The following is a 288,358-nucleotide window of genomic DNA, read 5'->3' on the forward strand; positions in this document are numbered from 1 at the left end:
GCTTCTTTACACCACCTGTATTCTATCCCAACTTCTTTGAAGTTCCCCCATGGCCCCTGACAGGTTTCCTGACTTCTATGGCTATTTAAACACACATATCTAAAGATAGACTCAAAGTTAATACCCACATATAAGAAAGAACATGTAGCTTTTGTCTTTCTGTGCCTGGGTTAACTTTCTCAAAATGATCATTTCCCTCTGCATCCATTTACTTATGAATTTCACTTTTCTGTACAGCTGAATATTATTACATAGTGTATATGTATCACATTTTCGCTATGCATTGACCAGTTGATGGACATCTAGACTATTTGTACTTTCTGGGTATTGTGAATACAGCAGCAAAGAACACGGAAAAGCAAGTGTCTCTGTTGTAAAGTACTTTGGGAATATGCCCTGGGTGAGGTATACTAGGCTTCATGATAGAACGGCTTCTAGCTTTATGGGGGAAAAAAACCAAACTAATTTCCGTAGTTACTGTACCAGTTTGCAGTCCCACCAGCAGAATGTGTTCCCCTTTCCCACACCCCCACCAGAATTTGTCACCATTTGCTTTGTTATCTTGGCCACTCTGATTCTGGCAAAATAAAATGTCAAAGTAGTTTTATTTTGCATTTCCCTAATGGCTAAGTACACTGAACACTGTTTTTATACTCTTATTTTTTTAATATTTATTTATTTATTATGTATACAATATTCTGTCTGTGTGTATGCCTGCAGGCCAGAAGAGGGCACCAGACCCCATTACAGATGGTTGTGAGCCACCATGTGGTTGCTGGGAATTGAACTCAGGACCTTTGGAAGAGCAGGCAATGCTCTTAACCTCTGAGCCATCTCTCCAGCCCCCTTATACTCTTATTTTTAATTGGGTTGTTTTGTTCTTTGTATGTTCTAGACACTAGCCCTCTATCAGATATCTAGCTAGTGAAGCTCCCTCCACTTATTTTGTGGGCTGCTTCTTCACCCAAATGATGATATAGTTTTCTAACTAGAAACATGCTAGTTTCATGAAGTCTCATTTATCAGTTACTGGTCTTAATGCCTCCACTATCAAGGTCCTCCTCAGAAAGCCCTCTTGTGTATCAACAAACTCAGGCATATTCTCTACTCTCTCATCTATCAGATTCAGGGTATCAGAGCTTAAGTTGAAGTCCTTATTAGATTTGGAGTTGAGTTTTGTGTAGGGTGAAAGATAAGGATCCAGTTTCATTCTTCTACACATACCTAACTAGCGTGATTAACACTATTAGTTAAAGATGCTCTCCTTCCAGTGTGTTTGACCACCTTTAAAAAAATCAGGCAGCTGCAATGTGGGTTTATATGTGAGTCCTCAGTTCCATTCCATTTATTGTGTTTGCTTCTCTGCTAGTAGTGTAAATGAAGACTGCACCTTTGTTTCTTGGCTGCCCAGATCCAAATAATCACACAGAAACTGTATTAATTATAACACTGTTTGGCCAATGGCTTAGGCATATTCTAGCTAGCTCTTACATCTTAAATTAACCCATTTCTATTAATCTATGTATCACCACAAGGCTATGGCTTACTGGTAATGTTCTGGCATCTTTCTCCTTGGCCACCACATGGTGTCTCTTCAACTTCACCTACCTTCTCTCTCTATCTCTGTTTGTGTTTCCTGCCTGGCTTTACTCTGCTAAGCCATTGGCTGCAACAGCTTTATTCATCAACCAACAAAAGCAATAAAACTGATGGCTGCTGGTGCAAGTCAGTTTTCTTCAGGGGGTGTGGCTTTTGAGAAGCTACTAATATTCCAGTAGACTGTCCTATACCACACACAAACAGGAAGAAAAAGTCAACCCAGTAAGATAAAAAAAAAGAGTACATGTTGGGAGGGAAAGAGGTGGGGACAATAAAGGAGGAACTGTAGAAGGAATGGGGGGGATGGATGTAATCAAAACATTATATGCATGCATGAAATAATCAAACCATAAACAATAATGTAAAACACCTATTTATTTTTCTCTTATACTTGATTGATAATTATGGGTTGATTTTTTTTTTAATTTTTCAAAACAGGGTTTCTCTGTAGCTTTGGAGCCTGTCCTGGAACTAGTTCTTGTAGACCAGGCTGGCCTCAAACTCACAGAGATCCACCTGCCTCTGCCTCTCGAGTGCTACCACTGCCTGGCCTGAGTTTTTAATATTAGCTATAATTAGCTTATCTTGAGTGAAGAAACCATAATATTCTATCTTAACTATTACACCAGTTGCTGTATGTTCATCGAACTACTGTCTGATTGATTAAAGGGAGATTAATTTATGGAGCAATGACTGGCATTCATAAAAAATGTGGAGACATGTCTTGATAATAGGTGTCCACATGTATAAGCACTATGTTACCGTGCTTATGCATGGATGGCTCCAGGGGTTGATCTAACTGGACTGAAGAGGGAATGAAGAAATGATAGACACAGAAACTTGGATTGGGTGGTATGTACTTTCCGATGGAGAAGCTCAGTGTATTTATTATATACAGATAAATGGGGAGGTGGGCTTATTGCATGTAGTTTAACAAGGAGGCAGGGTTGTTACACACAGCTAAATTAGGAGGCAGGGGGATTATATTAATCTGAACAAGGAGGTAGGTTTAGCAAATCTTGGTAAGAGCAGTCTCTAGATTGTAACCATCTGGGGGAGAACATTAGGTGGACATTTTCGGCACACACAGTCAAAATGTGCACTCGGATCAAGGGAGGGCTTTGCTATCCCTCTGAGCTCCACCAGGGAAAGCTTGGTTACTCCGATGGAGCTGAGGCTAGATATTGAGGTCCTAGGTGTTGAGGTCCTAGGTGTTGAGGTCCTAGGTGTTGAGGTCCTAGATGTTGCCATGCTCTTGTCAACAACACACTTTCACTTAGGACTTCACTTGCTTTCTACACTGTGCTAAACTCATCCATTTCCTCAGCTGATGTCTCTGCTTTAACAGTAAAGGAACCGAGGCTCAAAAAATTATGTAATTTGATCAAAACCTCACAGGTAGTGAGCAATGGAGCTCTGCCCTGAACCAAACCTGCCAGTTCGGCTTCAAATCTCTTTCAGATATGTTATTTAAAATGTGAACTATATACCACACCACCACCATCATCTCAGAGTCACTCTTTTAACTATGTATGCTGTGACCTGCTCAGCTATGCAATTAAAACCAGTCTACTGTGGTCTTTAATGTGGGCTAAGTCAAACTGTGCAAGAGGCACTCCACAGATCAACAGAACCAATTCTGTGCTTTAGTTTGACCCATTGCAGATCAGCGTGATACTAATGATGGCTGTCAGTAGATCGGGGGTTATGAATTACGGGTTTGTCCTTCTTCTCTAAAAAGAATCCATCCATTCAGCCTTCTTTCAATCCCCCTAGTCATGCTGATGCTAAGTGGTGGGACTGAAATTCTTCGAGGCCACAGACAAGAATAATAATGAATAATCATTGTGAGGGTCATACTCCAAATTTGTCCTCAGCTGTACACTGTCGTGACCTAAATTTAACCTGCTCTATTCCCACTCAGGAAGGGGGGGTCTAGACCTCCCATGACCTTGGCTATTATAACTAGACCAATAACAGACAGAGACTTGGGGGTGCTCATTGACTGAGTAGGAAGAAGGTAATCAGATAAATCACTGATGGATTAAAAAGCTAGGATGTTTTTCAATGAGATCTTAACCACTGAGCCATCTCTCCATGCCCAGCTAGGATGGTTTTCAATGAAATCTGTGACTAATTACTTAAGCTATCAAGGTGAATAAAGATTTATGACTCTCTCCCTTCCTGATCTTGCTTGATTTTTGCTAATATTGCATCTTTTATTAACATAGCTCTCTGTGCTTGATTGGAATTTTGGTTCCTTGCTTGATTGGAATGTTGGTTCCTTGAAATCAAACAGCACAGAACTTAGGGAGATGTTTTAAAACTTCTCCCAAAATCTTCAGGAAGTCTTTGGAAGTACACAAGTACAACGGTATCTTTGCTAAATATGGCATAAGCCACCTTTAAATAGTTAACTTTCCCACAATGGGGTCTCTTCAGTTTGGTCTAGATTCATTTTGTGCAGTTATGTATGATGTTTTTGTTTGTTTTTTTTTGTCTTTCCAGGAGTCCTAGGACAAACATGACACATTTGAGTGCTATCATATGTCTTATAAAGCATTAAAGCATTAATTAGTTGTTAAAGACATGGTCTGACATACTTTGGTGGCCATCTCTTCCATAATAATTTAATTAAACTATCAAGCCTTATATTACAACATAATGTGACAAGGTAGAGAGTGTTCTTTTTGCCCTTGGTAGGGTTCAGAAACATTAAGAAAATTAAAAATTTTAAATAAACAACTTTATGAGGACCCAATCACCTTTATTAAAGTCAAGACTAGGGACTATAGGATGGCATTTCTCATTAACTTTGTTTTGAGTTTTCATGCAGTGTCTTTATTTTTTCCATATCTCACACAAACCATCTGCTTTATTAGCTAAGAATTGCCTAATTACATAGGTAAAGAAAGAATTTCAATGCTTCTCCTTTCTTCAAGCTTTAGACTGTCCAGAGCATCTGGGATTCCTTATTCAAAGAATCAATAAATTCCCATGACAAATCATTTCTTGCCATCTTTTAAACTGGTATCTTATCAAATCTCTACCTTATAAAGTTGGCAGGCATTACCCTGAATAAAATGCAATGAGCAATGAATTGTTTGTCTTTGTAAGGGTAATTTTGTATTTATCTTCAGAGTTACATTATCATCTTATGGGCCGTTTAATGTATTTACTCATGTAGAAATGGAGAATGGGGGAAGGGTAGGAGGATTCTATTCCCTTGAAGACCTCATATACAATCTTAAATACACAAATTGGTTGAACCACTAGCTAAATAGCACAATTTCTGGATAACAACTGAAGCCACAATCTCTAACTTTTAAGATTTTGCTTTTAAACAGACAGAACATTTCTGCAAAATATACATGTAGAGATGACATATTTAAGTGTGTATACTTTAATAAAACACATCTCTCATGCACACCCATCCCCTTGCCTTTTTATACCATCCTGACAACAAAGGTTGACCTGAAACTTCTAGTTGTATTAGAGAAATGTTTAAAGTTTCAACCTTACAGCTGAATCCTTAAAATTAATGAGACTTATTTGTGGACAGTTGTTCTGACTACCTTTTGGGATGAGAGGCGGCAGACACTTGCAGAGTTTTCAGGTGGTACAGACCTTTGACATTCATAATCTGGGTGTGTTCCAACATGAATGAACTGATGTTACTATCAGTATCAGTCAGAAATTTAAAATGGTTGAAAAACAGAGCTTGTACTCATTAATTTGCTCTACCATAGCACCCAGGGAAATTTGTAGAGATAAAACTTCCATATCTGATATTTAAAATTAGCCAAACTTTATCTACACCCATCCTAAACTTGTCTCTGAAACCAATTTCTACATATTCTTTCCCAGCAAAGATTTATCATCAAATCTTCTTTAAGGAATTTTTTTGCTGATAGATATATATATATATATATATATATATATATATATATATATATATATATATGTTTTGTTTTTGCTGATATGTATGTATGTATGTATGTATGTCTTGGTCTGCAAGACTCTGTGGAGAATGTTTGTACTGTGTACTGCAGGAGGACGGTTTGGGGAAAGTGCAATAGCACTGTTGATTTTTATACTGGTCTCTTGGTATAAAACCAACTCATTTGTCCTGGTACAAGTTGGACCACCATGGTTCAGGTAACCAGATAGGGGTCTGATTGGACCTTTCCTTTGGCCTAACACTGGGCTGAATCTTTCACTGAGTGAGTGCCAGGCATAAAAGGGCCACATGATAAATATTATCTGTGGAAAGGCTGTAGGGGTAGCTTTACATCACTGACCTCAACAGAGCCCGCCCATAGATGCGCATGTTGGGGGTCCACCTTCACTTCCAAGCCTCATCCCTAGAATGAGGATCAAAACAGCATTTCTTTGAGTTAATGTGAGTAATAATAAAAAGCTAATGATAATAAATTCTAATAAGCTATAGGGATGGCACATGAGTTCAACTGAAGAATGACTGTATTTTATAAAACTGGGTTGCAAGGGAATCATATCGTATTAATACACATCTCCCTGCAGAATTGCCTCTAAGTCAGCAGTAATTATTTAGGGGGATGTGAGAGAGTGTTTCTGTAGAATGGCTTTTAGCTTTGGTCCAAAGTGGTGGTGATGGAGGGGGTTCTTTAAATAGCCCTAAGAATGCTGAGCTTTAAAAAAATGGTAGGTGATGTTCTCAGCATCGCAGCCAAACTATACAACCAACTGGCATGGGCAGAAATATTCATATCAATAAACAGGATGCTGCTGAAGCCACAGACAACTGGAATCACCTGCACATTGTCGCTTCGCTGGAGATACAATTTGTTGGGGGAAAGCTTTCCTTCAGAAGCAGCCAGTGTCTCTGTTAGAAAAGCTCATCACAGGTACATGGGGAGGGGGTCCCACCTTCCTAGTCTCTCAGAGAGCCAGTAGATTCCATGTTGACAAAATAATCAGACTGCTCACCTGTCTCTTCAAGGATGTCTTGATAACATAGATGGTAAACTTGTCAATTCATAGTTTAGTGAAAGAAAGTGATCAAGGGTGAGGCGTAACTCACACCAGACTTCTTGTGGAAGGTATAATTTTGAGTGCTAGACATGATCCCTTTCATTCTCTTCTTCCTGTGCTACCTTCCGGTCCGATCTCCACCTCACTAGGTCCATGTTTTCGTAAAATCCTTAAACTTAATCCAATTGACACCCTCTCACAAAAGAAAATTTATTTTTCTCCAACAGAGTCTCATTGGTTGTACAAAGCACACGTAAGGGCAGGCCCCATGTCCCATAGTAGATGGTCAACACAAAACAAACTCAATAGCATTTCTGGAGATGTTTTATTTTGTAATCTTTTGTTTAGGAACTGGTTTTTGTCTTTTTTTCTAAAGCCTCACTGGTCTTTTGCCTATACGTTTTCAGACTGCATTTTTATGGGATTCTTGTGTGTGTGTCTTGGAGTGTGCATGATGTGTGTCGTTGAGTGTGCACAAGCTTCTGCTCTTTCTGTTGTTCTTTTTTCTGTTTGTTTTCTCATTTCTGGTTATTAGTCTTTGTCATTTGCCTGTTTTCTAAAGAGAGAGAAAGAAGGCACAGAGTTGGAAGGGTTTGGAAGAGGGGCAGTCTGGTGGAGAAGAGGGAGGGGAACTGTGATCAGAATATATTGTATGAGAAAATTATTTTCAGTAAAAGAAAGCAAACTGCATTTCCTTATTGTTGTTGTTCCTGTATGCTATTCCCACCACCACCCTCCTTTAAGAAGATAAAGCACCAAACAACAACAACAAAAAACAAGAGAAGAATATAATGTCAATCTGTCATAGTTTCTACATTTTAAAAAATATGAAACTAGTATATGCTTCCCATCGGGACTGGTGTCCTGATGTTTTCAATATTGGTCATTCAGCACCTTAGAAAACAGTGTGAGAAAGTTCTTACCTGATGAACACTTCATTTTAGTTTTATTAAGGGGTGAATGTATTACATATTAGACATCACATTATTGACGAAGGCATGCATACCTACCAAAAATACATTATACCAAGCCATGTGTGATGCATATTTGCTTCTCATATTTCTACATGACTGATCCCAACAAACATTCTCAGGTGAAACTGACCAAGTTGCATTTTGAAAACTTTTGAGACAAGAACTGAGAAGGTAAATATGGCACTTTAAGGATTGCTCCACTAAGTTAATGCTACAGACAAGAGTTGTGGTTAATGGTGCAGATCTGTCCTTTGATGTTTTGACCCTCTTATGTCCCCATCGTCACCTGAAACGACAAAAATCATATAGGTTGTTTCCTTCTTGCATCTGAAAGAGCACTAAAGTCCTGCTTAGAGGAACAATACTCGGCCTCTCGCAAAGACCCTTTAGCTGGCAAGAACTGATAGCCCTATTAATCTTTTACTTCTTCTCTACTGATCTGTGTAAAATCCTGAGGGACGAGAAACTAGATATCCCCACTACGGGGAGACAGAGGTCACAAGGAAGCAGATTGGGAAGTGAACATGCACACTCATTTGTAGAGATGGGGAGTGTGGCTTCAGGAATGCTTCTTAGGGGTGGGGGTGGGGAGGCATCTGCCCGCTCAATGTTCATCCGCAACGACAAGGGTCAACGCCCTGATTTCCACCCTCTATAATCCAGTACTCATGGTCACACTTACCAAATGTCAGCTCTCATGTCTGAAGTCACAAAGTGGATGGACATCTGGACCAGTTCCTCTAGAAACAGTCATCAGGAGGGTACCAGCGCAATCCCTGGCCAAAGGTACCCTGTAGTAGGAGCTCAGAGCAGCACAAAGACAGAGAAGTGCTCAGGGCAGTATTTCTCCAGAGAGCTATTTCAGATTCCATATGAATGTAACTGGTGGCCTTGGATAAATCATTCCTCTCATTTATGTGCTGAACGGGAGAAAAACAAGTCAACAACTGATGCATGCAAAAGCATTTGGAGGTGATGGATGGGGACATTATGGTGCATTTCGTCAATGGCATGCCATTAGAGAAAGCCATTTCATAGAGTAAATTAAGAAAACAAACCAGCTACGTGACACACTTGGAGTTGCCACTGGCCATGCTGCTTTTTCTCCTCCTGGAATGAAGCTGCATAAGACTGACATTGTCACTATCCCAGAATTCCTGGGGTAGCTGCTTGTCTGTCTGAGATTTGGACCTTCACCTTGTACTTCTCTAGAACTGGGGCCACTCCTGCAACTGGGAAGCCTCTGTCCGACCAACCCTAATTTTCCTCCATTGTCTTGAACCATGACCCAACCCTCTTCTTGCTGTCCACCTTCATGTGTTGGTAACTTATTCTCTCCACAAACTTGTAAGATTCTTCTGAAAGAAGTACTGAGTCTCACAAATAAACCTCACTAGTATACAACCTGGTTTACAGTGTCAAACTCGTTGATTTCACCGGTGACTAATTTTGCTCATCTTTCTCACATGCTGAGCTATTGTTTGTCAAACTGATGAGTTCAATAAGAAATCATCTCCTTGAATGGAGGAGTTAGAAACGCATATATATATATATATATATATATATATATATATATATATATATATTCCAGAGGAATGGCCTCAGAACTCAGCTCACTAGCACACAATCAACACTCAGAGTGTGAACACAGATTGGTGGCCATTTGGACAGCTACCGCAATATCAAAGGGACTGAGGAAGTTGAGGGAAGCAACTAGAAAAAATGAGTTCCTGGAGGGATGAAGGAGTTGTCAGGTGAGCATGACAGGGGACTGCAGCAGGTGCGTGTTGGTGGCCCATGCATGGAAGGAGCATTTGTGTTCCAAGTCCCTTGCTATTTCAAGAGCTTCTACCGAAAATCTGAGCTTATCTCTGGGTCACCACTAACATGAAGGCAGCAATGGGCCATGAAATCACAGCCCCTTTCTCCTGGTGGGCAGGCTCTCGGAGTGCTAAGATGCACCTCATGGTAACTGTGGCTTCATAAAAATCAAAGCTGATTGATGGGGAGGAGGCAGGCTGCCTTTGTGTGTTTAGTCTATTCCTGCTTTTAGTGCCACTGTGGCCGTGCCTCCTAATGGAAATGAATTCCATTCTCCCATCACCCAGACGCAGATGCTCTTGAAGAGGGAAGAGCCTTTACCTCAGGATTTTCTCTTGTAAGGCATTCCTTAGCCCAGAAGGAATGAAACAGGAGTCAGGGAGAACCCACCACAATGTTTCTCTCAGGTAGTTCAAACACAGGCAGGAATTTAAAAAGCTCAATTTGAGCTACCAATTGGTGGTTTTTTTTTTTTTTTTACCAATAGGGTGGGTTTTTTCACCCTAATGTGCCATGTAGTCTTAAGGCTTAGCTTTTTCCTTGGAAGGGCTGTAACAGAAAGTAAGAAAAATGGTGGGATTTTAAAAATCTCCCTTTAAAAACAAATATGTTTTAAAAATGATGATGAGCTGAATAATTAAATATTCTTCATGGGTCCCTGAAGGTATGACCTTCTCAAGTCTGAGAAGTGTGTGGTGAGAGATGGATTATACCCATTTTATAGGGTAGAATCTGGGGCTGGGGAAGAGAAGCATGCCATCAGTTTGTTCCAGGGTGACTATCTTATGGGCACCGAGTACGTTCTGTAGCGTGTACACATATGCATGTGAAGTCTCAGCATATGACACAACTGTGTTCTGATGTAGACAGGACAGAAACCATGTCTTCATCTCTCTCCAGAGCAAGAGATTTTCAGAGCTGTCACAAGCAGACCGGGTGGACAGAGGGAAAACTCACTCTCTGGGGAACATTCAAAGGGCCTTCTGGGAGGTTCCTTCTCACTGGTAAATGATCCTCTACTACAATATCGTACTCTATCTGGCCCAAACTGACCTCACCATCCTGATTATTCACCAATGTCAGCTGGAAATCGTTCAAGTTCACCATTAAGAGTCCAATATCAATGGAGGTTCTATCTTTGATGAGCTCTGTGACCATGGTGATGGCCAGTAGCAAACCTCATACATCTGTAGAGGCGAATTGTATATAGGTACCAAGTAGTGGGGTTTCTCATGGGGCTTGGGTAATGGTATGTTTTCTTCTTCTGGAGAAGTAAGGCAGATGTGTGAAAAGAAAGGAGAGAAATGACTGGGAATTTCCAGAAGAGCCGAGCTCTATAGCTTACACACATTCAACAATTTTGTTGATAGTTACAAAGTAGGGGGAAAAGCATTCTGTCTTGAGGCTGATTTCTAGCAATACGTCTGAACACACAGAGACTTCTGAACCAGGAGCCTCTCTACCCAGACACTGCTATGTTCAAAATGCCTCAGTCCTATGTACGACAAAGAATACCTCAGTTCCCTGTGGTTTAGCAATAAATGGGAATAGGAAAACACACAGGGAAGCAAACAAATAGAGGGACACCCCGGGTTCACCAGAGTCACACATTTTCAGGGGACATCGGGGAGGGTAGCTTCAATCTTGGACACACCAAGTGCTTTATCTGCAATTGACAGACTCCAAAGATTCCCCACCAACCTGGGTCACAATCTCAGTTACTTACGTGCTAGAGATGAAGGCAGAGGCAGTGCTGGCTGGCTGTCAGGGTAATACTGACCTGTCCCTGAAAGGGACTTCAGTAGCCTCCTATCATCCTTGTGAGACAAAACAATGTTGTGACACAGGGGCAAATCATTCAGAACAGAGCCTGAAGGGAGGGGTGAGAGAGTCAAGGGGACAGAGATGCCCCAGGAGACAGCAGACTCCTGTGAGTCGGGTTAGCAGCTTGTTACTCGAAACCCCTCTCTCATCAGAGATTAGAAGATTTTGTAAGTTGTGACATCCATGCTAGGAAGTCGGGCTCTCTGGTCTGCTTCTCAGAAAAGCCGGTATTTCTTTTAAAAAGGGAGCTGGTTATGGTTCACAAAGCATGAACACAAACACAGCTCCTCAGACACAAGGCCATGGGACCTTTCTGTGGTAAAGGGTCACCAGACAGAACCCACCCGAAGATCCTAGAGACGGGGCAGGGTGACCAAACTAAACTTACACACACTGTTTACCAGACACCAGAGAGTTCCACATTGGAGTTCACATTGCATGGCTTCTTCCTGAAGATGCTGTTGTTAGTCTAAGGGGATTTGTACTGGCTTGGAAGCTCTTGTGACCATTGCGGTGTCCTGGGCCTCAAGCACAGAGGAAATGGTCCATCTTGATGTTGCCGTCAAACCGTGTTGCGAGGTGCTTCAGCAGGTTCTTACCTGGGGAGCAGGTAATGTCCCAGACCCTCCAATATTCTGTTAGTTCTTAGGGATTAGTTTTTCTGGTCCAGAGGCAGAGTAACAGAATGGGCACCACTATGGACTCAGACCTGTCTTAGACACTTCCACTGTTCTAAGGGAAGCTATTCAGTTGGCAGTGGTGTTCCTTTCCTATAAACTGTGGCTTGTGAATGCTTAGTATTCGAGGAAGAAGATAAAATATGAAGCCTACCCAGCAGACTGCCTGGGGATGGAACAGAAAGTGCTACACTGGTAACCACCAGTTTTGAATGATTCCTTGCTAGAAAGGCTAAGCAGAGAGGGTGGGACAGTCGTTAAGGAAGCCCCGGAAGCAGTTGATGCATGCAAAGTGTAGGCTGGTGGCAGAATCTCTGTGGATAGTCAGTCTGGTGTTCTAGATACAGCAGAATGTGTCCTGTTAATGCCCGGTGGGAGACAATTTTAACAAGTGTTTTGCTTAATTAGTTGGTATCCAAATGTTCTCTCAAGGACCGTGCATGCACACGTGTCTTTGCAATCATCCACCTACTCCTGGAGGAGATCTTCCTTTGCTTTTTAGAGATGTCTGAGCCCATGTCCAGGTTAGCTGACAGGTGGGATATCTGGTCAGTACGCTGTTTCTCAGTCCATCCCTAGGAAGGGGCAGAGGCGGCACTCTTCACACCAAGTCAGCAGACTGAGGGAGGATTGCCACTGTCTCTTGGTGCTGCATTTCGTCCCGTGCAGTTACCAGAGTCTTCCTGGGAAGCCCATGCCCCTGTGGTACAGTCTCAGGCCAGAAACTGAGAAGCCTAACAGATATAACTAAAATGGACTGAGATGATTATGAGAATTGGTGCTGTCATTCTAGGGACAGTGTCCCAGCTGGTACCGAACCCAAGACTTCCTCTCAGGAATTGCATCAAAGGAACCACAATGGGTAGAGAGAATGGAGATATAATTAAATGGGCATTGACTGGAAAGCAACGCACAGATGCACCGCAGATTGAAGATTTTATTGCTACGCTGGGTGTGGTGGTGTGCGAGCCAGGAGAATCAAGTATTCAAGGTCATTCTCTGTTACACGGAGATTCCTAAGCCAGCCTGGGCTAAACGAGACACTGCTTCAGAAAACTGAAACAATAACAACAAAACAAAAACCTTCTACAGACAAACAAAACCCCCACAAACAACAATAATAGCAAGATCCTATTGCTTTTCTTCAATGGTTCTCTAGACAAAATAAAAGAGGTCTACACAATTTCCACATCCCTCCACTGGCCTTCTCATGGAAAGAACATGTTGGGGAACCATTAACAACAACAAAACAGTGTGTGTGTTGTGGACGTGGTGGGGGTGAGGATGGTGGCTTGGAGCGTGGTGACTACTCATGAGGATGAATGTTCAGTGAGTGGTACCCTGTCTTCTGTGGCTTCCCCTACTCAACACCACTGACACTCCCCAAAGAGTAGGCACAGCCTTGACAGGCTCTGTTCCCTAGACATGACAATGGCCAAAGAAAGAAGCTGCACACCTCAAACCTAAGGCAAGACAGATGACAGTGTCCTGAAAGGAGCCAGTACTGTCAATGTCTTATCGATGTGCCTGTTGGCCTGTGATTGATCGGCAGGCCACAAACATTTATTAGAAAAAAAAAACTAAACCCAATATTCTAATGGTTCAGAGGGGATTACTTAAATTGCATGTAAATAAATCCTCCTGTCCCTAGGCCAAATCTACCATCCTTCCCCTGGTAGTCCAAGCACGCAGCACGGATTTAAAAATCTTGCAATTTTATTTGCATATAAAGGCCGCTAGATATAGAATATCACAATAAATTTAAAGAAAACAACTGCTTTCCTAAATTTTAAGGTAACATAGAATAGAGCTCGATGGCATTGACAATGGGAGAACAGAAAAGATTATTAGCAACAATATTTTGTGCTAGCGAAGATTGCATCAACACACAGTGCAAAATGGGAGGGGGGAGGAATTGAGAAGACAATGCAGGGCATTTAAATAGAAAGCACGACTAAGCCTTATTTTAGTTCGCTTCCAATGCATCCATTGAAGTCTATACACACTTGTTACTGTACCTAGGCTGAACTCCAGCTCTTTCAGACCTTGAGTTCAGAGGAGGAAGGGGTCAGTTCCTTCGGACTTCCGATGTGCTGGTGCACAGCAACGCTTTGCAGTTGGACTGTCCTTAGCAACATTAAACTCCTACCTTAGTCATAATGCACAAAAAATATTTATATATATATATATATATATATCCACATTGAAAAGGAGTCTGCACAGTTTTTTTTTCCTTGCATGAATATCTGCTCTCGACAGATTATTGTTTCCGTATTTTTAAAGCTCAAATAACTTAAAAGAAAACAAATAAACAGCGCGAGTTTGCATAACGCGGACATGGGCCTCTCTGGCTAAGCCGCTGAAGGAGGGCTCTTCTTCCCCAGCTTGGACACCGTCTTTTTGACAGCCAGTGTGAAGCTAAGGCTTTTCCAGACCTACCTCTGCTGAGATTGCTCTAAATTGGGGCCACATCTGTAAAATAAAAGTGAACTAACACCAAGAAAACAACAACAGAACACATCAAACGATACTCAACGAGCTGTGCAAACCTGGGTGGTTTTCAAAACACTGCCTATGTGTTTCTCTTCTTATTAAAAATCTTTCTCTTTCAGCTTAAAGCATATTCAAATAAGACTTTTTAAAATCATTTTTTTTTAAAGAAAGCTTGGCTGTCCTTTGGCAAACACTAACAATTTACAGCGGCGTGGCCTTTCAGCAAACAGAAGTCATCTTACAGATTCACAATGCTCCTTTGATTTCAAATGGGTACCCCACTTAAAACGCAAGAAGAGGCGGCACAACTCTAGCGTCGTTTTTTTTTCCTGTTCCAACAATTTACAAAAAGAACTCACAGGATTTGAAAATAAACAAGTCAGAGAATGTAAGTTTCTAATTAGAAAAATGGCAGTTTTTAGACCGTCCCTCACATTCCAATAGGATGCGGAGAGCTTAGGAGCCCTGTGGGTTCGGAAGGTCAAATATAATTGGAGGGTTGGTCGGTTGAAAGCTGACTGTACAGGTGGAGGCATTGATGTATGTGGTGTAACCGTCGGTCATGATGCCGTACCCTGTAGGAAGACAGTGTCACGGTTACTGTGATATAGGCAAATGACAATGGCTGAACACAGGGCCACCAGGCAGGTAGCATAACAAAATCGTCATCAGAGGGAGGGGAGATGAAATTCGGCGAGTCTGTCCCAGAGATGCAAATTTCAGGAATTTCTGTCCAGTTTTGCTCTGGTTTCTCCAAAAGGGGAGGTTTCTCCCATTCAACAAAGAGTTACTCTTCCCTGTGCCCTCTTTGCTCAAATACTGAACTGGTCAGGGGAAGGACATAACACCTGTTTGACCAAGGATAAAGAAAAGTACTCCTCTACCTTCAAAGGATCATTTTTCTTTCAAAAACCTGCATTAACTATTGAACTGAAGGGAAGGAAACAGTCTAAAAGCAGAACCAGGCTCCAAGTGGGCTTTGTGGCAGGGGAGGAAGGCAGGAGCTTTGCTGTGGATGTTCTCCTTCCTCATTGCTAGAGTGATCTGTCTCCATAGTGATTGATTCTGCCTTGAGTTATATGGTCTTAATGCTAAGTTCCATTTCACTCAAAAGCATTGCTTCTTCCACTGTGGTAGGGAGGAACATCACCACAGGATCCCATTTCCTAAATGTGCCCAGCTGAGAAAATGCCATGGCACCCTGGCATGTAGACCCCGTTTGTGGTTTTTAACACGCTGACATTTTTAGGCATCTTGGGAGTTTGCACATTTCCCTGGACACCCGAATGTGTCTGCTATGAGTCTGTAATTCTAGGTTCACATTGGTCTCCGTGGCACAGGAAAACACAGCCGTGAAGAAATAAAATGACCAGGACATACAGAAATTACTGATAAGGTTCTTGTCCCTCTACCCTCCCCCTACTCCATTTGCTAAAAATTTTCCAAGTAAGCTCATCGAGAGCTTAATGAGGGTCATTGAAAAAAAAATCTCTTAAGAAAAGCAAAGCTGCATTTAAAAAGTGCACTGTTTGGTTCCGGGGTCATAAAGTCTTGTTATCTCTCTCCATCAAGAGGCTGGTATTTGCCCTCGCGCTGCCCTCTTTAGCTGTCTTAAGTGAATAAAAGCAAGACAAGTTTATTTGAATATGATGGCTTCCCTTTAAAGCAACTTTATTATTGTTGGGCTTCAGTGGAATTCTCCAATTGTCTGGCGGGTTTAAGGTAAATTAATGACTTAAACTTCTTTTTTTAAAGGGTGAAATGCAAACTCGGAGGAATCCCACAGGAATTCAAACTAGTTTTCAGGATAACAGCCAACCCCCTCCCCTGGAAATGCAGTTTAGAGAGGCAGCCCCATCTCTAGGTGATTCTCCCCTTCTCTTAGGGAGCACAAGAGACTGAAGTCCACCGCTTCCCTGCCCCCCCACACCCTGCCTCCTGCCCAGGAACTGGCTGCACCTCTGCTTCCCAGCCACTCAGCTGGTGCCTGGTGCTTGGAGCAAGCTGAATTTTCTCTAGCCTTAGGAGTATGCTTTTTCAATATGGTCTTTATTACCTACGTAACTAGGAAGCCGTCGTGCCTGTGGACTCTGGGGTAAGCTACATTCCGTTTCACCAAACACACAGCCTCACACACTTCAACTTGACTCTGACATTCATAAATAACTTCAGAGAGCCAGAGTGAATAAGGTCTAGGATACACGGCAGCTGCCCACATGAATGTTTCTGCTGCACACAAATGCGCATGCTGGGCCAGTCTCGTAGGTTCCCAGACCCTGAGATCAGCTGACAGAATACTCTGCTTCTCTCCAAAAGCCCAGTGACATCTGGTTTGAAAAAGGCAGAGCAGACAAAATTCAGAGCTGCGAAGGTTTCTTGAGGCTTTTGGGTTCTGGGACCTTGACTCAGCTTACCTTGAAGGCAGAAGGCAATGAATGGATATTTTCTCATTGAGAGATTTCATTGTTCCAGGTCACCTCAGCTGCAGCCAACAGTGCTAATCATTTCTACAACTCCAAGCTTAGTAGGGAAATGCTGATCTGCAGAGTGGCTACTTCCACAACCATTCCTTACACGTCCACAGTAATTCTGCAGAGAATGTCTTGTGTCCCTGGTTCATTCTGGGTTTGGCATATAAGACCCCGCAGGGACTACAGACACATTAGGTTGTACCTAACCTCGAGAGCATCTCGTCCAATTCCCTTAAACAGGGAAGTTGGCTTTATTGGTCTGCAGTCGTCTTTATTTCTCGGTAGAGCCCCTAGGTCCCAGTGCTGCCTGGCAGAGTGTGGGCTATGTGGTAAAGCAAGCCACACAAGGTTCTCCCTCACCGTTCTACTTAAAAGACAGCAATGTGAACTACTTATCAGCTTTATACACGTGGGTTTTCTCATGGGGGTTTCATCTCCTAACGGGTTCCTTTGCGGTAAAGTTGGAGAACTACTGTTTCCACCATTCCATCTAGCTGATGCTGCCTGTTGGGGAGTGTGAGGTCATGGATACCCCTGTGTTCTTACCTTCATGAATTCCTCCAAACACGTGGAGCTTGGGCCGAACCCGCCTCTGGACCGTGTTTAAGAGCTCCACGCAGCCCACCCTTTGAAGCTCCTTTGGAACCCAGTCCCGGAAACCTAAGGACAGAATGCAATCAATACTCTTAATTCTCCTTTCTCAGGTAAGGTTTCGTTCTGACTTTCAGGAAGCCATAACTCACAGAGGCTTTATTATGTTATCCGTAATCTTAGCTTCTCCATTAAAGCCCACAACGCGCTTGAGGAACTTGCACTCATCACTTTATCTTCTTTGGATTCTTGATTAATTTTTTTTTTTTTTTTTGGTTTCTATCCCCCCTTCCAGTTAATTAACATTCTTTTCCTGCAAGAAGTCTGATTTATTCAGCCACAGGTTTTAGATCTTCTTCGTGAGATCAATGACGCCTTTCCCGGCAGCCCCGTAATGGCTCTTTCCCCCCTCCATTCGCTCTGTTGCTGTCTCTTTTCAAAATTCTTCCTTATATGTAGATATACCAATACCAGTCCACTCCCACGATGGTTCACGAGAGGGGATGTGAAAGAGCTGCCTGGGAACTGGCCACAGGATGCCTGGTCTGCTTAGAGATGTCCCTCTTAACCCTTGGGGCTTCCTGACAGACAGCTTTGGACTACCAGTTGCTCCTCCACTCCTCTCTGGCAACAGACAACATGACCTCATGGTGGCATGCAGCAAGCTTGGGCTAATTGACTAGTTTTAAAGTAAAAGCCACTTAGTCCTCTGCTTAATGCAGAAAATCTATAAAAAAAAAACCTGACGTCAATTATAGCAAAAGTCAGCTATCCAGATAATTATGGTCTAAAATGAAATCCATACACCTCAGCAGGATGGGTCTAAAGAAGGCAGGTGGGATGAAAGGCTAAATCATAATCTGTGCGAATCCATTCCACAGCTCCATTAGGTGCTTTCTACTGTAGAAATGGATGGGCAGGAAGGGACAGATTTCTGTTCCATTTGCTTAGGCAGGAGGCATGAATATTTAGTCTCCATAAATACAGGCTAACTGGGATGTGGGGTGTGACCGGACCAAGTAGGAAGACTACCAGATGAAAGAGTGCCTAGCAAGAATCAAGGCAGGGCATTTAAAACTATTAAGCAAAGGGGGGGAATTCTGAATCCACAGTGATTATCGTTATTACCTCATGGATGTGTTCTCTTGAAGAAGGAAAAATACTTCACTGTGTATACGAGCACCTCAGATATCATCTTGCTGAGAGTATAAGAGCAGTAAACAGCACCTACAGCTTCCTTCACACTGGGAATCCAAACTCTTCAGCCTCCCCCTCAAATACAGCAGTCTTCAAAGAAGCCCAGTCTTAAAGCTCGTCTTTACATTGTGAAAGCTTTGCCCAACTTCTTACGAAGCTACTAGGTGTGAACCTCCCTCTAATATAAGCACAGCCTGCTTTACCTCACTTATACTACAAAAAGAGGGACAGTAGCCTCTGCTGGAAGAGTAACCAGGAGGATGCTGGGATTCTGTAGAATCTACTGTTGAGCCTTAGCTGTTACTACCACTTGCTTCGTGCCAAAATGAATGACTTCGTTGTTAACTGGATGCTCTGTGTGGAGTCGTAGTCTAAGGAATGCCATGGCGATGGGACTGCTTCTGTGCTGTCTTCTAGCCAAGACCTTCACCATGAACTGCACCCAACCGGACTGCAGCTATCCAAGACCAACTCAGTGAACTGTGCCCATCCAGGCTGCTCAGGTAGAGGAACCAAGCTGGCTGGAATGTTGTCCCTGCAAGGCGCTCTTGCTGAGTAAGGCATGCTAGTCAAAATATGTCGTTAGCAATTTAATGATTACATTAGTCTAAATAAGGAAATAAATTGATGACGATTTGATTAGGATCATTGCCAAACACAGTCCTGGAGAATGCAGGATGCGGTGAAGTGCATCAGCGAGCATGAGCATGGTGAACCCATGTGTACTACGCGGGCTGCATCAGAACTCGCCTCTTCCTCACTTCCCCACGGGGCTCCAGGGCTCAGCCTCCATTTTCCTTTTCAATTGTTCAGAAAACATGGAGCGCCCCCCGCCCCATTGTAAGGGAAGGAAAACAGCACCGAGTGGCTCTTAACAGGGTTATTTACAAATGCTAAATATGCATCAGGAATGAGTAATAAAATGTGTCGTTCTGCAGACTGATACAAGACGGAAGGGCCATGCTTAACAAGGTAGCAACAGAAATCCTGAAAGCCACTTAGACCCACGTTATTTCCCCTTCAGCTCAGTATGACCAGGAAAACTGTTAATACAATGTATTATAATAATATGAAAAAGGTGTATCCCCATAAAATTAAATCAATAAATACCAATATTTGTATTTAGAAGTAAATATTTGAATTTTCGGAGCCTGCTTTAACTGGGCAGGAAGTGCCCTGGCAAAATTCACAGGGTGGTAGACCCTGGTTGGAAATGTTCTATAGCAAGCTAGACCAATGACAAGCTCATGAATAATCAGGTTCTAATTACTTAAATCATATAACCATCTCCTGACCGTAGTCTGCATCACTAGGGAGGTAGCTTTGACACCAGAGAGACTATAAATTTGGATGTTGTCACAATATAGATGCCTGAAAAATAGCAGGTCCATAAGTAAATTTCATGGCAAGTTCTTATTGAAAATGCTTCCTCTTTTTTTTTTTTTTTAAAAAAAATCTTTTTCCTCATATAATCAGCTCAAATGTTCATCTTTAAAGATCTCTGTGCGAAAGGAAAAACGAGTTTCTTTGGAGTCAAATTCAGATGCCCATGACTGATAGGTCTCTGTCTTCTTCCGTGTCCCCTCCTACCCCTTCACTCGAAGGGAACACAGTTCTTAAAATAAATTACCAAGCTTAAAAGACGGCTCATTTAGTTCTTTTTCCTGACTCTACTTAAAAAAAAGTCCTGAACCCCTGTCAGCCTAGCAGAGCTGCTGAATTTACTGACCACTCTGGGTTTCTTTAGAGACACTGACTCTCTTTTTTTTCATTTACTGTTTCTTTTTCATAAAGGAAAATTATTAATTCTCCAAAGAATTATTCATTATACTGGGGGAGGGGGAGCATCTTATGACAAAGGACAACCTTTGCTCCACTTACCTAGAGGAGGTCCGTGTGTCATGAGTATGTCGATGCCCTCGGGGATGAGGTTCCATTTGTCCAGCAGAGACTGGCCTCTGGGTAGGTTAAAGCCCCATCCATTAAACCACGGGGTCCTTTGGGGAGATAACGCACACGGGTCAGGCAGCGGCACGGGACTTTACACTGTCACATTTCTCACGCAATCCACCCACGGCTTGCAATGCTCTCTTTTCCCTTTTGATGGTTGGCCCTGGCAGCAGGCAGCTTTTCTGTTGACTGCTTCAAAACCAAGCCATTTGAAAGCAGGCATGGAGCCTACAAATTGTTTAACTGAAAAGAGCACGGGAGCCGCAACAGTGGAGACTTTCCCGGCAGGCTTCTGACAGAACTGTGACAATGCTTTTTCTCCCTGCAAACCTTACTGCTTCCCAAGATAGCCAGTCCTGGGCCACAGCATTGCCAGCTTCCCTTAGTGCTGCAGAGATGAGAAACCCCACCAGGACTTCCCGACTCTCCCCATTACTGCAGAGGTCCTTTTTAGTCTTGGAGGAAAGGACACTTGACTAGAGGGAAAAAAATCTCTGTCCACTGAACTGTCCTGAACAGACTGGATGGAGGCTGCTGAGAACAGACTGGGGGCTCTGAAGAGTAAAAGGGGTTTATCCAAAACTCTTCCTGCCACCACAGGGAAGATTCTGGGGACATTCCTGGTCCCTCTGGAATCTGCTTCCCACAGCACCTCTGAGCATCTCCCAACAATACCCACGAGCATCTTCCTGGAGCTTCCCCTTCAGGAAAGCATCTCTGAGCTGGAGAATATGTAGGCAAAGGAACAGGGATGCCTCAACAGTGCCTTGTTGACAGATGTCCTGTTTGTTAGCAAGAGAGCGAACACCTTCTCTCTATAAATCTTGCAGGCCTAACGTGCTTCTACAAGGCGCTTCTGATTGGACCCATCCAAGACATTCAAGCCGAACAGTATTCTCTGAAAATGACTGCATTGTTCCGTAGGGAAATTCCAGTTTGCTTGACCCACTTACAAACTACTAGATGGTAAGTTTTCAGCTTGTGCTCCTGCCCACTGCCAGTCACAGTTGGGCAAACATAGACTGTGCTCTTATTTGCAGACAATCCATGGCCAGATGAACAGGATTATCTCAAGAATCCAAACTTAGAAACATTGACAGAACATTCATTTGGTGGTGGGCACACACAGTCGAGGTCAGGGGTGGAAAGATGGCCTTTCTCCTCATGTCAAAATCCACATTTCACATGACAACCTCAACTTCCCATTGTGGTGAAGGTGGAAAGTTCAAGAAAGAAAAGACTGGCTCTAGAAAGAGAAACCCAATAAAGCAGCTTCTGTACTTCCTACCCTCTTTCCAAGGCCACCTTCTTCCCGGAGTTTCTGCCTTGCAATACGATAATAAAATGGGAATATTCCTCAAGACAGCTGTAGTTCATGCGATGTTTATATTGTCAGGGTTCTATTCTAAGAACTTTTTCTCACACACGTCACCCTCACAAGGTTAACACTTCTGAGACCGATAGTGTTATTATCCCCATTTTACAGATGACAAAACCAATTAAACATAACTTGGCCCTAAACCAAGACAATCTGGTTCCAACACCAATGGGTTTAACCACGGTGCCAAATCTTCTTCCTATGTGCTACCTGAAGTAAATTACTTGCCTTAAATGAACCACTCTTGGGCTCTTTCAAGTTTGCCCGTGGCTTGAAGCCAAATGCTATCTCCATTTCATGGTTTGAAAATCAAGCAATAATATGATGGCAGATCCAGCTCTTTCCTTCTTTTGGTGACAATGCTGTATTTTCTTTGGTAAATTACTCCCTCCCCGAAATAATACATGTGCTTCCGGTAAGGATTCCTGCACTCTGGATCCTGGCTGAAACAACTTGCATTTGCCTATACGGTGATTCACTGCCAAGTGCACACACAGCCGAAGCTGGGCAGCTGAGTGTCATCCTCAGGATTTTGTTAGCACTGCTAAAGAGAATGTCATGTTTCTTCTCTGGAATCTCAAGTCTCTCAAGAACTGTGCTGTTACAGGAGCTCCTTCAGCTCCTTCAGCCAATAGCCGCTGAGATACCAGCCCATTGGGGCATGGTTTCTCCTTTTAAAAAATGCGGCCACTTCCCTCCACTTGCTCTCTGGCTTCTGGCTCTGCTTCCAGCCACTAGGCTCCCTTCCTGATTGCGCAGAGGGCTGTTGTCTGGGACAGTGATCTGTAAGTTTTTTCCCCTTTAAATAAATAACCATTCTATTAATCATAATTCCAAACCGGTGTGGGATTGTTTGTGACTTACACCTTCACTGTGCAGTCCTGGAACTTGCTGGGAGACAGCTCAGCTCTCTTCTAGGCAGTCTCTGCTAGGGAATCAACAGACCACCAAAGTAACCCAAGACAAGAAAGAGCTGTCCTCGGTCAGCAAGACAAAATGACAGCCTACAGAATGGGAAAAGATCTTCACCAACCCCACATCAGATAGAGGTCTGATCTCTAAAATACACAAAGAACTCAAGAAACTGGCCATCAAAAGAACAAATAATCCAATAAGAAAATGGAGTACAGACCTAAATAGAGAACTCACAACAGAGGAATCTAAAATGACTGAACAACCCTTAAGGAAATGCTCAACATCCTTAATCATCAGAGAAATGCAAATCAAAACAACTCTGAGATTCCATCTTACACCTGAAAGAATGGTCAAGATAAACAAACGCTGATGACAGCTTATGCTGGAGAGGTTGTGGGGAAAAGGGAACACTCCTGCATTGCTGGTGGGAATGCAAGCTGGTACAGCCCCTTTGGATGTCAGTGTGGTGATTTCTCAGAAAATTAGGAAACAACCTTCCTCAAGACCCAGCAATACCACTTTTGGGTATATATCCAAAGGATGCTCAATCGTGCCACAAGGACATGTGTCCATCTATGTTCATAGTAGCATTGTTTGTCATAGCCAGAGCCTGGAAACAACCTAAATGCCACTCAACCAAAGAATGGATAAGGAAGAGGTGGTACATTTACACAATGGAGTACTAAACAGCAGAAAAAAAATGACATCTTAAAATTTGCAGGCAAATGGATGGAGCTAGAAAACATCATATTGAGTGAGGTAACCCAGACCCAGAAAGACAGTTATCATATGTACTCATAAGTGAGTACATTTTTAAACATAAAGCAAAGAAAACCAGCCTACAAATCATAATCCTAGAGAACCTAGACTACAATGAGGACCCTAAGAGAGACATACATGGATCTAATCTACATGGGTAGTAGAAAAAGACAAGATCTCCTGAGGAAATTGGGAGCAAGGGGACCTTGGGAGAGGGTTGAAGGGAAGGGGGGAAGCAGGGAGGGGAGCAGAGAAAAATGTAGAGCTCAATAAAATCATCATCATCATCAACAACAAAAGAAATGCTAGAAGAAAAAGCAAAAGAAAATGAAAGAGATGTCCTTAGACACAGGGATTCAGCGGGGTCTGACACCAAGAGCACTCCTCCTTTCAAGTATATGGACCAACAAGATCCTCTTCTTTTCATTAGCTTTTGTCAGGTTCCATTTCTAAAAACTGAAAGTTGAGGTATACAACCATTGCATCCGTATAAAAATGACCCATGTATCTGCTGCGAGCTATAGTGCTCCCTGCCTTAGCCATGACTTTATCTACTTAGATGGCAGGAGCCACTGAAGGAATTTTGCTAACCTTAAAATAGGGACATCATCATCATCATCCTGGATTACGCAGGTGGGTCCAGTGTGACCCTCCAAGGCCTCTAACAGTAGAACGAAGGGCAGTGGAGGTGACATGAGAGGAACAACGAGAAAAGACCGAATCTGATGATGTTGCCACCTTTGATGATGGAGCAAGAGGACCAGGAGGCTAGAAATGGGATGGTTTCAAAAGCTGGATAATGTAAACATGAAAAGTGTGTTAGTTGTTGGTGGGGTGTGGTGGCACATCCCTTTTATCTCAGAACTTGGGAGGTGGAGGCTGGCAGATTTCTTAGTTAGAGGCCAGTCTGGTCTACATAGCCAGTTCCAGGCTAGCCCCAGGACTATCTCTCTCTCTCTCTCTCTCTCTCTCTCTCTCTCTCTCTCTCTCTCTCTCTCTCTCTCTCTCTCTCTCTCTCTCTCTCTCACACACACACACACACACACACACACACACATCCTTCTGAGACTCTGAAGAGAAATGCAACTCTGTCACAAGTGAATTTTAGTTCAGTATCACTAGAGGCAGACTTCCGACGAACACACCTATATGACAAATGTGTTGTGTGTTGATACAAGCTCCTATCTACTGGTTAAAGTAGAAACAGGAACTAATCGGTATCGACCATGCTTTAGATAGACAGCTGGGAACTACGGGGCCTGTGAGTAGTGATGGGCCTCACTTGGTATACAGAATATGCTCCATCGACACAGCCTGACCCGCTAACTTTCAGAATTCTTTGAAAAACAATAGTCATTGTCATGTTCCTGCTTAGTCAGGCAGCCCTGGGCACCAGGCATGGAAGAAAGCCCGAGACTCTTGCAGAAAGGAATCCACCACCAGTCTTGTTCTCTCTAGTCCTCTGGCCTGTCCATCCTCGGGTTCTTCCATGGTTTCATTCGGGTTTTAAAAAAAGAGTTACCCTGCTTGGAAATGCCTCCTCTTCTCTCCCTTCCAATGACCCTCGTCCAAGATGTGTCTTAAAAGTAAAAACAAAACAAAACAGAAAAACAACCACAGAACCCAATGAAAACTTAGCATTTTGGCAGAAGAGGGAAGAAAGAAAAATAAGCAAAAACATCTGCTTTCCTAAATTCTGAAAACAAGCTTCTGGGGCTTTGGTTTTTATTTGGATGGAAAATAGAGAAGGGTCTGAAAAAGTCCCAAGCACACCCAAGTTGTGGGCTCAGCAAAGGGCTCTGATTCGACTGGAGGCAGGCGGCTTTGAGTCCCCAGGACACCCTAGGGGCTTTCAGAGTCAAAGGAACAGGAGTTAATTTTTTCAGACTTTCCAATGTCCCACTGGTAAGTTCTTCTCTCAGAAGCCCATAGTCACACCTATCCTGTTCCCAGCAAGTGCTCAGTTTTATAAGCTTCCAGGGAAAGACAAGGCTGAACTCGTGGCCTATAGGTAATCCCAACTGCGCTTGGTTAATGTTAAGCTTGTGACAAAAAGCAGAAAGGTCCAAGTTAATGAAAAAGACTTAACATGTCTGGCTTTCATTCCAACTCGAGTCCATGTGAGTGTGACAGCAAGTGGTTAAGCTACGGTGACAAGAATATTTACCAAGACCCTGATACATTTTATACAGGGCCTTTATCTAGATTATTGGCTTGAATTCTTCACAGCACTTCTTTTTTTTTTTTTTTTTTTTTTTGGTTTTTCGAGACAGGGTTTCTCTGCAGCATTTTTAGAGCCTGTCCTGGAACTAGCTCTTGTAGACCAGGCTGGCCTCGAACTCACAGAGATCCGCCTGCCTCTGCCTCCCGAGTGCTGGGATTAAAGGCGTGCGCCACCACCGCCCGGCTTCACAGCACTTCTTAACCATGTATTATCATTCTATATTTAGATAGAAGCATGACATTCATGATAGTTCGCCCACATTTCCAGAACTAGTATTTGTAGCTACTACGTGACCCCAAAAAGACCAGCTCCAAAGGTTATGGCCTTCCATTGAGCAACAGAGACAAAAAAAACCTTTTCGTGAGATTTTAATGTGGGATCTCAGACATATGAAAATAAAAGGTTGCTGCATCGGTCTACCAGTCTGAATCATTCCAGAAGATGGTGTGGAATCGCGAGGTGGTTCTTAAGGAAAGCAAGTGCAATACGGTCATTATGGGTCTGACAGTTCCTCTGTCTCCTGAACGTGAGGCTTTCTCATAAGACGGTGGCAGGAAGCCAAGGAGAGAACCGTCTGCTGATACTGTCCAGAACCAGTCCGGCATAGGAAAAGAAATGGGGCCTCTGAAAGTCAGGAGATATGATGTGCTAATTCTCATTCTGTGCTCAAATCTCTTGCTCACGCGGACCTTAGAGAAGGGAAGAGCATCTCAGTGTGGGGGGGACTCAGTTATGGGTTTCAAGATTGCTTTTAGGATGTGGACATTTTCTGCAGAGGCCAGTACACAGAGCAGGCTAATCCTGAGGCCCTCTGCCCAGGGAGCAGGAAAGACAGACCGGAGGGCAGCTCAGTCTCAGCAGCCTTGCTCCTCCTTCCTAACCCGTGCCACCTGGGGCAGCTGGCAACACCTGGCACTTGAGCTTCCTGTATTATAAAGCTCACAACAGTCTACCATTCTGTGCAGGTTCTGAGTAATACTGTGACTTATTCTCAGTGAACTGTCCAAACTGCTTGTGAGAGGCCCAGAGCATTGCGGGAGACGCATCTGCTCAGAACGGAGGTGGGCTCTGCCAGTGCCAGTGAATAATGCTCTACCCAGTTCAGTTTGAAACATGAGACCCCAGCACTGAGCCGTCAGGGTTCCTCTGGAAAATATGTGCATAGCTAACCTCCAGAGCCCCACAATAGGTTTTGTTCTGCAGCGACGAGGGGGGGGGGGGGGGGGGGGGGGGGAACAGGGGTAAAAAGAGGGGGGGAGGAATCCAAGGAACAATGTTTAGTGCATTGGCCAAGGACTTGGTAATTAGCTGTGACTAACAAATACCACATGGGAACCAACTTGTAAGAAAGGCACTCACAAAGCACCTTAATGCTAGGAGGCTGAGCCACGCCTGAGACCCGTCCCCTCCTGGGGAGAAGGGGAGCAATTCCATCTGCTTGAAACTACCGGGACCTGAGGCTCCAATGGACAGTAACTGGGGACACTTTCAAGACGCCAATCAGTGCTTGGCTGTTGGCCTCTGTGGCTGGACTTCCTGGAGCAGCAGGAGTCAAGAGAGTTAACAGGCAGAACTAGTTGGAAACAACGTCAGTTAAAAAAAAAAAAAAAAAAAAAAAAAACAACCCAGGCCTTCTACACGGAAACAGGCCGAGATGGAATCGCTGCAAAGGTCATCTGTGTTTGCAGTACACAGCGCATCGCGCAGGCTGAAGGAGCTGCTGGCCATAAATCCTGGGAGGCCTGGACAAAGAATGGTTGTTTACTCCTCCACAAACTTCAGGGGGGGGCGGAGCCTGTCCTAGCCAGGCAGGATTTGCAAACAGCAAAATTGGAGGTCAGGTGTGCTCCTCTGCTTCCCAGCCCTGGTGTGTCAGTGTCCCTAGCTTCAGTGGACAGACGGGGCTGGCTGTTCCACAAAGCCGGCTTCTTATGGGTAGGGTCTCCTGAGTACTTCAGCAAGGCTCAGAAACCCTGGGGTGTCTCTCTCATTTCCTCAGAAGCTGTGAAGGGGAGGTCAATGGTTCCTGTAACACCCAGCACAGGGACCGGGCAGGCTGGCCTTGATACAGCCGTGAGAACCCGGAGGTGCTATAAAAGTCAGCCATTCTTGTTAAAGAGGCAGAGGTTAAGAGCATGGATTACGGAGTCAAGCAGACCCATGTTCAAGTCCCACACCTGCCAATCACTGCCCTGCCTTCTCGAAGTTTCAGTTTCTCTCATCTTTGAAATAAAAATAGTTATCTTCCAATGTAGATAAAATAACAGTATGTAAAACATTTGGCAGGACGCTGGCTAGGAGCACTAATTTGCAGTTTTGATTTATATATTAGCAATATATCTGTTTATATGTGTATCCACATGTGTAAATACGTGTGCACACAAAGAATTGCTCAGGCTCTTCCTTCCTTCCAGAATTTTCAGCCAAGTACTCTACAAATCATAGAACCCACTGCTCCAGAATTCTTTAAAGGTCCCTAGTGATCCAGCAGGCATTACTAGAAGGTTAGACAGCCTGATTTCTTCTGGCTGATTACTTATTAAAGGCTCTTCCTCCGTCTGCGTTTGAGGGTAAGATTTTTCAGAGGCACGGGCTCACATTCCTACGCTCAGTCTTACACAGACAAATCCCCGAAACGCAAACACATAGGGCAAATGGTTAGTCAAGGCTGCTCAGGTGGCTGGCACAGGTGATTAAATTGTGCCAAGGTCTTCAGTTGAGGAAGCTCAGAGTGTGTGTGGCGGGGGGGGGGGGGGGGGGGAGGGGGGATTTAGGGTTCTTCGAATATTTATAATAGGGGACTCAGAGAGGTTCACTGGAGGAACTGAAAAGCTACTAATTGATGGCATCAGTGCTGCCTGACACCCCCATTCAAAAAAACTCAGAAACTAGGTGCCAGTTTGCACACACACCGGTTTCCTATGCAGCGGTCCTGCAGAACCACAGCCTTTTTCTCCTTTAGTCCCGGCGCTTCCACGACCATCCGTCCCGCTCCGACTGCGCATCATACTAGGTCCAAGAGAAGCTAATTTAAGCACGGCTGGTGAAAACCACCCCGCACTCCACATGCCATGAAGCTGTCATGATAATTCTGGATCTCCAGCTCACCTGACGGCTGAGCCCTCCTCTGCTTGCAAAGCGTCCCTGCCAGTTAGATAGAGCTGTTTCCCGGCACCAGACGTGTCATCCTGAATATCCAGATGAAAGGCAGACACCTGTCCTCTTCTCCTCTCCTGCTTCCTCCTTTCCTGCCTTGTTTTCCCCTCCTTAGCTTTGGATTTGGAGAAGCCCTCCTTCCCTCTCCTAAGCAAACCCTTCCTTTGGGCAGCCTGCAAGTTACTCGCCTGAGTAATTAAAAACAAGTCTTGTCATGGCCCACAGATTGATTTGGAACAAGGACAAAGACACACAGACACAGAAACACACACACACACACACACACACACACACACACACACACACACACCAGTGACAGCAGAGAGAGAGAAATGCAACTTCAAGCTTTGTGCCCTGTGTAGCTGCTTGGACAGTCTGCAGTCTGCCTTGCCAGACCAGCAGCTCAGCTGCCTCCAAAGGACACTGCAGGCTTTTCTTTCAACAGCTGTCTTGTCCCAGGTCTTCACTAGGACTTTGTAGTGTCTTCTTTTGTAACAAGGAGCTTGGGATGAAAAGACACCGTTTTGATAAAGGGTAGTCCTGGGTGAAGAATGTGCTCTGTGTGCTCTGTGTGCAAAAGGATGAAATCGTACCAGGTAGTCCCCTGAGCCCCACAACCTGCAAGTGGCGCTTCTTAAGTCAAAGGACCAGACACTTCAGCCTTTGCCAACATGCCAATTGTGCCCCTGTCTTGTAACTAACAAGAAGCAAGGGTCAGAAGTGTGCCTCTGCTACTGTTCCCTTCTCCTCGTGGAAACGAGGCAGTGTGAACTGAGCTTGCTTTAGGAATCAAGAAAACAAGTCATTATGACCTGTTGTCAAACATGGTTAGTGATGAATTATTAAAAATGATGTTCCAGTGTCTGTACAGTCCTCCCAAGCATCCTGGACTTTAATCTTATAAACAAGTTCTGGTGAAGAAGAACAAGCTGGGGAGATGAGGGTGAGAAAGCTTGCCTCACAAGCATGTGGGCCTGAGCTCATTGCCCTTGCATTCACATTACAGCAGGTGTGGCTGTGCATTCCTGTAACCCCCAAACTGAGCGGGCTGGGGACAGGGATAGGAAGATCACTGGGGCTTGTTGGTCAGAGTGACAGAGGGAAGACACCTGATCTTCTCTTCCAGCCTCTACACCAGACATGTATATCCACCCACACAAAAGCGTGCACACACCACACACACACACACACACACACACACACATTCACTACCACCACCACCAGCAGCATAGCAGGAAAAAAAAGTCTTTTCAGCCCCTTCATGTCTTTCATCCCCACTCCATATGGCAGAGAAGAAGACAATGTCACCCACTGATGTAGGTGTGTCTTCTATCTATCTGATGATTTCATTGGTTAATTAATAAAGAAACTGCTTGTCCTAATAGGTTAGAACATAGGTGGGTGGAGTAGACAGAACAGAATGCTGGGAAGAGGGAAGTGAGGCAGATGCCTCAGGCAGATGCCATACTTCTCCTCTCTGAGCGAGACGCGATGAAGCTCGGGCCCAGGATGGACATATGCTAGAATCTTCCCGGTGAGGCACCACTTTGTGGTGCTACACAGATTATTAGATATGGGTTAGTCAAAATGTGAGTAAGAGGCTGAAACTAATGGGCCAGGCAGTGCTTAAATGACTACAGTTTGTGTGTTGTTATTTCGGGTGTAAAGCTAGCCGTGAGGGAGCTGGGTGGGACGAAAAGCAGACCTGCCCACAGCCCCACACTACAACCCACCACACCATGAGAGCCTTCTGGCAGGGCACAGGAAAGCTCATAGCAAGACAGCTGGTATTCTTGTGGGCAGGAGAGGAGTTGGGCATGACCTGATGCTTATAGGAGTACTATTTTGCAGTCAAAAAAAATCAAAGGTGCCTTCAGTTAAAAGTAAAGGTGCCCCATCATCCAATAAAAAAAATGGAGTACAGACCTAAGTAGAGAACTCGCAACAGAGGAATCTAAAATGGCTGAAAGACACTTAAGGAAATGTTCAACATCCTTAACCATCAGAGAAATGCAAATCAAAACAACTCTGAGATTCCATCTTACACCTGAAAGAATGGTCAAGATCAAAAACACTGATGACAAGTTATGCTGGAGAGGTTGTGGGGAAAAAGGAACACTTCTGCATTGCTGGTGGGAATGCAAGCTGGTACAACCTCTTTGGATGTCAGTGTGGTGATTTCTCAGAAAATTAGGAAACAACTTTCCTCAGGACCCAGTAATACCACTTTTGGGTATATATCCAAAGGATGCTCAATCGTGCCACAAGGACATGTGCCCATCTATGTTTATAGCAGCATTGTTGTCATAGCCAGAGCCTGGAAACAACCTAAATGCCCCTCAACCAAAGAATGGATAAGGAAAATGTGGTACATTTACACAATGGAGTACTAAACAGCAGAAAAAAATAATGACATCTTGAATTTTGCAGGCAAATTGATGGAGCTAGAAACATTATTTTCAGTGAGGTAATCCAGACTCAGAAAGACAATTATCATATGTTCTCACCCATAGGTGGTTTTTAAACATAAAGCAAAGAAAAGCAGCCTACAAACCACAATCCCAGAGAACTTAGACAATAATGAGGACACTAAGAGAGACTTACATAGATCTAATCTACATGGGAAGTAGAAAGTAGAAAAAGACAAGGTCTGAGGAAATTGGGAGCATGGGGACCATGGGGGAGGGCTGAAGGGGGGAGGGGAGAAGCAGGGAGGGGAGCAGAGAAAAATGTAGAGCTCAATAAATATCAAAAAAAAGTAAAGGTGCCCCTACTCAGACTGGCACTGTCACTAAAAGGGCCTGAACCGAGCAGCCCACAAAGAGAACTGGATTTATGATTTCCCCCAGCAGGGAGGATTCTGCCGCAAACCCATCACAAGAAAGGTAGCTTAGCTCCTAGAGAGAACTAAAACACAGTAGCATTTTATCCTTTAAGCAGGGAAACGGACAATATATTATTGCAGTAAAATATACACCACACAAAATTTTTCTTTAATCATAATTGGATAGTATGAAGTATTTTCCCAATGCTGCATGACTGGTCACCACTGCCCACCATAAACTCCGTACACGTCAGTAAGTGATAACCTCCGTTAGGTCACTTCTCTAGCCCTTGGTAATCACTCTTATACACTCTGTCTCTGTAAACTGGGATAATCTGGAAACCTCGTATAAGTAAAATCGTCCAACAACCATCTGTTTGTGTCTGGCTTATTTCTCTTAACATAACGTTTTTATAACTTACCACGTGTCACAAATCCACTCCTTTTGTGGTTGAATGACATCCCATTCTTTGGGAATGCAGCATTCACTGTTTACCTAAGAGTTCAGAATGCCTGGTGCATGTCCAGCACTAAACTTGGCTATACAGAGACACAGAAAGTGAATTCCAGCCATTTTCTTTGTGTAGCACATACTTAGTAGGTAGGAAGTTGGGGGGGGTGACTCGGTGAGCCCCCAGGGTATTCCTTCATCCATTGGGTACCTTTTGGTTTGGGTGCCCGTCTTGTGCCATCTTCTGGCAAACTGGCAAATACTAGGCAAAGACAATCCTTGGCAGCTTTCCTACAAAAACCATAGCCAGTTATAAAAGTGCTGTGCGCGGAACTCTTTAAATCCGGCTGTCCTTTCTAAGCCGTCTGACTTCAGAGCTTCTCCAGGAATCTCCCAATGAGTCGAAAAATAAGCTAGCAGTTCCCAAAGTGGATCAGTTCCCAAATGAGAAGGGACCTGTGGAATACATGGACTTTGGGGAAGTCACCTTTCCCTGTAAACACTCCCAACATGCAGGAAACACAAAAGCTACCTCCCAGAAGAGACCGAACCAGGGGGCAGTGTGTGTCACATGCCTGACTGGTGCTAAGGTACAGAACGGACAGGACAGAGAAAAGAGGTGGGAAGGCTGCCAAGTGCTTGGGCCCTGGGCAGAGAACAACTGTTTTCCCCTCCCCCACCTTACCTGTGGCCGTGCTACAAGAACCAAGCAGGGTCTGCTTTATTCAGGTTATAAAGAGCAAGAAGTAGAGGTGAGCTCAGGGTTAGCTGCAATTTGTCTTGTTACAGAGTAAGCCCTTGAGAGTTGATTGTAATGGATACCCGAAGACTGATGAAGTCTCTGCCCCCAATAGAAGAGATGGTACCGTAGGACCGAGCAACAGAGGATAGTACAAGGGTAGCAGATACAGGGACGTCCAGAAAGGATGGTATAAATAGGTGGTGCAATAGGTGATAGTCTGTAGATAGAGGGCCACATGATACAAGATGGTGTGATAACCTGTAGAAGAGTAGAGGCTGGTAAGATAGGGGATTGTGTGGTGGAGGGGTTGTGGTAGGGCAGGTACCATAGAGAACAGTGAGCTAGAGGGTAGTGCAGTACAGGGTGGTATCATAAAGGATGTATATACGTTAGAGAACAGAATCACACTTTACTGTGCTTTGGTTCAGATCAGAGTGTGTTTGAATGTGTCAGACATTTATGTTGTTAACAATGATTTCTTTTTTTTTTTTTTTTTTTTTGGTTTTTCGAGACAGGGTTTCCCTGTAGTTTCTAGAGCCTGTCCTGGAGCTAGCTCTTGTAGACCAGGCTGGCCTCGAACTCAGAGATCTGCCTGCCTCTGCCTCCCGAGTGCTGGGATTAAAGGCGTGCGCCACCACCGCCCGGCAACAATGATTTCTTTTACATACTACGTAATGTTCTGCGACCTAATGGGGATGCAGCTGAGGAGGAATTCCCTAGGAAGATAGTCCATCACCTGAAAACAAACTTCAAAAGAATAGCTGATAAGTTGATGGGAAAGTCCAGTGTAGTCCAAGCTGAGAAGGCGGACCGGAAGCTAGGTGGCTTCAGACAACTCCCTGTGGTGATTCCAAACCTTGGCACAGGATAATCATCCACTGAGTGAAGAGGAAGTCTCTATGACTTCAGGAGAAAACGTGTATTCTTCGGTAGTCAGTGGAAATCCAAAGTATCAGCATTTGATACACCAATATAAATTAAAACAAATCTTGGAGAAATCCCAGATCATGGCAAATATTTTTCTTAGGGTAAATGTATTAGGGGTGATTTTCTCCTTTTCATCATTTCTTACTTTTTATAAACAATGACCACATACAAATTAGGGGGAAAAAGTTATTTTTGTGTAAGTATCTCCACGAATAACAGAGATAACCATATTATCACTTAGAGAGAACAAAATCTGTGTAAGTATCTCCATCTGGTGAAATGTGGCAGAATGTAGATGGAGGATTTGGAATGTTGACGCTGTGTAGCCTTTACTTCGGACCGAGAGGCAGTTTCTTCCAGGAGGGATGGAACTGGAGGATTTGAGGCAAAGGACCCGCCTCCTTCTCTCTACCCCCCTGTGCCATGTGGGGGATAGGGAGGAATTTTTGGAGCAGAAGTCACTCATTTATTTATTCAATTAATCTAAGACAACAAGCTGCATGGCAGGCCACTGACCACTCTGTTTGTGAGTACATCTCCATGACCATCACATTCCAAAAATGTCACTAAAAGCCATCATAGATCCGGGGAATACTTGGCGGGCTACTAAGAATATTTACATTTTTCAGCTTACAAAAGCCCAGAGATGAGAACAAGGTGTTGATTTTAGAGAAATCAAAGTACAGAGATTTAAGCTTAGCATAGCTTTGTGGCGCTAAGCAGGTTTAACCATGTAAGAAGGGCTGAAAGTCAGGCCGGAGTCCCAAGTTGCATTGCTTTCTACTTATCAGAATGACCGGTCCTTTCATATACCTTATCTGTTTTTCAGTAGGAAAAATGGATATGATGATGTACAGCCCACAGCTCTGTGGAGAGGATCAAATATGATAATACGTGTAACTCACCTGGAACAATCTTCCTTATATCAAAAGCTCAAGGCCAGCCCCCGCTGGAATGTAGGCTGGCATCACGTAAGTGTTCCCATCTCCACCCGGCTAGCTTTCCTTCTCTACTGCACGTTCTTTCTGTCACCGGGACATTTATCTCTTCTCTACCTCTCAAACTCAGGAAAAGCTGAGTAGACATGTCACAAAGCAAGGGGCTTAGCCTTTAACACAGGTGGGCCAGTCTTGGTTAATAGAAAAACAAGGGTTTGGGTATCAGAAGATGACATTTCTAGATTCGACTCTTCAAAGTCACTTGAACAAGTAACCCCTCTGAGTTCCCATTCCCTGTATCATGAAGCAGGGGCAACAATTCCTGTGAAATATGCCAGGCTGTCAAGCAAATGCCAGGATAAGTCATTCGCAAATAAATCGAAACCCCTTCCGACGAAGCGCCTTCCAATCCCCAGGTCGCTGGTTGTCCTTGTGCCCTACTTATGCTGCGTGGAAGCTCAGAGGATTTGGGGAAAGTGACAAATAGGTCAGGTGGAAGTGAAAGCACCGGCCCCCATTTATCTACCATTTTGGCTTTGAAGAACTAGTTTCCGTCTAGAGTGATTTGCCAAAGTGAGGAAGCCATGCCTACACAGTCAGAGGAATGAGTGAGAGCTCACCCAGCCCTTCCTTTCCGAGGTGAAGGCAGGCAGGCAGGCAGGCCGGGTGTCTCCCTTCCCCATTGCCAGCCAATCATGTATTATTAATTGGGCTCAACAAACATGATAAGCACCTTCCGCTGTGAAACTCTGGCAAGGCGCTCAGGGGAGGAGATCTAAGCACGAAGAGAGGCAACGTCCCAGCCTTCACCAACTTGCCATCTGGTTGGGATAACAAGATAGTTACGGGCAAAACTGTCTCCTCTCTCCCTGCCCATTAAAATTTTACTGCACCCTCAAGGCTCAAGTCATAATTATATTTTCCTCAAGAAGCTTTCTCTGATCCCCTCAGCCTGTTGTTTAATCCTCATTTGTGAACTTCATCGTAGTTTATGTTATCTCTGAGGTGTGTACGTGGGCTCAGCTTTGCTCGTAAAAGCATTTTAGTCAGTGTTGGCATCTCGCTTCCTTCCCCGCAGACTGGACGCCATTTCGAATCCATCTTGCCACCCCTAAGACCCACTAAAATGAGTGACTTGAAACAGATATCAAGAAGATAGACCCAATAATGAAAACATCACCAGGGTATTTAGCAAAAGTGCTAAGGGGAGTGATCTAGCTAATACACTTAATTAGATGGTAGGACAGGGCAAGCCATAGGAAGGCTGGGTCTTCACAAATGAAAAGGCTATTAAAACATCAGACAATACACATATGTGTGCACATCATAGGCTAACACTGCTTATATGATAGCCACCAATGGCTACTGAGCGCTCAGGCATGAGGTTAGTCTCAGCTGAGATGTGCTAACTGTGAAGCAAGCAGCATATTTTGGATACTTCACACAAAAAAAGAAAGTTAAACTTTTCTAAAAACGTTTATAGTAAACACATATTAAATATATAATGTTATGGATAATCTGGTTAAATGAGACTTATTAAAACAAATTTTACATTTTTTTCTTTTAAAAATACTTTTACATTATGTGGTTGGTGTTTTATTTAAACTGTACTGTGGGGACCAGAAAAATGGTTCAGTGGTAAGAAGGCTTGCTGTTCCCTGAAGGGCCCAAGCGTGGTTCCTACCACCCATGTCATGTGGCTCACAACTGCTTGCCTGTACCTGTAGCTCCAGGAGCTCCAAGGCCCTCTTCTTGCTGCCATAGGCACGCATTGAAATGTAGCTCCTTCGTGCCTATCTGTGTGTGTGTGTGCGCGCGCGCGCGCACACACACACACACACACACACATTAGTAAAAATAAAATAAATCATTGAAAAAAATTAGACAGGACAGTGCATCACAGGCCTTAAACGTGGCTTATACAATGATCCAGTAATCTCGACTCCGAAATTATATGCTAATGAAATAATCCAAGATCAAGTAAAATGCTGTGCACAAAGCTGTTCACTAAAGATATTATTTAGAGAGAAAAGCTGGAAGCAATTATGTCCTTCAGACTGCATTAAAAGGAAGAGTCAAGAAAAATTACCATTATTGGAATATGCAGTAAACTGTCCTACACAAGCAGAAATTACTGTGAGGCAGCAACACAGGGATTGTTAGGGCATCCTACGGCTCATTGCACGGACGGCCCAAACCTACATACAGTCTGTGTGGACACAGGCTTGTGCTTTCCTTAGCTTCTCACACATCTCCGGAAAGACTGCCACAGCCCAGGTCTTGTGTGAGGAAAGATCTGAATTAGAGACGAAAAGAAAATGGAGAGCCGTGCAGGAGATGGCTGCGCAAAAAACGGAAACCCTGACGAGGCATGGCGGACCCTGATAGGGACAGGCCCGCTGTCCTGGGCTAATCGATGGACAGAGATAAAGTCAAGAAATCGAAAAGAGCCATTCTTTCGGGGTGAAAACACGGGGTTTGCCGTAGATTCCCAAACTCTTTTGGGTTAGTGTCAGACCGAGGCTGACGGTCACAAGCCCCAGCTTCCTTAAGCCTCTGGCACCGCGTTGTTAGCTGTTGGCTCAGTTCTGGCTCCAGGAACAATCGGGGAGCTCTTGACTATAGCTTGACTATAGCTCTAGATCTGAGCCTGAACCAGCTGTAACATTCTCAGAAGTACGAGCTTTGGCAAATGGCTGTTTTCCAAAGCCTCAGTTTCCCCATCCATAAGATGGAAATAATTTCTCTGTCTACCTCATCGATGCAAATAACTTATGTAGAGTTGCTGAGAGAATATTTGACGCAGAGTGAGGACGTAATGCCTGCTGGTTTTATTGTTGCTGCGGTTACTGTAAGGTTTAGAAAAAGAGCATAGTACATCAATGAGCAGGAAGATAAAACGGGAGGTCGGCCTGCTTGCTCCCGCTCTGCCCGCGACTGGCACCAGGTCACTTCCTCTCTGTTTCTGGACTATTTTATAGGTATTGAATTTATTCAACCAGGGTTTAGTTTAAAGAATGATGAAATTATGAATGTTTTATAAATACTATATTGAAATAATTTAACCAGAAAATTATTTAAGTTTGCTATCTTTTCATTCTGAAGCATAATTCATGAAAGCCACTTTGATTTAAAATTTCACCTGTTTTCTAAAAGAATTCCATTGTGCCACTCAGTTTCAAGATGTCCAGACAATTACGCACACCTCATCAGTTTCTGGATAGCCGTTCACTAGCCAAAAGCAAAACCAGGTTGATTGCTTTGAGGCGTTTCAGAACCGCTGGTGGATTGAAGGAATCTTGCAAACAGAAACGTTGGCTTTTCCTTATACTCAGGCTTACTCAATCCGACTTCTAAGCCAGTTGGCATGAAAACAGTCTCTCTGTTTTATAAATAGAATATTTTCAGGGTTTTCTAGAGGTGTCTGCTTAAAATAAATAGGGCTCCAGTTTATTTCTTTACGGCCTTCAAAACCAAAACAAACGAAAACACCAGGCTTAACTGAACGTGTGGTATTTAAATTTTGAAAGGTATCTTTATATGAGCAAGGTCTGAGTTCTCGGAAAGAAATTCTCCAGAAATTAGATTTTCAATGTGTACCTGAGGACTTCCTGTGTGAAGCAATGACAGCGTGGTGTTGGGTTTGTTTCGTTGGGACCTCAGAATGAATACAATTCAGCTTTGCTGCCCCTCCACTCTAAGATACCCTGGTTTTCCAAAAAAACTGCTAGGAAGAATATATTAATCATTTTGATACATAAACTCTCAGCTATTTGCTCACAAGCTGACAGTATTACGTTGAAGATGAACTCACTGCCTCTGCCCCAAGTGGAGAATTATATGAAGTTACTGCAAGGTTGCGAGTTGGGAGTTAAATGTCACAATTCTGCAATAACTCTAGGCTCCCACACCAGCTCCTAGGAGCAGAATGGCTTAGACGATACCCCACATGCCATGGCAAGAATTAGGCTAGAACAAAGCAAAGGTGGAAAGTGGGCTTGGAGTTTTAGGTCTAGAAACCAGGACAGGTACCTCCTTGGACCTTAGGTAAACATGTCCCCAGTGTCTGTGGTAGTGGTGGACCGAGGAATGGGACAGGAACAACATGGTAGGGTGAAGGAAGGGTTCTTGGTGCACTGTCCCGTGGTTGTCCTGCTGCACTAACGCATGGCATCGGGTCTGCTGAGACTGTTCTAGATCTAAAAGGATTCTATGGTTAAGTCTGAGGAGCACATGTCTTCAGCTCCAGGCTATGTGCCTAAAGTCACCCCGGCAGTGACGATTCCAAGGAACTCTGCAGAAAGAAACCTGCTTAACCTGATCTATCTGAAGGTGGCCCAAACAATTAGGACTCCGTAAGTCCTGCCTGGCTTTTAAAATAATGTCTGTTCTTACTCGGTGTTTATGTAAAGCTGGCAGTGTCGTAAGTCCTGTCCCGAGCACACATTGCACAGGGGCTCAATTCAATAATCGACAGTAGACTCCCAGTCTCACTTTACAGAGGAGAAAACCGAGGAACAAGAAATGAAAGGTTCTCAAGGTCAAACTGGGGTCAATGCTTACCGTCCAAGCCAAAAAAAAAAAAAAACAAAAAAAAACAAAAAAACGTAGGAAGGGATAAGGTCTTGCAGCCTAAGAAGTATAGTCCAATGTGAGGGCCCAGCCTGCTCCAGGTGGCCTTGCTCACCCTTTCTTTTCTCACAGTGGTCCCTCCGTCTCGTGTCCCGAGCTAACTCTGGAAACTTCCCAAGAGTTAAAAGTCATCTTTTTCACTAGGGAATGACAAAGGGCTTTGGAGGAGATGCAGGCTGACGCTGTCCAGGAGAATTAGTTTGCTGTTTTAACAACTTTGCAGGAGTGGAGGAGCTTGTTTATTTGAAATAATACATGTTTATTACCTGACAGTACTCGAGGCGGGAGCTCAAGTCAGTCAAGTAGGAACGGTATGTAGGTAATCACAGAGCAGGCTGCTCTGGCGGGGTGAGGGGAGAAGTCACTTTATTTCCCTCCCTTCTAGGAAAAGAACTGAGGGCTCTGGTCCAGCCTCACTCCAACCTTGTGTTCTCAGCTCTGTTTCTCACTTTAACCTCTTTGCCTCCCCTTTATCAGGACCTTGCGATCACACAGCGCTCACCCAAATAATCCAGGATGCACCACCTGTATCCAGGCACTTGACTGAACCACATCTGGAAATCTCCTTTGCCAAAGGAGGGGACGCTTACAGGCTTCAAGGACTGGGATGTGGAAGGGGACCATCATTCTTTCTCCCAGGGAAGCACTGTGTTGTGGGAGATGAAAGGGAGAAGAGCCTGGGATTGAGGAGAGGAGATGAACATGCCTCCAGGGCACCCAGCTTCCACTGTGGGAGTGAGGTGGAGTGGGGGGCAGTGGGGAGAAGGTGGGGGTGAAGGGTGGGAATGGGGGGTAGGGGATGGGAAGAGGTAAGTCTGCAGGGGTTCCCCTTTTTCACCTGTTCCTATCAGCATCCCAGATCAGTTGCCATGGTGATGAGTGGCTGGCCTGAGGTAGAAAAAGAGGCAGGTTGGACTTCTCCAGCTGTGGTGTTTTCCACCCATGCTATGATTCCACGCTGGGAACATCTGAGCTCATTAACACTATGATTTACTGCCCTGAACCAGTGGTTCTTCCTTGAAGATGGTGGGGGATTTAAAAGTTTCTCATTTCAGCCAGGCAGTGGTGGTGCTTGTCTTTAATCCCAGCATTCAGGAGGCAGAGGCAGGTGGATCTCCGTGAGTTCGAGGCCAGCCGGGTCTACAAGAACTAGTTCCAGGATAGGCACCAAAGCTACACAGGGAAACCCTGTCTCAACAAACAAACAAACAAACAAACAAACAAAATTTCTCATTTTGATATTAACATGAGAAAGTTTTGTTGGAAAACAGAACTCTTTTAATCTCTTTGATTCTCAGAGTGCACAGAGATAACACAATCTGCCTTTAATAATTTGACAAGTGCTGTCAATGCTTAGACCAACGTCTAGAACACAGTAAGATCTCTGTGACATCACATCTCTATTCTGTTCTCACTCTTGACCATTCCAGTTGCCCTTTGAACCCCTGAGCCACTTTTAGTCAGCTTCCCAGGTATTCTGAGAAATAATGGGGTTGGGTGGGTGGGTTATGAGTCTTGGTGGGAATCACATCTTTACTGGCAAAGCTGGACCCACACCCACGTTTGTGTCTACAGATTCAGGGCATTATTTCTCTGTTAATTGTGCTACTATGGAACCTTGAAGGCCACCGGAGAAGATGAGGGTCAGGAAGGAAGCAGAATTAGGATGCTTTGTGAGCACATCCCTCAGGGGATCTATCTGTGGGTCATGACAGCAGATATGTGGGCTCAGAATAACAGATAGAAAAGAAAACAAAAAAGCAAAATATTAGGGGATGAGAAAGGACTGAATGCAGGTAATGGACATGAGCTACAAAAGGCGAATTCTTAAAGCCTTTCCACAAACAGTGTCAAAACTGGGGACTTCCAACATCTTTCAACAGGAGGGAAATTCTGAAAGAATTTGCTAGTTCTACCTTAAGCAGAAAATTGAGCCAGTGGCAGTGAAATTTAATCACAGCGGTTACACATTTGGAAAAATATGCAATGTAGATTCCCAATCTATGCGGCTTCTGGGGTTCTGCTTAAGCAAATCACAGCAACAAGGAGAGAAAAGCATCTTTTCTGAAGTGCCACAAAGTCGAGGTTACAGGAAACTGTGAGCCCACGAAGGCGGCAGACACTGGCTAGGGAATCCTAGCACTCATCCCATTCCCAAAAGTACATTCTGGAGTGTGCAACCCAGCAGTCCACACCAATGGAATCTTCAGGTTCTACTTCTGAGAGGACACCTGGAACACACTCACCACACAGCACAGGAGATCAGCGTTTCCCCCTTCAGCTATCTCTGATTTGGTCCTAAATAAACTTCCTCCGTGTGGCTGTCCCTTCATCTGTCCACCAATGTACTGAGTGCTGGGGCTCAGCAAATTGTTTCTATTAAGAACAGCATAACCTGCCAGGCTGAGATAACAGAACTCAGTGTGCAATCATTCCCCTTTCCTTGGTGTGTCTCACTCTCTAAGCTTGAAGCTCTAACTCGGTTTGTTCTGTTGCCAACGGTACCTGCTGTGCGCGAAACACTTGGTAATGCTTGCATGAGGCCAGAAGAAATTCTGCAGGAAAACTCCACGATGCAGTCATTTTCAAAAGTTAGTGTGGTTAGAAGCACGTGAAAGGTCCATTCTAGGTCTCAGAAGTCTGGGGTTCGGACTGAGACACTGCATTTTAACCTAGTCTAAGGTGATACTGGATGTCTCCTTGTAGCGCTCTGAAGTACAGAGTCAAGATGACAGCTGAACTCCAGGATACCCCCACATCATGTTAATTGGGTGTTTAGGGGCTGGGGAAGGAGCTCAGCTGGCAGGATGCTGCAGGTCCTGGGACCAGACTGAGAATCACTGCCCTGCTGGATGTGAAGGCATCAGAGCTGCCTTTCTTTGTTCAGATCCTGGCTGTTAGCTTCCTCCACACTTCTGAGGATCAGCATCCTCTTATACAAATGTGGACAACAGCACCGACCTCACAAAGCTCGTAATGTAAACCATTTTGAATACCTAGACATATGGTAAACCTGCACTTGCTGCTGGTATTACTGTGGGGCTCCCTCTCTCCCGCTTTGATGTTTTAGCCTATATGTACCGATTCTCCAAACAACAGAATGAGCACATTTATTTTGGAAAGCCAGACCTCACTCTAACAGTTACTATGGACACTGTGTAGGGGATCACAGTTGTCTTTTTTTTTTTTTTTCTTTCCAGAAGGGCTTATGTGCATTGGGCCTTAGTTCAGAGATAGTGGACCAATCACTTAGTAAATCACTGCACCTTCAGACTTTAAAGATGAGCACCTGTATATCCAGACACCATCTCGGTACCCCCGAGAAACATCCCCTTCGGCCCCAGGAGTGTGGCTTGACAGTCATTCTGACTTCGTCAAGGTTCTAATAGATACCACCAAGCTTTCTGAAACTGCCTGTGTTAGCTGCGGGAGGCACAGAGAACATCTCCTATTTAGGCTGAAGGAAACTAGCGGTGGAGCAAATAAAAAAAACCAATCAGATTGAAGTGGCCTTTACCAGGAAATTAACTTTAATGGTTATTGTCATCCCTAGGCCTACCTCAGAGTGGCTGGGCTCACAGTGTTGGTATGCAATAAAAAACTAGGGCCTAAACACTGAGTTACCCACCCACAGCTCAGAACGAGTTTCCTTTTTACTGCCTTCTGTTTGCTTTAATATGCCCCCCCCCTTGTTTGTTCAAGCTGTTCTATGATTCTATTTAATTCATTACACTCTTTGCATGAGTCCCAAAATACATCACTGGGATATGGAGTTCCTTGTTTCGTCCCTGACTTTCAAGTGAGGTGTCAAAGTTTCTCCTTTCCCCATCAGCTTCCAATCCCGGAAAGGCTTGAGAGGACTCGGAGGGTGACAGCCTGTGTCTGAGCCTGCTTCCCTGGCAGGGGAGGAAGACACTGTATTGTCATGACATCATGGCGTCAACTGGCTTTGGCTCTCAGCCATGCTTACACAAACCTGTCCATGCTGACTGACTGCAGCGCACCCTCATCCTCCATTTAATATGCTTCTAGACTCTTTTCTGAAACCTTGGCCAGGGGGACAGTTGTCATCGCGATTTGCTACATCAGGACAGTTGAGGCCAGCGCAAGGGGGTCAGTGAGAACTCTGATCTGCTGAAGGGTGATTCCAGAGCCTGGAAGTAGGAGTCCTGGGAGAGGTGAGAACTTGGTCTGATGGGAGCTTGGTCTATCTATCCAGCTCTTTCCAGCTGGCGATAGGCCATGGCAGTGGACGAGGATGCAGACTCTACCACAGTAGCCTAGGCTTTACTTCACGACTGAATAGTGACCTTCATCTAAACCGTCATCTAAGATTTTGAATCACAGAGGAGACGTACCTCGGGCGGTATCTGAGCAGGTGTATCTAGAGCTACTTCATTCAGTGAGGAGAGAAGAGCCACCCTGAATGTGGGGGGCGCCATGGGTGGGGATCCCTAACTACATAAAAATCAGAAAATTAGCCAATGGTGGGAACTCATCCTGATTGTGAAAGCCGTGTGACCAGCGGCCTTATGCATTTGCTGCCATAGCCTCGACTTCCCTCTTCTGACGTACTAGACTCTGAAACTCTGGGCCAAAGTAAACCCTTTCCTCTTTCAGATGCTCTACTCAGGTATCTTGTCAGAGCACTGAGTAAGGTACTACACAGTAGTACGAATCCCGGGGGCTGCTTCCTACAAGGTGTTGTGGGATGTTTCCTCGACCTTAACCGATGATCATAAAGCTTAGTTAAAATAGTCTTCACGCTTTGACAAGTACCTGATATACACTGAGCGCTATGTAGCTGTTAAGTTTATTAATGTATTGTGCTTACTGTGCAATGGAAATGGCCAGGAAAATGCTCTTACTCTCACTGAGTTCATGTTCTAATAAAGGAGACAGCCTTAAAAAGAACACCAAGTGACACAAAACTGATGTGTTCCAGAGGATATACTGACTTCTGGCTGTTATCGGCCACCCTGGTGGGCACCTTCACACCTTACTCTATCACCTATCAAAATCCTGCAAGATAGGATGATCATTTATGATGTGGGAGGGCCTTCTGTCTATGTGTTGCTTTTATTGGATAATGAATAAAGAAGCTGTTTCAGCCAGTGGCTTAGCAGAACAGAGGTAGGCAGGGAAATCTAAACTGAATGCTGGGAGAAAGAAGGCAGAATCAGGAGAAGCCATGTATCCCCCACTGGAGACAGAGGCCAAGACAGAATTTTACCCAGTAAGCCACAGCCACGTGGCAATACACAGATTAATGGAGATGGGCTAGTTTAAGATATAAGAGCTAGCCAATAAGAAGCTAGAGCTAATAGGCCAAGCAGTGATTTAAATAAAATAGTTTCTGTGTGGTTATTTCTGGTCTGGGCAGCTGGGAATGAACAAACAGCTAAAAAATGTTACTGGCCTAAAACAAATGCAAACTGGCCAAGTTTTCATTTCAAACCCAAAGTTCCATCACCCCCTTTTGAGACAGGGTCTCTTTGTAGTCTTGGCTGGCTTAGTGTTGTTTTTGTAGGCCTGGCTGGCCTTGACGTCACAGAGGCCACCTCTTCCTCCCAAGTACTGGGACTAAAGGTGTACGCCATCACACTGTGCTTCCTCCTACTTTTTCTTGAATTAAAATCAGACATTAGGAAAGTTCGTGCCATGGTCTCCTATATCCTGAAGGACAAGTGTAGACAGAGAGCAGGAGACCTAATTTGTTCTGTGATCTTAGAGATGTTAGCAGCTCCTTATGCTTGCCTGCTTGCTTGCTTGCTTTCTTCTCCTCCTTTTTCTTCCTCTCCTCCTCTTCCTCCTCTTCTTCTCCTTCTTCTCGTGTCTTGTGTTGTGTGTGTGTGTGAGTGTGTAATGTTTCTCTGTATGTATGTGCATGTGTGTGCAGGTCAGAGGTCAAGGATATCCTTCCTCAGAAGACTGACTTCTATCTTGCTTTGGGAGACAGGTTCTCTCACTGGGTAGGTCCTGGGACTCATCAATTCGGCAGGCTGGCTGGCCAGCAAGTGCAGGGATCAGGGATCAGCCTAGTTCTCCCTCCCAGCACTGGGATTGCATGCATGGTGACCACGCCTGGCTTTCTGTACCTACAAGAAACAGTACTCTCTGCTCGACAAGCAATAGCAACAGTTTACTGACGTCACTAACTCTCAGTTCCCTTCAGATTTTAGCTGGAAGACCATACCAGTTGTTGTCCTTGTTATATGGTCTCTTAGAATTATTCTGACATCAACAAGGACAAGAAAAAGTACTTCAAGTCCCCAGGAAAGCAGGATGTCCTCACTCCGACAGAGGGATCCGCCTTCTCTCTCCCATGAGGTACTTTCATGCAGCCCTGTCTACCCACTGAGAGGACACACTGAGAAGGCTCAGAGGCTGTTGTGTAGTTCTGTAGTCCTGGAGACACCGAGTAGAAGCATAAACACTGTTAGAGAACAAGATTCCCGCGGAGAGGAAGACAGGAGTGAGAAAGTACAAGCCATGGCCAGGACACGGGGGCTCAAGACAGGCGGGACTGAGGCAGAGGAAGTGGGGAAGAGTTAGCTAGTATCTAGATATAAAAGGTCCTGGGTTCAGATAAACCTGAGTTAGGTCTCTGAACTCCAGACTCTGAAAGGAACAGACCTTCAAACCTCTAAAGGTTGGCCGATCACTAATTATATGGCAATTATTCTATTTTGGGCTTTTGCTAATGAGATCTGGGAAGTGTCTTAATTACCCAAAATTATGAAAATAATTTCAAACTTGACTCTAGGGCTAGTTTTACTCCACTTAGGAAGAAAAAAAGCATAGGTAAATGTGCATGGGGTTATTTTTTATTAAGAAATGTTAGAACTAGGCTGAGGTGTTTCTGAATAAACCCATCTGTTCTGTACTTCACTGTCTGAAACTTAAGACATATTTGCAATGTTTGTAGTGTTCAATAGAGTATGAGTATATTCGGGGGATTCCGAGGAAAATAAAGGTGGCTCCTTTGCATTTTGGTGCCCCAGAAACTCCAACCATCTTTGAGAGTGGGGAAGGTGAGAAGGCACAGAGGAGGGGGTGGGGACCATGAGGGGAAGCTCAGCATCTGTGATACAGCTTTTCTTCCAATGCCTCTGGGAGCCTGAGGGCGTGGCTTCAGACAGTGGGTGCTGATGTGTGCCTTGTGATGTCACACAGGCAGGGAGCTCAGCTCAGTAGGGAAAAGCACAATTCTTGCTCCTGCCTTTCAGTGATATTGCCTAACACAAGTGACAACATCTCTGTGCCTCAGTTTCCTTGGGCACAAATGGACTCGTGTGTTGCATTAGTCCTACAGAGTTAGACACAAAACGTGCTAAATCCATTTCCATACCTAGAACAAAAGTCAGCACACTGTGCGGCCCACTGGCAAGGCCTGTTTGCTGACTGTTTCTGTGAGCAAAGTTTCATCGGGAAACAACTGAACTGTTGCTTCTGTGCTGTCTGTGGCTGCTGCTTCCATGTAGCAGAGAGGGACATAGAAAGAAGAGCCCATGAGGTCTGCAAAGTCAAAGATATCAATTGCCTGGCTTTCCACATTGTGTGTGTGTGTGTGTGTGTGTGTGTGTGTGTGTGTGTGTACTCACAGAGCCCTGTTCTAGACTGTAACCCCAAGTGAATGATAGTTACCAGGGCCATAGTAGGACAGGCAAGGCAGTCACCATTTTTTCAGATGGAAAAGGTGCAACAGAATTGACCCCTTATTCAAGGTAGCAAGGCTGACGGAGTCAACCCTAGACAGGTCCTGACCATCTGACTGTAAGCCCAGTGCTACTACAACTGGTATGGGATTTAACTCAGTAAATTGACTGAGTAGGGACCGCCTGCCAATTACTGACCGAGGTCTTTCTTCCTTGACCTCTGGATGAGGTGCTCCTCTAAGACATTTCAGCTCAGAGTCACCAAAGCGATGCATGCAGCCCATGACCCCAGCACTCAAGAGGTTGAGGCAGGAGAGCTGCCTGCCTCAAGCTTGAGGTCAGCCTGGGATACATTGTGCGTCCCATGCTACCACATGCAGAGTGAGAACCTGTCTCAACAGCAGCAGCAGCAACAACAGCAACAATCTCACTGCTACCATGTTTCTCAAAATGTGCATTCAGTGGAATGGCATTACATCTTGTGTTCATAACAGGATGCTATAGTCAAATCCATGGATGAACAACTTAATTAAAAAGGTCTCTTTGCTGCAGGACTTCTCGAAGCCTTTAGTGCATTACCACCCTTGTGGATCTCCAAGGAGACACAGTGAGGGGCAGGGCCCCACCAATCTACTTCAGGAGGACTGGCAGGTTTCAGAATGCTCCTTGGGAAATACTGTGTTTGGGCTTCGGGAATCATTATTTTCTCATTTCTAGGAAGGGACTATACCTCCCCATACCCAGATGACATGTTTTTTAATTAATTAAAAGAAATTAAAACCAAGAAAATGCCCTTTTAATTATAGCTGAAGCATTTACTGACCAAATAGCTCCCAGGAGTTATTACTGGCAACGCATGCTTTCCAGGGCTGTGGAGTCTGAAGTAGTAGTTTATTCTCCTAATCTCCCAGACTTTCATTATTCTGGGCTAACCATGAGACAATGAACATCATCTGTTCCATGCAGAAGCTCAGAAAAAGGGCAAGTGAGAGGCCATGTTTTTAAACTGTGCTTGCCACAATCCTCCTCCACAAGCCAGGCACTCTCAGGAGCATCTGTAACAAATAAAACACTCACAATTGGCATCAATCGTGTGGTCGCGCCTTAATTATGTCTCTAAACGATGCCCCTATCCCGGGAGTCCGGCAGCAGATCTGTGATTCTGGGGTCCGGTCTTGGATTTCTCTCCCACAATGTCCTTGAAACCAATACCAATTGTAAAAGCAGGATCTTTTTCAAGCTGTGGTCCCCAATACTTTCCACCACAACCTGCATATTCTCTCTCCCTTTCTCTTTATATATGCTTCTCCATTCCCAAGGCCAAGTCGGAGCCTCTGAGCTCAGCCCCTGCAAACCCCTTGGAGCTGTCACTCAACCCTGAGTTGCTCCTCCCACATTAGCTCTGACTTCCCACATAGCAGAAACCCCATCTTGCCTCTTGCTTAGCCTTACAGGCTAACAGTGTCTGGTACCCAGGAGGTATGAAATAAACAGTTGTGTTTGACAAGCTCACTGGGAAGCTGGCTCGGAGCATGAGGGTTTTTTTTCACATACAGTCAAGGCACATGGTTTAAGGAGAGACGTAAGAGTTACTGGGAAGCTGTGAAAGGAAGTGGAAAGAATCTTGACAAGAGCAGAGACGATTCCTCGAACATGGCAACTTAAGGGGAAGTTCTGAAGACAGGCTGTGACGGTGCGAGCTGTATCCTGTGTTCAAGGTCATCTATGGCTGCATCATGAGTTTGAAGCCAGTTTGGACCACATGAGGCAGTGCCTCAAAATAAATAAAAAAATAAATAAATAACTCACAAATTATAATGAATAAAAATCCTGAGATCCAGAGGAATGAAAAATATGGAAAAGAAACTTCGGGTCACAAATCCTCGGGGGCTGTTTCTCAGAATGTTTACTGAGGTGCAAGCTATTAAGACCCACCATGTGAGGCACCAGTCAAATGAACCCACACATGCTGAAAGACGACTGCCCTTGAGAGTCTGCAAAGACAACAGAGAAGCCTGTGCCCAGCGCCCACCCAGTAAGAAGCAATGTACTAGAGCAGCCAGGGGAGGAGAGAGCCCCGAAGCTCCCTGGATCCTCTAACTCCTGTGCTCCAGTAAGACAACAGAGCCTGGAAGCGTGTTACTGCGGCACCTCGAGTGTGACCACAGTGCCTCGAGTGTGACTATAGCACCTTGAGTGTGACCACAGCACCTCGAGTGTGACCACAGAGCCTCGAGTGTGACCGCGGCACCTCGAGTGTGACCACAGTGCCTCGAGTGTGACTATAGCACCTTGAGTGTGACCACAGCACCTCGAGTGTGACCACAGAGCCTCGAGTGTGACTATAGGTGACCGCAGCACCTCGAGTGTGACCACAGCACATTGAGTGTGACCATAGAGCCTCGAGTGTGACTGCAAAGCCTCGAGTGTGACGGCAGAGCCTCAAGTGTGACCTCAGCACCTCGAGTGTGACTGCAGCACCTCGAGAGTGCCATCCATTCTCCACAAACCCATTCAGTCACACCACACACATCACTGTGCTCACTAGGCCAAGGTTAAACAGCCAGCTCCAGCTGGGAAAGTCCCAGCAAACACCACAATGAGAGTGCGATTTGGTTATTATTATTATTATATTATTTTATATAAGTATTGCCATTAGCTTTGAAGCAGTACAGGTCAATCATCAGAACAATGTTTCAGATGCAGTATTAGTACGTCCAGTCTCTGTTCACAGACACACACAGACACACAGACACACACACACACACACACACACACACACACACACACACTGGTCCTTCTCAGTATTAATACGCCCAGCCTCTGTTCACACACACCCACACACACACCCACACACATACACACACACACCCACACACACACACACACACACCCACACCCACACACACACCCACGTCCTTCTCACTATTAATACACCCAGCCTCTGTTCACACACACACACACACACACACACACACACACACTGGTCCTTCTCACTATTAATACGCCCAGCCTCTGTTCACAGACACACCTGTACTGGTCCTTCTCAGCGCTTCTCTTCATCTCCTCTGCTGCAGACTGTAGGAAGTGATGGATAGGAAATCATAAAATAGTGTGTATGAGAAGACAGTAAACTAAGAGCACAGAGCGTCTAGTGACAGTTTACTGCTGCCTCCATTTCAGGCACTGAGGCAGGTGACACCACCCAGCACCCACAAGCAGGGCCCTGGGTCGTCTGACTTTAGATCAGGGTCCTGACTCACTATGTTCCTTACATACCAATCCTAGGTATAAGAAAGAAAAGAAAGGGCAGATTGGGGAAGACAATGTAAAGGCATCCGGGAGGCAGAGAGAGAGGGTGTGAGTAAGATGCACCAGACAGACTGTGGTTCAAGGCCCAGTGCTAAGAAATAAAGCTAGGGAACACAATCTCAGAGAATAACTAGTATCTAGCTTGTTGGAATCTCTGTCTCCTTGACATCTGAATGGCTGGTATCTCACACTGCGAGGAGACTGCTTAACTAAGCATAACAGGAATGAATGCATCTTATGCTGCACCCGGGTACGGATGCTGTGCTCTGGTACCAATGCTCCCAAGTGCACTGCCCCAGTCCACACTGATAAACGGATGAACCCAAACTCATGAGGGGCACAAGGGCTTCTAGAAAATGCACTACAATTTTGAAGCATAATCAATTTCTTGTGGGTATGCGTGTGTTCTTGTTAAAGGAGAAAATTATTTTCAGATAAATCTGACCAAGACTTTTAAGTTCCAAGCCAGGAAAAGGATACAGAAGAGGAACAGCAAGCACATGGGACTGAAGTGCTGAGTTGGTAAACAGTCTGCTCTTTAAGGAAAGAGAGAGAGAGAGAGAGAGAGAGAGAGAGAGAGAGAGAGAGAGAGAGAGAGAGAGAGAACCTCAAAGAGCTTATAGAGAGAGACACCCACAAAGACAGACAGAAACAAAGAGAAACAGAAGTGTACTGTATTCCACCTGTACCGGGAGGCGATGAAAACACAGCCTTCAGCCATGTCCTGGGCAGAGCTGTCACGGTTGGTCGCTCCACTCGCTATCTTTTCTCACGAAGTGCTTCAGAGACATCCGACACACTTGCCTTTAAGGAGTCCAAACCAGGACTCCAAATTAGCAGCGCTTCCTGAGTTAGCTTAGAACCTGACATCAACTTTGTTTTTTGTCCTTTTCTTCTTTTTTCCCTTCCTTCCTTCCCTCTCTCTTTCTTTTTGAAAGGACACTTTTTCTTGTTTGTTATTAAAGAAACTTAATGCCATCACAACCAAACCAAAATCCTTTTTAAATGCACACTACAAATGATCTCATCTCAGGGCAGAGGGGGAGAGAGAGAGAGAGAGAGAGAGAGAGAGAGAGAGAGAGAGAGAGAGAGAGAGAGAGAGAGAGAGAGAGAGAATGTACATTCACCGTAATCCTAAATAAGAGTATATGTTGTAAAAGACTTTTTTGAGACAGAGTTTCTCTGTAGTTTTGGAGCCTGTCCTGGAATTAGCTCTGATAGACTAGGCTGGCCTCGAACTCACATAGATCTTCCTGCTTCTGCCACCACCGCCCGGCTAGAAAGAAACATTTTTCATGATCTTTGTCACCCTGCTTTATTTCAGCTGTGTGATCTGTATTTGGGGAGCTGTGCTGTTTGGAGGTGATGTTTTCCCCCTTGCTTAATTTATTTTGCCTTAAACATGTTTGTGTCAAGGGCTAACGGGATGGCTCAGTCAGTCAAGTGTACGCAATGCAAGAGGACGTTCACACATAGAACCAGTGTAAAAAAGTCACCTATGGTGGTGTGTGCTTGTGTAATCCCAGTATGGGCCACGTCTTTCTGACTTGCCAACCTAGCCTGCTTGAGTTCCAGGCCAATCAGAGATGGTCGTCATAAGGAAGGGAGGGAGGGAGGGAGGGAGGGAAGGAGGGAGGGAGGGCGGAAGGGAGGGAGGGAGGAAGGGAGGAAGGAAGGGAAGGAGGGAGGGAGGGAGGAAGGGAGGGAGGGAAGGAGGGAAGTAGGAAGGGAAGGAGGGAGGGAGGGAGGAAGGGAGGGAGGGAGGGAGGGAGGAAGGAAGGGAAGGAGGGAGGGAGGGAAGGAAGGAGGGAGGGAGGGAGGGAAGGAGGGAGGAAGAAAGGGAAGGAGGGAGGGAGGGAGGGAAGAAGGGAGGGAGGGAGGGAGGGAGGAAGGAAAGGTGTTGGTGCCTGGCTCCCACAGGACACTGAGGCTGACTCTGGCCTTCACTCCTAAAGGGAGCATCATACTCTTAAATTCCTACAATTGTGTATGAGAGTTGGCTTCAGCAAGGGCTTGTTAATAGGTTCCACCACATCCTCTGGCTTCTGCCAGGGGTCTCTGGGAGCCAGTGATCACCTACTTGGGGATGAGAGAAGACAACACAGGGCACTTTCTCAAAAGTAACTCCATTAATTTATCTTCCCCTTTGAGAATTGTAAAATCAAGTTTGGGGGAGCTAAACAGTCCCTGTTGGCTCAATCCTGTAACTCTTTCCTGCTGACAACACCTGGCTTGGGTATGATTCAGGTCCTGTCTGAATGACCTGTAAAGACAAAACAGAGCAAGAGCCAGGCCGACCGAACTGCAGCGTCCGCTGGCAAGCTCTCTCGGAGAAAGGCTCCGAGTACACAGGCTGGATCAGAGAGATGGTGTTCAGTTCTCTCAGAGGACTGAGAGGAGACAAGGTACAAGGGGCTGGTGCAGTTCATCAGTGACCTGCGATTAACACCTGCTGCCTCACAGACTAAAGGGCTTTCCAATGGACCCCTGAACTCCGGGGACCTGAATTTTAGTCCTGACTGTCATTGTTTAGTGGTTTGTTCTTATTACACAAAATACAACCGAAACAAGCAACGTACCACCTACTGATTTTCAAGTGGAGAGTTTAATTGGCATTAAAGTATATCCACAAGGCTTTCAAGAAGGCTCAGTGGGTGAAGGACAATAGCCACTAAGTCTGGTCACCTCAGTTTGATCATCACAGGGGCCCACACCGTGGAAGGAACAGACAAACTCCCTCCGGGTGCCCTTTCACACCCACAGGCAAACCGTGGCATGCACACCACGGCACACTTGTCCCCACCAATCAGTAAATATAATAAAAAGCAGGTGCATTTCATACCGTTGTACAACCGCTGTCATCACTAAGTCCCACAAGTTTTTCCTCTTCTCCAACTAATGTGTCATACCCATCAATCACTCTACCCACCTCCCTGTCAAGAGCAGCCATAATGCTGCTCGCTCTCGTTATGAATTCCGTCTCTCCAGCACGTCACAGAGTGGAGTGATGCTGGTATTTATTCTGGCTTATTTTGATTCCACTTAATATGTTTTCAAAGTTCACCTTTGCCTTGCTGTATTAGCGCTTTCTTCTATTTTAAAGCTACTCAGTATTCCATTGCCGGTACACGCATGTGGCTCGGTCACTCATCTAATGATGGCATTTAGGCTGTTCCACCTTGGATGATTAGATGCTATGGAATGAACGAACACTGGTCCAAGGTCCTACAGCCTTTATTTGTTCAACTGCTCATCTCTCCCACTCTCTCTAACGTTACCTTTAAAACGACAGCAATGTGGACATGTATGTGTCTTTCTGAGATGCTCTTTTGTCTGTTCTCTGTGGGCCACCCAGTATTCCCCTTAGATGGTAGTAAACAGTTGAGAACCTTGCTCAAGTTCAGACTAATACAAGAGGAGTAGCTTTGAAGGCAAGGTCAAAGTCTGTGAGTTCCATTCTGGCTGTGGAAATTTCAAATATATACATACAAAAAAGGGGGGAGCTGGGCATCAGAGAGATGGGTCGGTCAGTAAACTACTTCCTGTGTGAATTTGAATTTGATCCACAGCATGCATATAAAAAGCCAGGCATAGTTGTGTAAGCCTGTAATCCCAGAAATGGGGTGGGGAGACAGGATCCTGGTGCTCTCTGGTGGTCCAAGGTTTTTTTTTTTTTTTTTTTCTCTAATCTTCTACATTCAGTAAGGGACACTGACTCAAAAAAAATAAAATGGAAAGAGGTAGAGGAAGATAGTGACATCAACCTCTGACCTCCACATTCATGAGCACAGAAACGTGGATCATGAGCATGCAGAACACATGACACCTACACACACACACACACACACACACACACACACACACGCGCGCGCGCGCGCGCGCGCCTAAAAAAAGAAAAGAAAACGAAATGGTAGTCGGTAAAGCAGATTTGCAAATTCTCTCTCCAGATCTTTCCTCTCAACAGCTGATCCACTGGGAGTTCCTCCTGCCCAGAGAGCACTACCTTCTGTGACAGGTCCCCCCTTGGCAGCTCATCTCAGATCATGAAAATTCTCCTTTTGGGATGATGCTTATGGAATGGCATGGTTTTGAAAGGGTTAGGCACCAAGGATAATCTTAAGAAGTTAGTGCTCTGCAGAACAAAAAGGGAAGCAACGCAAGCAACCAGGTCAGCCTTCCAGATCTCTGACACTTTTGCCGGGTGGCTGCTGTCCCCCACTCTGCCTTGATGTTGCCGTCTTTCGCACAGGCAGGATTTTAAACATCCACGGAGCAATTAGGGAGTCCCTTAGACATTTCAATCTGGCTAATGGCTTTCCAAGCCTTTCCCTCACTTGAGAAGAGCCGGACCAGCAAAATCAGCCAATGAGTGCCCTCCCCCACCCCGCAATTTCCACATGCCTATAATGAAAAGCAAGAAACCCATTTGCTTCCAAGACCACCAGACCCCCTACTCCGGATGCTGAGCCCCAGTCTGAAATGACTACTCATGTCTAAGGTACTGATTTCCTGCAAACAGGTCTCATAATGAAAACGCGGAAATTTAACACAGTTCTCTTCTGTAATGGTTTGCATTAGCCTTCGGGGAGGCAGTGCCGCAAAGCTAACACACTGGGTTTTCTAGCGGGCAGGGAAGGGAGGAGGGGAAGAAAGCTGTTGAAAACAAAAGGTCATTTGATTTGATAACGTTCAAAGAACATTAAATTTGTGCTTTATGAACTGAGCAGCATGAACTGAGGGGTCATCCTGAGCAAGACAGGGGCTGCCAGCCAGGTGGACACTCCTTGCTGGGTGTGCCTGTGTGGATGGGACTGGGCACTGGACCAGATGCTGCCCTCCTAGGAAGCTGCTGCTGCTGCTGTACACACAGTGAACTCCGTGCAACTCTGAAAGTTCTGACAGTCTGAGACGATAGAAATCCCAAACCCAGACTAGCCCATTCTGCCGGCAAACCGTTCATTTTATAGTCACCTCCTTGTTGTGTCAGCACGGAGGTCATCGAAAGAGGAGGCCTAATTAATCAAATCTGTCAGAGGCAATGAAGAGGAGCATGTTAATAGGACTTTTATTTCACCCAGGAAGGCAGTGTCCTGACAGAGACTGGGAAATATGGCCTCGGTGTTGCTGTTTATTAGCAATGCTGCGATCACTGGTAATGGGAGCCAAGCAGTGTGTGGCTGATAGAGTGCAGGGTGTCAAGAAGCGGCAGCAAGCAGAAACAGAGTGACAAGAGCAGCCCCCGAGGGATACTGATAGCTGATAAGGAAGGCAGGCATAAAAGAGGGTGCCTCAGCCAAGAGGGTCTGGGCAGTAAGGCAGAAGCAAGGAGGCCAAGGGAGATGTTGGCTTTGTCCGGTGCGGACAGCGGGTGGGGCTTGCTCCAAACTACATCTTGACTTGCGAGGTGTTCCCTCACAAGCTGACACTCGCTACTCGCTCCTGTCCCAGGTATGGGGGAAGAAGGAATACTGAGACCACTCTTACCTAAAGAGCTTCCCACAAGAACACGGAGAGCTCCAGACCTCCAAAAGAGAAACACACATTCACATCAAAGGCACAAACTTTGTATACAATGTTAAGGTATTCATAGGACTGAAGCCCAGCACAGAGAATTTTAAGGGAGACCCTGGGCTATGATGAGGGAATCCCATCTGTGGTTATCACTTACAAAACGTGAGTGGTTTTCAGAAGTGAACGAGCATCATCTGCAGGAGCAGAATGAGCCAAATCACAAGGGTGCCCTTTTATCATGGGGGGTGGGGAATTCCACCGAAGCTCCAGAACATCTTGACCCTCCTTACCCCATCTAAAGGAATGACCCTATCGCTAGGGAGCCATGATGCCCAGAAAAGCCATCTAATAGGGAAACAACTTCCAGAATGATCTGGGATTTCAGACTTGAGCCAACAGTGAGAATAGGTAAGAATCCAGCAAACACAGATGCCAGGGGGTCCATGTTCCATCTCTGGATTGGGCCCAAGCTTCTCAACACTGCACGGAATCCACGGAACATCATACAGTATACCACTTTGACATGGTTCACATTGGTTCTTACAACGCCCTCAAGGAGGGTAAGGCCATAGGTCCACTTTGACTTATAATGAAACATGTTTTAGGCATCATTCTTAAGGATAAAATGCAAAGGGCTAACTTTTGTCAACAGCCCAGAAGAGCACATTCTATTGTTATAGTCTCTGCTCTATGGGGCCCTCCCCCATAGCACATACTTTAACCCGCACTTCCGGTTTGGTTTTTGTCATCTGTTTCAGCCTCCTGAACTAGATCTGAAGGTTACCAAGCACACTGGTTAATTTTATTCCTAAGAACTAGAGCACGTGGCACACAGTAGGCACTCAGCGAACGTCAGTGGGATGAATCAGTGAGTGAACACATGTGTGAGAAGGTGCGAGTCACAGGAGTCAGGGGATAACAGTCATATAGTTCTGCAGTATGTGTGGGGTGAAAAGCTCAGAACAGGCCTGTCAGGGACCATTGTCCTAAAGGATAGCAGAGGTCATTGCCCTAAGGATGTTTATGGAGAACCCGCCCCACATCCCAACTATCTCGAGAACTATCTGTTAACAGAACCATCCCTTATTCCAACTATCTTGAAAAATGCTAATAGATCACATGTTTTGGCTTACACCAGGTGCTGACTGATGACCTTCTGCTACCCCAGCAAAGTTCCTACTCCTACCCTCACCCCATGTCAAGTTCCTCTTTCAAGGGCTATATAAGTTGTAACCTTCACCCTAATAAACGAGACCTTGACAGTAGAATCTTGCTTGGTCTCCTTCCTCTCTTCAGCCCATCTTCTTCCAGGTAGTGCCCCTTCAGAGGACCCTGAATAGCTGACCCTGCCGGCGGGGTTACAGGCAATTCTCCAGTACAGTGCCACAGCGTGAGACTTGCGCTGGAGGCACCTGAAGGAGTGTGCTCTGCTCTTCCCTCTCGGCACCTAAAGCAGATGGTGTAAATCTGTTGCCCTCACACCAACGTGAAGAGAACAACTCCCATCCCCAGAGATCCAGAGACAGCTCCGAGATAGCACATACACCCAGGCCCTAGGAAAATAACTATCTGCTTGTAGATTCGACACGGCTTCCCTAGGTGTACCCCCACAGCATAGGATGGGTCCTAAGTGAGCACATCCTTTCTCTTCCTATGGTAAGCCCAGAAAGCCCAACTGCTTCTTTGGTCTCTCACTTCTTCCTATGAAACCTTTAAAAACACTGCTAAGTTAAAAATACTAAAACAAACAAAACCCCCTTTTCCTACTTTTTTCGCTTCCTGTCTATTGTCAGTTTTATTCATGAGTTGCAATCACAAAACATTAGAAGCAAAGGAAGGGTTTATTATTTTTCTCTATAACATAGTAGTTACCTGATTCTAAACCACAAAGTGAGCATCTCTTTCTGTAAGGTCACACCAGGTGTGAAGTTGTTGCTGAAGTTAAGAGAGCAGCCTTGTCCTTGTCCTCATGAGACCCCACTAAACCAGAGGAACCAGATGAATAAGGACTATGGGGGAGTGAAGCAATATTAGGACAAGGAGATGCTAAGAGATATCAATTCTTATGGTTCAGGTACTGTATGAAGTAATTCACACATATTCTCTAATATACATTCTTGATCAGATAAAAACATGAATTCTGTACAAACAGGTGAGCTGGGATTCGGCAATGGATAGCTCTGGGTCCAAACCTACATCCACAGGATGATTGACACAGTGTCTCCCAGCTGTTAAGATTCCCTAATGAACAAATACACAGAAAACAACAGCTACAGACGTGGACTGCTTTGGAGTCTGTTCTTTACCCAGCTTTTATAACCAACTTCAGTGGCATATGTTTTAGCCAGTTTTCTAATTTGCCATACACTTTCCCATAAGATGCAGTAATGCCCCTCAGAGGAACTCTGTCAAAAGGAAAACGTAGAGTCCTTGCCACTTCCTTTCTGAGATACAGTCGTCTGAAAGAGGATGGTGCTCAGGACCATGCAGTCGGTAGAGGTAACAGGTAAGAACAGGTAGACTCTTTGGCTTCCCAGAGTCATTTTCGGTTTTGCATTTAGAATTGCCCTGAATTTATCTCCATGAACGAATAGCACTGCTCTACAAAACAGGAGAGCAGCAGCAGTCTGGTGTGCTGGGAAGAATCATCTGGGTAGGTTATTCCTCCTGGTACCACTGTTAAGAAGGTTGAGAAGGGGTCCCTGTCAAATAGCATCCCCTCTCTGGGCCTCTTATTCTTGTGCTGCTGAGAGGAGGTTGGGAGGATGGGTCAGCCAGTTAAGTGCCTATTATACAAGCACAAGGCCCTAGGACTGAATTCTCAGCATCCACCAAAAAAAAAAAAAAAGCTGAACCGCTGGTCATGATGTGATCCTGTGCTGTAGGAGACAGGTGGATGTCTGAAGTTCATTTGCCAGCCAGTCTAACCAACTAGATGAATTTCAGGTTCCCTGAGAGACTGTCTCAAAAAATGAAGGTATGCACACACACTAACAAGTACATATATATATACAGATAAGTATTTTGAAATCCCCAGTTGTGGGTTTCTCTGCCAATGAAGTAAGTCAGATCTGTCCGAATTAGAAGTCCAGGTTTAATGAGCAAAGTAACTCCCAGGGGATTCTTCTTGGGGGAAGAAAGCAGGAGAGAAATCCCATGGCTGCTCTAGGGACTAGAGCTTAAGTCCTCTGTAGGCAAGGTCTTGAGCAGCCACACGGGGGAGGAGTCACCGCTTAGCACGTTTTCTGAGGGAGGGGTTTGGAATGCCCCCTCACCCAGCCAGAGATTCCTGTTAGAGTGCAAAAGAATTCTACAGTAGCCCTGGACAGACTACAACAAAGGTTTGTTTATCTGAGGATAAACTCACAGAAAGAGTAGCAATCTGCAGTCCTCTGTGTGTGCTGGGAACTGGAACTGAATCCAGCAGTCAAGAGGCTGGTGCACATTTTTGTCTGTATTTATAGTACATGAAACCATGCCCAAAGTATGCTGGTATCTTAAAGGCTATTGGCTGAAGGAGTTTCCACAGCACCTCCCCCTTTTGTCTAAATAAAAGAGTTCTAAGCCTAATGCAAAGCTGTATACAATAAGAACTAATATCAAGTATTGTCCAGGGAAAGGAAGAGGCAAAAACATACATAAAAAATAGAATTACAACCAGCATGAACAACATCATTTCCCTCTGTATGCTATGAATATGTTTTATTAGCATTGGTTAGTAAAAAAAAAAGCTCAGTCTATAGCAGGGCAGAATATAGACATATTGGAAGAGGTATAGAGAGAGAGTAGGCAGAGTCAGAAAGATGCCATGTAGCTGCCAAAGGAGAAAGATGCCAGAACAGAATCTTACCCAGTAAGCCACAGCCTTTTGGCCCTACACAGATTAATAGAAATGGGTTAATTTAAGATGTAAGAGTTAGTTAACAAGAAGCCTGAGCTATTGGCCATACAATGTTGTAATTAATATATGTGTGATTATTTGGGACTGGGTGTCAGGGAAACGAAAAAGCAGTCTCCTTCTACAATTCGCAAAACATACCCCATGACTCTCCTCCCTGTACCCCCTACACGCACAGAAAGAAGAGGAGGATGGACTTTGAACATGCATGCTACCAGTCATTTTCCAGGTCTAAGATTCAATGGGAAGGTACATCTCATTCCGTTCTCCATTTGAGAATGCCGTTACCTTTTAGCTACTTTTATGACATTTGAGGACTGGATGGATTAGGGGGTGACAAAGTTTAGCTTTCAGGTTTAGGGATCTGGACCAGCAGGCCCCAGCATTTTCTCTGCTAACCTGTCCCCTGTGTGGTTTGAGGCAGAAGCTCAGAATGAGGAAATGGCCTTTCCAGATGGAGAGCAGTCTCCACGAGTACAGTGTCCTGTCACGCTTCTAGTCCCGCTGATGGAGGGGCCTTGCTACTCGGGAATATTAACTGTGAGGACCACAAACTTATTTTACTTAGAACTGTATCATGAGTCTCATCGTGGCCATCATCACTCTAAGGAAGAGTCTATTTTCATGTTAGAAGAACCTTGTACTATAAATGTTCACACACCTTCATCACTTCTTAGCCATTTCAATACGTCAGAGGTAGTTACATAAGTGATTTGTGTGGGGGGCTCACAAGTGATCCTATAATTTGAAGGGAGCAGGCATTTTCAAGGGCCTGATTTCATTAATCTTGCTGACTGACATCTTGTTGCGGGAAAGCCAGCTGTAGATCTGGAGGAGGCAGCTCTCTGCCCTCATTCCAGTTCCTCCATGCTATGGTGGGCAAATCTTTAACCTCGACTTCTTCAATGAGGAGAGAAATCCACCAATTAGAATCTGCCTCAAAGGAACATAGGGAGCCAAAAGGAGCCAGCAGACAATTCCATTGCCTGCCTCTTCTCATTTGGTTTGCTTTACTGCTCAGGGAGAGCCATGTAGAACTATCTGGACCTTACTCTAGTCAGCAAGGGGAGAAAACAGAAACATTATTGTTACTTGTCTCTACTTTAAAATATGCAAAGGCTTTTCACTACCAATAAGTAAACTAACTTTCTGAGGCTGGAACACAGGATCTTCCCTGAAGCTGCACCCTGGCTTTACTAACTTTTTTGCCCCTTACCTATTGGCCTTAATCCCCTTGATCTGCTTTCCAGTTCATAAAGCCTTGGTTGGCTCTAGCACTGCTCAGATTTAACCACGGGCGAGTCATCCTTCAAGGTCTGGCTTAACCGTGGCTCCATGTCTGGCCCCTCTACTAATCCATTTTTGTTGTGCAAACACTTCCCTTTTTCCTGCAACATTCTGTGGCTGTGATCTTGGCCGTTCCTGCTGGAAGGGCAGCTGTAATGTTCGCAGAGCTTCTCCTGGCTTCAGATCAGTATTTCTCTTATGGTTCTTGCATAAGCAAAGAAGACATGTGGGTTGCAGTCAAACTCAGTAATCACAGCTTCTGGTGGTACATTTTGGGCACAGGAAAGTTTGAGGATCAGTCTGTTGAGTAGCAGACGTTGTGTCTGATTGGCCTCTATGTCCTAGGCACCAACAATCTCTGATGATGAACTACCTTAGGATGTCTCTAGTAACACACCAGTCTAGCAGTGTGAGGCTGTTCAAGTGGATGTCAGGACAAAAGGACAATTGCTAAATTTCTATGCCAATATTATTTCATGTTACTCTTCAAAAAAGGAGAGTATAAGAACATCATATAAGATGAGTATAGGAAAGAAGAGCTGTGTGTGTGTGTGTGCGTGAGTGTGTTGGGGGTTGTAGGCGGGGAGGTCAGGGATGTGAAAAACCAAATTTAGAGATTGTCAGAGAACACCTTGCCTGAGGATGCCTGGCACACATGATGTCTTTTCCAAATATCAGCAGGCATTCCCTACAAAAATGTATGCTGGACTGACATGCTATTGCACCTGTCTCAGTTAGAGTTTCCATTGCTGTGAAGAGACCCCAGGATCATGGCAACTCTTATAAAGAACAAACATCTAGTTGCAGTGGCTTCCATTTTCAAAGGTGCAACAAGGTCACTACAGTCAGATATGGTGCTGGAGATTTGTAGCAAGAGGAAGTGGTCATCTCACTGGGTGTGGTTTGAGCACATATAGGACCTCAAAACCCATCTCCACAGTGACACACTTCTTTTAACAAGATCGCACCTTCTCCAACAAAGCCACACCTCCTGAGAGTGCCACTCCCTTAGGGAGCCATTTTCTTTCAAACAATAATGGGAAATACAGAAAACCATTTTTTCCTGCTCATTAGATAAATACAAATGGTTAAACTGTCAGAAGCTAAAATGAAGCCTCTTGTAAGCATACAATTGAAATAGAAGAAGCAATGAATTTTGAGAGAAGGGTTGATGTAGCCCATGCTGGCCTCAAACTGGTTTTTTTTTTTTTAAGATTTATTTATTTATTATGTATACAACGTTTCTTCCCTGTATACTTGCATGCCAGAAAAGGGCACCAGATATCATTATAGATGGTTGTGAGCCACCATGTGGTTGCTGGGAATTGAACTCAGGACCTCTGGAAGAGCAGTCAGTGCTCTTAACCTCTGAGCCATCTCTCCAGCCCCCCTCAAACTGTTTTTATAGCTGAGAATGACCTTCAACTCCTGACTCTTCTGCCTCTGCCTTCATCTTTTGACAGGAGAGTTTACAGTCATTCATCAGGATGCTTAGCTGTATGCAGTGCTGGGGTTTGAGCCCATGCTTTGTGCATGTTAGGCAAATACGCTAGCAACTTCACTGGGGTCTTTCACTGGGAAGAGAGCTTAGGGTCCAAGCTGAAGTGGACAGACCATGGCTTCAGGTCTAGTAGGATACTGGGGAAAGTGCAGAGGTAACCAAGCTAGCTTCCCCTCTGCTATCAAGGGCTCTCAGGGCATCCTTTAATTTAGTTTTCCTCTTTCAAAAATGATCTAGTTGAATTGAGGCTTTGTGGGGGCTCTAGCAAAATAAGGATGGGGACCACTTTATCTTATTTGTGGGACAATCAAGTTTCTTTCCAATAGGGCAATTTCCAGACTGGTTATTTTTTAAAATCGTGTGCTGTAACCAAGCTGCCAGGCGCCAGCTCCCTACTGATGGCTGTGTAGGAGTTGAATCTTCACGGAATTTGTTTCCTTAGACATTAAGATAATAACTGACTGGCTTTCCTTCCCAAGTGGGAAGTAGACTGAACGAAAATTTGAAATAATTTCCTACAGTTTTCTCTGTGGTTTCAATACAGCAGATTCACTGGACACTATTAAGTATAGGCTGAGGACACCTTCCACTTTCCTTCCTGCCTGTCAGAGGCAAATGTCGTCTCAGGTTAAACTGGACCACTTCACTTCAAGGTTGGTATATCTGTGCTGGCTTGGGCCTCCCCTGGACTCCACAGGAGGCTTCTGGTACTCTTGGTGTTCCTGGGGTACACAAAGGCATTAACAAAGAATTCGCCCCAATCTCGTCACCTCTGTGCCACAAGTCTTTATGTTTCAAGTGTTTCTTTGAGTTAGCGACAACTTCAAAAGATGTATTTAAAGCAGAGGGGCTCCTTTTTTACCTTGGCAAGGAGACCATTGTTGCGTGAAAACAAAGGACTCTGCACCTTCCTTCCTAAGACATTGCCACGGGAGTCTTATTTACAATATGACAAACCCTGGTTCATTCTTACAGCCTCATTAAATCGAAGCTTCATTTAACTAGTCGGACATTTTTACAATGGCTTTACTGGCTCAGGGTGATAAATGGCTGTCTAACATTCTTCAACAATAGCAGGGCTGCAGCCATAACCATGATGTGTATAAACACCACATCTGTTTAACAATGCATAGGGCTGGAGAGCAGGAACTGAAGATGAAGGCTTTCCCTCAGCAATGTGTGTGGGGGCAGGGCACTGACTGGAGGGAGGCAAGATTATACAGCTTTGTTTGGATTGTTTTACAAGGTCCAGGAGGATAACGAGGGTCTTGGAAACTCAGGACTGCATTTAGAGAATGAGAGGGGTGTTAAAATTTTCTAATTTGATCTCTGAAAAATAACAACAGAAAGATTGGCAATCAGATGAATTTCTCTTCCTCTGGCCTCTGGTCTAGGCAGCCTGGTACAAGCCTGTAAGGTCAGCGCTTGAGAAGCTGAGAAACGAGGAATCACAGGATCGAGGGCAGCCTGGGATTTGTAGCAAAACATCATCTTAAACAAATAAGCAACAAGACAAAAGCCTACATGTGAGAAAGGACAGAATGACACGCTCCAATTCAACAAACCCGGTGGAGTCTCCTCCAGGTACTAGTGATGCCAAGAGCTAGAGAAACACACACGGGTTTCCTAAACAGGGGTGGGGGGGCTATTACCCACACATCTAAATTCTATCTAGATTTTCACTAGGCTCTGATTTAATTTCACACCAAACGTTATTGCATAACAGGACAGGCCAAGGCCTCTAGTATTTACACTGGAGACTATGGCCTGACATTCTGTGTAAATGAAATTTCCCAGGTGTCCCAAGCAGTTTTTACCTCGTTCCCCTGCCAGCCATTTGATATGCCGTTACTTATTGCTTGCAGTGGCAGGTGAGTGAGAGCCAAATCCGACCTGACTGGTGGTGCTCACAGCCCACAGGGGGTCCAGCCTTGAGCCTGCCCCCCAGCTCTCAAAGTGAAAGGGATGCTGACCGGTGGTCAGTCCACCAGGAGCACTGCCAAAAGGGGTCCAACAATTCAGCTGCAATCTCCTCAAAACATCCATGAGGCTGCCTCCTGAAGTAAGTTTTGGTTATAGAATTCTGTTTTTTTTTTATTATTAAAGTATACATTTGAAATATCAAACTTGTTTTCCACTCAGGCTTTAAAAGCTGCATATAAGTCCTTAAAGGACCCCAGCAGCTTGTCTTTTTGCTGCTATTTTGAATGCCAGGGGCTGCTTCAACAATCCTCCCCTATATGGGATGGGGGACAATCAGAAGTCAAGCTGTGTGCTTCATCAACAAAGTAAATCAATTAAGCACAGCTATCCCTGAAGAAGTTTCCCCACACAGAGGCTGGTTTCTCACCTGCACAGGCCAGCCAAGCTTGGAACTGCCCCTGAGGGCAGCCAGCACTCTCCTTCATTCAGAGGTCATTCTCCTCAGCAAGACTGGCCTGCTGAGGGTTCGGTCAGGGAGGCTTGGGACTCCCTTACCGCCAGAACTCTTCGCCTTTCAAGAATTAAAATCTTTAGCTGTTCGTTATACTGTTTGTCTGTGGAAGACCTGTCCTACCATGAATGGAAGAAACAGAGTGATTCCTTTAGGCTTCTTCAGTAATGAGGAAAGAATGGGGAAAAAAATCTAGGAGAAGGTCACCCAAAGAAGACATGACTATGGGGGCCCCCACTGGCCAAGGAGCTCTCCGACATGTGGATGAAGGCCTAGACACATGGGCTCAGCTGAAGGAGGTGTGAACGGAACTCATATCCTCGCCTGCTAACTGGTTCTCCGGTAAGAGGGACAAACACGTGACAGTGTCAGAGGAAGGGCCCTGGAACTCAGCCAGCAAATCAGTCTGATGATATCTGGGTAACAGGTGTCCCGGTCACATTCCACATACAGTTTGGGCGGTTAAGCAGAGATGAATTCATTAAATGAACCCTCATCTCTCCTCTAGAGTGCGTGAGTGCATGTGTGTGTGCGTGCGAGAGAGTGTGTGTGTGTGTATGTCTGTGTGACTGCGTGTGTGTGTGTGTGTGCGTGCATGAGTGCGTGTGTGCATGTGTGTATATTCCTGCATGTGTCACACGTCTAGGTAAACATAAAGGGATATCACAATCCTGAAAATATATAGTTCTAAGAACAAACAAACAGGAAGGAAAATAAATGTTTTCTTCAGTATGGCAGAGGGTCACAATAAAACCTACGACACACGTTGTCTTGGCTTCCTGCAGGATCTCCAATGGTCACACAGGCAGATGGTCACAGGCACAACTGTGTGCCCAGAATCTCCAACCTCTGAGTGAAGAGGCAGTTGGATGACCCAAATGAACCAGGCTACGTTAAACCCCTAATCTCCACAGATCCAGTGCGACCTCCGCTGTGACACTAAATGTAACTGTGTAGGAGAAACGACGTTCTTGTGACACACAAAGTGAGCCACAGCACACCGGGAGAAGCCCTTAGAACTTCGGGGTCCCTCAGACTCCCCTAAAGGTTGCTCCAAAGTAGCACCTCTAGTCTGCTTCCTGCCCACTTTTCTCTTGTCTTAAGTGAGGGTCTTTTTCTAAGGGTTAGATAATTAAAGCTAACCCCTCCCCCCGCCATTTCCATGCATGAAAAAAATGGTTTGAGAGTGGGAGAGGAAAAAATTAAATTACAAAATGTTAGTGCAACAGTTTCATTTTATAAGCGAATAAAGTGGGGAACAATGAACAGGGTGCCATCCAAAATCACTTTACTAGGTACAAATAGCGAGTATAATTGGCATTCCTTCATTGCATGCCCACCATCCTACAACACAGAGTGGAATGGGCCTGAAATGAAACAAGTAATTAAAAAGAAATATCTTAAAAATAAGATAAAAATATCTTACAATTAGCCATATCCTACCCAGCCTAGCTTCTAAGTTAATTGGATTTAAATTTAGTTTTATAGGAAAGAGGCAGGAAGATGTCCCCCATCAGGCGCCACCTTACACTACCGATCCTAAGAATACATTCACAGCCCAAACAAATGCCTGTAGCCTCAAAGTCAATAATTATCACAGGTTAGTGGGCATAAAAATCACCTGGGTGATAAACTAAGGATCTCCTATCCTGCTACCAAAGGTTTAGATTCACAGAAGGGTCCAGACAATGACAACAAGCATTTGGGTTGAGGCTTAGACTGGTACTTGGAACCATAAGCCCAAAGTTGGGCAAACAGGGCCAATAAAACAGTGTTGACTCCACTCCACGGGGAGACTCTGGAAAACAGAGGCTTAAAATTCTTAGGGATGGTGTTGTACAGTTAGAAAGATAAAATAATTTTGGTTTAATCCTCAGGAGAGATTTAAATTTATCCACAAGACATATACTAAAGATGCTTCTCCATCCGTGTTGAATAACTTTCTGGGCTAACATGTTCACAAATAAACCCAGTTTCCTAAGTAAGATTTTCCTGGGACCATGAAGTATCTGGTTTGAAACAGATGCCCTTAGGACAGCCCTAATTTTATAATGAGAAAACCCACAAACATCCCAGCAGCAAAAATGAAGCCCAAAGTGTGCCTTCTGGAATGAGGGCTCTGGAGCAACCGTAAATGCTCTGGTCTACCTAAAAAAGCAGCTAGGACAGGACTTCTCGGTCCCGGCACAAGGAGGGGCCTCAGCAGCAAGATCATGAAGTACTCCAATCCACAGCATGTTTACACTGAAGCACTCACTCTCCCTGGTGCCCTAGAACTCCAAGGCTGGCTCAAGGTAGTAAAGTAATCAGAAATCAGAACTCGTACCCTCCCATCTTAGTGTTCTACTGCCGTGAAGAGACACCATGACCATGGCAACTCTTATAAGAGAAAGCATTTAACTCAGACCTGTGTACAGTGTCAGAGACTTAGTCCATTATCATCATGGCTGGGTAGTACAGCTTGGCACGCAGACAGACATGGTGCTGGAGAAGGAACTGAGAGCTGCACACCTGGATCTGCAGGCAACAAGAGAGAGAGACACCGGGCCTGGCTTGGGCTTCTGAAACCCCAAAGCCCATCTGCAGTGACACACTTCCTCCAACAAGGCCACACCTGATTCTTTCAAATAGTGCCACTCCCTAGGCATGAAATATTATGAGCTTAGGGAACCATTTTATTTAAACTACCACGCCTCCTGACCTCTCTTCTGCTCCCCAGACCCTGGATCTGTAAGTCAAAGTCGGGCAACAGGCCCGCTATGACACATTTCTTTCTCTTTGGAAGTTCTGAACAGAATCTATAAAGTATCATAATTAGTTTTGTTCAGAGGTGGGAGGTGTTGTCAGAAATCCAAACAGACGTTCATTTTCCCAGAAACGAAAAGACCCGGATTGAACTCTCTGGAGGCAAACGGCAACAACCTGGAGGCTTTGTGTGAGGGTCTGGCTGGCATATGCCGCAGTCTGTAGACACTATGAACACAACCATTGCATTGGCACACATCAGACCAGGTGCACCCAAACCTGTAGTGCTGGACAGAAGGGAGTGTTACACTTTGTCTAAGTTCAGATGGTGCTGGATCTTCTTTAAAGGTTCCCTTTCTCAGTTAGGCTACCGTATCCTCTTCTCATGCCTTTCTACATCCCTTGGACACAATATCAAGTGTGAAGCCTGGTTCCTCTCCGTAACCCCCAATGGAAAAAGATCTCTGGTGACAGCAATCAAGAGTCCCAGAGTTGTGTTGTTACTGGGAGCAGGTTGAGGTGGGAATGACAGGCAACCACTGCAGAAAATGACAGTATAATTCCTTAACCAGTTAATCGCGAAATTACCATAGAGCACAGCAGGAAGCAGGAGAGACGTGTACCCAGGTGCTCACAGGAGCAGTCCTTAGAGAAAATCCATATTACATAGAAGCAACCCTACAGCCATCTGCAGACAAATGGATAAACAAATGGATATTGCACTGGTGGCATATGCACCAGTGGAATAGGTAACAAAATGTAGTATATTTACATGCATAGACTTGAATAGCATTCAGCCCTCAAAAGAAAGGAAATTCTAAGACATGCTGCATCAGAACCCTTGAAGGCATCAAGCTAAGTAAAATATGCCACAAACAAAAGAATAAAGATTGCATGCTTGAACTGAATTTGGCTGAAACTAGTCTCTGAATTTGAATGATAAAGTTTTGGCTTTAATTAGACCCCATAAAAAGTTGAATGGCAATCTGGCTTGCAGTGCGAGCAATTTGTAAGGCAATCAAAGAGAACTAAACCTCAGCCAATAGCATGATCCCTTGACCGATCCTAAACCGTAGCTGCCAGAGTAAGGCCAAGTGAGGCAAACGTCCAGCTGTTCTATCTATGCCTTTTTTGTTTGGTTTTGTTTTTCAAGCTGTAAAAATAGATGGCCACATTGTAATAGGGAAGATGGTTGGTGGGGAGAGAGCACTGCTTGGTTCTTGTGCCTTTTTCTTGCTTATGCAAACTTTGTTATATTTGAACAGGTTCAGGTTTTCTTTAACGATCGAATCCCATTTGTATGAGTTGTCTAGATCCACCAAACTCACAAGCTTTCCAGGCATTGGCTTGAAGAGGAAATAGGAGTCAGTTCTTAGTGGACATAAAATCTCAGTTTGAGCTTTGAGGAGGAAGGCGTCATGTGTCACGCTGTAATGTGAAAGTAGTCAGTAACACTGATGCCCATTTGAAAAGAGCTAAGATGGTAAACTGGATGTTATGGATATTTTGGCACAATAAAAAAAGAATTAAAAGAGAAACCCGGTAAGAAACAGTGTTGGAACACAAGTATCAGAGAACAGGCCTCAATGAGAACCGCTTTGTGGCACAGTGAAATCGAGAGCAGGTGTCTGACCATGGTGGTGGGCAAAGGATGCTCTTGTTTCTGGAACTCACAATGGCTCATGGGTACTATGACTGTTGAGCCATCAGAGTATAAAGAAAGAGACCTCACAGTCCCCAGGCCAGTATCCTGAGGTTGGCATACAAAGAAAGTGCCCTGAAGAAATAGATATTCCCTGGACGTTTACTGCAGAGGCTAAATCTTCTTCAAGCAGAGTAAATGTTTTCCTGGCCCCATGCATTTAAGCAAAACTCATCATGACAATTTAATCTCTATCATCCCCCCCACACACTTTATTTCAGATTCTAAACAGCATGCATTTCCTATCACAACTGGAAATTCGGTTATATTCTAAGAGATTATCCCATGTAAACATCCAGGTGCTGATAGTGGGGACTCACTGTCCTGCATAAATTCATTTGATCAAAGCGGTGATCATCCAGCAGCTTTGACCTCCTGGGGTGCAGTCAGACTCAAGGCTCTGGGAAGCTTGGCCTGGAGGGATACCAGGGGAGACCTGTATCAAGGAGCTTGCAGATGTTGCCTGGGCTCTTGAATCCACCAAGAAAATAAAACTGGGAGCTCCCACTGGGATGTCTTGTTATCATAACTGCTGTTCAGGTTGTTCCTGTCACCAAGGAGCCACCAAAGACAGAAGCATTACTTTAGATTAACAATAATCTGAAAACAACAAGAGGCAGTCCCCTCCCCAAAAAAACTCTCTAAGTCCCACCCCCAGTGTATACTCATCCATCCCATTCCGGGACACCAAGCCTCGTGGCCAGTCTGGAGACTCGACCCAGCCGTGAAGGATTAGGAAGGCTTCCCTATTAGTAACACTACATAAAATCACTGCATAATGATTTAAAAATAGCAGGAGGATACCAACTCTTCAAAATGGGTTCAGAAATACTTTCAAAAGGAGGGGAACAAATTAGTCTCTTTAAAGACATTTAAGCATTATTTTAAACAATGACTTCCTTCATTTAGAAAAAAAATTCTACTTCTATTTCTGGCCAGCAATCTATTTTCCTAGACTGGATCCCCAAGAAAAGTTTACTAACGTCCACGTACTTGAAAAGAAGAAGTCTCATTCCTACCCCTCCAACGTCCATGACTGATTCAGTAAAAAGCCACTGTAGTATTTTTAATTGATGGAAACTGAAGTCAATAGATGCGCAGAGAGCACGCAAAGGGCATTCACTCATCTAGACCTCATGCGATGATGGAAACTCTAATAAAAGGGGCTCGTAGGAGAGCTTTCAAATGCGGAAAGAACAGAGTTCTACAGAAAAAAGCTGCGGGGGGGTGGAAGACTGCTCATGGTGGGTGAAAAGGAAATATAGGCTTTTCCAAAGAAACTGTGATTTGAGAAAGAGAGGAAGAATAGTCAGAGATACTGGGAGGAACTTTGGATTGAATCCGTCCATTTTTATTCAAATAGTAAATTTATAAAACAAGGGACAGAGGTTAGAAATCTCAACCAGTTTCTTACATAGTTTGACATTGCCAAGAAAGACTTCTCTGCCATCTATGGCAATGCTGAATTATCAGTTATCATAAAACAAGCAATAAGGCATAGTGATTATGTTCTAAGGCATGAGCTCCACCATCATCCCAATACTTGAAGATAAGACAGGAGGATTGGTGGAAGTTTGAGGTCAGTCTAGGTTAAAAAGCAACTTCCAGGCTGGCTTTGCCTACAGAGTGAGAGTCCTGTCTCAAAAATCAAACAAGGAAAAAGGACCTTCAAAAGGAGACATCTACTTTTTCATGTTTAGTAAACAGTTCATGGCGGTTATATGTCTGCCGGACTCATTCCTCCATAGTCTCTCTCCAACAGCCCCAGTTTCCCTGTGGGTCAGATGACTGTACTTCAGGTCCAGCAAAGCAGAGTTCTTGTGTAAGACAGAGCTGTTCAATAGTGTGTTTTTCTCTCTATGGCTCTGCCCATTCTGGGCAGGGTGACCACAAGGACTCAAGTTAGCTGAAAAAGCCATCTCCAGATTATGTCAAGTTTCTCTTCATCCCTCACACCACTGGCCGAGGACACGGTGTAAGCTTAAGCAAGGAACCAATGTGTAAGAATGGAGCTTTGAAGGAGAGAAGAAGACAGTGTAGTGGTCACATTTCAGCTCATGCCAAGGGCCCCTCTAAAACCATGCACACCTTCGAACTGTTTCAAATACACAACACAGTCCGGTCCATCTGCTCAAGAGAGTATGATAGGCTGTCTATTACTTGCAGCATAGAAGTCTTGACCAGTATGAGATTACCCCTCAACTGGGAGGGAGAAGAGGAGACAGAAGAGAAGGAAGAGGAAGAGGAGGATGAGAAACCATCATCCGGTCCCCACAGCAGGGAAGTTTCAGAAAATGGCTGGGTTGAAATGTACCCATTCAGTATCTAAACAAACAAACAAACAAAAATTAAAGAGAATTACTTAAGCTATTAGACTACAAATTGGAATACAATAAAATTCAACCACATTGGGTTAGTTACATTGATATATATGTAAACCATATGTGTACTCATCACAAATAAAGATTTAAACACTTAGCCTCTATGAGCTGTTCTTTCACCAGAGCCAGGAGTTTCCCCACTTTTCGATCTTGTCTTTGTCTTTTCTGGTTTCTTTCTAAAATTTTGTCAAGAAAGGATATTACAACACAAACATATTCCCGTGGCCTCTCAAAGGCATAACACATGTGAAGACTGTCATTGCTTCAAGCCCAAGGTGTCGGATGGACATAATTAAAGAATGGAAGACAGCATCCCCACGGTTCTGACAGTGCTGGAAAGTTCAATAAGTGAATCAGCATATACAGTGTGGCCTTTTAGTTTTCATTTTTTCCCGACTTTTCTATGACAATAAAAGTATGTGCATGTACATTCTCTTGCATAGGCTCTCTATCTCCCTCTCCATCTCCTCTTCTTCCTCTCTCTCTCTCTCTCTCTCTCTCTCTCTCTCTCTCTCTCTCTCTCCCCTCTTGCATAGGCTTTGATTTCCCTCTCCATCTCTGCCCTCCCCCCCCAGCCTAAAGTTGCTCTGTTTGGCTAGATTGGCTGTCCATCAAGTCCTAGGGACCTGCCTATCTCTGTCTCACCAAAGCTGGGATTGCAAATGCACTTGGATTCTTAGGGATCAGCTTGGGTCCACATGCCAGGGAAAGCTCTTTACAGACTGGGGTGTAGTGATGAGATGAGCTGCGGGCCTGCTTTTCATCCTGCCTGGCTCTCGGCCGCCTGGCTAGCTAATGCCCAAAATAACAACACACAAACTGTATTCATTTAAACACTGCTTGGCCCATTAGCTTCAGCCTCTTACTGGCTAACTCTCACATTTTGATTAACCCATATTTAGTAATGTGTGTAGAATCATGAGGGGTGGCTTACGGGGAAGATTCTAGCCTATGTCCATCTTGGGTTGGAGCTTCATTGCATCTGACTCACTTCCCTTCTTCCCAGCATTCTGTTCTGTCTACTCCACCCACCTATGTTCTAACCGATCAGGCCAAGCAGTTTTCTTTATTAATTAACCAATGAAATCAACAGATTGATAGAAGACCCTCCTCCATCACTGGGGCATTGCCCCACCCTCTCCTTTAGCTTTTTATTTTTTTTAAATGCACTGGATTTAAAGAAATTATTTTGAAGCTCCGGGCTCCTGCTAATTCTGTCTGGTGGTTCCCAATCATCGGGATGGCACATGTGTTTACTTTCTGTCATCAGGCAGAGACCGGCTCAACAGCAGAAATGTCTCTGATCAAACTCAGAGGAAGGTCTAGGAATATTGTAAGTGATGGCCAGTCACTCACTTTCCATCAGTTATGGCTTATAATTGTACAATATTAAAGACTTACATCCTATCAAGTTTTGTTTCTGGGTGGCAGTTTCTGAGGAAAAACTTCTCAAGACATTCATAAAGGTTTGAAACACCAATACTAACACCCAAGAGATATCATGGACCACTATGGTCTGTTCCAATCAGGCAAGAGGTCAATGCCAGCATCCAGGGGATCAAGGCTGATTCCAGTTTCTCCGGCTGATTAGCTACATGGTTTAATGCCAGTGTTAGATCTTAGATAAGCGTTCTTTAGCATGAAGCTTAGTAAGCTTTCCATACTAGGTTGTAGAGATGAGATGTTCAAGGCCACATCCTGGTATATGTCAAGCCCTCGAAACAGGAAATTATCCTTCTCAAATGAAAATGATCTCACACGGTCCAGACCAGTCCTTCATTTAAAGTGCGTGTAGGTAATGTTAGTGAAGCCGGGAATTTGAAACAGCTGAAATGACCGAGGTAAACTCACCCAGTACTGACTCCTCACGAAGGTTCTTTGGGTAAATGCAATACTGAACGTGGCAAACAGCTTTCTTTGGAACCAAATGCAGGCCTACCTCTATCCAATGGTCTTTAGGACAGCACAAAAAAGGGGCTTCAGCGAGTAGACTGACTTTGAAAGCCACTCCCAGGCTTGGAGAAACTTCAGGGCCTTCCAAAAGGGAGCTTCACCCTGAAGTGCCAGAGTCTGCCGAGCACAGATCATAGTATCTGAAGTTCTTGTTTATATTTTTTTCTTGTGTTCACAGCTATTCCTTGCTGGAAACCAAACTTTGTGAGAGCAAAGTCCTTTCTCTGAAATCAGGACATTAAAGTGTTCTGGAAACTATTTCTTGGGTGATAGCAATGAAAAGGGTTATTTTTTTCATGTGGACTTTACACAGAATCAGTATTTACAAGTTAGGGATTTGAGTCTGTCATACGGAACAGATAGACCCAGCTAGGAGACTGAGGTATGATTGACAGGTAATTCAATCAAAGAATTAATATGACTAATATGGAGAACTAATATGGATACAGCCACTGATGGACACCACGTCCTACAACGGGGCTAGAGTGACAGCCGGATGAGGTATTGGTGCTGGAGGCCAGGACCACCGCAAAGCTGGCTAAATCATGGTCTGCCCTGCAGAACCTGGCCCTCCCTTCCCAGGGAAAGATCTCTTAGGGAAGACAGACTCCAAAACTGACAGCCTGCTGGCATAGGATTCTGGGGAGGAGCTTAGTGACAAGACTTCATTCTGATTTGACATGCACAGTGGAGGAGAAGAAGGGCAGGGAGTAGGTGCAGACGCAGAGAACCAAGATCAGCATGGCCAGTGACTTCAAGCCGCGGATGCCGCCATGAGAGCTGCTTAGCCTGTCCCCGAGCTGGCACTCTGCCGCCATTCCCCATTTGAAATGCTTTTTCAATTTCCACAGAAACAGTGCTTTTCAGCCTCCAGTACCTAATGTGTTTGTGGGCAAAAGGCATTTGAAAAAGCATGATTATTAAAGCCCAAATAAGCAAGATATTTGGAGTCTGTAATTCTGTACAAACTGGATTTAGGGAGATTGGGAAGGCATGTTTGGTACTAGGCTTACTTGAGCACACAGACTCTGAGAATGTGTATCACAGTAGAGCGTACACTTTAAGTATATGCACACACTCAATGTTTTTACCTCATACGTAAAACAACAGTTAGTAGGGATACCAGGCTACACTTGATTGTCCCTCCTTTCTTCTAGGAACGCCTTTGTGTTCATCTGCCCCAGGAGCGTTTATATATGACGGTTTAAACAGAAGTTTCTAGAACCGTTGTTACCTTTACCTTTCCTAGTTTTGCTTTCACTATGGGCAAAAAGCTTGACGGACACCGGGCGCTTGGAGAGCACCCCTGGGAACTGGGTGGAGTTGGAGGACTCTACAGTATCAAGACAAGAGAAGGAAATGCCCTGCGCAGGAAAAGCAGGCCTGCAGAGAAATGAGGGTCCAGACGGAGGTCCCTGGCAAGGGGCAGCGGTGAGCACTGACAAGCTCTCAGCATTCCTGCCGTGTGACATCCCACGAGGAAGCCACTCTACAGTTGGGCAGGGACCCTAAGCCAAGGTTAGAGAAAATAGCCATGCTCTGATATCACGGGTCTATGAGCTGCAAACCAAGACTCCATCATCAGTGGCCGGCTTTGGACCCATGTCTGAGATGGTCCATTCCAAACAGACTGTGGATCCTTAAGGCCTTGACCAGGAACTGGCACAAAGAATTCTTTCATCAGGAGCAGGTCCATTCCTCCTCAGGCTGAGGGTCAAGGGCTCAGACTGAGATGTGCTTCAGCTCCCCAAACAAACACACACACTGGTGTGCAGTTCCTGGCATCTGCACTAGAATAACGCCTGCACCTGCTCTCCATGTTTCGATGTTTAAAAAGAGAAGTTGCTGCCACAGAGTTATTGCTCACGCCTTGGGCGTTCGCTGAGCTACACAGCTGTGGCAAATTTTTGGATGAGGGTGGGTGGGAGGGGGTTAGACTCATTCCCACTCTTATCTCTGAGACAGATCCACTGGGGCTGTGAAAGAACCGAGGTGAGATGGTGCGGCTGCTTTTCAGACCTGGCCTGGAATGGACCAATAACCTGCCTCCTCCAGAGCTTCCCGTGGAGAGCCGACTGAAGTAGAAGATGCCGTTTGCTACCACAGTGTGTCTCTAGCTTCTGCCCTGATGTGCTAGAGTTGTGATTCATTGGCCACATCTGTGTAACACCTGCACTAATGTTTACTAAATATTTCTCTACATATGGACTCCGTTTTATTACTTAAACAAATGTATCCGTACCCCCAAACGATGATATCCATGAAATTATCAAGTGTGGTACGCTATACACACCCACACACTCTTCAGTCTGCATAGGAAAATGCCAAATTACCAAAGAACAAGTGTGCATCTAAGCACAGCCCAAGATTACGCCATACTCACTAACGGCTCGCTCCCTATAGGTTGGGAAACCCTGAATTGTACGGTGATGGCACTAGATGTTCTTGTGATTCTATTTTCTTTTCCTTTCCTCTCGGTTTCCAAACTTGATTACTTTCCGAAGACGATGGGTTTGAAAATAAAACATTACGAGAGAAGTGGAAAGCAGGGGAGAGAGTGGAGGAGTGGGAAGAGGTAACAAGCAGGAAGAAGAGAGGAGAAAATAAAGAAAAGGAAAAGATGCCCGGGCAAAACATCTCAATATCTATGCTAACAGCACCTTCAGCGCTGGATTTGTGCATGTATCTGGGGACTATAATCATAGCAGGGAGTCTGTTTATCGAAAGGATAGTTACCTCATGAACGGCAGCATTATTCTCGACCCCTTGACCGCCACACCATGCTAGTCCCTAGCACAGGCCTGAAAGTAGGAAGCATAGAGGCTTTGCTCCTCCGGGGTCCCTAATGTCACAATGACTCTAGATTGTGGTTTCTTGCCCCTGTTGTCCTGCAGCTCTGTGCACAGGGGACCCTCCCTCTCTTTCCCCACTTACCTTCCTTATCATTTCAGGAAGAAATTCCTGGAAAACTCTTCCTTTGGTCACTGATATCTCTGGGAACCAAACCCATTAAGATATTTTTGATCCTTACTCATGCTGTTTTGAATGTCTGGGGCACAGGAAGGAACCGATAAAAATAGAATTACAATGCCCTTGCTGCCAAAGCAGCAAAGGAACTGATTAAGATTGATGTCTGAATAAATAAACAATAGCAGGCCCTACACATTAACAGCCTTTGGTACAGCAAAAAGAAGTCTGGTTTTCAGTGACCACACACGTATGTATTTGTTTCCCATGTTCTGTGTGTCTTTTTTTTTTTTTTTAAGAGAAGACCCGCCCCCCTTTTTAAAAAGGTTTAAAAGTATAGCAGAGAGCTAATGGCTCAGAAGTTAAGAGCGTTTGTTCATGCAAACAACCTCAGTTCAACTCCCAGCACCCACATGGTGGCTCATACAACCATCTGTAACTCCAGTTCAGGGGATCTGATGCCTTCTTCTGACCTCTTTGGGCACTAGGCACATCCTGGGACGTACATATACTTGTGAACAAACCACTCATACCCATAAATTAGATATATACAAAAATATAAAATAATGATAATAATGATATAAAATGATAGTAAATATTCATTAAACACTGACTGATAGGCACGGGACTTGAAAATTTACATGTACTAACTTATCTAGTGTCCAGAGCCAATAGTACTAATGGGGATGAATGGATACCATCCTCCTTTTCCTCCTCCTCTTCCTCTTCCACTTCCTTCTACTTTTAATAAAGAAGCAACTAAGCTGGGCATTGGTGGCGCACGCCTTTAATCTCAGTACTTGGGAGGCAAAGGCAGGTGGACCTCTGAGTTCGAGGCCAGCCTGGTCTACAAGAGCTAGTTCCAAGATAGGTTCCAAAGCCACAGAGAAACCTTGTCTCAAAAAACCAAACTAAGTAAGTAAATAAATATAAAGAAGAAACTCATAATCAGAGATATAGATGCGGTACAATAGATAGATACAAGTTAATTTTTTTGTTTATTTGTTTTTTTCGAGACAGGGTTTCTCTCTAGCTTTGGATCCTGTCCTGGAATTCTCTGTAGACCAGGCTGGTCTCTAACTCACAGAGATCCACCTGTCTCTGCCTCCGTGTGCTGGGATTAAGGGTGTGTGACACCCCTGCTCTGCGGTACAAGTTAATTCTGTCTCTCCACAAAGGTTTAATATCATGGGAAGTCCTTTTGACCACAGCCTCCAACTGCAGAGTTAGAGATGTCTAAGGAGGGGTGTGGAGGAAAGGTAGGTGTGGTTCTTCCAAAGACTCGAGTTTGTGAACTTCTGAGGTGTTTACCACCACCGCTGCCATCATTGCTGGCATGGCTCCTTCTTCCACAGTCTCTGCTGATTAGAAGGCCAATTCCACTTTCCTCTCTGCACCTATGAATCTGACTGTAGTAAAGAGGCAAATATCTAAGCAGAGTCTGGTCTAACCCCTAGAACTTCCTTCAGTGTTGGGGATGGTACCCAGAGGTGCCCATGGAAAGGGCTTTCAGCCTATCTTGAACCACATCTTCCAAGTGGTACCACAGTATCAAATGCCTGGTTTGTAGCCACTCGGCTCGGAGTCTTGCTTGCTCACCCGTACTTTGTATCTGAATACTTTTATCTCTCTCTTGTCATTCTATCCTCTTTTAGCATATTCTCTTAAGCTTTTTTTTAAATTATCATTTCATACTTAAGGTATAAATGACAGTCCATCGGGAAGTGCGGCCAAGTAGACAGTTCATTATTATAAACAAGACATTTTGGAAAACTTTTTGTTTGTCTTTTGTTTATTTGTAGGGCTGGGGATCAAACCCAGTGCTTGTGTACAGTGAGCATCCTATCGCTGAGTCACAGCTGCAGACCTGATGATTTTTCTTCCCTCACATTCTCCCCAAGATGATTGGTCCAGGTCTTTCAAGCAACAAAACCTATAATAAGCACCAAACACTCCCTGAAAGTAGAGGTTCATGTCTACTTATCACCCACAGACTTTAAGTCACCCTTCTCTGTGCTCCTTGTGGCCACACGAACCACATTCCATTCCTCCCGCCAGAGGCCCTAATGGCTTATTTATATTTCCGGATTCCCCTTGAGCCTCATTAGCCACGTGCTCAGTTGCCTAGGACAAGGGCTGTCTCTCCATGGCTTGTCTGCCTCTTCTGCTTTCTGTCTGTCATCTTGCACATCTAAGATCCTCCATGAGTTCAGGCTCTAAGATAACGACAGAGGGGAACTCATGAGATGTTCTATCTTCAGAGGTGTCCAGTTGCAGCCTGAGCAAATAAATATCTTTCGCGATGAGCATCTTGGGAAAACAATTGCTGGTTCATTATCAGGTCGCAAGAATCACTTCATGCAAGTCAGCAGGCCACAAGCCTAATCTCAGTTTGTCACCTGCTTTTAGTGCATCATTCCTGAATCTCAATTTTAATGTCTCAGTAGATCTCTAGTGAGGTAAGAACTCCACTTGCTCCCGGATGACTGCAGTACTTCCCCCTTGTTCTCTTGGCCTCATTTCCTTCCTCACTCCCTTCATTTCAGCATGCACCAAAGCTAGCATTCTTTCAGAAGAAAAATAAGTGAGTTCCCCCAGAACCAAGGATGCAATCCCACCATGTCACAGGGAACCCTGATGGTGATTCTTAGCCCACCGCACACTGCATTCCAAGGCAAGGCCATTGCTTGCACATCCCTAACTCCTAGCTACGACCAGCACTATTCCTGTGTGTGTGCCTCTTCTCCTTCCACCTGAAACATCCTCTTCCAGGTTCTTCTCAGTCTCCCACCAACACTAGACCAGCAGCTCATGGTGTCTGTCTCCAGGAAGATCCTATGAAATTAGCAGTTAAATCATTTGCTTGTCTCCGGTAAGTGGCTTCCCAGGTACCCCAGGGTCAGTGGCTTGTTTTGTTCACACTCATGTCTCCAGCATCTAGCACTGTTTGGCACTTTCTTGGGGCAGATTGTCAGAAAGTAACAGCTAAATTAACCCAAGAATAAAATTTAAGATAGTGTAAGAATACATTTCTAAGCCGGGCAGTGGTGGCGCACGCCTTTAATCCCAGCACTCGGGAGGCAGAGGCAGGCGGATCTCTGTGAGTTCGAGGCCAGCCTGGTCTACAAGAGCTAGTTCCAGGACAGGCTCTAAAGCTGCAGAGAAACCCTGTCTCGAAAAAACCAAAAAAAGAAAAAAGAAAAAAAAAAAAGAATACATTTCTACCATCAAGACAGCTTCAGAAGGGTGCTGTTCACTAAAGGAAAACAATAAATTTTTCTTTTTCCTTTCAAGGTTGAGAAGACCAAAGCATGAAAGCATTTGGCATATATGTCTGTATAATCTGATTAGGTTTTTCGTTCTATGAGTGTTTGTGTATGTATGTATGTATGTATGTATGTACAGTGTGTGAGTATGCCTGGTCCCCGCAGAGGCCAGAAGGGAGTGCTGGATCCCCTGGAGCTTGAGCTACAGAGAGTTGAGAGCCACCATGTGAATGTTGGAAAGCAAATATGGGTCCTCTTTGAGAGCAGCAACTGCTCTTAGCCACAGAGCCTTCTCTAGAGTCCCAAGAAATGGTTCTGGAGGGGTCATTCTGCACTGCTTGAAAAATTTGTCTATATGGGACTCCAGAACTTAGTATGGAACCTAGAATAGACATTAAGCTGAGAACCTGAATCCACAGACAAGTCCAAAGACCAAGCAGTCCAACACATGACACGTCTTTAACTAAGTTTTAAACTTTTCATCAACATTGTCAAGTTTTCAGTGAGGAAAATCATCCCAGTTCTTTTTCTATCTGTTCTTAAGCATTTAATACCTTTGGTATTGTTTTAAAAGGCTTGGTTTGGTCCTCAGCAATGGAAAAATACTAGTATATAACTGTGCATTTTTATTAGTCTTGTATACTTTCTCTAATTCTAATCACTTTTAGTTTCTTCATTTACAACTTTCATTTATTTATTTGTGCTCCATGACACTTTAAAATGTTTATAACAATAGTGAGCAGAACGGTGAACAGTCTCGTCCCATAGTGTGTGCCTGATCCTAGTGTGACTCAATCAATAGTTAGCATTAGCTATGATGTTAATCGTTCTTTTCTTTCCATTCTTGTTTCTAAGAATTTTAAAGCATAAATAAGGGATGGATTTAAATTTTTTCCTTCATATACTGATATAACCACCTGAATATCCTCCTTTATTGTTAATGGGATCAATGAGATCAATGACATTGACTGATTCGTTCTTTTTATTCCTTCCTTCCTCCCTCCCGCCCTTTACCCCTCCCTCCCTCCCTAACTTTCTCCCTCCCTCCGTCTCTTGCTCTCTTTCTGTCCTTCATTCCTGCCTCCCTCCCAACCTCCTTCCTTTCCTCCTTGTTTCCTAAGGGTTCACCTATATTTTATTCCTGAAATAAATTGAAATTAGACTAGTACATCACCGTTTTGTGAATGTTGTTGGATTTGATCTTAGTGCTTTATAAAGTATCTTAGGGTCTGCTCACGGTATCATATAGTTTTCTTTTTGTTAGATGGTATGTTGACATAAAATAAGATAGAAAGTGATCTCTCTGAATATTTGGTGAAATTCATCATTAAATACACTGTGACTGATATTTTCATGGGAAAGAATTTTTGAAGGTAATTCAGCTGAAATATATAGAGACATTTAAATTTTATATTTTATTTTGTGTGCTCTCTCTTCCTTTTAGTGCGTACTTTTCAAGAAAGCTTTGTACTTAACTTTGTCAGCATGAAGTTGTTCATGAACCCTGTTATCTTTTTAGAGATCTGAAGTTTTGCAGTGTGAATTCCTTTTCATTCTTAATACTGGTGGCTTTTATTCTTTTTTTTCTTGACCATTAAAGGCTCATCAGATTGAGTGATTTTTCACAAATAACAAGTTTTAATTCTGTTATATTCTATTCCCTTGATTTCTCTTAACTTTATCAATTTCTTCCATATCTTCTTTTTGGGTCTTGCTTTTGGTTGTTGTTTTGGTAACCTCTCAAGACAGAATCTCAAGTAATTGGTTTTAGTCTCTATGTTTTATACTATAGAGATTAAAACGTCCATGTGGAGAAAAGGAACGATTATAGACTGTTAACAAAAGGGTAAACTAGCCCAGCCACCATGGAAACCAGGATGGAGATTCCTCAGCAAGCTATACATAGCTGCTATATGACTTGGCTAGACCACTCCCAGGTATTTAGCTGAAGAATTCCTAGTCACTGTGTCACATAGACACTCACACACCAACAGTTAGTGCAGTACTACTCATAACAGCTAATTTATGGAGACAACCATGGCTCCATCAGTAGAGGAACATGGAAATGCAGTATATATATATATACACACACACACGATGAAATTTCACTCAGCCACTAAAAATAACAAAATTATATTGTTTCCATACAAAGTAGATATAAATGGAGATTATTATATTAAGTGAATTAAGTCAGTCCCAGAAAGATGAACATCACCTTTTCCTCTCAACTGTGGATCTTACATTTCATATAGAGACATAAAATCATGTATATGTATATGACATAAAACATGGGCTAGCAGGATTGCTCAGCAAGTAACGGTGTTTGTGCAAGCGTGGTGACCCTGGAAACCATGTAAGTTTGAAGGAGAAAACAGACCACAAAGTTTCTCTGATCTCCACGTGTTCCACGGCACAAGCAACCTTTACACATATGATGTCATTATATATGTACACCCCAAAGTAAAAATAATTACAATAACAACAAATTACAATTTAAAGAGAAAGTAGAAACAAAATTACCCAGATAAAGAAAGAGGACAAGTGGGAGGGAGTGGAGGACAAAAGGAGACTAAGAGGTGCATGGGGAAATAAGCTTGTGATAGGTTGCAGGAGGATGAACCCCATAGGCTCATATGTTTGAATACCTGGAGCCCAGTTGGTGGAACTGTTTGGGAAGAATTAGGAGGTGTGGTCTTGTTAAGGAAGGTGTGTCTCCCGGGGGGTGGGCTTTGAGGTTTCAAAAGCCCAAGTCAGTCCAAGTGTTCTCTCTGCCTCTTGGATGTGAATTAAGATGTGAGCTCTAGGCTGGTCCTGCCACCATGCCTTCGCTCTGCCACCATGGACTCTCACCCTCTGAAGCTGTGCGCCCAATGAAATGCTTTCTTTTATAAGTTGCCTTGGTTATGCTGTTTGGTCACAGCAGCAGAAAAGGAGCCAAGACAGAGCTCAAGGGACATTACACACTTGTATGGGAACCTCTGACTATATACAGTTAATATATGACAATTCTTAAAAACAGGAAACACTTAGAAATTCCCTTATAAGCACTGCTTTATCTGTATTCCACATATTGTAATCTGCAGCAATTTTGTTATTGCCCAATTTGTAAAAGTATCTAAAATAGAAGACTATTAAGGAGTGTGCCATTTAATGTCCTAATGTTAGGGAGGGGTAGTATGTAGATATTATTGCTATTGACTTCTAACTAAGATTCACTATATCTGACGAAAGGACTTTTCATGATTTCAGTCTTAGGCTGACTGGGATTTGTTTCATGGCCCAGCAGAGTTTATATGGGAGAAAATACCACATACAGTTGAAAAGACTGTCCCTTATGTAGTCACAGAGGAGGTCTTCTGCAGATACAGTTAGTGCTGTTGTTCAGAATCTCTATTGCCTTTTTTCCCTTCTTTTTTAAGGGATGTGTCTAGTTTAAAAATCAATTAAATGGAGAAGAATATTACAATCTCCTATTATGGTTGTGGGAATATTTTTCTTTTAACACTGTAACTGTTTATTTTGTATACTTTTAAGTTTCAAGGTGAATCACATATCGGCTTGTGATTATTGATTGGGTCTTTCTGGGGCACTGACCCTCTTTTTTCGCATTATGAATGTCCCCTTTTACCTTTGGCAACACTCTTTTTTCTTAATCTACTTTATCTGGTATCAACAAAGCCATGCAGCCTCCTTATGCCAATCATTTGTATCAACCTGTGTTTACATTTACATCAACACATTTGTGTGTTCCATTTAGAACGTGACTTTATAAATTTGATGGAGGATGACCATCTGTCTATGTGTTACTTTCATTGGTTAATAAAGAAACTGCCTTGGCCCTTTACTAGGACAGAAAATTAGGTAGGCAGAGTAGACAGAATTGTGGGAGAAAGAAAGCAGTCAGGCAGACGCCTCAGGCAGTCGCCATGCCTCTCCTCTCGAAGACAGATGCAGGTTAAGATCTCTCCTGGTAAGCCACCACTCGTGGTGCTACACAGATTACTAAATGTGGGTTAAAGCAAGATGTGAGAATTAGCCAATAAGAGGCTGAAACTAATGGGCCAGGCAGTGTTTAAATGAATACAATTTGTGTGTTGTTATTTCGAGTGTAAAACTAGCCATGTGGGATCCGGGCAGGATGAAAAGCAGGCCTGCTCGCCTCATCACTACAATATTTAAACTGCTTTTTATACTTAAAATGTGATTTCAGGTAACATTTGCTTTCTAATATACTTAAGATAATTTTTTTATTTAGGTACTCTCTTTTTGAGCTTTTTGTACTGTTTTGAGATTACTAGAACTCCAGTTCAATTATCAGTTAGCTTTTAACTATACCTGTTGGAATTACCATTGGGTGCTCCAAAGATTACATGGCACATCCTTAGCACTTTAGCGTCTATTTAAAGTTACCCAATTCCATACCATTTCACGGAATACTTTTAAAAAAACTTTTGTTTAAAAAGCCCTGTCATTTTAATCATTTCCCTTCTATGTAACTTGTTTTAATCTTACAGATTTTATAATTTCCTTCTTCTTAGGTGCTAACTAATTCAGTTACACTATGCCTAAACATAGTTTCTTATATTTTACTTGCTTGTTGTTAGCTGTACTTCTCTGTATGGAAGATGATATATTTCGTCAAACTGGGGACTTGTGGGGCATCGGTTTTCCAATCCCTTCCTTTCCCATCCGTCGCAAATCACTGTAGCAGACTTCAGGTTATCATCTCGTATCGTTGAAGCTGTTAATTGTTTTAGTAATTCTCTTTGTCAAATTAGACATTTCTGCTAACTGTGTGTTCATTTGTCCCTTCCTGTTAGCTGACAGGCTATTGATCCCATCTTGTGAATAAGTTTTTCAAATGTTATGTTTTTTCCATTTCAAAGTTTCTGGTTGGTTTTTAACCTATTTTACTTCTGACGTTGCTGGATTTTTATTCACTACAGACATATTTCCATTATTTTTACTTAGGATAATTATAATATATGCTTCAAAATGTCTGATAATCTGACTCATCTTAAGGCTGGCTTCTGCTGAACAAATTATGCTGACTTTTCACATGTCAAACACTGGTGGGTGTTTTAAAGTATCACCTGTGGACCAACACTGGTGGATGTTTTAAGTATCACCCATCGCATGGACAACCACTAGTGTTTTGAACCACTAGATGTTTTAAAGTATCGCCCATGGACAAATACTAAGTATCCCCTGTGGAGTTGAGTCGATGCTTTGTTTTGGCATATCACTAACTTGGCTAAAACCAAACTCCCCACTCTGTTACATCCAAGGTAGCTATTAACTCATGATTCACAATCAGAAGGCTCCCAGCCTTTCCACACACGCACGTGTCAGTGGTCGCCAGCATCACATCTCAGAACTGGTATTCCTCTTATTCATGTCTTTCTTTTAACCTTCTTAACCTTGGGATTCTTCCTGACTTCTGGTGGTTCTGGTTACTCTGAGCTCTTCCAAATAGCTACTCTTGTCAAAACAAATAAACTATGTTAGAATTCTTGCCATACCACAACTTTAGTGAATAGTGGTTACTGCCGGGGCCCTGACTACAGAGATGGAGTGCACCATGGCAACAGCAGCTTCCTGTAAAGTTCGCAGCTCCATCCTCCATGCTATCCAGAGGTTTGAGATAGTTATTTATGACTGTAATTATTGCACTATTATAGAAGGGTCCAGGGCCTTGCATACACTATGAAACTGCTCCACTACTGAATTATGGCCACTGTCCCCCAAGTTTTTAATCTTCTGTTTTGTACCGAATTTTCCACAATTATCTGTAGAAGGTTTAATCTGCTAGGAGCTTAGACCTCCATAACTGAAAGAAAATTCAATAATATCATTTCTAAAAGTTTCAAAACCTATAAAAAGTTGTTTAAATAGGCACACATACATATGAACATATATGTATGTAGATCAATAAATAAAATTATGTCCCTGTTCTAGTTCTTTGGCAGTGCATGGGTGAATGAAGATTCACCATATTTACTCATAAATGGACAGATAATATGGAACTAATAACAGATAGGCAGAGACCAACCATGACAGTTTGCCATTAACCAAGAACTTGGATTATTTTAACTCTATTTACCTAATACCAAACACAATGCTCCTTTTGCTCCTGGAATCCTCCAAACTCTCAACACCCATAAGATCCTAGGAGGCTCTAGTCACAGGCTCTAAGAAATGGCTAAGGATTTACGAACCCATCTAAAGGTGAAACTCATGGCAATCAGCACATATGTAAGTCTTAGACACACAGCTAATAAGGGTAATCCTCCAACAATGCTGTCATTCTGAATGCAAAAACAGAGGTAAAACCATGCATGTGTGTATTGTGTCTTTATTTGCAACACAGACTGGCGGCTCAAAAAAGGAAAGTCCCAGAGTTTTGAGAAGTAAGGAGGGACAAGAAAAGAGACCGAACATAAGAATGCACAGGCTTTTGGAGAGCAGGAGAAATAGCCACCGTGCAAGCTGACATGTATGTCAAGGACTATGGGAACTGTTCCCAGAGGGGAGCGGACCAAGACCCCCCTCCATCTTATTATCTCACAGGAAGCTGCAGGGAACACAAGGGGCTATGCCAGAGGGAGGGGGGTCACACTGGCCAAGGGGCTGGAAAAAGTGATGTCATCACAGAGTTCTCTCCCGTCCCTAATTGTATGATTCTCTCTAAAACGGAAGGAAAATCAAAACCCTTCAAAATAAGTCCGGACTCAGAAGGCTGAGGAGAATAAATGAACAGAAAGCTTATCCACATTTTTGGCTTGTTTGTTTGTTTGGATTCATTACACAAAACGCCAAAAAAGACTCCTCCAACGAACAGTGGCTTTATAGCAGTTACTTGCCTAAACATTTAATCAGGAGCAAGATTTTATGTTCCCTCCCCCAGAATTGGGGAAAACATGGGAAGAATATAGAAGTAATATTACTGAACAATAAACAATAATAGCGAACCAAAGTACCACAAGTCATGGCCCTTTTTTAAAATTTCTCAGGCTATTTATACAAACAAAAACAAACACGGAGTTCTTTCCTCCTGCATCCTGCGTGGTGGTTTGATTCTGAGGAGAATGAGCTCAAGAAGACAGCGCTCTAAAGAAAAAGATACCCATTTTCTTTTCCTCTTAGTTTTCTTATCAATGACACTAACAAAATTTCTGTACTTTTCTGTCTAGGAAAAAGGCTGTTGCTTCTACAAAAACAACACGAACACATGTTGTCTGAACACACATGTTGCCATGACCACACATGTTTAAAGCAAGGTTTTATAATGGTGCATTCCAAATAAAAGAGGATCGGGAAATGTGTTAACTGCTCTAAAATTCAAATCTCCAGCCACACCCCCATGGGTTTAAGCAAATAGATCCTCTCTGGGGGAAGGTAATCCTAATTAGGTGGCAAGCTACAGGCATCCAAGTTTATGTCAGGAGCAGGTTCTGATAAGCGCTGCATTGAGGGAGCCGGGTCTGGACTGTTTCGAGAGAGAGGGTGCTGGCGCAATGTTGGTATTTAGTTGAGATCTGCAGGCCAGCAAAGGTCAGCCTGGACAAAGCAGTGCCTAATGAAGCTGCTAGTGTCTGGGGTGAAAGAGCCACAAAGCCTTTCAAATTAGCAGCTGAATCCTGACACTCATTAGCGATTATATATGCAAGGGTTGCATCTTAAGCCCCAGCCAATAAAACAGCCTAGACGTTCTGCATACACACAAAGAAATACAGGATGTCCAAACATAAAGAGGTAGAAGCTTTTCAATGCTCCCCCCGTCACAGTTTGACATCTCTCTTCCTCTTTACTGTCTTTATTTTTAAAATGATGACAGCACTACAGTGTGCTTACCTTCCAATTTAGCCCTAAAATAATTACCGTCATGACAAAAATGAGACTTTCATTTTTAAATTTTAATCAAGGAGGGTCTGGTCAGAAATTGCTTCTGCTAAATTCTGTACAAGGCATATAATATAAGCATGTTAACTAACACAACCAATAAATCACGCTGAAGCACTTATTAAAGTATCTTACGAGACTAAATTTATCACTGATGACAAATTTAATTTGAGAATCAGAATCTGCATCTTGCATACACTTGACGGGGTGGGGGGCAGTTATCGCAAAGTAATGAATGCTAAATATACTCGAGGTGTTTTACTGGCAAAGTCTTTCTCCTCCAGCTCGGCTGATGCTGGAAGAGCGGCACATCAGAATTCTTCCCCAGCCGTGGCAGCCTTTGCACAGCCAAGTTAGGGGAATTTTTACAAGAGGGATAATGAGCATTTTACGAAGCAATTTATAGCCATCACTCTGGTGACCCACTCGATCTCCACAGGTAGGTCAGTCCTCGTCCCTTGATAATGAAGAAAATTGAGAGATAGAATTTCCCCTGTGTAACAGGTAAGATCATTTCAAGCCATCGCTGCGTCGCTCAGAACAAGGGAGGGCAGAAAGAAGAAAGTAAAAATTCCACAAACAGCATTGGGTCTTCTCATAATTACCTAACGCTGTGGCTAAAGGTGTTTGTTTGAAGTATAAATAGAGAATTGCACTTCAAATACACAAAAAGTGTTATTAATAGGCACCTCTTGCCTGGCACAGTAATTCTGGGGGTATAACTACAGTGCCTTAATTTCTATTCTGGCCAGCTCTACAATGCAGATCATTGTGGATCAGAGGTGGTGACATAAGTTCTATCTCCTACAAACACGCCCCCTTCCTACAGCTAATCCTGCAGTTCTACAAAGGTATTTTTCTGTTGTCTTTTCACACCGTGTTTCCTTCCTTGACAATGCAATCAGCATATAAAAACCAAATCTCACTGCCTGGTCCTGCTTAAGGCAAAGCTTGCAGCCTGAACGGCAGCTTAACAAGGAGAACACGTTAAGCTCCCGAACAAAAGCATCCAAGTCGACCTGTTTTGCAGACTGATTAATAGAAACAAGCTCCGAGGACTAATCACAAGTTGAGCTCTGTTTCACAGATTAATAGAACAAAGACATATGAGAGGAGGGGGCACTGCAGCACCAGAATACAAATAAGCAAAGGTAGGCACCAGGCTTTCCTCCTCTGAAGCCACATCCTGTAAAGCCAGAGCCAGGGTCCCCCTTCCCAGGGTATCACATTTAGGAATAAATTGAAAGGCAAGCCCCCAAAGACGTCTGGCTTTTATTAGCCAGCTTGCGAACCACCTAGCTTCTGCCTTCCCGAGACTCTGATTTAAAAGGGAAACCTAGTTTTGCAGCAGCAGCGTGATGCATAGCTCTGGGTGCTTTAGGGGGAAGGCTTCCATTCCACCAGGGTGAAGCCCAGCACTTGTTGATTTGCACGAACACTTCCAACCAACTCCCCCATCCTTTGTAATGACCTGTCACACAGGTGATTTGTGAAGTGTGTGCCCTAGCATAGGCCACCAAATGCCCCGAGACTGCATAAACTAGCAGAGCAAAAGTCACCATAACACAGTTCAGATTACCCAGAGATGCAGATTTTAAAACGATGGAATATTGCTTTTTTTTTCTTTTTCTTTTTTATTACTTACTTTTTTTTGACAGAACACACAGAATCCTAGAAAAAGAAGAGCCATTCATGACAAACTCCCTGCTGTCCTGTAAGGAATACCCCTTTCTGCTTTTGACTTCTCCGCTGATACATGCCATTTGTATAAGGTTAGAATCCATCTGTACATTTGGGTAGGCATGTAGCTTTAAAAATGCTAATCGCTAATTAAAAGAAGCCAGATTTAACATAGTTCTCTAATAAATGGCTGGTTCCTTGATGTCCAACAATGTTTACAATAGGTCTGTGGGTTGTTTCACTGGGGTTGTAAGCTGTTAACACTGGGGAAAACACCGTGAGCACTTAGATGCCTACTGTACTTCACAATCTCTATCCTCAGCAATTTTCTGTTTTTCCTCATTATTCAGAGAATTTTAGTTTCTGTAATCAAGCCCTAGATAAGACTTTATGTGTTTAAGACATGACACTACCCCTGTAAAACTGCAAAAAAGAAAAAAAAATAACTGTGATATTTCTACACCAAACATGGTTGTTAATGTCTGTAGAGCAATGCAATGTCAACAGAGAAAACTGGGATACTTCTCAGAAATTCAAATTACGCATATATGTATTTATATTAAAGGACCAATAACAGCGAAAGTAGCAGCCATAGCTCTTTCAGGTTCTACAATCACCCGAGCAAATTTGGAGAGACATCCAGCAAAAAGCATTTATGGCAAAAGCGAAGAACAAAATTTCAGAAAACAGCCAAGTTTTTTCCTATGGTGGCACCTGAAATCACTTTATTATTATTATTATTATTATTATTATTATTATTATTATTATTAATCATTATTACTAGCAGTAGTAGTAGCTTCTCGTTCACCATCTGGAAAGAGAATATTCTAGAGATACACCATTCAGAACATCTCTGGAGCTGGTGAGATGGCTGAGCAGGTAACGGGCCTGCCATTGGGCCTGAGGACCTGAGTTCCGTCTCTGAACCTACATGGTGGGAAGAGAAAGTGGGCACCCGTATGTTTTCCTCTGACCTTCACACATGTCCACTACACGGGACTAAAGGAAACAGCTCTGCTAAGGCAGGCACACTAGCCCGCATCAGCTTAGATGCTTTTCTTGTTTTCTCTCCCACTCCACTGTTTTTCTTCCTATGTACAAAACAAAGATTTTCTGATGTTATTCTCAAGAGTATCCGGTTCAGTGTTTTGAATGAGACATAGAGAATGGAAAGCCTCTAGTGATCATTATTCTGCTTTATCAATAGTTCGGTTATTCTGTTTTTGGAAACTAATTCAAAGTGAAAGCTCGAGGCGTCGCTAGACTCAGAACTGCCTCCCAAACACTGGAAAGTCTGCGGTGGACAGGCCACACCTCCGCACATCCCGAGAAGTGACCCTGCATCCTTGCTGGCTTCTCACACCAGGGGTCCAAACTCTGCAGATGGGAATTCCTAGTAACAGTAACCTTAGAAAGCACCATCCACCCAGGTCAGCTTCCCTTCCCCCCCCTCCGTACACAGTGGGCAGCACAGGCAAGGAGACTGTAAGACGAACTGGGTACTGCAGACTCCCCCACTGTTCTGGGGTCTAGGAAGTTGCTCCACAAGCAGGCTCCCACAATAGAATGCCCCTCTAGTAACCGGGGTGCAAACGAGTACTGGTCAGACTCAACATGAAGCAGGCGCCCGTAGGCTTCCTGTTTTCATTTTCACTGTTGGCCCAATAGGCGAGGACCACTTCTTTCATCTCATTTTAAGTAAGGTTGCATCCAGGAGAAAAAGCATCTTGTCTGCAGCTCCAGTCGGAGGGTCACGGTTCTACTTTGTTTCATAACAGGCAGCACCCGCTGAGCCTGCAACCCTCATTCTCCAGTGCTACCTGTGTACCAGCTGTTTTAAATGATACAAAAAAACCCTACAAATGGACCTAAGTGTTTCAAAACAAACTTGTTTCCCCTTAAATTGTAACACCAAAGAGAAAGAAAGAGCAAGAGGTGATTTACAAAACTCAAGGCGCAGTGCCACCAACACGTTCTGATCAGGTTTAGGTTAAGCATCCTGGATTTTGTACTGAAGAGCTCAAAAACAAGAAGGGTTTTCCTATTGAATCCTGACTCTCAATAAAACCAGAGCGCAGGGGCTGCACTGTGGCTCCGTGGGTAAAGCATTTGCCGTGCATGCATGAGACTGGACTGGTGTGTGGATCTCCAGAACTCAGGAAAAGCCTAGTGCGTTTGGTGGCTTCTCTGCCTTCAGCACGCAGGATGCTGACACTAGTGATCCAGTGAGCTCTGGGCTCAGCAAGGGACCTTGCTTCAGTAGAGATCAAAGAAGACGCCCAGTCTCTCTGATATGGGCACCCACGTGCATGCCCATCCAGGAAAACATGTGAACCCTCACACATGCAAAACATATACACACACACACACACACACACACACACACACACACACACACACATATAAACACACACACACAACCATACACATGCACATGTGCAAGGTGCATGCACACATATGCACACACACACACACACACTACACACAGGGGTTCAAGAACTCCTAACTATATCTAACAAATTAGGAGTTGAATGTTTAATGAATAAAATAAAAGCATTTTCCCCTGTCTTCAGTTACCCTCCTTCTAGAACCATAGTGTCCCAAGCTAACTCCTATCACCCCTGAAGCATTGGGAGGCAGGGAGGGAAAGTCAGAATACTGAAGTAGGTTTGCTTCAAGATGGACAGAGTCCAGAATTTGAATATAAACAGTGTCTCAATATTAGGGAGGGAAACAGTGGTCACCAGTTCTTCAGCCAGGCAGCAGCTGACTGCCTCGGTTTTACGTGCATCCTTTGCACATAACATATCCTAAAAATGGGTAACGGAATGAGGAAGGAATGAAAACTCAGTGGGTAGAGCTGGACCTGACTCTTCCTTTACAAGCACAATACTCTTGCTCTTTCTTCACTGTTGACTTACCGCAAATCCACATGAAATGTTTTTTTCTGTCTGTGGCCCACCCTGTAAGCCCGTCATGCTACAGTACCTAAATTATGCAGTTAATTTCATCTCTTCCTTCAGAAACTGTCTCAGATCCCTTCCCGCCCCAATCTAGGAAGAATCTCACTTAGAACCATTGCCTCTAGTCTGCTCTTCTCTATCCCAGAGGCTGCTCTTCTCAGGGCCTGTCGTTCTTTCGGATGCGAACGGCAGGACGGTTGTTAGCGACGGTTATGTGCCTGTATTTTAACAGATGAGCTTTTCTAACATTTGAGCATCTCCTTCCATTCTGTCCAGAGTTAACGTAGGTTGTTCAGCCCATCTTCCTTGATTTGTGCAGAACTCACACACCCTCTGCTAATCCAGGGGCTTGCAAATCTGCCACTAGCCCTGAGTTGGAGTGGCCCTCACGGGGCCAGCCCCCACTGAATTTACAGTCACTGTCCAGCATTGCGAGGATGCACTGCTACGTGTTACTCATACGTTGAAAACGATACTCCATTTCAGTGACCTTAAAACTGTCCCATCTGTCTTCATCTATCAGCCATCTGCACTCTTCCATGCTTCTGAACCAAATGCAGCAATACACAGGATAACTTTCCTAAATGGCTTCCACTTATCCAGATCATAAGCAACCTGTCAGGCCAAAGGAAGTAAATGATAGCCATTTCTTAAAATTCTATTCCTTTGTCTGTCTTCCTGATTCTCTCTCTCTCTCTCTCTCTCTCTCTCTCTCACACACACACACACACACTTACACCACTTTCTTAAATTTCCTATGTACTTTATTTTTGCCCACTTTTTACCTTAGTATGAGCACACACAAACAAAAAACAATGTCAGCCATCAGAGAACTGAAAACCCACTCACTGTTCAGGAAGAAAACAACGTTTTATTATTATTTAATGAGTACCAGGAGGCTAACATGCACAACCTCTCATTCCACAAAAACTCCACAACTGATTAAAAGAAAAGGCTATAGGGCCAGCCGCATAGACTGGAGTCTGATTTTAAGAATTTCCTGTCCTTTGTGAGGCTAGGATCATTGGGTGATCTAATGTTTAATATTCTCTAATGTTTAATATTCTGGTTTTCCACATCTATAGAGACATGGCCAAGCTTAAATACATGCTCTATGAAGCATGTGTGTGTAGGTGATGCTGCATACATAACAGTTATTATTTGCACGCCCATTTGACATATAAAGTTATGGCTCAGAGAGATTAGATAATGTGCTCGCCAAGGTCACACTGACGACACTGAGAGTCACACTTAGTGGGACAGCCTCTTCTGAACGCCGGAGTCTGTGTAGGTTTACAGACCTGCCTCCCTCCAAGACCTCCGAGACCGGGTACACCTGCTCATGGCTGACAAAGGGAGCCAAGTTTTCAGGGTGTGTCTTCCTCCTGGGAAGTTCTTTCTGGAAGTGTTAAACTGAGGGACACATGGCTTTAGAGAAGAGAGAAGCAACAAGTAGGGCTTGGCCCAGTTTGGACAAAATCTTCAATGGCAGAAATATGTTCTTGACTATGACAGGGTCGAGCCTGTGTTCTACCCAGCTTCCCACGGGCTCACAAATGAACCCTCGACACAATAAGTGACATCACGCTTTGACAGCCCTCTCTCAGGGCTGCCTGGAGGGGCAGAGGGCTTCTTCCTGGCAAGCAAAGAACACAGCCTAGCTTTGATTATTCAGCCTGTATTGTGAAACAGCTGTCAGCTTGCAGACTTGCCGGAAGCGCAGGGAAGGGAGTCCTGTGGCGAGGCTAGGCAGAGGCAGTACCAGCTGCAGAAAAAGAGAGCGAGAGGGTAGCCTCTGATCCCAGGACCGCGGGCCCACCGCACCTTCATCTCGGGCCCCTTGGAAGCATCAAAGCCACCCTTCTAGTCACCTGGACCGATCGGAGAACACATCTGACTGGCAAGCAGGCTGATGTGGACTGAGCTTGTCATGGGACCTGAATAGGTTTACTAAATGGAACAATCTGGAAAAGTCCACCCTACATTTATAGTGCAGAACATACACAAAGAAGTCTGCATCTATCTGATACCTCAAAAGTAAGCGGTGAAGAATCGCGGAATAGGAATCCAGCCAGTGGGGGTTCACCACCAAGCAGGCTTCGTGACTCTGCAATACCAGAGGAGGGCCAGGGTTCACTTGGTCGCTTCCCAACACTCTCATCTTTGTACTGCCCTTCTTGAACACAGCCTTGAAGAAACATTCCTGAAGGATACTAGCAAGTTCTCTTTCTCCTCACAGCATGAGATGAGGCATCGGAGGCAAGAATAACATGGCTCACGAAGATGCCTTTCTGGGAAAATTCTTAGGGCCTAAAGTCAAGTTCCTTCTTGCCTTTCCCTTGCTTTAGGAAACCACGCTCACCTAGGGACACGCTGTGCTCTCCACCCTCCCCAAGGCCCAGGAAAGATCCAGCCAGATCTGTTCTTGCAGGCGAAGGTGCACAGCTTAGAGCTTTGTTTGGTTCCACTTTGCTGTTCCACCTCTTGTCTTCCATCACATACATCACAATCCTGCCTGGCTTTGTATTGGAAATACCGCTCGTTACAACTGCCGTCTGATCTGTGTAGACCTCTGGCTCATATATCCACTACCATCATATATTGCTTGTTCACTCATTCACTTACTCATTAGATATGGAGTGGACATTCAGTAGGTCTGGACTGAGCTAGTCTAGAGTAAGCACAGAGAACTGTAAGCAGAGACTGCTCATTCATTTCCCGGCCACCCAGACCCAAATTATCACACAGAAACTACATTAATCAACACTGTTTGGCCAATAGCTTAGTCGGATTCCTAGCTAACTCTTACATCTTAAATTAACCAATTTCTATTAATCTGTGTATCCCCATGAGGCTGTGGCTTACTGGGTGAGGCTCTGGCATCTACATGGCAATTGACTCCGCCTACCCTCTCTCTTTATCTCAGGAATTTCTGCCTGGCTTTACTCTGCTAAGCCACTGGCCGAAACAGCTTTATCCATCAACCGATGAAAGCAGCACATATATAGAAGGACATTCCACATCAGAGAACAAAGTCACATTAGAATCTGCTTCTGTCTACCAGTAGCCACTCTGGATTAGAAAGAGGAGGAGCCTGTGAATACAACACAAGGCATGGAAGGACACCCAGCTGCCCACCAGCTTAGTCGAACCTCAATGAAATGGTCCAGATCTTTTCAGTAGCCCACGTCAGCCTAGCTTCGGTGCACTGCTACAAGGCCAGCAAGAGGCATCTGCCCCCACCTCCGCTACAGATGTTTAAGATGGGGACATAGGAAGTGGCACGGGATGGACTTTGGGCCTCTGGTCTGTAGTGTGTGTGGAAGAAAACAGGAAGACCAGAATGCCAACAACATACTGAGATGAAGATTTATTTGTTCTTTTGCAAAAATCCTCACTTTCTAAAGCACACCGTGTGGAAGACATCCATTCCCCTCTCCTCAACACTCCTATAGCCTTTCTCTAGAAGCACACATAATCCCAAGAGAGTCCCCAGAGAGTCATGAGGCCTGGATTACTGGACAGTCTTTTTGCAGTGAAATGGAAACGGCCATGTCTTCAAAGATAAGAAGTGGTCACTGCCTAAGCTGCTTCAGTCTGAGGAGTGGATGGATGTTCTGGCTGAACTAATCCCAATTTAAAGAGCTTGGCAAAGGAATTCTGGATCCAGGTCCTATTTCTTATACTGGCTCTGGGACTTTAGGCATATCACCTGCTGCCCTAACTTGGACTCTGTCCAAAAGCAACAGGCTGCACAACACCTGACTTGAAAACCTTGGTCTTATTAACTCTTGTGAGCAATGACGTGATTCTGCGAAGGCCGGGTGGCCCGAATGAGACATCTTCTGTACAAACTCTGAGGAAATACGGCCTTCCAAATGTGAGTCTCTCCGTGATGCTTGCTGAGCTGCTGGCTCAGCCATATGAAAACAAAGACTTCAATGGCGACCGCAGCTAATTCAAAGCCTAATGGAGTGCTAAGGTTTAGCCCCCTCCCCACATCAGGTAAAGGCTCCAACAGGGAGAGGCTGTGGAGGATGAGCCCGTTGGAGGTTCTGGCAGAGACCTCTGAACTGGACCCAACACGACAAACTCTGTCTAAACTGCACTTGAAGTGGGTATCTGCTGTCCTGATCTGGCTATCAATGGGAGGCAGGCGGCAAAGCCAATCAGGTTTGCTTTCTCCCCTTTTCAAATAAACAAGGCAGTTGTTAAAACCAGACGTGAATCTGATCCCGTGTGGCTTTAAGAGCAGTCAGCTGCATTCTGAAGCAGGCAATAATGTAAACAGAGCCCTGTAACTCTAGAACAGGGCAGAATGGCCATAGGTTTGTGCCTGTGGGCCTGGAGCCAAGCAAAATGAAATGTTAGCCTGGGCCTTTAAACAGAATCGTGTAAAAGCAGAGTGCATATTTGTTTAACACACACACACACACACACACACACACACACACACACACACACACACACATTTTTCTGTGCCAATATTTTTTGGAACTTTCTTAAGTAAAAGCTGCAAACAGTGTGCAGAACCAATAATGATTACAATCTGATTTGAACACACATGGACTTTCCTGCTGAACACGGAGATGTAAGAATTTCCTTTTCCTTCCTTCCTCCATTCCTTCCTTCCTTTGTTCTTTCTTCTCTTCATTCCTTCCTTTTTCCTTCTTTCCTCAAGCTAATTATGCAGTATGACTCTGAAAATAGAATAAATGAGCCCATTCCATTCATTCCTATATCTGAGTTCCATCATGAGTTACCAATTGGTTTTCTAATCCTCTCACTCAATATCTGCTGTTAATTTGTTTGCTGTTTCAAGAACTTGAAGACTGTCAGCAAAATACATGATGCATTACGGAACTTATAATTGGAAATGGAAACATCTGAAGCTTTCCTGACAGGATACCCATGAAGCACGGCTGCCCTGATCAGAACAAGGCAACACAGCCTTGTAGCGATCTTTGTGCAGACACAATTATCCTTGCCACAGAGTGGAGCCAACACTTAACTCTGGCTTTGCAAAATGCTCAGGAAATTACATCTAAATGAATGGGTAAACTCAACATGTTTACGATGCCAAACGAAGGGAATGGAGAAGGGAGGGGAGACCCTACTCATGCTTACTTTGAAAGGGAAGGGCAGGGGAATTTCTCTTCCTCTTTTGGCCACTGTAGAACTACCAAGCCCAGGCCTGATCTAATTTTCCTGCTGTAGAAATTAAGGCACTTCTTCCACAGTTATTAAATGTGACAGACTACACCTGTGTCCATTCTAACATGAAAAAAACAAACTCTTTGTTCCTGACCCCTTGGTGAGTCAAGAGATCAAATTCCCAGACATAGGAAAATCCTATTTATGTTCATTAAACACCAGGAGAGACCAGTTCTGTGCAAGAGGAACAAGACAATCGCGCTGTCCGAGTGTGCAAGCTAGGACCAGGGTCTGTCTACTTTTTGCGGTAGGGCTTGCTGATCCCTTAGTAAGTGTGGGTTTGTTTCTTCTTTGACACAGGACCTTGCTATCAAAAGAGCAACTGAGATCAGAAAAAGAAGACCCAGTCGATTTTCACAGCCTGCCCACGTGTGAGTTAAACTGAAACTCACTTGCATTAAAAGGCTGGCTACAGGTTCAGTAACCAAAAATATGAAGATGATTTCAAAATTCTCCCTTCCCCTTGGTATGAACAGACAAGCAGTCAGTTACCACAGTGGCTAATACCTGACAGATTAGAATTTTTTCTTCTTTAACTATTCTTTGCCTTTGGAAAAGATACTGCAGAGGACAGCCAGAAAGAAGAAAAGGAGGTCCATCGTGGAGGCCAAGCATGAACAGTAGGTATGGGAAGCCTATGAACTTTCAAGGCCAGAGTCTACTCTAGCTGTCTGATAACACAAGCCCCTCTTCTGTCTCCCAAAGGGGGCAGAAAGAAATGATGGCAGAAGTTAGGGAAATCTGTAAGCGAAGCATCTAATGAGCATGTATGATCGCTTTCCTCTAAAGGAAGGAGTTGGTGAGGGAATGTAGAAAGAACACAGAAAACTGTGTTCCTGCCAAGCCCCCCGTCCCCCGAGGCCAAGAAGCTCCCAACAAAACTCATCTACACTTGTCACCCTTCCAAGGAACCCCTTTCCTTCCAGATTGGCACCCCATGAACAGCTTCCGCTGTTTGGGACACCAAATTTTCTCACACCCATAGAAGCACATTCAAATCAATGTAATAAACAACATGGCAAAAACGGGTGGCTCTTTTTAGAGGCCCTTCTACCAAACACTTACTTGGGGTTTATGAGCAGTGCATGGTACTACTACATACTACTCGGTGGTAGCATGGACCTTCCCAGAGTTGGGGCAGTAAACATGGATCCCAGAGCTGGCAGTAAGCATACCTCTGCCATGAGACTAACCCTCTCAGGGAATCCAGAAGTGGAGTGGAACCAGCTGCCAAAGCCACAGCCTTAGTCCTAGCCATGCCTCCTCATCAGTTTAAAGACTCGTATGGTCAGCAAAAGATTGAGATATGCAGTAAAGACGTATTAAAAAAAAAAACTCTAAACAAGTTACAGTGCATCTAAAATATATGTGGGCTTGGAAGAGAAAAAGAAAAGAGAAATGACCTAAATGTCCCTCGACTGAAGAATGGATAAGGAAAATTTGCAATAGAGTACTACACAGCATAAAAAATAATGACATCTTGAAATTTGCAGGCAAATAGATGGAGCTAGAAAACATCATATTGAGTGAGATAACCTAGATGCAGAAAGACAAATATCATATGTACTCACTCATAAGTGGCTTTTAGACATAAAGTAAAGAAAGACCAGCCTACAATTCACAATCCCAGAGAACCTAGACGACAATAAGGACCCTAAGAGAGACATACATGGATCTAATCTACATGGGAAAGAGAAAAAGACAAGATCTCCTGAGTAAAATTGGGAGCATGGGGACCATGGGAGAGGGTTGAAGGGGAGGGGAGAAGAAGGGGAGAATAAAAAAAGTATAATTCAATAAAAATCAATTTTTAAAAAAGAGAAAGTTCTTAAAAAGAAAGAATAATAAAAATTTAATAAGCCATGTAAAATTGGAAAATTCCCAGAGAGTCAGGATACAGTATGTTATTGTGTTGTCTTTGAATTATTTGACTACTTCAGAAGGAACAGCAGCTGCTAAGAGTCATTTGATTATAAATGCTGCTGGATCAATCTAACATATATATTTTGAAAATGCCTTGACTTCAAAATTTAAGTCAAAAGATATGTTACTTTAGAGAAGAGGTTTTGCTTTTATTTCCACAGGAAATGAGAGGCTGTGGATTCACTCTGGGTTAAGAAAAATTAAGTCTGATCGAGGAAGACGCCCTGAAAATTCTCTGATGGGAGTGAATAGCCCAGATGACCCAATGTTTCAGAGCACCTCTGCTGCAGTTTCCTCTGAGTTTTACATCCAGAATGGTTTCTAGGCTGCTGGCAGAGATAATCCAGCCTACAGAATTCTCCAGTCAGGAATTGATCGTAATCCTGAATTTTCCCAGGGTCCCCCCCAAAGATTACCAGCACCCCCAATCAGCAAGAAGTAGTCTAGAGAACTATGCCCAAATTCCCAAAAGATGGGTCATGGATATTCAGGGGGATTGGGTCTAAATTCTTGTTGGTAATGATCAGGGAAAAAACCTGAGCAAAGGGGATTAGATGCAGGAATCTTGTTCTGAAAAGAAAAAGAAGGGAAACATTGTGTGGTATTTTGTTTGCTTCTTACAAATAAAACTTGCCTGGAAATCAGAGGGTGGAGCTAGCCACTAGTTAACCAGAGAGGCCAGGCAGTGGTGGCACAAACTCTAAACCCCAGCACTTGGGAGGAGAAAGCAGGAAGATCAGAAGTTCAAGCACCACCCATCCCACCCCCACCCCCCACCCCCGGGCTACATGAGATTGAATCTGTCTAAAAGAGAAACAGAGTCAGGTGGTAGTGGCTCACACCTTTAATTCCAGCACTAGGGAGGTGGAGACAGGAAGTAACAGACAGGGTGGGTGTAGAGAGGAATAAAAGGCAGGAGGAGATGGGAGCTCAGCATTTAGGCTGAGGTTTCATAGAGACAGCATTCAGTCTGAGGAGTTGTAGAGACAGGATACCCTTTTTAATCTATGTATTTTGTAGAGGTAAGAACTCTAGTGGCTGGCTGCTCTGCTTCTTTGATCTTTCAGCTTTCACCCCCTAATATCCGACTCTGGGTTTTTATTAAGACCAATTAGGATTCATGCTGCAGTGAACATTTATGTGGTTGAAGTATGAAAGAACTTAGAACAGACATCATTTCTTCTGTTCCATATCTGAAATCCAGAAATCACATGACTCATCTAGTGTCACCCAATCAGCAGAGACACAAGGTCAGAACACACCCACTTGACTCCTGGTGCAAAGTCTCTTACAGAGTGGTCAGGAAGCATCAATTACTCCCCTGTTCATGGTAATAGCTACGCTTCTCAGATGCTAACACTTGAGGCTTGCAGTCTTCGCTATGCTGTGGATACACTAAGTTTATGTTGAAAACAGAGGCATGGTGATATTAAAAATCAAACAAAACAAAGACAGAAGAACTCATCCGAGGTTCTGTAGTATGTAGTCAAAATGGGAAACAGGGTCCTCGCTGTAGAGAAATGCTTAGGCAGAAATCCCCAAGTCAATGTTCAGTAGCCCTAGGACTATCCATTTAAACAGAACATCTTCACAGTGATGTTCAAACAACTGGTGTCTCAGGAGAAACACCAGGTGAAATGAAACCTCCTCTTCACTATCTGCATTCTTAATACCAACAATTTCAGTGGGTGGGGCAAGTCCCACTTACAGATCCCCCAAATCCCACCTATAGATTCCCTTCTTTGTAAAGAAGTATTTGGCAGGAACAAGGGGGTCAAGATTTATGAAAATCTCATACACACTATATAGAACACTAACTCAGGATACCATTTCAAGACACAAATCAATGCTGCCTAGTTTCTGGCTTCAACTACCTTCACCAATTTTGAATTGATTTTTTTTTTAATCATTAAAAGTACCTTCAATGATAGTAATCTAGTTCTGATATAAACTTTGTCTGCAGCATGAACCACCCACCCAGACTGGGTCATACTCCACCACACCGGCTATTTCAGTTAGCAATTCGTTTTCCCATCTTGGGATACATCGATGTCTGCCTTGGGATGCTAATCATCCGCCCATTCATCACAGCTGTAATTTTGTTTAGTTAAGTTCTATCCTAAACAGATTTGGATCAGCTTAAACCATGGAGGATGCTTCCTCCACCCCCACTCTGGTCATTGTTTCAGTAATTAGCAATCTGGGGTCTTTGAAAGCACTGATTGTTCACAAACAACCCAGTGTCCCGTGCCTGGTGAAGACCGTTCAAATACACCAGGCGAGTCTGAAGAAATGCTTTCAGCCAACACGTCAGGCTTCTCTGACAATCAGAGGTCATTCTTTAACTATTAAATTACTTGAAGAATTGGACTGGGAAGTGGAAGATGCTCACACCCCGCCCCCATCCAGAACCACCCATGTCAACACCCTGCTTCATCCTGAGATCATTTTCAGATCACAGCTGAACAGGATCCATGCCTGCTATTCATCCTATTACCCTCTACCATCTTCTCATGCATAAAAATAAAGGATGGATTTTAATAGAGCCAAATTTAAACTGGACCTGCACGTTATAACCACTAATTATGGCATTACCCCCACACTGCCATCGCTACTCAGTTCCTCGGCCACACTATATTCCATATAGAGAGGCTTGCAGAGTGGTAGGGCCACCATTGGCTACCTGTTGTTTCCTAAGCACTCACTAAACTGTCTGTGCCTCAGTTTCCTTATCTGCCAAATGAGAATCACAGTGGTACCTACATTCTACAGGCAGATTGAAGACTAAGTCGGAAAACTGATATATGCCTAGCTTATGGCTGTTAATGAGGAATTCACAGTCACTGTCAGGTTGAAGTGCAAACAAAAATGTACTTCCCACACCCCCTAACAGTTACGAAAACCAGTTAGTAAAAAAGGAAGGCGGTTTTTTTTCAGACAGAAACCAAACCTTTGAGTGGAGAGGCAACTGGAGTCCACTCTGCCAGTCCTCCGGTAGCCCCATCCTCAGCTTGTAGCAAAGGACTTGGGGCCTCTTCCAGCTGAGATGGGGAAGGTTAGCTGGTCTGCTCAATACACGCAGATAATCCTGGAATTGTCTGATACAGATAACTCCAGCCCAACACTCTCATTTTAGAGATGAAAACATAGGGTTGGGCTGAGTGACTTGCCCAAGTCTGCCCCAAAACACAATGGCAAAACCAAGAGCAAACAAATGGTAATTGTTATCCTAAGCCAATTTTACCAGGCTGTTTTCTAAATCTATTACACAGTGCTACCTCCATAATCTTCTGATGGCTGGATAAAAGGTGCTATTTGTTTTCACCATTTTAAAGATACAGGATCTAAGACTCAACACGGAATAACTTCTTTAAAACCTGGCAAGGAAAACCGGCAGAACCAAGATCCAGAGTGCCCCTGTGAGGTCCCTAGGACATGCAATCCAGAGCACAGGTCTAGACTCCTGGTACTGTGCTGTCTGTCAGTCGTCAGCACTCTCCAAATCGCCTGAGCATGCATCGCATCTGCAGACCCTTTCAAAACCGTTCGTTTTTCTGTTGGTGTCTGTTTTGTTTTTTTTCTGTTTCTCAAAGGGAGGAGAATCAGGGAGTCTTTGAAACTAGGATTTCAAAAGCTATCTCTACAGAGCTGGCCAGTCTGATGCATGCAGGGCCTTTAGGAACCTTGATCTACAGGCAAGGCAATTCATGACTGCTTCCAGTATAACGGAAAGGGGAAGGCTCTCGTGAAAATGTTCCGAGTAGCTAAATCTGTCAAGAGCACCAGGGTGGTCTTTCGCAAATGTTTCTACGTTACACAGACACACGTCAAGCCCCCTTACATAAGGACCCACGTTTCTACTAAAGCCTACTCTCATTCTTCTCACCTAAAGGAGTCTGGCTGGTGGTGAGAAGAACTAAGACTCTTTCAGCAGTGGCAGATGTTAATGACGAATTCATAGTCACTGTCAGGTTGACTGCGTTTTGTGGAAGCAATAACCTTTCCTTCCACCCCAGCCATTGTCATTTAATGTGGCCAAGCACCAAACATGGTTTCTTGGTTCCAAACCTGTTTGAGCAAGCACTTACCAAGGTGCACCGTATATCCTGAATCCCTTCACGGTTACCTCTGAATCTTGCAAGTAAATACTGTTTGTCAGGAGGGACTGGACATTGTCAAAGTCCTCTGGTTTCAATTTGGACACAGAGGGGAAACGGTAGTAGTCCTGTTTAACGAGATCTGCCATGAATTCCTTATCAAATGTCAGTTCATGATTCCCAGCAATCACAATTTTATATTCATATGGCAGGTTTCCTGTAATAACAAGAAGATGGAGAGAAAAAAAAGCACCAATTAGCACATTCATTTCCCATCACAAAATAAAACAGCCAAGACTGTGATTAGCAGACGGCTCACCCGAATGAAATGCTCATACGTTTCCTTCTATTTCCATGTAAATCAAAATTTATGGCTATTCTTTTATGCTACCAAAAATTGACAATAAACCAGAGATAGGAAGCTATGAGGAGTGAATAAGCCATTAAGAAGGCGTCGAGGTTTCCAGCTCCATTTCTCTCTGGATTTTAAAGATCCACTGTGATGAATCTACACAAAACAATTATCCAATTTTTATTTTGCTTTGTCTTATAGGGACTGACCATGATCCTGAAGAGAAGGCTTGGACTCAGTCTGGCTCTCAGAAAATAACACAACCAAGTATCTTTAACAGCATGCATAAACGCTAGATTTAATACACCTTTCAAACAAAAGAAGAGGCACATCTAAGCATTCTATAATGCATCCTACGTCCAGATAAGAAGCCTCCAATGTCAGACTGCAAGTCTCATTTTACATTTACCTTTTGGCTTCTGAGTAAACAGAACATTATTAAGGGCCCGTGATTGGAAGGCCAACTTTCCTCCCATTGGGATGGGAGAGGAAACTGTAAAGCTTAACCCCCTTTTAATATTTATGCTATGGAAATGTGAGTTCTTGGTGTGCGCTTTTTATGCAAAAGTTTCCCGATCGAAATGAGATAATTCTGGGAAGAAGAATGAAAGCTATAAAGGAAAACCCAAACACCAGACTTCTGCATAGATTTATAATGTTTGAATAAAGTACAGGCCATACATATTAATAACTCACTGTGATGCAGTAAGAACCGAAATTCCAAGGGGAGATAAAACTGGGCAGCCAACCCCTTCCTAAGATTAATGCCTTTTTTGCTGCTCTGTCTCTACCCATCCTATAAAACTCACCACTGAGCTATTGCTCATTTTATTTTATTTTGGAGTGGAAAAAAGGGGTGGGGCAGTGGCACATATAATTCCACCTTGACTCCTGGGTCCAATGCAAAATTAATGTTGCCTGCTATTCTGGGAAGAATTAAGGTTACCATGAGTAGGAAATAGGATACCCTTGTAAGAATTGATCCTTACCAGCAAGCCAGAGTTGATGATTTAATTAAGGAAGCTTAGTGCGACAGACTTTTTCACTGGGAGTGGCAGTAACTTCTGCCACTGGTACTTGGATTTCGGCAGAGTAATCTGTAAAGACTGCACCTAGAGCCCTTGCCTTGCCAGCAGCCCGAAACACAGGCAGCGGCTAGCACGAGCGTTTCCTAGGATAGTGGTGATGTTTTATAAGAGGGCTGTTTTCTTCAGCTCTTCATTTGCAGTTTCTATGGGTAATAGCATCATATACACAGCATGTGCTACAGCAGGAAGGCTCGAGAGAAGGGCGAAAGCAGGGATGGAAAATGATGTCACAAGAGGGGGAAGAAGAAACATGGAGGCCAGGAGTCAAGGGACACCTGATGACCCCTCTCCCCCCCGCCAACCCCCCCCCCCACCCCCACCCCCCCCCCACCCCCCCCCCCCCCCCACCCCCCCCCCCCCCCCCCCGCTCAACCGCTGTGTGACACGCCTCTGGCCTCAAGTTATTTGCAGGGCTATAGAGACGAGTGCAGTACAAGTGGGAAGCTACTCTCAGAGGCATGCTTATGCAAGTTGGGCAATTAGGAGCGTGATGTGCCTTGCAAATGCCTTAGGATGGTGCGGTTGTTTTGCGCGATTCCTACACTTCAAGCACAGATGAAAGATGAATTAATAAAGCCTCAAGTTCCCAGCACTCCATGCACCAAAACTATGAGGCCCCACAACTCTGCTATCACAGCTCTGTGGTTAGATAACGCATCCACAGATTCACCTAGGTTCTTCAAGTCGCAACAGGCTAGACATGTTTTCATGAGCATGGATCTGTTCTGAGGCTGGTCTTCCCTGAGTGGGTCTTAGCTACCGGCCCAGGCCACACTGTGGCCCTCTGTCTCCTCTGTCGCTGATGATGAGCTCGCTGGAAACTCACTCAGTAGTCACCACTGCTTTCACGAGAGGCGCAGGATTCTCACTATGCCCCATTTTGGCTATCTGGTTCAGCACGATTGAGAGATTAAGACATTGGGCAAAAGAAGTGGTCCCCACCACACCCCCGCATTAACTGTTCAAAACAAACCAGCCAAAAATAAAAGGGGAAACTTCTGCGAAGGAAATCCTCCCCGGGAAAGTAAGTATCCTTGGCATCTTCTGAATCAGATCTGAGAGAGTCCGCTAGAGCAGGAAGCCCCGAAATGAACAGCCGCGGGAGCGGTGATGATATTTGCACGCCGTCAACACGCTCATCTCACCCTGAGAATCCAATAGCGGTTTCCAGGTTCCGCCCTGGGTTACCTGTGTTATGAGATTGTCTGACAGATTTTCTTTTTTGCTGAGCTGACCTTTCATCTATAATCTGCCAACCTTTCTGTTTTATATGAAAAGTGTAAGCAGGGCAGCTGACAAATCTCCTGTTACTTGATGGCATTTTCTTTCCTTCTTTTTTTTTTCTTTTTCCCACAAGACTAGATTAATTTGGAAGGCTGCGCAGTCAAGCTTCAAGCTTCTTGGTATTCAAACAGCATCACTTTCAAATTGTCAGACAAAGAGGTGCCTGCCTTTATCCATTTTATTCAGATCAGGCCATCTAGGCCAACCCACTTGAATAAAAAGCAAGGCCATATTCTACTTTCTTAACGCAGAAGAAATCCCTGGCTCTGTGGGACCCGAAGAACTACCCAGTAGAATTAGGCAGTGTGTCCTGGGAACGAAAGATAGGATTATTCTGGGTGGAATGGAGAGGAACCCTCAGTAAAAGTCTTAAGGAGTTAGCATATTTTTAAACGCACAATTGAAAAGCTAGAGTGTGATTTATAGCATTATTTTCATATATGTAACAAAAATACATATGTAATATGCACATGTATGTATATGTGTATAATACAATATATATGTAACTGTCAGAACACTTTTGAATAAACAGCACAGATAAGTTACAGATATAGCAACAAGGCCACAATGGAGAAATAAAATACGAGAACCCAGCCATCAGTTCAGGGGGCAGCTACAGACTCTGCGTGGGCACATGAGCAAGCAGAGATGGTTTATTCTGTCCCACAGCTAAGCCTGTTTGCTCAGGCCTATTAATTCCAGCATTCAGGAGGCTGGGTCTGGAGGACTGCCACCAATTCAACGCTAACCTGGGCTACATAGTTCCAGGCCAACCTGGGCTTCAGGGTGAGACCCTGTCCTTCCCAAAGAAACAGAGAAGGACGATCTGAAGATTAACTGCCCCTCGCCGCTGCTGTGCATTCTGAGGGGCTGTGCGCTCCTGTCACCTGATAGCCTCCAGAGCAGACACCATAACATGTTTCTGGGTTTATCCTCAACTCCCAGGATTGCGAACCACGTGGATGAAGGAGGACGAAGGGTCTCCTAGCTTCTTCGCCTTCCCATTCCCCTTAGTCCACCTTGGTCACAGCTATACTTCTATCCACCGGACTCTTAAGCCGCATACACCTTGCCTTGGTTCTCAGATATCTTCTCTCTTGAGCATCGGTTTTTTATTTACGGAATCTTCTTTTGTTGTGAGTTCATATTTAGCCATCCCAATTAAGTAAGAATAAGCAACCACTGGTAAGTAACCAGGTGTGCTTGCTGCACACATGATCCTGAATGGAACAAGATGCTTCAACACTTTGCTCCGAAACTCCTGGAAGGCGTCCAGATATGATACATTCAACCTACAGATATGTTAAGTTTAGTTCTTCACTGAATCTTACTTTTAAAAAATGAGCTAACATTTAGAAAGCAGAAGATAACACACACACACACACACACACTTTTCAGAGCTTCCCACCTCTCTAGGAAAACTGAAAACCATCCAGCAAAGTTCACAAATCCTGCAGGCCTTCCCACTCCCACCATGGCTCCTGCTGGGCCCACACTGGCTTTGCCTCCCCGGCCACTGCAGTTTTACGCCGAATAACACACAACCCAAGGCAGTTTAGCTTCTGTTTTTATTATCCTCCAAAGGCTTCCCTGGAACGTCCTTAGTAACTTCCCAGGGACAAAGCAGAGCTTCTCCTTTCTTACCTGGGCTGAGCTGACCACAGTGACCTCACTGTCTCTACAAATATCCACCCTCTTTGGTTGCTGACGCTCTGCTCTTCAGAGTCCCTTTGTCCCATCTAGCACTACTTCTCTCTTCTTCCTCAGGTGTCTTTGCGTCCTGTCCCATTCCGCGACACCCTCCCCATCCTCCGTACATCTTCTGATGTTACAGAGTGCTGTTTGCCTTGCTTTTCAAATTTCTGCTCTTAAGATTCATTCCAAACCAGTACTACTGGGCTGCAGGGGAGCATGGGGTTAAGAGTCGGGGCTCTGCAGGCTTTCGTGTATTAGCTGTACGACTCTGGGCAGTTGCCTTTTGTTCTCAGGGTGATGACGGCAACAGCGGCATGATTTAAAGCTTCAGAAGCACGTGCATGTCAGAGTAGACATGGTCACGACTGGAACTCCAGGTTTTAGCTTTGCTTTTCATGGGTAACTCAACTCCCTTTTGACTTAAGGCATGGATCGTGGCTTGGTTGCTTGTTCGACTCAAAGAACTCAGTTTAATACTTCCTAATGATAAGCACACAATTCGTATTTGCTTAGGGATACAATGAATGACCATGCCCAAGGGTGCTCAAAAGCTTCTTAGACTCCAGAAACTCGGCTTGGCACACTAGGCCATGACAAAATGGAACTCAACATCACATTTCCTTTTCAGTTTACGCTTTCATAAAGTGTCCTACATAGAGTGTCACCCCAACATCTGGTCTACCACCTAAGTTCCAGTCCACACCTTCCAAATGATACTTTCTTCAAATATAGGTAGGAATAAGAAATGGCATGACAAAAAGAGCTTTAGTGGGATTAAATGGAATCCTAAACAACTTCTGACATGCTGGTCCTTCAGTTAGACATGAGCTGTGCTGTTGCTTGTGATGATGATGGAGACTAGCCCTCCCATCTGCCGACCAAGAAGCCATTACTTCATCCACAGATCACATCCCTCTCTGAGGCCACATACAAAAGCACCACCCTCAGGGAACTGTGGCAGACAGTGGAAAAGAAACTCTGAAAACTGGCAGAATCTGACAAAGAAGAAATATACCCTTAAGCAATGAGTGTTATCAGAACCAATGAGGCCACTGGGATAAAGATAAAGAGAGGAAGCATGGTAGGCTCCAGCTTGTGCCCGCTGGTAAGACAGACCTTCCTTAGAGTCAACATAAGCATGCCACTTCCTCTTCCCTCTCGTGGAGCCCATCACTTGGCCTTCATTCACAAAGGACTAATATGGAGTCTATCCAGATTCCATTCCGCTTAGCAGCTTTTATTCCCTTGAAACGTCTCTGGTTCTTCCTAGAGCCTGGTGGGTTCCCTTTCTTTCTGTGTGTAGCAAAGAACAAGGTAGCAGCAGCACCCAGTGCGGGCAGATACCTTCAGCTATGTGCATGTCAGGTCAGTCCTCACTCTAAAGTAAACAAAGGGACCTTGTCCCTGGTCACAGCATCCCGGACTCGAGTGGCCTCAGCTAATCACAGCATGGAGGCAGGAGAATGTGCCAAGGTAGACAGGCACACCAGTCTGAGGTCTCCTCAGAGCTAGGGCAAGACTCAGGAGAAAAGCACAGGCCTGAGGGGAGAGACTTGCTCCCACATTTACCAGAGCAGCTCTGTGTTCTTCGAATTTGCAGTCTGAGGAAAGGTTACATTTGGAAACGCTTTTAAAAAATGATTTAAAAATGTAAAAATCAACAACGAAATTCACCCAACTCCATTCTATGGATATAGAAACCCAGTACTAGAGAGATGCTGCTGTCTGCCATGTGGTTACCAGCCACATAGGTAGCACAAGTGGAACTAGACTCTAGATCTTCCCTCCCAAGCTAAACTTTTTATCATATAAGGCCTAATTTGCTAGAACCTCGTAATGCCTGGCTAAGGTTCCTCTGTCACTGGAGTTCCATCCCTGGGGAACTTTTCTCTAGTTCTAGACTATATGTCCCTTTTCATTTGTACCATGAAGCAGAGTTTTCCATTCTAGATGTTTCTCTAGCAAGAAACATGAGGGGCAGTGTTAGCCTCACACACTATGACAACACATAGCTTGGCTCACTTACAGCATCCCCTAAATTCTACTGCAGCTGTTGGCATAATTTTCTTGTCCACTACCTCCCAGGGGAATCTGGGAACCTCTGGGAAGGGAAGGGGAAGGGAGGGGAGGGGAGGGGAGAGGTCAATTTAATACCTGGTCCTATACACACACACACACACACACACACACACACACACACACACAGTTATATTATAAGAAGTAGGACAAAGCTTGGACAGAAGAAAGGAAGTCCAAGGTGATAAACTCAACACCTATGGGAGCGGGAGAGGCCTGGGATAATCCCATGAATGGAAGTAGCTGGGAAATTAATAGAGGGGTGTCAGAAATGGGGCACCGGCGCATCATTTCAAATGCTCATACACAAGTGCTGCTCTGGATAAATAAGATTCCCAGGATAGCTTGCGCCACTCCTTCAATAAAAATTAATGTGCCTCAAAATTAAGTATCATATAACTGCAGCCTATTTTTCTGCCATAAATCATTATAGAAGGTATTCCGACAATTCGCTCTTCCCGGGCATCTGCCTTCCACATGAGCTTGTCTGACACTTTTCATTCCTCCTGAGTAGGGATTATGGGAAATAGGGTGACCAAAATGGCTCATTAGTTTGTGGCTAATCTTCCCCATGGCCTATATTTTAAATCAAGAAACTGGTAAATAAGACTAATTGATTGTGATCTCTTATTTTCGTCTGCTAAAGCCATGGGGAAACAAACCCCCAGCACTCAGCAGAGAAAGCATTCAAAGCCAACATGGCTCTCTAGGTTTCATCTGTACAAGAAAGCCTAGTTCTGAAGCAAAATTCAAGACCTCTAATTCCTACGGACACTTTTCTCCATTATCCCAAATTAGAGAGTTTGAAAATGCGTGAAGAAACCGAGGTTACTGGTGTCAAAAGACTGTCAGTAAGCAAGGCTTACTCCGTAGCAAGTAGAGAAGAAGAAGAAGTAGAGAGGAGGGGTCAGAATAGAAGAGCATGCTCTGACTCCCAGGTGCTCAGTGAAATCAGCCTCAGAAGAGTGCCTTTCAGGCTCGCCTTCCATTCTGACATGCAGGAGAGCGACCTCACTTTGTAGGACCAAAAAGAGCCCAGTTAATATTGAATTCACTACAATTATCACTGCATCATTTCTAAACAAAATAAGAGCTACGGATAGACTGCTATCCAATCATCTCCCTGAGACCTTCAGCCCTCCTGCAGCATGGGTAGGATGTTTTAGAACACCAGTCCCAGGTGTCCCAGCAGTCCCAGCAGTGTAAGGGACCCTGTGACACCCCGGAGACAGAGAAGAAGAGGAAAATCTCCCTGCTTAAGATTCGCATTATATTTTTGATAATACAGAGAAGGGCCACAGAAAATATGCAAAGCCCCGAAGACTATTCTCCTGAGGAATGAGTAAGGACAAGTCAAGACAGAAAACTGACCGTGCAGAAGAAGAATGAAAGGAGAAAAAAATTACAGCAGTGGCTAGGAGGAGAGAGGGAATGGGGCCCAGGACAGCCTAGGGAGACCTCTCTTCTCAATTCTGCACTTGGTGATTTCTGGGTGAGGACTGTAAAGAAGGCTGAGTCCAGCCTGAAGCAAGAAGGGAGCACTGTCAGCCTCAAGGAGGCAGAGGCCACCTTGGGCCCAGAAAAGACTTTAGCTCTCAGAGTCCACTGCCTAAGCGTTAAATAGATGCACAGACCTCCAGGAATCCCTCTTGGCTCCACATTTCCACTCGTTTGCCTCAGCTGCAAAACCACCAGAAACATTCAGTCAGGGCAAGCTCTGTCTCTGACCTCAGTCTGTCCCCCGTCAGGCTCCATTACTTTTCTCAAGCCCTGACAGCTCTCACGTGAATACTCACACTTGCTGATGGAGCCACACAGCAGGTTCAGACTGCTACCTTCTCCTCTGAAACTCATGCATTAGGGTTTCTTCCATGCTTGCAATGGGAACCCAAGTCTAAGAAATATTAAACACAGAAAACTAGATTACAATAATGTCAGGGCCGAGCCAGACTCCCTGGAGAGGGAGGGAATGCTGAGCGAAAGACGGAACAGTCCACGTCAGGGATTATGGGGAGCGTACAAAGACAGCAGGAAAGTTTCCTCATCTTCTTCAGTCTCCTTCACAACGAGACTGCTACGGGACCAGAGAGGCCCCAAGTGCTGTTCCACACAGAAGAGACAAAAGTCTACCCCATCACCCTACTGCCCCAAGGTGCTCTCGTGACCTAAATAGCAACCCATTCACCAATGATGGGTGGCATAACTGAGAAGTGCCAAACCCGGAGAGGGCAGCCACTATGCTCACTACATTTTAGAGACCATAAAGACATCGCAGAGATGCTGTTATGGTCCCCCAGAAACTTCTTGTTTATATACATTCCTATTTCAACCATAACTCTGTTACATCATAACTTAAACACACACACACACACAGACACACACACACACACACGTCCACACTCATATGTATGTGCAGACACCATGAAGTAATAAACATAATGACTAAACACCTCGTTATTCTCAACTGAATATCTGGAAGTTGCCACCAGGCCCACATGTTGTGTGGCACATACGAAGCTATTGTGCTATCTGGTTATAGTGGCACCCCTCTGACTGAAGATCACTCAGTCATATAAGCCACCATCGGTCTGGACAAACGTAGTCAAAAGCAGTGGGTTCCACTGTTTACCTCATCCAACCTTTTCCTTACAGACAGGAGCCTTGGCTCGTTTAGAACAGTTTAGAAGAGCATGCAACAAATTTGATCTAAATGCATTGCCTTCTCACGACTCCGAGCTATCTCCTTCCACTACAGAGGGGTGGATCTAAGTCAGGGTTTCATGAGCCAGCACCAAGACAAATCGGTCAAGACACTGTCAAGCGTCATCTCAGTCGGCTATGGGTGCGTTTATATCCCTGAGCGGAGGGGAGAGTATAGCTGTTAGGCTTGGAGGAAAGAGCACAGGCGTCGGAATCACACAGGCCCCAGATCAAGCGCCCGGTTCCATCACCTATTTCCTTCAAAACTCAGACTGAAAGCATGCTCTTTAACCTAATATTACCCATCAGAAGAAAAATTATGTGATCTATCCTTCAAAGCGGGCATGGAAATTAGCCAAATCAGCACAGACTGGACACAATACCCGACACACAAAAGGTAAGGACTACTCTTGTGGTCCTGTGCTATGTTTCATTTCGCTCTGTGACTTCATATGGGATAAGCAGCCACGCCAGCTTCCTGCCCCTTTAAGATAGGGCTCAGTACATTCCTTTATTAGCAGAGAAGAGCCTATGACAAGGTTCTATGATAAGCTGACAAATATGCTGGCTCTTTTCCCCCCACAAAGCCTTTCAAAGGCAAGTGAGAGGAAGGTGTTCCTCCCAGCGATGATTATAAAATAAGTGGCAATTATTCTACTGAATAATTAGGGGAACAAATGCAAATCCCGTGTGTTTGCATTTTACATCATTAAGCATGGTGAAGACCAAATTAAATAAAAATAACACAAGGCATAAAGGCCATATCTTTTAAGAGAAATAACTATTTTAGAAGCTTTTTAAATTCCCTCCTCCTTAACCTTGCAAATAGAAATTTAAAAAACTCCTTTTGAAATCACTACTGTTCTTGTGCGTGGAAATAACACCAGGCCCGTGAATGTGGCGTTTCAGCTTGCAGGGCTTCATTGGGACTGGGCTGCAGGAGCCAGAGAGGAGGGCTGACAGTAGAAATAAAATCTCTGCCTTAACAGCACCGCTGGGGCTAGATGAAAATGGTCTTCTAGAACTTGATTAAAACTAAATTGAAAAAGAACATATTTGGCTAATATTACATTAGACTAAAATATAGAAATGAACCCTAATACTCTCGGAATCTAATCAGCAAAAGCCATCTCAATTTCCAAACTTTCAAGGCATCTTCTTTAAATGCATCACAGATCAATTTACATGGTACTTTTGCCAATAAGCAAAACCAAATCACAGGTTGCAATTGACTTATATTGGAAAGTGTGAGAGCAAATGCTAGAGAATGCAATTACGGAAAACAAACTCCATTTTCTCCCCTCTGAAGGGAATTTCGGGGAATATTTTATTGCCATCAAATAATATTTCTGAAGGCATCAATACACAATTCTATTTTCTTTTCAGAGTCCCCATACCCTTTAAATCTAATCCACTCTGCAGAGTATCTTGAAATTTAGAGAAAGGCCTACGAAAGGGGATATTACTTCGCACACACATCCTACGTCAATTTTAATAATCTGCACTCTGGACAGGAAGTTGCTTTGAGTAAAATTTAGGATTCGATAAAATTGACTTTTCCCCTCTTATAACCCAGGCACTGCAAGGAAAAGATTCACAAGGAAACCCCGCAGGAGAGGGTGTTTTGATCAATGGTGGCAGTGATAAGATAGCGAAGATGAGACTGAATTTACTTCCTCTCCCAGGGTTTCTCTGCCTCATCTCTCAGCTGGCACCAATTACTTACAAGGAGGAACAGCATACAATCAGAGTAAATAAGGAGACTTCCAGAGATGAACTCTGGTTCCCTTGGCATACTAGGGTGTCCTGGATACACTCTGTGTTCTGATGCCACAACACCCTTCCGGAATTACACAATGTGTATTCGTAAGAGGTAAAGTACTTCTAGAAAAGTCTGTTGTGTCTCCTGAAGCTCCACGTGTCTGGATACGGAGTTTGCAGGCCTCCCTCAGGTCCCTGTCTTCTTTTGTTCTCACTGTTGCCCAGTGTCTTGAGCACCCAGCTGCCAGCAGCCTTAAGCAACAGCTAAGGAGGGAAGTTCCCACGCTGTCTTCTGGAGCCCATGCCTTGTCATAAGTGGGATGTATAGAACATAAAGTGTTCTTTAAAGCTCTGCTTTACGGAATTTACAATAGTTTAAGGGTTGTCTGCAGTGCAAAGTGTATGGTCTACTGAGAGCAGCTCCCACTGGCTCTGTTCAATGAGCACAAAGCAGAGCGGCCCTCGTCCTGCCAGGGTCCTGCCCATGGACATTTGATGTAAAGAGAATACAACCTGCCTTTGTCTTAAACTGTTTACCACAATACATATCACTTTCTGACCCTTGCCGTATGCATCCCTCCCCTCTTCCTACACACCCTCTTTAGATAGTATGAAAGTCTCCCAGTCTTTGGCTCATTTCTGTGATGGGCCAAACTGTCCCTCCCAAATTCACACGAGGAGGCCTTTACCCTGCGTACCTCAACATGACTATAAGGACTGTAAGGAAGACATCACAGTGGGCCTTCCTCCAACTGGAATAGCATCTGTGTTGTGAATGAAGAATGAATAAGTAAGGAATACTTGTATCTTGACTAGGAATCATCCGGATATAACAGGTTTGTACCTCAATTTTGTATTCAACATGGCCTTAAAGTGTTAAAAACCCTACTTACATTTCACTCTAGAATACCAGAAATTACATATAACATAAATAATTACACATATATAGGCATATAATTATATAATATAATATATATATATATTCAGAGATATATGAATCATTTGTGATTGAGAAACTAAGACCCTCCCCCCCTTTTTTTTCTTGAAATAGTATCTCAAGCATGTAGACCAGGCTGGCCTTTAACACATTATCCTTCTGCTTCAGCCTGCCAGGTGCTGAGATTACACTTATGCTACCATACCCAGCTAAATCTCTGTGTACGTTGTGTATGGGATGAGTGTGTCATGTTTGTATATGTGCATACCCATGTTGTGTGTGTGTGCACACACTAGTGGAGATCAGAGGTCATCAGCCAGTGTCTTCCCTCCATTGCCCTCCATCTTATTTATTTATTTATTTAGTCAGCGTCTCTCATTCTAGTCAAAGATCACCAATGGATAGGCTGGTTGACCAGAAAGCCCACAGTAGCTGTCCTCCACTTCTGGCCCTCCCACTCAATGACAGAATCACAAGGACACCACATGCTGACACAGCTTTTACGTGGGTACTCGGGATCTGAACTCAGGTCCTCATCCTTGTACAGCAAGCGTTTTTCTGGGCCCAGCCATCTCGTCAGCATCCCAGCTAAATCTGATTTTGAAAATGTCTTGTAAGATGGGCCTTTTTGGTGGTAAGAGTGAAGCAAAGGGGGTTGGTGTGGTGAAAACTGGACTTTACTGAATGAGTGAACAATAAACAGATGAGCAAATGAACGAGATAACATATCCCACCACTAATGCACTGTCATCCTGAGAGAGAGGGAATTGGTCTTGCTGTTCAATATTATTCATTCAGAAAATCTCCCATCCTTTGTTCCCAGGATGTGGGATCAATAAATGGACATAACAGTGTAGCCATTTCTTATTTAAGGGAGGTGTCTGTCTTCATGGCATCTCTTCATCGGAACGTTTTCACCTCTAGGCCTCTCAGGTCAGTCACTGCAGTTTTGACACCTGGCTTTATAGAGGCCACTCTTCGTAAACGAACCACTGCCTGCGCCCATCAGGGACACGTGTGTGCATCTTCTCAGGCCCCCAAGCCACTGGGTCAGATGAAAGAATCTGTAGTAATTTATATGCAGGCCCAGCTCTTTCCTTTTGCTTCCAGGAGAAAAATCAAGGGGCAGCGGGGTGCTGCTGATCTCTGCTCTGAGTCCAGGCCGACTGAGTTCCCAATGGGCAGAGAGCTCAGCCATCAGAGTCCTTCCTTCTGTGGGATGGGAAGCTGAAACCTTGTAAGGAGAGTTGACTCCACTAAGTTCAGCCAGTGACACAGTTAAAATGTGTGTGTGTGTGTGTGTGTGTGTGTGTGTGTGTGTGCCTGATTCTGCAGACCAACCCTTTCCTCCTCCACTGAGCCACACAGGGGCAGGGGCAGTTTGAGTCTAGGTAATTATTGCGGCTTGTGTTACATAACAGAAGATTTCTGTTTGGAGGAACTGAGAGGCTTTCCTGAGGAATCTCATCATTCTATAACCACAAGGGTAAATTCCTAAAACTAAATCCCATCACTTTCTGTAGGTAACATCAAATAATAAACAAGGTATGCAGAACAATCTGTTCTCTCAGATACTGATGGAAACTCACATTTTATGCTGGGGATACTCTATCCATTTTGATCCGAATCTAAGATTATTTCCTAAAGGCTTAGACGTTAGAGATTTGGTTGCCTACTGGTGGGCCTTTGGTGAGGGACTGGCTCCTCTAGGCACTGACCTGGTAATGAACTAATCTCTTAATGAAGTCGCAATAAGATGCCGTTATTGAGAGGTAGGACATGGCTGGGAGAAGTGGCTCACTGGGATCTGTCCTGGAAAGTTATAGCTTGTCTCTGCTATTTCCTTTCTCGCGTTATGCGCCCAGGCCACATGAGTTCAACAACCTTCCTCCATGCTCTCTGAATGTCGTGACGTTTTACCTGGATCTCACCCAAAGTAATGGAGCTGCAAGACAAGGACCTGAGACCAGGGACCGAAGGCTTCCCTCCTTCAACTTGTTTCCCTCAAGTCTGTCACAGTGGTGACAGCCTGATTGACACTCTCCACTCTCCTCTTTTAACCCCTTCTATTACGGTCCCTAGCCATTGTCATAGAAAGCATCTGTTGGGCCATTTTAATTGTGAGTTTATATCAGAGTAAGTTAAAGTGACAGAAGCCACCTCCCTCAGACAGCCACAGTTCTTCCAAGTTTTACTTTCTCCTCCAATACAATTCATGAAACATACTTTATAAAACTCAGAACACCAATATTGTGATAGCAATATTTCAATTTTTCTTTTATGTATCAATAGCTAAAGGGCTACATTGATTTCACTCGACCAATAAGGCACCTCCACTTCCTCCCAAATAAGAAAGTGGTTTGTCAACGGTCTGGCAGGTAAATTGTCCTAGATTGTTATCTTATAATACACAGCTTACTGCGATGATAGTTTCATCTCTTCATAGTTCTAAAACGCCAGTCTTTATTGTTTTTTAACTGGGATTATTCTCCTCATAGAGAATTGCATTTCTTTCTTGAACAATAGCATTGCTGTATTCCTATGTGGGGGTATGCTTACCTGCGTGCCTGTGTGTGTGGAGGCCACAGGGCAGCATTGCTGTGTTCCTATGTGGGAACATGCTTACCTGCATGTGTGTGTCTGTGTGTGAAGGCCACAAGGTAGCATTGCTGTGTTCCTACGTGGGAGCATGCTTACCTGCATGTGTGTGTCTGTGTGTGAAGGCCACAGGGTAGCATTGCTGTGTTCCTATGTGGGAGCATGCTTACCTGCATGTGTGTGTCTGTGTGTGTGGAGGCCACAGGGCAGCATTGCTGTGTTCCAATGTGGGAGCATGCTTACCTGCATGTGTGTGTCTGTGTGTGAAGGCCACAGGGTAGCATTGCTGTGTTCCTACGTGGGAGCATGCTTACCTGCATGTGTGTGTCTGTGTGTGAAGGCCACAGGGTAGCATTGCTGTGTTCCTACGTGGGAGCATGCTTACCTGCATGTGTGTGTCTGTGTGTGTGGAGGCCACAGGGTAGCATTGCTGTGTTCCTACGTGGGAGCATGCTTACCTGCATGTGTGTGTCTGTGTGTGAAGGCTACAGGGTAGCATTGCTGTGTTGCTATGACATTCTCCACCTTATTTTTGGAGCCAGAGTTTCTCAACGAACCTTGAGTTCACTGGTTGGCTAGAATGATTGGTCTGGAAGCCTCGGGATCCACACAGCTCCACGTCAGCCTTGGCATTGCAGCCATGCTCCTCCATGCCTGCCTCTTACATGGTGCTGGGATCCAAGCCAGGGTTTGTGGGCAGTAAGCGCCCATCTCCCGACCCCTGCTTTTCTTTCTTCTTATTTCTATTTAGTTTATGCAAAGGCTCCTTCAAAGTCAGGTCTGTACCTACTTTTCAAATCTAGCCAATTTGTAGGAAGGAAATCTAACCAGATCCCATTAAATCCAACCAGCTCCCTGACCCTCATGAAAGTCAACATGAGGTGTCATAATTAAACAGGGTCCCGTGTGTTCAAGGAACAATCTCAGTCCTCCTACAACATTCAACTAACGTTTCCTGGGGTTTTAAGATTTCACAGGCTGTGCTGTGTGATGGCTGGAAGAATGTTGTGGAAAACGACAAAGTATATCTGCCCTCAATGGACTTATGCTCAGGTGGGGCCAACAAACACCCAGAGAAGTAAACAAATCATCTTCTACCTGAGAGGTTTGAGCCCATGCTCGGAAAAGAAGCCATCAAGTTATATGAAACAGCATATGGGAAATTACTGAGATATGGCAATCGAGTAAGGACCCTTTGAAGGAAATCAATCAACATATTTTTTGTCTGCTCACCCTTTTAGTTGAAATTCACACGAGACTGACATCCCCAGTTCAGTGTAGCACAATGTAAGGAGGCAGGAAGCACACTCCTGTCCGTCCACACACTGAAGAGATGTTAAAACAGTGTCTCAAGCATTTAGCATCTTCAAGATCTGGCTTCATAAAAACCCTCAGATACAGCACTCTTCTCTGGTTTTCTGGATGGATTTGAAAAGCCTGCCCTTGTATTCAAACGTGTTTCTTAAAATGCATTTATTTAGCTCTCTGCCTCCGTGAGGACAGCATAGTGAAGCCCTGCTATTGAGACAACAGTGAGAAAACAGAAAACCCACGGGAAAACCGAGCTGTCCGTGTGGGGTTGTCCAGGGGGGCCTAAATCCCTTCAACAACACTAACTCAAGTTCTACCTTTGAGGTTGTCATAACACTGGCTGAAGAGGACATCCGATGCCCGGCATGGCCAGCCCTGTGAGGTCAGTACGGACGCTGGGTCCTCAGGAGCTCCTGGGCTACTCCCCGGCTCATGTCCACGGTCATTCCACTTGTCCACCAGAGACTTTCCCCAGCTAGTTCCTGAAAGCCCAGACACTGTGGTGGTGGTGGGGGGGGGGGGGGCTTGATCGAACTCTTCTCTTAGTTCAAAGACGACATGGTAACAGAACTTAGAAGTTGTTCAAGCCTGTGTCTTGCCCCAGATAATTTCTGTTAGGATGGTGAAACACACGAGAAGATTCTGGGAAGTTTTTGTTCAAAGAAAAATTCACTAGGAAACTTAAAGGAAAAAAAATAGTTTACTGTGGTTGAAGACAGGTTGCAGATAGGAAAATGGGTGGGGTTCTTGCCTGAGCTATGCACCAATTCCTCTCTCTTAAAGTCCTTGGAACACAGTTGATAAAGCACTACCCTGGCAGCTGAACCATACAAACCTTTAAGTCACTGTATGGCCAGAGATCCACAGCCTCTTCATCCAGTTCCTCCTCAATTTGCTGCTCTGCAGAATTATGCAAGGAATCTTTCCCCCTCCCCCTTCCTTTCCCTTTCAGGTCAGATTCCAGTTTCCAGCTGAGGAGATTCTGATTTTCCAGGCCAGAGTGGGCCTTGACCTTAAGAATAAAAACACTGTCTATCCCCCACTTCCAGTTTCTCCAGGAATCAGATAAGATCTCTGTGGCTAAAGGTGAGGGCCTGGTGAGGGGCTGGGAGAGAAGCCTCTTGTCCCATGCTCTGACCCGGGGCAGAGGCCAGTCTAGTCACACACTGCACAGTCCAGCTCCAAAGAGAGTGCGCTCACAAAGCTGGAAAAGAGCGGCAACTAGGCCGGGGCTGCTCTCTCTACCTGTGAGTCCAACGAGGGATGCTCACCACTCTACCAGTAGGTTCTGGTCCCAAAGAAACCGTCGTCACTTGATGATCAGCAATGGCAACAAACAAATTAACTTGAAGTATTAAAAGGATGCCTCCTAGGCTGTCTTCAGGAATCTCAACATGCCAATGTCAGGTTGGCAAAAGAAGGCAGGTTAAGCATGTCAAACAAGAAAGCCATATAATGATGCTCAAAGATGGGCTCTCCCTCTCAGATCTTTGGAGGCCAGCCTTACAACATATCCTGGAATTTTCCCTCTGGATTCATTTGTGGTGGAAAAACCTCACCTATTGCCTATCAGAAGGATCCTATAGAACAGGCAAGAGGTAAAACAGAAGAAAGCAAGAAAATATAGAAAGGAAAGGGGGGGAAGAATAAGAGAGGAAGGGCTGGCAAAATGGCTCAGCTGGTAAAAGGCTCTTCCTGCCAAGTCTGAAACCTGAGTTCCATCTTCTGAATCCACGTGGTGTAAGGAAAGAACCAACTCCCAAAAGATGCCTTCTGACTTCCACATGCATGGAACGCACACACAAGCATGCATACAGCAAATAAATAGGAGAGAGAGAGAGAGAGAGAGAGAGAGAGAGAGAGAGAGAGAGAGAGAGAGAGAGAATATGGCAATCAGGTATATGTCATCCAAGACTGCAACGGCCAAGCCATGCCACGCCAGGATAATAAATTAGAGGAAGTTACACCAAAAGAACTCCATTTTAGGAAAACAGTAGGATACTGCTCTCCTAAAGATGTTACACAGTGGCATTTATAAACAAATGAACATACAGCTCACGGCTACTGTGATCCATAACACCACAGCCCTCCTACTTTTGACCATGTTTGCATCTGGGAAGCCACAGATCCAGGAAAGGTGGATTGTGATTAGTCATGACGTCTACTTCTGTCACCTGTGGCTGTTTAAAGAGTACACCTGCCGTCTGTCCAAGGAGACACAGGAGAAGTCTACTGAAGGGAGGACTCTGGAGACATTCATCACCTACACAATGAGGTCAATGAAAGGGAATGACTCTTCTCCCACCAAACACTTGTCATGTTATACTATACAGGGAGATTGACGATCACTCTCCATCCTCTGGTACATGAGGAGAGGTGAGAAAAACTGAAAGAAATAACCCGATTTCCCTGAATGACACCGAAACCCTGACTTGCCAGACCCTCAAAAATCCTTTGCAGATTTGCTCTGTGGGACAATACATCTCATATTGCTTACGTCAAAAGCCTCCTACCTGACTGATGCTTATACTTTCATACACTCAGTTAATGTATTTCAATCAAACACTTCCTTGTCTATCTTCTAAGTCTTTACTGCAAAAGCCTGGTTAGATTCTGGTTTGATTCTCTGCCTCTGGCAAGATATTAAGAGTCTGTGTAAATGAAATCAAGTGAGGATGGCAATTGTGAGGTTAAGAGCCAACACATACGACACCTACCCTCCACCAGGTACCACCCAAAAACTCTTTATACACCAACCTGACAAATCTCAATAATAACCTTTTAAAGTCACAGCCGCCATCTGTTTTACGGACAAGGCAAGTGAGGTCCACAGAGGTCACAGAGAAGAGTATGGCAGAGAACAGCCTGGGGAATGCCAACCAGAAACTGCAGAATACCTCACTAACTCGAGAGATCACGTGGTTGTGACCAAAGGAGTGAACTAGCTGAGGAAATCCCGTTACAGCTCCAATTTTTAGGACCCCAGAGTAGACGGTGTGATTTACAAATATAAACTAGTCTCAAGAAGTCAGAATTTTGAACCACTTGCCTGAAAGACTGTCATGAATAGAAAACGTTAGGGGGTTTGAGCTAAGAGCCACAGAAAACTGAGCTGCCTCAGCTGTGGAAAATCTAACCGGGTAAATTAGAACTGACTAGCTTCTCCAGATCTCCTGCAGCCTGACTAACTAGGGATTCAAAGAACTTCCGAAGTCAGTTATCACCAGACTGGTTACATCCTTAATTATTTAAATATTGAGGATCATAAACCAAAGTTTATTTGCTTCCTGTATTCTATCAGAGAAGCTGTATTTTTTCCTCATCTTCTTGCTAGTCTTACTTATTCACTAGCCTTGGGTTACCTCACAGACATTCTGAGAACCACCACCAACAGACACGGACACAATATGCATGAACACCCTACTATGTACAGGAGATTTGACAATATCACCAGGCCAAAATTGCAGCTACTTCAGGAACCTTCTGATAAGGACTTTGAAATTGTAGACTCTCCATAAACAGTATAAAAAAGTTTTCAGAAAGCCGACATACCTTTTAAGCTTGTCAACTTCTTATCACAGTCAGAGATCATTCACATCACATGACCTAAGATGAATGCCACTAAGCCAGAACTAGTAAAGATACAGTATGTGAGTAATGGTGCCCCTGGCCTACAGCATGGCACGCATTGCTAATCAATCATAACGTCGCTTCCACTGATTCTGGATAGACATGAGGTTACTTCTCAACAAAGAGAGTCAGAGTTAGCCAATGGGATGAACTCTTCATTGTTTCTCTGAAGCCATCTCTGAACATGAAGAAAATGGGTTCACATCTCCCCACACTATAAAGGGGTGGTGAGGATGTGAGAAGAAAGCGGTGCCTGCTCATATTTCAAGTCCTCTTCTCCTGCATCCAGGCTCATTACCACTATTTGCCAAATTTCATTTAAGGGAATGTGTGTGTGTGTGTGTGTGTGTGTACACGCATGTGCATGTACATTGGTGCACATGCTAATTTGTCCAACAGGCTTAGCATTTCTCTAATAAGAATGCCTAACTGAGAGGAGCTCATGAGACACTAGAACCAAAACCGTTGGCTAGCAAGTCACTGAGGCTGCTCCCAAGAAGCAGGAGGCATTGTTTAGGAAGTAGCCCATTTTTCTTGTAATAAAGAAAATCAGGATAGCAATCCTAAGCACATTTATTAACCTCCAGTATGGGTAACTGCCATAAGACGTGGGTCTGACAGTTTTGTATTAACATAAGTCACTGCAATATTTGGGTTTGCAATAGCACAGCAATGCCAGCTATACCAGAGATAATTGCTAACGCTGGAATCCTGAGAAGCAAGCCCTGTGTCCAGCAAATGCTTTTAAAAGAATTTCACTCTTAACAGTTGCTTGCTCAGAAGAAATTCATTTTACATTTAAAATAGAGAGAAAGGGAAAAATAAAACAAGGAAGCATTCAATTGAGCAAGCATTTTCTTAACTCATTTTAAGGTAATCTCTTCCACTCATCAACAATTTCTCCAAGAGGTGGGACCACTGGAAGGAGATTCTGTCTGATTTCACTATATGCTCCATTCTCTACTGGGGTAAGACATAAAATAATGCGATGATAAAACAAAAAAGAAGAGCTTTGTAATAGTCAGGACACGCCAACCAATTTTAAATTGAATTACACAGCCTGCTAATCTTTATGATGGGGTAAGATGTCTTCCAACATTATGCATTATACTAAAATTTGCAGCGCGTGCCCCTCCCCACTTCTTGAGCTGCTATGACCCACCCCCTACTGCCTCCCCTCCTACCTTATCATTAAGATAGCTCATCTCCAACCCCAAAAGCATTATTCCTGCTGCGTGGGGAGGGAGGGTATGATTCTGTGCAAGATTTCATTTTTATAGCCATTGTTAGTTGGTGTGTATCTGTATTTCACACTAGGGCACAAGGAAACAGTATTATGAACACCAGACATATTTTCTTAATACCATAAGCACTTTTTTCCCCTAAAAGAATAGAGGCAAACACACACACGGGCTACAGTAGCACGGAGGAGAGATGCTCGATTTTGAAGATGGATGCTGTGTGCCGCATGCTTGATGTTCAATGAAGCAGCTACAGCAGAAACTCCAGATTTTCCAAGTCTAAAAGTGACAGGAGCCCTGCTGGAAGATGAACCTGCATGGCTGGGGTGTTCCCTTGCCCAGCTGGCAGGTTTTTCCACACTCTGTGGGTGATGGAAAGATTATTGATGAGAAAGGAAAGACCTTTATCTAAGGGCAGGGGCAATATCAGTCCTGAATCTCCACCTCTGATAAAAATAAGAAATAAGAAAGGAAGGCAAGGACATCCAAGGCAAGTTTCTTCTTCTTTCCCCCTCATGTAAAAGGAAAGGAAGTCTCCACGTGTGCCCAAGGGCAACCATGTCTGAGCTATTACTGAGAGGCATGACCCTTCTTTTTTTAAATAATTTATTTATTTTTATTTTATTTGCATTGGTGTTTTACCGGCACGTATGTCTGTGTAAGGATGTCAGATCCTGGAGTTACAGACAGCTGTTAGCTGTCATGGGGTGCTGGGAATTCAACCTGGGTCCTCTTAAAGAGCAGTCAGCGCTCTTAACTACAGAGCCATCTCTCCAGCCCCGGGACCCTTCCTAATAAGCATGCATGCTACTCTATATCTTTTCTTAGTCATTTATTTATTTGTGGTGAAGAGAAAAGTGTGTGTGTGTGTGTGTGTGTGTGAGAGAGAGAGAGAGAGAGAGAGAGAGAGAGAGCGAGAGAGAGAGAGAGAGAAAGAGAAAGAGAGAGAAAGAGAGAGAGAGAAAGAGAGAGTGTGAAGTCAGAGGGCAACTGGACATCTTTTAGGAGTCAATTTTTTCCTTCTGGCATGTGGGTCCCAGGGATGGAACTCAGGTTGTCAGAAAGGCAGGAAGTATAGATTCACACACCGAGCCCTGTCACCAGTCCGTAAGCTCTATCTTGACAGTTTACACTACTGCATTGTGAATGCAGGCTGAATTGCATTGTGTCTTATAAAAAGGATCAAAGACATGCTTATACAGATGACTTGTGAGCAGTAAATTCATGCTCATCATCCCTGAACTGCACCCCAGGCAAGGCCAAGTTGGAAGCTTACATCTGCAAACTGAGGTGATAATGGCCAATAATAAGGAGCTGCACGGAGAAAAGCTAGAAAGACCCGTACAAGGGAACTTTCTAGATCTAATCTACACTATTAGATGAGAGTCAGCACACACTCTGAGACACTCTGAATACTTCCCAGTGTCCAACAACAGTGTTCAAACTGTGGAGAGCCAGCAGCAATCATTCCTAGTAGCCACCTATGCATGGCCACTCTCTGTACAGTTGCCACCGACCACTAACAATTCTCTCCAAACTAGATGAACTTGGCTGCATAATAATGTAATATGGTTGTAATGACTTAAAAATCCTAAAAGTAAAGGATTCCATGATCTGATTGTTTCATAGGTGTCTTTGCAGCCCCACTAACTAAGAAATAAACCCAAAGACCGAAATGGCAAACACGATAAGCCGAAGGGAGACAGGACTCAACTTTAAACACTGTATCCACACTCACAGGTGAAGCTTGCATGCCAAAGCACGTACCTCTGTGGGCCTCAGGTTCAAATTCCGTTATTATGCGGCTATTATTCGCAGGGCTTCCTGCTCTAGTTGCAGTGCTAACTGGCTAAGCTCTTCAGCTCCTGAAAGGGAACTACCACCGCTACCCATGCTGTCACCAGCACAAGTACTGTCTGAGCCAGTGGCTGGCTGGCTGTCAGCTGCAAATTCAAGCGACAGAGGGAAAGAAGAGCCCGGAGCTCTGTACACTCTGAATACCAGGCAACTGAGTAATGCCATCAACAGAGACAGGAAATAGATCCAAGACCATTTCACTCTTGACATTTCACAGAGGACTCCCAGCTCAGAGGTGCTCTGCTTTACGGTCTCTCCGAAACAAGGGAGAGCAACTGTCTCCCCTATTCCCAAATGGAGAAGAGAAGCGCAAAAGCTAAATGAGATCCATGCATGTGACCAGGAGAAGAGAGCGCAGTTTACCCAGAAAACTGCATTCAGAAATTAAAAGGGGAAAAATGCATTTTTTTTTTCTTTGTTTGCTGTGTTTTTGGATGGTCGGTTTTGTTCCCTAATTGTGAAATTTGTGCAGAGTTTAAAAAAAAAAACCCTATGGGAAAAAGTTTGCTTCAGTTTCATAATGCATATGAAATTTGTCACAATAACATCTAAGTCTGGTAGATCAATAATGCATGTGATAGCTACTTAATTATTTACTGTGGATGTAGCAAATGCTGTTCTAATACAGGCTGCAAATGTAAACAAAGCTGAGACAGGCAAGCAAGATGACCAGCATCAACACTTATTTTCTTCAAAATGATATTCTTTTCCGGCACATCATTTAAAAAATCACCTAAATATCTCAATTTAAAGACATTTTGATTGAGGAAATTCATATATTTATAAGTATGCATACTTTACAGGCTACTAAAACACTAAAACCTAAATGCTTTAAATATCCCTTGCTTTAAAATACTACACATGAACATGACACACAAAAGGTAGGAGGGTGAGAAGAGCAAATGCCAGCACAAAAACACTCACTAAGCAGAGGCAATAAAATTCGGTGGCACAGACCCAGCAAACAAAACGCATATTCATTGGCAACACATCTATCAACAGAGAAGACTAGAGTTCTCGGCGCACTGTGGCCTTAGTGATACTGTCTGCCATGAACTAAGTATGGATCCACAGGGCCCACGGGGTGACCCTTCACACTCTGCACCAAAGGGATTTCTAGACAACCAGCACCCATGACCAGGAATAACATACTAGGAAAACAGCAGATCATTTTAAACTAACATGCAAAACTACCTCCGCTTCTTTTGCTTACTCACAGAACAAAAAGGGAAGAAAAATAAAAAACAAATACAAGAATGCAATTGTGTGTTCTGAGCCAAACTCTCCCCATCTGAGTAGAGTTCTGAATGTCCCTCAGAGATTCTCAGTAATCATGTAAGACCCAGGGCGAAGCTCCGGAGCTTCTGTGTGGTTGTTCTAACTGGACAGAAGTTCACTGAGATGTGTAGACTTGGGGTCTGGCTAACCTTGCTGTGATTTTTTTTCCTGGTCTGCAAGTTCTTTACAGTAACGTTTTAATAAAAAAAAAAAGACTTTTCATCTTTAGGAGTCAAAAAGGACAGGTAACTGAACTGCATCCAGGTTTTCTAGTCTTTGCCAGTGCAAAGCAGATGCTAGAACTGAGACAAGTATGACCTCTTTCCATTCCGGTCCCGAGAGCCCAGAGTCTCACCTGCATCCCTCCTGTATGCTACAAAGAGCAGAGTTGGGAGCACACTGTGCCTCAGACCCAGAACACAATCACCCCTCCAAACTGTTCCCACTGTCGCTACTCATCAAGAATGACTGGTATTTAGGAGGCTCAAATGAAATAAGCATATTTATAAAATAACCACCAGTATCCTTTCCTTGTCGTTTACTACCCAGAAATACTTAAACCTATTATTTTAAACTCTAAAACACTTTCATAGGATAAGGTTTCCATTATACCAGCCTTTTCCTTAAGAAAAGAAGGCAAAAAACTGTTACTTGGTTTAGTTGGATTTCTAGAGCCAATTGCAATTTGTGGTTCTGAACTGGATCCTGACACAGCAAATGAAAAACAAAGTTACTATAAAGAACAGTGTTGGAGCTGGAGAGTTGGTTCTGTAGCTACAGCAGCATGAGGACCCGAGTTAAAATCCTCAGAACCAACGTAAAGTGGGGCATGGCAGGGTCCGCTTTTAATCTCAGCGTCCTGTGGTGAGACGGGAGCAGAAACAGAAGCTCCAGATGGGCACGGCCAGCTCCCCTGGAGTATGCAGCTGTGAACAAGAGAGATCCCGTCTCAATGTGGATGATGAGCACCATTGTCCTCTGACCTCCACACACATACAGATGTGTTCTCTCACACAAATACAAACACACGCGTGCGTGCTCGCGAGCACACACACACACACACAACTGTATTAGCATTACAGCCATCAATATTTGGAAAAGGTGTGCAAATAGAATTATATCAATTCATATTTCTTGACTTTGATCAGTGTAATAAGTCCATGCAAATTAACACTCCTATTCTTTGAACTCAGAAGTATGTATGGCCCGGATACCTGCTTATATCAGGAAATCCAGCAATTGAAAACACGGGAGGATGAGAGAAGAGCAAATGCATCAACACTGGAAAATCCACGTGGAATACACATGGGAGTTCACTGCAACTTATATGACACTTGAAAATATTTCAAATTGAAATCTAAAAAAATGTGAATTAAAAATCAAAATTCATCAGGCCTACTCAGTAGTGTAAGAAATATGGTCTACCCAGGCAATGAGCCTGACCTCATGGGGCCCTTCGGGTACTTCACCTCAGACTCCATGGCACTTTCCAGTCCCTAGGCTGCTAGGCCTGGCCAGCATGTGAGAATAGCCATATTGAATTACAGGGAGACTGCAGTAATTATGTCCTTCTCTTTCATCTGCCTTGCAGGACTCCGAGTGAGAATGTGGAGAATAAGCTAATGATTTGCCACGCATCTCTGATGACCACTGTATTATGTGCATCATAATATTTCATTTCTTCTTCTTGCACATAATGCCATGCTGACAGCAAGGTCAGTTATGTTACTAGAAGGGATTTTTAATGAAAACAATTATAAATTTAAAATAACTGTGTTTAAAGCATTTAACAGTCACCAGGGTCAAGTGATTACAACAGTTACAAGCCCCATGGGACATGTTCACACCAAAACAAAGTGAATAAATTACCTCAGCTGGCGCATGTAATCACTAAGTGACCACAGGGGTCAGGCAGCGTGGAACCCTGAAGAGGTTCACGTAAAACCAATAATGGAAATTTATCAGTCAAAGGTGGGGAGGGGAGATGACAAGAATCAGGGAGTCGAGTGATATACTAGAAGCAGAACTGAGTCTCTACAGAGCTAGAAAGGCCAGAGAAATGTCATTCAAAAACCCAGGGGACAGATGGAATCAAGACTCCTGGAAACAATAGGCAGACAGACTGGAGAAGGCGGGGGGTGGGGAGGGATTAAAATGGACGTGATCTACGCAGCAACAGCAAGTTCAAAGCCAAACCAAAGGCTATGAGATTTCAGTCCTCATTGAAGAACTTCACCACAGTCTGGAAATGCATCTGGATGTCTTTGATGTAGGACAATGATAGGAAGGGATGCTTACAAGCAAATGACAGTCATCTCTAACATATGCATGACACTGGACATCTCCCAAGGATGGTCCTTCAACTTCACCCAGGTCTGGGATGAACTCTCCTTCACACAGAGAAGAGGTTGGTAAGGGAAGCCACACCCCTCACGCAGGGAAGCATAAGAAGGATGTGGAGAAAAGTAAGCACTGATGGAAAGGCTATTAATTCCTAAGGACCTCACTAGTGACTCCATCGAGAGAGGAGGCCAGAAGCCCTAAAAGGTGGCATGCCTGAGATCTGAACACAGGATTGGGGGAAAGAAGACATAGGAAGGCCAGAGAGAGTTGTGTAACAGAGGGAACTTTTGAATTGGGCATTAAAGAGTGAATAGATTTCTCAGAAGAGGATGAGAATGGTTTTAGGTAGTGAAACCAACATGAACAAATATTTATTATTCAGATTACTGAGTACTGATTCTGCCAAGGCATGGTGCTGGCAGCCATAAAAGCTGAAGGACAAGACAAAGCACAGTCTTTAAATTATTTTACTAGTTCTTTGAGAATTTTATATAATATTTATTCACCTCCTCTCCCTCAACTCCTCCCAGACCTCCCCTTTTAGAATGCCTGCAAATACCTTCTTGAGGATTAAATGTTCTTTGTGTTATTTTATTTTCTATTTACTTATTTTTTGAACAGATTTTTTTCCTATGCAACCCAAAGCATACAGTGATCCTCCTGTCTCAACGCTCTGAGTTCGGGAACAAGAGACTCATGCCACCAAGCCCGGCACAGCCTTTTGTTTATTCATTCTTTCATTCTTCCCTCTACCTTTTCCTTAATGAGATCTTACTTTGTAATCCAGGATGGCTTCAATTCACAGCCCTCCCATCTCTGTCTCCTGAGTGTCGTGATTACACGTCTGTGCCACCATGCCTGGCCTCTCCCTACATGTTCTAGATACAAGGACCCTGCTCTAAGATTGAGAATCGGGATGGAGGGAGCCTCACATTTCTATTTTGAATTAAATGGTTTGGAGAAGTTGGTTGGATTTTGGAAAAGTTGGTAGTTCTAAAGAGTTTCATTCTTATTCTAATAACACAATTTAAGAATAATAAAATGCTTTAATAACTCACCCCTTAAAGGGAAATTTTGACCTAGCTTTTTCTCTTAAGCTGGTGTAGTGAAGAGTATATGTCTGCCTCTTGCCCTGCGGAGTACAACTCTCTCAGGAAAGGAAAACACATTGAGTTTTAGACGCCAGAACTAGAAACATAAAGACAAGTCCTGTAACTTTGGCTCTTGCCCAGCTCCTGCACTGGCTGCCGTGTGACCCCAGGCTGTCCTCCCACCTCTCTGAGTCTCCATCCATCTGTCAGTAAGACAGAGCTAATGTTGTCTGCCCACATCAACCTCCCCGGACCATTATAGAGCATTAATGAGCTAATATATCCAAAGATACTTTGAGTTCTTTGTATAAAAGCTGTCATATAAATTACAGGCACTATAATTAATGTAATTTAAGAAAATGGCTACCCATAACACAGAGGAAGAGGTTCACATGGATCACAGAAGACCTGTCACCGTGTCATTGGGTCACCAAGGAGCCCGTCTAATGGGATGAAACCCAAAGCTGCTCATTTTAGAAAGTGTTTAGCTTCAGTTTCTTTCCAAGGAATTTAACTTAATTCTATACCCAACCTGAACCACGCTTTAAGTTTGTCTTTACTGAGAAAATGTACCGATATATGAATTAGACAAATCATAAAATAATTCATTTCTAAAACAAAGGCTCTTCAGCATAAAGACAATTAGATAATGAGCATGAATCAATTGTTATTGGGGCTAAGCAAACCCTCTTTTCTGATATTATTACAGATAGGAATACAAGATGTATGACGGCCACAGGATAGACTATGCTCATGAGAACCTGATGAAACTCTAGATTTTCAGACAATGAAAAAAACAAAACAACAAACCAGACTGACCCGAGATCTCAGTGGAAAAAACACTTTCCAACTATGTTAGTATCAACTGTGACTTGATATAAACTAGAATCACCTGGGAAGGGGCTGTCAATGAGGGGTTGTGTAAATAGATTAGTGCCTGTGCAGAAGGATGTGGAGGGCAGTCTTGATGAATGGGAGGACCTAGCCTACTATGGGTGGTGCCATTCCCTAGGCAGAGGGTCCTGGACTGTATAAGAGTGGAGAAAGCGAGCCAAGTAGAAACGTGCACTCACTGATAGGTCTAGGTATTTCATGGTTCTGCCACCTTGATTCTCCCACAGTGATGGACTGTAACCAGTAACTGTGAACCAAATAAACCCGTTCTCCCTCCTTTGCTTCATCAGGGTATCTTGCCACAGTAGCAGGAAGCGAAACTACAGCACTGTTCAAGAATGAGAACTGGAGGTCAGCTCCCAAGAACCCAAATAAAGTGAGACAGGCAAGGTGGCCCTGGGACTTGGAGATGGGGAAGCTCTAGGACAAGATGGCTAGTCAGATCAGTCAAAACCTGGTGAGCTCCAGGTTCACTGAGACTCTGCTTCAGTAATAGGGACTGAGAAAAGCACTCAGTGTCAGATTCCGACCTTTATAGCATGTGCTCACATGTTATAAACACACAGCTACACAGTCCACCACACACACACATATGAAAGCCTAAATCACTTGAAATAATAAATTATAACTCTAGGAGTGTAACTAGAAAAAAACAAATATGACTCAAAAACTGAAAAGGATAGCATGGCCAATACTATGTTAAGAAGTGTTGTAGGTATTAAAACCCCATATAAGGAACAGATTTATGGGATTCTGGCCCAGTTCCTCTGGAAATCACAGGGAGAAGCACCCATGTCCCATCTTAGAAATGCCTCTCTATACTTCTCTAGCAGGTCTAATGAATCAGTGGTCATATAGCTACTGTGCTTGGACGCTGTTGCGAGGCTACACAGCTCATTCACGCTGGGTTCTCCTCTTTGGCATGGGCCAATCGCCTCCATACTGAGCAGACCTCACTTTGCCACGTTTTCCCTCACAATGGCCGACTGCAATCTCCTTGGTCCACCAATTCCACTTCCTAACAATTCCAGCTGTCTGAAAATACGCAAAAGCCTTAAACAACCACGTCATGCCTCGGAAGCATACCAAGACGCTAGACATGAATTGAACCCTGTGCCTGATAACCTGGCTGAAGTCTGGTGTGCTGGAACTGTAAGGGTCATTCTGGAAGGAGGAAAGGGGACCGTGGAGGGGAGAGCAAGTGATGAGAAAAAGATACGGAATGGCAGACGGATGGTAGGAGATGGAGAGGGGACCCCCCTCTACCAGGGGGTCAGAAATCAGCCAGAACCTGCGACACATGTGTGTCTGGTGTGACATACTTGCAGGGTGGGCAGTGGCAGGTCTCTGATGGGCAGGCAGAACCAGAGAACTCACTGTTTCTCTGTGCTGCAGAGGGGGAAGTGAGCCAGTGGCACAGGGGACTACAATGTCACTTCCTCAGAAGTCCTGTTGTCCTCAAGTCCTCCCCTCTTATGCCATCCCAAGGGGGGGGGGGAAGGATGTAGCAATAAGGCAGGAAGCACACGAGGCATATTTTGGAAACACTGAAGTGGCGGGTCACTTCTCTTCATCATTTTCTACCTGGTTTGCTTATCAACTTGACACAGCTGGAGTCATCTGGGAAGAGGGAACTTCAGTTGAGAAAGTGCCTCTATCAGACTGGCCTGTAGCGAAGTCTATGAGGCAGTTTCTTAGTTAACGATTGATGTGGGAGGGCCCAGGCCACTGCAGGAGGCACCACCCCTGAGAAGCGGGTTCTAGGTTGTATAAAGAAGCAGGCAAAGCACAAAGAACAAGCCAGTGAGCAGCGTTCCTTCGCGGCCCCTGGATCAGTTCCTGCCTCCAGTTTTGCCTGACCTCCCCCAGCAGTTGTGTCGCAGTCACGGACTCTAACAGGGACGTATCAGCCAAATAAGCCCTGTCCTCAAGCCGCCGCTGGTAAGAATATTTGATCACAGCAATAGAGGGCAAGCTAGCCTCACTACCTCAATGTGTTGTGCATGCTTTATGTCATTTAATCTCACAACAATCCTTGTGTTCAGCGCTGCTAACTAGTAATATTTCTCCTTTCACAGACGAATGGATCGAAGATCACATGATTAACAAGGTTAAAGCAGAATTTAAACACAGCAGATTGCACTCAGTACTCACACTGTTCCTGCTAGCATACTATCTCTTTATGACCAGACTAGATACACACATGCCACAACACAGTATGCACAGCCTTGTTATGTGTGAGCTATGGGATGTATTGTCTATCTCAATTTTTTTCTGTATCATTTTTTTTTACCTTTAAAAAACAAAGACCTGTTGTGGAATAGTTGTTTAACTATGCAAAGATGTGTTGCCTTCGTTAACTATGTAAAGATGTGCTGCATTTGTTAACTATGTAAAGATGTGTTGCCTTTGTTAACTATGTAAAGATGTGTTGCATTTGTTAACTATGTAAAGATGTGTTGCCTTTGTTAACTATGTAAAGATGTGTTGCCTTTGTTAACTATGTAAAGATGTGTTGCCTTTGTTAACTATGTAAAGATGTGTTGCTTTGTTAACTATGTAAAGATGTGTTGCACTTATTTAATTATATAAAGATGTGTTGCTGTTTCACCTTGCCTGCCTAAGGCATCTGATTGGTCTAATAAAAAGTTGAAAAGCCAATAGCCAGAAAGGAGGTATAGGCGGAACTTCTGGGAAGGGAGAATAAGTAGGAGGAGGAATTTAGGCTTGAAGGAAAAATGAGAAAAAACCAGGGGCATGCCAGGGACCAGACAGACACAGAGGAAGCAGCCAGAGACCAGACAGACACAGAGGAAGCAGCCAGGGACCAGACAGACACAGGAAGCAGGAAAGTAGGGCACACAGAAGGAAAGAAAGGTAAAACGCCCCTGAGGCAAAATGCAGACAAATAGAAACCAATTCAATTAAGTTAAAGGAGCTAGTGGGACAAGTCTAACCTAAGGCCAAGCATTCAGAATTAATAAGTCTCCATGCCTTTATTTGGGAGCTGGTTGGCAGCCCAAAGAAAATTCCAAGTACTACCACCTAAGCTTTCAAAATTAGAAACAAAAATAATGTGCAATCACTTTCTAAAAGCACTTAAAGGTTGAAGATTTGCTTTCAATAAGGTCATTCAAAATCACATGCCACAGATTCTCAAATACCAAGAATATTAAAGAGACACAGCAGTCTTCACACAGGAATCATGGTAACACATAATAAAAGCATTTTTTTTAACAATATATGTCATTGGAAGGAACCATTCTACATCTAGGAATAAACCCTAAAAATGATGTTTGCAGGGCAGAGCAAGAAGGATGCTCACCAGGGCAGTGCCCATGGTAAGAAAAGGCTAGGGACACCTTAGGTGTCCAGTGGTAGAGATGGGACTAACAAATGACAGAACACCCATTCAGCAGAGTGCCACACTGCCACAAGCACAGCATGGCAGGCTGTTTTTTAAGTTACAAATTAACATGAACAGCCCTGTTAAGCTTTTTTTTTTAATTGTCGTTAAAGTCCTCAGAGAACGTAGATGTCTGGTTACTAAGGGTGTTCAAAACAGAAATGACAGTAGAAACATTTCCAAGATGATGTCTGCCAACTATTAATTACTCTGGAGATGGGACTGCAGAGACACGTGTATTTTCAAATTTGTGCATGTTCACATATTTGGACTTCTAAAATTAACATACATGTATCTTACTATCAAAGTATTCTTCAGGGAAGATATTCAAGGCATCCTGCTTGACGTGAAAGTTGTTTATATTTTGTTAAGGAAATGCTACAAAACAGCACTGATGTTTTCTGCAGAAGGCATTTGTGTGTGTGTGCAAGTGCGTGTGCAAGTGCGTGTGCAAGTGAGTGTGCGTGTGTTAGAAGAAGAGTAGACAGAGAGAGCTTTCCATGAGGATTCATATTAAGATTAATGTGCTTACATCTCTTCACAGGTGTTGTTTCCTTCCTACCACAATCTCTGCTTTCGAAACTGTAAGTATGAACACACGCACGGCATAGATGAGGAAAACGGCTGAGGCTGTAAGGGCTTTTCCTGTTGTACCAACAGCAAGATCATAGGAAAGGGAACATGGTCTTTGAAATGGAGCAAAATTGATCTGTGCGTACAGCTGGGATTCTGGTTACAGGCTCACAGCTAAAACCATTCTTCATACGATGCTCCTACAAACAGAACATTCCCAAAACTATCCTGGACGCGTTTGCATTCTCCCTCTTGGTCTTAGAGGAACTAAAGCTCAGAGGTATTCAGTGATAATCCAAGCCAAAGAAAAGCTCTATTCTAGGTTCACGGAATTGGGACTATGTTTGAAGAGCTCTCTAACCACTCTATTACAATTTATGAACTTTCAGCTGTAAGAATAGACCACAAACCCTTTGTATTCACAATTTGTTGTGTCGGAAGGCAAACAGCAGCAGCAGAAACAAACGCTTCTTAAATAATTCTGCACAGTATGCCCGCCACTAGCAACAAGGAACTGGATGCTAGGGAAGGTTTTAGGAGGAGAAGAACAGAGAGGGGAGGGAAGGCAAAGGCTGGAAGTACGCTTATGCGTTTTAATGTTTGGGTCAAAGTACAGGACGAAAAGTCTTACACTTTATGTTCATCACTTCAGTGATTCAACAAATGTCTGTGTACACCAGGTGTTTGAGGAGCCCCCGTTAGCGGCTCACCGTTGTCCAGCAGAGTGAACCACAGGCAAATGATTCTGTTTCAGCCACAGGATGGGTTCTATAGATGTCTGGCCACTGTGTTAAGTTAGAAAGCAACCATTTGGCCATGATGAGGGATGAATGTGCTCTCCTAAGAAGGTTCTATAAATAAACAGAAACAGAGAGTCGGGAGGGGCATGCTGCATGTGAGGAGTGGGAAGGAACTCGATGTGTCCCTGAAAGCTGGCTATGACAAGGGGCTAAGCAATCAAATAAGAACTCCTGAAGACCCCTGGTACAGCCGCTACCAGCATGTGTACAATAAACAAGAGGCCTTCCAGTGTATGCTGAGAACAAGCCAGCCCAGAAGAAATCAAGTGAACAGTGACGAGCGCCAGTAAACAGGCATTGGTGGGGAGAAGACACGGCGGACAGCAATGTGAAAAGGCACCTCATAAAACGTGCCTCCAGGGAAGGTGGAATTAGAGGCCGCTGGTGTTCAGAATTTAAGAAAAAGCAATAAAAATAATCACATTTTAACTGACAGCTACTTTGTCGTTAACAAGTTTAACCCAAAGCTGTGACTGGGGATTCATTTTTTGCTGGGGTGGCAAAAGGAACTGTTGTGTTTGGGTGGTGGGGCCCTGGCTCAGCTGCGCAGTATCTGCCTGCTCCTGACATCCTTGAAGCACTTCTGGAATAAAATACAGACAGGACTATATTAGGACTATATTGTTTTATAGTGGTATATCATTAGTGTCTTAATAAATAAAGCATGCCTGAAGATCAGAGAGAAAAACTAAGTCACTAGAGGTGAGGCAGTGGTGGCAGACAACTTTAATCACAGGATTTGGGAGACAGAGGTACATGGATTTCTGTGAGTTCAAGGCCACCCTGGGCTACACAAGATCAATGCAGAAACTGATCCAGATGGTGGCGGCTCACACCTGGATCATCACAGTACTGGGTCATCCCAGTACTAGGGAATCACAGGCCTTGAATCCCAGCACTAAAGGGGACTATAAGACGGGAGGAGGCAGAGGCTCAGGGCCAGTCTGCAGTTGCCCAGCCTTGGTAGAAGTAGAACTTCTCTAGTGGCCGGCTGTTTTGCTTTGCTAATCTTCATCTTGAACCAGTGTCTGTCCCTGGGTTTTTATTATTTGTGCTACATCATTTAACTATCATTCCTTTTTAAACCGGGGAAGAAAGATGTCTCTATGTCCCTTTCCCACAATCTACATTTACTCTTGGCCCTAGAAAGCACTTGTCTTTCTAGTCTTGGGCTGGTTCCCTAGAAGACAGCAGCTAAGAAGAGTGAGAGGCAGCTTTTCTCTGTAAAGACAGCAGATAGGGGTGGTGATCAGCCAGCTGGACCTTGGAGTCTGATAGATTCAGATCCAAACCTAAGGTTACTTCCTAGTTGAGTGCACTTAACTAGTTAATGATACCTTGGTTCTTACTGCCCTGACAAGTTACCCAGAGGACTGCATGGAACGATACATGAATGGGGCTAGCCTGAGAAACTTACTCTTCACAGGGAAGATGTGTTAGTGCACACACCCCACCTGCCACCTCCTAAATTCTAGTCCCAATTTGGCCATTTATTGAGTGACCCAGACAATTCATTTGACTTCTCCAGTTCCTACTTCCATTGAATAAGGAAGCGTCTAGATAAGAAGGTGTCTGAGGGCTCTTCCAGCCTGAACACTGTGTCACTGTGGAGAGGGAGGTTTCGCTCCAAACAGTCTTATTCTCCTGGGTCAGCCACTTTGAGTTTCTGCATCTTGAAGCCTGTGCTGCAGACTGTCTTAGCTTCAGCTCTGCAGTAACTGTAAACAGCTGTCTTAGTTTCTTTTCTGTAGCCGTGCTAAAACACTCCCACAAAAGTAACGCAAGGGTGTATTCTGTCTGATGAGAAGTACAGTCCATCACTGGTGTAGGAGGTCCTTCTGTCTATGTGCTGTTTTCATTGGTTAATAAAAAAACTGCTTTGGGCCTATGGCAGAGCTGTAGGGGAACAGAGCTAGGCAGGGAAGACTAAATGGAATGCTGGGAGGAGGAAGACAGAGGGAGAGACACTTGGAGCCACCAGAGACAGACACGCTGATTCTTTGCCAGTGAGCCACTTCCACATGGCGATACACAGATTAATAGAAATGGGTCAAATTAATGTAAGAGTTAGCCAATAAGAAGCTAGAGTTAATGGGCCAAGCAGTTATTTAATCAATACAATTTCTGTGTGGTTATTTTGGGGCTAAGCTAGCCAGGAGGCCGGGATGAACAAGCGGCTCTCCTCCTACACATCATAGAGAGGAAGTTAAGGCAAAGGGAGCCTGAAGTAGTTAGTCCCATTGAACCCACAATCAGGAAGCAAATGCCCATTGCTTCTCTGTCTCCTTTCTCTATTCTGGGATCCCAGCCAGGGAATGGTGCTGCCCATAATGGGTGGGTCTTCCCTCATTAGCTAAGGCAATCAAGACAGCTCCCAAGGTCCTGCCTAGGTTCATGTCTCCCAGATGATTCTAGATTCTGTCAAGGTGACACTAACCATCACACTGTCACACACCAGAATGTAATAAGCTGAATCAGCGCATACCCTCATGTGGCTGGTCTTACGGCAACTTGACACACAAACTAGGGTTATCCGAAAAGAGGGAACCTCTATTGAGAAAATTCCTGCATAAGATTGGGATGTAGGGTTTTTTCTTAATTAATGATCAATGGTGAGGACCCAGCCCACTGTGGGGGGTGCCATCCCTGGGCTGATGGTCTTGGGGTTCTATAAGAAAGTAGGTTGAAGAAGCCAGTAAGCAGCACCCCTTCATGGCCTCTGCATCAGCTCCTGCCTTTAGGTCCTGTTCTGTTTGAGTTTCTGACCTCCCTCAATGATGGACTCTATGTGGAAATATAAGCCACATAAACCTTTCCCTCCCAGCTTGCTTCTGGTCATGTTTCATCACAGCAATGGGAACCCTAACTAGGACACCTCACAACAAGCATTAAGTAATAGTTTTTATTATTTCCTATCTTACCAAAAAAGGTTCCCAAGAGTCAGAAGGTTAAACATTTATCAAAAACAGCAAATAAAAAACTAGGTGTCCTTATAACGTCAACAAGAGATCTCACTCTTCCACCCTTGGGCTGTTGCTAGCTTTAGCTTTAGCTCTGTGGCTCCAGCAGATCATCTCATAAATCACTCCATATTAATCATATTAATACTTTCTTGTTACGCCTGTCCTGTGGCATATGGCCACACTAACGAGGGCCTGCCATCTCTGAACCAACATGGAGATCACTAGGGATTCTTAGGTCTCATACTTGGGGGGTCAGGGTGACGGTCAAGAAGAGCAGGACCGCCAGACGAAGTCCATCTTTCAAATACATGCATCTGGTCAAACAGCTATCCAAATGAAGCTGCACAAGAAGCCACAGCTCTTCCCAAGCTCATAAGCTCATGAGTGACTCTCAAAGTCACGCTCCTCAGTCATACAGCCTCATGTTCACCCCTTGAGCGGACCTGTAGAGATTACTTAGCTCCTCCGGAGCTTTATTACTGCATGTATCTATATATTTATAGTGCAAACACGTGTAAACTCGTGTGCGACAGGGTGTGTGTGTGGAGAGCTTGTGGAGGTCAGCTCTCTCCCTCTACCTTGTGGGACCTAGAAATAGGAGTGAGGTCATTACACTTGGTGGCAAGGTGGCCTCATCTGCTAAGGCATCTCATGGGCTCCTTTGAATTTTCTCATTTCCTAAATGACCTTGGAGAAGTTATCTGTAAAATGGGAGTAACCTCGGCGAGCAGATGCAGAGTGCCTGGCCTGTCACCGAACCAGATCAATCCGATGACAGAAAAACAGAGCATGAGAGAAGGCGATGTTGTTTGCAAAGATCAGGATAGTAGAGAGGAAACACAAAAATCAGTCAGAGGCCACTGGACTTGTATGACCTGAGCTGGTGAGAGGTAAAAGTCCAATTGTAGCAAAAAATTGTAGCAAAGGCCCTCATCACCTTGACCTCTACCTGGCAGAAAGGACTGGAAGCGCCCTTTCCAGGGGAGAGGTTCCTGCCTGAACCAAGTGGCAGAGTAATCACACACCATCTCTCACCCTCTGAGCACCCTGAGTTGCCCTGGTAACAGTGAGCTATTCTCAGCCTTCTCTATGGGAACCCAGCTTCTCTCCCCACTCCCCATGGGCTCCTGTTGGTCTCTTGTGCTACACCCCTTCTTGAGACCTCTCCCTGGTGCCTTGCTAGATCAGGGTGGGGGTTAGAGGGAAGAGAGGCAAAAGGAACTGACGTGCAGCTGGGCTTCAGCTTTTGATTTCCTTATCATTTTATTTCCTTAGTTACGGCACATTTCCATTTATGGAGCACTTTCTCTTATAAAATCTCCAAGTGTTTATTTCTAATCTACTAAATAATTCCCCTGACCTCTTCTTGCTTTTACCCTTTAAATATCTCTTGATGGTTCACTCACCACATTCCCCATTCCATTATTAATGGCCCACAAACCCCACTACCAGCAATCATTTACTGATTAATCTGCACAGCAATGCAGAAAGACAGGTAGTATTAATCCTTAGTTCTGCTGAGGGAAACCAAGGGGGAAAGGGGTGAACTCCGACGCCCAAGGTCAGCAGCTCCACTAGATTATAACCAGGACCTAATCTGTCTGTATTTCGGAGACTCCCTCCCCCTGGCTGTGCCCTTCCTGGAAACAAAACAAAACAAAAACCAAAAGCATGGTCAATACCTAACTTGAGCTGCAAGGAGGTGATTGATAAGAGTGGCTAAAATGGGGGCTGGAGAGATTGCCTTGGACATTGCAAGCGCACACGAGCACACGCACACACCCGAGAGAGAGAGAGAGAGAGAGAGACAGAGAGAGAGAGAGAGAGAGAGAGACTTTTAAAAAGTGTGGCTAAAAAGAGATAATACTTGAAAGAAAAGTTTACCAAGGCAAGGAAAAAAAAGTGAAACAATTTGGATTACACCCAATTCTGCCACAGTGAGACTAAAAATCCTCTGAACTTCTTTGCATCTCTGTCATCTATAAAAATGAGATAATTGTGCTAAATGACTTCTAAAATATCTGTCTGCTTTAAATATGACTGGGCACCTACTGAAAGGGCAGAAATCATAAAAGCGCTTCAAATCGGATGCCGAGACCACGATAGCCTGGCGCATCCTTCATTGCTAAAGAAGCGCAGCTGCCCCCCAAAAAACATACTGGCAGTCAGCAGCCGAGCAGAGCTGTGGAGTGCCCGCCCGAGACTTTAACCATAAGTAGTCTTTTGCCCTTAGAAATAAGTCAGTAGAAACAAAAAGACACACACATCAGAAAACATACATTTTAGTTCTTGCTGCCCAAGGTGATACTCCTATCTATTTAAATGTTTGTTTGTAAATACATATCTTATGAAATAAAAAGTATAATCAATTTGTTACACTGTCCTTAAAAGGGATAAATATGGAAATTACACTAAAACGTTTAGTCTTGCCAACAGTGTCAGATGAACATAGCCAAGGATGATGGAGGTTTGGACTCTGATGACAGTTATATACAAGCCGATATGCATGCATGAACACCAGTAAAAGCTGACGCTGCTCACAGTTAACCTTATTATTCATTCTTAATATACTTTAAACATTCTAAGCATTATTTAACAATTATCACACATATTTTATCATCTCTAATCAACAACTTAGAACTTTCCCATACCTTGCTTAAGTTTGATAATAAACAAACAAACAAACAAAGTTTCTGCCTAAATCTCCTGAGTCATTTTCATTGCTCACATAATATTCATGACATCATTCTTCCGGAATGAGTTTTTGCTTGAAACAATACATACTTCTTTAGTGTCTTCAGAAATTCTCTACCCTTCTTTGTTTATTTTATTTATTTATTTTATTTCCTTTATGGCGCGGGGACTGAGCCCAGCAGCTTGCAGATGAACAGGTGGTAGGAGGGTTCTCTACCACTGGGCTGTATCCCAGGCCTAGAGCGCTCTTCTCACACAGGTGTGAATACCTCCAGGGTGGCCTTGCCTTGCTAATATCTGGCAGCTGTCCTAGCAGGACCCAGTGTCTTGCTGAATTGTGAACCTATGGGTCCATCCCCTGTGTTCAGGAAAGTCTAATATTCTGTTTCAGGAGTGTGTTGGGGCAGAGGATGTCTGCAAAGTCCTGGCCAGGGTGCAGGCCACTGCAGAGAGCTGCTGCTGGACAGGACAGTGCTCAGGAGAGACTGGGCTTCCGAGAGGGACTTTCACAACCTCTAGATGTATTCTAGTTACCAAGAAGTATTCTCTTACTGCTAGGCCATTTGTACATCTTTGATCATAATACCTTGGAAAGACTAGAGCCAATGAATTAAAAACATGATTCAAGGCCTTGCGTGTGCCAATGAATGTCCTCATTAAAGCAAGATGAGGGAATGGAGATCGGTTTCAAAGCTTCCCATCTCTTTGCCCCAGAGCTGCCGAGGCCAGGCACTGAAAGATGCACAGTAAAATTAAATATCTAAAAATTCATCTTTAATTAACAAAATTGGATTAAAGCTAGACACCACGGCATATCATACAAGAAACGGCTGAGCTGGCTTCCAAGTGCTCTAATTCAATTAGGACGCAGTGAGTGACACTCAGACCGGGAAAGGTTAATTGGGGCCGCCAGAACGCAATCATTCCTTACCTAACCAGTCATTAAACTTCTTAACCTCTGAGGGCAGTCCCAGCTCGGTGAAATCGCCTGTGTGGAGAAGGATGTCCCCATAAGGCATCTGGATACCATCTGTTCTGGAGTGTGTGTCTGAGATGCAGACAAACCGCGTGTGGCCCGCTGGTTTTGGAGTGTCATATGGGATGGGGTCGACCCTAAAGTAGACATAACAGATCCCGTAACAGTTAAACATGTTAGAACCCTCGAGATAGTCATCGCACATACATATCGACTGTCGTCGTGCACACACCCAAACAATCCAGCCTAAGGACAGAAGGACCCCTGGGGGATGGGAAGAAGACAGCATTCCTCATGTACAGTCCCACTAGGAGAATCCGAAATGTGTTACTTACCTGGTAGGAAAATTAAAAGGAAAGCCGAAAAAAAAAATTAAGCAACTGATAGTGATTAATACTGAAGTGTCTGGATATTGAGCCCCAACCGAGGAAGCAAAATTTTGCCTTTTCTCTCTCATCATGTTTCTACTGATCCCACCACTCATTAGGAAGTGGGTAACTCACTTATTCGTTCTTAAACATGCACAGCTTAAGCAATGAATTAATTTCCAGAGAGCAGCCTGCGTGTGCGGTCAGCTGAGCTGCGGAGACGGCACTGTATGTTCTGTTTCCTTTCCTCCCTCATTCAGCACCCAAGTCTTCAGATTTTTGCTAAGAGGTTTGCTGCTCAAGTTTTAGAGAGGCAAAGGAATGCCACCTAACAGGCCTTTGACACACTGCATGCTAGAAGAACTTTGTGAAGTCTTTACCACCAGGAATTACCTGTAGCCCAGGTTACACCTTAGGTTACAAGGACCCTCAGATACCCTGGGCACAGATTCTCTTTAGTACAAACAGCATGTCCTCTAATGGATTTGGATACATCTCTGTATGCATTAATACATGTATCGTTCCGGAGACCCAAGCACTGTGAAATTACACAAGGAACATAAGAACCAAAGGCAAAGAGATCAACCCACAGCAAAGAAAATGAAACACAACACTTTTGTTTAATTGAGTGTAACAAAGTGTGCTAAATAAACTTGGTAAAGAAATGCAAATCTGACTCTCAGAGCAAAGAGTTTTAATTATTTAAGAGGTCTGTCCCTACTTTAAGGATGGTTTAACTGTATCAACTCTCTGCCGACAGCATCCTTTAATTTCTCTATAGCCATGTGCACTTATTGCTGGACCACAGAGAGAAAGAAGCAGTGACAAAGGAGAAGAGAAGGTCACCAGAGAAGCAGCTAGGCACCGTGGGGACTGGAGTGTAAGACATTGAACAAGGAACCCCGTGTTTTTCATCACAGCCCCACCCTTGAGAGTCAGCAAGCATCAGAGAACACGGGGAAACACGTGCAAACTTCTGATGCAGAATGCCTCTGCAGGGTTTGTTTAATGTCTTTCTCTTTCTGTCTTTTTAAAGAAACAATCTATTTAACAAGGTAATTGCGGTAAGAAAATAAAGACATTCGTATGCAGCCTGGAGAGTCCTTAAATTTCTTCCATGTGAGCTCAATCTTTTCATCTTGGTCAAAGAAGCAAAGTAAAGAAGAAAAGAGAAGAACAAGAGGGAATCGGCGCTGGGTCGCAGTTATCGGAGTCAAGCCAATCAGAAACCCCCAAACAGCTTAACGCGGGCAAAGTACATTGTAAAGGTGTATTCTTCCTGTAAAGGAATATGCTGCTACCACGGAGAAAGTTTACTAGCCCACTGATCTCACCTGCTAGCCCTTCTTCTTATATTCAAGGACGCTTTATCTTTTAACATAGGAAAGAGCACAGTCTTCTTTCCCTCACTGCCACTCTCCCCCTCAGGCTCAGTGGTTCCTGTCTTAGCACCATCTCCTCTCTGTGGAAGTAGCTCTCCCAGAGGATGGGTGACTGTTCCACTGTAGCCGGCTGTGTTTCCCTCTGGAAGGGACAGGTATGGCTCCTAGACAGAAAATTCAGCAGCTCAGTCTAACGGAACGGCTGCATCCAGACCCAATCGACTGCCATTTGAAGGAGACTTTATTATTGGGTCATTAGAAATAAGTTAAATGTTGGGAGTGTGCACAGGTCTGTGTGCACATGTCTTTCTTTCCCAGGGCTTATCTAACCAACATAACAGACACGGCCCTCCTCTGTAATTCTGCCAAGATACAGGAAAGGCTACTGCGTCAAAATACTTGGGAGTCCACTTCAGTATATCAGGGGGTCATCAACAACATCATTTTGAACTGGGTGGACAGAAGGTAGCACATGCCATTGTGAACAGACCCCTTTAGTCTATGCAAGCATGAAAACACCAAATAACTGTACAGATCACTTCTCCTGTCTTGACTACATGTTGAACAGTGAACTCTGTGAAACCATGGGAAATGCCACTCACTTTTCAAGTCACTTTACCCTTCTTTTGCACCCTCCCACATCCTGCAGAAAAACATGTGCATGCTCAGAATTAATGCATGGAATCCAAGGTAATAAAAATGGGAATGGGAACAAGCAAAAGAGAGAAAATTCCTCACCTCCACTTTTGAACCAGAATGAGATAAAGAGGCCAAATCAGACAGAAAGACACACAGAGACACCTCACCCACAGACATTATGGGCATGACATTATCTGAGAGAAATGGCACACATTTGGGGGATACATAGAGGAATGATTGAAAATAAGGGGTTAGGGTCATGGGGAAGATAAAAAACAAATACTAAATGGATGCACAAACTCTGACCTGGAGACCTCGGGTCCTTTCCTACAACATCAAGTTCAAAGCAGGAGATGGCTGCAGAAGACAGGACAGGGCCCCATGCCACAGCTACACCCTACTACACCTTGATAAACATCACCTGGGAGTCGGGGGCAGGAAGGTATCTCCATCCACAGACTCCAAAATCAACAATAAAATGACAGTAAGTTTCAGAGGAGATAACTAAGGTTGAGACAACCCTGGGGGAAACTGGTGCTTCCCAACTGCGCATCTGATAAATGCTTTGAGAAGGCAATTCAAGACAGACAGAGGCTCTTTCTACAAAGAATGTCCACGGGGACCTGTGCTGGAGGCAGACCCACTCATGGGAAGACACACACTCCGTTTTCCTCTGTACTCAACAGCTTTTCCACTTACTGCTTGTGCTACTGACTTCTCAGATGACCCGACATTTTCCCTAGAGCATTGTGTCAAGTATCTGAGGAAGTGAGTATTTCACCAACGCCCTGGAAGCCCCAGGGCCAGATTCAGATATCAGAGTGATATTTGCACATATTTCTGAGTACTCCCAGGGGGAAACAAGATGACACGGAGAGACAAAAACAAAACAACAACGACAACAACAAACAAGACACAACCCCAAATCCCATAGTATCATAAAACCCCAAGACAGGGCAAGATCCTACGGAAGTGTCTGCATCGATAATTTATATGATGCTTAAATACTCTCTGTTCATTCCCTGCCTAGATAACATAAATTTCCATCCCAAAGGAAAGGGAGCTCTCAAGCCCCCTCTTTTCTCCCAGTGCTGCTGAAGTTCTATTCTTTGGGTAGTTTCGGTTTCATACAGACAAACTACAGTAGGTTCTACCTATAGGTTTGTGCGGCTCTTAACTTTGGTCATAGAAGCCTCTTTTGCAGTGGACGGTGGTTAATGCAGAAATTTGTAACTAGTCAATGTGCTGAGTATCAATAACTCAGTGTTCGACTGTGAATAGGCCCTCTCTTCGAGCCCTCACCATTCACGGCTCAGGAACTTCAAGGTAGAGGGAGCTTAAAGAATTTCAGAACAGGCAGATTGTCCAGAGAGCCATGAAATGCTGACTTCCAGATATGATCTGGCTGCTACACACACCACCTCACAGCAGCTATGGCTAACCACTCAAGACCTGTCTAAGAGCAAACTTGTTAAGATTCTAGCATGGATGCTACAGGTCTTTCCCTACTGGAGGAGCTCCTGGCAACCTATGGCGGCTGCAAAAGAAAGAGTTACCCTCCTTTGGCGACGTGGCCACTGTTAGGTTGTTTGTGCTTCAGTGAAAAACTGGACACCAACGTGTATGTGTGAAGCAATAATGGGACGCAGGAGATTATTAATAACAAAAAGTAAAAATAAGACAGGATAGTAAGCTGAGGCCCAAGGGAAGTAGGGTTGGATAGATATGTACAATATACATGGTACAAATGTATGGAATGTTCACAGAATAAAAAAAATTACTTCCCCCATAAAAGATTTTAGCTCCAGATTCTGCATCTCTAGGGGAAGGTGCGTGGCTCAGGGATGCTACTGAATTGCAACCCTAATGGAGTCATTTGTTGTGGGCGAGTTTCTGAATTCCTTTGAGCTTTGTTTCTCCCCATCTATAAAATGAGAATACCAATGCCTAATTTGCTATGCTGCTGTGAAAATATGAACTGTCAAATCCGAGGCAGAATCACAAGGGAAGTAAGTGTGGCTTCGGAAGACAGGGCTCTGAATCCCACTCCACAGGTACGAGAGTGTGTGTCAGCACACGGTCAATGAATAACCTGAATGGGAGAAAGTTTCCTTCGCCTCCCAACTGTAGGGGTTTCAGTTCACAAGCCTGTTGCTGTGGGCTTGTGTTAAGGCCAGACATCATGGCAGGGAGTATGTGGTGACAGAGAGAAGGGTACAGGGTCTCACTGTTTCAAGGATATGTCTCCCTTGGCCTTTCTTCCAATAGGGTACACCTCCTACAGATGCACCACAGGCGAGCAAACTAACTCTGAACAGAGCAAATGGCCTTTGAGACATTTCAGATCCAAACAATACATGGTGAAAAATCACGATTAGAAACTTAACCCTTTGTTTGGTCCCTTCATCTAGGAAAAGGGGAATATAATGGTGCCTATTTCCACATATATGTTCAAATGTATACGATATGCACATACATATGAAAATAAAAGGATCTCTCTCACACACAACATACAACATAATAATGGACACAGAATTCACTCTGAAAACTTTTTTCTTGATGTCACTGCTTCTTGGTCCTCATTCTGCGTTCTGAAATAATAAGAGAGTAAGAAGCCAATTGCTTTTCCATGCATCAGTTCTCCAAATATTTGAAAACCTATTCTGTGGGACCCTGTAATCCTTACTCTGGTTTACCCAGAGTAAGTAAAAATGGCCAGTTTATCCAGTTTTCCTGAGTGTGCCAGGGAACATAGTGACGTCAGAACCCTGATGAACCTGTCCTAGGTGCAAACACATTGGTTGGAAACCCTCCAGTTGTAGTATCAAATTCATGGTGTGTGTGAGTTCATGGAATAGGATTATTCCTGGCAAATAAGCGCTACTCCAGACCATGGTGAAGGCTAAGTGAACATCTCAAACTCTCTCCCATTAATTCCCCACTTTTTTGTCTTGGGTTTTTTTGTTTGTTTGCTTTGTTTCGTTTTTTTTGAGACAGAATTTCTCTGTGTAGCTTTGGAACCTGCCCTGGAACACACTCTATAGTCCAGGCTGGCATCGAACTCACAGAGATTGGCCTGCCTCTGCCTCCCAAGTGCTGGGATTAAATGGCGTGCATCAACAATGCCCAGCCTTGTCTTGTTTACTATGTATGAGTGTTTTGCCTTTGCATATGTTCGTATACTAAATGTCTGTCTGGTGCCCTCTGAGAGCTGAAGAAGTCAAATTCCCATGTGGGTGCTGGAAACAGAACCTAGGTCCTCTATAAGAGTAGCAAATGCTCTTTCTTAGCCATTGCACATCTCTATAGCCCCAGCCTATACCCATTTTGTGCCAAGTCTCAAGTGTTATTTCTTTTTTTTTTTAAATATTTATTTATTTATTATGTATACAATATTCTGTCTGTGCGTATGCCTGCAGGCCAGAAGAGGGCACCAGACCCCATTACAGATGGTTATGAGCCACCATGTGGTTGCTGGGAATTGAACTCAGGACCTTTGGAAGAGCAGGCAATGCTCTTAACCTCTGAGCCATCTCTCCAGCCCTCAAGTGTTATTTCTAAAGCTTAACCAAATGTTGTACATTCAAGCGAATGAAGTATCCCATTATTTTATACTGGCACATTGGTGTTTCCTACCGCCACCCTCCATACCATAAAAGCACTGCTTTCATTATGTCTTCTGGCTGTATCTGTATTTTCTCCTAGTAACGAATTCATACAGTACTGCAAGCCTCATTGATAAATTCTTAGGAAAAGCCCTTATCACACGGTATGGATTTATTCTTTAGACCATGAGCCCTTGTGTAGACAATTAGCCTCGTATCAGTGTGAGAGCAGAGTGTCACCCTTATCAAGCACTTTAACCGGATCTCGGTGTATTTATCATCTCCTCTTACACTCCAAGCCCATCAAATCACGCTTATGTAATGTGCTGATTTTATCTTCAAAAGCCTTCCAATGTGACATTAAAGTGTTCGTTTCTAACATAAAATATTTCAGATCCCATGAAAGCTAAAATTATACGTGTGCTGTTATGCCACCAGAACTAGACATTTTGCTTCATGAAGACAGATGCAAAACCTGCAAGCACAACAATAGAAACACATAGGGGTTGGGGCTGGAAAGAGGGCTTAGCAGTTAAGAGATCTGGTTGCTCTCCTAGAGGACCGGAGTTCAATTCCCGGCACCCACACAGCAGCTCACAGTCACCTAACTAGTTCAAGGGGCTCCAGATGCCCCCTTCTGGACTCCCTGGACTTCAGAAATGCACATGGTAGCCAGATAGGCATACAAACAATACACGCATACACATAAAAATAATTTTAAAGCAAGCAAGCACACAAACAAGTAAGAACTAGGCTAAGAATTACAGAGATTTTTAGGGTGGAAAAGACTCAGCCTGACCAAACCTGTGTCTTCGGCAGAATCCGCTTTACTTTGCCTTTGTCCCTTTGACTGTTCAAATTTTTAAGGGTCTTACAGTTCTCACATGAATTTACTTTTTAGTTTGTACCCGAAGAGTAGTATCTATGATGTCATGTTTGTCATATTTTCCAATTACACATTAAAATAATTTTTGATCTAAGCTTTCGCCACCCTAACACACCTCGCCCAACAGCAACAATAACGCATCTCGCACCCTGCAAAACACTGATTGGTGTAAAATGACTCGCGTTTCCCTGAGGAGTCAGAACCAGAGCCAGCATCCAGGTTCTGGAGCTCTCAACTCACTTCTCTTTGCATCGGCTTAGCTTTGGAAGTCACCTGAACCTGAAGAATATAGTGACTTTGACAATTATGAGATGTGGGCCAGAGAGATGGCTCAGTTGAAGGTGCTTGATGCTAGGCCTGGCAGCTAGAACTCAATCCATGTGACCTGCATCACAGAGGGAGACAACTGACTCCTGAAAGCTGTCCTCTGCCTCCACATCTACACGCATGCGCCACACTACACACACACACACACACACACACAAGCACACATGCATAAAAGCTGTCCTCTGCCTCCACATCTACACACATGCATCACACTACACACACACACATACACGCAAGCACACATGTATGTGTGTGCATGCGCACACACAAATAACTAAATAAAATGCAATAAAAAATTAATGATAAAATGCCAGTAATTCAAATCCCTAAACTCTGTCAGCCAATAAAATTTAAAGAGACCCTCAATTCTAATAAAATTTACCACCATATTAAGTCTCTCAAAATCTTAACTGGCACATTAGTGTGCACCAAGGGAAAGAACAACATAAAAGTTTGATTTTTAAAATATTACTGGACATTAGTGGCTTTTCTTTGTAAAGATTTTAAGTCATAAGCACAAACTTGTGATTTCAAATGTGCGTCTCTGGAGAGGGGCTAACTCCATTGACCATCCACGAGGCCCTGACTAGGGACGTGTGCTGTTACTGTATCTGTCCTGTGAGAATGTAGCCAGTCTTCCTCCTTTTCTCCTGTATAGAGAGGGGGCCAGCTCCAACAGCTACAGGGCTCCAGAAAAACAATTCAGCATTTCCTACCTCCCCACCCTACCTCCGTTTCTCCGTCCCTCTCTTTCTCAAACAGCGTCTAATGTGACCCAGGTCAACCTTGATTGTGTTGTTGCACAGGCAAGGCGAGTGCTGAATCTTTAAACCCCTTCCTCTTCCTCCCTAGTGCTAGGACTGTGGGCAAGCATCATCATGCCTGGATGCTAACGTCTTCTAAAACCGTCTTTCTTGTTTCAACTTCCCAATCTGCTTCCCTGGCAAAGTTAACTGCAACCCGGATCCACCCAGAACTAACCAGTGGGGCTCTGAAGATCTATGAAGTGGTAATTCCATCCTCCAGGCAGAGCCTCGAGGAGAACCTGCTGCAAAGGGGAACAAAGGGGTCTGGATTCCAGAGAGCACACAAAACCAAAGGAAAAGATGTCCAGTCTAGCTAACATGCTTCCAAAGTGAGCTGCTCTCTTCTCCCTGAAACTATGTGCTGATGAAGCATGCCTGGTTTGGGGAGCCACACCCCAAAACTGCCACGGAGCTGAAGGAGTGTGCCGAGCAGAACCAGGAGTATAAATCTATTCCCATTTGCTCTGAGGCACCGCTTCCCTGTAACCGCTGAGGCGCTGTATCAACACCGTTCTATCACCAACTAATTACAGCGAACAAAGCCCACTGCACGAGAGCGTGCCACCTCTATTTTTTCCCTGAGTACGAAAGTACAGTGTCGACGACGTTCAGTGAATATTAAGTGATAACAATTGAAATCGTGGGGCGCTGTAGGAGATGTGAATTCACCGTCCTACAAGTGTGGTGACATGCTAGGTGTTTGTATCTTATTGTATCCTGTCAGGCTGGCTACACTATGGGCCACGGCAGTCTCAGATGGCACAGCACGGTGTATAAGTCACCCACTGAGAAGACCTTGTTCAGGGTCAAATGTCTGAGTCTACTCTAATGTGACAGCCGTGTTACCTAAAATTCTGGATAAGGGCCCTACACTTGTGAAAAGGTGGTGGTGCCTAACACTCTCCTCAGCGTCCACATTCTCCCACACATCAGCTGGTCAGACAAGTCGTTCCACAACCATTTCTTCACCTCTTATTCATCTGTGTGCCAGGAACCGCGCAGGCACTAGGAGGGCACAGACTCTTCAGGACTCTACACTAGTCAGTTCACTATTTAAGAAAATACGACTGCCAGGCGTCGTGGTCATTTGGTTATTTCCCAAGGATTCATTGAGCATCTCCTGTAGCCCATGGATTACATGGGGTGTGGTGGAGGCAGCTGTAAGCAGCACTGCGATGCACCGTGTGGCTTGGTATGTAGGATCTGGGAAACCACATGCAAGGATTATAGTGGAGGATTTTGTAGGGTATGGGACAAAGGAGAACATAGGTGGCACCACTTGTGTGTGGGTAGTGGGGACGGGGCATTCCAGAGGGCTCAGAACATAGGGCATGGCGTGCGACAGCATGTTCTGTTTGGTTAAAGGAGTCAGAAAGATGAGACTCAAGAATGGTCCAAAGCTGGAATTTAATGTCGGATAAAAACAAACATAGAACTTTAAAACTCAGGAAGAAATAACGTTGTGCAGGGAGTACGAGTGTGGAGCTACCTAGGCTGATAGGGACTTGTGCATAAGCTGCCGTGTCTGTAAGTGTCCCCGTGACAGTGAGAAGCAGAAGTTGTGAAGCCCAAGTAAAACGCGAGGGAGGCTGAGCCACAGAGCCCAACTATGAAGCCTGAGCCTCACAGCTTCAAAGGGCTCTTAATTTTAGAAAAGCTAACCTGGCTCCACACAGGGGAAGTGAAGAGGAGAGCAAAAGAGGAAAGGTCAGCTCAGAACTGCCTGCAAAATCCCTGTGCGTCCCGTGTGGAGACAAGTTGAGTCAAAAGGGAAAGCAGGCCTGAGAGCAAGAAGGAACGGCAATAGGGGAGTGATGACGTCATCCACGGTTACCACACTCTACACTCACATGTACACAGACATCAAGGAGTCTGCATAAGCAGTCAACTAAGCAACCTCCTACAGCTCTGTCTCACACCCTTTTTTTACCATACTCTGATACAGAACACCCATACAAGCTGGGCGGTGGTGGCATGCGCTTTTAATCCCAGCACTCAGGAGGCAGAGGCAGGCGGATCTCTGTGAGTTCAGGGCCAGCCTGGTCTACAAGAGCTAGTTCCAAAGAAACCATGTCTCGAAAACAAACAAACAAAAATAAACAAAAAAAACACTGATACACTATCACCTTGGCAATGTTAATGAATGAGAGCAGGATTTTTAGAAGCTGGGCACTATACAATGCACTTTAAGAAAAAAAGGAAGAGCAGGGCCACTTCAACAAGTCTTTAATGGTCACTGTTGGTTTACTTTTTCCAACTTTTGATTAGTTGATAGAGTCACAAAACTCATCATACTTAAGGCAAAACCACACATTTTTTTTACCCAAATACGGGAAATCAGGTAGCATGTTTCGAGAAGAGTGAGCAACTCTAAGACGTTTAACACGGTTCTAACATTTAACTACTCTATAATCCGTTGTAATGATTTTTACACTAATAGTTACGTCTCTGGAGGCTGTCCTGAGATGATGAAGACTCTTATCTTTATTTTTTTACCCCTAGCTGAAATGGCTAACTAACTGATGAGTGGCAAAAACTGCATCCACCCACACAATCCACAGAGACTACCTTCTCCCCGCTCTGGGGAGGGGGAGGGGCTGCCAAGGTAGAGTCCCACACAGCACATCCTCTCCAAGGGTGCTACGAGCAAGTTACTAAAGGTAGGGGGCTGCGGCTAGTCAGCTAGCTGCTGGGTTGTGGGTCTGACTGGCACGCCAGTCCTCTGTTTACTTCTGACCATACCACAGGCAAGGCCACTTATCATGTTATATTACAATTTCTGTGAGCACTGCCCAAGCTCTGCCTGGGCTTTCCTGTTGCAGGACAGGTCTACCAGTAAGCATGCAGGGCAGTCGGTCCTCTCCATCCTGTTCAATTAGTCTATTTAGCCTAGCGGTCACAATCCTTAGCCCATCTGGGAAATCCAGTCCCGTGCCTGTTTTTGTAACATTTTACTGGCAAACAAGCACATTCATGTGTTTAACTATTGTCTCTGACTGCTTTCAATACACTAGGGCAGAGTTTTATAGTGGGAACTAATACCATATGGCCCATAAAGCCTGAAATATTTACTATGTGCACCTTTAAAGAACAGGTCATACACACATGCATGCATGCACTCACAGAAAAGCAAACACTCCAAAATCAGCGAGACCTGGCTCCTTCTATGCTGCCTTCCTACGGGAAAGGAGGCAGGGATGAGGACAACTTAGGCCAGGGTGCTCTTTGGGAAGGAGGCATGAGTCCTTGGGGGGAACAGGAAGTGGAACTGCTGTGGTAAAGTGTGTCCACAATCTTCTAATTCCGTTCGTTAATGATACTTTTAGGAAGGGCAGGGATGACATGGAGGAACTGTCTTTAGGTTGATAGGCAAAACTCAGAGAAAACCTCTTGAGGATTTGCTATTTTCCAAATGACTCAGCATAAAATAACTAGGATATCACATTCACGGTGGCACCGTCAAAGCATTAACAGCAAAATTCGTCATGTCGGGACTCAGTCACCCAACAGACATTTAATTTTATTATTTTAGGATTTATTTTATTTTTAATTATATGTGTGTGCATTCGGTGTGTGATATGTCTATGTGAGTGCAAGTATCCAAGGCGGCCAGAGAAATTGTAAACACCCTGGATATGGAGTCATAGATGGATGTGAGTTGCCATTCGGATGCTAGGAACTTATTGATCCCAGCTTCTCTGGACTATAGTGACTAAACCTGTCTAAGCCTTGGTTCTTCCATCTGTTAAATGGGGCTGATAATAAGGCTTGCCTCTAAGGCTGAACAAAGGCACAACCACTGAGCTTGTACAGCTCCTATGTGTTCCCCTCAAACTGCATGCATTGTAAACTAACACAGCAGAGTTCAGAGGTGGCAACCTTGCCTGCTGATGGATTAACAAGAATGTCATCTTCACAGTGGCTCTTCACCAGCGAGGGAGTTTATTCCAAAAGCAAGTTCGGCCACCTCCTGCTTACTGTCTCCATGTCTCGCCTTCTTGCTTTCTGCCGTGCGACCACACAAGCAAAAAAGCCAACATCTTGATCCTGGATTTGCCAGCGAACAAAACTGAGAATGGGAAATTTCTGTCATAGCTGTTCGTTTTATCCATCAATGCTGAGGTCCTTCCATGAGACATGTGAATAAAGGGGATGATTTGGAAATGGGTCTGCACTAAAGGGGGCTTCTTTTTTTGGACCTGCACCATGAGAATTCAGCATTTTATCAACGGAAAACAGAGTGAAGTTTTTTGACATAAAAAGAACAGCATTTAAGTTTGGAAGAGGAAAATGGGAAGGTAAGGGAGACGGAGTCTTGAGTTCAAGTTCAGAAAGAAGAATGTTCCAGTGGGCACATTTGCATGGTGACATCTCCAGTTGAGAAAGCTTGTGCCTCTCCTTCACTGCCGCCTCAAGATTACTAGATCCCAGGAGAAATGGATTGCCCAAATATCAATCTTTACAACGTCCGAGCACTGAACTTCACTGCAGTTCGACCTAATTAATTCAGTACTGTCAAGAATGAAGCAGGTTTTTTAAAATTTACTTCAGACTTTATAAGCAACAGAAATCACAAGTGAAACTTCCTGAACCCGAAGGACAGATCAAAGTTTGTACAGATCAAACAACAGAACGCAACAGCTAGCTCACACGTGTACACACACTTATATGTGTACACATTAAAACAGCACACAAATCCCGAGAAACCCTGATCTGACTCTCAGGAAGATGAGCCTTCCCATGCCTGGTCCTATGTCATTTGCACACTTTATTGACACGATCGTTCGCATCCAAATCGTTCCTGTTCTACTCCCAGTCCGTCACTTCTTGAGATAATTTGGCCAGAGAAACAAACTTTATCTAATCCTCAGTTCTGTGTCAACATTTGCTGAAGACTTACTAGGAGGTCTTCATCCGCCCTGTTTGCATAGCTTCAGTGGTATGTCCCTTTCTGCTTTCTTCTATAGTCCCGTGACTGCTGAACTGCGCTTTCTCCTCGCTTGTGGACTCTGTCACACAGCTTGTGGTCTCTAGAGCTCTGAGACTCGGAAACGCCAGCGATTGCTGCTCTAACACTGGTGGATAAGGTGCAAAGGGCTCAGTCCATTCTGCCTTTTTTTTTTTTTGCAGGAACATACTTTTCTATGGGGGGGGGGGGGGAGAAAAGCTACCTTTACCAGGTACTGCCTGTGCCGTGGTATCAGATAGTCTCCCAGCCGCATCTCTGGGTTCTTCCTTGTGAGAGTTTCAAGCTCTCTTCCTCATGAAGAGGTGAGCATGTGACCGCTGCCATCCATAAAGGCTGAAGTGGGTGTACTTAGCTAAAGGGCATTGCAATATGCAATACTTTTTTTCTCTTGCATGTGGGAAAGTTAGTCTAGTGAATTCTGTGGTTCACGGTCTGCTTGAAGTCATCTTTCGGGGAGGGGTGGCTTGCGGGACATGCATTTGAGTCTGCGTCTTTCCAACTACCACAGTCACGGCAATATAAAACATGGTGGCTCCCTATCCAGCCTCAGAGAAGTTTCCAGAAAATGAAAGAGAAGTCATTGTAGTGGGCCATGCCCCCAAATGCCACTACAGGGAAGCAGACTCTGCTGGGAGTGGTTATTGCTGGGTGTTGGGGCTCTTCTGTGGAGACAGTGAAAGTCCCACGGGGATCTAAGATTTGGAGAGAACTGAGACACAGTCTCTGAAAAGATTGCTCCCCACCCGCAGCAAGACTCAGCCTTTGATTCCGCAGAACCTGCTGTCTTTCTCATTCCTGTGTCACCATACCGGAAGCAGAGTGGCACTGCTGAATTTGTGGCTACAGGTGCAGCGGGAATAGAATATAATTTCCCTCTGTTTGCTCTGACTCTTAAATGGTTACTACAGGACTGGGACCAGTCAATACTCAAATACTCTGGGAAACGGCAAAAAAGGGGCAGGAAATTTGATGCAAGCTTACGAGGGTAAACCTTTGCTGAACACTGGTGGGAACTCAGGATGCAGCTAAGATAGTCAGTCACTGTGTCTGTCTAGTGTTCCCCCATCCCTACCTCATGCTTACACAGCTTGCGGGCGCTCCTGAGAGAAAGTGCTAACAGCAGTAACCTTGTTGGGAGACTCCTTATTAACCGGAAGGCACAGCCTGGGGAAAGATGCCTTAAGTTCTCCTGTGGTTCAGGCCGAGATGGGCTGGCTCGGCTCTTCCTTGCTAAGAGACCACAAATCAGGCAGATGGGTGAATAGCATCGCAGTACTGGGCGAAAGCTTTCCTGCCCAGGGGACAGGGTATAACTCACTCAGCTTGTTCCATGCAGACTGTTCTCCCATGGCAGAGCCAGAATAATGACTTAAACCCACAAAGAACTAATGATTTGCTCCCTCTGTGCTGTCTGCTGCACACCTACATCCCTGTTTACCGTAAGTATCGCTGGAGCCTCATATACTTTGAAAACACTTCCTCACGTGCAATTCCGTCCCCTCTTTACCATCTAGAACATTGTTACTATTCCACAGGGAGGTTCAAGCCCAGCAAGCTGGGGACTTTCTTAAAGCCAAAGTCAACAGCAGAACCGCGTACAGGCTCCAAGCTTCTCAACTCTCAGTAATAAAAATAATGGCTGCCATCACCAAGCGCCGTAACCATGGGTCAGGCACTGTGCCAGAAGCCTTACAAGCATGACCTCGCCTATTCATCGCACGAAGTCTATGAGGTGGGTATATTAATCCCATTTTACAAATGAGAAATATCAGGCTAGGAAGTTAAGTAATTTCCCAAAGGTCAGAATCCCCATACAGCATGAAGCCTCAACAGCATGAGCAGTCTGTCGGACTCCTGCCTCCCTGACCCATCCCTTCCTCTGAGAAATCCAATACTCAGTGAGAGAAAGACAAGTTTTCTTCAGATTTCAAATAAATTACTTCTAAGTATCTAATAAACTTCTGAAATCCTAGTTTTGACAACTTTGATAATGCAAAACAGAAAATACTTTAAAAACTAAAAATGTCTGCCTCCTGTTGGGTGTTTTTACCAGTCCAAATGTCATTGACTTCCATCTCTTATTTCATTTGAAAGAAAAGCAAACAGTTTAATATAAATTCCTGCATGATGTTTACTGGACTCCCGAGAAAACTTCCTGCGCACAAGAGTTCTGGAGACAAATGGGCACAGATTTAAATTTCAAATGCACAAACTGACAGAAACTTGCCTCTGAAATGCAAGCAAGAGCTGAACCTACTCCACTTCTGAACTGGCATTCTTCTGACTATTTTAGGCAAAAATGGTCGCTTCCTATGGATTCTGTGAAGAAGTAATGAAGGCACTAGGAGCGGGGCAGAGGGCCACTAATTATAGTATTATTGTCTCTCTGCTATTTCTGCCTCGGGATTGCCCTAATTTAAGCAGGGTGGTGGAACCTGAAAAGTCTCCGGGATGAAATGCTCCACATCCAGTCTTGGTATACACAGAGGACACAGCACCCAAGCCCTCACTGGGGAAGTCGTGCCCCTTTGGAGTTCCTAAGGCAACCCCACTTCTCACACTCATTATCCACCCAGTACTATTAAAACTGTCAAGTCTTCGAGGGCCCCTCATGCTCCTGTCAAGTAGGTGTGATTTTACACATGATAATGTGCTAATCCAGTCGATCAGGAGTCACCCTAGAAGGCAGCAAGGGTAGGGATGAGTGAGTGTCCCTGCCCACAAAGGAGAGAGTTCCCAAAATATGAGAAATTATGTTTTACTATTTAAAAAAAAAGACTTGCTCCTTTAATTATAAAAATGTAGGCTTCCTAAAATTAGGAAGAACTCACTTTTATAAAATTAAGAGTGCACATATATAAAAAGCAAAGAAAGGACCCATAATTCTTCCTTCCAGAAATAGCTACTAGTAACATTTTGGTATGTTTCCGTTTCCTCTTCTATGATTTTTTTTTAACATAACTGGGATCATTATGTGCTCAAAATCTTATATTCTAGCTTTTCTTCTGTGTGTGTGTGTGTGTTTCTGTCCCGTTTCTGTCCCTATAACATCATGTTGAATGTTCCCAACGGCTCCTTGAAAACACTGGCACTGGCTGCAGGACATTACGGCCATTGGTTTTGTCACAATATTCTTAGCCACTTCTCTCTGCTGAACTCCCCCCAAAAAGCATTTAAACTGTAATGCCCAGACACAATTCACTGTGTACATCCCTGATTTTGGGAGATAGATACCCATGGTCCTGAGCCAAGAAACTGGGGGGAAGCAGCTACATAACTTAAGTCCTGGGGTGAGAAACACCATGGCTATATTCTTCAAATGCCAACAGACCATGCATTCATCAATATGTGAGCTCCAAATGCCAGTAGGTTCTGGTCAACAATTATAGCAATTCCTCCAAGATAAATAAAATCATGCTCTTGGCAGCTCTGACCACCCACAGTGGGAATGGGGAGAATCGTAAACACCTCCCACCTTCACAGCCCATGTCCAGTGCAAACCGGAGCCCAGACGTGAATGGCTTCTATTCTCTTCTCCCTCTACTCCGTTTCTTTCTGAAGCCACTACTCCGTCATCACTCAACACTACTGGCCACCAAGTATACCATAAAAAAAAAAATCTGTTTTATGCAATCTATCACACTCGTTTTATTTTCTTTCAGGGATTAGGACAAGCGTTTGGTAGAGAAAACAATAGCGGAAGTGTTTATTATATACAGGGCTGAAAGACAGACAGTAAACACCATTATCAAGGCTCGCTCATTCCGGTGTTATAAGGCCTGATTCTCACCATAAGATCAAAATTCAAGGCCAAATCTTTCCAGCCGCCATTGGTGGTGTGGAGATAGAACAAAAGGTATGCTCTAGTTGTTTTGCCATAGCTAAAACAAGCAGACACTTATAGATTCCTACTTTATGTAATTAAAAGTTAGACAAAGAGAAGATGGCATTTTAAAATTTCCAGGCACAGCCACTGAAACTCCTAAATATCTTCGTTGTACTTGATACTAACAGAGCAAGACTCTGGAACTATAATGCCTCAAGTTTGAAGTTAGAATGATCTAATGGAAAAGGATGGACACACCACAAGAAAACCCGTGACTGTAGGAGCCAGCCATGATAAGCTCAACAGGAACAGACCACCCAAAGGAAGTTCTTAACTTCCAACCATTATCACCTGCCTTCTTGGGCCCAGCCATGATAAACTTAATGAAGGCCTGAGTCTCAGTAGTTTACCCTGAGGAAATACCTGCATGCAGGAAGGACCACAAACTAAGATTACCTAGCACCACCCAAGAACAGACCATCCAAAGGAAATGCCTAACGTTCCAGCCATTGTAGATAGGATCACCTGCCAGCACACATTCACCAGGGCACCTTTAGACAAATGTCAGCCAATCAGGGGTCCTGAACCTCAGAAACCCCTCACCCCCATGTTTACTACTGCAAAAACTCAACTCTTATCTGAGCTCGGGGCTCTCCAATTATTCCAATACATTGGACACATGGAGAGACCGAGTTTGCAAACTTGTATAAAATAAAGGCTCTTTGCTTTTACATATGGGACTCACTTTCTTTGTTGGTTTTTTTGGGGACTTCACGGATCTGAGCATAACAGTGACAATTCTGATTCAAGCCCTATGACCCAGACCCCATGACTTCAGAAAGTTCTTTGGGTATTAATATGGCATCTAGAATGCCAAGCAGCATGCGGGACATCAGACAGATACCTCATAGAGAACAGGGCTTTGCAGTATTAGTGGAGACAATAAGAAGACCCTGTACTGCAAGAAGGAAGCAGGCAGCACCTCAAACTGCATGAAAAATTCAGGGAAGCAAATGACTTTAAAAGTAACCTCAATGGTCCAGAGTTTCTTCTTCATTTTATAAAGGGAATGACGAATGAGGGATAAAAGCACATACTTCCCAGAGTTATCCTAAGATGGCCTCAATTTAGAAAGCCCAATTTAGAACCTCCTCTGAAGCCTGTGAACATCCCAACTGCAAAGCCCTATGTCAATCCCCTACCAGAAGCTTCAGCAGCCTGACCACTAAGCTCAGTTCATGGCCAGGCTCCTGAACCGAATTTGACAGTGGGTGGCATTCAAGAAGTCCTAATGCAAGCCTCGCAGAGCAAAGGGATAAGCCACTCCAACTTTTCTCCCCGCTGGCCTCGCTTCAGTTTAGAAAAGAGGCTTCAGTACTGGTTACTAATTTGTGAGCCACAGCGTCAACTCCAGAGACTACACTCAATTTGTTCTTGCCTTGCTCCTTTAAGGAAAGGCTTGGATTTTAACACCTCTGCCCTATAGCCCCACATGTGCTCAGGAGTCTGGCTACCCATTGCAGAGCAGGACGGTCATCACTTGATTGTACCTAGAATCAACTAAGACAGACCTCAGGCTTGGTCTGTGAGGGCAGTCCCAGGAAGGATTAACTGAAGAAGGGAGACTCCACCTTCTGACAGCAACCGGATATAAAGAGGAGCAAGGGAAGAGCAGGGCTGCGTCCATCTTCATCTCTTACTCGTGAGCGCATCTACCCTGCTGTTGGCTGCAAGCCTTTGCAGCCACCAGACCCCAGTTTCTTCAGCCTTCCAACGTGGAGTGCAGAACCAGCTGTTCTCCAGAATTCCTGCAGGTCTCCCAGTGCCAGAATGGGACTGCTGAGGTGTCCAGCCTCACGGACTGAGAAATTCCAAGATTTTTAGCTTCTCTAGTATGCAGGCAGCCTTGTTAGGTTACTCGCCCCATATCTTGTAAGTCACGCTAATATGTTTATTCATAATAAATATTCCTTCTATTGGTTGTGTTCCTCTAGAGAACCTGGGGTTCTCAGTTTCCTGGGTTTGAAGATTCTTGCTTTTGCTACAAATAGTCCTAATGCTACGTGCCAACTTCTCGGACCTCAGTTACTAGCGCAGAGTTCCACAGATCCAGACGGCAGCTCACAGCAACCCTCAAAGGAAGCAGTCTCCAGGATTCCACAACCAGGCCATTCTGCACTAGTGTGACTCTCCTCCCGTTTCCCAGATGCCAGTTTCTATGACAGCAGAGGCATCATCTACTCACTCCCACATCCACTACAACAACCTGCTCCTATTCGGCTTGAGCTATTTTGTAGATGGTGGACTTTTCTTCATCTTCTCCACAGCAACTACTTCTCAAACCAGTTACAGCCATGACCCATACTCCATGAGAATCCAGCTACTCCAAACTCAATACAAGGTATGAAAGTCATGCCAGCTAATTTTGAGTTCTAGAATCAAAAAGTGGGGCCCATTCTACTTCTTGTAGTAAATAAAATGGGAGTTAGATATTGGAATTAAAAGTGAATCAACAGCAATACTGATACTATAATCCCTGAGAAGTTGCTTGGACCAGTTTTCATAGGGTTGGACAAACATGTGTTTATGAACCAAAGCAAAAATATCCTTACATACTCCCACCGAACCCCAAGTTCTTCATTCCAGTCCCGCAATGGTCCAATCTCACACTTTTAATGCCTCCGTATCTGCAAGGCCCTTGAGAAATTTCTTTCACTGATTCCCATGAATACCTCAAGGTTGGGAAAATCTTCCTTTTTATATATTGTTTTCTACTCAGTTTGGGTGTTCACTGAATGAACTAATAGTTTGAAGCAGCCTCTCGGTAATTCCATGACTTATGGGTGTGATACTTCCAATGGGCTTATGTACTGAACTCTCTTGCAAGCCCTGTAGCTTTTGAAAGTCCAGCACCTAATTTAAGAAAATCTTAATAACTGTCTAGATATCTTAGAACCCTGGAGATTGCAAGGAACCTTGGAGACCACTGGCTCTAGCCCATACTAGCCTCATTTTACAGAGAAGACAACTGCAGCCTAAGCTACTTGGTCTATGCTCAGTACACATTTCTCCATGCCTTTCCCCACTGAGTCCCTCCATATTATCGTAGTAAAGAAGTCATCCTAGGCCATGCTTCTCTCCAGAGCCTCTATCAGTTGAGTCATCCCAAAATTCTGCTGGTGAGTCTGGATTACATTCCCCTCACATTTCTATGTGACCCCAGTTCCACATGGTTTTATCATGAGCAGCATTTTGGAAAGAACAGTAGTCAAAATCCACAACTTTACGGCAAGGACTTCTTAAGAGACTAGCAGCACACATAACGCATAGATTCAACAAACTCCTGTTTCACTGAAGAACTCGGAAATTCAGGTCACCTTAAAAGGGCCCCTTTTACTTGATTTTCTCGTCTGCAAAAATGAACTACCAGCTAGGTGGGGACAATGAAAATAATCTTTTATTAGGGTAACAAGCACATGGCTAAGCACAGAAAGGTGTGGAGACTTCGCCATCACCCTCACAACACACCTCTGAGGGGCTGGCTTCTTCTCAACTAGTCTGTCTTGTTTTAACTGATCCCTTATTCTAACTTAGACTATAGGTAAGCCCTGTAGTTCAAAATTTTAAGATGTCCTGAAGGTGTTTAAAAAGCATAAAATAATAATATGAAGAAAAACAACCAAAATAGTAAAGCGTTAGTTCTAAACTCTAGGCTACAGCAAATTTTGTGTGATGACTTACACAAATCATCAGTGAATGACTCTGCCCATACTGAATTTAGAAGATTCTTATTCCAATTTGTTACAAAAAAGTTCTAGACTTGTAATTTGTTTGCCTGGCAACATGGCAGGAGTTCAATAAATATTCCAATGAGAGAATGAATAAAAGAAGGGCTATACCCAACGAGCCAATGCAGACCAAACCTGGAGCTGACCAAACTGAAGCTGACCCAAACTGGAGCCAACCACAACCGGAACAGCTACATTTTGGTTTGTTTGGGTTTGGTTTGGGTTTTTGTTTGTTTGTTTGTTTTTTGTTTTGTTTTTGTTTTTTGAGACAGGATTTCTCTGAAGCTTTGGAGCCTGTCCTGGAACTAGCGCTTGTAGATCACGCTGGCCTGGAACTCACAGAGATACACCTGCCTCTGCCTCCTGAGTGCTGGGATTAAAGGCCTGCGCCACCACGGCCTGGCCTCATCATTCTGTTTATACAAGGCTAAGGTAAGCGTTTTGCAGCTGTGTATTTTATCTAGAGATAACAATTCCAACTTTCTCTTCCAGACAATGCACAATTTGTATAGCATAAAAATCAAATTTCCATTTAGAGTCGTATGGGTATTTTTTATTTTTTCATGGCTGCTGATAGCCCCAAAGCAGCTACTAGGTCAAGACAAATGATTAGTTTCCAATACAATAAACAAGGCTATCATTCGTGGTCACTTGGAAAGGCTGTTTTCTAGTTATTATGAGGTGTAATAAACATAGCCAGATAGTCTACCAGGGTGATTAGTTCCCTGCTTTTTCCTTGTTGCTTTGTTTATAAGAAATGAGTACTCATTAAATAACCTATCAGTGAGCATTCTAAATTATTTGTCTTGGTGCTCTTAACAGCAAAATATGCAATTATCTCTATCTCTAAGCTAATAAACCCTATTTACCATTTATAGAGGATCATTGGGGTCAACTTCCAGATCAGCTTTCCAGTAGTCGATCCAGTACCTTTGTGAACAAGTGGAAAGTTGCTATGGCAATATGCAAATGAAAACTTTCCATGATGGATCCAATCCAAGGCATTTAGCCTGGTGAGTCTAAAGACCCTTGTCCCCAGAGGGAGAAAGGAAAGTGTGAAAGCTCACTCATGAGATTTAGTCCCTGGGCAGACTGAGCAGGAGTTGCAAGGGCCTTGCCAGTACCAGGGCTGTTTGAATGAAGACGAGAGAAGATGATTTCTGGGGTCGAGGAGCATGGAAACAGACTCTTTTATGTGCCCACGAACCTGCTCTTAGAAACCAGTTCTCTCCCGCAGAGCCGGCTTCTGCCCTCTCTGTTACGGGAATTCTGGAGGAACGATAACACACCCAACAGGACAAATACAAACACACAGACTCAGACACAGGCATGGGCAGAGGTGGGACATAATTTGTTAATTATTCTACTGATTCTGTCAAATTTACTTTAAAATGTAATAAAACCTAACTCTGTGATAAAGAGCCAAGCCAACAGCCTTATGAGAGTCACCTCTCATCTGTGATGTGACAGAAACAGAGACAGAGAGACTGCCTCTCTCAGAAGCCAGAGGAGAGCCCCTAGTCTTTTAGGGAGCTCAATCCAAGCCAAATGGGGATTTGTGGCATTCATACTAAGTATAATTTCAGTACTAGTCAGGTAATACAGCAGAGTTGAATGTGGGCTTCCTAAAGAAAGAGTTCGGGAAAGTAAGACATACTCAAGTGTGGGTGCTGGCTCCTCAAGGGACAATCAAAATAATCGCAAAGCATCAGTCATATACACCATTTTGGTGGCTTTCAAGCCACATTTTGAAAAGTTGCTAAGAAACCCTTTTCCCTCCTTCTTCCCCTCTTTGAACTAGTGAGGTGGCTCTGGAGATGCCTCGGGTAGAATACTAATCGGACACGGTGAGACCAGCAGTCACTAGGGCTACACAGGCGAGTCGGTGCGTGCTTTTCTCCTGTACATGCAGTTTCTGGTGAGATTCCTAGAAAATTGCATGTTTACAGTGGGAAGAGACCAGAACTTGAAGCAGTTGTTCATGGCACTGCAGTTCTTGCTGCTTTGTTAGTTTCTTTGGGGCTTCAACTGGATTCCAGGGTGAGGAGCCCCGTTTCCTTCTCCCTGCTTCTCCACCCTGCCTTGGTCTCAAGTCATACTCTCTGAAGACAAAGGGAAGGGCTGCTTTGCGCCCAGGTATCCAAATACTGCTGTGGGCCCTTTTCGTTGTCGTTTCTTTCTTTAATGCCTTTCTCTTTCCCTCTCTCCCTCCCTCCCTCCTTCCCTTCTTTTTATTTCAGTCTTGGAAAGACTCCAAAATTTTGAAGGGAAAAGAAAAAGAAGAAAGCGAAGAATGCTTCACAGTCAGAAGCAATTCTTTTCAGAGGGAGCAAACCTGGTCTCCTTCGCTGGGACAATTACGGTCCAGAGATGGATCTGGTTTCAAAGCGCAGCTGCTCATTTGAAGAGGGAAAAGCATGGTTAATTTTTTTCAATGAGAAAATGGTGATGAATGGAATATAAAATAAAGATATCTGTAAAGCTAGACTAAAAAGAAATGTTTTAACTCAAGAAGGCCATCAATTTGGAAACACTATCCAGATTTTTTTTTTTTAATCAGAGAGCCATGCTTAGGAAATGGTAAGTGACTAGAAATGAAAACTGTGCCTTGGAGACAGGCTGAGCTAAAAGCCCCAGTGCTCAGTCCCGTAACCCTACACCCTAGCAGATCTGCTGTGGGGGACTTTATGGGAGGCGCTGGGACCTCAAAGCATGCAGTTATCTTTTTATGAACGACTCGGCAGTTGGACAAAGGTCTTTACAAATTTTGTGAATAAAAGAACGTAGACAGCAACAGCATTTAAATTCCTATGACTTTATAATGTGATTTTACCAACTAGGACAAACAAAACGATCCTGAAAAGTACAGCTGAAACTGGTCACACAAGTATTTTTGCGATGTAGGAATTTACTGCCTAGAACACGTTTAACTGGAACCTTTTCCTATTTGTATGGTATTAAGAGTTTACTAATCAAAAAGACACTACGCTCAGTCTGCTATATAAAATGAATTTCTCCTGTATAGATTTTTCAAAATAACTTAAGAACACAAAACTGACTCACCTTCTGAGTCTTGCTGAGAATAAATGAAGGCAAATGCTAATTATTTTTTATATGAGCTCCTGAAGTCTTCCCTTCTGGCAGGAAAACTACCTAGCTGAAAAGCTCCTTACTCTAATGGTGTCATTTGCAATCACTGCATCTGACTCTTCCTACTTCTCTCTACTATGGGACCCACATGCAGAAGGATGTTTTCGACACTTCTCCTCATACCAAAGATGCTCCTTGCCCACAAGGGTCTACACTTTGGCTGGGAACCACTGTAACTGGCTACTTTTTCTTCAAAAAGTGCTTTTCACGCTCAGCTGCAAAGCTTAGGTGTCCTATAATCAATGCTGTCACTAATGAAGAGGTTTTGTGGGTAAGCACACTGAAACAGATAACCTAAGGAATCTCACACCTCGCTTTCAGCAGGCTCCCACTTTCACATCCATAAGTTATGAAAACCCCAAGGACAGGGCAGTGAGGTCGGCACTTGGGGAGTTGAGGCAAGCGGATGGCAACCTGGACTCTGTGTGAGTCCAGGGAATGCATCTTAAAGGAGGAGGGGAGAAAAAGGGGAGGTAGGGAGAGGAAAGACGACATGCTCATTTATTACCGGGACTTTTGAAGTCAGCAGCCATTAACTGTTGTGTCAAATTTTTTTTTCAAGGAAAAATGTAAGGGAATCTCAAACTGCCTTCTAAATCATATGCCTTAAGGATATCTTTTAAACAACCAATAAAGATGTATATTTCAAAGAGTTCACTAAAAACATGGTAATTGACTTAAGCTGGCTTTTTTTTTTTTTTTTTTTTAATCATGTAAACTACTTTCTGTAGCCAACTGCCTGAAGAGCTTCAAATTGCTTTATACTCCCAACCAACACTGACTGGCATTTACTCTTAGTAAGCAGTTGTCACTAGCGACAGAAAGTGATTAGCAATCACTTGCTATACGACATGAGATAGTCTTAAAACTCCCATTTACCCCCTACTGAACCAATATCTTAGCTCATTCTAGAGGACTCCAATGAGAATTTCTCTCCCAACCAACGTAAGTAAAAATACGACCGTAGCTCTGAACAAAGCAACAAATTTGGCCACAAAGGAAAATGAAAGCAAGCACCCTAATACTAACTCGAGACACTTTAGCTGGAGAAAAACAGCCTGTATCCCATAACATTTTATGATACCAAATGAGATGCAGGCAATGCCATTTCAGTTGTGTGATTCCCTTACACGCAATGCAAATGCAATCTTGCTGATTGCATTTAAAACAAAGGCCTGAATATACGCCTTTCCAGAGCAGACCCATAGACTCGCAAGAAACATGTTTTCCCCAACCACTACCAGCCAGCGTAGAACAAAAAGAAACAGGTCTGGCGGAGGACCTGTCGTGTGTGCAGAAAGAAAAACGATAGTGAGGTGAATCGAGGTTGGCCCAATGTGCTTGATAGCGTGGCTTCCCAGCGCCCTCCATAAAAGGGTCAACTGTGTGAGTGATTGCTGGTTGAGGTGTTCGACCCAAATGCAGACACTGCCCCGTGGTAATTTTGTTTTGTAGATGTCGAAAGAATAGTCCAGGAAGCACACTTGTGTCTGATCTGAAGCCTTCACTTCTCTGGGTGGACGTGCATGTGTGCACGCATTTGCATAGAGACAATGTAATGTATAATTTCTACGGTGAAATAAAGACAGCTGCGACACATATATTCACTAGCTGGATGGCTTATGGCAAATATTTGAGAACTCTGTGTGGTAGGCTGGCTCTTCCAGGGATCCTATTTTCTACCATCACCGAAAACCGAGAGCTTTCATAATTTTTCTATTTTAAAGTTCAACAGTCAAATTGAATGAGATGTTCAACCAGTTCAACTGCATGTGAACGTCCCCGCTGCATGCCATCTCTGACTTTCCCAGAAGAGCACAGGAGCCGACAGAAATGACCCATTTGCTGTGTGTGATGTTCAAGTCTTAAAGGAGGGAGCAGATATTATTGTTCTTCCTTGCCCATAGCTACAAACCGATGTTCAGATACCAGCCATGGTACCCATATCCTCAACATCTGGCTCAGTCTACCTGACAGCTACACCATCAGCACACTAGGCAAAAAGGGTCATTGCTGAGTCAACCCGGGCCCAACTGTAACATGAAAAAGTCTCATGTGATGCCTCCCACCTGCCACAATGCATTTTTTAAGAAGGAAATTGCATGTGTCTACAATGCTCCCTGGAGAGGGAGTGACTTGTGGCCATAGGATTTTTCAAACCCTAATGAGAATGACACGCTTCAATAATCTACAAGGGATGCCAACACCATCTACGGTCAGAAGACGTTTTCTGAGCAATGAAAATATGTCTTTCTGGGTAGAGACATCAGTTCAAACAATAGCCCCTGGAATTGTCTCAAGAGAGGAGGTACGTCCCAGTTACCCTTGATCTTAGTTACGCCACCCTATGCGGGTCTCAGAACTCCGTGCAAGGCGGACTTTATAAAACGCCCTGGGTTGACACATTTCACCTTCTATCATCATGTCTCCAGACAGCGAGCCCTAGATACACACAGGTTTGCTCATTTGCACACAGTACAAGCAGTGGGCCAGAAAGCATCTAACTTGTTTGGAATGCAAGTCATCATCCAAGCCCGTGGCATATGGCTGCACACTTCTCAACTCCCACATCCTAGCAAAAATGCAACTGCCATCCAAGTGTGTACAATCTCAGTGTAAGAAACGGCAGTGGTTTATAGAGCCTACTGGGCCAGGATATTCTGCCAGCCTTGAGAGGGATAAAGGGGCACAAAGTGGCAGGAACAGGAGGAAATGTTCTAAAGTGGAAACAAAGCACATTCTTCCAATGTAGAAAACGGCTACTTATTTAAAAAGCAGTTTTCCATTGCACGGTGCCTCCTACAGGGAGCCTCCTTTCCTCCTTCCTTCAGGTTTAGAAGAAGAATCGGACTTGAGACCCTTTTAACTAGCGATCTTGGTACATGCCTACAGGTGAGACTTCGTAACATTGAAAGGAAACTGAGTAGACTCAAGTTTGATGCCTGCCTTAAAAAGGCTTATTTTAGATGTGTTCTCAAAGAAATTCTCCCTTGATTCTCTGACTCAATCAGCATATACAGTGTGCCTCCAGTAGAGGTTCCCTAGGGATCGAAAGCCCATTCGGAGTCATAAAGAGACATACTGTACTAAAATCAGCGATCTCTGTGGGTACCTCCACCTCTCTGAGCTGTTAATAAGCTACAGGTAAAATTCTCTATTCATGTTTCCCTCACAGATAATGTTTGTGTGTGTGTGTGTGTGTGTGTGTGTGTGTGTGTGTGTGTATCCCCTTACCTTAATATTATATTACTAATAATGTATGCTGACTTTAGCAAATGCCATTTAATTATGACATATTTGATTGTCTTCATAATTGACAAGGACTGGGTAGTTTAAGGTTCTACATTATGCTGCTGCTAAACCCATTCATCTATCAATAACAGTTTACTAGTGTTCCAGGTGCTGTCTTACGCACTGGGGATAGGTAAAATAGGCATGACCTTTGCTGCTTTCAATAAGTACTTGCCAACTGAACAATTGTAACAATTTCAATATGACTCCTAAATGGAGCCAAACAATTCCTCTTTCTCATGTGCAAAAAGAGTTGTGACAAAGAACTGTAGCATGCAAACATAGCTCAGTCACTTACGGCCCCACATGAGAGGTGCCAATAAACCACCCTTTAACACACTGATGAGCAAGTGACAGGAAACAGGAGGGAAACTATAAGGAGAAAATCTAAAACAGGCAAGGTAAGTCATAAAGGAGTACTTAAGTGAACATATTAATATGGGAGCATCTCTCAGAAGTGGGGGTTCAGAAAAAAATGGCTATAAGCCAAAATAACAGAGGAAATAGCATGGAAGACTTCAGTGACAAGTGGGAGATGCATTTAATAATGATGGGTTCAGGGGCCCCACAGGCGATTCAAGATGAACCGGTAGTCATCCTGTCTGCAGAGAACGCCTGCTCTAAGACAGGGAACTGCTGATATCCAGGATTATCAGGGGAGATTTTGCCAAGTTGTAAATTCAAAACCAAAAGTAACTGGCGCCAGAATGAACAGTCGTGGGGTTAAGTCATGTGACACCGAGTAAAGCTGCTCTTTTGCTCTTCAGTACTGTAGTAGGCTTTTGTTGTTGTTGTTGTTGTTGTTGTTTTTGTTATTGTTATTGTTGTTGTTTTGCTTTTCTTCCTCTGGGCCTAGGCTCCAAACACATACAAACATATACATACACCCCAAAGGGGAGACAGAGACATTGTCTCCCACCAAGAGAAAGAAGAGCAGTCTCTGATGCTATTTCTTTACCATTTCCCAAGACCTCATAGTTTTCTCTCTCTATCATATGGACCACAAATATAGTTAATGTGATCTCCCTGGTATCTCCAAGGTGACTGTTCCCTGAGTTTGTTTACTCTCAGCCTGCAGGAGTATACACTCACTCACAGCACACAGGCTTAGAAACACAGGCTCAGGATGTTGCACACCTATAGGTCCTGGGCCAAACTGGTGTTGCACACATATATATCCTGACCACACTAGTGTTGCACACGTATACATTCCTGACCACACAGGTGTTGTACACCTATATATTTCTGGCCACACTGGTGTTGCACATGTATACATTTCTTACCACACCGGTATTGTACACGTATACATTCCTGGCTACACGGGTGTTGCACACCTATACATTCCTGGCCACACTGGTGTTACACACTTATAGATCCCTGACCTCAATGGTATTACACACCTATAGATCACTGGCCACACTGGAGTTGCACACCTTGCCATACTGGTGTTGCACACCTATGCATTCCTGGCCACACTGGTGTTGCATACCTATAGCACCCTGGTCACAATGGTATTGGCACACTTATAGATCCCTTATCACACTGGTGTTGCACATGTATACATTCCGGGACACACTGGTGTTACACACCTATAGATCCATGATTACAGTGGTATTGCATACATATACATTCCTGACCACACTAGTGTTGCACACATATACGTTCCTGACCACACTGGTGTTGCACACCTATACGTTCCTGACCACACTGGAAGCCTGATGCCTCCTAACAAGTTATCAGTGATAACATCCAAATTTATTACACCCCAGGAAATGTAGATATGATATATAAATCAACTCATTTAACGTTTCCACTGCCTCTGCAGGAACAGAACTATCTCCCCCAACTCATAGGTGAGAAAACAGGAAAGTAAACTTCACCAAACCACAAACAATAGGATCGACACATAAGCAAAAACTGAGTTAAAAACAAAACAAACAAAAAAAAACCTGCGGCCACAAGTCACTCCGTCTCCTGGGGAGCATTTACACATTTAATAATTTCTTTTATCTGGGGGTTTTCTCCTGGTGCTGCATGTTCCCATATTCCAGAGCCCATACCTAGACCTGCAGCACACACTTGCTCTGACAGAAAGCGACTCACACTTGCTACAGTCCGTGCTCCAAACACTAGCCTATTGATTAGCTCCTCAAGCAGTAGAGCTGAGAACATAGTTCTAGACCTCAAAACCTATTTCAAAACTATTTATTATGCCTTTTATGTCAAACTTAACTACATTTTCTTAAATCCCTGAATACTCACACTTCAAAAAAGACAGAGAGAGAGAGAGAGAGAGAGAGAGAGAGAGAGAGAGAGAGAGAGATGGAGATGGAGATGGAGAGAGCATGTCTGAAACCAATTCCTCGAATTCTGTGTACAAGGACAACCTTCCTCTGTACTCACCCGATTCCACATGTGAGCAAACAAGAAACATAAATCTGAGTAGATTGGCGGTTCATATAAACAATTCAGACCTTATCATGCCTCTCTGAACTGACGCCAATTCATCAAAAATGCAGACACCAGTTATATATGGCATTCTCCATTAAATGAAACACACCAATAAATTTCCAAAATGTAGACTCAGCACCAAAAAAAAAAGGTGGAGAAATCATATATTGTGGAGCTGCATGCAGCCCCTCCTCTGTGCAATCTCGAGTCATGCATAATGCAGCACCACAGCCACTAACAGCAGGCACGCACCAGATAATTTACACTTGTTTTTATGGACACGACGAACTGATCTTTGAAGCTGTCCCTAATGAGATTCTGCTTGGCCCTAACAGCATCCTGCGAGAGTGTTCCGGTGTTTTCTCCTTGGCATCCGGTGCATATTTATAACGCACAATACGGGCTCATTTAAATTGCACGTGTGGATTTGGTGTCTTCTCTGTCTTAGAGATGGTCATATACTAAAGGCGGACTAACTCCTCAATTACTAAAGCCTGCTTTGTCCAAACAATGCCACTGCCAGTTGCTATCGGCACTTTTCAAAGAGGCAGGGTCTATCAAAGGGTTCCTACCTGCAGGGCGGAAAGCTGCACCCACTCTAACCCTGCTTGTAAGTTCAGAGACTCAATTAGACCTTCAACCAAAGGGCATCTCAGAAAGGCTAATTACGTAACCCATCGGGGCAGCCACAGCCACAGGAAAAGCTGGGGAAAAACCCGGAGTCCATTGCCTAAATTAAAAACTTCCTACCCACAAAGGCTTGCCATGCAACATCGATGGCTTTCTTATCTTCTCTCCTTGACTGCCTCTACCCAGGTAAAACTTCTTAAACCTGAACTGTAGAGCATGGTTTTCTATTTTTGCTCCCCCAGGGACTTTTCTTCTAACCATCTGGTATCACAGGATTCTAGAGTTTGGTGGCTCCTACTTAGGTATCTACTGCAGTCTTACTGACTTTTATTTGGTTTTCCTTAAAGTCCATCTCTTAAAGGCTTCTAGTTGCTAGAACACCAAAGTTGCAATCAGAGTTTTATCTGTATCCAACCCAAATCACAGACTCTGTCCAGACAGCGGCTCTGCAAGAGTTTTTGTTGTTGTTTGTTTTGCTTTTCTCTTTGTAGATGACCAGGCTGGCCTTGAACTCCCAGAGTCCAAACTCTGCCTAGACCTGTCTCCTCCTCCTGAGTGATGGGATTAAAGATGTGCACACCACACCCACCTATGAGAGTTTTAAGAATGCAGAAAGGAACCAATAAGGCAGGGAGAGGGGTGTAGGGGACATGTATAAGAACAAAGTATAATTGCATATATGTATGAAAAAGACATACTGAAACCCATTAATTTGTTTACTAACTTACTAAAAAATGTGAGACAAAGGAATGAGTGTACTATTTCAAAAAATACAGGAGAGCTGCTAAAAGCACAGAAATACAGAATAAAAGTGATTTGCCTTAAACAAAATGCATGGCTCCTGTCCTCACAGATAAGTCATCTTCTTGCTCAGGCTTCACGTATACTCCACAGAGTAGAGAGTTGTTCGTCAGACTCCTAGGAAGAGGGCTGGAATAGCTAGATATAAGTTCATCTCATACGGCTCACCCTCAATAGACAGTCACTGACTTCCAACAGGATCAATCCACAAGGAATAACTGAGTTAAAACAATATGCTTTCTAAGGCTTCCCCTTTAAAGTTACAAAACAACATGGGAACCTCAAATCTTTAGGGTCTCGTTCAGCGGTTCTCAACCTGTGGGTCGCCAGCTCTTCAGGGTTGCATATCAGATATTTATATTATGATACATAATAGTAGTAAAGTCACAGTTATGAAGTAACAACAAAAATAATGTAATGGCTGGGGACCACTACAACATAAGGAACTGTATTAAAGGGCCGCAGCATTAGGAGGGTTGAGAACCACTGGTCCAGTTGAAAGCGAATCTTCAACTTATTAGAAGCAAATGTATTACAATCAAAATTAGAGTCAACTGAGGTCAGGAAAGATGTAGCATTAGTGTAGGAACTCCATAAATACTTTTAGGTCCATCTTTAAAAAACACTTGAGAGGATGACCTGCGATCTTTTATAGGCAAGTACACTGTCCAGTACAAGTACATGGTCTTCAAGTGAAGAAGACATTACAAGGTGATACGGACCTCTTGGAGAAGCACATACTAGTTCTTCAAGTCCCTGAAAGCCCAACTCCATTGGACAAGAATCCGAAGATTGTCTAGACTCTAATTGAGACCGTGAAATGGGCTACAAAGGACAAAAACCAAAACTTAAAAATCAATAGAGCTGCTATCCTCAGAGATTACAGTCTAGTGGGAGATATCACACCTGGGGATATGCTTTGGGGACTCCAAAGTTGGTTCAGAGGTTAGAAAAGATGCATTTTCCTTCTCTGCCTGAGAATTCAAGCTTGGACCCCAGCACCCCACGTCAGGCAGCTCATGACTTTCTATAACTTCAGCTGCTGCGAAGGATCCGATGTTCTCTTGTACATCATTTAAACACACACACTAGATAAAATAAATCTTAAAAAGAAAATATACTTTTGATATGTGTGACCAAGGGAAAGCCCTACTTGTTGCTTGTCAGCACCAGTTAGAAGCGGAGGGAGGGTTTCCCTAAAAAGTGACAGGAGGGGCGAGCCATGCAGTTCAGTTGGTAGACCTCTTTCTTAGTATGCACAAAGCCTTGGGTTTGATCCTCAATATCACACAAACGAGGTGTGGGAGCTCAACATTCGCTCCAAGTGTCTGAGAAGCAGAAGTGAGAGGAGCAGGAGTTCAAGGTCATCCTTGGCTACGTAGCTGGTGCAAGACCAGCCTGGACTACATGAGAACCTACTCCCTCTCCAGGGAAAATACACACATGCATACATATATAATACATACATACATACATACATACATACATACATACATACATATTCATACAAGGTGGCAAAAGGAGAAAGTGAGCAGCCCAGGCTCACTCAGAGCCTTGCAGTTGAGGGCAGAGGACCAGCTTGCTGACCTCCTGCATCCACGCTACCATATCACTTTAAAGAAACAGAAACGAGGGAAGAGTGTCTAGAGGGCTGGAATTCAAATGCAGCTTTCCTTCAATGTCAGCGCTGAATCCAGACAGCTTTGAAGACCTTGGGAAATGTCGGTGGACATCTCACCAAAGCTGGCACTAACTGTTGCCAAATGTCTGCCTGGCACCAACATACAGACTAAATTGGCCATGAAAACCTCTCTGTGGTCTTGCTCTTCTCAAAGGAAATAATTTTGTGATCAAGAATGTGGCTCACCCAGAGGCCAGGCTTACAGGGAGGCCTTGGATTCTGAGCTTAACTCAATTGCATGGTTTAGGGCAAGAGTCTCATGTTTCAGATGTGCAGCCAAGTCATCTGATCCCGTCAGACTTTTAATGGCTTCTAAAAAATCTGAAGTGTTAAATCCTTTTCCCAGCCTCCCCCAGAGCAATCAGAAGGTGTTTGTTCCCCAATTCCCACTAGCCCCCAATCTTCTATTCTAATAAACAGTTGCTAAGTCATTATTGTTGAACGCTTATTTAATCCTAAAGTTTTTCATATGTGATACTTTCAAAAAAGCAGTTAGAGCAAGTAAGAGGATAATGAAAGTAAAATGCTTAGACTCTGCCTGACACCAGGGTCAAGACCTTGATCATGTCTGCTTAAGACTTTGCGAAGAACCTCCTAACCCAAGCAGTTCCACAACTTCAGTGACAGGCACAGTCAGAGTTACATCCACCTACACACACACACACACACACACACACACACACTGGGCTAGTGGTACAAGGTGTTTACTGTGTCCACGTCTGACAATAAAGTCACCAAGACTCACGCCCTCTATCCTGGTTCAGGATCTCTTAGAGGAAGATACAACCCTAAAAATGTCCCAACACATTTAGCACACCTAACGTAAGAGCATGAAGGAAGTCATGGGGATGTGCGTGCTACTGCCATGGAGGCTTCTGAGGCTTAGATGCTGATGCTGCAGAAGCAAACATGGTAACATTATTAAAAACAGCAACTGCATACATTTTACATGTACAGCATTACATACGGTACTAATAACTATGCATCATCTAAAAGAACCTCAGCATTACCTCGTTTATGCTTTTTTACTGAATTCTAAAAGAAATATATATATGTATATATATATATTATACTTTTATATGCATTGTTTCATATAATGTGTGTGTTACATGAACATGACTGGGGAAAGAGATTAGCGGCCGTGTGCACACAAGTGCAGGCCACTTCACTGCCTTGAGATAAGGTTTTTCATTGAACTGAACTTCAGTTTAGCCAGGCTATCTGGCTCCCTTTGAGGATTCATTCATTTGTCTCTATGTCCCAATACTGTTTCTTTTAAATACAGGGTCTTACTCCATTTGCCTTAGCTGGCCTTAAACGCAGAGATCCACCTGCCTTTGCCTCCTAAGAGCTGGACTTACAGGAACATGCCACCACACACACACCACACATGTATTTTCAGCAGTACTGGAAAATAAATTAATTACACTCACTTGTGGGTATGGGTGCGCGTGAGAATATACACACACAGGTGCTGTCAGGTCAAACTCTGCTCCCAGGCTTGATCACAAGTATCCTTACTCATTTTGTTGTTCCTGTGACTACTTATTTTGGAGGGCACACTAAGATGCTCATAGGCTTGCTTTAGGTGGCTCAGTTAGTGAAGATGCTTACTATCAAGTCTAAGAACCAGAGTTCAAGCCCCCAGGATCTACATGGTAGGAGAGAACTGACTCCCACAAGCTGTTCTCTGACCTACACGACACACAGTACCATGTGCCCATAAACACACACACACACACACACACACACATACTCCCTCTCTCCAGGCCTCCCCCAACTCTTAACCATTTATAAACAGACTTTTCCTATAAAGATGAGCCTTCAGTAGCGGAGAACATGGTAAACACACGCAAGGGGACAAAAGAGGGGTAGGCTACAGTCTGGCTATACTGTGGCCTAATAACTCGAATGTTTACATTTTTACAAATACTATTAATTGTGCCCATGTTTCTGCTCTGCAACAATCACACCATTCTAAAGCTCCCCACTTTAAAACAAAAGCACCCAAGCTCACTTTCCCACACCCCCACCACTTAGTAGCCCTTTATTTAGATAAGGACTGCAACATGGCTCCTGCAGTCTGGGGTCCAGCACCTCAGGAAACCGCACCGTGTGTTTGTAATGTGTAATGTGGCGAGCCCTCCCTGTGCAGCACGGGCTCACGACTAATGTGCACTAATGGCAAGAAAACTCATTTTCATTCCACACTTGACAAAATAAACACCTCGTAAAGGCAGGTAAGCAGAAGCCTCTCTCGCCCTGAGCTGTTCAGCTTCAACCTTCAGAAGCGGGAACAGCTGAAAGCAGGCGACCCCCAGCACACACAAAACAGAGTCCTGGTATAAAAAGCTTGGAACCAAGCAAAGCCCTTATGTAAAGTTAAATTGTTTGTCCCTGCCTCCGCCCCAGCCCCGCTCCCCTTCTAACAAGGTTCCTCTCACTAACACAGAATTCGCAGGAGACCTTTCAGCACAAATCCTGGTTGAATTAGCAGGATCTACATGAGCCTGCAGAGGGAAAACCAGGGCACTTGATGCTCTGAGTTACCAAAGAGCTCGGTTCTTTCTCTTTTGTCCACAGAAAACGAAAGAAGTCCTGCTTACATGTCGGAGGAAATATTTCAAAACATTCTCTTTTTTCTCAAAGTGAAGAATTTATGGAAACAGATAATTAACAGCAAATTACAAACAATCCAAGCAATAAAGGTCCCCAGTTTGGTTGCCAAGATGATGGTATCAAATTCCAAGACAAACAGTGAAGTGTGCCATGGCCATTAACATCCTGGTGGGGGAGAGATGGGGAGAGGAAACCAACCCCTACCAATCATCAAGGGCCAGGGGGTGGAGGAGACCATCTCCAGGGGTTATTGTTTCCCTTCTGGATTCTCAGGGGGCGCTGTTGGAGTTTGGAGTTCAGGGAGAACACCCATGCCTTCCTGTCTCACATGGGAAGACAGACTTGCCGCACAGAAAAAAAATAGAAATTAACATTCTTTAGCAAGTAACTCTTCCAAGTACAGTCTCACCAAACATTCACTTTTCCCCATTCTTCCCTTTCTAGCTCAAAATGGGGTTTCAGTAATACCAGCCAGGCCCAAAACGTAAGATTCAGTACTGGATGAAAACCAGTTAGCCTGCAGAAATCAGAGCTGGGGTTCTGACACATGCTACATCTCCTGGATACAACAGATGGTGAACTTAGGATACCACAGCATCAAATGCTCCTATATTTCTCAAAAGCCAGTTTGTAGGTCACGACGTGTCAAATGGACTTCAAAAAAAAAATCCAAAATAAAGTTTTGAATCACCTAAATGGCCTTTTAAAAAAATCATTCCATTCAGAGATCAAAATAGGTCAACACACCAAAAACTTCTGTCCTGGCCATTTGTGGACTTTCAGGTATGTTGAGTCATGCTGTGAACTCAAAAAAGCCATGGCACCGGTGTGGTTGTCTCATCTCCTTGCTGACCAAAGTTCCTGGCTGCTGATCCTTTTCTAATGTGAAAGCAAAGGCCAGGGCATTGCAGCAGCCAGGAAGAACTCTGATCTTTGAATACATATGCTGTGTTCTCCAGGAAGTTCAAGGGTAAGGCTGACTGCATCTGATGAAGGTCCATTTCCTGATTCAGAGATGATCACTTTTCTATTACAGCCTCACATGACGGAAGAACAAGGGTCTTCCTTAGATCCCAATTTTAGGAACTCTATCCTCAGGGACAAATCACCGCCCATGGGCTCCACCCTGTAATGTTACGATTTAGAGGCTAGAATTTCACTATATAAATCTTGAAGAAACACAAATATTTAAACATCATACACAACGTTGATCCAAGCATGACCAATACACAAACACGGAGTCAGTTTTTAAAACAGAATATGTTAAACACATGGTGGTAAAAGCAGTGGGGATTTTTGTAATTGTAAAATAAAATACAGAGTGGGCTCAGTAAAGTACTTGCTGCCTCTCAAGCGTGTGGATCTGAGTTCTGAGCCACAGTTCCCACGTAAAAGCTGGGCACAGCAAAACAGGTCTGCAACTCCAGCACTGTGGTGTGAAGGAAGGCAGGTCCCTGGAGTTCAGTGACCAGCCAGTCCAGTCACTCAGTGAACTGCAGGGACAGGGAGAGACTGCAGAGATGACCTGTAACCTCCACGTGAGTGAAACACTCACTTACAACCCCATTCATACACATCACACAGTGTGGTTTGGTGCTTTCGTGTGATCTCTAAATGTTAGAGCACATGCAATTGAAACAGAATGGGGATTTTTTTTCAAAACTCAAGACTTACACGACTATGTCACAGCCAAAAGCTAAATCTTTCAGGGAATTAGAAAAGCATGTTCAGGCTGCTTAGCTAGTGAAGTTAATTTTTTCTTGATTTCAGCTTTATGTCTTGCTGCAGAAACATTTTAACTATGTGCACAGATTGTAAAAGGTTTGAATCTCGGGACTGCGATACTGACTCCCAAAACCAAGTCAGCGTAACCACTCTCCAACCAGCCAGTGTCAATGCCAAAATAGCCCACAGCAAGATGGAAAAAGGCATCTGCCTCATCCAAGAATTATCAAATCTTTGGACTGGAAGATTTCATGGGCTGTGTGCACAAGAAATAAATGGGTTTGAGCAGAGTCCATGTTATGACCTAGAATCCTGCTGTCATTAAGGAAGCCAACCCAGGAACATGGATAACTCACTCTCGCTGAGATCTCTAAGTGCAACACTAGAACTATGCCTCCTTAGTACACGTTCCTGCTAGTTGGCATCTTCATTCTCAAAGCATTTTTTCTTACATTTTATTTATTTATTTAATGGGAGTGGGGTAGGGTGCATCCGTGCCATAGCAGGCTTGTGGGAGTGTGAGGACAACCTGCAGAAATCAGTTCTCTCTCCGCCCGCCACACGAGTGCTGGGGATCAAGCTCTTTATCAGGTTTAGTGGCAAACACCTTTATCCTCTGAGCCGTCTTTGCCTTTGTTTACCTTTTTAAAGCATATAACACCAAATGGGACAAACACTAAACATAAATTAGGACAGGAACATATTCAAAGTTTCCAGTAAGAAAGGAAAAAACTGATACTCATTGCTAACAAATCTCTCTCTCTGTGTCTCTCTCTCTCTCTGTCACACACACACACACACACACAACACACACACATCTAGATCTAATTTCAGATATGATCTGTTTTATTTGTTAAATTATTTTCCCCTCCATGATTAGCCCAGTAGCCAAAGAAAGACATAACATTTCTACCAAGTTACACAATCACAAAGTGAGGGTCTACGAATAAGTCCTTGGGGACAAAATACCCAATCTTAGATTTAGATTGTCTCTAGCTCTTGAATGCCAATAAAGAGATCTGTAAAAGAGGGAGAAAGTTAGCTCAAAATGAACTTCAAATGTCACAGACCACAAGATGGTACCCTGGGAGTGTGTGCAGAGAAAGGACTTATGCTTTAAAAAACAAAACAAAACAAAAACGAGAGAGGGAAAGCAAAGAAAGCCACTGTTTTTGCATGAGCGCAAACTAAAAGGGCCATTCAGACTCTTCAAGGTAAACTTCAGATTTGAAAATACTTTTGTAAACTATGGTCATTGCTAACATACAGGTCAGTGATAAATCCATACTAAGAAAGAGAATGCGGCTTTCTGAGAGAGTATATGTTTACATTTTGTACAAACAGTTAACATAGTTCACCCCTGAAGTAAAGAATAAACATCTACCTTGTTTGAGAGTTTGCTGAACCCCAGACATTATTATTTCATTTATTGATACTATTTCCCCGCCCTGCTCCTGCCCCCCACTCCCTGAGTGAGAGTTCAAGCTCACTTCTTTCTTCCCATACAGCATCTCCACAATGTCCCACTAATATTCTTTCCCCACAGAATATCACTAACGATGGGGGTTTATGTTCTTAATTTCAAATAGACCAAAAAAGGAGGGACAGGCGTAAGAAACAGAAATTCCAGAAAAGAAGGAGGATATTCTCGCAACCTGGTAGCTGGTGAGAAGCCCAGAGTTCAGAGAGGCCTAGCTCCCTGAAGATTGCAGAGCTAATTAGTGACCCCAACAGGACCAGAATTCAAGTCCCCTGAAACAGCACCTGTGTGCATGCCAACAAGCTGTTGAGACTACACACACTGCTGTCTTCTCAAAATGGGCTTGGACACTGCTCAAAATGTTTTCCTAACTGGGGGAGTGAGACAGCTCACCTTGGGAAACATCTGCCTCGGCACACAAGCCCAACAACAGAGCAACAACAGTAGCCCAATCTCTGGAACCCACAATAAGGGAGATACAGAAGCTTAGCAGAAAGGAGAATTCTCTGGAAGCTCATGGGCCAGTGGAGAGTGAAACAGTAGAGACCCCCTCCCAACAAGGTAAAAAGGGAACACCAGGTCCTGAAGGTTGTCCTCTGATGTCACACTCACATGCACCTTGGGCGCACACACACACACATATACACACACACACACACATATACACACACACAAACACGCACACATATACACACACACAAACACGCACACATATACACACACAAACACGCACACATATACACACACACACACACACATATACCAAACATTACCGTCAAATAGCCAAAACATTTTTTAAAGTTCTTTGTTGCTAGGTATAGGAAGGAGACAGTATGACTGATATCCTCCAACACTGGAACAAGTTGAATATCCTTTGGCTTACTCCTAGACTGCATCATAAACTAGAAGAGAGTGTTACCCAAAAAGCTAAGTGAGACCCAATGAAAGGAGATGTACGTTGAAGTAAGCTTTTAACATAACATATAGAGACAATTATCATTCTTTTGGAAAAATTAGCATAAAGATACCACAGTTTTTATAAAATTAATTCCAATGAAAATAGAATTATATAAAATACAAAGGTATTAAATGTCAAGAAGTAGTTAACCAAGTGATCATCAGTAAAACTAGTGTTTGTCCTTCCCACCCTTTTATATACATATACATAAGCAAACATCATTTTGATGTAGTAATTGTATTAGTTACTTTTATTGTTCTCACAACCAAAGACTCAAAAAGAAGCCACTGGAAGAGGAAGGACTGGTTCTGACTGATGGTTTGGTGAGACTCAGTCAACTGTTATGGGGAAGGCATGTCAGCGGGAGCCTGATCATATCTCCACCCACTAGGGATCAGGAAACAAAGGCAGTACACGCTGGGCTGAGCTATGAATCTCAAGGACCATCCTCCAGTGATGGCCTTGCTTTAGCTAGGTACCACATCCCACAGGGCCCACACCCCCAAAAGAGTGCTACGAAGCCTTCTTCATAGATGATGATACCGAGACCCTAAATTTTTCCAGCAAACCAGTAACAAGCACAACTGCTCATTCTTAGCTGTCACATTTTCCCGCACCTGCTGAAGTAGTCTGTGACAATCCTAGTTAGCACATGTCTATTTTAGCCATGATGCCAGCAGGAGAACTTGAGACATTAACGGGGCACAGAAGTCAGGTCCAGCCCAAGAGAAGAAAAGAAAAGTCTTGGTGGTCTTCACTGAACAGCTACATGGCACAGGATTTCTACCCATTGGAACTGCTACTCCCTCGGTGTAACTGGAGGTGAAGAGACCTTCCTGCCTGTTTACAATCCTGACAGACACAAAATCTCCTGCTGACGCTGACAACACAGGAAATTCAACCCCAAATCCCACCAGGAAAAGCCTCCACGGTGTCCTCCAGTGATTCCTTGAAGAAGACCAGACAAAACTTATCAGTGACTAGATGAAGGTGGTTTAGAATCAGGAATTTGGAATCAGTGAAACAAGCATTCCTGATAACAACTGGCATTGAGCACACTGCGGGGGCCACTCAGAATTATCCTGTTCCCCTTTACTTGAACAGCCTTTTAAGATGATAAAGGAAATAGGGTTCCACTGGTGGTGACTGCCTCTACTTGATACCATTTTTCTGATAAAGACCAAGGGAGAAAGAAATTCCTGGGGCCTTCGTACCTGAGGTGTGGTCAAGGACAAGTGCCCGAACAGGAGACAGAATTGAGTTCACATTCCAATTGCCAACCCTTAAAAGAAAAATTAACCTCAGTAGTATGACCAACCATCCTATTTTGCAAGGAACAAGAAGCCCCTCCTAAAGTAGGATTCCCAGTGCTAACCCTGACAGAGCTGGAGGCCTTACCAACTTATTTGATTAGGCCTCCCGTCATTAAAAACACAAAGTCTTTATGACATTTTCAGACCCAAAATGGTTCCTTTAATGCCTTCTCTAATCATCATTAAAGACACTACATAACTTTGTCAACATTCTGTTCAGGAAAGATGAAGACCTGCTAATTGTTGGTTTTCAGTCCTCTCATCCGTCAGGATAATCAAGAGTCTGAGCAAGAAAGGCCTCCTATTCTAGGCTAAATGTTGGTCTACTAACTCCAGCTGTGCTTTGATTTTCTTTTCTAAAGTCAGATAGGATTACTTTTTTAAAAAAAAGGAAAGAAAAGAAAATCCTATGTCAGAAGCAAATTCAAAGAGATGCTTCTTAGAAAGTCTGGTAGCAATCTTGGAATTTATAGATAAGGACTAAATCTAAACCTCACCAGCTCTAGAGTAGGTGGGCTTCAAATGATGGCAACTGACTCTTGCTTATTTTTGTCCCTCAGAGTGGCACCTTGCAAACAAAGCTTTGCTTTATTAGTCACAGTTTAAAGACAAAACCGCTCATTCGGTGTAATTATTTACCTATGAATAAACTGATGTCCGAGGAAGGGAAGTTGATCAGAAGGAGTAACTGGAAAAGAGCTGATCACAAAGCTGAGCTGAGACTAACCATGTTAAGTGGGAAAGGAAGAATTCCTTAATTAAGGTGAGACAATACCCACTGCTACCACTAGGTCATACGAAAGGAGACAAAGAGTCCTAGTATCTATCTCAGGTCTTCACAGATTTACATGGGAGTGAGAAAAGAAAATGAATGCTTGGGGAATCCAGAGCAAAATAAATGTGTAATGCTTCAAGTAGGAAATACAAACTAGCTATAGGAATGCAGCAAAACTCTGCCATGACATGTAATTTTTCAAATCAAGGAAAATTTTAGGCTCAATATCTCACAAATACTTTAGGGTCACTTTAAATTTCTATTTAGACAAAGAGTAATGTTTTTAATGCAACCAAAATAGAATATATTGCAGTTAAGGAAGACACCCAAGCTCCTACAACCTACCAGGGGCTGTCATAATGCTAGGCCATCAACCTGCAGAGCAAAAGTTAGTAATAGATAGATAGATAGATGATAGATAGATAGATAGATAGATAGATAGATAGATAGATAGATAGATGGATGGATGGATGGATGGAAGGATGGATGGATGGATGGATGGATAGATAGATAGATGGATGGATAGATAGATAAGATAGGGAAATAATAGAGAATCCTATGAAATGGAAGAATGGAAAGCCTATTGGTGTCATGTTGAAGTGGACAGAATCCATCTAGATTGGGAAAGCAGTATAACAAGACAGAGGACAGGAGGCTTCCTGTGGGTGCAGGAAACGAAACCAGCCTCAGAGCATATGATAATCAGAGAAGAAAATGTCACAGCTGTGAGAATCAGCTAACTCAAAGGCACTGAGACAGAAGGGCCCAAGGGCTCTCAGGTGAGAGGAAGCCAAGCTGAGTGGTTAATGAATGGGGAAAACTCACAATGGAGCCACCTGGGAGGAGGCCTGCACTCCCAGGCTGGAGTCCTGTGACAGGCTGCACAGCTGTCTAGGTTGCCATTACAAACCTCTTTTTTGTTGCCCTTGTTGGGAGTTTTCTTTCTGTCCCCAAGAAAAAGACACACACACACAATTTGACCCTTCAAAGTTTTCACAGCTAGATATAAGATCAGTTCTAAGCTTATGTGATTTAAAAACTACCTCAGCATTCAGTTTACCAGAGGACTCCTGTGGGCAAGAGCAAATAAGAGGATATCTGCAGAGCCAAGCAATGGCTGGGCTTCGCAGTCATTTCCCACGGAATCTGGGCAGAGCAGTCTCACTGGAAACAGGATCCACAGCGTCCTCTGAGATCCGTTAATACAAAGACCAGTCTGCCAAAGCAAGCTAAAAAGACCCTAAAGTACGCCATGCGCAAATCTCATGACATGTTTGAAGGAAGGGGAAGAAACGGAAACAATAAAAAGAGTATTTGAAACAAGTACACATGTATTATTCAGAAAACCTATCATATTAACGAAGAGAAGACTTATTCACCTACAAACTTCGGTCTTGTTCTCTGTCAGCCATCCCTCCTAATCACAAGCAGATTCTCACGGAAGGCCAGCGGGAAGCTCTTAGAAACAGCTTAGCACAACCATTTGCAAAGATGTTTATGTTCTTCTCTTTTTTGGCTTGTTTGTTTCCTTTTTGCTTTCCAAGCCTGTTGTTTTTGTTTTCCTACTATGCATAAACCTCACAGGTACCTTAAGCAGCTTTCTAGAACATACTTATAGAAACATCATCCCACTATTTACACTAATAACCAGGGAATCGAGGGAAAAGACCTTTTTGTTCAGTTAATGCTTCTGAATTGGAGAAGCGCATGCATGTGGATAGGTCATAGGAGTTACTTTTATTTTTTTTAAACATAAACAATCCCTGGAAGGAAAGAGTCTGTGACTTGGGCATGCCCTGGGTTCAATTCTGCCAGGAAGTAAAAAACCAGTCAACAAAATCCTAACCTCCTCTCCCTCCCAACTACAAATAGTGTTCAAAGAGATTTCAGTCCCACCATGAAAGGCCAGTGTTAGACATCGGAAGGGGTCTCATGAAGGATGGGCACCAGGCCTTGAATAAACAAGAGAGGATGGTGACCTTCTGCCCCCTTCCATTGAAAACCTGGCACTTCTGCCAGCAGAGGACCAGACAAAAGTTGGTGTGTGACCAGGGGCTGTGACGTCTTTTCCTCTGGGTTTCTCCTGTACTTCCTCCTTACACAGCGGAAAGCTTCATGTGTATTCCATAGTATCAGGGAGTGAAAGGAAAATACAATTCGTGAGACCAGCTGTTCCACTCTGTTTAAGCCTTTCCCCCCCATATTGTTCAAGTCTTAGATAATGCAACCCATGATTCGCTGGCAACAAGAGAGACAATGGATTTAGCAGTAGCTGGACCATTAGTGCCAATTAGGCATATTTCCCCAACTGAATGTGAAGGCTTAGTGGGGTGAAGTGCAAGAAAACATTGGAGAAATTTCAATAATACTTCACGAAGGAAGTAAGGAATACAACGGTAAAGCAAACCAAACTGAGGGTGAGAAGACAGCACCAAAATTCACCGTGAGCCATTAGGAAAATACCTAGCCTCTTAGTTCTTATCCATAACATGTGAACAAGTTAATCCGAATCCTTCAGAAGCTCTGAAGACCTAAGGTGCTTTTGTGGCCGAACATGCTGTAAAAATCTGAATAATTACTCAGATGCAAGGCCTTCTCCTGGACTACACGGGAAACCACAGATACCCAACCCATCTGTTTTGGAAATCACTGACTTCCACTCTCCCTAGCGGAACGCCTAGAGAACAGTTTTCTTTCACTTCGCTTCTCCTTTCTTGACTGTTATTATTGTTTCTTGTTAGCGTTCATGAGCAATACTTACATATGGACATGTGGGCGGCTGGAATCTGCTCTGGTTGATGTTGTAGTGTGTGAATGCCTGGGTGGGATTGGAGCTGTACTCATCCACCGTGATGGTAACTTTGCCTTGAGAAGGAATCCCATGTGCCATCCTTCCTCCCTATAGGCATGAGCAATTCACAACTCTCTGGAGCAAAAGCTGGGAAGCAGGCAATGGTGTGTGTTTCAGCCAATCTCTGAATCCAAGGACCCTACTCATCAATACTGCTGTGGAGTTCTAGAAGAAGAAACAAAAAACGAAAACAAGACAAAACATATATGCATGTATGTGTGCATATATATTTAAAAAGAAGAACAAGGAGTAAGGCAGTTCTAAAATACATTAAGTTTGGAATCTAGATATCAATGGCCTCAGAAAAAAACTCTGAATTGGGACTATTTCCTTCTGGGTTGTAACTGTAGTCTACTGTTGGCTGTATGTCCCTCAGAGTGGACTCTACACCCTTTCCGGCATCACTAGATGCTAGTGGATTGTCTCAATGGAGTTCAAACTAAGAATTCCTCTCTAATTATAATTATGGCACTTCACATGAATTGCAGAAGGGCCAAATCCACAGTTGCCATGGTGTCTAGCTATAAATGGTTTGTGCTCAAAGACGCCACCAAGTCTTCGCTGCTAATTGAAATATTTGGTTCTTACAAAACTGGTATCACGTTATACAATCACTTGGAATCTTGATGCTACGATGATCCACAGGACACAATGACAAATGCAAACTCAAGGTTCTGTGCTCATTAACGGACACCTGAGCTGCCAAATGCATGCGAAGCAACACGTTTACATGCAAGTTTGTCTTGGAAAACACTTTCTTAAATACACCATGCCCTGTATACACACTTACCTTCTCTCTGGCTAACCAAGGCACACTTTCTTTAAATTCTCAAGTTACTCAAGGGAATGTCAGAGGTGCAACTAGTCGGGTCACTTTGTGACTTCGACCTATTCCTCTTCTCTCCCTATGGGAGCATTTAGGGAGGGCAGCCATGACATCTGTAGCCCTCATTCTTGGTGGCAATGTCATTTCTTACTAGCTGGTCTCATTTCTATAAGAAATTTTTAGCAGTTCTGATTTTTTTTCATAAGTCAATGCATTAATTGCTGCATGGGGTACAGAAATGAAAATATCTGCTTGAACGGCAAGATGATTCAAAGATGGAGGGAAGCAGCCCTTGCATGAAAGCTGTCGTGATCATGATCAATTGGAGGAAGTAGAGGCACCCCATACTCCTTGACTAACCCTTGGCTAACCTGCACTCTTTTCTAAACACTCTGGATCAGAATTCATTTGCCATGTTCACTATTAATCTCCAGAAATCTTAGCTGCTATCTCAAATAAAAATATTAGGAATAATAAGATTAGATGATTGAAATTTGGCATGAAACACCTTAAAATATCGAACCAAAAGGCAGATGGCCTGCCATAGGCCATTTATTTTATTACTTTTGCAACCCGGGGCTCCTGTAGTCCTCCATATGCTAGCTGGGCTAAGAATTCCACAGTGTTCTGCTCAATGGTGGCTTTTTTCATATCAGTAAAAGCAAGTGAGGTTACACCCACCTGGCCTATGTTCCCAGAACATTCCCACGCCAAGAAAGGAGGCCTGGTGTTCTGGCATTTTTTAACAAAACGTCGCCTTGGTTTTATCTTCCTTCTTCCTGACTTTATAGGAGGTATGGCTCCCCACCAAGCACTCGTTGATAGGCGCTCTGGGCAAGTAGGATAGCTAAGTCAAGTCCTGCCCTGCGCCTCCGATGGAAGGTATATATAAAGAACTGCTTACGAATCAGAATGGAGCCGTTTTCCTACTAAGTTTGCAAGCTGTTTCCTTAATTTCCTACACAATTATATTTTACTGTTATTTGCATAACAGTAAAACACAACACCTGCTTCAAATTGCAGTCCTGTTTCTAAGTGCCTGTAATTCTCTTTTGAGACACAAAGTAATGAGACACCGCTGAAGCGCGGGGCTGCATAATTGCGTGGCGCTGAAAAGTAAATACAAATGAAAACATCTTCCTGTTAGAGAAATGACTGTCATTAAAAAGAATGTTAGCCATCAAAGCATAGAGGGGGAAAATACACATTTTCAGAATACGAGAACTCAGTGTTTGCATATAAATTAGAGAGTGCTATAAAAATTACTTAGCAATTCTTATTTTCCTTCCATCAATTGTCTATTGTGTGAGGTACAGAACGTTTCAGCAGCAAATGAAACCAAATGCACGTCTAGACACTGTGACCCTCAGTGTATCTGCACCCCTGCTAGAAAGAATCTAAATGGTTGGAGAGAAAACTTACTAATTAAACTAAGATGAGTGTAGGCCAGAAAGAAGAGAACGTCCTGAATATTACAGACTTGACAGGGCTAGAATGGCAACCCTCTCCACTTGAAAGCCAACAAGAGGCAGAACTTACATGACAGAGCCCACTTCTAAATGGTCCACTACGTCCTAAAGTCACCCTACAGATTTTCACTTTTCTGTTGGGAAACACTATGTCTCTTTGCACCCCTGCCTCCAGCAAGGCAGACAATATCTCTTCCAATCAGGAAGCTCAGACCTCTGCAATTCTGAAGGGCTAAATGGGTGGGCTGGCATCATCATTTGAATTCATCTTTGCCTTCTTCCCTTTCAAATGTTTTATCGAAACAGTACACCTGCCGGGTCTATCTTCTTTAATTCTGGAGTCCTTTGAAGGAAATGTCAGACTGAGGCAGAGAGCTTCAAAACTTACAGCACCTTTACAGACCAGTCAAGAAAAGGCTGCCTTTTCTTTTTCTTTTTAGTGCTATATTCAATTCCACACACACCTCGAAATGAACATATCCTAAGATTGGTGTGTGTGGGACTGGGGGAGGGGGGACTCTTGGTGACAAAACCATAAACAAAATCACTTCACTCCACTTGAGGTTTTGGGGAAAGTCTTAACAGTGCAAGGACCCCATCTTAGAAGCTTTATCGCCTTGCTTCACATCTTCAGGTTGTAAAACCCTCCGGACCACATCCTCCACTCCCAAGAGTTAAAGGGAGCAGCTTCCTTCTTTTAATTTTATACTTCAATGCATTTTATCCACAAACAAAGGCACCCAGCACAAGATGCCAAATGCCTAAAGAAAAACCTAAACAGGACTGTCACTGCCAAGCACTTACGCTGCTGTTAGAGTTTCAGTTAAAAAAAAAAAAAAAACCCACGTGAGCCATTGAGCATTTCCTAGACAGCAGTCACTTCTGTCCCTTAAGCGGAAAGACTGGAAATTTTCTTTTCCAGGAAGCCACTTGGAAAACCTCTTAAAGTCTTGCTGGCAAGGAAGGGATTAAAAACTGAAGGTTTAAATAACTGTCTCCACCTCCTAGGCAGCAGTCGGCCCGCCGATTTACCTAAACTTTCATAGCAACAATTCTGACCTCTCTCCTCAAGCGCCGCCCAAGCAAAAACTGAGGAGAAATGAGCCCTGGATTTCTCTTTCCTTGTTTAAATAACGATGCTCACTTAATCAGAAAGATAGCCGCCCCACCACCAGCTGGGTGGAGGGACTTTGGAGCTCGCCCCCGGTCCAACCCCCGCCAAATTTCATTCTCTCCTCCCTCTGCCTCGAGATCCAGAAACCTTCTTAACTCACGCCCCTACTCTTTTCTGCCCATTTCCAGTTTACTCATTCCCACATGCGGGAGTGATGCCCACACGCCTTCCCGCGGTGGCTCCACTAGGTTATTTTTCTGGAGATGCTGACAACGTTCCACGTGCCTCTGTCCACTAGACTCCCTCCCTTCCAATCACACTTACACCTGAACTTGTCTCCAGCACTGCTGACACCCAGCTGGCACATTCTTTCGGAGAGGGAGGGCACGACTTTTCTCCTGAGCCTCTGACAAAGCGTGGAGTCTATATATGGTGGGGTGGGGGGTGGGGGGCGCAGGATTCTCTACTTTGGATTGGTTTGTTTATTTTAAATCTAGGGTGGGCAGATGGGGTGGGGGCTACAGCTACTGCACACACATACACACACACGCACACACGCGCGCGCCCGCGCGAACACACACACACACACACACAGACACACACACAAGCCCTGCCCTGCCCTGCCCTGTCAGCTCTCCCTGCCTGGTCCTGACCATAACTCCCTCTTCATTCCTCGGGCGCTGAGTACCCGGCTGCCACGGTCAAGGCTGCCGAAGGCGGCACTACGGACCCGAGACTCACTGCCCCAGGGTCGGCTAAGCATCTGCCCCCATCTTCCTCTCCCTCCGCCGGGAACCGACTGAGGACGCCGCACGTTGGCGGGGCAACGTGGTCCCTGGTCTGGGACGAAGCCTCCGGAACGCGCTGGCATCTTCCGAGCACATAGACAGGGGCAGGAGCCCGGGTCCGCACCGTCAACCAGCCGCCTCCTTCGTCTGTGTCCTGGAGCTGCCAGGCGCCTTCTCCAGAACGGCTGGACAGGGAAGGGACCCGACCATCAGGCTGGAAGGGGGTGTGGAAAGCCACTGCCTTGCCTCTCTTTGGAAGTCTTTTTTTCCAGTTTAACTTATGTTTGTTTTCACCACCCTGACCTGTTAGTGTCTGTACCATCACAAATCAATTACAACATTTTTCATGACCCGCATTCGCTCTTATTCCGGGTGTGTTGAGGGGGTGCGCTTATAAATCAACTCTACTGATTATCTTTCCATGGCTATTTTCTTGGTGGGGATTTCAACCGCCCTCTAGAACCTCGAGGTTTAAACAAAAATGCTCCCTTCACCTCTAGGCCGCAAAAGGCCGGATTCGAAAGATATTTTAAAAGACAACCTTGCCACATGTAAATGTAAATAGAAAAAAAAAATAAAAAGAGAGAAAGAACAAACCCAACTCCTGTTTAGATAGAAAAGAAAATTGGGCGGGCCAGGGTTACTTTTCCACGCTACCGTACCCCGCCTCCCAGCCCCCCTCGCTCTGCAGGCTGCGATTGCCGACACCGGAGAGTGAGGTCGGGGCGCGGGGGCCGGCTGAGAGCTCCGCGCGGAGCGCTGCGCGCGCGGGCGCCCCGAGCACAAAGCTGCGCCGAGCCGCCGGCCACTGCACCTGGCCCGGGGCCGCCGCGGGCGCACGGGGCTCGGGGCCGACACAAAGCACGCGGGCCTAGGCCGGGGGCAGCGGCAGTGCACGACCCCGGGGACTTTTCTAGTAAACAGATCTCGGACTCCCGGGCCCCACCCCCCATCCCCCGCCGCGGGGCTTCGGCCGCGGGCTTTCGCGGACACCACCCCCGCCAGTCACGGAGAAACCGCGGCGGAGGAGGGGCAGGGGAGGTTATGACCCGAGAGGTCGGTGGCCGAGGGCTAGGGGGAAAGGGAAGACAGGGGAGCGAGATGGGGGAGTGGGAGGGAGAACAGCTACGGAAAGAAATTCGTTCTCCGCTTGGGGGGTTGCAAATCTGCTCTCCCCGGGTCCTCAAGTGCTCACTCGGCCAACCTCAGGGTCGGCGGGGCCGCCGCGCTCCGCAGCCCCCGCGCCCTCGCACGCGCCCTCTGACAAGGCACCTCTCACCCGGGCTCCGCTTGTGTGTGCATTTTTTTTTCCCTTCCTCTCAGCGCCCGGCACCGGCCGCCGGCCGCCTCCTCCCCCCTCCCCCGCCCTCCGCCTCCCTACCCCGGGCGGATTACCTTTCCCGGGCTGTGCTCCGGGTCCCCGGATGCCTTCAGCGCCCCTGATAAGCGGGCGACGCCATCGCCGAGCCACCCAAGCCGGCAGGGAGCAGCGCTGGGGGCGGCAGGGGCGAGGGGCGCGGGCGGGCCAGAACCTTCGACCCCGGAGGTCCCCGGCGCCGATCCAGAGCTGGAGGGTGGAGTGGGGGCGCAGGTGCGAGCGGGGAGCGGGGGTCGCTGAGGGGGGAGATGGAGAGTACGGGAGCAGCCTCGATCTGGGGAGGAGAGGCGAGCGAGGGGGCGAGGAGAGGCAGCGAGGGCGCGGCGAGAGAAGGGAGCGCGAGCGGTGCAGTGACAGGGACTGCCACTGGGGGTCAAAGGAGCACAGCTCAGGAAGCTGGGCCGCCCCCAGCGCCGCTCTCTGTGAGCTCCCTGCCGGGACCCCGCGCCCTGCACTCCCCTGCGGTAGTTCCGGCCCACTCGAAAACCCCCCACCCGCGCCCTGAGGCCGCGGGGTTTCCAGGAGAGGAGGGAGAGCGGAGGGCGAGGCCCGCAGGCTGCTGGTGCTCCTGGGTCAAGCAGGCGGCAGGAAGCTGAGCTGCAAGTTCATCACCATGTGTGATCAGCGTTAAAATGATAGGGGTCGGGGAGATGGGGGCGGGCCATGGAGCGCCAGGAACATAGGGGAGCCCCCCAGATGGGCGTCTTCTGCAAAGAGAACACCAAGCCCCCGCCCCCCACTCGTGAACCTGCCAGGCTCTGTCAGAGGTCCTGGCACAGCTCCAAGGCGCAGAACTCGCTGCAGGGGCAGGAGGAGCGTCTGGGGCACAAGGATCACACCAAGGGAGACGACCTCAGGGTCCCTCCCCTCCGCTGATCTGAGGCTTTCCTGCGGGGTATCAAGTCTCCCCTCTCCTCGAGCTTCTAAAACGATACACACACACACACACACACACACACACACACACACACAGCCCTCTTTGGCTCTGCAATGTTGTTCCTGAGAAAGGCCAATCCAAAGACAAGGATTTTTGACCTTCAAGAATTAAGACAGGTTCTGAATAAGAAGGTGAAATTAGGCAAAGGCTTTAATTGGTTCTATTTTTTGTCCCCCCCCCCCTTTGAATCCCTCTTCCAAAGACCTGCACTTTAAAAACCAGTTTAAAATCGAAGTTACTCCAATTTTTCTCTACAACTTTGGAAACCGGGGGATGGGGGTGGGGATGGAGGTGGAACACTAGGAATATGCAAAAGGGGGTCGGGGTAAGGATGGGAAAAGCTTCTGAAATGCTGGGACAGACGGCTTTTTAGTAAACTTGGTTGGCGCGGTTGTCTGAAAGATGAGGTGGCCTTGTGATGTTATGCCACTGTCAGAGCTGAAGGATTTGGAAAGCGACCAGATCTAATTCCTTTCTAGGAGTCAGACTCAAGAAAAAAAATCTGCATTCTCCGAAGGCAGCTCCTGTGTCTGTGCACGAGAGAGAAACGTGTGCTTAGTACACTTGGTGGCAACTGGCTAGACGTCCTGGCTGAAATCATATCCCCTAAAATTAAAAAAGGAGCCATTTCAACCTGGTCTGTGGCCTCTGCGCTGAGACTAATTGGTTTCCAGGATCTGGAGAGGAAGGGAGAGAGGCTGGAAAACACCCCCCCTCCTTTAAAAAAAAAAAAAAAAAAAAAAAAAAAAAAATCAAACGGAATTCGCTTGAAAATATTTCCCTTTTACAATGGACTTTCCTGACACTTGAATTTTAAGTAACCCATCTCTTCTGCTCAGCCAGAAATGAAGGGGAAATGGGCTTACTGATGTCCTTTTTTGTAAGGCGTGCCCAGGGTGTCCCTGCACGTCTGATGTGCTGAGAGGCGAGGACAGTGCCTTGCCTGGCCCAGCACAGATCACACCAAGTGACACTGACATTAAAAGGTGCCAAAGACGAGGCAAAGGGCCACTTTGATATTTTGTTTTGTTTTTCTGCCCACCATGACATGGACTAGAACCATGGTTTTTTTTTTTTAAGCCATTGGTTTTTGTTTCCAGCAATACACTCCTCTCATGTAAATAATTTGAATTTTAAGACTATTTCGACCAACATCACTGTGTACTCACCCCCCACGCCCCCCCTTTACACTGTAGTCAGTCGAAACAGTTGAACTAGTTTGAACACAGTTTGGAATCTAAATATGGGCACACAGGCTGCAGATAGCAGTGTGTTGTGCTCTGCTGGCACAGTTTACAGGATATTTAATGCGATTAAAAGTCAAGTGTGTGGTTCCTTACAAAGTTGGTGGGAGTTTGTAACATGTTATTGCGTAAGGGAAACTGAGGGAGATAATATTCAAAACTGAAATCTTCCACGTAAGAAGTCAACCTTACTGGGTCCCTGTTTATACAACAGTTATCCAGCAATGACCAGCTTGTATGTGGGCTGTGAATTTTTATTTCTTTTGAACCGCTAAAACAAAAAGCCAGAGAAATGTAAGTGAATTTAAATGAATCAGGAAGAAGAGGCAGTCACTTTTCAAGTAATTCTTGTTATGTGGATTTGAACTTACATTTTGAGTTATTATCCACAAATAGAGGTGCACACCCTGAACACTTCTATTAAAGCGATCGGATCCTGACCACATCCACTTCCTGATGCTCATCATAAAACCCTGAAAAATATCTTTTCAGAATGCACTTAGGAAAGAAGAGTAGAGGGAAAAAAAGGGACAACTTGGATGGAGGCTTAGGGACAAACGATGCTTCCTTTAAAAGATCAATGCTTTGTTGGAATTAGTGCTGCAGCCCCTGAAAGAAAGACTCCTGGAACAGCCGTCAATAACATCTGGGCTGTCCTGTGGATCTTTTAAAGGAATAAAATCATTAAAACTATCATATTTCTTTGGATAATTCCAATGAAATTATATAAATCGCGTGAAAAACTATAGCTGTTCTCTTTGTCTTTAAGCTGTCTACATTTTTAACAATCATTTCATCTAGTCTAGGCTAAGTGTCACTAGAAGTGAGAGAGCTCCTACTACTACCACTGAGGTGCGAGAAAAATGAACATGCAACAAATAAACTACTTTTTAACTATCCTGAATCCCCATTGTTCTCACTTTTTAAAGTTGTTTCAGGTACTTTATTGTAACCCCTGGCCAAAGTTGAAGAACTATGCCTTACATTTCTTTCTACCCTCCACGCCTAGGTACAGTGCACAAAGACACTTGGAAACAGTTGTTAAATGACCACATGAATCAATAAATGAAAAAGCAAAGAAGAGAACGCATCAGTGAGTAAGTCAAATACACACTGAAGAAAAATCCATGCCAGATCTGCGAGAAAGGAAGTGACGTCATAAGGCTGGCGTTGGGAGCATCAGAACTTTTCATGTAGCTAAAATAGTTCAGTTGGTTTTTCCAATGTCTCCAGAAATATAAGACTGTTTGAGAAAATTATTTTCTCAGTGAGAAACTAAAGACTGTGCTAATGTCTGGCCCGCTTGTAGGCTTTTCACTTTAAATACAGTAGGATTCCAAAGTAAAAAGAAATCTGAACAGAACTGGTACCTAAATATTTACAAAGATAGTTTGTCAAGATATATTCTCAAAAGAAACCCATGTGATTAATCTGATCTTTGGATATGTCTTTTTGTGACACATTCAAAATAAATATAAGAATAATTTGGGGATTTGTTTTATTTAAAACTTCTTTTTGGTTAACAAAAATATACATGGCTGAGAAAGACTGCAGACATACTAGAATGGATGAAATTTTACTTCATGAAATAAGTTTCATAATGACTATACTAGACAAGGTAAATTTGATTTAGCTTTTTTGGCAGCAGAAATATAACAAGCAAGGACGATATGAAAATTTTAAAATTTACAAGACATTAATTCTTGCCATCTTTAATAAATGATGTCTAGCACGTATCAGACAAAATATTACATTTGTTATTACATATGGTGGATAATATAGTAGATATATTATTTATACTTATATTTATATAATATAGTATGTATTTACATTATTATATTTATTACATATAAAGATATAGACAAATATTTCTAAAGTAATTAGTTATGTTGCGGTTCTATGGGTTGCCCAACAGTCTGTCACTCTGAGGCTGTATCTAAGTGTTACACTGGGGACATTTAAAGGATGCTGAGCATGGGTTACTACGTTTTCATCCTATCAGATTCACATGATTTTTGCTATCCGTTTTTAATGTACTACACTGAGTCTTTTCACATGCCATGGCCCCAAATTTGGAAATGTAGAATTTAGGGAAAGGCTTATCCTGGGGAAAGAGTAGAGTCTCACTGAAGCAGAGCTAAGATAATCTTACAAGATGAGTAATGTGGAAAAGCCATACAAGCTAATAAATAAAAGCTACACCTATGAGGTTTTTTTTCAAGATAGATAATTCAATTAGACATGGTAGCATAATTTTCCTTCTTAGAAAAAAATAAACGGATGGATACAACTTTTAAAACTGAATTTAGAACGTAAGAAACTAAAATTTTCCCCACTATCTTATTAGCATAAGGATTAAATTACTCAACTGTTATTTTATTTTTTTCATACATTTACTTACTTGGTATTTGTGTATATATGTGGGTGGGTATGTAATGGCTCCTTACACGTGTGGTTCAGAGGAGAACTGGCTGGATTTTCAACAGTTTTCTCTTCGACCATTTGGGGGGCAGAGGATTGATTTCAGGTGGTCGGATTTGATGGCAAGCATCTTTCTCCACTAAGCCATCTTGGTGACACATCAACTAATACTTCTGAGACCTTATAGTGGGCCCAGCACAGTTCTTTTTCTAAGAGTTTTAATTATTTATTTATTAAATGAATGCATATAAGTGTTTTGTCTGCATGTGTTTCTGTGCATCTGTGTTACCATGGAGTAACCAATCAGATCCCCTGGACTGGGGTTACAAGCAGTTGTGAACTGTCTTGTGGGTACTGGGAATCAAATTTAGGTCCCTTGAGAGAACAGCCAGTAGTCTTAACCACTGAGCCATCTCTCCAGTCCCAGACAAAGTTCTTACACCCTGCTTATGATCTAATCATGCCCAAAATAGGAGTCTTTTCCTCACATTACAAAAGACAGTAGACCATCAATATCCACAAACAGTTCCTCCCCTCCCAAGACGGCCCTTCCTCTTGAACACAATCTGAATATGCCCAAGTCTTTTATGTAAAATGATATAGTAGTATCTATATAATGTACAATCCTCCAGAGTACTTAACTCATCTATAGGTTACTTATAATACTGAATACAATGCAAATGCTATGTAAATAATTGTTAATAATATTAAGGAACAATAACAAAAGCTCTGTGCATCTTTATGTAGATGCAATTGCTTTTTAAATATTTATATCTACACTTGATTGAGCTGGAGTGTGCAGAATCCGTAGATACCAAGGACCAACTCTCTATAGTCTCATGGGGTTGGATGAAGTCTTCCTGTGGAAGAAAGGAACAAAACCATATTACAGAAAGGAGAAGCTAGGGTGGTACGGTACTGAGGGTGATGTTTGGGCAGTGGGAGAGGGATTTGGAACTGGCAGAATTGGTGGCCAGAACTGCAGGGCCAAGCTAAAGACATCTGAAGGTCATGGCTGAGGCCTTGGTCAAGATGTTTGACTTTATCCTGAGGGCAACCGGAAACTGTTTAAAGATCTTAAATAGAAAAGGGGCGTAACATGGTGACATTAGTGTCCTGCAAAGGTTACTCTTTCCCAGTGGGGAGAAAGGATCTTAGGAAGCTAAAGTAGACACACTGAGGCCAACAGGCAGATTCTAAACCATTGGTTAGAAGACGATACCCAGCTTTTATACGGATTATTAGGGAGAAGATAAAAACATGGCAAGACAAGAATGCATCCAAGAAATTAGAATACATTTTAATAGTAGTATTATAATGATGATGATGATAATGATAAAATGATAATAGTTATTAGAATCTTGACACTCAAGCTGCAGGCACGAGGCCCCAGCTGGTGACTTCATCCTTAATCCCCTCATTCCATTCCCACTCCTGCCTTGCTGTATCTTCTAGGCATCTTCCCTACATCTTCCCTGTGCCTTTGAATGCCTCATTCAGGAAAAAAAAAACCCGTACTAGAGGCAGCAGTGGTATAAAATGCTGCTATGTACAAACCCTTAAAACATGCAGTTTTAAAAAAGTAAAAAAAAAATACCAGTTGAGTAATTGGATCCTTAAGTTAATAAGATAGGTTTTATCATTTTGATTAACTTATGAGCTTATTCTCATCCCCTATGATACAACAGGGATGGGGAGCAAATACAGTTCTGTTCTTTTTAAACTGTCTTAGGTATATCCGTTCCAAGTCTGATTTCATCAAAGCTAATTCACTCCCCCCATTCATTACTACACAGAAAATTCTAAGAGGTTATTAACAATTGATTTTTTTTTCATTGAAATCTTCAAAGAGCTGCAGAGATAGCTTATCAGCTAAGAGTGTATACTGCTCTTCCAGAGGACCCAAGTTCAGTTCTCAGTGACCACGTCAGGTGGCTCACAACCAATTATAACTTCGACTTCTGTGGATCCTGTGTGCTCTTTGGGATTAGACACTGCAGGTACCTGCACATGTATGGCATACACAAACACATGTGCACATGCACAAACACACTCATACACACACACAAATAAAAGTACATCTCAGTGAAAAAGTGTTCAAGAAAATGGATATGCCGGGGGGGGGGGGGGCTGAAATATAGACAGGGTGGCTAGAAATAATAACATTATTCTCTTGTTCCATGTGGACCCTATTAGTCTTGAAAAAAACTCTATTGTAAGAATAATAATCCAGATGCTGGGGTCCTTGCTTCAAGCTATGTCACTATGTCCTCCTAGCAGCTCAGACTTCTAAGAAGAAACGAACGTAAATTAATAAGTCATTTCGGACTAATGCAGTGACAACTATATTTTCCAACTTTATTCCTTTCTGGTGTTTCTGCTTTTTGAAGCCTCCATTTGTCTCTTCTTTTGTTCTCTAGGTTCCCCACAGTGACCTTATAAACAAAGTAAGATTCCGACTTAAGACAATGGTTGAAAAGCCGAGATCTAGGGCATGTGGCTTTACCAGCTGCATCAAATTAAAGGAGTATTTACTAGAAAGTAGTTTTTGTTTTTTATTTTGTTGTAGTTCACAGCGCAAGTGCTACATTAAATCCACTTTCTGCACTTAGTACAGGAGGGATTTTTTTTTTTTTAAAAAAAAAAGCTATTTTTTTTCCTTTTAAAGTACTCAGTTATCCTCAGTTATCCTGAGAAAGACTAGAAATACAGATCAGAAAATAGAAGGCTAAATTAAAATTAATTCCATCACTCAGAACTATGTATTATGAACATTGTGTTAACTAGGTTTCCAGTCAAGCGTTATTTTTCAAACCTAGAAGACAGTTGGGAATTCAGAGGGCAGAGCAGGATTTGAACTCATTCATGCCTAACACTGCCTCTGTGACTTGGCCAAGTTGCCTAAGTCCTTTGTGCCTTGTCTTCTGCTTTTGTAGAAAGAACCTGCTTCATAGAGTTATTATGAGGATTAAATGAATTAATACTTTTTAAAAGCTAAGATAATGCCTGATACACCCAGCAATTATAGTTGTATTACCACCTGAAAATATTTTTTTGTACAAATTAATATGAAGGTATTATCTATGACTCAATCCAGAAGTATATTAAGTAAAACAATGAGTCAATCCCATCACTTGTGTAGCTTCTCTTCCCACTGAAATTAATAATGGATACATTTTCCCATGTCTTCAAGCATCTTTCTGTGTCTGTGCAGACTAGAGCTTTCATGAGAAGCACAATGCATGTCTAAGACCAGCATACTCAAGAGTCATATTCCAATCTGGGACACTACACACACGGTAATCAGAGAGAGTTCCCCATGAGATTCCCTCTCCAGAATCCAGTAGCCCTCTGATGATGAAGCTTCTGGAACTGATATTGAAAGACCAAATATTTGCATTTAGTTGTCAGATTAGCACAAATCATCCCAATTCCCTCGCTTTTTTATTTATTTGTTTATTTGTATGCTTATTCTTGAAACATGAGTGATAATTGGAAAAAAAAAAACAAATTAAGGACTTAATGTTTTTCTAGTTACCGCTGGTTCATCATCGTTTGTGCTATTCATATTCAAAGACAAGAGAAGCACAGTTTGTTGAAAGTGTCGACTAGCTGATAATGAATTTGTGTCACTAATTGTTGATGTAACACACTCATCTGCAAACTTAGAGCAATCGACCCTAATCTGTTTCATTGTGTGAAAACAGGAACTTCATTGGTGAAGGCAATAGCATCAGAAAGCTGAAGAAAATAAGGAGATGTGGGAATTTAGGATTTTTTAGAAGCTAAAAATTTTGTTTGGTAAATTACATACACGGCTGCTGGCTTTCCACAGGAGGAATATGAAAAAAATATAAAAGCACTTATGGCCATGGCTTAATTCATCATAACATTTGTGTATCAGAATTTCAGTCTGCAGTAAACTTAAACCTTCACCAAAGACACAGACTAATCAAGCTGAACACATATTTGATGCTGAGGCACCAAGGATTTGGAGAGCCTGTGATTTCTAAACTCTTGGTTTTGGAAAAGATTAAAGGATTAAGATAAGAGAAGGTAACAGAGGGGATGAATGTGATCGAAGTACATCATTTGAATGTATGGAAATGTCACAATGAAACTTTGTACAATTAAGGCATACTTCTAAAAAAGAAGAAGAGAAAGCAAAAGCTAAAGAGAAAACTGTGCTCATGCCGCTCTTGTGATCTGGTATCTGAATCCACTGTTGGCAACCAGTCCCTGCATGGCTTTGAGGCATATGGAAATCGGTGATGAAGTGTCTAGTGTAACAAGAACTATAATTCGATGAAAACTGAAGCAATGAACTGTGAGAAAGTGTTAAAACCAGTGTCATTAAACAGCGCTTCAAAATAATGAACAGAATACGAACCCTCTCTGAGTAAAAATGAGAAAAATGAGAAAAGCACATGGTTTGCAGAAAAGTTTGAATATATGAGGTAATGTTCCTTTTAATTACTATTATTACAAAGGCCACTCCAAAATTCTACACCCAGACTCCTTTCCATTTATCTCTAAGTAGACAATGACATCACGTCTCCTCTAAATTATTCAGACTCAGGAGATGGAATTGGCTCACTCAATAGGGAATGCCATGTTTGGGATTGGCACAGAGCTTAAAGCCTCTCTCCACATTATCCCCAAACCATAAAACACATTTGATGGTGGCCAAATGATTGGGGGAAAATGCCCTCTCAACTTCAAGAACTCAGAAAAACTCAAAGAACAAAAATAGAACTGTATCATAACATATAATCATAAAATGTCATAGAAGAAAAGAAACTAAAAAAGCAAGGAAAAAAAATGTTCCAGTTGTCTAAAGACTAGTGGTTCATAGAAGTCATTAAAAGTCACAAAGGTCTGAGTTTGGGGGCAAAGTCAGTGGTTGCTTGTTCTTACTTAAAATCAAAACCTACCCAGATGCCGGGCAAAGGCAGGGACTGGCTGCCTTTTTTTTTTCTCTGCCTGGTTTATGCTGCTAACTGCACCTAAATGACTCGCGCTCAGAAAAGTCTGTGGTTCTGTTCACAGTAATCCATGTCTTGGACTGGCAACGTGCCTAAACCCAATTCAAAGAAGGGGGATAGAAGCTTGCCTTTTTAAACAGGCCTAGAAATGTGTACCAAAAGATCACAGGGCAGCAGAGACAGCTGGAAAATTGGAGCCAGGGCTCTGATTTTCATGCCAGTGTGACACCTAAAGCAGAGGGAACACAGATGATAGATGGGGTTAGGTGCGGGGCTCAGTTCCACAGCACGGTCCCAAGAGGTGAAATGCATTGTCTTCAGAGGGCGGCATAACGTTAAAAGTAAATTCGCTGTGGCAAAAAGTGGATATATTAGAATCCAGCAGAAAGATGTAAATAAAAGCAAACAAACCACACAAAAGAGCAAGAAGTGAACAGACGGCTCCAAAATTAGTCCACGGAAAGGTGACTGGAAGATCTTCCTTATGAAGCATCTCTTTGCTGGAGGGAATGGGTGACTAATTCCTGCAAGAATCTTGACACATAGAGTGTTCTGCACAATGGCTTAAAATGTTTAGGCCATAAGGGGTTTGGCCACCAGAGGGTTTCAAGTCAAAGGTTTTAGGACATTTGAGATTCTGAAAAGAACACGTGTGGTGTTTTTGTGCTTGAGTTTTCGAAGTGGCTTTATTTACAATGGATAATAAAAATCAGTGTGGGGTCTAATTCTTTGTATGATTTCTTTTATTTTCCTGGGTCTTTTAAAAGGTGTTATTTAACATAATATCTTACAGATGAAGTACATCTCCTGTTGCTGAAATGCTTTGTGCAATCTGGGATCTCCCTCTACGTTTTGTTGAGGTTCTGGGGAGAAACTCTGTGGTGCCCCGACACAGACTGGGTTCTCAGCCCTCCACGCTCTGTGCACTTTGACAGACATGAAGAAAGCAAGGCCAAGAGTTCTCACAACACAGCCGGTGGTCGTGAAGAACAGTCAGGGGCATGTCTGTCATTCAAGGATAGTGGCTTCTGCGAATAGAAAAGGGGATAAGAAATCAGACCTACAGAGAGAGTAAAATATGTGAAATTTTGTATTTAAACACTCAAGGTCAAAATTCAGTCCTGAAAAATATAAGGGGCTGAAAGCACTGACATATATTTCCTTCCTTCCTTCCGTTCTTCTCTCCTTTCCTCCTTTATTCCTTCCTTCCTTCCTTCCTTTATTTTGAATTTTCTAAGGGCTTTATTAGTGAAAGATTGTGGGAGATAATCACTCAATTACATTAAAAAATATCTTCTGGAACCTTTTAGCCTCTTAGAGAAATCAACTAATAAGTTTCAGAAAAAGGAATGGATGACAATTCTCTACTTTCTCACTCCATTCTTCAATAATTTCATTTTTGATAAAGCAATGTTATACTCAATGCATTCAACACTGGCTTATTTTTTTCAACTTCCACTGCTGCTATCGAGTGCTTTTTTGTTGTCAGAATTCTTTTTCTGACAATATGTTTAAAAAATAATTTTTACTTAAAAATGCGTACATGTGTAGACTGAAGACTTTTTAAAAAGATAGCATGTAAATATATATGATGAAGCTTTTTTTAAAGACTAAGTATGATTAAAAAACAGACAAGTGCTTGCAACACACACATATGTTGAACTTATGTACCCTTACTGTGTAGATTCTTCAGACATGACTGGTTGAGATACTATCATCAACTAACGTGTAGCTAGGCTTCTATTTCTGTCAGTCTCTCCCCACTCCCCACCCCCAGTTTTTCCAATAAACAGCAGGCCCTAAGGGCTCTTTGAACTCACCCAAGTGTTTAGCTTAGCAATCACTGGTTCATGTAGCTTATCTTTCCTGGTATTTCTATGTGATTTAATAGCTGCAGCCTGACCCAGGGAAGGAGAACTTCTGGGTATGTTTCTAGTTGCAATTGCCATCTGTGGTCAACCAAGCAACTTCTCTCTGTCACAGCCGTTTTTCTTATAATCGTGTCTATTCTGCAGCGATGGGTTTGAAGCTTGATAAAGCCATTACAGTTGCTTGCCATGGAAGGTTAGCTTTCTTCAGAGCCAGGCCGGTGTACCTGGAAATTAATGAATGAAGAAGTACCAACCTCTTGATGGTGTTATTAATTAAATACCCACCACTGAAGGGGCATTTAATTGTTAAGGGATTAATGAAGTATTATACTGGGAACCTTAGTTTTCAAATAATAGAATCTGACCCTGCCTACTGTCAGCAACAGGGAGTTTACAGAAAGTGACAGCATCGTATCAGCCAAGAAGGCTCAGGGTGGAGCATCACACTTCTCTAAATGATCGTCCCCTATAGCTCATCTCCATGTTCTTCTTACAGTGATACTGGCTGTTAGTACTGACATGGGGCTTGGTTTGTGTTTCTTTCTTCTCGAATGTTAGTCACATCTACAGCAGGTCACTTACTAGAATGAGATATGGAGCGTGAAGCACACAGGCTTAGCATTCTCAAGCCTTCAGCTCAAGCCTCACATCATATTCACCTCCACCCACATGCATCAGGAGCAATGTCAGAGGCTAGGTCATAGGGGAGAAAGGATTTCTATGTTTATTGCTCTGATAGCAAGGAGTTTTTTAATTCTTGAATTGCTATCTATGTAACCCGGTTGCTCCTTAATCACTAGAATGGATAAACTACCTAAAGATCACAGGGGTCAGATTTTTCTAGCTCCTTTTTATTCAAGTCTTGACTGGGTGCTGACAAGCAAGCTCCTGTTCTTAGGTCCCACCAGGCTAAAAAAACAAATAGAAGAGAAACACATTCCCCATGCTGAGCCTCTATGGTGTTTCTGAGAGATGCAGAGGAAGATTTGGTCGAAAAACATGTCGGCTGCCATCAACACTGCTGCCAACAGCAATAGCAGCAGACAGAAGCAACTCTGGGGACTCTCTGATAGGAAGGCATTTTCAGTCCCTGGAATTTTTAGTTCTGTCAAGTCCATTCACTAGCGAAGAGGACTGTAGCTGGCGGGAAAGGTGTTTAGGATCCACTCAGAAGGCATTTGTTTCTATGCTTTCCACAGTTACTGCATTTTTTAAAAAACAAATTGCAGCCGGGCATTGGTGGCACATGTCTTTAATCCAGCACTGGGGAGGCAGAGGCAGAGGCAGGCAGATGTCTGTAAATTCGAGGCCAAGCCTGATCTACAAGAGCAAGTTCCAGAACGGGCTCCAAAACTACAGAGAAACCTTGTTTAGAAAACCAAAGAGAAAAGCAAATTATAAGTAAAATGTAAGATTTGCCTGCCGATATGCTAGTAAGTTATTGAAAAGGTCTTCAAGATTTATTGGATCTGAAGAGCTATTGGGCTGCTTCCCTAACCCTCTTCTTCTGAGTCATTGTTTCCTAAAAAGAAGTCCTTATTACTATGTTTAACCTACATCAAATTCTGTGGCACCACACACACACACACACACACACACACACACACACACCATTTTCTATCAAAGAATATGCTCTATTTCATGAAAATAGTCACAGGCTTTTGATGTGGTTCAGAAGTTTATCTGACTGAGTCAAATGGCCACTGATCCAGTGACCCCATGTATCCCAAATGCCAAGGATAGTTTTCTTTATTGCCAGTGTTCAGTCAAGTTTTTATTTGCTGTGGTTATTTAGCAGTAAATATTGTCCTATTTTTAACAATCAGGTAAGCTGTGAAGAATGGTTCTTTATCATTGCGGCTTCTCTGTACTATTAAACTAGAGAAACTAAAGGCCTTAGAAAAAGAGGGCATCCTGCTGCTGGTGATGGTGATGGTGTTGACAATGACAGTGGGGGCCACTTGTCTTTCTGCTGAATCTTTCTCTGCATCTTTCAGAACACAGTGTTGTCTCAGCTTTTTGTCTTGGTGGGACTTAAGTATAGGAACTCACATATCCAAGATGCCATCTTTCTCATAGTAAAGAAAGCCACCAAAAAGTTCATAATTTTCTAGGAATTTTTGCCATATTGAATCATATTATGCATATTTAGACTGAGAACATACTGAAACATTATATCCTTGTTTAGAAAGTTCATTATCAGTTCCTCAAATATGTATGTAACATAATTAAAACCACAACAAACATGAAAAATTCATGCCAAGACTGTCTCGAACATAGCTCTAGGCTTTGTTTACCACAAAAGGTAAACTAAACCCAAAACAATCTCTGCACGTGTGCACATGTACATGGCAGTGAGCATCTGTGTGTGTGTGTGTGTGTGTGTGTGCAATTGAAAATTGCAAAATTCTGTTTTGGGACATCATCATTTTTCTTATATCTTCTTCTTTCTTTCTGCTTCTTCTGAGCATGATTTGGCTAAATCTAGAAAGTGTCTTGAGTATGGAGGACCAGTGTAAACGTTCCAGGACCGAGAGAGTGTTAAGTCTCTTCTGCTGTTTTATCACTGTTTCATGAGAGCAAGATTGCTCACCCTCATCTGAAAGCCTTTGCTGCAGGGACAGCCTAGCATTATAGAGTATGCAGCATCCTCTCTGGCCTCTGCCTGCTGGATTCTGGTGCAAGTCTTAGCTTGTTTATTACACTGTAATAAGTAAGTCCATGCCATGACTCAGACCTAATCAGAGCCATGTCTGTGCAGAGGACAATGTTCACTACAGAGACAACAGTCAAAGTGTGGACAATGAGTATCTGCCGCGTGCTCAGCCATATAAAAGACATCTATTTCACATATCATCCCCACAAAGCTCATGGGCCATCCCAGAAGAGGGGACATAATGATAAGAAGAGCCAGAGATTGAGAAGGATGGAAGTAAAACCATGCGTGTGGCTATGGCTGGACCTTTGAACTCAGGAACCCACAACAGTTCTGGTTGCCTGCCACAAGATCTGATCTGCACAAAATCAAGTCAGTCAACATTCCAACCTGGAAAGGGGAAGGGTACCAGAGCCCCACCTCTAGCTGAGGAGTTACTGTGGGTCCAGGGTTTGCTGGGGGAGGGAGAGTCCAGTTTTCCTTGGTGTTGTGGTGGCTGATGGACTGATTGGCTGTTGTGATGGCTAATCGTGGTTGTCAATCTAAACACCTGGGAAACAGGCCCTTCTGTTGAGGAATTTCTTCCACCAGTCTGGCTAGTTTGAAATGCCTGTGAAACCATTTTCTTGATGCTACTTGATGTAAGAGAGTCCGGCTCACTTACTCCTAGTACCATCCCTGGACGGGGGTCCTGGATTGTACTATGAACCACAAAGAGAACAACGAAGCAAGAAGCTACCCTCCATGATTTCAGCTTTGAGGTCCCACTTCAAGCTCCTGTTCTGGCTTCCTTCATTGATGGGACCTGGGAAGCCAGATAAACCCTTCTTCCCCAGTTGTTTATATCTGTGTTTTATCACAGCAACAGGGAAAAACTGGAGCAAACCATGTTGCAGTGGGTTCCCCCACACTCATGTTTCATAAGGGCAGCTCTGTTGTCAGGGTTTCTGTCCTGCCTGGTTCCTATAATCGTTAAGTCCCAAAGAAATCACACAGACGTCTACATTAGTTATAAACTGATTGGCTCATTAGCTCAGGCTTCTTATTAACTCTTATAACTTCTATTAACCCATTATTCTTATCAATTTTAGTAGTTATAAACTGATTGGCTCATTAGCTCAGGCTTCTTATTAACTCTTATAACTTCTGTTAACCCATTATTATTATCTACTTTAGCCACATGGCTGGGTATCTTTTTCGGTGAGACAGTCACATCTTCCTTCTTCTGTGGCTGGGCCAGGACTCCAGAGGAATGGGCTTTTCTCTTCCCAGATTTCTGTTCTCATCGACCCGCCTCTACTTCCTGTCTGGTTGTCCCGCCTATACTTCCTTCCTGGCTACTGGCCAATCAGCATTTATTTAAAATATAATTGACAGGATACAGACCATTGTCCCACAGCACAGATCGAACTGGATTCAGTGGAATTAAAAAAAAGCAAATCCATGAAATTGTAAGGGAGATTTAACAAGGAATCCAGGAAGAGTTGGAGGGGGTAACTGGGGACTACATGATCATAACACAGACATGTGTATTAAATTCTCAAAAGACAAAAATAAAACATGTAGCTTTAAATTTTTCTCAGTAATTTTTAGAACATAACCCAGTGGCTTCAAGTGCATTCATATTGTGCAATCTTTGCCGTTGTAAATCTCTCCAACAAAGTCATGAATATGACCTCTGGTTCTCAACCTTCCTAAGGCTGCCGTCCTTAACATGGTTCCTCATGCATTGGGGACCCCCAACTATAAAATTCTCTTCATTGTTATTTTACACTGTAATTTTACTACTGTTTTCTGATGGTCTTAGGTGACTCCTGTCAAAAGGTCATTTGACCTTCCTAAAAGGTCATGACCCACAGGTTGATAATCACTGTGCTATTCCATTTCCTCCTACTGCCATATCCTGGTAACCAACACTTCATTTTACATCTCTGTGAATTTGACTCTCATGGATACCTCATATAAGTGGATACATGGAACACATGTAATAATTATTCCCCCCCATACCTGGCTTATTTCACTTAACATGATGTCTTCCAGTTATGTTAATACTTAGTTTTCATGGTTAACAATATTCAACTGAATATTTGCATACTATTTAGTTGATATTTATTAATCTGTCATTGGACATTTGAGCTGATTCCATTAGTTGTGGATAATACTGCTGTAAACATAGATCAATAGTTACCCATTGGAGTTCCTGTTCTTTATCCTTGGGTGTATATACCTAGCTGTGAATTGCTGGGGCATTCTTTATTTACTACTTTTTGTTTGTTTGTTTGTTTTATATTTTGAGACAGGGTCTTCTTTGTGTAGCTTTGGCTATCCTGGGACTCACTCTGTAGACCAGGGTGGCCTCGAACTTACAGAGATTGGCATACCTCTACCTCCTAGGTGCTGGGATTAAGAGCATGCACCACCACTGCCCAGCTAAAAATGTATTTATTTATATTTTATGTGCATTGGTGTTTTTGTCAGGTGTCCTGGAAGTGGAGTAACAGAGAGTTGTGAACTGCTGGGTGGGTGCTGGCAGTCGAGTCCGACTTGTGTGGAAGAAAGACCTCTGTGGGAGCGTCAGGGCTCTTGACTGCAGAGCTACCTCTCCAGTCCCTATTTATGCTTTTGAAGAACATAACCCCGTCTTCATAATGAAGCACATGGCAGATACAGCTCAATGTCCTCTTTAAGGAAGAACCAAGCTCCTAGAGCTGGAGACTTGGCTGGGTTCTCAAAAGCACCTGTCACTCTAGCAGAGGATCTGGGTTTCATTCCCAGTGCTGCCATGGCAGCTCACAGCATCGTAACTGCAGGTTCAGATTGAATCATTTCAGATATTGTCCCAGAGGATCAGGCACTCCCCTATGACCTCCAAGCGCACCAGGAAAGCCTGTGATACTAATACACACATGCAGGCAAAACCCTCATGCACACAAAATAAACTAAAGAAAAAGAAATTTTAAAAAAGAAGCAGTTTGCCCAAAGCAACGAACTTTTTTTTTTTTTTAAATAGCGTTTGTGTAGAGCTGCATCGCGAATGTTTCTCAGGAGAACATTCTGTCTCCTGTCTGAGATTTGGATTTTTTCTTGATCTGTCAGTTCTCTTTCTTGTTAGTCTCTTCGGTCCCTTGTTTACTTCGGTCTCATCATTTGTGTCTGAATTCTACTCTGAACCTTCTACCTTCTAGTCAACAATAAGCATCTTAGGATAGAGGTCTATAAACTTCAACTCCAGTCACCACATTCCTTAATAAACCAATATCCAAAACTGCTCTAAACAGTCACACATTTTCTTGTACCATTTCATTTGGCATTGTCATAGAAATTTCTAGCTTAATCCAATTAAACTCTCCAGTGAGTAATTTACTTAACAACCACTAAGTTTCACGCACTATGTGTCATTGAATGATAATAAAATGGCCTAACCTTTTATCTAGTTCCTGAAAGGTAACTTCTAAACTCTAGAAATTTGTTGAGCAGCAGGGGTGTTTTTGCTATCTGTAGTGGGTGCTACAGACCACACTTTCTAGTGCTGCTCACAAGGTGACTCATGATGGAATAGTTTATCCTAATGAAATGAAAATATGGTAGTTGTCCTAGGCAGAAAAGCAAACCATGTCATTAGGCTTCGGAGTTTGGAAACACATGATATAAGCCCAACATCTGGGAAGGAGGGGATTTTAGTTGAATACTTAGTCACACGGGCAAGAGTCCAACTAATCACATTGACATTGTGAAACCCCAGAGTTGTGTGACATTTTATTCTTTTGGCTTTTTGAGAGGCCCATCACCCAACTCCCAAATAAATCACACATGGAGGTTTATTCTTAGTTATGAATACCTGGCCTTAGCTTTGCTTATTTCTTGTCAGCTTTTCGTATCTTAAATTATCTTGTCTATCTTTTGCCTCTGGGCTTTTATTTTTCTTAATTCTGTATGTTTTACTTTTCTTCTTACTCCGTAGCTGGCTAAGGCTGAGTGGCTGGGTGGCTGGACCCTGGTGTCTTCCTCTCCCTGTTCTCTCTTGCTTCTCTTTATTCCCGTTCTTCCTGTTTCTCCTTCTGTTTATCCTCTCTGCCTGCCAGCCCTGCCAATCCTTGCTCCTGCTTTGCTATTGGCCATTCGTCTCTTTATTAGGACCATCAGGTGTTTTAGACAGGCACAGTAACACAGTTTCACAGAGTTAAACAAATGCAGCATAAACAAAAGTTACACACCTGAAAACAACATTCCCCAACACCCCAGGGTCACCTATGAAGACTGAAGGTGAGCTTTCCTATGTCATCCCGAATTAATGCAGGGGGTTAGGGCTGGGACACAACATGCTTTCAGAAAGGCAAGGATGCTGCAGGATTTTGATCCTTTCAGGCACTTCACTTTAACCAGACATTGCACCCTTGACTCTTTCTGATTTCTGTCTCTTTGCTACCGTGAAACTTCAATCATTAGTATTTGGGTACCTTTTTGTAGCTGCAATAAAATACCTGATATAAATAAAAGAGCAAGGATTTAATTTGGCTCACAGACTCAGAGGGTTCATGGCATGGCTGGTGGTCCTGGGTAATTGGGGCCGAACATTATTGTAACAAGAACACATGGCAGAGGATTTCTTCACCTCACTGTAGACAGGACACAGTGTGGGAAAGGACCAAGGGCCAGGATACAACCTCTAAAACCAAGTTCTTCTGTGGTCTGCCTCTCCAGCTAAAATCTACCTCCCTAAACAATGCCACCATCCAGTGATCCAGCATTTAACATATAAATCCATGAGGGTCATCATTTCATATTCAAACTATCAGTACATTACAACATGACCCTGGCTTCAGTGGGTTGTTATGGTCTATTAGAAAGCCTGGGTTTCATGGGGGCTTTGATATCTGTGGCCAGTTGCTCAGAAGTGAGGAGAGCTGGACTTGAGGCTGCTATCTGAGAGGAGGCTCAAGCCCTTTGTACGTTTGTCCAGATTCCTGTAATGAGCATTGGGCTTCAGTGCAGTTACTTTGAAGCAGTCTGTGACACCATATTGAACAAACAGAATTGATTTTTTTTTTTAGTTGCATGGAGTTTGAAGTAGAGAGAAATCAAAATATGATCACAAACCAGAAAAGCTCTTTGGAGAATAAATTCAGTTTACACAATTAGTCATAAGTCTATTACTTTAGATTCTAAAGCAATTTTATACACGTGACAGATGTGCCCAGAACAATAAATGTTAGCATTCACTTTTTCCCATCATAATCTGCTATCAATTGGGAGTTTTCATTCTTCTTACTATTTCCCGAACATAATGGGATTAATAATGCTCATGCAGCATGTCAAAATTAAGCACAGGCATTGTGACCATGAGAAAAGGAAGGGAAAACCATGAAGACACTAAGATGAAAAGGGCTATTCAAAGGACTCCTGACTTCTAGCTATGAATTGATCAAGTTAGAATTGGGAAAGATGGGTGCATCAATGGGTCATCTACATCATCATGAGCAAAAGTTTCCCAGTGACCCGAAGTGGAATACAAGGTTGCGGGAAAGAGGAGGGAGGGTACCATTGAAGGAAGAAAGTTGAGCAGGTCTGAGGATCCTGAGGTGGGAATGGATCTGGAGGGCTGGAGGCAGAGTCTCATGTGGAAAGTGGCTTTAGGGGTGATGAAGCAGTTAGAAGTCTCAGCAGACCAGAGCCTCATGAAGTCTCAGGAACAGAGAGTGCCAAAGGTGTGGTGAGTGGATGCTTAGTGATTAATCTAGCTAAAAGGAGGGACATGCTAAAAAAAAAAGTCATTGCAAAAAGGCATAAGTCTCCTAGTTAACAATGTGTGTAAGTGTGTGTGTGTGAGAGAGAGAGAGAGAGAGAGAGAGAGAGAGAGAGAGAGAGAGAGAGAGAGAGAGAGAATGGCATGATGGGCACACATGAAAGATCAATGTTAGGCCTCTTCCCTTATTACTGTACATTCTATTTTTTTGGAACTAAAGTCTCTCACTGAACCTGGCGCTCTGATTCAGTCAATTCCGTCAGGCTAGTGAACGCCATAGATCCTCTGCTATTTGGACCCAGGCAGTGGGTTCCAGAGTTTCCACAGCAAACTTGGTTTTAAGACCATGCCCCAGACTGAACATGCCAGAGCAACAACACAAATATGCTTCTTCTTCACTGCAAGTAATACCAGCGTGACAGTCCGAATACCTCATTCCTGGTTTCCTGGGTTTCCACACCACCCGCCTTTGTCTACAGCCGGCAGGGCTCCTGTAACCAGCCCTGAGGTAAGCATTCAGACTTGAGGCTGCTGCGGTAGACAGTCCCATACATAGCCACGGGAACTTAAATACATCTGCAGAAGGAGATTACCTCAAAGCCTGGGCATTTTAGGCCTAGTGAGAGGAATGTGGATTGCAAGAGGGACCCCTGTGTCTCGGGTTGACCTCATGTCTGATGAAGTCTGGAGCGTTGTAGCCCTGTGCTGATGCTCTCTGGCTCCTCAAAGCTCTCCATGTCCTAAATGACATGAACAGGGCCGCTTCCCGCCACTCTCCTGTGTGAACATTGAAGTCACCCTCCTGACTCGCGGTAGGTAGCACCAGTCTTCCCCAGTTGTCTTCCCCAGGGTTCCCGGAAGTACTTTTACTCCGAAGGGTGCTGACGTTCTCATTGTCTTCCGGTTCTCACCCACATTTCCCCTTTACTGCACATGCTGCTCTTTTGTCCTAGGTAGTTTTTTTCTTCAAAAATATATTTATTTTCTTATTATTTTAGACAGGGTTTCACTCGTGCTCTTGGCTGTCCTGGAACTTGCTATCTAGATGAGCTGGGCCTCAAACTCACTGGCTCTGCCTCCCAAGTGCTAGGATTAAAGGCAAATGGCACTGTGGCTGCTTCCCCTCCCGCTTTTATTGGACATACATGCATCCTTCCCTGAAGCATCTCCTTTGAAAATCGCCTCCTTTCCGAAGTGCCTGCTGTCTGAGTGTTGTAGTTTAAGTCCATGGTAGCTTGTGTCTGATGTCCTATGAATGAACAGCATCAGCGCACGGTGTGGTGTGGACAGCGCACGGTGTGAGAAGGAAATATTCTCTTCACTTTCCCATCAGTAATTGGGATTATAGCAGGGAACACACATGCTTTTAAAAATTAAGTACTCACACAGTGTATAACATATGAAAGACCCCCAATGTGGGGATACTCCCACTCAAGTCCTCGGGATAACATGACCCCCCCCCCCCCCCAGTAACTCACAAGAGACCTTCCTTGCTGCAATCACACGAGGTACTCATAACCCACGTAGGGCAAGAGTTCGACAACGAGTAACTGGGAGAAGGGGCTTTTAAGGGAAGAAACCATTGCCCAGTGATTCGAAAGGGGCAAGGAGGGTGTAGAACAATTCCCGAGAATACCAGTGATGATCACCAAGGGGGCAACTCCCTGCCTCTCAAGATCACTCCCAAAGTCATAATCAGCTAGTTCCTTTCTCAAGATTATTCTCAAGATTACAATCTAACTTTATCTTCAACTAGTTCCTGAAACAGAGTCACTGAACCGGCTAATCCTAGAATTCCTGATTTTCTCTCCCTGCTTAGATTTTTGGTTATTTTCTTCCTGCTGGGGGTGGGTGGGAAAACCTGGATTTATCCATGGCTTTCTTTTGGGGAGACCTGGTTTTATCCAGGTCTTTCACATAGATGTGAAAAAACCAAGAAATAACATGAGAATGCCTGAATTAGAATATTGGCAGCTGTGTGTGATGAGTATTTTATCAGTGTTAGAGTTTGGGACTGGAGTGTCCAGCAAAGGCTGGTGTGTTAAGTGTGCCTTCTTCACTTCAGTACCACTTTAAGAAGTGGGACTTGATTGGATGTTCTAGATGGTTCCTGGCATGACTTAGAAAGGGATTGTGGGACAGCAGTGTCTCTCATTTCTTGCTAGCCACTGTGAGGTGAGTGCCTTGATCTGCTGGACCCTCCTCCCCTGACGTATTATCTCACCACAGGTTCCTGACCACTAGGGCTAACATACTGAAATCTCTTCACCTCTGAGCCAAAATAAAGACTTGCCCTTTTACATGGTCTTAGCTGTGTCTACAGTCATGGGAAGCTGACCACCAAAGCCATCGTGATGCACGTAATTCACCAAGTTCCCCATCATCTGAATAAGAGAAGTGGACACGTGGAAGAGCATCGCTGTGGACCCTGGGGCATCCTTGGCTCTGGTCAGAGTAGGAGTTGAGAGTCATGTCCTCAATGTTTGAGTCCCGCTCAAAGGTAGTGATGGTAGATAATTACCCAAACTCTAAGAAGAAAGAAGTGGCACTGGGGAGATTGCTCAGTGGTTCAAACAGGCTCTGCTCTCGAAGTGGACTTGAGCTTGTCTCCTGGCATCCTTAGATGACTCCTGATTGCCTGCAATTCTACCTACAGGAAGATCTAACACCTCTGACCCTCCAAAGATATCTGGCACTCACGTGAGCACACATGCATGCACGGTGCACAACACACACTTACACACACACACACATACACACACACAACATGCAATTAAAATAAAATAAATCCTAAAATTCTGAGGACACACTGCATAAGTAAACTGTCTATGATGATGCTCTTTGTCCAGCACTTTGAGGTAGTCATTACAGTGGTCAGCACTGAACACTTAAATTCGAACTTGGGAAACTGAGGGAATGAATTTTAAATCTAATGTAAACTATGTTCACAAATTACAATATAAAAAAAGCTACTTGTGGTTAATGGCGACTTATTGAGCAGCAGCTCTCATCATACATTTGATGAGGAAACACATGATATAATGCATGTGAAATACTTTCAACACTGTTTGGTCTTCTGCATGTCAGGCAAATGTTCTACCATTGAGCTGTATCTCCAGGCCAGGGGTAGATTTTTTTAAATCTTAATATAAATTTAATGTCAATGTTCTTGTAATTATGAAAAGTTTAAATGTCTATATTAAGCTGAGTAGTGGTGGTGTGCACCTTAATCCTAGCACTCGGGAGGCAGAGGCAGGCGGATCTCTGTGAGCTCGAGGTGGATCTGGTCTACAAGAGCTAGTTCCAGGACAGGCTCCAAAGCTACAGAGAAACCCTGTCTCGAAAAAACCAATCAACCAACCAACCAACCAACCAACCAACCAACCAACCAACCAACCAACCAACCAATCTATAAATAAATGTATATTCCAAAAAATTAAGGGGAACCAAAATATCTCGTGTAAATTTTCGAATGTTATTTTATGCATAAAACTTCCTAATTTCGATTTCAAAGGAAGTGTAAGAGTTTGTTGTATGTATTCTATTGTACAATAAGCTCTCTGATACTCTGTATTACATCACATAGCCCCTCTTAAGAAAAAGAAGTGCTTTCTATTGAGTGCCTATGATGTGCCCAACAGTCTTGTGGCCATTGTTTATTCTATAGCAAACTTGCAAGGGGAGTGTTGTTATTCCCACCTTAAAAGGTCAGAAAACCAGAGTTTGAGAAGATTAAATTAGCAGTCAAGGTTCACACAGTTAAAACTGGAACCTGGCCGTACCAAGCTCTGAGGTGCGCCATGGCACGTCTGCAGGTGGTCCTCTCGAGGCTGCGGTCACCACATAGTCATTACGTGATTCCGTTTGTTTCTGTCACTGAAAGTCTTGCTGCGATGGCTAGGAGTTACTGAGGCATAACCACCGCCTTTGTAGTTGACATTGGTCAGTAATAAATCCAAAGGAGCACTAGTGTGCTTCCCTGTGATGTCACAGTGACCCCCATACAATGCCTTTTCCAAAGCAGTTTCAGTGACAAGTGTCTTGGGGGCCCAGAGGCAGGCAACTTCCCTTAGGAGCCCAATGGCATCCAAGAATTGTACTCAGGCCCTGTGACCTTAGCCTTCAGATTGCAAGCTGCCACATCAGGACAGAGCTGGCTGGTGGCGCTCACGTGTATTCACTGGGCGGGAGAGTTTCTCGGGGAGTTTAACTTGTTCTCTCCTCCACAGTACTTTGCCGCTTCTTCTCTTGGTGGCTTCCTGCTCCTGGCCTCTTTCTCCTCCGCTATTTCTGGAACTGAGCTCCTTAGGTAACAACAGGAAGCATATGGGTTTTCTGCTCAGAAAAAAAAAGAAAATCTTTATTGACCAAAATAGAGCGTGTTTGAAGTGCCCGGAATCAACGACTATGTCAGCTCTGTAGGTAAATAAACCCGAGTCTCAGCTTCTTCGTTTTCATTGCCTGGCATTGCCGTGGTGAGGACAGCGAGAGCAGCAACGCTGTGTGGTGGGCCAACGCTCAATCTGTTGCTAACATAGTTTGATAAAGGAAACCTATGCAACCTGCTGCTTCTAGAAAGACCCCCAGCTCTCTGGACCACATTGGTTAAGAACATAGTGAGAAATATGCAATGGGAACACAGTCATTTGCAGGGGGAAAATGCAGAGATTTCAGTGTCAGAAGTGGGCCAACTGGGAGAATTCTTCACAGATTTTTTTTTTTTTAAATAAATAGCATTTCCCAGAGCAGTTAGGATAATCTATACTCCACCACATCACACAGCACCCTCAAGATTTGGCACTTAAATATGACACATGCTAAATTAAGACTACCTGCTTGGTAAGAAGGGTGAGTAAGAATGTATTTGGTGGCTTTTCTTCTGGCAGAGATTGTGGGAAATTGTAATTCAGGAAAGAGTGTTGGGAAAGGTAGTTTGTCCAGCGGGGGACTTCCAACCTATTCAGCAAGGCTCCCATTTAACCAAACTGGCACATTTTGACAATGACAATTACCAGGTCTGTGGGAAAGGTAGTCTGATACCCCAGGAATTTATACAGGACACCAAAGAAAGTCCCCACTACAGAAGACCCTTCTGATAATGTTGGTCCATAGTTTCTATTCTTTCAATGCTGCCGACCTAGGAATGAGAGCACACAAAACTGAGTTCAATTCTTGAATGATATAAACCAGCATACATCCTTTATAAGTTTATGTGGGAATTTGCATTTCCTTCAGGACTGCTGTAGGCACATGTTCCTTATTCCGTTTCTTTAAACTTTTTGTTGTTTTTTTTTGTTTGCTTGCTTTTGGTTTTTCTAAGACACGAGCTCACTATTCTGTCAAGCTAGTGTGGAACTTGAGGCTTAGAACAGAAAAGGCTGACCTCAAACTCAGACTTGTTAGCTTTGGCCTCCCGAGTTCTGGGTCTCAAGGCATGTACCACTATGCCTGGCTTGCTTCTGGAAGTTTTAATTGTGGGAGAAAGTAATACATAATAAGCAATATGAATCATTTTTATCTGAAGTCAACATCATAAGAAACGTGCAGACTGGATGTGAATATAGAACTGTCAATAGCTGTTTCTAATCTAGAAAATGTTAATTTCACATGCTTAAACCTAATATGATAAGGTGCTAATAAACCACGAAGCAAAAAATGTTATATTTGGACATCAAACGGGATCTGATTTTTTTTCCCCAAGTTTGCAGAAGCCTTGGTTTCAGGAGTTTTGCTCCCTGAATGTATTTGAAACCAAAACATAAGTTGAATGTAAAGTGTCCTCTTACATTCGTAAGCATTAAATAAGATTTGTTTGGCACAAGAGACACCTTTAAAATTTCATGGATAGCTTGTGAAGTGGCAAAGCAAAGGGGTCTGATTGTTCGAATATTTTCTTTATTGAAAACAACACATTGTGAAGGGGAAGCCTGGGTAACGTCTCCTCTTTGCAATAGATACAGAAAGCATCTACCACCAACATATACCAGGGAAATTAAAACAAACTCCCCAAAGGCCCCACTCATCACAGCAGCTGAAGACATGGTCTGTTGATTAGACGTGTGGAATGCGCTTTACCATTGACCTTTCCGAAAGATCTGTCCCTGAATGAAAATAATGTCACTCCCTAAGATGATCACCACAGGTGAAGAAAAGGTACCCAGCCCCCCAGATTCCCTAGCTCCCACGAGGAACAACAGGCACGCAATCCAGGAAAGTACTTCTTTGGCTTTAATCCTAAACTATTTCACCACATAATTGTCTTCAATATCCCCCTCACCTTGACTAGCTGTCAGTTGTTGAGTTGTGTGTATTTGGTTCTCCCTCCCCTTCCTTACCCAATCCCCCCATTTTTATTGGTTCTGGAAGTTGCGGGTAAGCAAAGGCACACATTAAGGATTTTGGGGGGATTACGAACACTCTTCGCATAATCTGTGAGTCTTTCCCATCTCCCGGTTTAACCATTGCAGCAAAGATTCATGGGAAGATTCTATCAAAGGGATGGTCTCTCTGCAGGGACTCACTCTTAATCCAGCTCGCTATATATTTCAGAGTCTGAAGATTCCTTCTGTAAAGAAATAGAGCCGGGCGGTGGTGGCACATGCCTTTAATCCCAGCACTCGGGAGGCAGAGGCAGGCGGATCTCTGTGAGTTCGAGACCAGCCTGGTCTACAAGAGCTAGCTCCAGGACAGGCTCTAAAGCTGCAGAGAAACCCTGTCTTGAAAAACCAAAAAAAAAAAAAAAAGAAATAGAATGCACGATGGTCGCATGGTCATTTACACCTGGGTACACTTTATGCCATGCCAAGGCAGCAAGGAATTACATAGCCTCCTCCATCACAGTGAGGTTTACTCTCAGAAGACACTCATTAGAGGAATCGAGTGTTCCTTGGGCCTGCTCTGGACCTCCGAGCTGTTGCCTGCCCTCTGCCCCAGTGTGTTCCTCTGCTCTCTAGCTCATCCCGAACAAAGCTGCCAGGTTCCTAGGCTGCACACGTCATTCTCATGAACAGAAGTTTTCTCCCATGCTATGCCCAGCAGATCTGAAGCATCTCAAACCAGCGCAGACATTTAGCTGATGTTGTCTTGTGTGGCTGCGCCAGCTGTAGAACACCATACCACCTACCTATTTGAAGTCAGGGTTCCTATTGCTGTGATGAGACACGTGACCAAAAACAACTCAGGGAGGAAAGAGTTCATTCAGCTTATGCTTACACACCACTGTTCATCATCAGAGTCAGAACAGGAACCCAAACAGGACGGAAACCTGGAGGCGGGAGGAGAGACCATGGAGGGGCGCTGCTTACTGGCTTTCTCTGTATGGCTTGTTCTTCCGGGTTTTCTTATAGCACACAAGACTACCAGGCCAGGGGTGACACTACCTAAAACGTGTTAGGCCCTCCTCCAATTATTAATTAAGAAAACACACCTGATGATGATGGCACCTGCCTTTAATCCTAGCATCCGGAGGCAGAGGCAGGCATATCTCCGAGTTCAAGGCCAACCTGGTCTACAGAATTAGTTTCATGACATCCAGGGCTATGCAGAGAAACCCTGTCTTGAAAAACGAAACAAAGAAAGAAAGAGGAAAATGCCCTACAGGTCTTTCTCTAGCCCAATCTTATGGAGGCATTTTCTTAACTGAGGTTCCCTCCTCTCAAAAGAGCTTAGTGTGTGCCACTCTAACATGAAACTAGCCAGCACACCACCTGACACTGAGAAATCAAAATGACAAGAAATTTGTGTGTTTAATAGGAATCCCGAGAAACTGCTAATGTCCGACTGTTTAAAATCTAGAAAATGACACAGGATTTTGGTACAGCTGCCACTGTGACAGAGGGTGATAAAGCTCCAGAATGGTGCTGATGTAAAAGTGGTCATTGCTAAAAGATGGGGGTGATGGAGGTGGTACTGATGAAGTCAGCCCATGCAGCTTCTGTCCACTCTAAAGTGATACTAGCCTTGTTTTAAGTTTTGCCTTTAGTGTGACTTAGTTGGGGTTTCACGCCTGTAATTGCAGCCCTTGGAGACAGAGACAGAAGGATCAGAATGCATATCTGTATCTTTGTGAAAGTGGAAATCTTTGACTGCATCATGAGTTCAAGGCCAGCCTAGTCTAAACCTAGACCATGTATAAAAAATGTCAAAACTAAAACAAAACAAAGAACACTAAGTGTTGTCCGAGGTTTATGTCCTGCCTGGTTCCCATAATCGTTAAGTCCCAAAGAAATCACATAGAGGTTTACATTAGTTATAAACTGATTGTCCCATTAGCTCAGGCTTCTTATTAACTCTTAGAAATTATATTAGCCTAGTATTCTTGTCTATGCTAGCCACAAGGCTGGGTACCTTATTCAGCCGAGGCAGTCACATCTTACTTCTTCTGTGGCTGGGTCAGGACTGCCGAGGAATGGGCTTCCTCTTTCCCAGAATTCTCCTGTTCTCATTGACTTGCCTCTACTTTCTGTCTGGTTGTCTTGCCTATACTTCCTGCCTGACTACTGGCTAATTAGCGTTTATTTAAAACATAATTGACAGAATATAGACAATCGTCCCGCACCAAGTCAATGAAAATCTTCACTAACAGCCTGACTAATTCTAGCCTGGCCCACCATCAGCTGAACCTTCTCCTCAGTACTACCACCCCTGCCTCTAACTACTGTGACAGTCATAAGGCTTTGACCAGAACATCTCTGGGTCCCATAGAGGGCAGTGTATTCTTTAAAAGAGTAGGTAAATGCCCAAATTCTTTACTGTGATCTCCCATGTCATACGGTTCCTGCTTGCTGTCTGTTGACTTTGTTCTATTTTTGTGTCTTAGTGGAGCAGGAAATCAGAGTGGGACCTTGGTTGTTGGTCCTCAGATTCTACTTAATTTCTTTTCCATTGTGTACATTAGGCCAGCTGGCCCACAAGCTTCTGGGATCCTCCTGTCTCTGGCCTCTCATCTTCCTGTAGGAGCATTAGCATTATATATAGTTATATGCACTAACATTATATATACTTACATATACTAGCATTATACATACAACTATATACACTACCATTACATATACTTACATACACTAGTATTATATATACGTGCATACTCTAGCATTATATGTACTTACATACACTAGCATTATACATGCGTGCTATTGTGTCTGGCTTTTACTTGGCTTCTGAGAGTTGCGCTCCCACCCTCATGCTTGCATGGCAAGAGCTTTCCTCACTGGGTCATCTTCCCAGCCCCATCTCCTTCTTTTCTTCCAGCTTGAGGCACACCAGCCCGATTCCTATCCCTCAGTTATGCCAAGTTTGCAGCTTTTGGGTCACTTGACGTGTGTTCTTCCCTCCACTTGGAATAAACTTCCTGTTTTGCTTTATGGTTGCCTGCTTCTCATGCACCCGTTCAAAGGTATTCCTAAGAACTCTTCCCTAGCCAGCCTCTGCTGCCTTCACCAACAGTTCTCCACTCGATTCTACTAAAATTCTTAGTGAACATGAATACATGGGAGCACACATCGGGGCACGAATGTGTGGGTTCATTGCATGTGCAGGTATGCAAGCATATATGTGCACATGCATGTGGAGGCCAGACATCAAGCTCAAGCGTCCTTCCTCAGGAGCTATACACCTTGATTTATTTTGAGATCAACAGTGTCTCAATACATAACTCTGGCTTTCATGAAACTTGCCACATAGACTAGGCTGACCTCAGACTCACAGAGGTCTGCCTGCGCTGTCTCCTCAGTGATGGAATTAAAGGTGTACACCATGCCTAGCACCTTCATTTATTGAAATGGAGCCTGTTTCAGTTGGCTTGAAGCTCGCAGATTGGGCTAGGCTGGCTGGCCACTGGGCCCCAAGGACCCACCTTTCTCTTTCTGCCCCCCACTGAAATCATAAGCACCATTGTACTCCATCTTTTTCCAGGGACACTGGGGATCAACTCAGGTCCTTGGGCTTGCAAGACAAGCACTTTACCATTACCCACTGGTCTGACACCCACCACAGCATTCTTCTTATTTTTTTAAAGTTTAATTATGTATATGGTGTTATCCTCTTCCTCCCTCCCACTTTGCCTCTCTTCCTACCTCTCTGTATGTGTGTACATGCATGTGTGTGTTCTGTCGTGGTGTGTGTGTGTGTGTGTGTGTGTGTGTGTGTGTGTACCGATGCCTGTGTACCTTTCTACGTTTAATAAACTCCAAACTGTGATTTGTACTGGCTCATCCTGAAATTCGTTCCCGTGTCAAAACCAAGGATTCATCTTCACCTACACTGAGGTATTTAAACTATGAAAGGAATTTTTGTAGTTGCTGAGGGCAATGGTGTGGAACTGTGTCTCTTTCCCTGTTTCTTCTGACACGAAGACCAATGATTTGGGTGTCTTTTCCAGAACTACACTTGTGTGTGGAGCAGAGCATTCCAGACAATATGTACAGGAGGACATTTTGCAACAAACATGCTTAGGTTTGAAACGTGGGAGCCAACTCTGCCTTCAGACACAGATTCTCAGTGAATTCAAAAACACAATTTATCAATATGATGCATAACATGCAAGGGAAAGTATAAACTAGAAATAATGTAATAAAAACATTTAATTTTTTAAAAAAAATCCCACGATGACAATAAGGAGGTTGTAAGTGACTGGGGACTTATTGACACTGGTAGAGTTATTGCTTGGCATGCATAGCTTTGGGTTTCATCCCCGACATCAATAAAACACATATGGTATTATAAACTTGCAATCCAAGCACTTGGAAGGTGGAGGCAGTCAGAAGCCGAAGTAAAACTGAAGGCTAGCCTGGGTTACATCCTGTAATAAATGGAGAGATATGCCATACTCATGTACTTGACTTTGAAGACACTCAGTATTCTGAAGCTACTTCTCTTTATTGTAATTTATAAATTTAACACCATCACTGTCAAAAATTCCAGCTGGCTCTTTTTCTAGAAACCTATATATAAGCACTGTCTAATGGAAAAGAAGTAGAAACATTATGCTTGCTTTAAAATGTTTATACTTTATCAATTCAACAGATGACTGTGATACTATGTAGCAGAGTTCAAGTGTCAGGAGAGCATTTAGGAGAGATATTTAATCTAACTTGTGGCATTCCTTTAGTTAAAAAAATGCCTTGGGTTATTAGGTCATGGCCCTTATTTTGTAGAGGTTCCCGAATGCCCTAGTCCAGCGACATACTATCTCCAGGCTTGGGCTCTGGCTCCGGTTTCTTCTTGCCTGTTTTTCTTCCTCCTGGCGAATGGCTGACATTCTTCTGTCATTTGTATTTTCTTTTTTGTCTTTGATTATGTGTCTAGTTGTGAATTGTTTTCATGCATCATTCTACGATTAGTTGGGGTCTCAGCATCAGTGGGTTGATTTCTTTCAGCAGATTTGAAAACACGTAATCATCTTCTATCTTCAAATGTGCTTCTCCATATTATCTCTATTCTATTAATCCCCGAGACTAAAATTCAATATATAGTGCATCTTTCTGTCTACTCTATGGCACTTAACAATTTTTTTCAGAATATTCTATTCCTTTGTCTTTTCTTGATTCTTTCTAAGGGATTTCTTCTCCCTCATTAATTATCCTTTCAGCTGTTAGCCATTCACCGAACTCCCAGCTTTGATATTGATGTGTTTGTGCTTGAATTTATATTTAGGTCTTCTATCTGTTTTACCATACCCTGAGAGTCTCCGGGTTTTGGCATGTGGGCTAATGCACATAAACTCAGAACTTAGGAGGCTGAGATAGGAAAATCATGAGTTCAAGGTCAGCCTGAGCTACACGTAGAGAACCTGTCTGAAAAAGCAGCAAGAGTCTGCGTTGCTTCTCGAAATGATTAGGATTGATTTTCAGCTTCCAGATGTAGCTGATTTACATTCTGGGACCCAAGAGTCCATCATGTAGACTACTTCTTGGTCTGTTTCTATCAGCTCTCAGATCTGTCATCATCTATGCAGTTGGCTACTTCTGTCTTGTTTCTCCACGTATTTCATTAGATCAGGGCTTATGTTGTGTTAAAGTATTTTTAGAAAATGTTTAGAGAGTATTACCTTTCTTTAGGTAGGCTTGTCCGTATTAACAATTAAGATCATTCCAATCTACTTTCTAGGCCTGCAGTTTTTCTGGGTCAGTCAAATTACTGGAAGCTGGATTTGTCTGTGCAAGGTCAGCGAGCTCTTACTTCACCCATGTTCTGCGATGTAACCCTGCTGGGTGGAGGCCAAAATAGAGGAGGGCTTGCTGAACTGTCACCACTGCCAAACCGTGAGCTCTGATTTTCGTGTCAAAACATCTCATTGACGTTAAAGGCAAAATGCAATCTCAGACTCTCTTCTGGATGAACAAATACAGAGCAAAAATAACAAAGTATTCGGCCTGTGTCTCTGAGCTTCCCCTTTCCATAGGTTAGTCAGTTATAATTCTTCCATGCTCGTTAGCCCTTGGCTTATTATGAAATAGTTTCTAAATTATTTCATCTTCGAAGTGATTTGAATAGCCTAATTGTAAGATTTCCTAAAGAAGCCCTGTTCTGACGGCTTTTCCTCACAGTCCACAGGGGCTCCTCGTCCTTCTTCCTGGTCCACCAGCAACACCCTGAAGTTCATCCTTCACTGGACCAGCACAGGAGGTCTGGAATCAGTTTCCCTGTATGCTTGGATGCCTCCTTGAATTCTGGGTCTCTCAGCCTCGGCATTATAAACACGAATAGTTACTTTAGGATTCCTTCTGGTGAATGAGGAGGGAAATTGTCCCATGTACTGCAGAACATTAAAGTGTACCTCTCACTTCCTCCCTTTCGCTATGACACGCAACAGTGGCTCTCAGGAGAAGGTATCTCCAAACGTTCTTTATGAGACAAAAAAAAGAGAAAAGAAAGAAAAAGTAAATCATTCCATTTGAGAACCTACGAATACATCTATTACAAGGAGATAAAGATGAGTAGGTTAATTAATATATTAATACATTAGTAAAAATGTCTAAATCCCAGCGCCAAAATTTAAAGTTCAATAAAAAATTTAATGGATGAAATTTTAATAGAAAATATTTTCAGTATAATGTACTACTTTTTAAGAATAATTAAATATATATACAGACACATAAATATGTATCTATATTTACAATTCCATCAACTTGTCTTTTCTTCAAAACTTTTTACTAATGTAGAGCCCTGCACTATTTCATTCCCATGTGGTTTTGCTCTCCCCTTACCTGGGCTAATCTTGTGGATCTCAGCTTAATTGCCATTTCTTAATTGCCAACAAATAAGTATTTTGTTGCATGAATGGATGGATCAAAGTGTTTGAATTCTAGGTTGGTATGTCTTAGCTGATGCACCATTTCAAGACACTCTTAACAAAGCAAGACAAGCTGAACCCAATAAAACCAAATGCCACCAACTGCTCTTATTCTCCATCAAGGCCCCACATCATTTTCTCTTGATTTGCTGAGCACCCCCAAGCAAAGATCCAGACAATGTCCACTGTTCAGCCATTGAGACTTCTTTTGCTCACCTTTTCTTCTGTAATAGCACTCTTGGATGATTCCCTAGGCTGATGCTTTGTGGCCAAACTACAGTTCCCAAGAAGAGCAAAAAGAAAACCAACTTACTCCCTTTTCTTTCTTAACCCTACAAGCTATAATTTTAAAGTACGCACCGACACCACACATATCACATTTCTCAGAGCGAATTAAATGTATTTCATTTCACTTTCTAAAAAACAAAAACAAAAAACTAGTCAGAATTCAAAAATTTTGTCTTGTGTTTAGACCCAGAAGGTTAAGTGTTAGGATTTCTATTTAGCTTCTCTCCTAAGGTTTCTGTGTAATAATGCTTCATAGTAGAAGTGAGCGTAAAGTCTCCAGCTCTCAAGCTGGTAGAATTCTGCTGAGCTCCACCAGCATCCCTGAACTTTTTCTCTAACCTGTTTCCCGACAGTGGCTGAGCAGCCTGCAGTGTGTGTAGGGTAGGGAGTAGCACTCGCTCGCTGCATTTTTCCACTACTCCCACTGTGATTGAGAGGATAAAAGAGAGAATGCTAATTTTATCAAAAGAGCGCTTGAGCTGACAAGATCGCAGTAGAAAATATTTTGAAAGAGTATACTGTCTTTTGTGCATACGGTTTATCTTCATTATTTTGATCAGACTATGAGAAACAGATGTGAGATGCCTGTTTCTTTCTCTGGGGAGAAATAATAATACTAATGAAATACAGATTATGCTTAAACAGACAATCAAAAAATTAAAATTTATGGCACCAAACGGGTCTTGGCATGTGATGCACTTGAAGTGGCTGAGGTTCATAAGCACCATAGGAGGAATGTCAGGTACCCAGGAAAGAGAGAGGGGATGCTTGAATCATATACCCCTGAAATATTAAAAAGAAGCACGAGGAAAAAAAATTCCTGAAACAAAAAAAGTCTAATCCTTCTTTTGTCATTATGAATAATGCACGCAGCATTAATCAAGACGTAACTGGAGGAACACCTGGCAGTTATGGCTCACTCATGATGGAGGAAGTCAGCATCTCCCAAGTGCATAAGGCAAGTACTTTATCCGACTTTTAGGGATAAAAAAAGCAAAAATATGACCTGGCAGATGTGTGAGTGCCTAGTGCAATGGGGAATGAGAAGCAGGGAATGGGAGATCCATCTTTAATTTTTTTTCAAAATAATGTGATTTTTTTTTCCATTTTAAGTTTAGGGTTAAATTGAGTGAGAGACAGACAGATCTTATGTCTGATTTCAGACACACATGTCGCTGGTCTAGCAACAACTCACACTCCACTGACACACCACTATCACCCAAAGGCCGGAGCTCACATCAAGATTCAGTCTTCATGCCGTGATGTTTATGGGTTTTGAGGAACATGTAGCATGTTTGGGTCATTGTACTATCATATAGGGAAGTTTCAAGGCCTCCCAAATTTTGAACCTACCCGTTCACCTCTCCCTTCAGTCTCTGAAGTCTGCTCTGTATGAAATTCATATAAGATTCAGCTTTCTTTTCATCAGTATTACCGGAATATACTGTCCTTCATCAGTTTACTTTAAAGCTATGTGGTTTTTATTTATTAAAATTAGACTTTTTTGAGACATGGTTTCACTGTGTTGCCCCATCTATCCTGAAACTAACTCTTTAGTTCAGGCAGACTTCCACTTTAGAGATCTGCCTGCCCATGCATCCTGAATGCTGGGATTAAATGTGTGCACCACCACCACCACCTGGCTGAGATTAGACTTTTTTTTATAGATAACATAAAGTGGTGTCTCTCTTTATGATGCACCTTTCCAGTCACATGTTGCTGATGTCTTTGGATTGTTGATAATTCATGGGATTATTGGCAATTAGATTCATATCCACCTGTTAATGTTTCCTGCATCTTGTTCTTGTTTATGGTTCCTGTTTGATGCTCTATAGTTTTCTACCTTCTATGGTTTTAACTGAGTACTTTGTATGTCTCTTATCCTGGGTTAGTTACTCTGATAAAATATCAGAGGCAGACTACCTTGTAAAGGAAGGAGTTGAGAGGTACAATGTCCAAACAGCGCAGTGTATACTTGGTTGAACTGCATACAAGTTATGTGATATGATTTCATTTCCCTTCATTCTCAGACCATTGGGTATGTTTTATTAACCATTTATAGTGGTTCTAGTCTTTTTAGTGGCCTACATTTGCGCTATTCTTTTACAAAATTAATTATAAAACAACTAATCCAAGTTCACATTGGAATGAGCACAGACAGTACAGGGGCTGTGTAATAGCAAAATGGTCCTGGTTTCTCCTTCTTGTCTCATTGCACTGTTGTCTTTGGTTTATTTTGCTTATAAACAAGTGAGCTTGTGTATTATAGTTTTATACATGTAAACCCATAGACGGAGGCAGGCTTAACGTATCAATTCTCTAAGATGAAGTTCCCAAAGGTTTCCTAATTAACCCTTGGAAACTATGGCGGGGAAACCTGTAGTCATGCGTTTCCACCACTGGTCTCTTGATGAATTCATCGCTGATTAGATTGTTAGGAGGTGAGGCTCAGGCAGAGAATATAGATCACTGGTGTGACTTGACCTCAGCCCTTCCCCCCCCCCTCTCTCTCTTTCTCTCTCTCTGCCTCATGTTTGTGCCAAAGTGCTCTTTGTCATGGTGTTCTGCCTCCCCACGCCCCACTGTCCAGGCAGCCACAGGACTGAGTAGCCCTGGAGTAACACCCTGAAATCCTGAGTCTACATGAAATCCTTATTCCCTTAAATTGTTGTCTCGGGTAATTTGTTACAAAATGCCGGCTCCTATGCCCACAGAAGTGCAAGGATCCTCCTCTGCCTTCCCATTGGAGCTCTGATTTTTCAGGCTTGTCCACAGTGAGCCTCCAATACTTGACTCATCATGACTGGCTTAGGTTTACTTCACCAGCCTTGGTTCCATGAAGCCTGCTGCTTCTCTAAGTGATAAGATGCTCTGTCACATACTTCCATGAGTTGGAGGTTTGTTCTGTGACCTTACTTCTTTGAATTGATAAGACCCAAGAAGACTTGATATTTCATTATAAGTCTTTAACTTTTTAGGGCGGTGTAAAGCCTTCTAATATCTTTACATGCTCAACCAAAAACTATACATCAGTCATTTACTTTTAGAAGTTCAAGATTATTGTTTGTACTTGGATGGTCTGTAACCATAACAGCAATTAACTTTTAAAAGTAATTTCTCAGGAAAAAGTCATGCTAAAGACTTTTTTTAGTCTAAAAATAAAAATTATTCATTTCATTCCAAGGCAACATACACATTTATAGTTCAGATGACCTTTCTTCTCTTATCAAACTCTTAAACAGAGTACTTCAATGAAAACATTAGCTCTGCTTCTTTGCAGGCTCTGAACAGCCCGCACGAGGCAAAGAGCATCACATTTGGAGGCATTTGTCTGGTCAATCAAGGGGAAACTAGGTTTCTAAGCTGACAGAGAAGCCGGACTGGCTTCGTTTTCTGAAGACAGTAATTGCTTATCCAGCACTGTCTTCATCCCAGGTCCAAAGCTGTGCAAATGCTGAAATCGTTTGTGATCCTGCCACTCACCTAAAAGTATTTCAAGGACCAAGAGGTGGAGCATTAGTGCTGTTTTAGAGGAAGGAAGATTAAATGTGGCATCTCGAGTGGCTAATTCTATAGTAAGCCATTGTCAGAGCGTCACGAAACCCAGAGCTCTGAGATGAAGGTTCGCTGTACACAGCCTCTCTCATCACCTTGACAAATACAAGCTTGCCCGTGGACAGCAAACTCACATGAGAAGTAACTATGGGAAATCTGCATCTTTCTAGAGAAGCTACACAGCTGGTCCTCTTCACAAACGCGAGTGTTTCAGGCTTGTAAAATAACCTTTGGTGACTATGAACGAAAGGGTCGAGGCAGAGCCGTCTACTGGGTTCCCCAAAGAGGGTTTTTTTTTTAGAACGGACACTCTTTCTAAGTATTAAGTGGAACAAAAGGACAATAAAGAAAGGAGTGGCGTCACTGGAGTAGGAGAACCAGAGAGACTCCCTGAAGGTCGCTGGCCAAGAGAATGAAGTTGAAGTGACAGGGTTTTTACTGACATGGGTTCTTTAAAAGTTTATTCCTCAGACATTGCTTCTCTAATTCTCAGTAGACAAGATGTGAACTATCCAGAAGACAGTGCAATGTGTTCCTAATTATTTCATAAGAAAGGAGAGGCGAGAATGATGTGGACTCCCAAGTGATGAAACATTGGATCTTTAATACCATGCATTGAAAATGATTTTAAAATAATTTATGGGTAAGGGAAAGGAAAAATTGAATTTAAAGTTAGGAAAAGTATTACGTCTCTCTCTCTCTCTCTCTCTCTCTCTGTGTGTGTGTGTGTGTGTGTGTGTGTGTGTGTGTGTGTGTGTACCATATGTGTATGAGTGTCAGTGGAAGCCATAAGAGGCCATCAAATTCTTTGGAGCTAGAGTTACAAACAGTTATGAGCTGCCTCGTGTGGGTGCTAGAAACGGAACTCAGGTCACCACAAGAGCTCATAACTGCTGAGCCATCTCTCCATGGAATTATTGAAATCTTCTTTAACATACTGAAAATATCTTTCCTTCTCAAGGGAACTGAGTGACTCTCTACTCATTATTTTCGACTCTTCTAAAAAATCATCTTCAGAGATTATATCTTTTTCTTTTTGATTCAGTTCTTATATGAAACACCAAACTGTAGGATGTGTGACTTGTAAACCTAAGTAGAATAAGATCCCTTCCTTCTGCCTGCATACATCTTGTTTATATACCTTTGACACAACTTCCTAAGAAATACTGAAGCTTAGGGGAAAGAAGGGAATCATTTGTGTCAAAGTAAAATCTTAAAGGGGAGACCATGATAAGGGAAGTATATTTATAAAATGTTAATATGAAAGTTCTAGAAATTAGAGGTAGCTTAGGTCACAGAACTTAAAATATTAACTCTCTCCCAAATTCTACAGCCATAATCTCAACTCTCCAAATTGCAGTGAATCTCAACTCTGGGGACATTGCCTGATTCATTAGCTAATTTATGGTATGGTATGGTGTGTGTGTGTGTTTTGTATGTGTGCATCCATGTTCATGAGTACGAGTGTGGGTACTATGGCATTCTTGGGGTCAGAGCAGAACCTGTCTCAGTTCTCTCCCACTTTCTTGGAGTCTGGTCTCTGCTCTTTGGCCAGGACAGCTGGCCAGAGAACTTGGTGTGCTCCCTGTCTCCGAACCCACTCTTGCCATGGGAGCACTGAGATCACAGTGCACGCTATCACACCCAGTTTTATAGGGATTTTTTAGACACAAACTCAGGTTCTCATACTTGAGTGACAAGTACTTTACTCACTAAGTTACCTCCCGAACTCCAACGTCAGGGATTTAGGGTAGAGCTTAGGAAAGTGGTTGATATCCCAACAACCTCACACTATGACTGGGAAAGCCTTTCAGCTTCCTCTTGCTTCAGAAAGAAACATAAAGTCTTGATCTGCACATGAAGAAAGTTAATGTTGAAAGCCTTTGTAGAAACAATGCAACTTCTCAACAGCTCTAACTGGCATCACAAACTCTTCAGTTTTTTACCCTACAGGATGCTACGTGTGTGAGCTGCCCATTTCCTTATTTGGTTTTTATAATATGCATTCTACTTTGTAATAAATACAGCTTTCAAAGTGACTAAACTTTGGCACATGCATGTGGAAAACACACAGTAAACCAGGGAGTGCCAATTCATGGTGGCTGAAAGTCACTGTTCCATCAGAATGGGTAGATATTTTTAGCCCTGTTATCTACTGTAATTAAATCAATGTGTGATTTGAACTGCATGCAATCTACTATAGCTATTAAGTCCATATATTACAAATGGAAGAATTTAAGGGACCTTTGCAAGACAAGTCATGCCCTAAGATTTGTTCCTTTAGTATTTTAAGTTCACAGATTTATGGATTAAGTATCAACCACTAATTTTCAGAACTTTTGCATAAAGATTTTGTAACACCACCAGCTCTCTCTGGCCTTCATTTTGGGTTTAAACACTTTAATAAACCCTTTAGGTTTACTTCACACAAGTGTTTCTCTGCTTCCCCTAAAATTTCAGGACAATTCAGGAAGTTCCATAAACCTCAGCATTAGAAACTTGAAAGCATTACACACACACAAACACACACACACACACACACACACACACACACACACACACACATCTTTTTAAAGTCAAGGAATGTATTTTATGGGCTTTACCCAGGAGAGTTCATTATTGCAAGGCTGTTTGAGGCACCTAAATAATTAACCTGTACCCAATATACTTGTGAAATTATTGCCTTAAGTTCACCTTGGTGACTGTTTGCCATTAAATTAGTAGAATAAATAATTTATGTCAAAATGTGGACCTGAGAATACCATTAAAACCAATAGGATTTGTTCATTATTTGTAAGAAATTAGATGAAATACACATTCCCCCAAATGCCCACCGTCCTGTGCTGTGAACAGTGTGTTAGTTCCATAGTCGCATGTGAATATAGATGAATTGCTAGGCTGATGCAATATATAATTGGTAGATGTGTAGAAAACCTTGTGCTAAATGTGCACAGAAGAAAGAATTAATGCCTCTGTGAAGCTATGAAGGTACTAGACTCAAGCAAACAGAACAAAAATGATTCTTATGTGATAAAACAAAGCAGAATGGTTTTTTTTTTTTAAATTTCAGTAATGGCAACAATTACTGAACTTTTGGTGGCCAAAATTGCTAGAATGTTTTCCCTAAGAAAGGACGTAGGTAAAGGACTGGACTCAAGAACATTACTAAGACAGGCATGGAGGGACACAGCTTTAGTCTTAGCTCTTGGGAAGCAGAGGCAGGTGTGTCTCTGAGTTCCAGGTCTGCCTGGTCTACACTGCAAATTCCAGGCCAGCTAGGACTCCATGTCGAGACCGTCTAATGGAAAAGAAGACAATAATATTTTTTAAACAAATGCTTAAAGTGATTCTGGGATGTGTGGATACTATGTGTCAACTTTCAAGAAATACTGGTCGGTTTTTTGATGAGTCTGCTCGTCCTATGGGCAAGGCGTCTGACATGTGCTCGCACGGCTTTGGTGTCTAATTTGCTGCTGTTGTTTAATAAATACAATCACCTCTATGGCAAGTACTTTGTGTCTGGCCCTGCTACAAAGAATAGTCATCAGCACACACGGAGCTTTGACTTATCTTAGAGGGAACTGTCTTCAACGCCTCTTTCGCTTCTCTTAGGACAGTCTCTCAACTTGGCTCCTTTCCAACATGTTTTAGTGTAATACATTAGCTTTCCTGTTAGGAACCATGATAAAAATGATGGCAGTGGAGGTGGCTGAAGTCAAGAGTTGGGCTTCACACGGGAGAGGCATCGGTGTTCACACAGCACGTCAGGCAGGAGATGGTGTTAGCTTCCTGGTGTTTGGCTTCCCACACATCATCAGGGCTGACTTCTTTTCCCAGCCTGGCCACTCTCTGAGGATGTTTTCTTGTCATTTAAACGAGGCTTCCCCTAGGCTGAGTGATAAAATATGACCAAGCAGGTAATTTGCAGTCTGTTGAGTGTTATATGAAATACACTAAATGAATATTCCCGGGATTGCCACACCAGGCTGGGAAATACAGTTGAGAAACTGCTGTTTGGTATGACATCATAGGAACGTTTGGAGTGGGCTGGGAGGAGGCGATGTTCATGGCAAGTGGACCACGTGAAGGGAGATGACCGAGGAAGAAAGCTTTGAAAAGATGGAGATAGGTTGGAAAGATGGGGAATGGTTAGACCACCGAGAACAGAGTTTTGAGTAATGTGACTAGTCACTGAGCAGAATTGTAACTGCATATAGCTTCAGAATGTCTCAGAAGGGAAAGGACTTCAAAGTTTGCAGACTTTTTAGAACTTCACTTGTGGTCAATGTGCCTTAGGCCAGCAAACTACTCAGCCTGGTAGGGGCTGAAACAGGCAAATCAGAGCCGATCTGCTGTAGTCAGGCCTATCTTGTGTGGCACACATGTCCTGTGTGCCATCTTCTCCTGCAGGTGGCTGAGTGACTGAGAGAGATGGCCAATCTGAAGTGGAAGAGGGTTCCTGGGAGGCTGTACTGTTCTTGTGCACCCATTGGAAAAATGATGAGCAATTTAACCCCTCAAAGAGGCGTGCGGGTCTGGAGTCTCACAGGGCTAGAGTGGAGTGCTCAGACCCCAGTTTCTTTAGGCAGCTAAGTTAGGGAAATCAGAGTCCTTGCCCTTCCCAGCCTGAATTTTCCTCATTGGTCTTTAAAGTCAAACTCTACAAGGATCTTGGTAGTAATGATCTATAGTAGGGGTTGGGAGTGCCCTGCATCTACAAGGATCTTGGTAGTAATGATCTTTAGTAGGGGTTGGGAGTGCCCTGCATCTTCGCCACAGTCCTTCCTCCTTCCTTTTGTCAGGCCAGCCTCCTGGTTTGACCATTGTTTCCTTCACTTCTCTCATTGTTTCTCTCTTATCGAGACTCTTGTCGTTCTATTTAGGGCCTTTGCGTGTTTCCAGAAGACTCTCTCCACCACAAGATCCTCAGTAGAATCGCACCAGCAAAGTCCTTTGGCCATATAAGGCGGCATTCATGGGTTCTAGAAACTACAACTAGGATGTGGTGGCCATCCCTTAGCTCTCCATAAGAACTCTGGCTGAGTTTTCCTTTGTAAAAAGCAGAGAGGCATCTTTTTCTTCTCTCCCTTCCTTCTTTTTGGAATATTTTGGAGAAACTTCCCTGCTAGGGCTGCTACATTGACTGTCATGGTCCGTGACTGACAGTAAGAGCCTTTTGCACTGCAGACGGCATGTGCTCCGTTCTCAGTAGCGCCGGTGAGCTGCCTTAGAGCCTTGGAGAGCATTGGTGAGCTGATCTAGCGCCAGGAAGAGTGCTGGTGAGCTGATCTAGAGCCGTGACGAGCGCTGGTGAGCTGATCTAGAGCCAGGAAGAGCATGCCTTCCAGCTCCCTTCTGGGTGAGATGGACAGCCACCCTTTCACACTACAGTTGGGTAACATTGTTTGCAACTGAATGCATTCTCACCATCCTTCTGGACAAATAACAAACTTGATAGTGTGTCAGTCTTGGTCAGAGCAATTTACAACTGTGACTTTAATGCTTCTATAGAAGCAGAAGCATGCAGGGACAGAAGAGAGTAAAATCTCTGCCTCGTCCTTTTTAGGATAGTGATCTGAGGCTCTATAAGATGACACGAATATTCAAAGTTGGAGCAAGTCAATTCTTTGGCACTGACAGATCCTGGCTCTCGCAAATCATATCCCACTACTTCATGAACACCTGGAACAATCAAAATGATAACTTTGAACTTTTTATTTTAAATGTGGAAGAGCTGAGGAGATGGATTCTTTGGTAAAGGGCTCTTCAGATCCCCAGAATCCATATTAAAAGCTGGATAGGGCATGGTGACAGACGTGTAATCCCAATGTTGTGGCGGCAGAGGCAAGTGTATTTCTGGGGCCCACTAGCCAACCAAACTAGTGAAATCAGTAAGTTCCATGTATAGTGAGAGAATAGTCGAATATTTTCCGAAGATGACATCTCATTTTGACCTGTGCCCTCCACACGCACGCACATGTAAATGTACTCCCCACATGCACAATCACACATATGCACATATGCATTAACATGTCCACATTTGTACACCACACATACATATGCATAAGCAAAGAAGGTGTTAAGCTTTCCCTAGAACACAGGTTTTAGCTAGGTTTCAAGTTCCAACATAATATAATTTAACGGGAGAGCGTTCTTGACATTAAGAGGCAAAATTTATATTTAAAAGGCCTCAATCCAGACATGTTAACGGATGTTGGCAACCAACATCCAGAGTAGCTGATGGTTGCTATTGTGCGGGACAAAGAAGTCCCTCCTTTGTAACTAAAGGTGTTCCAGGATGCTTGTTGCTCATGGGGAGGGGTAGGCACCTGGCTCTCTCTCTTTTTTCCTTAGGGCAGCTTTATCCAAATAAAACATGGCATGTTTCATCACCCATAATGGAGAGTGCCTGTCATTCCTTCATCATCATCGTATGGATGGTGGCCAGTGGATAATGGACTACTGAGTGTCAAGGTGACTGGCTTTCAATGCACACAAAACTAAAAATTATAGACCTGTCACTCCCGAGGCAGGCCACAATTAGCTGTCTATGCAACTTGAAATATCCATTTTGCCAGCTAAGTAATCACTTGACTGGAGTTTTTCATTTTGGAAGCGTTTAGGAGCCTTTTGTGTGCAGGTCTTTTAAAGTGTGGATCTGAAAGTAAATAAACAGGGCACTTAATCAGATGTATTCTCCTTAGGCACGCCCCCTAGCAAGCGCACAGGCAAACTCTAATGTGGTTACAACACGAACAACAATTCTGCGACAGAAGAACATAAACTTTGGATATTTTGTATGTAGTGGGAAAAGTTCAAGCTGAAAAATATGAGCCACGTCGTAATATCTTAGAACCGAGGCTGAGAAAGAAGATGGAAATTTTCATCAGCTAGATACCTTGATTGGGAAAATCAGTAAGAAATAAAAGTCAGTACAAGACATTTCAATCTTAGAAACAGTCAATGCTTCAAGACTATCTATCTATTATCTATCTACATAGATTTGCTTTCTTTGTGTCTCTGTGTTGCAAGTAAATCTCTCAGCATAACCGTGTGTGTCCACAATGAAGCCAGGGCAGTAGCTCTCATTGGTTGAGACAGGGTCTCTCACAGACAGACAGGGTCTCTTGCAGATAGACAGGGTCTCTCACAGACAGAGCCTCTCACAGTGAACCAAACGCTCACAGTTTTTCATTGTCTTGATTTTTGTTTTTTTCATTTTTGGTTAAGCCAAGCATATCCTTGGGATTCACATGTCTCTGTCTCCTCACCCCCGGAATGGGTGGTCTGGAGTAACAGGCCCTTGCAGCCATGTTGGCTTTTTCTGGGGGTACTGGGAATTCAAACTCAGATCCTCACGCTCACAGATCAAACATTCTTACCCACTGAACCATTTTCCTTGTTCCTAGTTTTGATTTTCAATTTCCCATCTGAGTTCTATCTTTTTCTTTTACCAGTAGAGAAAAATGTCAGTGGAGCTTTTATTGGCAAACAACATTGCAACTTCCATTTTAAGTACAACAGACCAGGAGTCTATCGTCTCTGCTCAGATTTTAGGCTGACTGAATACAAACAGGGCTTTCCCATCTCCCTTCCTGCCTCCGGTCCATATTACTCTCTCTCTCTCTCTCTCTCTCTCTCTCTCTCTCTCTCTCTCTCTCTCTCTCTCTCTCTATCTATCTATCTCTATCTCTCTCTTCAATGAGCTATGTCTAAATTTAAATTGCCAAGCCACAGGGATACAAGAGAACTGAACAATCAATACAAATTAAGGGAAAGATCAGAAGTCTGAGCTCAGAAGCGTTTGAATGAAATTCTCCCTGTAAGTCTTGGTGTCCTCATGATTTTATTTAACTTTTCATCATGGTTTTGATTACTGGGAGTGCTAGGCAGGGCTACAAAGAATAGGAAAGATCTGCCTGGCATGGCTAAAGAACTGAATCTTTGTTGTATTGAAAGAGGTCCTAACCAGGCTGCTGCTGGTGAGATATTGACTATTCCATTGTTTTGAGTGACTGAGTACCATATTTTACTAGGAATTGATTTCTGAGCCCCGGTCACAAAGTGCTTGGATTTGCAATTAGAGTCACTCTGTCATGCAACTCGAGTTATACAAGGATCATGATGGACAGGACCAGAGACTGGGTACGGTACAGGGCTTCTCTGGAATTTCCCAGGTTTGGGTACTACCAAATTTTCTAGGACCCAAAACATTTTGCTTTCTCATTTTCCTAAATAAAAAGGTAGGAGCATAACTGAGGCTTAACGGGAGGCTTGGTTGTCTATTTTATAAGGATCATAACAAAAAATTGGTTTAGTATTTTATCTAACATTTGAAAAATAGTATGCACCATCATTGATTGTTTAATGGGTTGTGAGTGCGTGTGTCCATATGAAAACACAATACACATGTGTACATAAAGCTTTTTGTTGTGAAGTGTCCTTTTAAAAGTATAAACCATGAGGATAAACACAGGCTACCTTCTCTATAAGAAAGCACCTTCTAGTGCACAGAATAAGCAAATGGGGACTGAATCAATGGAGTCAGATGCGTGTTAGTGATTCACCCAGGAAGGGCAAGAGCAGTGTTGTCATTGGAAGAATGCAGGAAGCCGCACAGTATTGGCATGGCTTCTTGCCCTTATGTTGAGGTCACTGCGTTCTGAGCTGGCTAAAGATGTGGCAGCCAAAGGTGTCTCTTCACAGGAGGGGAAGATTGTCTTTGGAAAGTGTAAAGTCCTCCATGGAATGACTGGGTGGTGGTGGTGGTGGTGCACACCTTTGATCCCAAGCACTCAGGAGGCAAGAGGAGGCAGGCAGATCTCTGTAAGGTTGAGAACAGCCTGGTCTCCAGAGCTAGTTCCAGGACAGCTAGGGCTGTTACACAAATAAACACTGTCTCAAACACACCAAAAAAAGTGTTCTTGACTGCTGCTCTAGATATCATTATGCATACTTGTGTGTTTTGCTCTCTTTAATATTTCTAAAGCAGTTCCAAATTTTCCTTATTTTCAGAGTTCTATATATTTGGGAAATGCTGGCCCAAAGTTGCTGTTACTTGAAACTTGTTATGGTAACATAAATCAGAAATCTATTAAAATCATCCCAAGTGAGTTAAATTGAGTTTGACCCTGTTTTTAGAAAGTGTCCCATGTCACATGCTTAAGGTTACACAGTGTATCTAGAGTTTACAAACGAAAGCTTTGTCAGACTGTTGCAATCCCAGATCAGCTCCTGTCTGAATATAACTTTATTAACTGCGAGTGGCAAGACGTAGGGATCGGAAAGAGCCAAGGGATTTGGCGTGTTTGGTTCTGGTGTCGACAGCGCTTGTGACAAGTGTTATCTACGTTTTTTATACTGGTCAAGTGTGTTTGGGTCTGACCAGTGGGGTAAGAGTGTGTGATATGATGGGATGGATGGAGCAGAGTCCGAGAAGCTCACCACGGACAGTTCCTGAGAGTCACAGCTGTTAGTATGTTTCCATGGTGACGCCACCGGCACGGTACATACTTCCGGTTCTTTGGGTAACCTCATTCTAATTGTGTTTTATAAAAAGCCTAGAAGATCAGCAGCCACGCATACAAAGAAATTTGATGCAACATGGACAACTTGCCAATGGTTAAGGTGTAATTAGACTAAAGTTTCTAATTTCCTATGCAGGATATTTTTCCCCTTAGATGACCTATTACAATCATAAGACCCAGAAAAGAAAGAACATTTTCAAGGTGGCATTGTGTCCCTCTAAACTGTTTCGGAAAAGTTCTTACAAGTCAAAATAACCATCTCATCTTAACAAATCCATTGCACTCTTGCATCCAGCATAAAAGACATGATTTATTTATACATTAATTAAACTGTCTTTTACATTCATGACTACAACAGAGGAGAATCACAGATGCGAAGGAAATTCTTTATTTAGATATGTCTTTCTTGGTGGGCAGGTGGATAAAGAATAAAAGAGGGATTAAAAAAATACTAAATTAAGTTTCACGGTAGCTGTTTCCCTGGAATTTCACCATGAAGCAGGAAATGGCACAGAGAAATGTGTCAGTGTAAATATCACAGGAGCTAGCCTTAAACTTGAGGGGGGTTGACATCATTTTTAAAAGCACTACTCCATTTGGTTCAAGTACAAAAGTCATAGCAATGTCCCGTCCTTCTGAGAGAAGTAAATGGAACCGAACTTTTTTAGAAGATTTATATATAAAAAACTGTGTACATAAGTAGTAAACACTTCATTTCTACTAATTTTAGTTTAATTTGAGTCTCTGAGAAAAATCAAACATGCTTCTGCAAATTTGTTTTTATAGTTCTTACTGAATTTTTGCAGAGGTAAATGAGTTAGAAACAAAATAAATGTAATAAGAAAGATGAATTTATTTATGGAAACATGTAATGAATAAATTAAACTCTAAATTAGTGCAGACCTACTCATTCAAAGCCGTCCTCCAAGGTTTAGCTCCTTGGAAACATTTTCTGCCTATCGGAGTTCACTGATGTCTTGGTGGCGTTTTTCTGGGGATTAAACCAGATTTATAAAAGGAATAGAGGTTAATTAATTTTTTTGTCTTGGTGGAAATACGTACATATATACAAATCATTAGAATTATGCATTACTATAAACAGTCTTAAAATGATATGTACATAAAGATTGGCCATTTAATGAATGTATTAGATCATGTGTGGGCTCATAGCTCACACTAAAAGTGTCATAAATAATACAGCAACTAAGTCAGGTTTTTGCAACACATCTTAAACAACCACGTCTCTCAGTCCTAGAGTTAAAAATGAAAAAGTCCTGTAGTTCCCCCCTCCCACACACACACCCTGGGTCCCCACCAACCCCCCAATACATCTAACTGTTCTGTGGGACCTTGTTTTCTTCTCACAGAAATTATTCTGTCACACACTGTGCCTGTATCTATCATTCCATCTGAATTGCATGTGAATTATACCTTGAAAAGATTTCCCCGCACTGGAGAAACGAACGCGTGCGCTCCCCTTCTGAATATTTTAGACTTGTGTGAGTTCTCCAATATTTTTGTTTTTGTGCAAGGCCGCAAGCAAGGCGGCTTGGAGCCTCGGCTGCTGACAGCCTCCATTAGCTTTAATGCGGGTCTCTTATCTTCCAGGCTCTCCTGCGCTCCCCCCTCCCCTCGCTCTTTCTTGTCTGATGGTTCACTGACACCGTTGACAAGGCTGACACCACCAATCAGCTTCGGCTCAGCAAGGTCACTGTTCAGACTTGACTCGTGATTGGCTGCTGCGCTTCAGCGTGTTATTACTGTCTGATTTGATCGGAGGCAGGGGGTGGTCTCCAATCAAACAGAGAAAAGGTCCTAGAGAAGGTAATTAAATCCTGTCAGAGGCAATTATCGGTTCCAGGGCCATGACTCTGGCCCTGAATGCAGATGATCTGAAACTGTATTCTTGTAGAGATTCAAGAGGGCTCCAGGCATGGTTCAGTTAGGCACAAAAGGAGCAGCAGGCTCTCCGCAAACAATCAGCTCCGTATTTGAACCTTTCTCTTCTTTCTCCCTTTACCCGACGATTTCTGTTTTCGTTGATTTAAAAAAAAAAAATCCTTTTCAGACCGCATTCTAATTAATTTAAAGACAGCGTTTTCCTTTCTTGTACATAAATACTGATGTTTTACAAAAGAACTTCTGCCTCCAAACACAGGCCGGTTCAAACAGGCTTTACCAAGGAAAATCAAAACATCCCGTGGAAGAGCAGCAGTAGATAGTTCAGACCACGGAAAGGAGACTGACAAATTGTACGATGTGGCGCCTCAGAGGAAGACCTAAATGTGAGTGTGAGAATGTCATGCTATGACAATCTGGAAGTTTCTTCAAGGTAGTCGTCTACTGGTGGCAACCTTTATTAAATGGGTGTAATTTATTTTCTTTTTCTTTTAAATTTATGAGAAGGCTTTTCACGTACACTAAAATTATCATAGTTTACACAGTGGCTGCTAAGTCGGGTTTATATTAAAAGCGAAAATTGGCGATGCATCTTAAATACCCATGCCGTCAGTACTATTTAAAAAATCAAAAAGACGTGTGATTCCTCCTCGTGGCTCCCTGCAAGTCCCATAGGGAAATAATGAAATAGATTTTAGAATGTAAGGAAAATGCCACCTCCTGAAAATTTAGGGGCTTCCATTTTAAAATGGAGACCTAGATGATCAAACGAGAAAGGAACGCTGTGTTTTCATCTGGACAGAGAAAGGCTACTGCAAAGGTGCACGTTTGCTCTCACGTAAACAGAGGGCTTCGCCTAACCTCCTGTGCGGTTTCTCGTCAGCTGCTATTACACAGGCTTTATGGTGTGGGTTGTGCCCGATAACTTAGGACTAGAAGGTGAATGTCTCTTGGATCTGAAGAGTATTTGCTGTTGTCAACAGTACAGAGGCAGTTTTAGGTTGTTTTTACGTCTTCCTGCGGCTGGCTTTAGCAGACATTATGGAGTACCCACACCTCGTAAACGCCAAACATGCCCAATGCACAGCCTACATTTCATCCACTGTGTGTTGTGAGCGTGGGCATTATTTTTACAAGAATAAGATGTTCAAAACACCATTAAAGCAATTTCCAAGTTGCTGTTGATAAAACAGTTTAAACACTAGGGTTTCTCCCCAGGGAACAGTTAACTTTCCTGTAATCTCGGCTGTTCTCGTTGTTTCTAAAACACCATATTCCTTAATATGTGTGACTATTTGTTTTCTGGAAACTAAACAGATACTCTAAGCAAAGCAGATTAAAAAAAAAAAAAAGTAGTCCAGGCTACTAGTCCATTAATCAGAGTGAGGTATCAGGCTGGGAGAGAAATTGGTAGGGGATGATGTTAATAATGGGAAATGTTTGTTCACTGGTGAGCTGCACTGTAAAAAGCTTCAGGTCCCACACTGCACATACGACTGTGAAAATGATGTTTGATTCATTCCATATTGTGTTTTGCAGCATCAAAAGCTCCATCAACCTCTCTAATAAAGATAAAATAGACCCATACAAATAAACACATTGCTCGCCAGCCCATGGCATATTTTAGGTCAGTAGAAGGAAGGTTCACGGCTAATGTGGAAATTTTTGTTGTTTGTTTTCCTCCACAGGAGTGAGAGTCTTTCTGTCATTTTCTTTCTTTTTTTCTTTTTGAACTACAGTGTTTTTATTTTTACTTAGCTAGTGATTGTATGTTATTACATGCATGTCGTCTTGCGGCGGCTGTTTTAATAAAGATCCTTCAGAAGGAAAGCTTTGTGGAGAAAAGAAAGGGAAGCAACTAATGTAGAGAAAAGGGGATAAGTGGGAAGGCTTCTTCTAATAATGAAAATCAGAGCTTTAAGGTTAAAAGTTGAAAAACGAACAGCTGGAATATCTGCGACCACGTCACCGAAGGGTCCCCCACCCTGAGACATACAACCATCTTTTAGATGCATCTTTAAAGCTGCCTTGCTGGATTGGAAGCCCCTGGAGGGTAGGGTTGCCACCCTGTTCAATCTGGTATGCCTAAAAAACGAATAAGCAGAAACCAGTATTGATTGGCACACACCCTTCTGGGCACTTACCCGAGCCTCTGTGCTGTGGTTCTTCTCCTTGGAGAAGGAGCGCTCCAGATCATGATGAACTATAGAACAATGTTTTATCTTTGTTTTTGTTGGTGTTATTGTTTTTAATGGGGAAGAATCAACTGTGATCTGACCACTGCTACCATATCAAGTGTCTAATCTGTACTCTGAAAAAAAAAAGAGGAGGATTTCCGTGCCCCCACTTCATTCTGTACTGGTTCAAACCTCAACCACCAGGACTCCCTCAGTAAAAAAATACCAGAGGTCATTATAATTACAAGGGTGAGCTGAGTGTGTCTTTAAATGATTTGTAAACAGATCTCCTTCGGGGGTATTACGTTACATTCAGTAGTAAAATATATTTTAAAATTTACAACATTTATGCAAAACATAGAAAATAATTCACCTTTATCTCCTTATGTTCGGCTGCTTTGGTCAGGGTTACTGGAATGAGAAGAGAGGATTTTTCTTTTAATTGGCCTTTTCCAGATTTCCGGAGAGATTCTTAACACTACCAACCTCAGGAATACACAGCCCAGAGAAAGCCCACTGGGGTCCATTTTCAGGATGGTGCATATGGGAACAATAATTTATGAGCAGTAATAAGAGTTGGGTATGCAATTCCCTGCCCAACATCAGGAGAAGTGTACCCCACTGATTACTGAACACACAGAAAATACTAGGCTAAATAAGATAAAAGCCATCTGCACTTCTTGTTTGTAAGTTGGAATTTTTCAAAAGCAATTGAAAAAAAAAAGGAATGACATGAAAACCCCCAAAGAAATATGTTGGAAGAACCATATATATATTTTAAGAGGGATGGGTGTGGGGTTGGCAGTGAAAAATCACCTGGGCCTTTCCACACAGGGGATGGAAAAATTAGCTTGCACGGTCGTGCGATGCCGCTGTGAATTTGTCTCCTTGCTTGCTGCATACTTCCCCTCAAGAGATCTGAAAATGTATCAAGTTTTATTAATTTATTGGCTCTGCACTGAGGTGTACCGTGAGCCAACTTTAAATACTTAATTTTGGTATTCACTGCTCATGAAAAGAGGCATCTTTCCTGACAAACCCTGAGGATTTCTATAATCAGCCAAAGATGTGAAATCTAAACACACTTACATATGTTATTTGTGTATATTTATTTAATTCATTGGTGTATGGTAGTGGTGGTGTGCTCACGTGCGCGCGCGCGCGCGCGCGCGTGTGTGTGTGTGTGTGTGTGTGTGTGTGTGTATGCATGAACATGTTTGTGTGTGCATAGGTGGATGTCTGGTGTCTTCTATCACTGTCCACATTATTATTATTACTATTATTATTATTATTATTATTATTATTTTCTTTTCAGATGGTCTCTCACTAAGCATAGTGTTCAGCAGTTTGACTCTAGCGGCTGACCAGCCAGCCCTTGGGATCCTCCTGTCCCCACTTCTCCATCTGTGAGATTACAGATTTGTGTAATTCACCCAGCTCAGCTTTTCGTGTGAGCACTGGGGACCAAATTTAGTTTTCCACCCTTGCAGAGTAAGTGCTCAGTGGACTGAGCTAACTCCCCAGCCCCAAATTTGTTTATTGATTTGTTGGAGTCCGAGTTACAAGTATCCCAGCTTGGCAATTAGGTCCCTACATAGCTGAGGATGACCACTGCTAACTCTTGATCCTCCTGACTTCACCTCCCAAGTGCTGGGATCCCAAGCATGCACCCCCATGCTCAGCTTGTTTGTTATTCATAAGTGGTGATTCCATCCCTGGCTTGAAAGCTTAGGGATATATTCTTTCAGCAGTGGTGTAGTGTTGTAGACTTGAGGATGTGACTGAGGAAGTTATCTCTTCTCCCTCTTTCTAGAAACTGGCAATTTTGTTTCCCCTTGGTCCACAAGGACGTGTGAATGTGGTTGGTGTGGGCAGGAACCATGATGCCAGAATGGACTTGAAGTTGGCTGACCAAGTCAAAGCATGGAAGAGTGAGTGTTTGACGCCACAAAAATCTGAAGGTCGAGAAATGGAAATGAAGAGAAATTAGAAGAAAAGAACATCAATGTAGCAAATGGAAAGGGGGGCTCTAGGCTAGCATTTAGGTGGCCTGGGTCTGATTCTACCCTACTGAGTTAGCAGGAATGTTAGATGTGATCATTTCTCCTCAGACTTGGGTTCATTCCCTTTCCCAACCCTAAGGTTGTCAGATAAAATGTAGGGTCCACAGTAAAACCTGAATGCCAGATAAATAATGAATAACATTTCTATAAAATCATGTGCTCAGTATCACACTGGAGATATATTATTTCAGGATTGTGTGCAATTCAAATTTTACTGGGTATTTTGTATTTTCTTTGTGAAATCAGGCCAATTCTGTGTGCCTCACCTTCAGTGACATCTGAACTCAGGACTGGAGAGTTCATGTTCTCTAAACACGAGGTGATTGTGTCAGGCTAAAACCTCCCGTGGGTCAAATTTCTGCTAAGAAACCTGAGGTTCCTTTTTCTTTTTGCCCTTTACACCTGTCATCTTTGCAAACATCCGAGAATACATTTTTTCGTACACTAATACCTGAATGCCCCTGTTCCTCCACTGCTCTGCTTAATCATTCCTTTTTCTCCCTTCTCTGCATTTTTGAAACAGTGCTCCTAGAGATCCATAGTCCATTATTCATAAAATTCTTTTAAGAAATAATTCATCATTATCATTTGTACGTGTGTGATGTGTGTGATATGTGTGTTGTGTGTGTGATGTGTGTGCATGATATGTGTGATGTGTGATGTGTGTGATGTGTGTGCATCATATATGTGATGTGTGATGTGTGTGCATCATATATGTGATGTGTATGTGTGATGTGTCGTGTGGTGTGTGTGATGTGTATGTGTGATGCATGTGTGTGTGATGCATGTGTGTGTGATGCTCGTGTGTGTGTGTGCGTGTGTCTGTGTGTGAGATGTGTGTGGGCACACACCATAGCGCATGTATGAAGGTCAGAGGACACCTTCCTGACCTCTGTTTTCTCCCTCCAAATTCCCATAGATTCCAGGGATCAAATTCACCAGACTGGCACATCTTTACCTGATGAACTGGCCCAATAAAGTCTCTTTATCTTACAGAATTCCCTCCTTCTTTAAAACAAGTGCTGTTTTCCTTGAAGATACTATTTCTGTCATGGCTGTCTTGAGTGTAGACTAGTCTTTGGGAACGCCTAAACCAACTCAGAACACAGGATAATAACAAGAACTGTGATTATTTAAGCTGCAAAACTTGGACGAATATTTTGAGACATGGTTTCCACTTCTTAAATATGGATTCTGTTATTACCCTTAAGAATTTCAGCACCCATGTTGAATGTTACTGATTTTGATGTTTTTTTTTCCTGTGGGCTTAGTGGCCCCATAGTCCTGAAAGTGAGTGCCCTGCCAGCCACTGGGGGTGGCCTGGAGGGCCTTCAGGTCCCGAAGCACAGGCTCTGCCTCAGCCGGGTTTAAACTAAATCATTCTACTTACCAACAAAGACCCGGAAGTCAGATGTGGGGATGAGAACCTGCTTGATCAGAGAAGCTGAGAAGCCACCAACTGACCTTGCTTCTTTCCCCAGAGACGTGTGTCTCTTCCAAAAACAGAAAGGGAGTGGAACTCAGGTCCCCCGCACTTACCTTCCTGTTCATTTGCTCTGTCCGGACACAAGGCTGGCTTCTCTCTGAGCAATGCTGGTCAGTCAAACCCTAGCTCCGCCCCCTGACTCAAGGCCTTCATTCACAGTCTCAGAGTCCATCACAGGCACTGTGATGGCCCTTTCCGTAGCTGAGTTTTTATTCGTCTTTGAAGAAGTTTTTCTTCACTGAAAAACAAAGACATAGAAATTATTAATGGTTAGGATCTGAAAAAGGAGGTTGGAAGGAATATAAAAAAAAACGCACAAATGATGTAAAGGACCAAGTATTGGGCTTGTGACCTAAGAAGATAAAATCTTTTTTGATTGGCGGCCAGAGTTAAAACAAACAAGTGGGAAACTTGACTGAAAGTCGGCCATCAAATTGAGACAATTTAATCAAATTTTCTATTCAAAACAATTCCTTTCCCCAAATCCGTCAGGAGCCACCTTTTCCCACACGAGTACTTGAAAGATAGAAACTAGGTTACAGGAGACAGGGACTCAAACAGATCATAACTGAAGAGCGGCTATAGTTATAGAGCCTCAGTGGGCCTGGCGGACATGAAAGACAAATTCAAACGAGGCACAAGATAATGGACGGGGAGTGAAGGTGCTTTATGAGTTTGGTGAACCTGGTGGTGAACGGGCGGGCATTGATGGGTGTGGGGCACTGAAGGACAGGGGCGCAGTGAAATCCTTCAGACTCCTGAGTCAGTTTCAACTATCAGCGTCTCGCACCGCTCGTGTAGATCTATGAGCTGGAAGACAGCTGGGACAGCAAATTCTTGCCTTGCGCGTCATCGTGTTCCTTTTCCATGGCCAGCCCAGACTCCGACAATCTACTACAATACAGCACTCTGTTGAGCATGGACGTGCCTTTTTAGTATCTTCGGTTCAGCCATCCAGGCAACTCAGTCAACACATTGTAAGTGACATCTCAGATGGAAACCTATTCCTTTACCCCAGACTAGATTATCTCAAACAAGCTTTGCAATATTAAAATTCTTCTATGCTTCCTCTGCAGGTATGACAATGTGTCCTTCCATCTCTGCTTCAAGAGATGATACAGGCTGTGGCAGATTATGACTTCAATACATTATTTCAAGTTTTGGGGGCAGGGGATAGTTGTTATAGATATTTGTCCTCGTCTATCTATTATTTAATTTTAAACACAGAAAACCAAAAAGACATTTAAATGTAATTTTATCAGTGAAGGGGAACATTTATTTTGGACATGCCTAATCACTCTTACCTGATACATAGACTCCGAGGAATCAGCATTTGACTTTGTGAGCTTCTTCTCCTGTGCCACATCCGTCATATTATAAATCCACTCTGAAGAAACAATTACATGTTCTTTTTTTAATAGTTTATAAAATTTTTTATTAAAGCAAAACTCAAATCTCCTTAAAATCTGAGCTCAACCCTTTTCTCTTCCTTGTTCTGACAAATGTGGCACTTCACAAGTGACCCATGGTGTCAGAAATTGTAGAGCTCTATAAAGACAACTTGTTACTGTATCTTGAATAAGCAAGATACCACCTACCAAAGACACAAAAAGGACAGGAAGCCATGTTTTCCATTTTATTTTCAAGTAATTATATGAAAAAAATCTGTCTTTGTAAGTCAATAAATTGTACGCTTTAAAAATAGTTTTCTCTCTATATAATTCATCCATGTTCCATATATGTTCCTCTTTGTTTTTCTGCTGCTGTGGTAAATGCTATGACCAAAGCAACTCTGGGAAGAAAGCATTTGTTTGAGCTTGCAGTTTCTTCCCAAGTGCTGGGATTGAAGGCGTGTACCACCACCGCCCGGCCGGTTCATCATCTAGAGAAGCCAATGGCAGGAACACTGCTAACCGGTTTGCTTCAGACTCATGCTCAACTAGCTTTTAGATGTAGCCCAGGCCCACCTGCCTGGGAATGGTGTTACCCACCGTGTGTTGGGCCCTCCCACATCAATTATTAATCAAAATGTCCCCAACCATGGCCACAGACCAGTATGACGGAGGCAGTTCTTCAGCTGAGGTGCCTCCTTCCCAGGGGACCGCAGGTTTGTGTCACGTTAAGAGTTGAAGCTAAGTATGACATTGTAGCAAATACAAATGTCATTTCTGCTTCTTCTGCAAAGCTGACGCTTTATCTTACATTTTAAAACGTTTTTTAAAAATTTTTAAGCGTGAGTACTGTATTTACATCATTCTCACCCTTCCCTTCCTTTCTCCTCCAATTCCTCAAGTCTTCCCTGTCTCCTCTGTCTGACCTATGGCCACTTCTCCCGTAGTCATGACTGTTTACACACACACACACACACACACACACACACACACACACACACCACTTTGACCCTAGACTGCTGAGCTTCCAGAATTGTGAGAAATTCATTCTTGTTTATAAGCCACCCAATTAAAGCCAGTTTGTTACAGCAGCACAAAGAGGCTAAGACAGATCCCTTTAAACAATACCAGCAATAATTACGCCTTGCCTTTGCCTGCAACTTTCCCAGTGCTATTTCAGGTCTTTCCCACACGTTATCTTTCTGAAGTTTCATAAGACTCCTTCCAGGTTGCAAGGAGCAACTGTTCTTATTATACTTAAGAACAGATGTAGGAGGGTAACCATTGGCCAACAGAAGGGTAACCACAGGGCCGATAGTCTAGTTAATGGCAGAGACAGGGGTGGAGGCTGACTCTCGCATGTCCTATTCAAAGCTCTTTCTTGGACACTATACAACCTTCCAAATATATTTTAAAAAAACAGTTTTTCTTAAAAACACCATATGTATAGCATTTAACATAGAAGAAATGAACTCAAATAGAATTTGCCACTCTGTCAGGCTCAACACACATTATTTTGATGTGATTCCAAGATCTAATGAGGCTAGGCATTAAATTTCATCATTACGGTGAAAATCGGCATTGAAGCAAGCACAGTGGACAAATTGGCTCATCATGGAGAGATGATAGCTACAATGTCCAGTGACTATGAGTGCTTTTCTCAATAATGCTGGACAGTTGCAACTGTCTAAAGCTATTTAGTGTCCAGTAAGACCCGGACCTCAATGACAGAATAAAGCAACCTCGGGGACGCTTTCTAAATCATGACAAATGAAGTAGCATGACAGTGTTCATATTTGTGAATGTATGTGTGTGCTCACATGTGTGAATGTATGCATGAAGGCTTGCATGCGCGCGCGCGTGTGTGTATGTGTGTGTGTGTGTGTGTGTGTGTGTGTGTGTGTATGTATAGAGGTCTGATGTCAACCTCCTGTGTAGTTCTTCAAGGGCTATCTACCACATTTTTCTGGATGGGTGGTCTCTCAATGGCTTGGAGTTCTCAAAGAGGTTGGAATGGCTGGCCAATCTGTCTTTGTAGCCTTGGGACTGTGGCAGTCTGACCTTCCTTTGTGGGTCTTCATGTTTGTATAACAAACACGTTGCTGACTTAGTTATATCCCCAGCCCAAGCTGCCATGTCTTTTTAAAAAAGTGAAATAAAAAAAATACCACAAATTAAAATGTTATATCACCACCATCTGAACAAAATGCAAAAGTTTTTCTAAATAGCAGGTTCAGCTGCTGCATTCAGGAATGTCATCCCTACACAGGTGCCTGATGACTCCACTTTGGCTTTATCCATGAAAACCCTGTTGAGGAAATGAAGTTAATGGCTCATGCAACAAGCATCTTAAACTGTCTTAAAAATAAAAAGTCCTGTGAAATTCCAATACACAAGCTAGAGATGGGTGGAAGAACCAGTTACAGCAGGGGTAAGAGGAGGTGACACCCCATCAACTCGAGATTCCTATATACCTGGAGCTCCTTCTCTACTTAGTGATAAGTGAAGTACACAGGAAATAATGGCCCTGCTCTCAGGAAGCTTCCAGTCTGTCTGGAAGAGTCACCAGCTAAATTATCATGACTTCTGGGCTGAATGCAAGGAGCATACACTAAGAGAAGACTGTATACCGAGGGGTGTGTTCTAGTGAAGCCGGTAGGGCATGGTCTAGTGAGGACTGCATGCTGAGGGGCGTGGTCTAGTGAAGACTATGTACTGAGGGGCGTGGTCTAGTGAAGCCTGGGTACTGAGGGACGCAATCTAGGGAAGACTGCATACTGGGGGGCGTGGTCTAGTGAAGACTGTATACTGGGGGGCGTGGTCTAGTGAAGAGGTCTTGGGAGCTCTCTCCAAGGAATAGTGCCTGAACTGGGTCTGAAAGATGAATAATGTTCAATAGTGAAAAGAGGAATTAGAAATTGCTAGGAAGTAGGAAGCGAATGTGCAAAGACAAGGTATGCTAAGAGGTGAGTAAAAGGGACTGAAAGCTTCAAAATGGGGGCCTGCACCAATGACAAGGAAGAAAACTATGATGGCGATGGGGTGAGAGGGATGTGGAAGTCCAGATGCCTGTGTTTGTAAGGGGGTAGGAACAATGGAATGCCACAGGTAAGAGGCATGGCTTCTTTTCCCGAAGAGAAGGCTTCTCTACTGTGGGAGTAGAGAACTGGGGCACGGGCTGGGCCGCTGTGGATACCACGAGACAAGCCAGATCCAGGTAGAGAAGAGTTAAGGAATTGTGGAGGACAAGGTGGATTAGAGTTATTTAGAAAGTGAAATTTGCAGGACTGGGGAAATCACAGAGGAGTTGTGGCAAAATGAATGGCCAAGTGCAGGTTTCTGGCTCGTGTAAAAGGTCAGGACCACTCCCACAGGTATTTATGTGAGCTCCCAAAGGAGAAACAGGTGCCATTGAACCTGGATATTTCTTAATTTGGCTTGTTGTGATTTGGCTTGATTGGGATTTTTGAGTCAGCAGAGAGCTTGTGTTAGGAAAAATTCCTAACACTTATCTTCATCTTTGAAAAAAAATGTTTTCTTTACATGGTCTTAGAGAAAGCTCACACTTAACACTGCTATGGTTCAAATGGATACAATTTGTGTGTCCCCAAAAGTTCACGTGTTGGAAGTTTGATCTCCTGTGTGACAGTGCTAATATTGAGTGGGACCTTGACTAGTTGAGACCTTGGGGGAGATTATACCTGATTACTTCATCTCTGGTCCCCCACTTTCCAATGACATCTCCCTTTCACTCACTGACTCCCACCAGGATGCCATCTGCTGCAAAATACTGCAGTTGTTGGGTGTGGTGGGGACACATTAGAGCCACCTCTGTGCCTTTGGGACTTTCACTCTGCAAAATTCCGAGTCAAATAAACCTGTAATCTTCAAAACAACATATCCGACCTCAGGTATTTCGTGATGGCAACAGAACACACATGCACAAGGGGCGGGGAGGCGTGTGTGAACCCTAGAAAAATGTGAGATTGGGAGAAAGGCAATAAGCAATTTAGTATGCATGCACTTCAAGTGCTTTGAGAAAGTGAAGAGATAAAGTCAAATAAGAAGCTCCATCCTTGGCAATTCTCTGCCCCTTGTAGGCGGTAAAGAGCCACCATCTCATTAGTATAAGTATGGAAGGTATCAGACTTATGATGGAAAAAACAATGCAGTACAGAAAAATAATGCAATAAAGATTGTAGAAAATGCTACTCAACAGACCTCACCGTGGGTCTGGCCGATGGAACCTACTGAAGGAGAGCTCTCAAATGTGGCTATTATTACAGCCACAGATCCCAGCAGTAACGTAAGTGTGGAAGTTGCCGGCAATAAGGTATAAAGAAAGTAATGAGCGTGAATGAGACCAGCCAGAGGAGGCCAGTGTGAGTAAAAGATGCTTAGCGTACGTCTGAAGACCTTCCATCTTTTAAGGCCCAGGCTGACCAGGGATCAGAAAAAGTATGAGGTTCAACAATGTGGCAATACAGAAGCTAAATATACTAATTTCCATATCTGGTGAGTGTGTGTGTGTGTGTGTGTGTGTGTGTGTGTGTTTCCTCTCAGACTGGGGTAAGAAAAGGCAGCATATGTTATAATTGAATGACTTTGACTAAGTTCACTTCAGGGGACCAGAAATCTCAAGGAAGATGTGAATGTGTTGTTCCTCTTCAGGCACTCACAGAGGCCAGGTTCTGTCAGGTTCGGTCTGCTTCTGAGCTTACAGTGTGACAGCAATCCTTGGCATGCTTCCGCTGGTGGAGTCCAGAATTGCTCTCTCACTCCCTCTGTAGTAACACAACATGTCCTTGCAATTCTCTGTCCCTGTGTCTTTATTCTTCTTAGTCTTATGGGATTAAAGGTCCACCCTACTCTGGTAACGACTCTATTACCAAATAAGATCACATCTGGAAGGACATGAACTTGGAGAGGACACCATCCAGCCAACACCCCAGAGGAAACAATGACATCCGAAATGGTGTGGCCGAGAGATCCAACCTGTTGAGGTTCACTGGGAAGCAGAGGTGTATAGAGAGCTGAAGTCGTTCGCGCCGGCCTCAAACCGTGCTGGCTCCCTTTGCCAGGCATCCGGAAGCCTTGATGGTTATGCTGGAGAGTGCGTCTACTTTTGAGAGCTGGCTCAGAGCACAGGGGTCCAGGCTCTAGAGTGATGTCAGAGTAACGATGCCACCTTTGGAATTTGTCATTTTGATCTCTGCAACCACTTGATCGCCCTTGGAGATCTCTCCTTAAGTAATAGCCAAGCCCACTCCTATCTGGAGAGCACGGGGGCTAATGGGATCACTGGCTAAGGTGAAATCGTTGCAGATGGCAATGTGAAGACTAATTTATTTCAGAGGCTTTTAGGAATTCATGTGCTTTTAATGATAGCTTACTAGAGCCACGGATCCCTCATTTTCATTCGTTCAGGGGAGAGGATATTGCCCATTATTAACAACAGAGGAAGGCAGAGTGGGCAGCTAATTGACCCAGCTGAGCTGACACAATTGTGGTGGGTTAGGAAAGCTGAAGTGCTTTACTATGCTCCCAGGACCTTTGTCTGTTTTTCTTTCTCTTTTTTTTTTAATGTCGACTTCTTTAACCTCTCTGTAAGCCATGTTCACCTACTTGCCTCTCTCAGTCAAGCTTCTGTCTGCCGGGCCTGCGCTAAGATCTGCTGGGCAGGGTTTTCCACGGTTTTTGTTGTCGTCCACGCCTACACCAGTGGTCGCTCTTCCACCACCCAGAAGGGGTAGAAATGGGTGGGTTACGTGCTGCCACTCACTCTGCTCTGGTCATTACCACTGGATGAAGATGACATGCTGGCTGCCACCTTGTAGGAAAAAAGAAAATCTGGGAAGACAGGAATGGGAGAATATGTTGCCATTTGCTCTTGATGTAAAGGGAGGGAGTGGAGGGAAGTCTTCGAGAGCCAGAAATCATTAATTTCAGGAAGACAATGTTGCTCACCTCACATGTCTATAAATTCACTATACTCGGGTGTCCCCCAATCAGCACCCAGCAAGGCTGGCTCCTCCTGGACTAGCTGACCACCATCGATTGAACCCAAACTCCTTCTTCCCATCTGAATTTATGTCCTGCCTTTGATTAGTTGCAGGGTTATGCATAGTTTTTACAGATTTTAAGGGCTGGAATTTTGTTGAAGGGTTTTTCACAAGGGCAGCACTTCAAGCTGTCAGAGGCCTGGGTTCACCTATGTTCTGTTCTGCCTCATGTTCCACCATGCCAGCGAGGAAAGCCCCAGAGTTTTGGGCACTGAGATAACAGTCTGGGTCTGAGAGTCACTGGCAACCTTTGTGGTTTAGGAAATGACACGTAATCACTCATGATGTGAAAAGCGTGGGTTTGAAGATAGGCTATCTTAAATTGAAGGTCAGGTTCTTAATAGTCTATCTTTATCTTTTGGAAAAAAAAAACAACTAAGCTTATTTTTAAAACAGCACAACAATGTTTATATATAAACACATATAAAAACATAGTATGGGATGGACAGATAGAAAAGTGATTGTCCTTGTCCCAAGGTAAATCGGAGAACCACATAGCACTAGACAGAGAGCAAAGAGAACTTGAACTTTTTTTAAGTAATGACGTTGGTCTTTAATTTGCTTATTTATTTCTTTTTTAAATCTGAAGTTACCAGGACATAAAGTTGTATCTGCTAATAAATTAACATTTTTATTTTCTTATGACTTAATTATTCACAATTGCCTTCTATTTTTCTATTGGGCTATCTTTTCCATGTTACTGTGAAACTTTTTTACATTGTCTGATTAGGATCAGACTCTCTCTCTCTCTCTCTCTCTCTGTGTGTGTGTGTGTGTGTCTGTGTGTGTGTGTGTGTGTGTGTGTGCAATGTGCACTCACATGGATGTGAAGGTCAGAAAACAACCTCAGATGTGATCCTCAGGAATGCCACCTTTGAGACATGATCTCGCATTGGCCTGGAGCTCACCAATTAGGATAGATTGTCTATCCAGCAAGTTCCAGTGCCTTTCTTGTTTCTTTGTCCCAGCAGTGAGATTGTAACTGTAAGTGTACACCATGGCCTGTGACATCTTCACATGGGTTCTAGAGTCCCAGTTCAAGTCCTTGGGCAGGCAAGCCCTTTACCAAATGAGCCTTTCCCTACTTGTAGATGTTAACATTTACTATAGACTTTTGTTAGATATTCTTCTTAGCATTTCCCAGAAGTCCCATTTTATTTATACATACACATTTTAAAAACATAGTCAATAAGTGGGGAAAAGCAATTTGCTTCTTGCAACAGCTCTTATGAGAATGATTCAGATTCCCAGTGTGGGCTCCATTGGCTTCATGAGGTACTTCAAGGTCCAGGGGAAGCGATCTACTTTTCCTTGGGCTATTGTTTGCGCTGTAGGAATAGAGAGGGAGGGCTGGAAAGAGGCATGCCCAAAGTCACAGGGGCCAGACCTTGAGTGCCATACACAGATGGATACACATAATCAAAAGGGGGGTTTTAAACTTTCAATGTTCAAAAGAAGTATCTTATGTGTTTCAAAACATCTCTGTTAGTACATCTTTAGATTGTTGGTTATTTACTTGTGTTTATTAGACACAGAATGCAAGGCGATTTTGAAACCGAAAGCATGAGAACTGGTTTTTCCACCAGGCAAGCAATTCTTGGTGGATACTTGCTGGGTCCTCTTTAATCCACTCAGTTCTGATGCTATCCAACCAGGAGATACTTTAGTTATCTATGGTCTGAGACCTGTGTTCTGAGGCTGTACCCTACCAGGCTAGAATCTGTGTCTCTAACCAACTTCCTACAAATCACGTTTCCACAATCTCCCCCCCCCACCCCCGGTTTGATTAATTTACTAGTACAGAATTCAAGAAAATAATTTTTTTACTTTTTTTTTTTACCAATTCTATTTTTTCCTTTTTTCACTTTTTAATTTTCTTATTTTATTTTTTTAAAAAGAAAACAAACTATCTTTTTTGAATTTTACATACCAATCCCAGTTCCCACTCTCTCCCCTCCTCCATCCACTTCTTTTTCTTTCCATCCCTCACCCCATTCCCCATCCACTTCTCAGAGAGGGTAATTAATACACATTGCTTTGGGGAAGGTCCAAGACTCCCCCCTTCAAGAAAATATTTTACTTACACTTTTTAACTACCATAATATATATGGTAAAGAACACAGATCAATAAATGATCTGATGGAAAGCTACATAGGCCAAGTCCTAGAAACTCCTTGAGTTTGGGAAATTCTGATTCCATGGAGTTGGGGTACCCAGTCCTCCCAGTGTGTAGATTTGACCAACAGCCTGGAAGCTATGAATGCTATGCAGTGGTTAAGGATTCTTACGGGGGATTCATCGCATCAGCTTGACCAGTCTGTTTCCACCGGACACCTTTCTCTAGGGAAAGGGTTACAGAAAGCGTGCAAACTCCAAGCTTAACACCCTGACTTGTTCTTTTTGGTGATGAAACCCCACTCTGTAGCCCACTCAGGGTCACTGCATTAGGACAAAAGATGGTCATATCATGCGGGAAATTTGAAGAGACTGAGTTCTGTGCCAGAGGCTCCCATCACTCAAGAAATTGCAAAAGCCTTAGGAACTCTGCCCTGGGGAATAGGGGAATCAAGACCAAATTATCAAAAAAAAAAAAAAAACTTTCCTGGCAGCTCCCTCTATAAAGGTGTTAAAACCCTGTTTCCAGATCCAGAGCAGAAACTTTCCTGAAGATGATGTCATGCAGAAAAGTTAAAGGGTTTTATTAATTCTGTGCCATAGAAGCCTGTCTGTGTGTGTGTGTGTGCCTGTGTGTGTGCGTGTGTGTGCAAATATCTATGTGTGTATGTCTGTATGTATATTTCTTGTTATTATACAGTTTTTGATTATTTCCATTTTTCTACTATATTACTTATTTTTGTTGAAACCCTTGACATGCTATTAATGAAAAAAGTGACATCTAACTGAAATCTAGGCTTAATAATGATACAGTATAGTCAGGCAAGATTCTTATATAGAGAAAACTGAGTGACAGATACATGAAAATAGCAACCCTGTAACATTTTCCAAAGCTAAAATTATTCCAATAGTGCACGCACATTACACACTTCATATATATATATATATATATATATGTGTGTGTGTGTGTGTGTGTGTGTGCATATATATATACACATATACACAAACAATAGCATATATTTATGGGAGGCTTTCATGGTCATTACTACAATTTACTTTTGCTTTTCTTTTCTTTTTCTCCGGTCTGTTCCTCTCACACTAGTCTTCCCTTCTTCCTAAGTGCTGTGTATTTAAGCTAGCTTTCAAGTTGCCGGGTTGAATGGCCATGCGGTTCTTCTGTGAGACTGTTACTTTGGCTGTTTGAGCTTTGTCAAGTTGTTTGGTGTTTCCTAGAGGGTTATTCCCTCTTCTTAGGTGAAGAATGAGAACGTTTATGGAGAGCACATGTGTAAAGCCCCTGGCATAGGTAAATACGGTTGAAGTGTCCACCATCACCATAGCAGCAGCATCTCCAGGAGCAGAATCCGTGGCAAAGTATTTTATATACCTACCATGGTTTTGATAGGGTTAATGTTTGTTAATATTAGTATTATACTGGACAGAAACATTTTCCATATTTTCATAATTATAATGTGAAACACAGTGCCATAAAATCCTAAAGAATTACAGTCAAAGCTGATGGTGAACTTCAGCAAAAAAAAAATAGATATAGAGCACATAGGAAAAGCACAGATTTCAGGATTGTATTCGTTTTGTGTTGTGTGTTTCATGGTGGCATTTCTCACTTGTCCTTCTCTACTACAGCTCTGTCCCTCTCATTCCTGCACCGTGTTCTGAGCCCTAGGAAGTCGTATCTTACAGACTAGGGCAGCTGAGTTCCTTGCTCCTCCTAGGACCAAGTGGCAGCATCAATGGGATGCTGAAGATGAGAAACGGGATGTCTGTGTCTGTTGACTGACGCCAAGGTTCTTTTTACATACTTCCTTCTACACTCAGTTCTACAGGAGTCTCCACGTTCTGGTAGTAAATTCCTCCCATGTAAATACCCCCTGAATTAAACTTTCTAAAATAACATGAATTAACTCTGACACCAATTTAATCACCAAGGAATCTGTTTTGACCAGTTATAATTTAATTTATCATTGTAGATGGACTTTGAACAATGACTTTAAAAAAATGTTACCCAAGGTTCAGAGGAAGTTATTCTAATATGCTTTTCTTCAATAACATATGCTGATGAATGGAAGCATCAAAATGGCTCCCATTACCCACTTAAGATAAATTTCCTGTAAAAAAAAAAAGGAACATGCTTAGAGTGTATTACTAAGACTATGACATGTTGGGACTACAGAGATGACTCAGGAGTTAATAGAGCCTACTACTTTTGCCAGTGACCCAGGTTCAGGTCCCAGAATCCACACATCCACACTGGGCAGCTCCCCTGTAGCTCCACTTCCAGGGGATCTTATCCCCTCTTCTATCCTGTAAGCACATGCAAGCACAGGGTATATACACATACTCACACATACACATACACACATTAAATAAATACACAAATGAACAAATAATCTTTAAAAAAAGGAAAATATTGCTGTCTACATAAAGATTTCTAGAAGAACAATCAACATTTAGAAACTTTACAGTGTGCTAGGTTCCCTTATAAGGTATTTTAATGTTTTAGTCTTTAAAGTACACCAAGAGTTAGTTACTACTGTAATTCATTGAAAGGTAGAGAAGTTAACAACTTGTTTTAAGACCACATGATACATAAATGGACATGCTAAGATTTCACCCCAAGCAAGATCCTCTCTGCTAGCTCTTGGGACCATTGTTGACCTGATGGTGACAGTATGGAGTGGTTTTACTGTGGTTTCAACACTGGGATGTGCTTGTTACCCTCACAACAAGAAATCAACGACATCCTATCACTGACTCAATGTGAGTATTTATCATACACTTCAGGGTTTGGGGAAACCTAAAGGGATCATGCAATGCTTTAGGGCTAGTAATAGTAAAAAAAAAATCATACCCCCACCATGAAGACATGAAACGGGCCCTGGAAATTCAATAGTTACTAGGCAGAGTTTTCGCTCCAGGGAGGCTGCCAAGCAGATGCTGCCAAACAAAACTGCTATAACTATGCAACGTGGGAGCCAGGGGAAGAAATACTACCTGCTCATTTCCTCTGCATTTACTCCTCTTCTGGTAACTTCTTACCTAATTTCATGTAGCTACAACAAAATCTCTGAAGCTGGGGTGCTGTGTAATGAAAAGAAGTTTCTTTCGAACCCAGTTATGAAGGTTTAGGAGCACGGCACTGGCTCTGCTCAGCTTGTTGAGGGTAGCATGACAGATGGTATCCAAATGGTAACGGCACAAGTGGAAGAGAACACAAGGCAAGAAGGAGAGCTTTGCGTGGGGAGCTTAGCTTCTGGTTAGCAACTCGCTCTTGTAGAACGTTCTAGAGGGAATGCATTTCTCAGAGAGGAGTATTCATTCCTATTAGAAACCTAACCTCTTTCCAAACGCTCCACCTCTTAAAGGTCCTGTTACTTCTTTAAAAATTTATTTTATTTTAGTGTGTGTGTGTGTGTGTGTGTGTGTGTGCACGCACACACACACACACACACACACACACACACACACATACACGCTCAGGTACACAAATGAAAACCAGAGGATGGCTTCATTTTCTACCTTATCCTTTGAGTCAGGTTCTCTGCCTTTCCAGCAAGCACCAGTGATCTGCCTATAACCTGCTGGGTTCTGGGGATACAGGCATACACAAGCTGTCTGGCTTCTTGTGTGGATTCTGGGATCTGAACTGTGGTCCTCATGCTTGCCAAGGCTCATACTCACTGAGTCACCTCTCCAGTCCCCATTGCGTCTTAACATTGTCACACCAGGCTCACAGCCCCAAACATCTCTTTTGCCAGTTAAACCTGATCAGAAGCCAGAAAGTTCTGAGAGCTCTGTTGGAATGTATAAGGCTCTTCTCAGAGGATCTGGAGCTCGGAGAGAATAGTGACTATCAAACAGAGTAAGTTTTTCTACTTTTCTCTTTTCAAGATACTTTTCTCTTGAAATCAGAATTTTTGTACAAAACTGGAATTCAAAGATAAATTAGCATTATCCAAAGTATGTTCTCTAAAAACTATGCCTGCACTAAGTTAACCACATCAAAGACTAAACTATAGAAGTGATGGGTCCAGTTGGAAAGGATTCAGTACAGTTTTTAGGATGAGCTCAGTTAAGTAATTTATTTACAGATACACTTTCTAATACAGAACTGACCATTTATTATGTAAAGAAACCTGAAATCACTCAAATTTTACTTTTGTGTTAGCTTTGGAGCAAATTTAGCTGAGCTGATCTTCTACTTAACCAAATGTGCTCTCATAGACTGGACCCCATCCTTGATCATGACATATCAAAACAAAAAGCTGCGTTCTCAATCCGTTTCTGATTTTATTTTACAGTCTTACATACGGGGGTTTTATTTGTTAATGTTATTTGTGCAGATGACTTCTTTCTATTTAAACATAGAATTTTTTTATAAGTAGAAGTCATTTACTCTGTTCTGCTTAAAAATCTTGCTCACTTGCAGTTGAGCCCGTGCCAGTGTAATATTGTTATCCAAAGACAGTTCTGCCCCCAAGAAAGGCTAAATTAGGTATAGAAGGGCACGAAGGACTTAAGACAGTTGTGTGCTTCCCCCATCCTCCTACTTCACTTTCCTTTGGGAAAGCAGGTGAACTTCTGTAAAGGCTTCAACACATTAAGTTTAGCTAGGTCTAATGACAAAGGATGTCTCTGAGGCTATAGATGTGGTTACTAAACCAAAGCTGCCTTTGGTTTCAGGCTGTTACTGACTCAGGAGCTGTGGCTTCACTTTGCATTACAATGTAATGTAAAGCTGTAGTCTAACTTTATACAGTAATCACAATTCAGGAAGCGATGGTATAGGCTACAGCAACCAAAAGCCAGTTTAATGCTAGAGATAAACTGGGTTAATCATAGATGTTTTCTGGAGTTTAAGCAATTGAATTGCTGCTTTGAATTATTGCTGCTATGGTTTGAATACAAAGCATTACCTTCATGAAGACTAGTGTGTTAATATTTTGGTCCCTTGGGGCTGAAGAGGTGGCTCAGCAGGTAGGAGCTCTTGATGCTCTTGCAAAGGACCCAGGTTCAGTTCCCAGCACCCACAACCATATGTAATTCCAGCTCCAGCCTCCTTTGGCCTTCACAGGTACCAGGCACACATGTGGCACACATACAAACATGCAAGCAAAAGCAAGCACTCATACACATAAAATTAAATACATTTATGAAGACTTGGTCCCAAGCTGGTAGGACCTATTTGAGGACTTACTGGAGACCTCAGCGGACTGAGGCTAGCAGAACAGTCAGAGTAGCCACTGTGAGCGTGCTGTTGGAGGGTATCATCCTTTGCTCCCTCTCTCCCTCCCTTCCTCCCTCCTTCCCTCTCTTCTTCCCTCCCTCCCTTCCCCCTTTTTTTCTTCCTTGCTACACACCATGAGGTAAGTAATCTCTGCTGCATACTGCTGCCATGAAAATCTGCTGGACCAAGAGCTAAGGACTGTGTGCTGCAGTCTCTGAAACAGTCGGTGAAATAATCCTTAGCTCCACATCATTTTCTTAGGGATTTGTCACAGTGATGAGAGAATAAGTAACAAAAACAAACAAACAAACAAAACGAGTAACAGAAGGGTGGGTTCGTTGTTGTAACTAAACCTGGCCATGCATGTTCTTAAGCCTTTAAAGCTGCTTTCGGGAAGTTTTGAAGATGTTTAAAGAGTCAGGCTGGTGAAGGTGCCAGACACTGTTAGACTTCCATGGATGATTGTGGTGGGAGCTCAGAAGAAGAGGACCCTGACAGGAATGTTGACAGAAGACTGTGCTGTGGGGGGCAGACAAAAGCAAAGTTCTGAGTGAAAATGCCGGCTCTTGCTTTGGGCACAACCAGGTCAAGGACCCCATACCTTCAGGCTCTGACTGGTGGTAAAGACTTCCTCAGGGACTGAGGAAGAATGTTGACAGTCTGTCTAGAAAACGCCCACTGTAGCCTTCTCTCTATCAGAGAAGATATTTTATGACCTGAAGATTGCTCCCCCAGAAATTGCTCCTACTTGAGATTAGCTGAATCTGCCTACTGATCTAGCTGTATACTGCAAACCCTGCCCCCTTGTTAATATATATGTCATACATATTATTATATATTAAATCCTCCTTAATATATATATATATATATATATATATATATATATATATATATATATATAATATATTAACTCCACCTCCCCATTCAGCTGTCTACACTAACCTCACAGTTCTAAATACCAAACTGAGTTTCTGGGATGCTAGGGTTGTTCCAGCAGAGAGCCCAGACAAATCTCAGCTTTCTGTATGTCCATGTGTCCATCTGTCTGTCTTTCATTCACTCTCTTGCCTCCCCAGTCAGGTCCAATCCTGGAGTCCCACCAGACACTGAACTATACTCATGGGGTCTCAGATGGAAATGAGGATTATATCAGGAGTTGGACTATAGACCATGCTAGACAAAGAATCTGCTTACATTTTGTCCACACCATGAGGCTTTGAGGAAGTTAAAATGTAAAGATGACCAACTCAACTGACAAGAAATTTCAGGATATGACAGTCTAGCCTTCAAGATATGGTAGCATAAATCCTAATTGTTCTTAATATAAACTCAGAGTCAGATAATAGGGGGAGAAAGCTGAAGGATCGAGAAATAGTGCAGCCAGCCGCTAGAGAGACCTTTTACCTCTACTGAATCCTCAGACCGAAAGGGCGATCCTGTCCTCAGACTGCATCCTCTGACTGACTGCTTCAGACTGCATTTCCAGACTGCACTGAACTCTTGCCTCCTCCTGCCTTATATTCCTTCCTCTGCCCAACCATATCCCTTCCTGTCTTCACCTCCTCAGAGCTGGGATTAAAGGCATGGGACTCCCAAGTACTGGGATTAAAGGTGTGAGCCACCACCTCCTGGCCTCTAGTGGCTTGGGTCTATATTCTGATCTTCAGGCAAGCTTTATGTGTTAAAACACAAGCAAAATATCTGTACATTATATGACATTCTAGCCTTCAGGATATGACCGTTACTGGGGCTGGTTTTACTAGGAACTGGGAACGAAAAGCAGAACACAGAAACCTGAAACATTTTCAGTTTCCTGAGAAAAAGGTGCATGGGTCAAGTTGCAAACAGGGATGGTGTGGTTGGCAGAGCTTAGGGCAAGGAGAAAAGATGCCAAGTTCTGACCTCAGAGGAGCATCAGGAGTCGGACAACACCTGTGGCGGGGCTAGGGCATGGGAGAGTGCAATTGATTTCCCCTACAGGAGGGAGAGCTTCTGGAAAACGCTGCACAAGGCCACCTGGGCCGATATTTCCTTCTGACTTCTTTCATTGCTCAGTCACTCGGATGACCAGGTGTGGTCTAAGAGGACCTGACCCATCATGCAAATTGGCACAAACCTTCCTGCCATCCATTCTCTGCTGATTTTGGAGGCATGTAGCTTGCAAGAGTTACAGGGTCATCTGAGGTTCCCACCCACACCTCTAATGAAGGCCTGGGAAGTGGGGCTTGCCAAACTGCCAAGATACCTGAAGGCAGACAGCTCTTTGGGAAGGTGATGCATGAAGCCGCCAGGGTAAAGCCACAGATCAAACGGACAAGGCAAGGAGTTTAAGTTTGCCAGAACTATCCAACATCTGCCAAGGAACCTTGCACATAGCCAGCAAAGTCAAACCAAGAGCGAGGGCATGTAGGCTTCATTTGGCAGAGTCACTGGGGTGGGAAAGCTGAACCCTTTGGGGTGTACAACACACCACCACAGATCCTAGACAAGAAGCTACAGGGTTTCGTACATTCACCAGGTTTCAGGCTGGGGTCGATTCTGTCCTTACTTTGCTGTTCTCCCACTTGGAATGGGAATGTTTGCTGCTGTATTTCAGAAATGTGTATAACTTGTTTGTGTTGGAGGTACTCACAGGCTCTAAAAGAGCCTTAGGTCTCAGGGAGACTCTGACCTTAGAACCTGGCCGGTGATGAAATGGGTAGGACCACAGATAGGATTATTAGAGAGGAGCTGAATGCACATTTGTGTTGTGGTGTAGAAGCCAGCCCTGTGCAGAACATATGACTTGGATATGAAATAAATGTCTCAAAAAGGCTCATGCATTAAACGCTTGATCTGCACCCATTAGCGCTTTTTTGTAAGATTATGGAAATGTTAGGAGGTGAGGCCTATCTCTAGGAGGTAGATTCCTTGGGTGTGTCCTTGGAGGCTACATCTTGCTCTACACACGTCTCTGCCTCTTTCTCTGCATCTTTCCTACGTTGAGGTGACTATCCATTGCCACAGTCTCTGCTCTCACTACTGCACCATTCTAGACCAGGAATCTCGAAGCCATTCGACTAAGGACTCTGAGCTAAAAACTCTGAAACCTTGAGGTAAAACAAATCTTGTCGTAGCTACAAGAAACAAAACAACAGGCTAGTACAAAAGTAAGTACATTTTTTTGCATTGTTGAAATTTGCTGTTTGATATTGGAGTACATTCTTAATAAGTGCGGCTGGGTCATACATAATTTTAATGCATACTTCTTGCTTCATAGTTTTTTGATAATGACATTATGTGCTGTTTATTTTATGCTATGGAAATTATGTTAGAGAAAAAGAAAATTCAAGTGATTTTTAAAATTTGCAAGTTTATTGTATTTATTATTATTTGTGCATGTGTGCATGCATGCATGCATGTGTGTGTGTGAAGTGTATTTGTGGGCATACATATAGAGATCAAAGAGCTTTGTGGAGTCAGTTCTCTCCTTCCAGCTTTAGAGGTCCCGTGACTGTGCTCAGGAGCTTCAGCATTTACCTACTGACCAGCTTGCTTGCCCCAGATTTCTTTCTTAGCCAAAATCAAAATGAATTATACAGAAATTAAGACAACTTGAGAAATCTAAGATATTGCCACACTGACATCCAAATGGGCTGCACCAGCTTGCAATCCACGAGCAATCCAGGAGTGTTCCCTTTACCCCACAACCTCTCTAGCACAAGTTATCATCGGGGTTTTTGTTCTTGGCCATTCTTACAGGTCTAAGATGGAAACCCAGCCTTGTTTTGATTTGCATTTCTCTGATGACTAAGGATGTTGAGCATCTCCTTAAGTGTCTTTTAGCCATTTTAGATTCATCTGTTGAGAGTTCTCTGTTTAGGTCTGTACTCCAGTTTTTCATTGCATTATTTGTTCTTTTGATGACTAATTTCTTAAGTTCTTTGTATATTTTGGGGATCAGACCTCTGTCTGATGTGGGGTTGGTAAAGATCTTTTCTTATTCTGTAGGTTGTTGTTTTGTCTTGACCATGTCCTTTGCTTTACAGAAGCCTTTCAGTTTCAGGAGGTCCCGTTTATTAATTGTTTCTCTCAGTGTCTGTGCTACTGAGGTTATATTTAAGAAGTGATCTCCTGAGTCAATGCGTTCAAGTGTACTTCCCACTTTGTCTTCTATGAGGTTCAATGTGGCTGGCTTTATGTTGAGGTCTTTGATCCATTTGGACTTGAGAAAATTAGGAAACGACCTTCCTCAAGACCCAGCAATACCACTTTTGGGTATATATCCAAAGGATGCTCAACTGTACCACAAGGACATGTGCTCAACTATGTTCATAGCAGCATTGTTTGTCATAGCCAGAACCTGAAAACAACCTAAATGCCCCTCAGCCAAAGAATTCATAAGGAAAATGTGGTACATTTACACAATGGAGTACTAAACAGCAGAAAAAAATAACAACATCTTGAATTTTGCAGGCAGATAGATGGAGCTAGAAAACATTATTTTGAGTGAGGTAACCCAGACCCAGAAAGACAATTATCACATGTACTCACTCATAGGTGGTTTTTAAACACAAAGCAAAGAAAACCAGCCTACAAATCACAATCCCAGAGAGCCTAGACAACAATGAGGACCCTAAGAGAGACATACATGGATCTAATCTCCATGGGAAGTAGAAAAAGACAAGATCTCCTGAGTAAACTGGGAGCATGGGAACATTAGGAGAGGGCTGAAGGGGAGGGAAGAGACAGGGAGGGGAGCAGAGAAAAATGTAGAGCTCAAAAAAAGTTAATAAAACAACAACAACTTGAAATATCAACAACACATTTGGTCCAAGAACTGCTAAGGAATGTATAGTGCACTGGTGATTCAAGAAAATTCTCAAAGGAGACACAGTCTCAGTGGTGAGGAGCAGAGGGCTGGTCAGGGCTAATAGTAACTATCTACAACCATGAAAGTTGCTCTTCTTTTTTAAAATATAATATAATTTTTATTGGTCTTTGGAAATTTTATGCATGCACCTCAATCCCACTCATTTCCAAGTCCTTCTGTCCTCCAGCTTTGCAGCCTCCTCCCCAAATAAAAGACATAAAATGTAAGATTTAATAAAGAAAAAACAACATCTCGCCGACCCCTTTAGGCAATGATCCACTCCTCTATCAGTTGCAGCCATCTCTCATACTCATCAGGAAAGTAGGTCTTCTTACATCTCCATGAAAAACTGCTGAAGGATTCAATGTGAGCCATTCTCTCTGACATTTGGAGTAAATTGAAAGAACAAAAAACCTTGATAAGTGGGTTTCTTATGAACTGGATCAAATGCTTGAAAATGTTGCCTCAAACTGTCGCTATTATCTCTTATTCTACCCAACTATCTGGAAGGGTTTCTTGACTGGCTTGTGACATGCAACTGAAAGTAGGTTGTCTATAATAATCAGTTATGACTAGATTTTTGGTTAGTTGGGGGAAAAAAGCCCCACTGCACTCTCCAAAGCCACACTTGTCCCCCAAAAGGTCATGGTCATTATTTAGTGGTTTGCCGCTAATCTGATGCGTATAGCTTTCTGAATCCCTATGAAAACATTATCCTCGAGAAGAGTATTTGGCAACTTGATGGGACACATCAGAAACTGTAATGCTTGCCATTGTCATTGACCAATAGAAATGGCACAGTTCCATTCCACAACACCCAGTGGCATGTCCCAAAACCAGTGCTTCAGAGGCTGAACATGTTGTTCTGTGAGGTTCTGCCTAATCCACACATTCACCTGGCGTCTTGCCATCTTCCTTCCCTGTCGTCGTGCATCCCGCCAACTTCTTGCAGAGAAAATGCTCCCACTGCCAACAGGATGCACAAAATGCTTTCCAAGAGTTTGTCAAATCCTGAAGCACAAGTTTTATACCACGGAAACAAACAAACTTCCTTCTCATTGGCAAAAAATGTGCTGTTGGTTATGGTTCCCGTTTTGATTAATAAAGATGTCTTTGAGCATAGTTAGAGTCACTTAAAATTCAGAGTCTGAAACTGTGATTCCTTTTGCAATGTGGCTTACTCCTCTGTTCATTCAAGGTGCCACTTTATAAACTCTGAATCCATTTTCTAGTCCACCAGTCTGTAAATTGAGGAACTTTGGGGGGGATTCTGTAAAATTATTATTTGTAAAATTTTATTGCTCTCAGATTTTTTTTGCTATCTCTCTTGAGTTCTTTTTCTAGTATTTAACTACAGCAACCATTTATCTATACTGAATTTGTTGTGGGTGTGTGTGAATGAAAGGTGTATGTGTGTGCATGCTCGCACGTATGGGCACATGCGTGTGCTTTTACACATGCAGTTCACATGTGTGTAAAGGTCAGAGATCAACACTGAATGTCATTCTTCAGGAGCCATTCACCTGGTATTTTTTGAGACAGTGTTTCTCTCTGGAACCCAGGGCTCACTGCTGATAAGGCTAGTAACCCCAAGGATACTCTTGTCTACACCTTCTCAGTCCTGGGATTACAAGGGCATGCCATTATATCTGGCTTTTCATGCGGGTTCCCAAGATGAAACTCTGGTCCTCATGTTCGCATAGTGTGATACTCAAAGTTGTCTTGCTTTTGTTAGTGTCAACACAACACATGTTAGAGTCATCTGAGAAGAGGTAACCTCAATTGAGAATACACTTTCATCAGATAGCTGGTGGGTAAGCCCGTGGTGGCATTTTCGTGACTGATGATTGATATAAAGGGCCAAGCACCCTGTGGGTGATGCCATTCCTGAGCAGGTAGTTCCGGGTTGCATAAAGTCAGATGGACAAGTCATTGAGAACAAGCATTCCTCCATGGCCTCTGCTTCAGTTCCTGCCTTCAGATCCTGCTGGAGTTCCTGCCCTGACTTCTCCTTCTTGATAGACTATAACTGAAAACTAAAACAAACCTTTCTTTCCAAGTTGCTTCTGATCATGGTATTTTATCACAGCAATGGAAACCTAACTGGATCACATAGCAAGCGCTTTACCGACGAGCTGGCTTGGTTTCTGAGAACGTTGTTTCAAGTTTACTGCCTACTTGGATGATTCAAAACAAGATTGTCATGGGGCACAAGGAGCAGCAATCAAAATTCTGCCCAAGCACTTGTCAGCAAAGGGGGCTTCGGGTCTGTGTTTGGTTCCACCCGGCAGACTGACCTGGAATGGTTTATACACCTTCATATATTTCATTTCATCCATACAGAGGCATAGATGCTTTATTTGTTCACTTTACAGATATTAAAATTGATTGATCTTCTGTGAATGGAAAGCTGATTTTTTTTCTAACTGTGGTATTTTAACCTGTGCTTCTCAAGAAAAGTAAGGGAACCCAGAAGGGGAAAAATACCTCTGGGATGGATACTTGAAAATGACTGTGGACATTTAATAGCTAGTGTGTGTGTGTGTGTGTGTGTGTGTGTGTGTGTGTGTGTGTGTTTGTGCTTAGAAATGCTGCTGGTTAGTAAGAACACCAGCTGTCTAGGGATGCTCTGCATATCCTGGCATGAGTCATTCATCCACATAGCAAGGACGAGTTGGGAAGCACTCACCACAATTTTCTTTAAGGGTGTGGCCATGACAGGTTGACTATGCTCTAGTGGATGGCCTCATACTCATGAGAATATGGGTATATTGAACTCTGAATTTTTAAAAGAAGAAGAGAAGGAGGATTGGGAGTGGGAGATCTGAGAGGAGTAGGGAATGAAGGTGATTAAAATACAATGTACACATGTATGAAATTATCAAAGAGTAAATGTGCTATATTAAAAAAGAAACAGTGATCCATTCTACACTAAAATAAAGTTGAAGAACATGGAAATTGTTTATAATTTAGAAGTAAAGATAAGAATATTCTTGTATTTATAATTTTATAAATTTTGTCCAGTATCATTTGTGAAATTGATGAAGGTATCACATTTGCATATAAGAATTCTAATGGCTATTGATGACGTGAAAGGTCAGGAAAAATGGCTAGACTCTAAAGTGAGTAAGGAGTTACTTTGGGATAAGGTTTATTAGATTCTAGAGGCCCCCTTTGGCATTCTTCTTAAAACTAGTCTAGAAATTACATGGAATTCCAGTATTTATTAGGATTTCAGGCAATTCTTTCTAAGAAGCGGGCCAGTTTTGAGAGATGATTCTGGGAAGCTGCCTCGTTAAGTTCACCTCTCTCGAAGTGGGTGAGTTATAGCCCAGCTCTCATGGTCTTGCCTGTTTTTGTTAGACTATGCAAATTGACGAGAGAAACAGGGGCTCGCTTTTCTGATCAGACAGAGACAGGAAGAAGCATTTCCTTGGAAAATCCTGCTTTCTGACCCTTCCTAGATCCTGTCCAGACACGCAAAAGTTCTCCGCCAAAGGGCCCTTCGATTTATATCAGGGGCTTCCTTGGGGTCGTCGTGGGAGAGACTGGAGCAAGAACTGCAGTGCCAATGAAGAAAGCAGAACGTGTGGACTCAGGGTAGTCTGAGTCTAGGACACTGAAGCCTAAGTCAGCTCCAGTTGTACCTATCGTTCATTGGCCATGTGACCTTGAAGAGGTCACTGAGTCTCTGTAAGCATCAGCCTCTCCATAAAACGGAGCATAATAGTAGTGTGCTAACATCAGAGTCACACTAAAATTAGTTGAGATGACTGGAGTAAAATCACTGACCTATAACACGCCGTCAGTAAGTGAAAAGCGTTTTACCCATGTCTGACCATATGCTATGTCCTCAGATCCACCCCTCCCCCACAATACCCCGGATAGAACTCCACTTTCCGCACTGAGGTACAATCTCAGCATCTTCCTATATGCAGTAAAATGCCTACCAGGCTCACTCACTGGGCTTCTGCTCTCTCTCCTGGCTTCTGAGGCAGGCACCTAGTGTTTCTACTGTCCGCAGCCTCTGAGAAAGGCGCCTACTGGCTCTACTGTCCCTGGCTTCTAGTTTCCAATGTAACACAGACCTCATTTAAATCCTTGTCTGTCAAGCAGCAGGAAGGTCCACCAGAGAATGTCCTACTCCAAGTACAGTGACCTTATTCTCTACTTTCCTAAGGCCCTTGAAGGGAGAGGGCCAGTCTCATGGGGAGACCTTAGTCATCCTTCCCTGCCGTTAGGGCTGCCACACTTTCTTCTTTGCTTCCATGAAGAAATTACATCCCGTGCAGTGGCAGTATCCCATGACAATGGGCTGTAAACACTAGGGGAAAAGAAGGAAAATAATAAAATGTTGGACTCTAACATGGCTGAGTGACTAAGTACGGCTTTAGGCTGCCCACCTTCATGCTTGCTATTTTGTGAGGAATAAACACATCTTTGTTTTTAAGCCACCAAAAGTCAAAATTTCTACCATTTCCAGCTACAGGCATTTCTGGCTAAAGAAAATTAAAAGCCCACATCTTAGGTACTCATTTGCTAACAAATCTCTCTCTCTCTCTCTCTCTCTCTCTCTCTCTCTCTCTCTCTCTCTCTCTCTCTCTCTCTCTCTCTCACACACACACACACACACACACACACACACCTCCCTTACATATATTTGGGTAGACTACCACATCTGTCTAAATATTTGAGGCCTGTCCTTATAAAGGTAAGGTTTCCTTCCCAGGACATGTGGCCTAGCAGAGAGGCTTTCTTCAACAAAGGGAGCTCGATGAAAGTGCTAGGTGACTCCTTAAAGAAACCGATCCCTCCCTTTCTGTCAAGAGACTGGTGCTTTTTTTACAGTATTTAAGATAGTTCATATTATCTTGAAAATCTACCTCTCCCTACTACTTAAAATCTAACAGGTTATTTCAATGCTCTTATTTTTATTTGGGTTTTGAGTCCGGGTTCCATTAAGCTGAGTACGAATTAACTCTGAACTCAACAGACTCTGTTTCCTCATCATTCCAGATAGCTGTAACTGCAGGAATGGGCTACAGTGCTGGTCAAACAGCCAGTACTGCAGGAACAGAGCTAGATGTATGGGTTCTTCTTGATAATTGCTTCATATCCCTTTGTTTAGAAATACTGACTACACACACACACATGGGTGGTACCTGCATTCTTATTGCTGTTTGTGTGCACGCACAAAACCATCCTTAAAAAAGTACCTAGCACCATGTCTGTTGTTCTGTAAGATCCTATTTTTTTTAGTCAAGAAAAATAAGAAGAAAAACACTGATAAAGTATCAGAGGCCGAGATACAACAGGGGGCCTGGAAACATGTCAACAACATGGGTTATCCCTGCTTCCATGCTGGTTTCCGGAACTAATCACTGACAGTTTCTCTGTACGTTCTTGTTACATCCTATGTCTAATTCTACCTCACTGACATTAATGAGAGGACTCGAGGGGAACATGTGCTTAAAGGAGACTATTTTTGTCTTGTCATTAATTAATTTATTCATATCTTTATTCAATACAATTTTTATTGAATAATTGTCTATTAATTCTCAGGTTATATTCTAGGCCCAGTGAATACAGGAGTCAAGATCTCTACCTCTGTAGGTTAGGTTTTGTCAATGTGATACAAATCAGTTCCCTGGGAAGGGAACCTCAAAGGAGGAATTGCCTCTATTAGATTTACCCATGGGCAAGCCTGTGGGCCATTTGCTTGACTGATTTAATTGATGTGCCCAGAACACAGTGGGCAGAGTCATCCCTGAGAAGGCAGTCTTGTTTTGTGTAAGAAAACAAGCTGAGTCTAGCAGTGGGGACTCATTTCTTTAATCCCAGTGCTTAGGAGGCAGAGGTAGGCAGATCTTTGTGAGTTTGAGGCCAGCCTGTCTACAGAGCTAGTTTCAGGACAGAAACTATATATATATAGAGAGAGAAAGCCTTATCTTGAAAAATTAAAGGAGAGAGAGAGAGAGAGAGAGAGAGAGAGAGAGAGAGAGAGAGAGAGAGAGAGAGCACGCTGAGAATAGCCATGGGGAGCAAACCAGTAAGCAGCTTTCCTCCATGGCCTCTGCTTCAGTTTCTGCCTCTAGATTCCTGTCTTGTCTTTCCTTGCTGATGTAAGTCAAATAGATCTTTTCCTTCCCAAGTTGCTTTTGGTCAGCATTTATCACAGCAACAGAGAAAGACACTAAGTGCCTTCTGGAGCTATAAGGTACATTCTGATGAGAATGGAGAGAAAATGGCAGCAAAGCAGATGTAGGGGAAGGGAAAGTGAGGGAGGGGGAGGAAATAAAAATGGAAGGAGACTCCATTGGAAGCCATTTTAATTATCTAGGAAAAGGAAGGTGGTACTGCTGAAGACGGAGAAAAATAGTTGTACTGGAAATACATTTAGAAGGTAGATCTGCTGAATATGTTGGCAGATTGCTCCAGTGTGAGCCCTCCTTAATGACATACCCTATGACTAGGTGTGGCCATCCTGACTCAAGCACATACCAATGTAGAAGGAAGCGGTGGGACTGCGTCCCGCCACCTGGCCGCAGGCTAACTTTACACACGAAATAATTACACGGAAACTGTATTCTTTTAAAACACTGCCTGGCCCATTATCTGTAGCCTCTTATTGGTTAATTCTCACATCTTCCTTTAACCCATATTTAGTAATCTGTGTAGCACCACGAGGTGTGGCTTACCAGGAGAGATCTTAACCTGCGTCCATCTCAGAGAGGAGCAGCATGGAGACTCACTATGGTGACTGAAGCGTCTCCCCACTCCTGCTACCCAGCATTCTGTTCTGTCTACTCCGCCTACCTAATTTTCTGTTCTCTTAAAGGGCCAAGGCAGTTTTTTATTAATAATGAAAGTAACACATAGACACTCCTCCATCATACCAATAATCTATAACTGGTTGCTAAGTGTTTGTGCTTCCATTTCTAAAGTGGTAATGCATCTCAGTAGTCTGAATGAATGAACTAATGTATATGATATTTGTAGCACAATACCCGCCCCCTTAGGTGGTATTCAATATGTCTACCTGTTATTATTGATCCACTGTGAAGCTAGGACATTTGTGAGCAGAAATGGTTGCACACAAACCCCTTGATTTACAGCAGGCCGTGAAAGGAGTGAGGAGGTAATGGCAGGTGGTTGGCGAATGCTGTCTCTCAGAGGAACGACGCTTGATTTGCCCCTGAGCTGAAGGGGTGGGGACACATACTCCTTCCACACTTGTAAGTTCATGCAGGATGTAAAAGCCTGTTCATAAAGAAACCTAATGCCGTTTTTTTAATCTTTGGTAATTTCCCCTCAGATCCCCTTCTTTATTCTTGCACATTACTCATCTGTAGTATAAAAGAGATAATATGGAAATTAGAGCACTAATTTCAGCCGTTGGGGGAATCAGGGCACAGTGTAGGGATTAAGAGACAAAAGGACCAAAGGGAAGACAGAAACACCTTCCAGCCAGGTTGCTTTGAGCCTGTGGGTTTTTGTGAACAATTTTCGGAGGGTTAAATGGAAAATACCCCCTTTACTGGGATACTTCTGCATGTGGTATCATTTAGTGGTATGCACAATACTTGTGGTTCCACACAGAAATTTCTTTACTAGTGGACTGATGTATGTTGAAAGCAAGCTCCACTCAACGCCGATTTGCCATTGTCTTTGCATCTGTGAATAGGAAAACCTGCCGTTAACTATGCAGTGATTATAAACTGCAGGCTAAGCCAAATCCCAATATGTCTCACCTGTGTCTTACGATCACCCAGTGTCGATATCTCTGTTTCAGAGAAGCAAAAACTGAGCCCAAAATAGACAAGCAACTGGCTCACAGTAATCACAGTAAACGATACATCTTGGGACTTGAACTTGGGAAACCCATCTCTAAATGTTGTGGTTAACCATTGTCTGCTAATACCTATGTCTGTCAAATATCTTATGGAATTTTTATGCTACATGTGTTCCTGTGTGAAATATAAACCCATAAAATGAAAAAAATAGGTTATTTTAAAGGAGCAGAGGCAAACAGATTGGCATATTATAATTCAGGTGGAATTGGATGCCTCCTTTAGTAATTCAATTTTAGAATCACTATCGTGGATTGTTCACCATGTGGTATAATTCAAAAAAATACATAAAACTCCCTTCCCTTTTTTGAAGTTAAAAACGACCTGTCCTAAGCCGGGCGGTGGTGGCACAAGCCTTTAATCCCAGCACTTGGGAGGCAGAGGCAGGCGGATCTCTGAGTTCGAGGCCAGCCTGGTTTATAAGAGCTAGTTCCAGGACAGGCTCTAGAAACTACAGGGAAACCCTGTCTCGAAAAACCAAAAAAAAAACCAAAAAAACAAAAACAAAAACAAAAAACAACAAAAAAAAACCGACCTGTCCTGCCACGTAAAGATAAGTAAAAAGAAACAAACCGGCAGCGTTTGATTCATGCACGGCTTGGCTCTCTCTTCGTATGACTGCTCTAACCACTTCAGGCCATGGACCTTGTGGACTGGACGTTCTGTTTTTTCAGTCTGAAGGACAGCATCAGGAGGATGTACAGACAGCCTCCCTCCACCACCTCATCCTGAAGAAAAGTGAATCAGCGTTGCCTTTCCCAAACGCACACCCTTCAGATGCGTGGAGTCAGGACGTCCAACCTGTGACCCTTGCCGTGCTCGGCCGCCGCCCTCAGCGATGGAGGCGTAACTGATCCGATGTGGGAATTGTTGACAACAAGTGTGGCGTGCACACCAGGCGTGACGACAATATGATAAAGCAAGCACAGAGTACACACTACCTCACCATTCTTTATGGATCATGTCTTAATGACATGATATATTTTAATCCAAAGAATGGATTAAATAATGTAGAGTACGAAACTGAATTTCACTAGTTTCTCTTCCATTTTTAGTGTGGTTCTTAAAATGCTTGAAACCGAACACGCAGTTCATGCTATTTTTCTTCTGGGTGGCCCTGCCCTGGAGTTGCATATTTGCTTTATTTATTTTCAATCCCGTGTTGGAGATTAATGGGAGAAGGAGCCACGCCATCAAATCCACAGAAGCATAAAACGCTGCAGCTCTTAGTCAGGGGAGGGAAGTAATATCAGGCCTTTGCCACTGCCCAGGGTGAAGTTCCACAAAGCCAGATATTTTCTTGACAACTCCTTTGAATTATGTGAGGTGTCCTAGCCTTACAGTCAAGTACTTGTGATCATAAATATTGAGTAACCACATGGGCCAGAGTACTGCACATCTGTCTGTCACTGAAGGTGCTCCAGCCCTGCCTTGTACTACAAGCTCTGATTGTCATTTACCTGAATTGGTGCAGGCGAAACTGGATCATTCCCCTCATGGTCTCAGTTTCCTGTCAGCCAGCACCCCAGGACTTAGACATGGTCTTCCCATGGGGACACTTCGGTACCTTTAAGCTGAAGTTGAGGAGAGTCAGCCCTGGTGGGGCCATCTTGATTCACTGAAGGCCAAACACCAGAAATAAATGCTTCATATTTTTTGGTTGAGACACACAGTTCTGTGGCACACCTCCCAGCCTGCTCAGAAGGGCTTGGCAGGATTCATCCGATGCCTTCAGAAGCAGCCAGCTTCCTAGAACGTAGTAGCAGCCTTTCCCTCTTCCTTTTGTGTTCCTGGCCCCGCTCCTTGGCTCAGGTCCCCAAAAAATTACCTGCCAGAAACCTTGGTGTAAGGCTTTGAGATGGAGGGAGCTGGAGCAAGGCGCTTTTAAAAAGGGAACCCTGGCAAACAGGACCTTGATCTATGTAAATCGGGAATGAGGAAGCTCATTTAAAGTGTTGTAGAGATTAGAGATTTAGAGATAACATATAAAGTACAGAGATCCTAGCAGAAACCACAGGACTCTCCAGCATTATGGTTTTGTTTTTGTTTTTTTAGAGGAGAGGGCTTTGGAGACGTTCTTTCACCCGAGCCTTGGGAAAAGCAATGATTTTCGGAAGTTTCTTCTGATGTTTTCTACCATTCTAGGGTATCCGATAATAGAAGAAATAAGAATATGTAAGGATGCGCCTTGGAAAAATGTATCCATTTTGGAAAGGAAAGAGGGCTGAGGGTGGCTTCCTGGAAGGCAGGCTTCTCGTCTGGGATCTATACATGAAGACAGTGAGAAATTCACGGTGGGCTTTCCCACACACAGTGCATTTAGACAGGAAGGCAAGGGGGCTTTCTGCTGATGCTGTTATTTTTAAGTATCAAGAAATTAACGTGATTTACCATATAAATACTAAATAAAAAAACGAAAGTGCCAGATACTTTCTTTTACAAGAACTTGTACTTCCCCAAGCACCGACAGTAGGACATTATTCTCAGTTAGTGCCAGGGAAGCTCAGGTGATTTGGGGGTTCCTGTTTCTTCTTCTCATTGAGTTTATGAAGGGGCTGAGGAGGAGTCAGCTACTGTTTATCACAAGGTCACTGGGGTCAGGAACAAAGAGGCTGTTTGGTCCTAGACCAGCATTTTTTCTGGGCCGTTGACTTTGGAAATATACCTCAGCATCTATGGTATCGAATTTTCTGTTCTCAGTCACCTGCTCGCTCTTGAGATATCCTGTATCCTTCTAATCTTGACAGCACCATCTCTTTCTCTGGGTCCTCTAAGTACCCTATTTCCTTTTCCTTTTCTTTCTCAGCTATGTGAGAACAAAATATTTGGTTGTTCTCTATATAGAATGTGCATTCTGTCAAGTAGCAGACATCACACACAGGTGTGCAGACTGAATAAAGGCCTTCTAAGGATGCCCATGTCCTACACCCAGAATCTATTGCTGTGCTATGTTTCGTGACAAACCAGGATTAAGGTCGTAGAGAAAATGAAGGCCGTTGTTTGTCTGAGCTTATGATGAGCAGTAGGTAATCAGTAGAAGCTAAATGTGAGAAGCGGTGCTTTGTCAGAGTGATTCAAATGAAAGAAAAACTTGCCTTCCTGTTCTTGGCTTTAAAGAAGAAGAGTGGACTACAAGGAATATGGACAACCAACAAAAGGTGGAAATTCCGCAGCCATAAATCCTCTCGGGGATCGTCCCGAAGTCATGCAGTTCCACACAATCCTTATCCACCTGAGACCCATCTTAGACTTCAGACCTCCATGAGTTTACAAGAATAAGCTTGTGACAGTCACTCAGTATGTGGTAAAGTGTTATAGCTGCAGCAGGCAGCACCACACTAAGATGTTTCTCTTCTCCGGCTTCTGCCCCAGGATGACTGAGCTTTTCCATCCGTGTGGTGGGTTTGCCTAACTCTACCTGAGAGAGAAGAGCGTGGATCTCTGCTCTCAGATCAGACAAGCTGTTGGGAGATATTTCTCCATGTTAGGATCACCCTACCAAAACATGTGTTTTGTGCACTTCCTCTTATTTTATGTTCTTCTAACCCTTTGTCAACTCTTGATTTGCAAACAGACAGCTCTGGCTATTACATGTTCTTCCAAACACACTAGCCCTGACACCATGGTGGCAAGAGTCAGACTCCATTTTTCCTTTCCTAGGTCAGGAAGTCTAGGAATTAGTAACTGTTAGAAGAAGTATCTAGAAACTTGAAAACTAAGTAAAATAAAATCCTATCGGTCAACAAGTAAACTCTACTATCTTATTACAATACCAACTTGTAAGTCTTTAAAATGCAGTTGCATTGAATTCAAGGGTTCTCTTTGTTTCTCTAGACTGTCTGGGGTTCCTTCACCAAGCGTGAGCACTGCCCTGTGCATGCAGTCAGAAGTGAAGCCAGAGGCAGGGCAGGTGTCAGGCGGAACAAAGAAAGCAGGAAGCAAGAGACACCAGAAAGACAGTACTAACCATGACTTTGATAGGGAGGCCCATCAGCCAGTGAGGACCTGAGCAGCCGGGCATTCATGCCTGTGGAAGCAGAGCCTAGTCAGTCCCTATGAGAATAGTGGGCTTCTCCAGGTCTATTCCAGGAAGAGTGGTCTCTTCTATCTGCTGCATCTCGGGAATAACTTGTTTCTCAGCTTTTGGTCCATTTTTCCTGCTTGTCTTAATTTCTTTTCGATAGAGTTCTCATCCTTTCCCCCCAACAACTGAGATTTTTCCAGAATCCCACATCAGTTTAAACATCCAGCAAATACATTATTCTAATTTCATTTTTATTGCCATGGTAAAATACCCTGACAGAAAGCAACTTGGGGAATAAAGTATTTATTTGGCTTAGAGTTCCAGTTACCATTCAATATTTTAGGGAAATCAAGGCAGGAGCTGAAACCATGACTTTCATAATCAAGAGAAGAGAGAGACTACTCAAGGATCCTTGCTTGCTCTCAGCTAGCTTTCCCTTCGCCCTTGCCTAGGGAAGGGTGCTATTTGCATGGGCCGGGTCTTCTGACATCAGTTGTAATGATACTCTACAGACACACCCAAAGGCTAGCCTGAGCTAGACAAAGCCTCCTGAGGGTCTCTTCCAGGGTGATCAAGGTCATGTCAAGTTGACAGCTTAAACTAATCAGCTCACACTTTGTTTCAGTCCCTCTTAGGCCCCAAGTGTAGCTATAGGCCATGGAGATGAGATCTATGCTAATTTACCAAAGCAAATGAAAGTTTTTTTTAATTATCTATATCACACATAAGGGCATAAATAACAACCTATAAATCAGATACAAAGCTATTTATCTAATCATTTTCTACATTTGAGGAAATGTTCACTATTAATAAAAAATTTGCAAATCACTGATGTGACTTGGGATGTGAATTGACTATATAACGGTAATTTCATAAAAATTTCAACCAGCAAATTGTGTGATACTGTCATCATCCCTCCAGGTTTGCAGCTAAATGAAACCACTCCTCAAAGAAGCTAAGAGCTCTGACCCAAGTCATCTGAAGCTGAGGCTTGAACCCTTAGCTCTCAGCACCAAATCTGACAATATTCCAACATACCATCTCACCATATCCTGTACATCTTTACTATATCAGTGTGAAGCTTCTGTTTTTGTTTTATAAGCTCTTAAATCCTTGAAGCACCTCCAGTAGCTGTCATGTGCTGTATTATTAGCAGGTTTTCTATAGACTGGTGCATTAGAATTAGCTTTAAGGTGGAAGAACTCACCATTCTGTGGGTAAGTGTTATCAGATGCTCTCTCACTGGAAAGAAGAGCTTTCCATGGAAAATCTTCTAGAATAAAGAGTCTGGATTATATAACCTGTGTCAGAGAGTAAATTCCAAGCCTATCATGAAACAAAACTGTAGATGCCAATAGTAAGACTAGGCGGACACAGAAGACAAAACAAAAACCTAAACTATTTGTAATTAGAGAATCTACCATTCTGTAACTTCAGACTTCTCCACTAATCTGATTAGAGAAAAGAGCACTTTTAGAGAAAAAAAAATCCATTGTGTTGAAAACTCTTGTTTATTGTTGATCATTATTTTCATAGCATAAAATAGTTTAAAAGTTTTGTTTAGCTTTAGTTTTATTCTAAGATCATAATTTGGATAATCATAGACATTCCCTCAAGTCTGCGTCTAATGTTTCCCTGAAGAAAATGATCCTGGGAGAACGTTACCTTGGCATCATAGTGTGAAATTTAATGGGAGACAGAAACTCGGGAAGGACAGAATCCCCATGGAAGGTAATTTAATGTCATCAAAGTGAGGTGGGGGGTGGTAAAAATGGGTCATGAAGATAGGCTATGCACATAAAATAATTATTCTGAGGAAAAATAGCCAAGTGGAGGGAAAATGTGAAATTTAGGATCATTGGAAAATTGTTGGGCCAAATAACCAGAAGAGGAAATAGGAGTGAATGTCACGTAGACTCTGTTCGTCTTGAGACTCAAGTGAAGGTGGGATCATTATGAGGAAAAGCCTTTTAACGGGTGCATGAGAGAAAGTGAGGCACAGGAGAAAGCACAGCGGATGACTTAGGAAAGTCAGGGCAGCCAGGTTTTAACAGCCCATTCCTTGGAGGGTGTGGTGTGAAGCATGCGTGGGTAGGCCTGCAGGCCTAGATAATGATGTCATCCTCTATAGAGGTGATGGAGCATGGGCCCTTTAACCAAAACTCACCCAAAGACTAGAGAGGCCAAAGACTGGGCTAGAGAACCAGTTCGAAGTAGTCTCTAAAAGATAAGGAATGCATGAAGTAAATATGATGTATGAAACAAAATAAAAATTGGAGCCTTATGAAAGAAAAATTTTTAAACAAAATCATCAAACATAGCTTTTCTCTCTCTCCTTGTCTAGTGAAGGAGGTTAGAGTAGCCTCTCCTCCACCAGTGGCCATAATCTTGAGAGAAATTCCAGCCAGAAGCTCCGGTTACCATCGGCTTCTGTAGGGAGGGAATCAGTGACATCTACCCAGTGAGCTTCTGAGGGTAGCAAGGGAGGCCGCCGGGCTCAGGGAAGGCCCCTCCTCATGGTCTCTGGTCAGAAGAGCTTGCCTCAGGAGCCCCGAGAAACCTAGACTCAGCTCAGGAAATTGTTATGAGGTAGAATAAAAAAAGGCTTAGATGAATTAAAAGAGAAAAATAATGTTATTTAAATCTCTTAAAATAGACTTTTATAGTGATAGGCAGAGTTAGAACATGCTTGATGTAAACTATATTCTTGTATGAAAACCTTCTTATAACACAGTGTGATATACAACACACAAACACAAAGAAAGTCTATAAAATGAATTGCCCCTCCTCAATTTAGTAAACCTCTTTAGAAGTAAATTTTTGTTTTTTCAAAGTTAGATGCATGGTTTCCGTGTAGCCTAGCAAATCCTTTCAAGAAAGTAGAGGATTCTGTTCAGATTGATATTTACTTGCTCATGTTGATAGCCGCGTTAATTATTGCAGTCAAAAAAAGTGGTAGCCACTTAAATGCTGATAAATTAATACATAAAATTGTCAAACATCTACCTTTTCACTTAAAGAAGCCTCACACTTCCCTTTGACACAAACAAATTGACATTGTTATTACTCTTGTACTTCGTGGTCTTGTTAATCAAAATGAGGGTTACCCAACAAACTTTAAATATTATGAGTGTTGAAGCAATGACCTAGACAAGTAAGGGATTAATATACTCTGTGGCTATGCAGATGAAAAGGTGATTCCTGTACCAATTGGGTGGGAAGAGAAAAAATGAGAGTTCGATGTGCTACTCGGGATGGCCAACAATTTAAATCTCAGGAATTCATTTTTTTTCTGGAATTTTCCACTTAAGACTGTTGGGCCAGGGCCCTCAGGAATGAGATGATGCCATATGGTGGGAGCAGGGCTGCTGTCAGAAGAACAGTCTTATGAAGGCAGCTTTCTGCCCTCTATTGTGCCCCCCTCTTTCTCCTGGGGTGATGCAGACAGAGGTCCATCCCGGATGCCGCTGTTCTGGAGTTTTCTGTTCTAGTTCTAAACCAGTGGTTGTTCAAGTTAGGTTTTAATCAATTTGACACAAATTGGAGATACCCAGGAAGAGGGAAGCTTCAGTGTGGAATTGTCCTCATCAGATTAGCCTGTGGACATGGCTGTGGGGACATTTGCTTAGCTGCTAATTGATGGAAGAGGGCCTAGCCTACTGTGGTGGTCCCATCTCCGGGCAGGTGGTCCTGAATTGTATAAAAATGGTAGTTTACTGTGAGCCTGGACCAAGCCAATATGTGACATTCCTCCAGTGGTCTTCCTTTCCGTTCCTGCAGCTAGGTTCCTGGCTTGAGCCCCTCACTCTGGCTTTCCTCGATGACGGACTATAATCTGTAAAGTGAAAAAAAAAAAAATTCTTCCCTCCACAAATTGCATTTGGTCAGTGTTTCAGTACAGCAATCGAAGCAAACAAGCCCACCGAGCCAAGTGCATCTCTATTCTTCCTCCATTGCCCAGTCCCATTCTGTTGCAGAGGCAAAAATAGACCAAGACAGACCACTTCTCTCCCCTCGATGCAACATGTTCGTGGAGAGCTGTCTGGAATGTTCCTCTGTCTATACAACATTATCCTTACTTTTCAGGAAAATAAGTCCTACCGGGAAAAACAACAACAACAAAGCCAACTTGGTCCAGGCCTCCCACCAGACTCAGATTCTGTTTCTGAAATTTAGTGTTTCAAGAGTCTATTTATAGCTACTATACTATAAAGCACAAGAGGATTGCGTTTAGATTTATTTATTTTATGAGTGTTTTGGCTGCATGTATGTATGTGCACCATGTATGTGTATACATGTCCAGTGCCCATGGGGTTCAGAAGAGGCATCAGATCCCCCTGGAACTTGTGTTATGGATATGAGTTATGGGTACTGGGAGTCAAAGTCAGTCCCTCTACAGGATCAGCAAATTTACTTAACCATTGAGCTATCTTAACTCCTAATCGGTTTCATAGCTTACTTGAAATAATAATGCCAATTATCTGGGAAAAGATAACTGTTTACCATAGTGACAATGGAATGGGCCCTTTGCCTGTACGTAAGGGACTCTGTCACTTCACACAATGAAGAGGTCAATGCCTTCTCTTATTTTTAATACAATGAACAAAAAGAGATAAGTAATTTCTCCTCAAGGATACTCTGATGAGGACCAATTTCCCCTTTAATGTATCGTTATCTCATGCCCTCTTTCAGTCAATTCTGTGTGGTGTCAGTTAGACCAATAACATCTATTTAATCCAGACTTACATCAACACTAGATTTCTGTGGATGACCTCAGCATGAATATGCTCCTAGCTGGTATGCTGCTATGACATCCCATGAAGATGCCCATGACCTTGCTTTTTGTCATGATGTCATATAGTAACTATGGTAGCTTAAATGAATATGTCTCTCATAGGATCCCATATTTAAGTACTTAGTCCCTGGTTGTGGTGCTGTTTGGGGAAGTTTGGGAGGTGAAGACTTGCTAGAGGAAGTGTGTCGCTGGGGATGGGTTTTCAGAGGTAAAACCTTCCCACCACTCTTTTTGCTTACACTAAAGGATGTGAGCCCTCAGTTTCCTGCTCCAGGTACCACACATGCCCCTTTGTAGCCACACTTCCTGGTCATAACGAGCTCCCATCTCTCTGGAACCATAAACTCCAAAGTCTTTCTTCCGTGAGTTCTTATGGTCACGGTGTTGTATTACAGCAATAGAAAAGTAACTAAAATAGTATCCAAGTGGTCTTTCATCAAGCTGTCTTTCTTAGCCATTTCCCTCCACAGCTCTAGATAGACACAGATATCAATCAAGGGTCTGCAGTTTGTCATTTTGAAACCTTCCTTGGCCCTAATGTAAGATACTATAGAAAGAAGCTGAGAAAAGGAATTTTACATGTCCCAAGTTTGTTGTGGTAGGAGTATGAGCTCTGGACCCCAGACACACAGGTCTTGGAGTTCTCTATCACTTAAATTTGTGAAGAACTAGAATTGTTGTTTACTTCTCTTTGTGCATCAGTAATGTGATGATTAAGGTGGTTTTTCTTTAACCTTATAGGTTAACTGTGAGGCCAGACAATCAAATGTGGCAAATAGTTACCACACTACCTAGCATGGAGTGGGTGCCTAATAAATGCTACTTTGTTGATGTTATTGCTGCCATCTCTGATTTATATTGAGGAGCCAATTAGGGAAGTTAAGATAAAAACAACTCTTGAATTTATTCATTTGGGTCTTGAGATTAGGTAGACCTATTATGTCGCTGGGACATATATAAATACAAAGTCACATTAAAATGTCTCATTGCAGGGAAAAATAAGTGGTCTCCTAATTTGATCTAATTTGATTTTGCTCATTTATTTTTCTGAAAAGTATTAAATCACAGTCAGATCCTTAGAACTGAAGGTTCATTCTTAAACCCTGGATTGTATAGTAAGAGAAAGTACAATACCCTGTCCATACTCTTAAAACCCTCATTATAAAGACACGCATACATGTTTATTATCTGGTTTTCAACTCAGAGATAAAATAATCCATCTTATTATTGAACTTTAAAAGTCCTAAGAATAGCCGGGCGGTGGTGGCGCACGCCTTTAATCCCAGCACTGGGGAGGCAGAGGCAGGCGGATCTCTGAGTTCGAGACTAGCCTGGTCTACAAGAGCTAGATCCAGGACAGGCTCTAGAAACTACAGGGAAACCCTGTCTCGAAAAACCAAAAAAAAAAAGTCCTAAGAATAATTAAAGGAAACAAAACCTGTGTAATAATATACATTGTTTTGGCACACTGGTACAAATGACTTCATGGAGTTGTGAGATACTCGGGCTTAAAAACAGAGCCATCTTGACAGTCACAGCTGCCGATCATGATTGGTGCAAGAGGCTGAAATGCATCAATGATGTTATTTTCTAGAATGGTGAATGACTCTTGACAGAGTTCCAAGTAGATTAAGGTACACACTTCACTTGATTCAAACAATAATTGCATCCCTGAAAAAAATCCAGTGTGTGTGAAAACTGTACAAAGCATTTTGCATTATATTGTATTAGGAATTAGGCTCTATGCCAAGGCAGCTATAAACAGACTTTTCATTGACTCTGTGTGGAAAGATGTTCCCAACTCATTCGCACTTGAACTTGAGGAACTTTCTTATTGTGCAGGATTGTAAAACATTAAGTCCTCCATCATTTCTAGGTCAGTAGTGCCTATTAGTCATTGTAACAAGAAATATCCCTGTCCAATTTTTAAACCATCCCCTAGAACCTTGGGGTGGTCCCACTCACACAGAGAACACTGCTCTGATTATACCAAGTACTTAGAATTCTCTGTGCAGCCAGCTTTGGTTAAGGTTCATTTCTCTACGCGGGTTGCCTTTTCTCTGCTTGTTCTTGCTAGCCTGTACTCTTCATTAGTGATACACCTCAGGGGTCTGTCATCCAGGGATCCATCTGTTGCCATGAAACTCTATGTAGGGCTACATGGCTTTGACTATATTAACACTCTCAACATTATTTTAAGAACTCTGGGGGACATCTTTGTATTTATTGACTTTGATCTCATGAGATTTATCTCTTTACCCTTGATTCCCCATACAGGATTGTCATGTAGGAAAGACAGATAGGTATGTAGTTAGATATGTAAAAAAAGAGAGAACGAGAGAGAGAGAGAGAGAGAGAGAGAGAGAGAGAGAGAGAGAGAGAGAGAGAGAGAGAGAGGTTGTTAGGTAGATATAAGTGGAAACTGCTTGTTCATTTTCCTGTCTGCCCTGACCTGAGTAATCACAAAGAAACTATATTAATTATAACACTGTCCACTGACTTAGACATATTCCTAGATAGCTCTTACATCTTAAATCAACTTATTTCTATTCATCTGTGTACCACCACGAGGCTGTGAGTTACCGGTAAGGTTCTGGGGCCATCTTTCTCCTTTGGCAGCTACATGGCGTCTCTCTGACTCTGCCTACTCCCTCTATATATCTCTGTTCATATTTCATACCTGGTTTTATTCTGGTTCTCTGCCATAGGCTGAAGTGGCTTCCTTATTAACCAATGGTAATAAAACATATTCACAGCATACAGAGGGGAATCCCACAACAGATGATAGATAGATAGATAGATGATAGATAGATAGATAGATAGATAGAGAGATAGAGAGATAAGAGAGATAGATAGATAATGGATAGGTAGATAGAAAAGGTATTGGAAAGGATCAATAGATGAAAATTCTATGTTAAATATCTGTGTAACATCCATGTTTAAAGATACTGTGATTGGCTCTGGAAGAGATGACTTAAAACTCAATCCAGATAATACAGTTTGTCTGTAGTCAAGGAGGTGGCAGATAACCAGTCATGGCCATTTCCAAAGCCACATCTAAGCTACAGCATGTTAATTAGATATGGGTTGTAAACACTCTATATGGTGCCATGCATTTTATTTGAAATTTGTGAAGGAAGAAAAGGCTTTTATAAGGTCTCAAGTCCAGGAATCATTAGTGTTATTTCAGGTGGGCAAGGTAGGTTGTTCTGATGTGGTGCGGAACAGCATGGCATTGTTTTGAAAGAGCAGTTTTCATACTTGGGGTATTTTAAAGTACTTTAAAGTGCTTTACAAAGTAATGAGTTAAACACTCATGGTGACAAACTATGTGTGCTAATGGAGAAAGCCATTAGGTTCTTGACAGTAGCTCAATGGGACTGTGGAAATTAGAAACGGTTTTATTGATATTGGCCAGGATTTGGGACTAATCCTTATTCCTTTTGAAAATTGCCATGGGATCTTTAAATTGCACTTGGATGGCCAAAGTGTTTAACAAGATTGTTTTCTGGACCTGAAATTCAACCAAGGACTTTTTGTTTTGTTTTATTTTTCTTCCCCACCCCCCACTGCCATTCTACAAATAAAGCATACTTTTAAAGATAGCATTTTTCCCCTATAATGAATTTGGATAATGAAAGCTTTTGTTGAAGAAGAAACCATGAAAAAAGGAACCCCACAGTTCTCCTTTACCTTTGAGAAGTAGTCTCATTGGAGACTCTGGAATATTTAGATAAATGTGTTCCAACTTTGCTTTTGCTCTTCGGGGTTCTGGCTGGAACTGATGCTGAGATGCCAGAATCTAATGAGAATGCCTGTTCATGAACAGTTTCTATACCATTTCTAGCAGCCTTGCAAGGTTAAGAAGGTCTGAATAAATATACAAACTTTACAACAGCCAATGGAATAATTTCCCATGCTTTTACTCTTCTTAAAAATTTGTATGAAATTCCATCCAAAGTCTATCCAAATATAAGTGAAAATTTAATTGGAATGAGTGAAGCAATTTGAAGTCTAATATTTATTTTAATATATTGTATCATCTATTAGGTTAATATAAAATCAAATGTTAATACAGTTATTAGTATGCCTGGGAAATTCACATTGAACACCTCCAGTAAAGTCTACAACTGAAATGGTAGACATTAAAACCAATAATTTCCTATAAAATAGCATTTTCTTAAGAATTCTTTTGAAACTATGTCATTGTGATTCTCTGTTCATGCACGCAATGGGATCTGACCCAGTTAATCTTTCATGTTAACAAAGACGTTGGGATGGCAATTTTGATAGCAGGGGTTTGCTGGGGTCCAAAATTCAGACTTAGCAACAGTGAGGCCACTTATTAACCTTGGGATTTAAATTAATCTCCTATTGTCAGCTTTTGTTCAGGAATCCTCTCCTGACATATATTAGAGGTTTGTTATCTCCAGCTCTTCACCTCAAGGTTGTCTTTGCTCTTAAAGTCCATGATGAGCACATCAACT

The 288,358-nt window shown here is 43.4% G+C and overlaps 1 protein-coding gene across 1 annotated transcript; it reads right to left on the minus strand.

Annotated features, from left to right (window-relative positions):
* Positions 1-14,044: 14,044 nt before the first annotated feature.
* Mpped2 (metallophosphoesterase domain containing 2) lies at positions 14,045-187,858 on the minus strand. Its single transcript, XM_038331194.1, is given in 7 exon segments — positions 14,045-14,976; positions 17,419-17,532; positions 20,542-20,657; positions 103,942-104,167; positions 143,454-143,635; positions 187,730-187,743; positions 187,745-187,858. Coding segments are annotated over 7 exon segments (885 nt in total). The 3' UTR covers positions 14,045-14,857.
* Between the last annotated feature and the right edge of the window lie 100,500 nt (positions 187,859-288,358).

This window comes from Arvicola amphibius, chromosome 5 (assembly GCF_903992535.2).
Source record: "Arvicola amphibius chromosome 5, mArvAmp1.2, whole genome shotgun sequence".
NCBI lineage: Eukaryota > Metazoa > Chordata > Mammalia > Rodentia > Cricetidae > Arvicola > Arvicola amphibius.